This window comes from Pinus tabuliformis, chromosome X (assembly GCF_031772625.1).
Source record: "Pinus tabuliformis cultivar Carrire ecotype Pingquan chromosome X, CPIR1, whole genome shotgun sequence".
NCBI lineage: Eukaryota > Viridiplantae > Streptophyta > Pinopsida > Pinales > Pinaceae > Pinus > Pinus tabuliformis.
Window position 1 is genome coordinate 342,762,727 of NC_142308.1, and position 288,358 is coordinate 343,051,084.

The following is a 288,358-nucleotide window of genomic DNA, read 5'->3' on the forward strand; positions in this document are numbered from 1 at the left end:
TTTTGGACCATTCTATCACAATTTTATGTTAATCCACATTAATATTTTAATTTCCCTAAGTTTAGACTTAGGGACTCCGTTAAAAATATCAATTATTTTAATATTTCTCAAATTTTTTAGAATCTGCCCAAACCATTTCTGGGTATTGGAGATCTCATGTGCCCCAACCTCTCCACCAAATTTCGTGGCTAGAGCACATCTGATTCTACCCCAAATAAACAAATTGGACAATGAATGATGCTTGAATTCAGTTGCTAAGAAAAGACTGTCACTCTTAACTATTGTAGCTTCACTCAATGAAAAAGTAAAAACAAGAACAAGATTGATAAGCTATGAAATAACCAAACTGTGAAATGAAATGACTGAACTATACTAGGTAGAAAGAAAATGAAATGATCAAGTTATGCTAGGTATAAAGAAAATGAAATTACTGATGTAGATGTCAATTTAATTGTGAACTCCATTGGACTGCATCCTAAAACATAAAACAAAGCATCCATAATTTAATTCTAAGAAACCAAAGAAAATCTATTTGTAGTGAGTCAAAGACCTGATCTGCACGCAGGGGCCCTCCACGAGGCAGTCAACAACTTTAATCAACGCAACATGAAATGTATGAACCAAGATTTATTAATCAGAAAATAGTTTTAACAGGATGCTTTCAAAATTACATACTGCGACGTGCACCAAAACGGAGAGCAGCTTGTTCTTATAATGTCTTCTTAATTAACAACACAAGAAATTCAAGCCTAAGTATCTTCATTACAATCCTTATCAAACCAAATCATATCGCTTAATCATCGATTTGCATTTTGAAAAGCAAATCGATAATATTTCGTGAAACTTAGACTCTGTTCTGGCATATTATCTTGCAGTTGACTGTCATGGTTGACCGCGTTGCAGTGCGATTTTCTTGATGGATTGGTTCAAGTAAATAGGAAGAAATCCATGAGGGGATCATTCTTCATCTACCCATATACTCCTTTGCTGAGCTGGCACACTCGAACCCTGTCAACAATGGAAGTAGCTGCAGATCTGTGGATTAGCTGCAGAATCAGGTCAATTCCGTAGTTGAATGCAAACTTTAATAAAACAATAAGGTATATGGAAAAAATATGAAAAAGAGGACATGTAAGTGCTTACCTTAACAAAACCTTATATTTATTGCATTTATTTGGATGATAAGAATAGGAAAATGGAGGAAATATGGAAAAAAGGGGTGTCAAGGTAAAGCAACTTTTGGACTCTACACATCGGTTCTAAACACCCCTCCACCCAATTACTTTGGTGGATGGAAAAACAACCTTCCCCTATTTGGCCCTCCTCTCCCACAGAGCGAGGTATCTCCCCTGCCTTCAGATGTTGCGTTGTCTGATTGAATCCTTCCCGATCCGCTGAGGGGAATGAGAATAGTTCCCCTCCGAGCTTCTCACTACTAACCCCCTGCCCGGCCTTAGAAACCTTCTGAAAAATCCTCAAAGCCTTCGTCCGACTGGTTTCCCATAAAACCTCTAAATTTAGATTTCCTTCTAGTCTGTTGGTCTTCCCACTCTGCAAATGCAATGGAATCTTGCATGTAGTTATATTATCGAGTCATTTCCCCCTTATTACTTCTGACCACCCCAAATCCTCTACCAGAAAAGATTTCAAACCACCTTGCCCTTGATCCCACAACTAATGACAATATATTCTATCCCACCTAAAAATAAAACTTGGTCCTTATAAAAACTGGATGAATGATCACTTACTTGTTTTCCACCTGCTTCCTCTGATGTGCAAATTGTTAATGGAAGTAACTATTTCTGCCTCCCCTATGGTTCCCTGTCTGTTCCCCAACGTTCTTGTTTTTTCATGCATAAAATTTCCTCCAGAAGCCCTAAATCTCTACCATGCCTCCAACCCTCCCCTGAACCTCACCTCTTCCCACCTGGTAGCCCAATTGGACGAATACATTTCTCAACATTCACTAGTAGAAAATGGTGAAATTAGTGACTAGATGACTAAAAAAGTTAGTCACCACAACTTTTCCAAGTGAAATACTACCAAAAATTAGCAATATTAAGAGACCCAACTAAAAACAACTAACATAAATGACTATTTTAATCACCAGTTACAATATACGACTAGATAATCAGTAATACTACTAAAAGTGACTAACATAAATGACTAATTTAATCTAGGAAAAAAATATGACTACCTAACAAAAACTACAATAATATGAATTAGTTGTTTATGTTAGTCATTTCAATTACGTCACTTCAACAATGTAAACTTACATGTCATAGGGGATTCAAAGGTTGTTTTAGATTGGGTGAAAGGTTATATGTCCTTGTACACTTCTTTATTGGATCAAAGGATAATTAAAATTATGGAGCTTATTAGAATCTTTAGGGTCATATCATTTGATCACATCCACAGGGAATCAAATTGAAAGGTTGATAAATTATCGAAAAGGGGAGTGGGGCAACACGTCCTTTTGAAACAAGACATGACCAGCTATATATGTTGCAACAACATTTCCAACTTATTTAATTGGTTTCACATATATTTCACATTTCTTCTTCATCTTGCAAAGTGGTAGTGTTAAGGAGAGGGTATGAACTTTGATCAAAGAACGTTCACTTAGTACCACTACCAAATTTCCTTCATGCAACTTGCATGATGATCAATGGATGACATTTGAATGTTACAAACGTGTAAGTAGTCCACATTCAACTTTGTTGTCTTCATTGTCCTTAGTAACAACGACAAGTTTGAACATTTCCTTTATTGATCATCGCAAACACATAACTCTTTGTTGTCCCAAACATAGTTAATATTGTTGGTGTATGATCTCTTAATTGTGGAATGGTCTCTTGATGATGATAACGGACTCTCAATCTCCAATTCTCATGAATACGATGAATTAACGATCTAATGCCTTACTTGTATAGACAATTTATGATTCATTTTCTATTTTTATTGTGCCATTGTATATATGCTTCACTAGCATCTCATGATATATGGTTAATTGAGCAAGCTTTATATTTAATTTTTCAAGTATAATTTGGTTGCATGAGTAAGCATAGTTGTGTAATTAAAATCATTCAAAATTTGTTAATAATTCATAGTTTGTTTGACTATTCGCACACTTATCCCTGACCTTTTACTTTGAGAGTGAGTAGTGTCAAATCACTAGTCTTCGTTAAGGAAATTCTTTTCATTACTCAATGACCTAGCTTAGCTCGATATTTAAGGATTACCCCCTAGATAAGGACATCCTTCTTGTAGTCTAAAGATTGAGAGAAGGCCACCAAGGTGACATTGGGTGGCTTGCTTGATTGGTGGGGTCAAGACTTTTTTTTTTTCTATGAGAGGTTTGAGTGGAAATACACTTTAGAAAATGCTTACAAGAAAATTAGTTTCCTTTATTTCCATCACTTAAACTACTTCTAATAAAATCATGTGCTTTTAATAAAATCTAATTTTGATAAATAATTAATTCAATAAAATTAAAAAAAAAATATGATTATTATTATTATTATTGTTATTTTTTTGTATATGAGAGAATAGACAACTATAGCATGTTTGTATTTAAGGATCGATTTTATCCACTACCACAATCACCTCCAAGTGTACCCACATTGCCTGACACATGGCACACTGAGTTAATCGAAGTTTAAACCAATAACATCATAAGAAATGCCTTAAAAACCCATTCTATCATCAACTAATCTACACCATGGGGCAAATTAAAAATAACTTTTAATATTAAAAAATACAGCCAATTTATTTTATTTGAAAATCAAGTTTAACATCTAATTTGAGGAAACTTCGTAAAATAAAATTTAATGTGAAAAATGTTAAGCAAAATAAATTTGGGGTAAATTATAAAAATAAAAATAGTAAAGTGAAATATAAAATTAATAATTATAATTATAATTAATAATTCAATCATATTACTCGTAATTTACCAAGTGTCAGAGGCACAAAATCTCTTCATATACAAACCTTTTTTAAAGTGAAAGGAGATTTGACCCCTTTTGCCCCTGGTAAATGAAAAATTATGGTCTAAAATTAAGATAGATCCAAGCTAGTTTTATATGAATTTATGTAATTGAAAGTAAAGAATTATTTTGGATTTTAAGCTTCTGTGGTTGTTTTTTGGAGTAGCATGATCCGGATTATCCACAGTATCATGTTCATTCTGTCGACGTTTCAAACCCAAAGGGGGTCCATCATCAGGACTAATTTTTAGAATATGATTGATAGTTCCTTAAGAGAAGAATCTTGCGACCATAGTATAAAATTTCTACATTGTTTTAGGAATTGCAAGTTGGCAGTTCTCCTCTCAATTTTTATCCTTAAAATTTCAAGAAGACAAATCTCATTCCATGTATCCCCTCCGTATAGGGAAGTTATGTTGGATTTTAAGCTTCTGTGGTTGTTTCTTGGAGTAGCATGATCCGGATTATCCACAGTATCATGTTCATTCTGTCGACATTTCAAACCCCAAAGGGGGTCCATCATCAGGACTAATTTTTAGAATATGATTGATAGTTCCTTGAGAGAAGAATCTTGCGACCATAGTATAAAGTTTCTACATTGTTTTGGGAATTGCAGGTTGGCAGTTCCCCTCTCAATTTTTATCCTTAAGATTTTGAGAAGACAAATCTCATTCCATATATCCCCTCCGTATAGGGAAGTTATGCTAGATTTTAAGCTTCTGTGATTATTTTTTGGAGTAACATGATCCGGATTATCCACAGTATCATGTTCATTCTGTCAACGTTTCAAACCCCAAAGGGGGTCCATCATTAGGACTAATTTTTAGAATATGATTGATAGTTCCTTGAGAGAAGAATCTTGCGACCATAGTATAAAGTTTCTACATTGTTTCAGGAATTGCAGGTCGGCAGTTCTCCTCTCAATTTTTATCCTTAAGATTTCGAGAAGACAGATCTCATTCCATGCATCCCCTCCGTATATGCAAGTTATGTTGGATTTTAAGCTTCTATTTACACAGACATAATACCAAGTACTTTCTATCTAAATAGCAACCAAAGCTTTAAGATGAAGTTAATATTACACAATATTGAATGAAATCCTTTTAACTATATTATATTGAAAGATTTTCATGATTATTAGAAAAGTTTACTTTCATGTTCTTATTTGAGAACATGTTGTTTATATACTTGACCAAGTTCATGCATTATACAACAAATTGTTGTTGCGAATAAAATGACAAGGATTAGACATCACACCTCAGATTATTTGTTTTAACAAGTTATTTACAACTTGAGCTTTTTAGCATGTAACTTAGTTAGCATGATTGTGCCTAAGCTTTCCCTGAAGGTTGAATACTAAGTTACTAAGGTGTTCTTTTCTATGGTGATTTTAATTTGTTTATACAGGTCATCTGGCCACATAGTGGCCACTATCGCTCAACTGAAGAAAACTTGTTCAAGTTTCTTGCTCTTATGGGGAAAAATGGCCTTAACATTGTTGATGTTGAGGTATATGTATTATAAATCCTTTATAGTCTACTTTAATTTATATTCTAGTGTTCATCATCTTTCATATCTTACAATCTGCATTCTAGGTTCTGTTGTTTTTAGAATAGGAACTTAGTATTGATGGTAAGCAGTAGGATTTGAAGAAAGAGGAGAACACTGACACTCGAGCGACAAATGCAAAAAGAGAGAGAAGAGAACTGGTCTAATGGTACCCTTAAAGCCAATATCCCGCATAAGACACACACATAGAGACTGTTGTTCAAGTCTTCATAGTTGGTGAAGTCACCTGCAATGACTTGACAACACAATGATAATTTTTTATAGTGATGAAACAACATTTCATGTGTAGATTGTAGTCCAACCAATGTTAAGTTGGAAATTCATATTGTAATACTCGACATTTCATATAATATAATTTTTGTGGTTGAAATTATTTATAGTTGCACTTGATATTGTTTAGTATTTTAACTAACACATGTAATTTTGAATTTTCATATTATATGAACCAATTCACATTGTATGATGTTTTTTAATTTAGTCGCAAAATCATACTAATTAATCTATGTTTATTAATAATGAACACATAAAATCAATATAAAACTACTAAATTAGTAGTTTATATTGATTAATGATGAACACAAATAAAATGAATATATGACTAAATTAGTCATTTATAATGATTATTAATGAAAATAAATGAAATGAATATAAACTACTAAATTAGTCATTTATATAATGAATATGAAACTACCAAAAAAATATAAATGACTACTGCAAATGATTAATTTTTCATTACAAATGACAACTAAATTTTGCATATATACGACTATTAGTAGCTAATCTACAATATCTTATAACACAACAAAAATTTAGTCATATTTCTTTGGTCATTAATTGGTTTCAAACGACGACTAAAATTTGCATATATATGACTATTAGTAGCTAATTTACAGTATCTTATAACACGACCAACATTTTGGTCATTAATTGGTTTTCTCAGATGATCATATAGTAATATATTTTGTTGTATATTTGGTCATTAATTGTGGAAATTAATGACTAAATCAATAACTAAATTAATGACCAAATTTATGACTAAATATACTACTAGATGATAAAATTGAGACAATCAATTAATGACTAAGCTAAAAATGACTAAAAGTTGGTCGCATTATAAGATACTGTAAATTAGCTACAACTGGTTACCAATTGAAAAATAGTCATTTATATGCAAATTTTAGTCGTTGTTTTAGTAACTAATTAGCCATTTTGTACTAGTGATTCTTCTTCATGACGTCCAAGCCCAAGACTGATAGAACATCTCCAAGTTCGGGATCTAGATCAATAGAGTCTCGTTGGTTGATCACATTTTTTCCCCTATCTTTTGTTTGGAACCTCCCCAGAAAATGGTAGCTGTAGACTCCTTCTATGGGCGTGTTCAATCGCTTACTATTGGCAGCAATACGAAAACAAATAGTAGAAAACCTGGTGATAGGTACTGACCAGCTGTCTGCCACCTCCTGACACCTACCTCCAAGTGTCACAATCACCATAGTGCATGGCCTCCCCATCACTGCCATTCTGCTGTAGATTTTTGAACCATATCACCATCGTTAGGGTTTCAAGCTCCACTCCTTCCAACACTCAATTCAATTTTTTTATTTGTTACTTCAATTTTTCCTTGATATATACTTGTCATTTTCAAATATTACTTAGATAATAGATATTTTGAATTTTCAATCCCATTAAAATAATTGATGTTTGATTCTTTCCTTTTAGCTTCCACTCATCATTAAGTCAACATCTATGAAAAATTTAGAAATCTCTATTCCAAAAAAGTAATCCCTTAGGTTCCAAAATCAATACAACCCAAATTCCATCATTTATTTTGTTACTTACCCTTTATATTCAATGTAAAATGTATGTAAATTACGTTTCTACAAAGAAACGATAAAGTAGTTGTTACTATTTGAATACCAACGTGCTGGCAGTTTGAAAAACTCTACCAGAAGACCTTTACTAAAATTGTTTAAATTCAATCGATTACGTTTCTACTAGGAATTGATAAAGTAGTTGTTATTCTTGGAATAGTAAGGTGATGGGCATTTGAAAAATTCAGCTGGAACACAATTGAATGGATGTCTCAAGGCATTTTATTAAAAAAAATAGCCAAATATATTTAAAATATATGTATTATTAAAACAAGAATTGTCATCCAAACTTTCAAGATTGAAATGAAAAAAGTTATATTAAAATGAATAATAAATTTGAAACTATTTACTTCAAATAAATTTCATTAGTAAGATGAAGATGGAGGAGATATTTTGAGAGATTTTATATGCAGAGATGTAGCACAATTTTTATTTACGGGGTGCCCATATACATCAACAATCATTGACATAATATTCATATATATATATGTATATATATTAGTTACAAATATATTAGGTTTCTAGAGGGATTAAATCTATTTTATTCAAATGTTTTAGCCATTTTTTTCACTATAAATTTTGGAGACATTGAATCCATTTATTCCTTCAAAAATATGATTTAAACAATGAAAAACTATATATATATATATATATATATATATATATATATATATATATATATATATATATATATATATATATATATATATATATATATATATATATAGATATATATATATGCGTTTTCCAGAGGGATTAAATATGTTGTGTGCAAATTGTTTAGTCAAAATCTTCACTGTAAATAAAAAAAGTAGGCTATAAAAAATGAATATACATGTTATACTTTTACTGTTAACCATAAATATTTCAATGTCCATATGAACTATCATAATCTTATACAAATTTTATAGAGAAATAAAGTAACTAAGAAAAAAAAAATGTTATACTTTTGAGAACAACAAATTGTATAATTCTTATACTTTCTAAAAATATTTCAGTACCTGACTTAAAAAAAAATTAAAATATTTTAGTACATGACTCAATAATGTTTTTATATATGCATGTCAAATAATTTATTTCAATCTCAACTTCATGCATATGTATATGGAGAGAGCGCAAATGACTAATTATTTTAATGTTGATCATAAAAAAATATTTCAATGTTGTAAGAGGAGTAGTTAAAAGTAAAAATGTTCATGGAGATATGCATTTTATTTAATTATTATTATAGAGTTAAATTGGAACATTTAAAAATATATAATTAATAATAAAATATTCAATGTGACTAATAAATAAAATATTTTAATATGGAGGGTTAATTAATATTGAAATGTAATAACCCGGATGCGGGTGACAACTCGATATCTGCTTAAGTTAAGAGGGCCATTAAGGCACTTGGCCTCCCACTCGTCCGGCATTCATGCAGACAGATTTCATGGCAGGTGAAATATATCAGTCAGGGGTTGGAATGAGGTTCGCCTGGTATGCCACTAATGAGCACTGGGTACGAGCATCCAGACGCAGGCCTTTAAACCTGGACAGGATGAGGACAACTAGCTCTACTGCTGATAAGCTTCACCCCCTCCCTCTACACCCTCCGCCTCCTCGCCTCGCCGAGTTTGATTGGGAGAGCGCCCGCACTCCTCTCTCTGTTGGTTGCCTTTGCTCGCCACCCCTCTCCCTGCAAGTCCGCCTTTTCCACTGTCCGAGTCGCTGGTTAACTCTGAAGATGCCTCGTCGTAGAGGAATTTCTCACAGAGGAGGCTCCTCTGCTTCCAGAGGCAGAGCTTCTCATTCCACGCCCCAGAACGTCATTCCTATTACCTCTGCCTCTCCATCCTCACCTCCTTCCAGCCAAGCTCGCCATCTCCCGAATAATTCATTTCAATCGTCCAGGTTCACTTTTCACAGCAGGCTTAATAGGCCGGTCTTGACCGCTAGCATCACCATCATTCTCGCAGAAGAGGAGGATCACCCCAACGACCCGGCCATTTCCTCCTCCTCGCAGACTCAGGAAGATAGTACCCCCCAGGGAGGGATGGAGGGGGCGATGTTCACTGCGGATAACATGCAGGAAGACTCCCCGGTCCCTGAGGCCTCCATGCAGCAAAAAGATTCAAATCAGCTTGACATTCTGGAATGTGAACCTGTTCATCATGACTACGACGTTCTACATTTAGTTACCCCCACAGAAGGCGGAACTGATGGAATTGAAAATGACGGGCTCGTAACCTGGATAGCCTCGTCCAGAAGACCGGCAAAGAATGATACCGACTCTCCGACACAGGATGTGTAAGGCGGCCTCCTCCTCGAAGAATGGTTCCTCTGTCTCCAAGTTTTAAGTTTCCTGTTTCTCTTGTCCTTTGTCTAAGTCTTTTTGTAACTCTGTTTTCGAGTCTAATCTCAAGCTTTTGCTCAGTACTAAGACTAGTCGTCTTTTGTCAATTCTGCAGTGCTTTCTATGTATTGGGCTAGTTCTGGTTTGTTTTGTAGTCAAGTTGCAAGGTCAATCTGTTCACTAGCAGCGACTCTCAAGCTTTAAGTAGCAGAGGTTACAGTCCAAGCATAATTATTCTCCAGTGGGTTACTGTCTAACCTTCAAGTTTGGTAGCATTTTCCAGTTTCTGTGGCAGAGGGCCGGTCTATGCCCCCTTTGAGGTCTCGACCTCATTGTAAATAATCTTTTTTCTTCTTAATAGATTTAGCATTTACTCAGAAAAAAAAAAATATTGAAATGTAATAAAAAATACATTGATAATAGTAAACTCATTTTAATGTGGAAAATATATTCTATAGATAAAATATTTCAATAAAAATATTTAAATGTGTATATACTATATATGATTAAAAAAACTATATATTGATTATATAAAGCAATTGAAAAAAATATTTTTTTATGGCTAAAACATTTTAAGTAATCTCATTGTGGCCCTTTTTAAAGAATATTTTTTGGTCAATTTTGTTTGAAATCAAGCAAATATGTGTTAGAATTTCAAGTTTAAGCTATGTACTTTACACAATCCAAGTTCTCAAGTAATTTTTGAGGCATTGAACTCATTTTTTACATTCAAAGATATAATTTAAACAATGAAAAATTACAATAGTCTGTGTCTGTGTGTGTGTGTGTCTATATATATATATATATTACAAATCTGTTAGGTTTCCAAATCTGTTGTGTGAAAATTTTCACTGTAAAAGAGGTTTTCCTCGGACCTACAAGATTGTCTTTCTCCCCCGAAAAAATCCTATATACTGTCTCTCCAAGATTGAAATCCAATCTAAACCAACACAAACATGCATGTGTACACTGATTTGATCATGTATGTACAAATTTGTTGTTAGTTCCAAGTAATGTAGTTAAGTTTCTAATTAAAGAGTTGATCCTCATATCCCATAGATGAAAACATACATGTAAACAAAAAAATCACCGTGATCACTCTCAATAAGAATTTGAGGCATCGTACATACAAATTTTTATCTATAATTCTCAAGAAGCACTTGGAGAAAGCAAAATCTTCATGGATAGCCTGGTTTTCAAAACCCCAGGGTATAGAGGAACTATGTCTTTTGGAAATTTCCCTTACACAATTATATTTTATATCTAAATTTTTGTTACATTAATTTTAATCAAAAACATTATTGAAAATGGTTTATATTTGTTTTACCTCTAGTTTGGTGCATAACAAGTGAGTTCTTATTTTAATAAAAAAATATTACAAGGTAAATGAGTATGATTAAGTAGACATACATAATATATACCTCTATTTTCATGCATAACATTAGCAAAGAAAGAATATGCTCCATCCACAATTCATTATTCCCTAATGATATCTTATAACCATAATATCAATTCACATAGCGTGTTCATCACAAGTTATAACCTTATGGATGTTTACTGGCACACTCACATCCAAAAATAAAAAGAGATAATGATACTTAGTAAATATGTTGTACCATCATATAAAATTCCATTTACAAGAATTACATTCGCACATATAACATTGATTTCCCATTATGAAGAAATAGCAAAACTATAACAATATTCAACATTCAAATACTAATATGCTCTAGCAAAGTGCACTGTATTAATCAATTGAATAAACATGCTAAAGGAAAAACTTATCTATTTGAAAGTTGAAGGCCAACATTAACTTAGGTAGATAAATGTTCCACTCAACTATACACTCTATTGTGCTTATGATTTTTATACTAGGCCACCCCAATTGAGGATATGATATCACTAAGGAAAATTAGGACTTTTTTACAGAAATCATTCTATCTTAGGACAAAAAATTACCTATCTCATTGTCTCACCACTAATTTTGTTTCTTGGAACAACACAACTATTTGGTGACACATTGCTTTCCTTGCATACAAAAAGGAGAATACCTTCCTAATCTACTCAATATTCCCTCAAAATTCTCTGAGGCTCTCCCTCTATGTGTGCATAGAGGGTCTAGATACTATCCATCAACTCCAACAATAATTTACTTAGTTCTTTACCTTTTTCAAGTTTTTAAGGCTTCCTTGCTTGGTCGTTAGACCCACACTATGTTTTCCTCAGATTCTATCCATGGCTTCTCCATCACATAGCTTGATATCTTTCCTTGATCCCTTTTCAACTTATTTTTGAATCTCTCTATGTTCTCCCTCTCTAAAATTCACTTCTTTTCCAAGGAATTAACTTCTAGCCATTTGAATCTCTTCCTTATCTATTTTCATAATCTATACATATTTCTGTAGTTCTCATCACATGAATTCAAAATGGTCTCTATCATTCCTTGATCAACCTCCTAGTATGAATCAATACCTCTAAAACTACTTTCATGGATGCTAGCATCAACCAAGAGAGAATGAATTTACCTCTCCCTCTATTTATTTATCTCTTATAACCTACTTCTCTTCCATATGATTTTCCTTCTCTATTGTGTCTAGCACCGTGCATCTCTCTTCAATGATTATTTGCATGAGTTCATAATGGTCACACACCATTCATGTGAATGTGAAATGGCCTCCACCATTCACCTTAGAACCAAAATTAATTATGTCATTTAGGTGATAATTGTATTGTTCTATGTTGCTTGTATTAGTCCAATAATGACCAATAATGAATCATTCCTTCTTCCCTACAACTATTCACATACATGCCCCTAAGACTACATGAATCATTGCCTCTCTACAGTCAAATTTCCTACATCCAATCGTGATTTTGTTCCCTCCCCATCAATCACATGTGTGGGGGGTATTATGATGAATGAATCAATAAAAAAATCACCTCGTCCTCAACACCCCATGAGACCTCATTTACCCCCTTATTTCAGGGACATGTTTTTTTTCAAAGAAAATGTGAGAAAATATAGGTTTTACCATTCCTCTCACAATTCCCATGATGAAGGTACTTATCGCCTTGATTTCGTAGTTGTGGAAGTTGTAAATCTCCACAACCACCACATGTGTTCCATGATTGGTACTTAAGGTTTTTACATTTTTAGTAAGGAACATGGTGATGAAGGAAACAAAGTAAAGTTTGGAAAAATGGGAAACTAAGGATTATTCAACATGTAGAACCCACTAGTACCCTCTCACCTTTCCCATATCCTGCTATCATAACCCCTTTTTTATGTGTTCCTATCTCAAGTAGCTCTATTATTTTATTAAATTCAAGAAAGATAGCACTTACATTATTCAATGTACCATAAAATTTCTTCCTCATGGTCTAAATAAAGCATGGTACTTAAAATATACATGCTAAACAAAATTGAAAATTTAATCATAATTAAGTATAGTTAGTCAATGGGATTAAATACTAGGATATTCTATCATATCCCACTTCGAATAACAAAATCATAAATATCCTCTTCTCATTAACAACACTTATTTTCCTCGTTCTTCAGTTGTATTTGTTGTGCCATCCTATTCACTATCTTGGTATACCACCAAACTTCAACATTCCAACATATGCCTACATTAGTAATCAAGTAAGCATACATATTATAGGAATTATCAAGAAACACTTATCTTATACACATGATTTCTCAATTACATGATGTAAGCATATATTCAAATATATGTATGTATTTTTTATTTAATACTTATCTCATGGATATGCATCTATCCCATATAATGGCTTCCATAAGAAATAATTAATTTCATTATCCTTTCTAACTCACCCACAAGATTCTAGCCACCATCCCACATGAAATTTTAAGTTTCCTCCTCCTTGATACACTCACCCTATAGGCTTAGATGCCCCCTTCTCTACTAAACAATCCCTTAGGTGATCCATCTTGTCATGGATTTCTCGTGTAAGGATAGCACTAACTTACTACTAGACATCCACTAGTAGTATATAACGTGTGGAAATCATAGGGTTCCTTTGGCCTAACAATGGCATTTCTTAGAGGGTTTCCATCTTCAATAGCCATCATCTACCATGTACCATAAAAATACAATTACCATAGATATATTCATAATAATACAACTTATAAAATGTAAGTCTAATTCATAAAGAATATCATATTTCATAAGTATGAGATTCCTTCTCATAGTGTTTGGCTCTTGTGTGTTGTAGCACCTAATATTTCTTACAAAATTACACTCATTTTCATATTTGAGACCATTCTACCTACGACCTAAACTTTTCAATCAGCCAAATAAAAATGAGTATCTATGCATATAATCCTTTCTTTGAATATTTACTACCATCCATGAGGTGTTCTCAAAATAATATTAACAAACTAATAATTTAATCATTTTTCATTCTTAATCATACTCAATGAAATGAAACTATGATTCAATGTACATGGGTTACTTAACATACCTACCATTACAATATGAAACTAAATATTTATTCCAATAGACCGATGTGTCAATACTCATGATCGTATCTACTCAATCTATCTTTGTCACTTGATATCAAAATACTACATTTCTATACCATGTATTCCACCACCATCAGTTGGAAGGTCTAGCCAACACCTCAATGCATCGCATAGTCACCTCCCGTCTATAACTTAGGAATACTACAAGGAACTTCCCTTATCAACTCTATACTACCTTAGGAACCCTCTCCTCTATAGGTGATCCTCACTATTTGCAAGAAGATTAAAGTCTACAACACCAATATAAGCAGTGAGATAATTGGACACTTGTGCAGTATTATATCCTTCTATATCCACAAAAAATATGGTCTCACACATTAGCTCTATTGGAATTCACTTTCATGTGTTATAAAAATTCATAAAATGATTATGTTACCCATTCAATCATTGTCATGTGTCTCAATCATGAGATACTAATTCATGGTTGAATCAAAAGGATTATAACAATCTTTCCATGTGAAAAGATTCTTCCTTCATTATATCCCACCTAGGTATCATTATCATACATGAATTCCATCATAAACAAATAAATGATTATATAAAGTATTCCTAAAGGAATCCTTACTCCAATCATTTCAAGTCATATATGTTTGCATGATTAATTTTCACACTCGGATAGTTTCCTTCAACATTGTTGATGTTACTTGATCAGTTGATGTCTCAAGGCAACTCACATGATCCCTTAATCAACCTATTGACAAGAATCCTATCATATTTATCCTTTTCACAAGATTTTATATCATACGCCACTTCATCATCAACATTTTCAACCATTGTTGATATTTTTTTTGGAATAAATTGTGTGTCAATATTTGAAATGCCCAATATTCGAGTGGACACTCCACCCATCATCAAGGAAAAAGAAAGAAATAAAATATGAAGTGAGTTTAGTAATGAAAATATAATATAAAGGTAACAGAAATGAGTTAACCATGAAAGAAGAAAATGGATTCCAAGGAATGGAAAAGATTTTTAAATCATATAAGAATAATGTAGACACTATAAGAAATTTGAGCCATAAAAGATAAACTATTTTCTTTATTATTTTTATTTTATATTTTCTTTGAAAATACTTATTGTTTGTTAAGAACAGAAAATGAGATCTACTTAGTTAACTGAAGAGAAAAATTATCTATGTATTAGGATCCTATGTGTTCATCATAGGAGTTCTATTATCATTAGACCGACATTCATCTAATGCAATTATACTTTGATTCCAATACAAACAAAGCATCACATGTTATTAGATGAGAACAATAGACTGTTTAGTGCATTTCCATTCTTGAAGTGAAAAATACCTTGATGGTGATCGTTTTGTGACATGTTTTTTGAAGTAATGAACATGCAAAGACTATTTGTTATATTTGTTTTATATTTTTTAACTCACCAAATGTATTCTTTTAGCGAGTTTGTGTTATTACCTTCTTTCTTTTTCTCATCTTGTAGGAAATAAAGTTTCAATACATATTTATCTTCCATTTTTCAATTTGTGCGATTTCAAATAATTTTTTACCAATTCAACATTGTTAGAGTTGTCAACTATAGAATAAAGTGCAACAACTACTACAATAGTTATGATCCAAAAATTGGGTGAAAAGCCTACATATGCCGAGGAAGCACCATATTTTAAAGTTGGTTTATTTCAACTCGAGGAATTAGGGAAGTATCTACCTTTTAGAAAAGTGATGTATGAGAAAAAAAAGAATTTGATGTAAATATTCATGATTTTGATATAGCTATTCATAGACCTTATTTTCATGTGAAGCCTACAGAGTATGAATCACATTAAATATGATTGTTTTATCTAAATGCATCAAGAACAAGTTTGAGCAAAATAATTTCTTTAGTTCAACATCACACACCTTTGGGGGTTCCTTTCCAACTAGTTTCCCCTTGGGATGTGATAATATCTTTGTGGTAAAACATGATAAAAACATGCAAAAATATTTGCAATAGTGTATAATAAGAACCTAGAGAACCATTACTCATGATTTTTCTGTTCCAAAACATGGAAAATTAGTATATTATAGTTTAACTAAATAATTTTCTCATTATTATATATATATTTATACATTATAAATGAATCACCAATATTTTACAATGTTTTCTATTTTCTTAGAAGATTAGGCAAAATTTGCAATACCATATAACCTAGTGAAAAATCGGCCAATATTTAACAATATTTTATAATTTAGTGAAATATTTGCCAAAAAATTATATATGTATATTATATCAATGAAAAAATAGCCTATACATTTTTCTATATACCATGGGGTTTCACCCATTTATTATACATATAAATTTGGGGGGTTTCTTAAAATTTTCCCTATCATAGAGACATGAACTAGACTCATTCCCAAAGTTCTATGCACTGTTTTGTTGGTGTCATCACTTGTGTCACACTTGGAGGCAAGTGTTATTTTCAATCATATCAATGTGTTCATGTTGAATTTCGGTGTTACGTGTTCATTTTTGCGTCATTGATTGTTATGTTTGTGTGATAATGTTTAAGTCCCATCCTAGTTTCATCTTTGCCTCCCTGATCCCACGCTTAGTCAAATACTAGAGAGTTCCTTTCCCGATCAACCCTGCTTCATTTTTCCTCCTTGAACTGCACATTGCACAATTGCAAGCCTTTGTTAGCATCCGCTGCCTCTTGGAACTGTGCAATGCATAATTAATGCCTCCAAGTACTACACATTACGCAGTCAAAGTGCCCAATTGCTACCTCATGTCCCTTAGAATTGCGCAATCTTTCCTCCCAATCAACCTCCCACTACATACTGTGCAATTTCTTTAAAAAATCAACCTCCTTGTCTCTCTGAACTGTGCAACTGTGAAATCTAGTGGCCCAGTCTCTCTCTTAAACTGCACACTACATAGTCAAAGTGGTAAAACCTACCACGCTGCGTCACTCTCTCCATCAACCGCATAGTATTTTCCCTCATTTATCTAACTACTATGCATTGCGCAGTCATCATCATCAATCCCTCATTCATGCCTCCTAGAACTATGCACTATGCAATCCTTGAGCCTTCTCCTCTATCTAAGACTTAGTCTCGGGTCCGAATAGTGAACTTCTTGAAGAAAGTTATACTAGGATATTTTTGGATAGATGTTGTATTGGCATGAGTGAATTCCATCTACAGGTATGATATCTTGACATGTAAGGATGGTGTTCAAGAAGGATGACAAGGATACCATGCAATAAGACACTTTTGAAGTTGCAAAGAAAAGATAATCATCAAACAAGAAGATAAAGTGGCACTAGATCACGATAGAAGATGGAAGATCATGATCACATAGAAGAATCCATATCTTCAAGCCTTTGGAGGAGGAATATTAAGAACATGCAAAAATTATCATGAAGATATAAAGATGGTAGCAAGAGGAGAATCTTGGCATAAACACTCTACCATCAAGTCTAAGTCATCAGTGCCAAGTCATGTCTTGTCCAAGTGTCATTGGAGTCATCATGTTGCCACATAATTTGTGGATGTAATTATGAATTTTAAAGAAAATGAGAAATGTAATGTGGAAGTCCAAAGGTCACTCATAGAATGTGAAAAATCATGTAGAAGTCAAAGGGTCTCATGAGAATTCAAAAAGTCATATGGAAGCTCAAGAGTCATGAGGGGAGATCAAGAGTTACAAGGGAGGTGAAGAGTCACCTCATTTGTTATATACACACCCTCATAGCTCAATAAAAGAACTTTTCACCTTGGATTCTCAAGCTAGGCATAGGAGAGAAGTATAGGCTTTTGATAATCAAGTAATTGCTTAAAATTCCACTATTGGAACACATGTTGTATCATTGTAATGGTGTATCTCAGAAATTTCACTTCATAATTCTAAGCTCTTGGAGTTGACACAGTTTTCATGCATATGTTGTAAATGATTGTGAGACTATTCTTTCATTTTTTATGGTATATGCTTATGTTAATTCATACTATTGAAAATTAACTATTTCGTTGGCTTTAGTATGCCTCTTTGAAATTGTGTCTTATGATTTCAAGGTCATGGTTTCTTTGTGAACTATTTCACAAGATTACGTACGATTCTTTCATATATATGTGTGTGGATTTATTAGGATAGTACTATTAATTTTCTCTTAAAGAGTCACTTTCATTTCTATTTCATGAAAGAAACAATATAGACTTTAAAATTGAATACATCACAAGGCTAACATACTTCTTTATCCTGAAATTGCATGAGTTTCTCTTGTGTAATTTATTGCAGCCAAGGTAAATATTTAAGATAATGGAAACCAGATTGTTAGTGTAAAGATTTCGGAAAAGTGTACCAAAAAAGCTTCACTTAAGTCAGTGTTGATAAGTGACCCTAACAACAAAATGTGGCTACTTCTATGTTTCAAATCTACAATAAAACCTAATAAAACCCGATAAAACCCTGCAAGAAAATATTTGATGTAAACCCAAAACATATAACAATGAAAAAGAGAAGTGTAATAACCCAATGAAAGCTTTTAAACGAATAATAATTTTATTGAAACACATGGTGAAGAATATTTACAACATGGGTCTATAAATCCCCCTTCATGGGATGGGTCCTTCTCTCTCAAAATGTAGAAAAACCCAGAGGCAAGATGGAACCCAAGTGGGAGCTCAAATCTGATTAGGATATAACGGTGATGATGATAATGATCATGGTGAAGAATTAATGGAAAACCCTCCTATTTATAACAAAGTATTGGGCTTAATTAGGAATTGGAAAATAATAAAATATTATTGAGCAAATCAAAATCAAGTAGTTAAGAATACTTTATTATATTTTTTGGAGAGGGAAAAGATATTCAAAATGGTCAAATATATTTATTTATAGAATGGTTGAAGTAATTAACAAATAAAATGATTTATTAATCACTTTGCAAGGATTAAGAAAAGAGTGAATTTAAACTAATTATTAAATAATGGCTTAACAATTATTCGAAAAAGCAGAAGATTATTCTTCTGATTTTGATAGACCAATAGGGTGCTCCTGAAGAGAACCCATGTGTGTCTGTTTCAATGATGACTGGTAAATTTATACCTTTTCATACTAGCCGACTCATGTGGATCTAATCTGTTCTTGTGGGCTTCAACAAAAGAATCCACTGTGTCATATTTAAAGGTGCCACGGCATTCCTAAAAATCTCCACTGTGTAAGATTTTCTTTGTCAGTTGTAGCTATTGTGTCCTATTTAAAGGTTCCATGGGATTCCTAAAAATATCCATTGTGTAATATCTTACTAGATGAATCTTTGAGATTTGAAGGACTTCTCTGAATTTTGGTGCGGATTGACGCACATCTCAAAGAATCTATAAAAAAGCACGACTTGTAATATCTACTTTCAGGATGATTCTCATGTACTTTGTAATACTATTAAAGCCCGAGGAGATGCCTTATGCTCCTTTAAGGAATTGTAAATAAGGGAAGAGAAGCCTCTTCTCCACATTCAGAGTGAGAGATAGTCTTGGGTTTACTCTTGCCTTGCAACTTTGCTCAGTGTGATCATGTATGCATATTGAGTAAATTCAAAGAGAAGTCTTAGTTTACAGTTCAAAAATCCTATGCATATGCATGAGAGTGCATGTGTGAACCTAAAGTGGCGGATCTCTTAGGATATTGAGTAGTGAGTCATGTATCAATATCTTGTCGAGTTTGTAATTCCTGTCTTCAGCTATGATGGTTGCAGTGTTTGTAAGCCAATTGAGTGTTTGACTCGTATGAGCATAAGCAAATGATCTGGGAGTCATAATGGTATTAGAGCCTGGTTCAATTGGCACAAATGTTATGTTAATGAAATCCTGTAAGCATCTATTCTAATTCCAAGCTATATGCATTTTCATTTCATCAAATAATTCTATTGTATGATGATGTTCTAAGAATTTTAGTTGGAATGTGAGGTAGTAAAGCCCCGAAATTAAATATTTCAGTTAAAAATTGTATCAGGTAGTAGTTTCCTAAGAGCTCACTCCTAGTTCTCACTGAGTTTTCTCCGTCATCTATAGATAATGGATTCTTTGATGGATGAAGTAAATTTAGTAGAAATATCCACTAATAATGCTTTAGGAAAAATTACTATGGTTAAAGATCGCATATCTTCTTCTTTGTTTGAGTCTACTACTTCTAGAGGACTTATTTCTATTTGAGAACCCCATTCGTCCACTGACTGGAAACTTCCACTTATATATCCCAAATATGTCTATAAGGTCCATGGATGGGAATATTTTTCACACTCTTTTATCAAGGTTCATTCTGTAAATCAACCTTTCACTTCTAATGATGAACCACTACATATAAATCTTCTAGATAGATATCTGACAGATTGGGGAAAGAAACACAAATACAAGTATTGTCATCTTGGGGCGATAAAGTTTGGATTGCAACCTCTAGTTAGACCTTTTTTAAATGTTCATTCTCCTTGTTTCATAGTTGATACAAGACATAATTACTTTGCAGATGCATTGATTGGGGGATTTTCTTCCCCATTGTATGATGGACCAACTTTCTGTACTATTTACCCAAGGTATGTAGTTTCTTTGGATGACCCCTATATCTATGATCTTCTTAAAGCCTACATTCTTCCTAGAGAATTCAATATGTCTATTCCATCCCTTATTTTCCAATTAAAATATATGGTGATAGTGAGATTCTCTAATGATACTCTTCCATCACTAAGGGCCCTCTATAGAGTGCATTTCACATCTGCATAGTACATTAGAAACAAATCATTCTTCCAATACTCAACCTGTCACATTCGATTGGACATGCATGAACTATCTTGTTAGAGCCTAGATTGACCTCAAGCTGAAGGAATGCAATCCTAGGATAACCACAAACCAAGCTTAACCTGGTAGCTAGCCCTACCAGGTTGGGAGAGGGCTCTCTCCTTATGAATCTTAGTCAAAGTTATTGGATCATGAACAATATTTTATGCTAGGAATAGTATCTCTAGGGTTTTGATTGATTTTGTTGGTTTTTTGCTGGATTAGATGGAACTAAGCAATTTGGGTTTGGGAAATTAGATCAGAATGCAAGGTGTTCTATGGGGCAAGGTAGGTATAGGCTTTAGCACTAGAAATTAAGTGAGATGAGGTGTCTAAGACTGGTGAGGAGCTGAGGAGGGCATGGAGAAATCATGTATCCTTCTCAAACAACAGAAAACATAAAATACTAAAAGATTTCCCAAGGTAAAGGACTATAAACAATGAATTCTACCTATCTATCTTGATATTGTTCAGTCATAAGAAGTGAAGTAGATGATGGCATACATAAAACATGTAAACAACTGATAACAAAAGAAGAAACTATGAAAAAACACCATACCACAGGTATCCCATAAAAATAGCTGCAACTCCTATTAATTTCCTTGCCAAACTGCTTACAATGATGTACAATATAGTTCAGAGCATCCAAGAGTATCCAACCCTTGAAAATGAGAAATAAAATACATAAAATAGACATCAAAACCACTCTTCCTAACCATCAAGGGTTGAATCCATGAGAAGAGGGGTTGTTTCAACCATTTCCAAACTAAGAACTGGAATATAGGCGGTCAAACAACCTGCCTCTAAAAGAGTGGAAACATATTCATTTGCCTCAAAACCACCTCTAACTAATGAATCTACCCTCTAACACTATTTTACCATTAAATTTACATACCATGTCATTAATTACAACAGCGAAAACATCCATGAGGAGATAGAAATTAGATTCCAGTCAAAACAGGCGAATTTTGGCTTACTAAGCAAAATGGTCAAAAGCGTAGCGCCACTTTCAGCACACGTTTGGAGGACTTTCCCTTGACCAAATTGAACCCATGATAGCTCATTGGAAAGGTCTTCAAGTCTAGTTTCTAAAACACCTATAATTTTTGAATTTTTAGGTCATTTTACCCCTCAAAACTTGAATCTCCCAAGACTGCTTCTTTGTGTCCAAAAAGGCAGAGATGTCATTTTTTGGTAGTTTTTGCACCTTTTGGTGACCCAGATTTGCTCCAAAACTTCTAAAAATTTCCAGGGTGCATGTCCTCATCATCCTGAATCCAAATATGCAAACATTTTATCCATCTGATGCTCTAGGAAAAATCACAGCACCAGTGCACTTCTGGGCAAAATTTATGTGTTAAAAATTACAAAATTCCAAAAATGCAAAAAATTTCCAAAATTTGCCCAAATTTGGCATGGAACACCACCATCAGCTACTTTGATGGACTAGGGAGGATTCAGCTAACATTCTCAATTTATATTGCTTCTTTTTGCCTTCCAAAGCTCTCCTTAGCCTTGCCTTCAATTTTCTAATCCTCATGTTACAGATTTTGTTGCGGGTCATGTAATGGTAGGCCATGTGGCAGAGAATTTTCTTATCCCTATTGGCCTTCTCAATTAGTCCTTCAATATGTATGTTGACCCTCTCAAGCCAAGTTTCCCTATCATTTTCAATCTCTTGCTCAATAGGAGTAAATGTGACATGAGCCTCTTTAGCCATTTGCCTATTTGCTTTGATCATTTGTAGCTCCATGAGGACTTGTTTGTCACTCAATTGTTCATTTTCCTGTTCTAGATATTTGATGATGAACTTGGCTCTCTCTAAATTTTCCACCAAATCTTGTATTTGAGCTTCCCTCTCTTGAATGATGATGTCCTTGACAGTTTCTTCATCCTGAGCTTCCGAGTCAATGATGTCAACTCCATGATGAGTAAAGCACTGCTGTGACTCCTCATGCTCAATCAGATCAAAATATCTTTCCTCTCATCACAAAGATCTTCCTCTTGCACTTTTTCCTTGCCTTTTCTCAACTGCTCAACCTGTACCTATTTTGTTGATGTAAAAGGCAAAGCCCCTTCCACACCTTGTGGAGAAAACATTTGCCTATGGACTGATGATGAAGGCAAGGCCCCTTCCACACCTTGTGGAGCAAACACTTGCCTAACAGCTGCAAAAAGTCTCCTTGTGCCTCTCTAATATGTTAAGTACACTGGAACCTTAGCAGTTTTGGTTTCCTCGACCTCTTCCCTTGTTTCTCCATGGCTAGAAGGCCCACCTTCTTCTTGATGCACTGGTGAAGGGATTTGTGGACCTTTGAACATCTCATGAGCAATGAAAGTCTCCCAAGGAATGTTAAGAAGACTCAGATGGTGAAGAACAATGATTTTGATCAAAGAGTAATGATAGATGTTGTTCAACTACTGAGGGTATGGTTTCCTCCGCACAATGTGAACTATATTATCAATATTTCTAAACAATAAATATGGGAGATTTATCATTCTTACCCTGGTGAAGTGCATAAGGAGTCTGATATGGTAAGCATACAACCGGGAGAGTCTTCCTTCACAAGTGAAATACTTGATGATAATCCTCATCAAAGGAACATACTTGTTCTCCAAAAATTTAAAGGGGAAAAGCCTCTTCACTTGGTTTCTATATTGAGGCTTGATATAAGGCTCATAGTAATCCTCATCAAGATCATGACCCTTGTACCATGTTTCTCCAACATTAGGGATTCTAGTGGCCTCTAAAATGATAGCTAGTGATATTGTGAAGGTTACTCTGGCAAGTGTCACCTCATTGTTATGTAAATGAGTCACAAAAAGTCTGGCCAACTCATGGTGAAACTGAACTCTTTCCACCATTTCACAAAATTCAAAACATGCTTGATGTTTGAAACAAGAAATTGCAAGTGGGCAAGCCTGTAATTCCCTCAAACTAGTGGGCTCCTCTCTGATGATTTTTCCTCCTTTATGGGGCTTCCTCTGTTGCCTGTGCCTCTCCATAGAACTGTCACTTAATGTTTCCTCCTCATATTCTTGATCACTATCTCTGTCCATGTTTCCCTTAGTCTGCACAGTGGTAATGTATGGATGGTGGTATAGGCAATGACTTGGAGGAATGGGTGGAAATGAAGGTGTGGGCAAAATGTATGAGAGAGGGGGTTTGGGGAGTGATAATTAAGTTATATAGTGTGATAGCAGCGATGGAATAAGGGTTCTATTTTATGAAATGAATGGTAGGCAAACTAGGCTTTTGCAATAGAGATTAGGGTTTTAACTTTGAGGATGAAAAACCAAGCAAATCTTCACATTTGCACACTAATAAATAGAAGGAGTGATAGTACTTACTTGCTAAGAGAAAATATGGAAGCAACTTGGTGAAATTTGGATGCTTGGAGTGCTTTTGGGCTTTGTTGGTCAAAGAGCAATGCCAACTATAGGAGTGTAGCACCAGTGTTAATTTGAACTGTGTGAAAATGCCAGGAGCGCAGCACCATCTATAGGAGTGCAACGCCGATCCAAAACCTCCAGAAGCGCAGCACTTTCCTCTGTTTCACTCAATGACACTTAGAAATTGTGTTTCCTCTCTCCTTGGCTCTTTGGATTTGCTAAATAACACAATGGCATGAAAATAGGAAAGAGTGAGTTTATATATGATCCCTTTTAATTTTTGCTTTTGAAAACCCATTTTTGTAATGTTTCTTTGTTTCTTTCAATACTCTGCTTTTTTCAAGTGTATTCTCTTTTGCTTGCAAGTGGACTAATGCTCTGTTTCACTTTGATTTTTTGCAGTGGCAGATGCTTGGCAACCTCACAAGCTTAGGAGGAGCTTGGGAACAAATATTACATATAGAAAAAATAAAATTACATCATAAAGAAAGATAAAAAACATAATACTCTATTTTCACCTCAAAACTTGTTTTGAGGTGAGAACTACATTCGGCTCTCAAACTGATAAATTATGATTTTAACAATCATTATTAGTCTCCTCATATCCTTGCTGACCATTATTGGCATGAAATAACTGGTTTTGACCATGATAAAACCCTAAAACCTAAGACACCAAACCCTAAGACCTAATAAGATAAGCTGCAGAATAAATCATGAACCATGACTGAAATATGAAAGAGGATCAGCAAGTACAAATTATGAGGAGAAAAACTGGATGTAAACCCTACCATCAGTGAATCCATGACCTAATGGAATGACTCATCAGTATGGGACTCCTACTATGAAATTAAAAAGAGCGAATTTTGATCACTGATGGCAGTGTGAAGACACTGACACTAACATATCCAACCTCTTTGGAAAATAAATATCATACTTATAAACAAGCTCTGTTGGAAACTGAAAGAAGAAATTATTTTAGAAATTCAGTACCTCTCCAAATCACCAAGGACCAACTCTCCTTTGGTCATATTCCTTCTACCCCAAGCCACACTTCCTTACAAACTACAAATCATTGACATAATCTCAAATCCATCAGAAATAACTAGAATTTCCATTCTAGAAAATATGCAGATTTCCTAGCTTGCATTAATAAAATAAAATTTGTATATGGAGCCCCTAAGTCTACAAATCTGTGTAGCTTTTTTGTTACACTACCAAGAGAAAATACAGAAATGACAGTAAAATACTGATAGGAGAAATTTTATTTGTTCCTAGAAGAAACCTTCCAGCCACTCCTTTTTGTCAGTACCAATCTAATAGAAAAATTAAACAAGAATATATGCTAGTCAAATCATCCTTAGCTGACAGAAGTGTTTCTGATGAATGAAAGTTGTTGATCTATTGAAATATTCAAGCAAGTTTAACAACCAATCATTTAAATGATGTTCACAAGGATATTTTAAGAATAATTGCTTCTAATAAGTCTAAAAGAGAAGAGCTACAAAAACTTTTAGAAAAGTTGGACATAGTATCCCATGTCCTAAGTGATGCTAAAGAAATAAAAAAGGCCATTAAAAAGATTAATATTAAGCTTTCAATTCTTGAAAATATCTATTTTAGAGTTATATAAATCTCTAAGCCATTTCAGAAGCTAGTTAGAAATCATGCTACTTTTGACCCATTCTGACACGATATCCCTAAATATGATACTAAGCCTAGTAACAAAAGGAAAAAATCACTTGATTTGTTTGCTTATGAAGTTGAACCAGAACTACAACCTGAATGGGATTTTAGGATATTAGAAAATTAATTTTCTATTATTTTGAAAGACATGAATAAATTTAGTAATTAGGATCCTTTGTTGCCAAATAAGCAAAAATATCTAGATATTTTGGCTTTAGGGATTGAAGGCCCTGAAGGATTTGATGAAACTATGGGGGAAGACTCTACAAACACTTCAAGGATAACTAATATAGGGAGCCTCATAGACATAATTCTAGAGCATCCAATACTTAATTTAGGATGTCAAAGCAGAGAAGAAATTAAGGAAGCATTACAACTTCTAGGAAATTGGAGTATTGCTAAGAAAGATAAAGATAGTACAACTACACCGAGGCATATGGCTAATATCCTTATTGCAGGCTTTACTAGTCTTGCATGGGAATAGTTTCACTGGTTGCATCAAACAACCAAAGAAGAATTCTTAAACTCCCCCACTGCTAACAATTATTTACTTGAAGCATTAGGACTGCAATTATATGGTGCTAAGAAAGTTGGATCAGATGTAGAGCACCTTCAATCTCTCTTCATGTCTCAGAGATTAGGATATTTGTCTCTTAAGCTTAAATATTTCTTTTACATGCAGAAATTACTCATAGGAGCAGGTAAAGCCACTGATCCTACTTATATTAAATATTATATTCGCAGTTTCGCAGGTTCCCTTCTAGATGTAGTAGAGAAATACTTTAAGGATAAAGATATATGGTTGCAAGGCATGACCCTTGCCATGGAATACTATCATATAGATGTAGTGATTCAAGAACACGACCTTGACAAAAGAGTATCAAAAGATTTTAAAAGGTTTAATAATATGTTTTCTCCTTCTTTGTGCAAAAAATTGGGAAAAATTCTAGAATGGGGATGTGGTGCTTTCAATAGAGGACATAAATGCATAACTTCTGCATCTTGCTCTTACAAACGATGAAAACATAAGAAGAAAAAAGATAAGAAGTACTATTTTAAGTCTAGTTGGGATCCTAATCTTCCTTCTAAGTACTATAAGAGCTCTACATCCCACTACCATAAACACACTTTTCCGAAGAAACCTCATCTTAAAAGACGATCTACCCCAAGAAAATATGCTCTATGCTATAATTTCCATAAACCGGGACATTGGGAAAATACGTGTCCCAAGAAAATTAAAAACCCTCACATTTCTACTCTTTTCATTGAAGTCCTTAATCCATAATGGTGGGATATCTATTTTTTTAATTAAACTACTCCACCTCCACAATTAGATGATATTATCCTTCTTCCCACTAATGAGGATAGTCATTCTTCTTCCACTACTTCTTCTTATTCAAATATTGAACACCTTGTTGATCAATTTTGTCTTCTAGATCCACAAAATTGGGAGGGAGATAAGACACTGGAAATTCCTTCTGAAAATCCCAATATCCAAGCTTTGAAGAATACTGCCAAAATCTGCAAACTCCAAGGCCACAATATGTTGTATTCATGTTGACTAATTTCAAACAAAAAATCCAGGAAGAAATATTAGAATAAATTTGTTGAAGCTAGGCACTCTTCCTGTTTGGAAAGTATAAGAAAGGATTGCATTAAGAGCTGAGAGATATCTGCTCTTACAACAAGTGGCTAGGCCTACCTCTCAACATCTTGAAAGTTCCACTAGCTCTCCCTAGAAGGAAAATCCAGCTGTTTACAATCCTGTTGATCTCTATTCTGCCCCCTACAAACATCATGATAGGAAACAATTAAGAAGAGATAAAGAAGCTCTTTTACTAGTCCAGATTGAAGAACAAAAGAAAATATCTGAAGAGGCTATAGAAAGGGTTAAAGATCTTAAAATCATATTAGAAGCCACCAAGCTATAAGAAACTATCTCCTCAGACGAAGAAATGTCTAGGGCCTATTATGAAATCGAGATAGATCCAACCTATAAAATAGAAGAAAGGAAAAGGAATTGAACTTAAAGAAAAAGGACCTAGAACCGTTGAAGATAACATAATGGGCCTAGAACAAGCACATCCTACATTATTTTCTATAGGAGTGAAGTTATTCATAAAATTTTGGATTCATCCAGGCAATAGAAAGCCACACCAGATATATTTTTTGGTAGACACTGAGGCACAATGAAATCTAATGACAAAACATGTCATCCCTACATATTTGTGGAAAAAACAAGGTTCATAAGAACTGTTGTAAATAAGACTAAAGTAATTGTTTTTGGTGAAACTGATCCATTGTCAATAGAAATTAGAGGGAAAAAATTAGAAGATGTACAGGAAATTACACATGATTGTTTATTAGGATTTGATTTTATTAATATGGTTAACCCAATTACTTTTGATGTAAAAAGGCATGATTTTCTATTCCATATATATAACCAACAAGTCTAGACAACAATGTATATAGATGATGTCTGTAAGAGAAAAATTGCCGAAGAAAAGGTTGAACAAAACAAGTCTGTGTACTCTATAACACCTGTGGTAGAACAAGATAAAATGGAGTGCAGTATCTGCTATGCAAAACTGCACTCATAAAATGTTCTTAGATATATCTCGAGAAAGATAAGATAAGATTTCACTTCTGAATCCCCTAATGTTTTCTAGCATAGGGAGCAATATTTTGTAAATATTCCATATGATCCTTTGGCAAAAATTATTCCTTGGAAGGCTTCTGCAGCCTTAATGAGTCCTACAGAAATTTAAATATGCCAAGGGGAAATAAAATATATTCTAACAAAAGGTCTTATTGATCCATCCAAGAGTGCTTGGGTTTGCAGAGTATTTTATGTTAATAAGCACTAAAAAAAAGAGAGGAAAGCCAAGGTTAGTGGTGAATTATAAGCCACTAGCCAAATTTGTCCAACCAAGTATATATCCACTACCTAATAAGGCTTCCTTGCTACAAATAATCAAAGGGAAGGTAATATTCAACAAATTTTATTTAAAGTCTGGATTTTATCAATTTGACATTACACAAGATGATCGACATAAAACAACTTTTGTTGTACCCCATGGACAATACCAATGGACAATAATGACATTTGGATTGAAGAATGCACCAAGGAATTTGAAAAAATAATGGAAGATATTTTCAGAGATTATCCCTGGATAATAGTTTATAATAATGACAATTAAATTTGTTCCAAAAATCTCCAAGAACATTTCAAACATTTGAATTTTTTTTTATCATGTCTATCAGCATGGGTTGGTATTTTCTGCAACTAAAATAGAAATAGGAAAAAAAAATATTGAATTCTTGGGATATAGAATAGCTAAAGGGAAGATTCTTCTTCAAGACCATGTCCTGAAAATCTTTAAGAACTATCAAGACAAGATCCTATATAAAACACAATTATAGAGGTTTTTAGGAAGCATGAATTATATCATATTATTTTATAAAGGGCAAGCCTTTGACATACATATTTTACAGCAAAGACTTAAGAAAAATCCTCTAGCATGTTAAAAATAAATGACAACGATAGTAAAAAATATGAAGCAAAAATTCCAATCCTTACCCCACCTTTCTCTACGAAATGAAAAGGGTAAATATATAATAGAGACTGATGCATCACAAAAAGCATGGGGATGAGTATTACTAGAAGAGCTTGAGGGAAAAGAAGAAATCTGTGGATATGCCTCTAGAACTTTTAGAGGAGAAATATTTAATTTCTCATCTAGCCACAAAGAATTGCTAGCTGTTAAGATGACCCTTTTACATTTCAAACTGTATTTGAAGCTTGTTAAATTCACAATCAGAACATATTTAAATATTTTGGCAGGCATGTTGAAGAACAATAGCTTGCTGATAGACAACCATACCCGTGGACAAAAATGGGTTGTTTGGTTAGAAAATTATGATTTTAATATTGTACATAAAGCAGGGTATTTGAATTTTATAGCAGATATGTTGTCTAGGGAGGCCCATAATAAAATTGACATAACTTTGTTCATGTTATCCAATGTATAGATGAAAAAGGTAAAAGAAGAAGATTTTAAACAGAGGAAATAGTTTGCTTTCTCTTCTCTTGAATCTGCAACAAAAGAATACATGGAATATAAGCTGGTCCAAGAAATTATTTCTAGTCCCTTAAAGATAAATATCTTAGAAAAATGGGAAAGAAAGGAATTTTGGCAAATCGACAATGCTTATAGTCAAATGGTCAGAGAAAAACATGGAGTTTTGATTGATGAAGAAGATAACCAATGTTATTGTGATCTAGGTTTTGGCACAATGAATTAGACCACTTATTCTCTAATCCTTCAAATGGTCAAGGAGAAAGAAAAATTCATAATTTGCACAGACCCTGATAATATGGTAAGGCATCCATGGACTAGTTGGACTGAATATTTTCTTGATAAATTATGTCTGAGAAAAGATTGGGTGCATAGGTGAAGCAATTTAATCCTACACTTGTAGGAAGACATGAAAGAAGTTGCGCAAAAAGAATTATGGTTTAAAATCAAACTTAAGCAACTTGGCGGGAAAATCACACCGCTAGAGCCTTTAAAATATATCCAATATAAAAATCATGTCACAAATCCTAAAGGAAAAGTGGTCAGGATTGTAAAATAAGTATAAGAGCTAAACCTCCAAGTGGAATCCCTTTTCCAATGGGAATTTGTTTGTGACCCTTTTCCCATCGTGAAGGGATATGATGTTGAACAATGCTTTTCAGAGAATCTTTACCCAAGTCGAGATAGTGACACAAAACCAACAAGTGCAGATCCTCCAGTACTAAATACTCATTTTTCAATCCAAATGGAATTACTATCTATTGGTATTGTCCATGGGGTACAACACAAGTTTTTTTGTGTCAATCTCAATTTGATAAAATCCATACTTGAAATCAAATTTACTGAATATTACCTTCCTTTTGGTTTTTTGCAGCAAGGAATCCTTATTAGGTAGTGGATAACTAATTAGCTGGAGAACTTATTTAGTGGCTTATAATTCACCACTAATCTTGGCTTTCTTCTCTTTTGTTCTGAGTTCTTATTAACATAAAATCCTTTGCAAGTCCAATCACTCTTGAATGGCTGAATAAGACCTTTTGTTAGAAGATATTTTATTTCCTCTTAGCATATTTTAATTTATGAAGGACTAATTAATGTTGCAGAAGCCTTACGAGGAATAATTTTTGCCAAAGGATCATATGGAATATTTACAAAATATTTCTCCCTATGCCAGATAGCATTAGGGGATTCAAAAGTGAAATATTCTCTTATCTTTCTTGAGATATCTTTAAGAAGATATTGTGTTCCATTTTATCTTGTTCTACCATAGGTGTTAGAGAGTACACAAACTTGTTTTGTTTTTCCTTTTCTTCAACAATTTCACTCTTACAGACACCATATCTATAGTACATTCGTTTTTTACTTGCTGATTATCTATACGGAATATAAACTCACACCTTTTTACATCAAAAGTAATTGGGCTAACCATATTAACAAAATTAGATCCTAAGATACAATCATTTGCAATTTCCTGTACAACTTCTAGCTTTTTCCCTTAAATTTCTATTGACAATGGACTAGTTTCACCAAAAATAACTACTTCAGTCTTATTTACAGTAGTTCCTTTGAATCTCATTTCTTTCCACAAATATGCAGGGATAACCTATTTCCTCATTAGATTTAATTGTGCCCCCATGTATACCAGACAATATATCTTGTGTGGCTTTATATTATCTGGATGAATCCAAACTTTTATGAAGCACTTAACCCCTACAGAAAATAGTGTAGGATGTGCTTGTTCTAGGACCATTATGCTATCTTCATTAGTTCTAGGTCCTTCTTCTTTAAGTTCAATTCCTTTGTTCTTTCTTTTATATCCTTCTTTACAGGCTGGATCTGTCTCGATTTCATCATAGGCCCTAGACATTTCTTTGTCTTAGGAGACAATTTCTTCTAGCTTGATGGCTTCTAATAGGATTTTAAGCTCTTTGACCTTTTCTATAGCCTCTTTAGCTATTTTTTTTCTCTTCAATCTGGACTAGTAAAATAGCTTCTTTATCTCTTCTAAATTGTTTTCTATCATAATGTTTGTATTGGCCAAAATAGAGATCAACAAGATTGCAAACAACTAGATTTTCCTTGTAGGGAGAGATACTAGAACTTTCAAGCTATTGAGAGGTATTCCTAGACACTTGTTGTAAGAGAAGTTCTCTCTCATCTCTTAATTAAATCCTTTCTTCTACTTTCTGAACAGGAAGAGTGCCTAGATTTTGATGGAGTTTTTCTAATCTTTCTTCAAAAAAATTCTATTTGGTAGTAGTAAACATGAATATATCATACTATGGCCTTGGAGTTTGCATATTTTGGTAGTATTCTTCAAAAGTTATATATTCAGAATTTTCAGAAGGAATTGACGGGGTATTATCTCCCTCCCAATTTTGTGGATCTAGAAGAAAAAATTGATCGGAAAGGTGTTCAATATCCGAATCATAAGAAGTAGTGGAAGATGAATCACTATCCTCATTAGTGGGAAGAAGGATAATATCATCTGATTGTGGAGGTGGATCCATATAATTTAAAAAACATAGATCCCATCATTCTAGATTGAGGTATTCAATGAAAAGAGAAAAAAAGTGAGGGTTTTTAGCCTTCTTGGGACACTTATTTGCCCAATGTCTCAGTGCCCTTCTAGAAGTAGAGGAATACTTTAAGGATAAAGATATACGGTTGCAATGCATGACCCTTGCCATGGAAAATTGTCATATAGATGTAGTGATTCAAGAACGGTGCCTTAAGAAAAGAGTATCAAAATATTTTAAAAGGTTTAATAATATGTTTAATACTTCTTTGTGCAAAAATGTGGGAAAATGCCAGAATGGGGATATGGTGCTTTCAACAGAGGACAATGCATAAATTCTGCATCCTGCTACTGCAAATCATGCAAACATAAGAAGAAAAAATATAAGAAGTACTCTTTTAAGTCTCGTTGTGCTCTTGGTCTTCCTGCAAAGTACTATAAGAGCTCTAAAGCCCACTACCATAAACAATCTTTTCCATAGAAACCTTATCTAAAAAGACAATTTTCCCCAAGAAAATCTGTTCTCTGCTATAATTTCCATAAACCGAGACATTGGGAAAATAGGTGTCCCAAGAAAACTAAAAACCCACACCTTTCTGTTGTTGTGTTCCTATCATTGGCACCATATTTTAGGATCCTGAATGGATCCAGTTTCAATCTTGTTGAAACCCTTGTTGTGTAGCTTCCACAAAAACCCTAACTCTCTTCTTCTAGGTTAACATTCTTGTTTTCTCTAGTGATTTGCAAGAAAACAAATTACAATATCCACATACATATTGGCAGTCAAAGAATAACATCAGAAAAATTTAAAGAATGAATGAGAGTGAAACACCAATTTGGACCCCTGTATAGTCCTTTTATACACCATGGTGTTGTTGTGATGTGCAATCAATGAATGCAATCTTTATTGTGTATCCCTAGTGATCTAGGTGGATCTTCAAAAAGTACTAGTGGCATGGTAAAAGGATAAAAAATTTAAGTGGAAGAATTTGGATAAACCTAGCATCAAATCAAAGTGCTCACCATATTGATTCCAACGATGTGAACGACACTCAAATTTGAGTTCATATGAAGAAGTTAGAGCAAGTCAAAGTTTATGTTTGACTTGGACAGGTGGCAGGAGGAGATGACGTGGTAGACACTATCAGTGAATGGGGAGGCGGCAAGTGACAAAGCTGCCATTGGTCCCACATATCATAGATCGCATAAGGAAGAGGTTGCGGCTTAAAGAAAATCTTCCCCAAGAAAGCCATGGTTGTGATGAGATCAAATTGCAATCGCCCATCACAAAAGGAGAAGGTGAAAGAATTGGCCCCCGAAGCAAGTCCTAGTTCCGATGTGATATATTGCATTCGCAAAATTATGTTGCGATTTGTGATATGGAAATTTCATTTTGCAAAGGGGAAGCAGTTGCATGTTGTACTAATTTTGGTTTCTACTGATTACGATTTGCGATATGGATTCCCAGACACGATATATTATATATTGTGGTTAATAGTTCATCAGGTCCACGTTTATCACAGGGCGCTTGATGTATGGGCTTTTAGTCTGTCCGCCAATTGGAAACGTTGATGGGAAAACTGCTGATAGTAAAATGCCACTGGGTTAAATACAAGGTTAAGAGTTTTGCCATATTTATGAGGTTTGTTGCCACATATTATGTGGAACCCGAGATCCTCTATATTAAAGAAAACAAACCCGCCTGCTAAACTTGTCGTTGGTTTAGAACTGCTCGGGAATTGAGATATTTACTGCCAACATATATAAAGGACTATCTGCGTCGAAGAAAGGAGGAGAGAAGCTGCAGGACTTCTCAGAATACCATTGTAGAGTAGTGGCACCTACTCCTGGTAGGTGGTTGGAACCTTGTCTCAAGTATATAAAGGTTCCGAGAGGTGCAGGAAGCCCGACTATTAGAATTGGGCATTCCGATAGGTGTTTCTACACGATTTTTCGCCAAGATTTCAGTTGATGTCTATTTGTAGAGATGGGCTCTCCATTTGTCATCTATCTTCCAGATTGGAGGTATAAGGGTGTTTATGTAAAATCTAATTGTACTTCTCTTTTCATGACACTTAATAAATGAAGGCCTCCCCACTGTTGAGCCGGGCCCGGAGACGTAGTCCAAATTGGACAATATTCGTAATCAAATCTTTGTTTCTTGATCTCATGAATGATTATGATTTTACTCTTCATTTATAAGGTTATGTTTCATGATTTTTAATAAGCTTAGTTACATGTAATTCCGATGCATCTATAAGAAAAAAAATCCTGGATCACCTAGGCTCCAAAATGTTTGCGACAATTCCTGAAAGAACTATCGATATCTCCCCTTGCTTGAATCAATCATCAAGAAGTGTTTTATGGTGGAGGAACAAGAAAATTTATTATCTTCCATGGAGGAAATGTGATTCCAAGAGGCATAAATCTTCTCGATCATCAAGACCCAACACTATAATGCATGTGGCCAACTCCCTTGAATTCTTCTTTTGGATGACTATGAAGATTTATCCTCAATGCCATATATGTTCATCCATAATCCAAACATTATGATAATCAAAGGAAATGGAATCTCATTAAAAAATCTGGCAATGTAACTTCCACTACCCCAAATAAAAGACATCTCCATTAAGAAGGTTGTTGCGCGACCCTTCTCTAACTTCCTTGTCATATGGACATTAAGACTATCTCCCTTTGCCATTGGTAATTTTATCTAGAAGATGATTTGTAACCAGTGCACCCCAAGTAAACTAGAAGCAGCGGTAAATTATTTTTCCTTTATTTACTTCATGATTTCTTTAGTCTCATGGTTGCTGATGAGTTTCGGTATTGCAACAAGAATACTGCAATTCCCAAGGCTACCAACTTTAATTATCAACCCGAGGTTCATACAAACTTAAGAGGTATCAACACTATATGTGAATCATATAATGTGTCCTTCATTTTCGGTCATGAAGTAATGGAGTGCATGTAATGAAATTAAATCCTAAACTAATTGCAGAAAATGAAATGTTCAAAATGAAAACCTTAACCTATTTCAAGAAAGAAAATACAAGGAAAGAAACCTAGTCTAATTGAATATTTTGCGTGGGTAAAGAGGCAATTCCTAAGTGGTATTTAGTATTCCCTAATAATTTATTTAGAGCCTAGAGGTCTTGATTCAACCCTAAGGGATAATAAAAAATCTTCTTGAGTGAATATGGGGAAGTATATACATATTGGAAGGCTGCTACAAGGTTTCCTGTAGTTTACTACAGGAAACAACAAATTTTCTATAGGGAGTTATAATTCACCGAATGACCAACCAAATCAAATAAAAATTGGATGGGACAATTTTTTTTATTGAATAGGATGTCTTAGGTCTCCATTCCAAGTGGAATCACTCAAAAAGACCCTTGTTAACCCATGCTAAAAATGGTAGATAATTACTAGTCGAAAATCTAGAAATTCGAGAGCTAATGAGCTAGTAAATCTATCAAATGCATAACCTAATCAAGTGAAAATGAAATGGGTTGATTGTTGTTATTAACTAGAATGTTTTTTTGATCTAATGAAAGTGTAATCAACTTGATTGAAGCTCATTAGCATGCTCTAAAAAATAGCAGAAATTTACTATTATTTGCCACAAAGTACTTCCAGAAATCTAGGTTTGGGAATACGCAAACTAATCCAAGTAACTCAATGATTACTATGACCTTCCAAATCCGTTCCAATTATGAAATGATGCTTGTGATCTTGCAAAATAACTTACTTAAACCATTTAACCCAATCCTACAACAAGAAATCATTAATACTAAATGCAGAAATAGAAAAAAAAAAAAAGAACAAGAGATGCATGTGAATAAGAAGTGAAAAGAAGAAAAATAAATGATGCAAAAGGGCTATGAGGGTCCTGGGATGGCCAAGCCAAAGGAAACTCAAAGTCCTATGGAGGAGATGAAGATTTAGAAGCTGAACATGTCACCAATCTTCATTATTTCCATCAATACAATTACATCCCCACAAGAAATGATAGTGAAGCTGCAGAAATATGAGTTCTCTCGACAAGAAGACTAAAAAAAAAAACCCTAGAGGCAAATTCGACTTGTTACTTATACAAAATGATTAGGAATCATTCACCATGAAAGGAGCAATCTTTCCCCACCAAAATCCCTTGATTAGTGGATCTGGTTCCCAATACTAGGAATCTGCATTAAATGGAGGGGAACACATTCCTAGATTTTCTCAATCATTGGAGCTCCACTATACCATAATTCTAGAATATCTAGTTGATTTATTAGTTAATATTGATCCTACTGTAGTAGGGATCAAGTCCTTAAATTATCTCCTCCTCCAAATCTTCATAATATGCCCAATATTCTCACAATATTCCACCAAAATAAGTAATATTAGGCACAAATATGCAATTATCCATAAACCTTCATAATGAACATATTAAAGTTAAAAATACATTATTTAATGTAAAAGGAGAGGTTTAATGTGTTGAAGGATGGTCAGATGGGCCTTAATTTATGTCTAATTTAGAGGCCCATCATACCTCCCTGCTGAAAGTGTTTCTCATCCTATGAGCAACTTAGTGACCTTAGTGTGCCTCATTCATGGCCCTGTTGGCTTCTTTCTTGTGTATTCCTTGGTCCTTTCTCTTAAGAATCTTGGCTATAAGTTTTTCAAGGACAAGCACAAAAATGTTGTTGTTATTTTCATGATTTTTTAATAGTCTTTCAAGAAAAAAAACATAACTTTCCTCTTTGCAAGTGAACTTTGTTGGCTTGTAGATCCATTTCATTCATATCCTCTCCCTTGAAGCCTTCATTCAATTTTCACTCATTTTTCAAAACTATTTGTGTATAAAAAAATCACAGTGTTTCTTGAGACCATTGGCCCGCCTTCTTCCCCCTATTCAAGATGGTTTCTTGAATATTTTTCAGTTTGGTAAGGTCTTCCACATCCTTTTCCAACCTTATGCTACCTTTTTCCACCATGTGGACACCTATGAAACCTTCAAAACACCTTTAGATGAGAACTAGGATATCTTGTAGTAATTCATGTACTAACTACATGAAACTCTGTAACGGTCCCTGTAGTACTACAGGAAACCATGTAGCAGTTCCTGTGGTACTATAGGAAACCCTGTTTAAACCTATTTTGAGCAAAATTATAGTCTGAGCCTAGGGTAGGCCCTCAACTTGAATTCCATGCCTTTCTCGCCTTTCTATAACATCTTTTAGGCCTTGGAAAAAAGCTAGAAAGACATTAGAGACCTATTGGAAAACCTCTTTTCATCACTGCAATTTGAGTTCTATTTTGATGGTGAATGCCTTCTTGTCTTTTGTTGCCTTATTCTTCTCATTTTTGGCCTAGATGATTTCCTAATGGCCTTGGAGTTCTTTGTTTTGATTAGGTCTCTCTTAGGCACTGCCATTTTGGGTTTTAGCATAATTTGTTCCTTTCTTCCTTCTTGTAGCAACAATTTGCCTTCCTATAGCAGTCATTCCTTCTCTTTCAGGGTCTTCTAACTGTATGGGAGTGATGAGAAATGATGTAGAGGATTTGGAGGATGATGCTAGGGCTCAAAGGGAGTAGTGTAGGTTTGTGAAAATGGAGAGGATGTGCTCTGTGTGTTTTTTCAATAAACTTTTAGGGTGAGACAAAGTGTAGGGTTCTTTATTTTTGTTTTTTTCCTTATGAAATGGGATCAATGAATGATGGATATATAGTGGATATGAAGTGGATGGAGGGCTTCAAGTGCTGTGGTGACTTGATTTCTTCTTTTAACTCTTGTCCCCATTCCTCGAAATCATCACCCTTCCTAATTTAGCTTTTCCACATTGCATGAGTGAAGGAGTGAGCTGAAATTAACTAGTTGAAGGTGGCCAAGACTACTAAGCCATTCTTAGCTTATAAAACCTCATCTCTCATGCATTGACAACAAATTTCTAACTATAATATGCTCAAGAGAAGAGGTCAAGAATATTGCATACTTGTACCTACCTGATGGTTGTTCAAGAGGCATGTATGCTGCTAGTGAGTTGAAGATCAATCCATGGTCCTTTAGAGGTGATAATTTCCTTTGTTTTCTTCTGCATAGGTCTTCATAGCTCGGTGATTCTAAACCCCTGCCTTCCAGTTACCATAAGCAAGCTATCTTAGTCAAATCTGGCCTTATTGGAGTGCTGGGCTTGGCCATGCGTTATGTTCACCTTCCCTATAAATTATTCCACCATTAGGCACCTTTCCCACACTTTATTTCACCTTCCATACCTTCCTATAGCTTTTACCCTATTTCTTGTAGTAAACTAGGACTCCTATAGTACTACAAGAAACCTTGTAGCAACCTTGTTTTGTCCATATCTCCCAAACGACATAATGGATTGACCTTAAATTTTTTGAGCATGTTGCCATCATCCTTATGTACATCCCCATAAAACAATTTGGCCAATGGATGCACGAATCTCGATAAAAATTAAAAATGGCTGAAGTTGATGGAGGCTAATTTATTGGAAACCGTGCACTAGAATTTGCTGAAATTGCTTGAACATGTTACCATAATCCATATGCATCTCCCCATGAAACAAATTTGTAAATGGATGTAGGAATATCGAGAAAATTCAAAAATGGTGATGGAGGTCGATTTCTTGAAAACTGTGCACTGGTATTTGCTGAAATATCTTGATCATGTTACCATCATCCATATGCATCTCCACCTGAAACAACTTGGAAAATGGATGCATGGTTTTCAAGATAGGATAAAAATAATTTTCTGCTCTATGTATTTTTGTTTCCTGTAGTAAAACAGAGCCTTCTTGTAGTATTTTAGGAAAACAAGGAAACTGAATGGGAAAAACTTGGGAATGATGGGTGGATGATGGAAATATATGAGGGTGATGGATTGGCATGACCTTGGTCCTTCTAGAAAATCTGAGAAAAAGAGGAGAAAGTCCAAGTTTTAATTCCTTTGACTAGAATTTTGACCAATTTTCTTTTTTTTTTGGTGCCAACTGTTTTTGTTGCTTTCAGATGTTGGAGAGCACCTGCATTCATCAGAGAGATACATGGAGCAAAGATTTTTTATTTTTTCCTCTTGTTTTTTAGGCCTACTAGCAGTCTCAATGAGGTTTTCAACTAGTAGGTCTGCCTAGGCACCTCAAAGGAAGTTTTCACCTAGGATATATTCTTTTTTCTCTTTTTTCCAACCCATTGACCACCTCATGGAGGGTTTCAATCAATGAGCCAATCTTAGGTGCCTCAATGGAGGTTTTCACCTGAGATTTTATTTTATTTTTTCTCTTATTTTAATTTTTTATTTTTTCTAACCTACTCTACTTTAAAAACAAAATCTCTTTCAAGTATAAGAATACTTCCAATGGATCAATATGCACATCAAGATGACAGACAAACTGATGTGTAGGCTTGAAATGTATGCTTTGACATGTACCCAAATTTGAGAGATCAAATGCTTTGACTTTGATGATATCAAGCACAATTGAAGAAGAGAGTGTTGCTGCAACTTAATGACTGTTTGGAACCATATTTTGATATAGTTGTGATGCCCCTGGACCACTTGCTTATTTGGATCATCTTGGATGCCTTCTTCTTCCATGACCTTCAAATATTCCTCTTTTTGTTGATTTTTCTCTTGAACACATAGAGGATGTGATGGTAAACACGAGGGAACTTTCGCAATCTCTGGTTTTGATGTCTGCTCTTTATTAAGTGCAGCGCATGATTCTTTGGTCTTCTCATTTGAATCTTCTTTTTCTACATGTTGTCATTCAATGATATCAAGATAATATATTTTTGTGATACTCTTCCTGAGCTAACATGAATACCATTTAGATCAAGAGGAGATGTTTGGAAGTGTTGTACCTCAGCATTGTAAGTGGGCTTTGTAAGTGGGCTGAGCTACTTCATTATGTGGGTTCAGAAATGGTGGTACAAGTAGTTGAGTGGGAGTGGATATTTGAAATGGATGTGGTTGGGGTTGTGGTTGGGTTGGAGGTGAATGGTATGGATAACACAAAGTTGGGTATGGAGTATATTGAGGAAAATATTGAGGATATTGTGGATGGATCCCATAACCTTGTTTCCAAGATTGGTTTTGGGGTTGAGATGGCCAATGTTTCCAAGTAAAGGGTGTGTTCCAATTACTTTGAGATGGATGTGCATAAGCTTAAAATTGTGAATTAGGCTCTTGCATCATATCCAATTGAATAGGCTGCCATGTTCCTCTTGGAGCTACATAACATAGTTGCATTGGAAATTGACTTGCTCCATTGTCCTCTTGGTAAACTTCCTTCAACCTTGGTAATGAGGGGAAATATTTAATAGCATGTGATTCTGCATGGACAACACAAATATCAACATATTATTTTTCTTCATCTTGCATTCCTAACATTTCTACTTGTTTGGTTATAATGCTAAGAAATTTTTTTTTAAAGTCATCAAACAAATTTCCATGTTTAGCTTGACTTACCGATCTTGATGCTAATTTACTTACTCTTCCCCTTCCTCTTGATATGTGTTTGCAAGTTTGACAAATTTCTTCAAATGATAATTGGTATGCATCACCTCTACTCATGAGATCAAGGAGATCAATCCACTCATCCCTAATTGTTCTAAGTAAAAGGGTTTTTAGTGTGTCAGATCCTAAATGATGTAATTTTTCCCTCTTACCATTATACATGAACCTCTCTATTAGATCCTCTAGACTCCCATCTTCTTTTTTATTCATTTTAAATATTTCTTCTTTAAGATCATGATCTTTATACTTTTCTAGAAATATATTTTGCGTATCATTCCACGATCTTATTGAATTAGTCCCTAAATTCATGAACCATTTAAGAGCTCTATGCTTCAATGTTGCCAGAAACAATTTCAATTTTCGAGTGTTTAATAAGTAACCATAAGATCTATAAATGATTTCAAATTCAAAGAGAAAGGTTTCTGGATCCTCTGACCTTAGACCATGAAAGTTTCGAAGAAAAGAAGGAGGGATGTTCTTCATATGCACACTGACATTAGTATCTTGAATGAGAAATCATCTCCATCCATTTCTTCTAACTTCTCTGTCACCTCCTCTTCTTCTACCTGAAAAAATGAATGGTGATGTGGCTTGTGATCAAATGGGGGGGTTGGTGTTGGAGAATTTTTTGAATAAGCATGCTAATGCAATGCAATTTTCTGTTCTTGAAATGAAATATTCCTAATGCAATATTTTGCTTTTGCAAAAAGTAAAAGAAATGAATCAACTAGGGAAGAAAACAATGCATACTTTGTCACCTCCTCGGCAACGATGCCAAAAAGTGATGAGCTTCGGTATTGCAACAAGAATGTTGCAAATCCTAAGGCTACCAACTTTAATTATCAACCCGGGATTCGTACAAACTTAAGAGGTATCGACATTATATGTGAAACATAAAATGTGTCCTTTTCTATCATGTTGCAATGGAGTGCATGTAATGAAATCAAATCGTAAACTAATTGCAGAAAATGAAATGTTCGAAATGGAAACCTTAACCTAATTCAAGAAAGAAAATACAGGGAAATAAACCTACTCTAACTTCATAAATTAAAGATCATGAAACATATGTAAAACGTTACATTTCAAAGAGTTTAGATCCATTAACAAATTTCATTGGATGTGGAATCAAGAAAATCATCATTGTATTATCCAATCCATAAATTTGTCCATTAACCCAAATCACTGAAATCTTTTGCATGTAAGGCCTAAGTGGTATTTAGTCTTCCCTAATAATTTATTTAGAGCCTAGGGGTCTTGATTCAACCCTAAGGGATCATAAACAAGTTTCTTGAGTGAATCTGGGGAATTATATACACGCTGGAATGCTACTATAGGGTTTCCTGTAGTTTACTACAGGAAACAACATATTTTCTATAGGGAGTTATAATTCACCGAATGACCAAGAAAATCAAATCAAAATTGGATGGGATAAATTTTGTCATTGACTAGGATCTCTTAGGTATCCATTACAAGTGGAATCACTCAAAAATACCTTTGTTAACCCATGCTAAAAAATGGCAGAAAATTACTAGTCTAAAATCTAGAAATTCGAGAACTAATGAGCTAGTAAATCTATTAAATGTGTAACCTAATCAAGTGAAAATGCAATGGGGTGGTTTTTTTTATTAACTAGTATGTTTTTTTGCTCTCATTCAAGTGGATTCAACTTGATTGAAGCTCGTTACCATGCTCTAAAAAATAGCAGAAATTTACTGTTATTTTCAACAAAGGACTTCCAGAAATCTAGGTTTGAGAATAAACAAACTAATCCAAGTAACTCAATGATTACTATGACCTTCCAAAGTTGTTCCAATGATGACATGATGCTTGTGATCCTACAAAATAAGTTTCTTCAACCATTTAACCCAATCCTGCAACAAGAAATCATTAATACTAAATGTAGAAATAGAAAAAAACAAAAACAAGAGATGCATGTGAATAAGAAGTGAAAAGAAGAAAAGTAAATGATACAAAAGGGCTCTAAGGCTCCTGGGGATATGATTGAGAAAATTAGTTTTGTTGTGATAAAATTTCTTTTCAGATTATATTAAACCTGCTTGAGGATTTATGAAATTATTTGCAAGTTTAAACATGGGTTTTTGAGTGTTTTTATGTAAAGTTAATGTGCAAATTAACATAAACAAATGATTGAACAACAACATATAAAATACATAAACATCACCATTAAAAATATCACAAAAACACATGATGAAGGAGTTCACCCCTCTTGGTTTACATCTCCTTGGTCTAGCTTCCAATGGCTTGACCCTCTCTATTATGCTCAAAAGTGTGAATACATCAGTTTACAATGCTCAGAAAGCTCTGAAACCTATTCCAATGGCTCCAGAATGCCCAAAAATGCATGTGTAGCCTCTTTCTGCTCCTGATTTGGTAAAAAACTAAAGAAGTTATGGCCTTTCCCAATATTCTACTAATCGCACTGCAAATTCCCCAAAATTCGGCACCATCCTACAAATTTTCCCCAAAACACGCTAACGGAGCGACAATTTCTCCAAAATTTGCGCAAAATTGTCGGACAATTTAAATGCCTACTAACACCTAAATTCTGAAAAATGTGGCCATATGGGGGCTATGTGCCTGAGGCTAAGGCCAACGGCCCACTCCGCTGGCTAGGCCCCCACACTGCTCTCCGTTGGTGGTCGCAGTTTCTATTTAAGCATTTTTATTTTTTTTTGCATACATTTTTTGAGGAAGTAACATAAAATAAAATGAGAAAGAAAATTTCTTTCATGCCTCATAGGAGTAGAGATATTAAGGGAAAATTCTTAACAAAACCCCCACACCCTCAAGTAGTCAACCTTCACTCTCCTTCAATGATTGTCAAATTCGCTTTATGACTACAAGGAAGTTAGAAAACCCTCTAGGTCAGCAACCTAAAATTTTTGAAGAACCTATTAGGGAAGAAGAAGAATCCACTTCACCTACCCAAACAATGGCTGAAAAAAGGGAAAATGAGTTTTTTCCTATTAGAGAGACCAATGGAGAGGCTAGAATGAAGAATATAAACTCTACTTCCCTTCCACACTTCCATGGCTTAACCTCTAAGGATCATGATACCTTCATGTTCGAATTTTCTATTGTCTGTAGGACCTATGACTATTCCTCTGATGAGAAGAAGATAATAATATTCCCATTTACCCTTAAGGATGCAACCTTGCGTTGGTTTATGGGTTTGCCTAGGGGTAGCATCACTACCTAGGCCCAAATGAAACAAGCCTTCAATAACAAGTATAGGGACTATTCTAGGTCCAAAGAAACCAAGGAAGAAATCTTTAGGATGACTCCTGGACTTGATGAATCCCTAGAAGACTATGAGGAGAGATTTCGTCTCAGTTATAGGAGGGCCAACTTCACCCTTAATCCTGAATCACTCAAACTATTTCTTCTCTAAGGGATCAGGGAAGACATGTTGGAGACCCTAAACATTCTTTTCGGGGATATATCTATCAATTATCCTATGATGACATTAAAAATATGTTCAAGAATCACTCTAGGGTTTCTAGAAAGAACGGTAGGGCTAGTCAACGCTTGGTCAATTCCTCTCCCTACACAACTTCAATTAAGAATTAGATAGGAAACATGTTGGAGGATTCCAAGAGAAAAATTATACACACCTTTTCACTGCAAATGCATACCATTCAAATCAAAATAAAATAGGAGAAAGCAGAAAGGGCACTAGCTGTTTTCTGCCCAAGATGCACCAAAAGATATCCTAGGAACGAGTGCCCCTTAAATGTCATAGAGGTCTGCCTAGTCTGTGAAGAAAATCATGCAACAAACAAGTTCCCTTCTTTTCCAGGAGTAAAATCTATATATCAAGAAAAAAAAGGGGGGCCAAAGAAACTTTGTTTCATCAATCAAATAATACCTCAAGGACCTAGGCCATATCAGCAAGGCATGCAAGCTACACACTGCTCTTATTATAATCCAAATTAGAATACACCCTTGCAACATTGGTACTCTTCCACTCATCCGTCATGGTCCACACCCTCTTCTTGGCCTTATGCTACTCCATATCCTCCTCAATCTGTCAACCATCCTTTTCAGCCATATCCACCTGTTCTAGCAGCTACAACCACCCTCCAAAATTTTGCCCTGCACCAATTTTGGAGCCTCCCTTGAAGAGTTTCTCTTGACAATTGCACACACTCAAGCTCACTCCTTGAGCTTGTGTGAGTCTTTACATTTTCCTTGCTTGTTCATTGCATCCAAGTCATGCTTGCGACCGTGTTCTGGTTATGCTCAAAGTCTTTGCTTCGTATGTGTCTGTTGTGTTCGCCATGAAAGTATTTGTCGCACTCACACACAGAGTCACATTCACTGTCGCGAAAGACCATGAATGATCAACCACGAGTGTCGCACTTGTCGCTTGCACCACCAGGCAGTAATGTTGAATATGTGTATCTGGATGGTTTGGTCATTTCGTCGTCAAGTCATGCGAGTGTGTGTTCGTATCATCACCTATGCATCTTTCGACTGTCCACACACTTAGTCATTTTTCTGAAGTTCTAATGACCAGACTCCTCACTGACAGCCGGACCATCACCCTAATTTTGTCTAGATCAATTGTCAACTAGAACAACGCAAAAGCACAAAGCTAGTCCTTTCAGGTTGCACTGCCCACAATAAACTCAAGCAGCACTCATGTTGGATACCCAGATAGTCGACCGATTGTTCATCTCAGAAATTATGCAATGCTCATGAGCAGACCTCCCTCTGCCCATCAATCAGCTCATCTCAGAAATTGTGCAGACATGATCGACAGACCGGCCTCTTGGCCTTAGTGCAGTTTTCCTAGCCAGTAGCTCCCAGCAGCAAACTTCTTGTTCCCTCCAGGAATTTGGCAGCTTCTACTTCTAGTGACCTCAGTAGCCAACTGGGAGTTCCCTCTGGGAATTGCGTAGTTCTGGCTGCCAATGACCCCAACAGGCAACTGGCAGTTCCCTCTAGGAATTGCATAGTTCTAGCTGCTAGTGACTCCAGCAGCCAATTGGAAGTTCCCTCTGGGAATTGCGCAGTTCTGGCTACCAGTCTCCAGAGGAGTTCCCCAGAAAAACTGCACAATCCTTGCCTGCTCACCCTTCATGCAACTCGACCCGTTCCTCTGGAAAATTGCACAAATCTGGCTGTCCAACCCCTGCTGATTGTTTGTTATCGAAAATGCACAAAGCTCTCCTACCTTTCCCTCCTACAACCCGGATTGTCCCTTCGAATATTTTTGCAATTTTTCCTCCCAGCCAATCCAGACCTTGCAGACAGTCACTATTGACTCAGATCATTTGTTTTCATCTCTCAATGACTCTTGCACATTTTTCATCAACAATTTCTGAGAGCCATCCTCCCGCATCACAGCCTTGTTGCCTCTCCTGGTCACCCGCACCCGAATGATCATGTGTCATGGTAGACTAGAAGGTTTTGGATTTGATGTCGTCTCGTCATGAGTGACTGCAGGTACAGGTACACTAAGGAACATGACAAGATGATGAACAAGATGAACGGAGGGAGCACATGCAGATGGGAAGGTTCACCAACGAATGAACGAATGAAGCATGCAGAGTGGACGAACATGGAGAACATGCACCTTCACAAACAAGTGAGCCTGCCAAGCCTTCCTACATGAAAGCAAGGAACAACATGCTAAAGCTTCATCAAGCGAACCAAGGACCATTGAAGACTCCGGGCACTTCGCAATGCAGAGGTGAAGCTATGATACACCATGAATACATCCATCACTCAACAGCACTGTAGCTCAACATGCACTCCAGCAGCAACACGAATGTACCAACATTGTCTTTTCAAGTCATGAATCATGTTTCCCACATCTCCACTATGGGCTTGTTGTCTATCAATGTGATGTAACGTGGAAGTCCAAGAGACCCACTTGCTGAACATAGAGTCGTGTAAGTCAAAAATTCATCGAGAGCCTGTAATCTTTTCTTTGAGGAGTAAGTAGTGGCTCCAATGCATCTCTAACAGGGTTAGTGATGTATCATGTAACGATGTGTCTTGGAAATTTCTCTTAAATCAAAATCTTGTCCATAGGCCAGCACATTTTCACATGTATTGTATTTGTTGTAAGACTAATCTTTAACACTTGTAATGAATGTTGCTTTAACCTGTGTTCTACATCTGAATTGATTCATTTGTTGTAATGCATAATCTATTAATGGAAATGTGTTGTATATGCTGCTAATGTTGTCCTGTCCATGTCGACTACTCTACCGGACATCAAACAGACCTTTCGCATGAACCTTGTTGTAACAACCGTTGCACTCGTTTAGACTGATCTGTGAGTGTTGCACGTGTTATCTTACCTTGTATGTTGTGACTACTGCATCTAAGTGGACTACTCCGCCAGAAGCTGTGTATGTCCTTTTTGTTGTGTGTTCCTAGCCGAGTTGGGAGTGATCGCTTTTAGCCTTGAACTCACCTTCACCTTTTCCCCTCACAGTGAAAGAACCATTGACACAAGTACACATACACTCACCGGGTACACAAACCTCACCTCTCGAAGATAAAGTGAACCACTCTCCTGTGCTAACAAGCAAGAGTTGAGACAAATCCTTAAGATAATGGAAATCGAGCCATCATATCGTATGGGACTCCCACACCAAACAGTGTGAGGTCTATTTGGGACTTCATACAGGGGTGATCCCATGAATGTTGCTGGGTCCAACATCATCAGCATTTCTGGCACTAGAAGGAGGGAAACCAGTTGTACATGGCTGAAATTCCCCTCACACTCACTCATCAACCATCTGGTCAAGGCAGTAACTTGCACTCCCTCTCTCACGACTCAGCAATTGGTTACTCCTCACCTCCTATAATTGAACATGAGATTTCATATCAACACCTTCACTCCATCCGTCCCATCACTCGCCAGTTCGCTAAAGCAGTCGGACTAATCCCAGGCATACAGTATCTTCCACATGCATCTAAGAAGCCAAAAGCCACTCCCATAGGGGTTGTTGTATCATCGGTGGAAGAAGCAATCCTTTCTACTCTTGAAGGTTTGGGAGAAGCTATTGAAGATGGAGAGGAACCTCCAATATTATTTGGAGACGAATAAGGCACTCTTGTTGTCTTAGGATCAAACTCCGATATAGGAAGCGGATGGGAAGGAAGTGGACGAAGCGGAGGCAGAGATGAACTGACAGACTCGGATCTAAAACCATTAGATTCCGACAGAGAGGAAGAAGACAAAGAGGACGAAGAGATGGCTGACCAAAATCTTGAATGGATGACTCAGGGACCATTGGCTCTCCTGACTATTCTGCACAAGATGTTGAAGCGAGCATAGAGAATGAACATGAAGTTCAACCTTGACAACGGTGAAGGTAGAAGACCATTTAGACAACTTCTACCTATAGCTGTAGAAACTTGAGGTACGTTATGACGACATAGAATGTAGATTGTTCCCATGTACCTTAGATAGACGCACAACTACTTGGTATCACAGCCTTCCACCCAACTCCATACAGAACTAGGGTTCTTTCATACATATGTTACTTGAAAAGTTTGCTGATGATAAGACTCCAGCCATGCTACTCAAAGAATTGGGAAGCCTCAGGATGGAGGGAAAAGAGAAAGTGAAAGATTTCAATTAGAGGTTTATGCGTATTTTAGACAAGTTTGTAGTAGACCCCAAACCTCATGACTCCATCACTGTCGACTATTACACGTCTGCACTGCCAACCACCATTGCGCAGATCATCAAGCATGTTGTGAAGCCAACACTTTTAGAAAGCTAAGAGGAGGTTATTGTTGTTTAGAAAGACTTGCACGTCATTAAATTCATCAAGGATGAAAAATCAACGAAAGACTCCAAGAATGCAAGAATAAAGCCCCAATCAACGATGAGAAAAGGCAGAGACAAGGAAGCAATTGACATTGAGACCCTCACTCGCCTTGTCAAGAACTTGACCACCGAAATGTCCGAACTCAAGCAATGGAAGGTGGACACATTTGTGAACAGTCATCCACCCAAACAGAGACAGGCAAGTAGTTCATCAACCGGCTCATCAAGCAACAGCTGGTTCGGCTTCAAATTTACATAGAATCCTATGTTCCAACTCTATCAATGCACTGATCCTAAGTACCATTCCTTCCACGAAGAATTTCACCCCGAGAACTATTGTTCATATTGGAAGCGAGTTGTTACCTCTGTCTGTACTCATACACTCAATGCAGATGGCGACATATAGGAGTAGTCGGAAGACATTGATGATAACGAAGAGGCTACAGCTGATGAAGCACCAAGTTCTGGGCATGTGGTGAACACATACCAGTGCTCGCAAGTAGTCTAAAAGACTAACACCAAGAAGCAACCCCAAAAGCAAAATGATCGTCACCATCTTAGGAGTAAAGGGGCTCCCCCTACACTTGATGATATGTAAGAGAAGGTGAGACAACTAATAAAGAAGGTTGACCCACTAGCTACCTCAAAGCAACAAACACAAATCAAGTACGAGAAGACAACGACGAATAAGAGCACGTCCATAGGCAGCAAATTGTAGAACATTCTGTCAGACAACACGAGTATCTGTTCCACCCTGGAAACCTCGGTGAGTCTACCACCTCTGTATTAAAACATAGTCGATGAAATGAAGAAAACTTGAGCGAACATCAGTTTGTTTGAGCTAGCCAAAGTCTAGAGTCAGCGAGCTATCCTGTTGCACGCCTTGGGACAAACAACAACACACAACACGACCTCCGCCAGCAAGGGAGCAAGAACACCTCCCAGAACACCATCCACTATGCTCAATACACTCCGGGTGGAAGAAGAAAACTCAAGTTGCCCCCCATTCCTGCTTTCATTCAAAGTTTTCAACTACAATGTCCACAACTTCTTGGTTGATTCTGGCGCGACAGCCAATGTCATTCCACTCTCCAGTGCTAAGAAGTTCAATGCACGATGGAGCAAAACATCTGCAAGAATCATCCAACTTGATAGAATGTCAGTACCAGCCATTGGTGAACTATGAGACATGATCATCCAACTATCCCATGAAATTTGAGTCCACCAATGCACTAACGTAGTTGTTGTGGACATATCGAAAGCATACAGTTTGCTACTCAGCAGAGACTCATCCAGCAAGCTAGATGGATACTTTGCCACATACTGGTCTCACATGTGGCTTCCGTACAAGGGTATATGCAACCAAATCTGGGTGTTATCGGAGAGGTATATGAAACACAATGTCACTTCTCTTAACAGTGAGAACGATCAATTGGCCTTCGCAGAACTCATGTTTGGAAACTGCTCCTGGAAAAGACATTGGAGTGTTATCTTGCACAGCTAACCCCTACCTCATCAGACAAGCAGTTGGGACTCCTTCCTCGCCCAACTGATGATAATGAAACTTGTACAGTTTGTTTTTCTGGTAGTAACAGTAGTAGAAACAATAGTAGTAGCAGCAATACCAACATGTTGAATGGTCCATATACAGATAAGTTGTGGGCCTTGAGTCTTGGAAAATCAGGAACACATAATGGCTCAAGGAACAAGTGTATCTCAGCCATCCAAAATAATAAACCATGTGTGATTTCAAGTTTTTTGAAGTCTGAAGTCACAAACTATGATGTTGAAGCACTCGTGTTGAACACATGAATGACCAATACCATGAACGAAAAGAGAAATTTGGGAACACACCATGATCCGAAGATGGCCAATCTTGGTATAAGTTACACGCTGCAGCAGCAACCAACTATTGAACACTTTATTGAACAATAACGCGATCGATCTGCACAAGTAGATGATGACTTGAGTACCCATTGCACCCAAGCAATCCAACATGAGATTTCAGGTAAAGGAGGAGACAATCCATTGCAGCAGAGAATAGGTAACACATACATGTTATTTGTCCTCCTTTTGCCAAAAATATTGACTAACATTTTAAGTTTTTGGATTACTTGCAAATTTCGTCATCATACTAGGTTTTCTAATTCAAATCTTGTACATAAGAAATCTGGGAGATCAGCTTAAGCATTGACTTCAGAAACATGAACCCTTCCCGAATTAAAAAAAACTACCCTGTGCCATCATCCGAGTCCATGTTGCACACAGTACCTAAAACAATGGTGTTGTCTTCACTTGAAGGTCTTCTAGAATGCCCCCATGTTCCGGTAGCGGAGCCCAGTGGACCGACACTGGTCCACGAAAAACTTGGCTCACACAGGTATCATTTGCAATCACTTAATGGGAGGATTGATAATCTTCCTATCAAAGGCCAAGTCCTCAAACACTAGTTTCAGTAGGTCGGGCCATGCCCGTGCCATGTACATAGTATACTTGCTACTTTTTGTTTTCATTTGGTTTGTTTTGCTTATTATATTTGCTTTCGATTTGTTTGATTCTTCTTACTATTTCTATTCACGTTCATTTTGTTTGTTTGATATATTACTATTTTTGTTTCTAGAAATAAGTGTTGCTAACTGCTACGTTCTGGATTTTGAATAGAGTATGTGGCTAAAATTTGAAGAGACTTGTGACATTGTAGCACTTGGCCTGTCTTGTGTCCATTTTCTCTTTGCTTGGTTACAACCTTCAGACAATGAAGTCCTAATGGAAAATATGAACCGTCTGTAAGGGAAGATTTGGTCCAACCATGAACCTGTGTCCACACTAGGAAGCCCCATACCTGTACTTAGTGTTCTGCTCTATTTGTTTAAGCTAATCCAACTAGTAGAAATGGAGAAGGGGAAAAATATAAATGAGCAAACCTATGTCAAAGGTCTTACATGCTTCTCTGAAGGAACAACCTCTTATGCTCTCAATAAGTTGGGATCCCTTTTCCACCCCAAAAATAAATAAGTGCCTATGCACATTTCTCTTAAAAAAATACAAAGGCAAAAGAAGAGAAAGGCTTGCTACGTAGAGAGGTGAAGCATGCAACTCCACTGGGATACTAACTAGGCTCACTACCAGTGGATCAATGTGTGTGTTCCTGCGTGACTCTGTCGGGGTACTGTCCAGGCCTGCTGGAAGCGGAGAAAACTAAACTACCCTTCCCAGATATGAAACATTGAGATATAAGCTGAACTTATGATTGTATTTGACTGAGTTAGCAAAGGGTGAACCATGTATGTCTATGGGGTAACTGGGGAAACTGAAGTAACCTACACAGCAATTCAATACTTCCCAAAAGACCAAGGGCCTATGCTAGCAATGAACCAAAACAGAGAAGCTGGAGTTCTACTAGTGTGTCACCAAGTCTTGTAGCGACTACAACCACCCTCCAAAATTTTGGCCTGCACCAATTTTGGAGCCTCCCCTGAAGATTTTTTCTTGATGATTACACACACTCAGGCTAACTCCCTGAACTCGTGTGAGTCTTTACATTCACCTTTCTTGTTCATTGCATCCAAGTCTCTCCATGTTGATGTACAAGTCATGCTTGCGACCATGTTCTGGTTATGCTCAAAGCCTTTGCTTCAAATGTCTGTTGTGTTTGCCATGATAGTATCTGTCGCACTCACACACGGAGTCACATTCACTATTGTGCAAGGGTTGTCTCAATCACGAACAATCAACCACGAGTATCGCGCTTGTCGCTTGCACCGTTGGTCAGTCATGTTGAACATGTGTATCTAGATGGTTTGGTCATTTCATCGTCAAGGCATGTGAGTGTGTGTTCGTATGATCAGCTATGCATCTTTCAACTATCCACACACTTAGTCATTTTTGCTGAAGTTATGACAACTAGACTCCTCATTGAAATTCAGACCATCACCCTAATTTTGAATCGATCAACTGTCAACCAAAACAGCGCAGAAGCAATAAGCTAGTCCTTTCAAGCTGCGTTGCCCGCAAGCAACTCAAGTAGCACTCATGCTGGCTACCCGAACAGTCGACCGTCTGTTCATCTCAAAAATTACGCAGTGCTCATGAGCAGGCATCCCTCTTCCCATTAGTCAGCTCATCTCAGAAATTGCGCAGATATGATCAATAGGCCAGCCTCCCGACCTTAGTGTATTTTTCCTAGCGAGAAACTTCTAGCAGCAGACTGCCTGTTCCCTCCAGGAATTGCATAGTTTCTGCTGCCAGTGACCCCAGCAGCCAATTGGAAATTCCCTCTAGGAATTGCGTAGTTCTGTCTACTAGTGACCCTAATAGCCAACTAGCAGTTCCCTCTAGGAATTGTGCAGTTCTAGCTGCCAGTGACCCCAACAGCCAACTAGAAATTCCCTCTAGGAATTGCGCAGTTTTGGCTGCCAGTCTCCCAGGCAGTTCCCCAGAAAAACTGCGCAATCCCTGCTTGTTGACCCTTCATGCAGCCCGACCCGTTCCTCTGGAAATTTGTGCAAATCTGGCTGTCCAACCCCTGCTAATTGTTCATTCTGGGAAATGCGTAGAGCTTACTTACCTTGCCCTCCTGTGGCCCGGATTGTCCCTCCGAAAATTTGTGCAATTTTTCCTCCCAACCAAGCCAAACCTTGCAAACAGTTAATATCGACTCAAATCACCTTTCTTCATCTATCAGTGACTCTTGCATAGATTTCATCAGCAATTTCCCAAATCCATCTTCCTGCATCATAGCCTTGCTGCCTCTCCCGGTCAGTCGCACCCGAATGATCATGTGTAATGGTAGACTAGGAGGTTTTGGATTTGATGTCATCTCATCATGAGTGACTTCAGGTACAGGTACACCAATGAACATGACAAGACGACGAATGGGATGAACGAAGGGAGGACATGCAGATGGACAGGTTCACCAATGGACGAATGAATGAAGCATGCGAAGCAAACGAACGCGACGAACATGCACCTTCACGAACAAGTGAACCTATCGAGCCTTCCAGCATGAAAGCAAGGAACAACATGCTAAAGCTTCATCAAGTGAACCAAGGTCCATCGAAGACTTCGTGTACTTCACCATGCCGAGGTGAAGTTGTGATACACCATGAAGACATCCATCACTCAGTGGCATTGTAGCTCGACATGCACTCCAGTAGCAACACGAATGTACCAGGAGTTTCTTGTCAAGTCATGTCGAGTCAAGTCATGAGTCATGTTGCCCACATATCCACTATGGGCCTGTTGTCTATTAATGTAATGTAACGTGGAAGTCCAAGAGAACCACTTGTTAAGCATAGAGTCATGTAAGTCGAATGGTCATGAGGGTAGTTGAATAGCCACAAGGGTCAGTTTCACCCTTGGCTATAAATAACCCCCCTCATTTGTACATAAAAGGACTTTCCGCCTCAGCTCCTCCCACATAGCCAAGAGAGTTTGTAATCTTTTCTTTGAGGAGTAAGTAGTGGCTTCAACACCCCGTTGACAGGGTTAGTGATGTATGGTGTAATGATGTGTCTTGGAACTTTCGCTTAATTCAGAAGCCTGTCCACGGGCTAGCACGTTTTCACACATGTATTGTATTTGTTGTAAGATTAATCTTTAACACTTGTAATGCATGTTGATTTAACCTGTGTTCTACATCTAAACTGATTCATTTTTTGTAATTCATAATCTATTAATGGAAATGTATTGTATACACTGCTAATGTTGTCCCATCTATGTCGATTGCTCTGTCGAACATCAAACATACCTTTCACATGAACCTTGTTGTAACAATCGTTGCACTCGTTTGGAATGATCCGTGAGTGTTGTACGTGTTATCTTACCTTGTATGTTGTGACTGCCGCATCCGAGTGGACTACTCCACCAGAAGTTGTGTATGTCCATTGTGTTGTGTGTTCCTAACCGAGTTGGGACTGATCCCTTTCAAACTGGAACTCACCTTCACCTTTTCCCCTCACAGTGAAAGAACCATTGGCACAAGTAAACTTACACTCACCAGGCATGTGAACCTCACTTCTCGAAGATAAAGTGAACCACTCTCATGTGCCGACAAACAAGAGTTGAGGAAAATCCTTAAGATAATGGAAACACAGGCCATCATACCAGATGGGACTCATACACCAAACAGTGTGAGGTCTAGTTGTGACTTCATACAGGGGTGATCCCCTGAATGTTTGCGGGTCCAGCACTATCAACACCACCCCAATATTCTCAATGGGGCAACCCATCACAAGGGTGGAGGCCTCAAGTTAACAAACCTTCTACTTTACTACCTCCACCCCAACCTTAGACACAACTCACTCATCCTATTCTGCCTAAGCAACCTCCAATTCCGTCTCAACTAAATCTGAACCTAAAAAACAAGCTATCCCAACAGGTCAACAATGGAGAGACATCTTACCCTACTTATGTTGTGTAAATCTAGGAGTTTTGCCTTCAATCTGGGAGAGTGCTTCCATAACCACCCGCCTTATCCACCTGAATAGCTTGAAGGAGAGAAGGAAGAGAGTGTTCCTCAAGTCAATCCACCCTAGCCAACACACCCCAGAAGAGGTTGAAGTTTCAAGGGAATTGAAGAATTTGTGTGTTAAAATACCCCTTCTCTAGGTTATTAAAGATGTTCCAATCTATAATAATCTCATCAAGGAGAAATGTTTCAAAAATAATGGGAGAAGAAAAAGAGACACCCCAGCCATAAATCTTGTTGGGAAATTATATGATTTGATGCTTGGGAGGGTGATCTTCCCGAAATATCTAGATCCTGGAAGCCCTATAGTAGATGTGCACATTGATGGCCTTATATTCCCTAACACCCCAATCGATCTTGGGGCTTCCATTAATGATATGACTAAGGAAACTATGCTAAAGTAAAACCTACAAGCAGCTTTGAGAAAGACCACCACAATGTGGCAACTTGCAAACAAATTCACAATAGCTCATGAGGGAGCTATTGAAGATGTTATGGCCTCCATTGACTCTTGGGAGTATCCTACTGATTTCCTAGTTCTCCAGCCCAAAACCAAGTATAATGGCTATCCTTTCATCTTGGGAAGGCCATGGTTATCCATTGTTGATGCTTACATTTTTTGTAGAGCTAGGAACATGAACATTAAGAATGGAAATTTGTCTAAACAATTCATATAGTATCCTCCTACTCATCCTTCCATTGAGAATGACTTGTTAATTTTTTTGAGGGACACATTGTTCTTTGCTTATATAATTTCATTTCTTCATTAACACATTAAGTTTACCCCATATCATCATTAAATTATTCACCATCATATGCAAATATGCAGAAAGAACAACATCATTATCATCAATGCAACAAAACATAAAGGAACAATAGAAGAAAAACATGCACACATAGAGACACTAGGGTTGGTCTAAGACCAAGGAAAAAACCACCATGGGGAAAACCCTTGAAAATTCTTCTTCTTCTTAGATCACCATCAAATGATTCAGCAAAGGAGAGTACAATGATCCATATCTTAGTTTATGCAACCAACCAGTAAAAAAACTATGACATCCATGAAATGAATCTAATCATGCTTACACGCAAAACCCTGATTCTGAGGACTGAAATGTACTATCACTGGTTGTAGTCAACTTCTGAACATAGATGTCATTGACCAGAGTCTTAAGAATACAAAAAATTCATCTTTTAGTGTAGGACACATGGAGGAGGAGCTGTGCGATAAACTGTGGCAGTTCTGGATGCTCCCTGGTGAACTGTATGCATGCGACTAGGGACAAATAAACTAAGATCTACCTCAAACCCCCAAAACCATCCTTCAAGCTATTGTGTTAGCAATTAAGGCTCCCCATATGCACCCTTGAGCACTCTATGCATGTGTCCTGGGATCAAAATACCCAGTCTACTTTAGAAACCCTAGATGCTCCCTTAGGGCTTATGTGCGAGCGTCTAAGACTTCCCAGATGCACCCTCGACCACTCTATGGATGCATCCAGGGACCAAACTACCTAATCTACTTCAGAAACCCTAGAAACACCCTTCAGGTTAATTTTCAAGTGTCTAATACTTCCTAGACGCAATATTGACCACTCCACTCGTGCATTCGGGGTCTAAAATACTCAATTACATGCGTGCGTCTGAGAAACAGAAACCCTAGATCCGTGTGAGCTTCAACCATGTAGTTTTAGACCCTTCTACGGAAATTCTCCATCAAACCTGTGTGAAACAAGACAATAGAAGAGAAGAGAAGATGGCTTGATTAACGTATCCAAATGAGCTTGAGGTCTCTTCTATTTATAGGCTTCCATGAGGGTCCACTTGCTGTTGAGGCTTACCTGTCCAATTGTAAATATGCATAGGGACGACCTGATCCAATATACATGAGTAGGAACATAAATTCAAAAATCAACTTATGCTTGTCCAAATGAGATGACATTGGGTCGATTTTGGTACTCTCAAAAAGAGGAATCTATTGTAATTATTATCTTCATCATATGAGTTGTCCAAAGTGGAATTTGACCGCAGTTGCATAATTTTAACACTCCCTCTCAACTAGGGAGAATTCCACCTGTCAATATATTTGCAACGATCAATATGCCATTCAAGTGTCATCACGTATCATCACTGAACATCTTTGTCATGTAGTCGTCATGCCATGACCATCTCAAGTATCTCATCATCTAAAAATCATCAGTGTACATATTGATCTATCCCTTTTCTTATTCCTGCCTATCTCTTGATTGTTCCTGCTCATATGGTGAATATTATTTAACCTAAAAGAAGAATAAATTTGACATCATAAGGGAGCTCAATCTACCACCCTCTATCCATTAGGATATTACCTAGAAGAGTTACCAACGGGATACTACCCGCTGATATCGGCAGGGAGCTGAATTTGTGATTGGTATTATCATCGAAGATCATACCATCAAGGGAGAATATCACAACCTAGAACCACATAGGGGAGCTAAATACCAACCCATGATCTCATGGGTGAGCTATAAATATACAACCCCATATCAATCAATAGGATATCCAAACACGCAGGGGAGCACATCTGGACCCTGGGATCACATCGGGGAGCTCAATGTCAACCCGAAACCATATAGGGTTATCTCAACCCATCCTATTGCCTACTGATATTCCCATCGATGACCCTTAATAATCTTGTGGTAGAACACGTGCATCATAATCGACTTGGCTTATACACCCAAAGTACACTGTCAACCCGTTGGCTAAACAAGGAGCCATACTCCCTATTAGCGTTGTTGGTATTTGGCCCAAAAATGAATCCAAATATGCTCATTAAGTCTTCAAAAGACAGCAAAATCCTGCCAAAGATCAAAACCAGCTCAAGAGAAGAACCCTTGGAATGGAGGAAAAGCACTATCGGGAGTCTAGAAACACATAAAAACAGTGAAAAACCAAGTATCAGAGACATAAACAAAGAATGCACAGCAGCCGTTAGATATGGCCGATCAATGGCCCAGATCTAATTGGCAAATCACAATCAGCCAACATGGAGGAGGACTTAAGGTTGGGTGGAAGACACCCCCGATCAGCAATCTCCGATGATCAGATCGGCGGGTCACAATCGGTAGGGGCAACTGACGGATTAAGGGCGGACAGAGTGGAACTTGTGATGGCGATCAGTGATGAAATATGGATCTTCGATCAAGTGCACAGATCAATGGTCCACATCGCGTCGTAGGATCATTATCATAGATTAACAAAGCACTCCAGCATGGCCCGAGGCATGAGCGATATGTGATTGCGATCAGATCGCATCGCTATATTGCATCAGAGCAACACCATGGGCGAGGCCTTTACACATATATGTGTGTGACCTGATGAATCGGACCCGATGGTATTTTAAATATTATTTCATAATATTTGAGGTTCGCAGGGAAGCCATTTTCAATGCATTATTCGCAGTTTTGACGTATTTATAAAATAGAAAGGGAACCTTGGAGCAATGCCGATGCGATAAGACCCGGACCCGAAAGGGTTCGGGAATGAAAATATATAATATTTTCAGCTCGGTCAAAGCCATTTTTTATTGTTTTCAATGTCTTAATGTATTTTTGAAACACAAAAGAAATCACAAACACATGTAGGATTTTGGGCGGCCCGTAGGCAGTAAATGGTTTTGGCCAGGCTCCGCTCGATCCCATACAACAACTTCCACGTGTCCAGGCTGAGGATAGAGAAAACCACCCTCATCGGGATGTTAACTCCCGTACAAAAGAGCTGCATAAAATGGATCACAACCGTTGGATATAGAGCTCCCCAATCAATGGTGGAGATGTGATATCGCTGCAAAGGCAGACCCAATAAAGGAATAGGCCATATTTGAGGACTTTTGAAATCTGAAATAAACAAAGATGGGCTGGATTTTACAAAGTTGCAGCATTTTTCTGTATTAAATAGAAAACAGTCATTGTTCACATTAAAAAGGATTACAGAGGCCCGAAGACCAATTCCATCACAAAAGAGAGGCTGAGAAACAGTTGTCGGGAGACAGAGGCCGAGAATTGATCATGGCGCATCGACAGTGTAGCTCATCCAAACCAACAAACGATCATGGAGCATCGCTTGCACGAGCGAGCTCCTAGACAGCGTAGCAAACTACCAGAATGCAGTTACTCTGCTATCAGAAGAAGAAACCTCCGATCCAATGTGTGCCTGGTCAGGGCATCAAGTTGTTAAAGACAGAGAGGATAGATTAAGACACTCTGAGCCTTTGAGAGCTCAGGAGCATTGTAAAAGGCCTATAAATGGTTGAAAGTTAAATGTATGAAGGGTTCAACTTCTGGAGACTGTGGATACTTTGCTACTCAAGCTTCTCATCTTCATTCTAGCAATATAAGCTTCTTTTGTTGTTATATGTTCAATTTCCATTTTCTCTTTTGTTCTAAGCTTGCACTTGAACAGGTTGTTCATGTTTCTTCTGTGTCTAATGCCAGATAACTGTCATCTTATCTCTGCATTGATAAATTAGATTTGCAAGCTTCATTTACTTCCTGTAGCTGGCCATTCATATGTGTTTATATATGCATCTGCTGGTACAGTCAGTATTCTCCATCTATCCATTGAATCTACAAACTATTGAGCATTAGTGGTCTAAAGCCTTGTAAAGCTGAGGGTGTTCATGCATGTCTTGAGTAAAAACAGAGTTGAAATGGTTATCTGGCTTGATCCAAACCTTCATCCATTCCAATAGTTCTGAGAACAATATTGAAGATTATATGTTACCAGGCATCTTCGAGCTGCAACCTAGGAGAGTTTCCTAGAGTGATAACATAATTGGCACCGTTGCCGGGGAGAGGAGACTGAAGCTCAGCTTCCTTGGGAGATGACACAGATCCAGATTTGATGATAGAAAAATTCTGGGCACTTTTTCGATTGTAGTCATCTATCTGGCGACTCTACTGAAGGACAAACTCTTGGCGACTCCACTTCATAGTTCTGGCTCAGTTGGTGAGGCATACTCGGAGAAATTCTCAGAAGCCACAAGCTAACCCAGTACCTCACCCTGAAAAAATCATCAAAGAAAGAAAGGTATTGTAGAAAGGAGCATCATGTTCAGGTAAATCTAAACAATATTCCATATCTCTTCAAGAAAATCCTACAATAGAACAAATACATGTTGAAAGTATAGCATCTAATACTAGCAGTGAAGAAAAACTCCCAGAGATTCATAAAGCTCCTTATTCTTTAGGTTCTCCTTTTGTTGTAAGCCCAAAGGAAACCTCACCTCCTATCCATCATACTCCTTTAGTCTTGTGAGTCACTCCTCGCCCTCTATCATTCAGACTGCCAGTACCCTTATAGCCACCACAGCTATGGCAGGTCCACAAGCACCTACCAAAGTGGAAAGAATCATAGTTGCTAGGTATGGACCTCTAGTAGTGCCCACTCCTTTGAATGCCATGCCAACTGGAGAATATCATAAATATATTCCCATATTCACTAGGACTGAAGGTGTTACAGTTGAGGAACATCTTGAGTCATTCTATAGCTATGTTGATAACCTAGACATTAGTGAAGATGAGGTGTGGGTGAGAGTCTTTGTCCAAAGCCTAGATGGCGAGGCTAAAAAATGGTTCAAAGAATTGACCCCAAGATCCATAGAAGATATTGAGGCTTTAGATGATGCATTCCTAAAGCATTGGGGGGATAAGAAGGATCTCCTCTACTACCACACTGAGTTTGGGAACTTAAAGAGGGAAAATGGTGAGTTGCTGTCTGATTTTAATAAGAGGTTTAACCGCATGTACAACAAGATACCAACTAAAGTAAAACCCACCACTACCTATGCTAAACTCACCTATGCCAGTGCTTTTGATTCTGACTTCTGCCTACTATTGAGGGAGAGGCGATGTGCTACTTTGGCTGATATGCAGGATGTAGCCTTGGAAGTAGAATCAAACATCATGGCTGCAGAGAAGCTCAAGGGAAATGTTGATAGAAGGAGACAGAGGGGCAAGCCTTCATCATCTTCAGATCCCAAGATAGATAAAATGACTAAGATGATAGAGTCATTAGCCTCTAAAATATCCAAGTTAAAAGTTGAGCAGCACTCTGGGAAAGGAATAGTTCCTAATTCCTTTGCTCCCAAAAATCCAAATCCATATAGAAGAGCAAATGAACAGTTGCAGATTCTGCAAAGAAGCAAATATGCCAATGAAGACCAAAGGGTAAAGACCCCTTTTCAGAATGCAGTCATGGAGGAAGAGTAGTTTGAAGAAGATGATGAGATCCCTTGTCTTGAAGACAAAGTCAATGCCTCCTTTTTTACCTCAGCTGCCTATGAAAAGTCATTATTCAATGACAAGATTAACCAAGAATGGGATGGTGAAGCTGTTCTGCAAACTGAAGATCAACATAGATATAATCTGAGGTCGAAGATGAATAATGCCAAGGAAACTCCTGTTCAAAGAGTTTTTTTCCCTGCAGTACAGCAAGCTAATAAGCAGAGGTGACCGGCAGTTGATCCCATCATCCTCAAAGCTCCAGCTCACGAGGTAAGAGTCCTCGACAAGTCTCCTTCTCATTTCAGTTTTCAATTAGAAATTCAGAAGCTAAGAATAACTATACCTCTAATTGAACTAGTGAAGAATGAGTCCTTCAAGAAATCTATCCTCAAGGCCCTTGAGCCTAATGCCATCCAAGCCTCCACTGACTATGTAAATCTGCAAGATGACAAACCAGCGATTGTTCTTAGCGCAATGATTGAAAATTATGAGGACAGCTCCCCATCATTCTATGTCTCTCTGACTATTCATGATAAAGTCCTTCACAACTGCCTTCTGGACACTGGAGCCAACCATAATATAATGCCCAAGGCTGTCATGGATGATTTGGGTCTTGACATCACCAAGCCTTATCATGACCTATTTTCTTTTGACTCTAGAAAAGTGAAATGTCTGGGATTAATCAACAACCTAGCCATCACTTTGTCTTAGCTGCCCATGAAAAGCATGATGATGGATATTGTGGTAGCAGATGTACCCCCCAAGTTTGGCATGTTTCTTTCTAGAGGTTGGATCAAGAGATTAGGTGGAACATTTCAAAATGATCTGTCCTATGTTGTTGTCCCTTTTTTTGGAGGTGAAAATAGGATATTGTACAGAGAGGCTCAGTTGGCTTATATCATCAGTGATGAGAAGAATCCCACTAATCATCCCATCTACATTGTCGACACTGAGTTTGGAGCTTGTATTCTTCAAATTGAAGAATCTCAGTTGACCTCCACGTAGCTTAAGAAACTAGTTTTCCAAATCACAGAGGAAGAAGGCCCACAGATTTGGGACATGTTCTTTGATGGAGCTTGCTCTAAGGAAGATGCAGGGGCAGGTGTAGTCCTTGTGTCCCCCACACAGGAATGCATTAATTTACCTTTCAAATTAACTTTTCAAGTCACAAATAACATAGCAGAGTACAAAGTCTTGATATTGGGCTTAAACGTTGCTAAAGAAATGGGCATCAAAGGCCTGAAAGTGTTTGGAGACGTAGACCTTATCATTTAGCAGGTCAATAAAACTTTCCAGGCAAAGCATCCAAGGCTGAAAGCATATAGAGATGAGGTATGTAAGCTCAAGGATTCTTTTAATAATTTCAGCATTTCTTGCATCCCAAGAATGAAGAACCGGCTTGCCGATTCCCTTGTTGTGTCTACTAGCACGTTTATTCCTCCTTTGCCTCCTAAATTGACGTATGAAGTTCAGGTGAAATATAGACCGTCTCTACTTGACAATGTCAAATACTGGAAAGTTTTTGAAGACGATGATGAAATTAATAGGTTTTTAAACGTCATTGAGGAATTTTCTGAAATGCACATCGACCAAGAAAATGAAACCATGGAAGAATGCGGTTAGTCCAAACTAAAGGACGAGATTGGCTGAGGAAGTATTGTCCAGCTGCCTAGTAACCATATACCCAAAGGATTGGTGCCTCTAGAGAAGTTGTTCGATCATAATGATGTGCATTATAAGCTTGCTAAAAAAGAAAATGAGTATGTTGTTTGTAAACATAATATAGGGAGCCTAGCCCATCCGAAATACATAAATTTGTCCACTCATTTGTCTTCTGCCAAGAATTCTGAGTATTGCACCCTCGTGAAGCAATTCGTTGATATTTTTTGCCTGGGAATACAGTGATCTTAAAACCTATGACACAAACATCATTCAACATAAGATTCCACTGGAAGAGAACACCATCCCTTTTAAGTAGAAATTAAGACTTATCAACCCTCTCTTATTGCCTTTGATTGAGAAAGAAATCAAGAAGTTGTTGGATGCCAAAATCATAGTTCCCCTAAGGTATTCAAAGTGGATAGCTAACCTTGTGGTATTAAGAAAGAAGAATGGAGAAATTAGGTTTTGTGTTGACTTCAGGAATCTGAACAAATGCTCTAAAAAAGATAACTACCCCCTGCCTAAGATGGAACACTTGCTGCAAAAAGTTTCAGCGGCTAGAGTCATGTCTTTCCTAGATGGATTTTCATGTTACAATCAGATTGTTGTACATCCAAAAGATCAGGAAAATACTACCTTCACTACTCCTTGGGGCACTTTCATGTACTCCAAGATGCCTTTTGGACTGATGAATGTTGGAGCTACTTTTCAGAGGGCCATGGGCATAGCCTTTGTGGGAGAGAAGGACGAGTTTGTCCTTATTTACCTTGATGACATAACAATCTTCTCCAACAGTCACAAGGGCCATTTGTAGCATCTGAAGAAGGTCTTTCTAAAGTGCAAACAATTTGGAATTTCAGTGAACCCAAAAAAGTACAGTTTGCTCTAGAAGAAGGCAAACTTCTGGGACATATTGTTTCTGCTGAAGGTGTGAAGATTGATCCAGCAAGAGTTCAAGCAATTCAGACATTGTCCATCCCAAGGTCAAAAAGTGACATTCAACCCTTCCTGGGTAAGATTAACTTTGTAAGGAGGTTCATTCCAAACTTTGCAGAGCTAGTAAAGCACATCACTTCCATGTTGAAGAAAGGATCAGAAATAAAATGGACAGATGCTGCAAGAATCTCTTTTGAAGCCATCAAACAAGCTATCATGGAAGCTCCCACTCTAATCAGCCCAGATTACACTAAGGAGTTTTGTATTTTCTCTTTTGCCTCTTATGATACACTTACAACAGTTCTGTTGCAGAAAAATGATGAAGGCATAGAGCACCCCGTGGCCTTTTTCAGCAAAAGTCTAAGGGATGTTGAACTAAGGTATGACCTTATTGAAAAACAAGCTTATGCTCTCATAAAATCTTTAAACGCATTCAAAATTTATATTCTACATTCCAAAGTGGTTGCATATGTACCTTCACCCTTAGTAAAATATGTCTTAACTCAGCCAAAATATTGATGGAAAGAGAGCTAAATGGATTGCAAAATTCATAGAGTTTAACATAGAGGTGAAGCCCACTAAGATTGTCAAAGGTCAAGGCTTGGCTAAACTTATGGCTGAGGAAAATTGCAGTTTGTTAGACATAAATTTCATGGGTCCAAGTTCAGATGATGAGCAGACAGAGGATGCAGCAGAAGAGCAAAAGCAGAATCAGTCTTTGGCCGAAAATCTAGCCACCTGTGAATGGTATTCCATCATAGTTCATTTTTTGCAGAAGCTAGAAGTCCCTCCAAGGCTTAGCTCAAGTCAAGCCCAAGCCATTAAACTCAGATCAGCCAAATTCTTCATTAGTAAAATATGCTTTATTGGAAAGACCCATCAGGAATCCTCTTGAGATGTCTAGGTAAAGGATAATCTATGGAAGTCGTGCACCAGTTCCATTCTAGCATTTGTGGAGGGCATCATTATTGGAAAACCACAGCCCACAAAATCCTGAGGGTTGGGTATTATTGGCCTACTCTGTTCTCTGATGTGTTTTCTTTTGTTAAATCTTGTGACAAATGTCAGAGGTTTGTAGGAAGACAGCAGCTAAAATCTCTGCCCTTGAAGCCAATACATGTCAATGGTCCCTTCCAGCAGTGGGGCTTGGACTTTATAGGTGAGATCAACCCACATTCCAGTGGCCAACACAAATGGATCTTAGTAGCCACTGATTATTTCACCAAGTGGATTGAGGCTATACCCACGAAGAATGCCAATCATCAAGTTGTCATAAAGTTCTTAAATGAGAACATTTTCACTAGATTTGGTTGCCCAACCAAACTAGTCACCGATAATGCAGCATCTTTCAAGGCAAAAGAATTTCTAGACATGACTGAATCCATGGGCATTTGATTGGTGCATTCTACCTCATATTAGCCTTAAGGCAATGGCCAGGCAAAATCATCTAACAAGAGTCTAGTAAGGGTACTCAAAAAACTGTTAGAGCACAACAAAAAGAGTTGGGATTCCAAGTTGAAGTTTGCACTGTGGGCTGACAGAGTTACCATCAAAAAGTACATAGGGAATTCTCCATTTAAGCTGGTTTATCGCATTGACATTGTTTTCCCTATCCAGCTAATTCTCCTTGTGGCCAAATTCTTGCAAGAAGAACAAGATGAAGAGAATGATATGGTAAGGAGAATGAATACCCTGGTTGAACTACAGTAGATCAGAGAGAAACTGGTTGAGAATTCAAAAGCTCATCAGAAGAAAATCAAAGAAACCTTTGACAGGAAGGCAAAAGTGGACAATTTCCAAGTTGGTGACTGGGTTCTCAAATGGGATGCATTTAAGGAAAAGAAAAGTAATCATGATAATTTTGACTCCTTATGGACAGGTCCATTTGTCATCACTCAAATTCAATAGAACAATACCTTAATTCAACACAGTCTGGAAGGAGAAGATGTTTTTAGTAGCCCAGTCAATGGGCGGTTCTTGAAACTTTATTCATTTAAGGCTTTAAAGCATTCATATTGTAAATATGTTTTTTCAGTTTTTATTTTTTACAAAATAGACTACATGCCCAATCGAACACTAGGAGGAAGATTTCATTTTGGTTTTATAGGAAAGGCATTATTCTGTAGTTCCTGAAACCTCACAGGGAGGTTTTCATCCCCAGAAGGAGCCAGTGTTAGCCTTTTTTCCATTTGGCCCAAAAATGAACCCAAATATTCTCTTTAAGTCTTCAAAAGACAACAAAATCCTGCCAAAGATCAAAACTAGTGCAAGAGAAGAACCCTTGGAATGGCGAAAAAGCACTATCGAGAGGCCAGCAACACATAAAAACAGTGAAAAACCAAGTATCGTAGATATAAACAGAGAATTGCACAACAGTTGTCAGATCTAGCCAATCAATGGCCTAGATCTAATTGAAAAATCGCAATCGGCCAACATAGAGGAGGACTTAAGGTTGGGTGGAAGACACCCTCGATCAGTGATCTCCGATGATCGGATCGACGGGTCGCAATTGGCGGGGGCAACTAGTGGATTAAGGGTGGACCGAGTGGAACTTGCGATGGCAATCAGCGATGCAATATGGACCATTGATCAATCATGTAGATCAACGGTCTGTTATCACTCAGGTTGTCCTTAAGCTCTGGAAAAGGATACGGCCGAGGTAACCACAGACCAACTTTGGACTGCAGGTTCTAGCCAACCTGCAATCAGAGAGGGCTCTCTCTTTTAGATTTAGCTTTGTTGAAAATGATTTTAGGCTAGGTCTCGAGTTCAGAGGGTTTTTGTTTTGTTTTTGGTGGGAAAATTGATGTTTTCAGACAGAGAGGCAAGGCATAGTCTGGAAGTTTCAAACCATTGGGCGTGGAGTCGAGGAGGAGAACTGCTGGTGCATTTCTTCGATCACAAGAGAGGGAAACTGGAGCAAGATAGCTGAGCATGAAACAACATTCCAGGTTAAAATGATGGGAAAAATGCTAAGTGATGAGAGGTAGTTAAGAATCTCTCAATCAGCTTAACAGAGGAGGTAACAGAGCGCTACCTAGGGGCAGTAAAGAATCCCTAGATAATTGGCAAACACAGGTGAATTGGGGTAAACATGAGCCAGGAGGAATTCATATTCATAACCAATTCAATCAGAGGAAAACATAAAGAAATAGCAGAAATTGAGCATAGAGAGTATTTAAACTAATTCTAGGCTATTCTTTATTTTGCTATTTAGATATTGGTAAACAATAAACAGAGGTGAGATGCACTTATTGCTTCAGGCTGCAGCACAAGAATTCCATCTTCATATCTCCAAAAACATTCATTTACATCAGACAATTTGCTCTCCAAGCTTTTAGCTATCTTTGATTATAGAAAAAACTCAGGTATACAATGCGAGTCTCTGGTGAAAATTCTCAATCAACCAACCCTTGAAACAATGTAGAGGGCGGTATATATAGGGAAAAACTATCTACAGAGTTCCTTTATTACATCTTGACCTAATCAGGTCATAAAGAAAAATGACTACTTAACCTAATCCTATCCAGAAATAAATGCAAAAAATATCTCGGGCTGCGCTCAGGGTCGCCGTATCAAAACTGAATAAATGATGTTGTCCTTGGCGGCTTGCTAAGTGTTTTCTGAAATAAATGTGTATGGGTTTCTGCATCTCTGCTGTCTGTCTGCATTTAAAGCTTTAACTGTGATTTGAGGGCAAGGATGGGCTTATGCCTCTTGATTTGACTTTCTAGGGGGGGCTCATCAATGTTCAGGTGCTTCGAGCCCCTAAAAATCTTCGGCTGATACTCTTTGGCTTCTCTTCTTCCTCTGATACTCTTTGGCAATAAACAGATGTTGTACTGACGTGCTGTGTGTTAAATCATCATTTAATGGCCGTTGTTCGGCCTCTGTTTTCTTCAAAACTGTTTTCTGGTCCTCCCGGCAAGCTTCGCGAAGAAAAATGGGTCATTCGGCGCCTTTCGGGCCTGCTGGGGGCCGCAGAATGAAAAGATTCCCTAAAGATTCCCCATTCAGGCCCAAAAAATCTAGCGATGAGCGATTTGCGCTCATCAAAACTACCTCAGAATCTAATTCCGGGTCTCTGAAGTGCGATTTTTTCCCTTCGCGCCAAAAAAGTGCTGATGACGTCAGAATGACGTGACGTTGTACGGTGGGTGACGTCAGCGATGACGTCAGCATGATGACGTGGTGGGATGACATCAGCATGATATCATCATGTACGGATGGTGACGTGGCATGACACGTGGCAAGGGGCCACGCAGGCAGATGACTCGACATGTGACTGGGCAGAGGGGGTGACGTAAGCGGTGACTGTGCAGGGGGTGACGTAAGCGGTGACGTCACCGGGCAGGAGGCGGTAAGTGGTTTTGTGGCGCACCACCTTTGGGGGGGGAGTGGTTTTGTCAGAGGGGGCTCCGCCACAGCCCAGGAGTTGATGCGTGGCGGGAGGTATGACATTAATACTGCCCATCTCCCGGACGCTAAAGCTCGGGCGTTTTGGAGACGGGATGGCCCGCCCACCGTCGATCTGCAGGGCGGACGATCCGACGACTGGCGGCCAAGATAATACGGTGGGGGGATATGGGCGAAGAATATACAAAGAATATTCCCTTTTTAATATGCACGCAGGTGGGTCTAAACAATGGTTTATGTGAGTTACAGGGGTTATATGGGTTTAATACGCGTGGGTCAATGTATTTGTGCACAAAACTTTGGTTTAGGGGCGGAAAAGGGGGTTTTTGAGGATTTAGGGCTAGGGGAGAGGTTATTAATCTAGACAGGTGTCGGATTAATCCCTTTTAAGACACGGATGGGCTAAAAACAGCCCTGGATGGACCTTTTTTTCCCGGACTTATAAAAATATGGCTATATTGCCAGGGAGGGGATATTCACATAGGGGAATTTTATATACAAATTTTTAGTAGGGGAAGGGGGAAGACTGATAGGGAATTATATAATACTATTAGTAGTTAATATGACGGTGATCAACAAGCGCTAAGGTCAGGGACCTTAGGCTATTTTGGGGAAAAGACCTTGAAAAGAAATAAAAATCCTTGAGTGAAGCAGATCTTCACCAAGGCAACTGATATGGATGATGATGAATCTAAGAGGAATCAAGCAGATCATAACCTCTCTGGGAAGTTAGTAAGGGACTTGGGGAATTAGAAGAAGGGGGGAGTTAGTTATGTCCACCTTTGAGCTCCTTTGCATGAACATTGCCTGCACTGTGATCTGTAAAAATATAACACTTTGTACCACAAAATTGATCATAAATTATCATTCTGCAACCACACAGCTACCTACCCAGCCTACTCTCCTAACATTTTTTCTTCTTTTTGGTTTGGGTGCACTTAGACTTGCAAACCCAGATTTACAATTTTTTCTTTTGAATTTTTCCTATCTAAATCTACACTTATTTCTGCTAGGGCCCAGATTAAGCAGTTGGGTCCCTTTGATTCTCTACCTATCTACAGATCTGCCAAGATTAAACTGTTTAGACAGATATCATTCTCTATATTCTAAAACACGAAATTGAAACCTAGGGAGACCAAGATTAAACTGTTTGGACCTCCCTTAAATGAAAACTCTTCAAAACTGGAACAACTCATCAAAAATTGGAATCAGCAGTGGCATTTGGACTAGTACACTTCATGGCTTTCTTCTTTGGTCTCTTCTGGAAATATGGAACACTGCAGCTTGCAAAGTATGACATATTTGGCATGTGAAAATGTCAATCATGAAAAATGATACCCTGTTGCAACAGGAGGCTAACAGTGGCTCCACTTGGGGATGGATTTTCGTTGTGAAAAGCCAAGAACAGCAGGTTAGACTGCCTTGATTTTCTATTTGTTGCTGTAGACTGGGAATACTTCTTTGTTCTGGCTTTTAAAAATATAAACTTGGAACTATAAACAACCTCTTCCTCAACTGAATTACTGTGAACTGTACAACATCGCCTGCTTTCTTCTGCGTGCTTGATAATTATGTACAACATTGTTTGAGCATTATGTCTCTGAAAATCATGGGTCAAAACTGATGTATCTCCTCTGACTCTGGTCCTGAACAGTTACTGACCAATTTCTTCTTCCTTGTCAACACTCTTTTGGCTGAAGATTACAATCTGCAACAGCTTGCCTTTACCATGATATATTGTGATGTGTTTGTGCTATTATTCGTTGTTGTGCTGAAATTAGTGCAGAGACGGGGCTTTTAAAACTGGAATACTTGCATCGGCTGGATCTTCATAGATTTACTGCTGCTTCTTAAACAATCGGCTTGCTTATAAAAAAAATGAAAACAAAGTGCTGATATATACAAATAAGACTGTACAAAGATATATACAAAGCTGCATTGTGTCCCTTAAAAGGGATCATGGTAATGCTTCAGCATACGACCATTGACAGGGCCTTCTTCAGCAGAACAATCCTCTACAGATCTGAGAAAATAAGTGTTATTTCCCTGAACAGCAGAAATAACCAATGGACCTATCCATAGAAAATCAAACTTGGCATGTTTGCCCTTGTCTTCCCTTCTTGAGTCCCATCTTAGAACTTTGTCACCAACATTGAAATCTTCAGCCTTAGCTCTCTTATCAAACATCTTCTTGAGCTTTTCTTGCACAATCTGAGCTCTATCATAAACTTGTTCTCTGGTTTGCTGCAGATGGATGGTCTGATTGATTCTTCTTTGAATGTCATTCGGTTTAGCCTGAATCTCTTGTAACAGCTTGATAGTGGGAATGCCCAGGGATGAAGGAAATCTGGCCTCCATGCTATATACTAGCTCATAAGGGCTCATCCCAATGGATCTTTTGCTTGACAGTCTGTCTGCCCATAGGGCATTTACCAGCTTTTTGTGCCAGTTCTTCTTGTTTTCTTCCAGCACTTTTTTTATGATGTTGATGAGGCTTTTGTTAAATGACTCGGCCAAGCCATTGCCTTGAGGGTAATAGGCTGTGGAGTGGCCCAAGGTAATATGAAATCTGTGGCAAAAATTGATCATATTTTTGGACTTAAAGGCAGCGGCATTGTCAGTGATGATTTTCTCAGGGCAGCCAAATCTGGAAAGGATATTGCACTCAAGGAATTGGATAATGATGGTGTCATTGGCTTGTCTACAGGGAATGGCTTCAACCCACTTAGTGAAATAGTCGGTGGCTGTTAGGATCCATTTGTGCTGGCCTGAGGAAGAGGGATGGATTTCTCCAATGAAGTCAAGACCCCATTGTTCAAAATGTTTTTCTGTGGAGATGGGTTTAAGGGGCAGTGGCAATAACTTTCTCTTGCCCTCAAAAATTTGGCATTTGTGACATGATATGGCAAACTTCTTTACATCTGCAAAAAGAGAGGGCCAATAAAAACCAGCCCTTAGAATTTTATCAGTAGTGGACTTCCAGTATAGATTTCCTCCACAGTCACCTACATGGAATTCTTTCACGACATTGTTAGTTTCATTCATGGTTAAACAATTAAGCAATATACCTTCATGATTTCTCCAAAATAATGCACCATCTATAACACAAAACTTTAAAGCCTTCATTTTCAAAAATCTTTTCTTGGTTCTGGACAATCCTGGGGGAGCACACAGGTTTAACAATACAAAGCATATATCAACGTGCCATGGGGATTGTAAAAAGATTTCACTGATCTGTGGAGTCGCCAGCTCCAGTTCATTGTCCAGCTGGTTAATCTCTAAGGCTTGAAAGTTTGTTTCGGACATCAGTTTAGCTAAACCTTGTCCCTTTATCAGCTTGGTTGGTTTTATCTCTATGTCATATTCAAGGATGTTTTCAATCCATTTTCTTCTTTTTCCTTCTAATCCCTCTTGGGTTAATATGTCTTTTACAGCAGCATGTGGGACATAGGCAATCACGTGTGAATATAATATGTACACTCTGAAATCCTTGATGGCCTTAACCAGTGCGTAGGCCTGCTTTTCCATTATTGGGTACTTCAAAGGGGCGTCTCTTAATTCTCGGCTGAAAAAAGCAATTGGTTTTTCAGCTCCCTATTCATCCTTTTGCAAAAGGACAGCGGCTATGGTGTGATCATATGCAAACGAAAATATGATAAAATCTTTATCAAACTGTGGGCTAGTTAGGACCGGGGTTTGTGTTAAGGCTGATTTGATACTCTCAAATGCTTGCTTGGTTTCAAGAGACCATTTTACCTTGGCATCCTTCTTTAACATGTTGCTAAATAGTCTTATCAGCTCAGCTAGATTTGGAATAAATCTTCTCAAGAAGTTGATTTTCCCAAGGAATGCTTGTAGTTCTTTAATGTTTCTTGGAAATGGGATTTGGAGGATGGCTTGTATTCTTTCAGGATCAATTCTGATCCCATCCTTTGATATGATGTGGCCAAGTAATTTGCCTTCTTCAAGGCCAAACAGAGACTTCTTGGGGTTCAAGGAAATGTCATATTTCCTACATGTCATGAATATTTGCCTGAGATGCTTGAGGTGTTCTTCATCAGATTTGGAAAATGGGGTTAAGTCATCAAGGTAGACAACTAGGAAGTCATGTATTTCTTTGGCAAAAGCAATATCCATTGCTCGTTGAAAGGTAGCACTAGCGTTTTTAAGACCAAATGGCATCTTTACATACTTGAATGTTCCCCAGGGTGTAGTAAAGGCAGTTTTGTCTTGGTCGTCTGGGTGAACAAGTATTTGGTTGAAACCTGAAAAACCATCTAGAAAAGAGATTCTAGATGATCCCACTACTCTTTGCAAGATGTGGTCCATTTTGGGCAAAGGGTAATGGTCTTTTAGGGAGACTTGATTTAAATTTCTGAGGTCTACACAAAGCCTGATTTCACCTGTCTTTTTCCTCGTAGGAACAAGATTGGACACCCATTCGGAAAATCTAATGGGTGCTATGATGCCTGCTTCAAACATCCTCTTTACTTCCTTCTCAATCGGGGGAAGAAGCATAGGGTTAATTCTCCTAAGTTTCTGCTTGAAGGGTTTCTGGTTTGGTTTTAAAGGAATGGTGTGTTGGATCACCGAGGTGTCATAGGGTTTCAGATCCTCATAGCTCCAAGCAAATACATCTTGGAACTCTTTGAATAAGTCAATGTACTTGGGCTTTTGATCAGGTGGTAAGTTTTTGGACAGTTTGATCATTTTTTGCTTTTCTATTGTCCCAATGTTATGTTCCTCTATCTCAGTGTTTATGGGCTGTAGTTTTGGCTTTCTGGGCATGTCATTAGCATCAAACATATCTTCTAATGGGGTTAGGCCAGTAGGCAGAAAGTTATCCTTTAAGTCAATGATGTCTGCCTCTGTTTTGGCTATATCTTCCAAGTGTATTTGTTTCAGCTGTTCTATGTTTTCTTTGTCAAAAATAGTTGGTTTCAGGGTTTGCTTGACTATTGTAGCCGTTACATCTTCCTGAGTTTCATTTGTTTGGTGTTTTGTATCTGTCATAGCATCCATGTCGATGTTGATACTTGAAAAATCATGCTCAAGGGTGAGGAAATTATTAATCTGGGCATCATTTTCGAATACTTGCCAGTCTTTAACGTTATTTGGGACTGCGGGCCTATGTTTTATTTCAGCTGTAAAGTGATGATTTGGGTCAAAAGGAAGCTTGCATGTACTAGCAAAAGTAGCTAGGTTGTGTGCATGAATGTTGTGATTTCTCGAAATCTTGTCAAGCTTGAATTCAGTGAATTCCTGGAGTATATTAGTAGCAGCGGTCCTATAGGCTCTCATTCTGTTGTCGTTGGTTACAAAATTGCCTTTCATCTGTTGTATGATTAAATCAGAGTCTCCCAAAATAGACACTTTTGCAGCTCCTAGAGTTTTGAGGAGTTTAAGGCCTAAAAGCAGAGCCTCATACTCTGCCATGTTATTTGTGCATTTGAAATTTAGTCTATAAGCATGACCCTCTGCATGGTTGTTATATGTGTTGTGAATCCAGACACCTGCCCCTGCTCCTAACTTGTTGATAGAGCCATCAAACTCTAAATACCATGTGATTTCTCGCTTATGGTCAGTATCAAGAGATTGAGTTGTTTTAGGATTGGGCAGATTTAAGATTTCTGTTTGGGAAAGTTCTTTTGGTATGCTGGTTGCATCAATTGCTGTGACAATTTCGTGGGTATTTGCAACCGACTCTTCATTGATGTGTGCTTGTTGCTCTAGAGCGAAGGGCTCATTATCAATTGAAACATTTGTATCATCATTAAACAAAATAAAAGAATCCATATCAGAGTGGATTGAATAAATGGGAAAATTTTGAGGCTTGCTCTCACTACTTACCACATATTTCATGAGCATTTCTCTATACAGTCTCTTTGGTTGCCCAAAGACTAAAATAGTGGCATAGGAGAGGTCTAATTGAAGGGATCCTTGGAGTTTTGCTCCCCATGATCTTGACAGGAGCATACCCTACTTTGGTGGAATGTCAGCGACCACTACATCCATGAGGATGGTCTTGTTTGGGTATTGAACTAAGGAGACACACAAGTCTTTGATGAGGCTTAAACATTTCACTTGACTTGAGTCAAATGAGTATAAATCTTTGTAAGGTCTTGTAACATCAAGATTCAGTTTTTCCATAACTGCTTTGGGCATAAGATTGTGCGATGCCCCTGAGTCAAACATAGCATTGTGCAAAACTTTGTCATGTATATGCAAACTGACATAAAAGGGTGGGACAGGTCCATGTGTTGATTTTCCGTTAAATTCTGGGCCAAATAGCAGCTCTGGGGTATCATCTAAAACATTTACATCATCTTTGACCTCTGGCATTTGAAGTGATCTTTGAATGTGCTGCCTATATACATCGTGTTTAACAAGTTCTGAGAGGGGAATGGATATTTTTAACTTAGATATTTCTGTCTCTAAGTTAAATGGCTTTTCCAGTGGATTCTTGGTGTTGATAATAGCAGTTTTTTCTATTTCATTTGAATTGTCTACGTTTTGCTCTTGTTTATCACTGCTATGGGAAGTTTTTTCTTGCGGTTTTTTAACTTCAGGAAAGTTTTTTGGAACCCTATTCGAGCTTTCTTTCGAGGAAGAAGGTGGCAAAGGCTGATCTTTGGAAGGTTGTATATCTGTTATGTCTTCTACAGTGACTTGATGCGGGTTTAGAATAGGTATATCAGCTGGTTCTGTTATGACAGCCTTGCCTTTAGTCTTGCTGGGTTGTTTGCCTTTCTTTGCTTTACTAGGTTCGGAAATGTCAATGGTCCTAGTTCTCAGCTTATATTGTTTGTGTACTTCATACACAGCGGTATCATAACCTTGTTTAAAATCAAAAGACTCGCCATACCTAGTCTGAAACTGATTGTAATCAGGTTCATTTTGGTCTTCTTAGGACAGGACAGTTTGGTGCCCACCCTTTAGATCCGTTAAGTTCATGTGAGTGTCCTCTATGGGTTCACTAGATGTAGATCCTTCAACATAATTATCTTGGAAAGGGGGTCTTATATCATGGTCTTGGTTAGGCCTACCAGCATTTGTGTTCTGTGTTTTCCTAAAATTTGGGTTCCTTATGGTATTAGACTGTTGTCCTTCCCATGATGCTTTTCTCTCAACATTTTCTACTCTTTCGCCCAGCCTTTGCAGGCCACTGATGATAGCATCAAGCTTTTGATCAAAAGCTGAGGGTTCTTCCTTAAAGGTGGTTATTCTTTCCATTCTAGCTCTGTTTCTTTTGGCAATTAAATTGGCTTCTACGCTGGCAGCAACATTTTGCATGTCGGCAAGGGTTTGAGGAGCTCTTTCTTTTAACTGGTATGCCATATCCGGGTCGAATCCATCGGGAAATTTGTACAAGGCCAAATCAGGTGGAGGCCTTAAGTTCTGTGGTATTGCGTTATATACATTATTGAATCTTGCACAGTATTCCAAAACAGTCTCTTGAGGACCTCTTTTGATCGTATCATATTCAGCTAGTATGTGCAAGGGGTCTTTCTTTTTCTCCCATCTGTTGGTAAAGGATTGGTAAAGCTCATCTGGGGTGGTTATGGAATTTGCAGCAAGTGATCTGAACCAAGTTCTTACATCACCTGTCAAACTCTGAACAAAAATTCTCATTCTTACACTATCATCGTCTATCTCATAGTTTTCAAAATAGTCTTGCATCTTTTTGGTGTGTTGAAGGGCTGTGAAAGGACTGGTGGAATCAAAATATGTGATTTTAGATTGGTACTCTTTAGGTAAAGCCCCAGCATTAGCAGGTAATTGCAGGGGTGCATATCTATTAGCCATATTGGAAGGTATAAGTGGAACAACGGGGATAAGTGGAACAACTGGAGTAACGGGGATCACAGGAGTAACTAGAACGCTGGAAACCACAGTAGTGCTAGTATGTGCAGTGAATGAAGGTGTGGAAGGAGTACTACGGGATGTAGATGATGAACTAAGGGAAATAGGGGTTGAACAGAACAAAACCTTGAGAGGAGTCGGAATACTGCTAGGGTAAGTTGTTTCAGGGCGCAAATCAGCAAAATCTTCCTGTCTTTCTTGCTTCCTAATGATTTTCGAGATTATGTTAGGGTTTTCAAAAACAGCTGGAGGGTTGGGGTCTGGATTAGACCTTGTCTATCGTGGATTTTTCTTGGGAGCCAGCTTTCGAATTGTTTTTTGGGTAATTTTCTGGGGAATGTTTTTGTAATCAACGAGGGACTAGTTAAAATTTGAGACAGCTTGTTTGTAACTTAAAACTAGCATGAAGATTGACTGAAGCAGCTTTTATTTACTCTTGTTAATGCAAAGCAAAAAACAGTCTCAAAGGCTTCCTGGCTGACATTCAGGCTTCATCTGTAGTTTTAAGAGATAAACAGCAGTTAGAAAGTTTGATTTATGGTCTCAGCGGAGCTTTCTTACCTACTTCGTGAAACTATCTGAGAAATTCCCTAGCGGAGTCGCCATTATGTTATCACTCAGGTTGTCCTTAAGCTCTGGAAAAGGATATGGCCGAGGTAACCACAGACTAACTTTGGACTGCAGGTTCTAGCCAACCTGCAATCAGAGAGGGCTCTCTCTTTTAGATTTAGCTTTGTTGAAAAGGATTTTAGGCTAGGTCTCGAGTTCAGAGGGTTTTTGTTTTGTTTTTGGTGGGAAAATTGATGTTTTCAGACAGAGAGGCAAGGCATAGACTGGAAGTTTTAAACCATTGGGTGTGGATTCGAGGAGGAGAACTGCTGGTGCATTTATTTGATCACAAGAGAGGGAAACTGGAGCAATATAGCTGAGCATGAAACAACATTCCAGGTTAAAATGATGGGAAAAATGCTAAGTGATGAGAGGCAGTTAAGAATCTCTCAATCAGCTTAACAGAGGAGGTAACAGAGCGCTACCTAGGGGCAGTAAAGAATCCCTAGATAATTGGCAAACACAGGTGAATTGGGGTAAACATGAGCCAGGAGGAATTCATATTCATAACCAATTCAATCAGAGGAAAACATAAAGAAATAGCAGAAATTGAGCATAGAGAGTATTTAAACTAATTCTAGGCTATTCTTTCTTTCTGCTATTTAGATATTGGTAAACAATAAACAGAGGTGAGATGCACTTATTGCTTCAGGCTGCAGCACAAGAATTCCATCTTCATATCTCCAAAAACATTCATTTACATCAAACAGTTTGCTCTCCAAGCTTTCAGCAATATTTGATTATAGAAAAAACTCAGGTATACAATGCGAGTCTCTGGTGAAAATTCTCAATCAACCAACCCTTGAAACAATGTAGAGGGCAGTATATATAGGGCAAAACTATCTACAGAGTTCCTTTATTACATCTTGACCTAATCAGGTCATAAAGAAAAATGACTACTTAACCTAATCCTATCCACAAATAAATGAAAAAAATATCTCGGGCTGCGCTCAGGGTCGCCGTATCAAAACTGAATAAATGATGTTGTCCTTGGCCGCTTGCTGCAGTGTTTTCTGAAATAAATGTGTATGGGTTTCTGCATCTCTGTTGTCTGTCTGCATTTAAAGCTTTAACTGTGATTTGAGGGCAAGGATGGGCTTATGCCTCTTGATTTTACTTTCTGGGGGGGCTCATCAATGTTCAGGTGCTTCGAGCCCCTAAAAATCTTCGGCTAATACTCTTTGGCTTCTCTTCTTCCTCTGATACTCTTTGGCAATAAACAGATGTTGTACTGACGTGTTGTGTGTTAAATCATCATTTAATGGTCGTTGTTCAGCCTCTGTTTTCTTCAAAACTGTTTTCTGGTCCTCCCGGCAAGCTTCGCGAAGAAAAATGGGTCATTCGGCGCCTTTCGGGCCTGCTGGGGGCAGCAAAATGAAAAGATTCCCTAAAGATTCTCCATTCAGGCCCAAAAATTCTAACAATGAGCGATTTACGCATTTGCGCTAGGAGGCGCAAATCGCTCATCAAAAACTGCCTCAGAATCTGATTCCGGGGCTCCGAAGTGCGATTTTTGCCCTTCGCGCCAAAAAAGTGTTGATGACGTCAGCATGACTTCAGCATGATGTGACATTGTACGGCGGGTGATGTCAGCGATGATGTCAGCATGATGACGTGGCGGGATGACATCAGCATGACATCATCATGTACGGACGGTGATGTGGCATGACACGTGGCAAGGGGCCACATAGGCAGATGACTCGACATGTGACTGGGCAGAGGGGGTGACGTAAGCGGTGACTGTGCAAGGGGGTGACGTAAGCAGTGACGTCACCGGGCAAGAGGCGGTAAGTGGTTTTGTGGCGCACCACCTTTTGGGGGGGAGTGGTTTTGTCAGAGGGGGCTCTGCCATAGCCCAGGAGCTGACGCATGGCGGGAGGTACGGCGGTAATACCGCCCATCTCCCGGACGCTAAAGCTCGGGCGTGTTTGAGACGGGATGGCTCGCCCACCGTTGATCTGCGGGGCAGACGATCCGACGGCTGGCGGCCAAGATAATACGGCGGGGGGATATGGCGGAGAATATACAGAGAATATTCCCTTTTTAATATGCGCGTAGGTGGGTCTAAACAATGGTTTATGCAGATTACGGGGGTTATATGGGTTTAATACGCACGGGTCAATGTATTTGTGCACAAAACTTTGGTTTAGGGGCGGAAAAGGGGGTTTTTGAGGGTTTAGGGCTAGGGGAGAGGTTATTAATCTGGCCAGGTGTCGGATTAATCCCTTTTAAGACACGGATGGGCTAAAAACAGCCCCAGATGGACCGTTTTTTCCCGGACTTATAAAAATATGGCTATATTGCCACGGAGGGGATATTCACATAGGGGAATTTTATATACAAAGTTTTAGTAGGGGAAGGGGGAAGACTGATAGGGAATTATATAATACTGTTAGTAGTTAATATGATGGTGATCAGCAAGCGCTAAGGTCAGGGACCTTAGGCTATTTTGGGGAAAAGACCTTGAAAAGAAATAAAAATCCTTGAGTGAAGCAGATCTTCACCAAGGCAACTGATATGGATGATGATGAATCTAAGAGGAATCAAGCAGATCTTGACCTCTTTGGGAAGTTAGTAAGGGACTTGGGGAATTAGAAGAAAGGGGGAGTTAGTTATGTACACCTTTGAGCTCCTTTGCATGAACACTGCCTGCACTGTGATATGTAAAAATATAACACTTTGTACCACAAGATTGATCATAAATTATCATTCTGCAACCACACAGCTACCTACCCAGCCTATTCTCCTAACATTTTTTCTTCTTTTTGGTTTGGGTGCACTTAGACTTGCAAACCCAGATTTACAATTTTTTCTTTTGAATTTTTCCTATCTAAATCTACACTTATTTCTGCCAGGGCCCAGATTAAGCAGTTGGGTCCCTTTGATTCTCTACCTATCTACAGATCTGCCAATATTAAACTGTTTGGATAGATATCATTCTCTATATTCTAAAACAGCAAATTGAAACCTAGGGAGACCAAGATTAAACTGTTTGGACCTCCCTTAAATGAAAACTCTTCAAAACTGGAACAACTCATCAAAAATTGGAATCAGCAGTGGCATTTGGACTAGTACACTTCATGGATTTCTTCTTTGGTCTCTTCTGGAAATATGGAACACTGCAGCTTGCAAAGTATGACATATTTGGCATGTGAAAATGTCAATCATGAAAAATGATACACTGTTGCAACAGGAGGCTAACACAACCCACATCGTGTTGCAGGATCGTTATCGAAGATTAACAAAGCGTGCAGATCAACGACACACATCGTGTCACAGGATCGTTATCGAAGATTAACAAAGCATGCTAGCGTGGCCTGGGGCATGAGCGATATGCGATCAGATCAAATCACATTGCTATATTGCATCGGAGCAACACCATGGGCAGGGCCTTTACACATATATGTCTGAGACCCGATGAACCAAACCCGATGGTATTTTAAATATTATTTCATAATATTTGAGATCCGCAAGAAAGCCATTTTCAATGCATTATTCACAGTTTTGACGTATTTATAAAATACAGAGGGAACCTTGGAGCAGCATTGATGCGATAAGACCCGGACCCGAAAGGGTTCGGGAATGAAAATATATAATATTTTCAGGTCTGCCAAAGCCATTTTTAATGATTCTCAATGTTTTAATGTACTTTTGAAACACAAAATAAATCATGAAACAAGCAGGATTTTGGGTGGGCTGTGTGCAGTAAATGGTTTTGGCCAGGCTCCGCCCGATCCCATACAACGGTTGCCACGTGTCCAGGCCGAGGAGAGAGAGAACCACCCTCATTGGGCGGTTAACTCCTGTACGAAAGAGCCGCCCGAAATGGATCACAACCGTTGGATTTAGAGCTCCCCGATCAACGGTGGAGATGTGATATCATTGCAAAGGCGGACCCAATAGAGGAATAGGCCATATTTGAGGACCTTTGAAGTCCGAAATAAACAGAGATGGGTGGGATTTTACAGCGTTGCAGCATTTTTCTGTATTAAATAGAAAACAGTCATTGTTCACATTAAAAAGGATTACAGAGGCACGAAGACCAATTCCATCACAAAACAGAGGCCGAGAAATAGTTTCCGGGAGATAGAGGATGAGAAGCGATCATGGGGCATCGATAGTGCAGCTCATCAAAACCAACAAACGATCATGGAGAATCGCTTGCACGAGCAAGCTCCCAGACAGCGCAATGAACTACCAGAATGCAGTTACTCTGCTATCAGAAGAAGAAACCTCTGAGCCCATGTGTTCCTGGTCAGGGCATCAAGTTGTTAAAGACAGAGAGGATAGATTAAGACACTCTGAGCCTTTGAGAGCTGAGGAGCATTGTAAAAGGCCTATAAATGGTTGAAAGTTAAATGGATGAAGGGTTCAACTTCTGGATACTGTGGATACTTTGCTACTCAAGCTTCTCATCTTCATTCTAGAAATATAAGCTTCTTTTGCTATTATATGTTCAATTTCCACATTCTCTTCTATTCTAAGCTTGCACTTGAATAAGTTGTTCATGTATCTTCTGTGTCTAATGCCAAATTACTGTCATCTTATCTCTGCATTGATAAATTATATTTGCAAGCTTCATTTACTTTTTGTAGCTGGTCATTCATATGTGTTTATATATGCATCTACTGGTACAGACGGTATTCTCCATCTATCCATTAAATCTACAAACTATTGAGCATTAGTGGTCTAAAGCCTTGTAAAGCTAAGGGTGTTCATGCATGTCTTGAGTAAAAACAGAGTTGAAACGATTCTTTGGCTTGACCCAAACCTTCATCCATTCCAATAGTTCTGAGAATAATATTGAACATTATATGTTACCAGGCATCTCCAAGCTACAACCTAGGAGAGTTTCTTGGAGTGATAACACTCTTGATAATCCCTAATTTTGGGTATGATTCCAATTGGGGTATACTCTACAAAGACCAAATAGGGGAGAAAAATTCTCCAATCCTATGAAGAAAGGGGGGAAACATCTCCAACCATATGCGTAATTGATATGGATCATACCCCATTTTTCAGAGTTCCCTCAACGCTAGGAGCCCGCTATCTCAATTCCTCACCCTAGGAGCTCAAACAGGCAGTAAGAGTTGGCTCAGTGTTGTCGATTAACATTACTCTCATCAAACTCAAATCTGGTATCTACTTGTCTCAATAGAAATTATTTCCTATTCATAAAGAACATCAAATCAAATATCATGTTAGATCTTAAATAATCATCTACATCACAAAGGATACCATATTGATCCTTCCTCTCAAGGAGGTGCCAACCACAAGCCTAAGATTGTCTCGTATAGCTGCATTGTCTCAATATATGAGAGTATCTCAGTCCCATACATACACACACACACACACATATATATATGGGATTTTCTGCCAATTGGATCCCACTCTTTTTCATCACAATGTATCCATGTCATATGCATACCATGCTCAGAAAACTCTCTAAGGAGTTGTTGTAGTGGCTGCAACACTCTCCAAAATTTTGGCCTACACTTAAATTTCAGAGCCTACTATGGATCCTATTATTGATCTTTCCTTAGTCACTTAATAGTAATTTGATGATCTCAAGCTCCCCTCTTCAATCTTAAGAGTCGTCCACGCTTTTACCTTTATATAGTATGTGTCATCTTTGGGCATGGGTATTATCGTTTGTCATGAAAATGGAAGTTAGTTTTTCTTCAAGGGGAAATATTTGTGAGAATGGGTTGTCCTAACCACATAGACATTTTTCACACTCATTTCACGCACTCTTTCACAAGTGTCACCTTTATCCTCTCAAAGTCTATCATCGAATCCACACCTGTCATAAGATGCCGCAAAGATTGTTACATTAAGCGAAGTATGTTTTTATATGTTTTGGATGGTCTATGTTGTGTCACTAAGTATTCAATTGTGTGATCATAATCAAGTTCTATCATTGTTCACATCGGTTCCATCAATCCCACACTTAACAAAACTATGGAGTTTCCCTAGCAACCTAGCCTCATCCAACTTTCCTGAACTGTGCACTTCACTTCTGCAACCCTCAAGATTTTTTCCTTGCCTGCTCGATATGTACAATGCATAGAAAGCCCAGCCTCCCTTAGCATCCAAAACTATGCAGTGTTTTCCTCTAGTGTCCTTCCCTCATCCATAACCCACTGTCTCCAAAACTGTGCAGTTTTGTCCCTCAAGCATCTCAGCTGCTGAGTCTGCCTTGCATCTTGAAACTGCATAGATGTGTCCTCCCAAGGCCATATCCCATAGTAGTCACTACCTACTTAAATGGTGCAATTTTGTCGCTCAGTGGCCACCAAGAAGGATGACATTCTAGATTATTCTCAAGGAGCTGAGGAGAAATATACGGAGACCAAGGAACCCAAGGTAGGATAGAAGATCAAGACCACATGAAGACTCCATCTAATGCATAACCCTTTGGAGGGTAGGTATGGAAACAAAGCACATATTTTTGAAATACACCTCTTATTGTAGCATGAAGGATCATTTATCATTATCATATCATTATGTCTTCAATGAAATGCATGGTTGCAAGCACTGAAAGTCATTCCATGTCTTTCCTCTAAGTGTCTTGCTCCCTTTCACTAGTTGGATCAACTGTCGGCTTTTGGCATTATTGGTTGTTATGTCATGTTTGCAAACCTTTCTGGTGACCTTGAAGGTTGGTCTTTATGTATACAAGTTTTCCTATCTATGTAAACACTTGTCGCACTCATACACAAAGTTTTAAGCATTGTCACATAAGTGTCATCACAGTCATCCTAAAGTCTATATCAAGTGTCACACTTATCACTTTAAGTTCTAGACAGCCTCACAGAGGGTAATGCTTTGTCTTGTTTTTCTGGTGGTCTATGTTTTCATGTCGAAGTATGCTAAGAGTGTGATCACAATGTCAAGATCCTCATAAGTTCACCTGCCTCCCACACTTAGCCATTTTCCTGAAAATCCTTCCAACTGGACAAATCTCTTTCATCAGACCCCGAATGAGCTACACACTACATAGTATCAGCCCTCAGTGATGTTGCTCTGCTACCTGGAAATGTACATTACATAATCACTATCCCCCAGGGAAGTTGCATTGTGCACTTCCAGAGCTCAACAGACTGCCTTCCTCCCAAAAATTGTGCAGTAGCTTCCTCAAACCTGACCTGAACTACACATTTTGCAAGATCAGTCATCAAGCCTCCTACTTCATTGCTGGAACCCCGCAATGTGCAGAGACCCAAGCCTTTCTTGCCTCCAAAAACTACGTATAAGTGTCCCCTAGTGTCCCACTTTGCAGCTGCCACTGATGATCTCAACTGCGCAATCCTGTCTCCAAGTGGCCTCTATGCAATTTTCCCCAGTAGTGAAGATTGTGCTCAGGAATTCCTCAGCCAAGCCTAAGTTTTGCTCTGTACAATCTAAGTGACCAGTCTCCCTCCCTGTCAACTGAAACTGTGCAATGTGTAGTTATTAGGCCCTCTTTCCCAACCTGTCACATGTCTTGGGCTCATTCCATGGATAACAGTGCATCATCGTAGACTAGGGAGTTATTGGATTTGATGTCATCCTATCATGAGTGAATTGCAGGAGCAGGTATACTTTTAGATCACGGCAATATGATGAAGAAGGAGAAGGAGTGGACATGTTAGATGACTCATTTATAGTTGGCTGGACTACCTCCCAAGACCAAAGATCATTGAAGACCCCGCATCATCAAGCTATGTGGAGGAGAAGAGAAAGTGCATCCAAGAACACATCGATCGCTCAGTAGTAACAACAACTTGACATTGCCTCCTCAGCAAGCTAGTCCATGTCAGCAATGTCATGTCAAGTTGTGTCATGAGTTGTCAAAGGCCACATCACTACTATCAGCCATGTCCATTGTAAATTGAATGTAATGTAAAGTCGAAGTCTAATGGACACACATGAATATGAAGAGTCATGTCAGTTTAAAAGTCATAGAAAGTTGAACATTCATGAGGGTAGTCAAAGAGTCACAAGGGTCAAGCATCACCCTTGGTTATATATACCCCCTCATTGTATGATCAAAGGACTTTTCGCCTTGGCTCCTCCCAAAAAGCATAGAGAGTTTCAGTTATTTCTTTGAGGAGAAAGGAGTGGCTCCAGTGTCCCACTACCAGGGCTAATAGTGTATGATGCAAATATGTGTCTTAGAAATTTTTCTTAATACAGAAGCTTGTTCAAGCCAGCACATTTCCATGCATGACTTGTAGATGTTTGTAAGACTATTATTTGATCATTTGTAATTCATGTTTGTTTCACATGTACTAAGATAGTTGAACTAATTTGGTTGTTTTAGTGCTTACCCTGTTGGGAATGTGTTGTATTGGTTATCATTGTTGTTTCATCCTTGTGGACTACTCCGTTGGATACTAGACATATCTTCTCGCTCATTGGTTATAATGACCATCACAACTATTGTGGACTATTTCGTTGGATGGTGGATAGATCTTTTCCTATACTTTAGTTTTAATGATTGCTGTATATATTGTGGGCTATTCCGCTGGATGTTGGACAAGCCTTCCTGGTTCGCATGTGTATCTTCCTGGGCGGTACTATTACCTCTCACTTAGAGGCTCACTTTTCTCTCCCCTTTTGCAGTAAGATAACCTCGACATAGGTGTGTTACACACTCACTAGGAACACTTACCTTGTTGTTCAACGATACCATTGCATCACTCTCCCATGTTAACAGCTAGAGCTAAGGAAGATCTCTAAGTATATGGCAACCTGGCCTTTATACCGAATGGGACTCCGACACCAAACAGTGTGAGGTCTAGTTGGGATTTCATATCGGTGATATCTCATTGGTTGATGGATTTCCAACACCGTCAACAAAATGGCACTAGAAGAAGGGAAAGACAACAGGCTGTGCCTGTAGAGTCTCGTTTGAATCTATTATTTTCAAATGAATCTTCCTAAAATCACAATCCTAGGATGTTTTTCTAAAGAGCTTAATTGTACCATCCTTGCAGAAGTTATTCATGACCTGTATGAACTTAAGTTCAATGGTCAAGGTGAATCAACTTTTCATGAACATCTGTTTCAATTTATCCATCTTTGTATTTCTCACAAAGTAGCTTCTGAAGATGTCATGGCTAGATTACTCACCCTCACATTCGAAGTTCATGTTAAACAATGGTGTCATACATTACCCATTTCTTCTATGTGTTCATTCAACCAGCTTGGCAGGATGCTATATAAATATTTCGATAAGTATAACCACCAAGAGGTCTGTGAAAGAATATTTCATTTAATAATGGATCCTGACGAATCAGTTGAGGACTTTGTTGATCGGTTCCTTCACCCCTGTTGTGAAATTAGTGACAAAAAAATGAAATCAGATTTCTTGATACAAGAGTTTAAATGCCTAGTTCATGTCTCTCAATACTGCAAACCTCTTGATTTCCCTTCCTCCCCAACTCTTGCATATCAAGAGGCACCTCATATTACAAAGGAGGAGCCCACTACCCTATTTTTTCTTTGTCCTCCTCCTTTCCTGGCCTCGTTGTGGCTACCTCCTTAAGGTGATCATGAAACTGGGAAATATGTGAATCAAATATCCAGTCTGTCTTCTCATTCGTCTCCTACTTCAATGGAGGAAACACCAGAATGGCTCATGAAGCCTATGATGAACACTTACTCCTCCATTTTGCAAGAGGACGTCACAGTTTATAACTCTAATCTCAAGGCTAATCCATATTTCTGTTATCCTCTATATTCTTCACATCCTAACCCTTTGTACCATGACCTGCTTGGTCAATCTACTTCACCAGCCATTTTTTCACATTCTCTTGATTCTCAAGTTGGTGGCTAAAATTGCGATCAAGTACAAAGCAATCACATTACGCAGGTAAAGGAGAACAAAGGTGAGGACACTATCAATTTCTCCACTCTATTTCAAAATTGTTCACATCAAAACAATGATTTTTCATTCTTCAATGACTCTCAATCTGCTAATCTCGGTGGAAAATCCAGTACAATTAATTCTTTCAATCAACCCCCATGTTGTAGTGTTTTATTCTCAAAGATGTACGAAAAGAACCCACTTAAGATTGTGGATGACAAACAATCTCAACAATATAAATGGCTCCTGAACATTGTAGATCGACAACAACTGATAGAAACAAAACCTGCCAAAGTCCTGATCTATGCCACAATCATAGTTAAAAAACAAAAAGAAATAGTAATAACTCCAATCATCCAATGGAAACAAGATATACAAAGAAAATATTTTATTATAACACTTGTGAAGGGAACAAATAAATGTTACCAGTCCCCCTCTATGGCATGGGTTCTTGGCTATCCTCAAACGTCTTTAGCTTGTGTAGAGTCTCTCTCCTCTATAATGTGTAAACCAAACAAATAAAATGTTTGAGTTCAATGGGAACTCAAATGGAAGAAAAATGATGGTGGAAAATGAAAATAATCGGAGTTACAGCGGCGAGTGCAACAATGAAAATAATCAAAAGTGACTAATGAATGGAAAACCCTTCTATTTATAACAAAATATTGAGCTATCATCGAATAATGAGCAATAATAAAATATTATTAACCCCATTCTTGGAATAACCACTTGGAATATTTTATTATATTTGGTTAGGAGGGAAAACGTATTTAAACTTTTATTTAAAAATAATAAATAAATGATCTATTTATCATCTCAAGGAATTGGTTAAGGAATAATAAATAAATGATGATTTATTTAATTATTCCTAAGAGATTTAGTCAAACTTGACAAAGAATAATAATTAATTAGTGATTAGTTAATTATTCTTAGATAATTAATGATTTATCTGTTTATTTTTCATAATGGGGTCAAATATAACAAGGAAAAATAATTGAACAATGGTTTAATTAATTATTCCTAGAATAAAATTAAATAAATAGTTATTTATTTAATTATTCTTCATGGGTTTAATTATTAATTACTTGACAAAGGTGGTTTATTAAGTAATTTCTCACAGTGAAAGCAATTTTACTATGGTAAAATTGGCTTTACATGGTGTACTTTGATCCATCTTGTAAATTAGGCTAGATGATCATTTTTTTGTGATAACAGATTGCCCCTCAACATACGAGTGTTAGGAGAAAAACATATGACCGAAGTACGTTGTAAAGACACAATCACTAGACAACCCAGTGGCGTCAGAGAGAGAGAGAGAGAGAGAGAGAGAGACCAATAAAGCTGAAGCAAAAGAGGATATGGACAGAGGGGGTGAGACTAATGCAAGTCTCCTTTGATTTTGTGGTACCAGACCTCAATGAGGCAGGGGAGGCATACTAATACCCACTGAGATAACTTAGTACAAAAATAATGGTGCGCTCAGAAACATAAAACTGAGCAATGCAGTACATGTTGAATGGTACATGATGTGCTGACATAATAGAGTCAGAAAATAATACAATGTATCCCATATACATAATGAACCTAGAAAAACGTGAGTCAAGACTGAATACAATAATATTTGAGTACGTGAGATATAATGGCCCTTCCCTCAAAAAATGGGTGGGAGGGATGGTAGCAAAACTAGAGAAGCCCTGTTGAACAAGGAAGGGATTTGCAAAACTGTTACAGGGAAAAGTGTCTATATAGAACTGCTCTATCCCACTAAGGTGTGACAACTGCCTTAGAAACAAACAGAGAAAAGCTACTTTTGTTTTTCCTTTATGAATTATAGATAGAGAGGAACAGAAAGACCAACCTCTGTCTTGCGCTAATCTCCTGATTTGGTCCCTCTCTTCTTTGATAGTCTTCAGCTACCTGCTCCCTTGCACGCCCAGCTTCACAAAGTACCTGTAAGATCACAGAAGCATAGCACTATACAAAGACATGGATCTATAATCATAAACAATCTAGGATCAGACGTAAATTGACCATACAAATGTAGCAAGCATCAATGACACAAAGCATGGAGGAAAACTTGAATAGCTTTTATTGATAAACAAGAAAAGAGCCAAGAGGAGTTACAACCAGTTGTTCTGACCTAGCATCAACCTCCCAACAAAGAAGCCCCTCTTCACCTCAAAAAAAGCTTATATCACCCAATAATCTGATGTTTGTCTCAAGAAACCAACAGAAATTCCTTACAATATGCAAAATTCCAGCCTCCGGATCTCTGGGATGAGGGATCCATATATAGATGTTTGTAATGGAGATGAGTCAGCTCAAGATTTGATTAGTGTCTTCCCTCTGATAGTTCTTGCTTCCACTTGGAGATTGATGGTCTCTTACTCATCCTTGGTCGAATTCAGTGAGGCAAGTGTCACAGGAGAAGATTCTGGAAGCTTCCATTACCTCTCCACCTCGCGGAATGACACTGCCATTTGTCATTTCTCGCCCATCGCACCCCACAGAAGGGATTTTTGAAATGCAATGCACCCACACAGTGTATTTAGGTGAGATGCAATGCACTTAGCGAGTGGAGCAGCTGAAATGATCATGTTTTAACCAATTCTGAGCAGTTTTTCATGGAGAACTTCTGGGAGAAGCTGTAATCTGTTGACCTTGTTCCTTTAGGGGTTAGAACAACACTTTTAGGGACTTAGGAGCCCTTGGTTTATGGAAATTTCATGCTTGGGGTTGTAGGGCCCAAAAATGTCTATAACAAAAACTAAATGGATCATATGAGGGAGACGTGAATGCTATGAACACTATGATCGGTAGGAACTGAACCCATCAACTCTACGGAACTTCATTTGAGGTTGTATCCTAATAGGAATGCATCTGGGCATGTGGGGGGCTACCTGAAGTGCCAGCCCCTCATGAGGTCTAAAACATCTCACACACACCCAGGAATCACTAGTACAATCTGCTGCATCACTAAACCATCAAGTGTATGAATCATGAACATGAAACGACCAAGTCAAAGGTTAATAATGAGTCCCTCTGCTCGATCAGAGGCACCGAACAAGAATGGAAGTTGGAACTAAGATACACCACCCTCTAGGTCGTCATTCTGGAATAAATGAGTTAATGTTTACAGAATAGGGCCCGCGATAGATGAGGCAATGAGGATCCTCAACTAAGGCACGAGGGAAAATAGTAATGTGACTAATGGAGTGACACTAGGGATAATGGAAAAAGTGGGACTGAGGGATAAACAAATGACTTTCCTTGTCAGAGCATAAAGTGCATGGTTGAGCTGGCAGCAACTGACTCAACTCCAGAGGGGATGGGGACAGTATGACAGGAGGCCAAAATGGGCAACACAGGATGAACGGTATGAAAATATGGATGGAATACTATGACGTGATATAACGAGATGTGAAACAGACTCCATGAATTCAAGGCTGACTCATCGTGGATGCTCTGAACAAGGATGACTGGATGATGCTGCCACACAAAATAGGCCCGGTGGGGACCATCAAAACATGAGTAAATGATGGTTACTCATGACGAAGATCAACACATGGTACAAAAAGTATTAAGAGGAGGTGGACCTCAAATTACAAGTGTCGCTTTATGAATAAATTCGATTTTGAGAGGCGACGAAGTGACCCTTCTTGGAAAAATGTCTTCCTGGTGAAGTATCAAATCATCAAAAACTGAGGAAGACCCATTATAAAGATCGATGAGATATTTATAATGGTGTTGACGGTTCGTCAAAATGAGCTATGGTTTGGTCGCAATGGGCGACAGCTAAATTGTGGATTTTCTATGAAAGGACATTTTCCCTCCAATTTGGATTCATTTACTAAGTGAGTTGTGGTGAATTTGGAGAGGAGGAAAAGGCCCTAAATCTTGTGGAGATTGTAACAGACAAACCGACCGTCAGAATCAAGATCTACGACTTTCAGGTAGGTGGCCTTACTCATCTCTTCAATTTCAATGGTTTATTTCCTTATTTTTGGCACCTGGAAGCTCCCTGGGAGACCCATGCTCTTCTTCATGGCCACATCACACTTTTTGGACCCAGAAGTGTGATTTGGCTCACAGGAAACATGTGAAAACCTACGACCTCTCACTTTCTAGGCAGAAAACTATGATTTGGGGCTTCAAATAGGGTGGTCTGTTGCCCTGGTGGGGGTTGTAGGTTTATCAGTGCATACCAGTGTTTTCTTCTCTGAGCTGACCAGACGTGTTGTTTTGTAGGCATGGTAGAGCTGAAAATAAACTGGCATGAGTGAGACTTGGATACCCTTCGATCCGAGATTAAGAGGGATAAGGGGGTTTGAGGGGCACTGGCTCACTATGGGGTTCTCAAGTTGGTATAGAACCCATTGATGAGGGCAGGTGAGCCCTTGATATTGAAAATTGTGAGCTATTAGGATCCAGACCAGGAGGTCTTTATCGTGCAGGGGCACAAGATTGAGCTCACATTACAAGATATATATTTCTTGACCGGACTACCTCCCCTCAGAGTGGTGGGGGGTATTCATCTGGTGTTGCCTCATGGGAGTAACATCACTGATTTTATGGGGTGTTATTGTCTACGGGATGTTCATGTCAAGGGCACGACTATCTCGATTAGTGATCTAGAGCGGCAAGAGACATGGGCTATTGTCGCAGTTGTGCTATGGGTCTTGGGCAGCCAGGCGTTCCACCACATCACTGGTGGGAAGGTGATTCTGGTTGAGAGTGTTTTAGCTGGGACCTACTATGGGTGGGCCCAAATGATGTTGTCATCATTAAAATGACAGTTACGTCCTTGCAGGACGCAGGTGAACCGTGATTGTGCTTTTGGTACAATATTGTGTGTTTTCTTCTTTGAGAAGATACCCACCATTTGTCCTCATGTACAAATCCTAGATGGTGGCCCTCAGGAGCCTAGGATGCGCCGATGGGGGCAGCTACTGCATAGAGGAGGAGTATGGGGAGTCGGATGGGTGTTCCAACTTGAGTTTTTCACACATTGGGATCAAAAGCCCCTCTACATTGACAATTACCATTATAGTAGGATGAATTATCGAGGAGATCCTGACTTGCCACTTCCGCCCAAGCGAGCATAGGGACCAAATGATAAGTATTAAGTTGTTATTTTTATGGTGCATTTCATATTTTTATCAAATGTATATGGTATTGAGTGTAAAATATGTGATATGCAGACATAGCACCAGTAAAACTAGCAGGTTATGCAGGATGAGCCGCAACATCTGGGGCTGAAGATCGAGGAACATCATCGTCACGTCAGAGTCCAGAGGAGAGTGAGCTACTCGCTGATCTACATCGTAGATTTGAGGTAATCTTGACCAGAGTTTTAGAATGCTCATGGCATGATTTAGACAATCGATACACAGATGAGTGTACCGACCTACCTTCAGAGTGGCGAGGTATCATGCGGCACACGGTGATGGTTGGTCAGTAGTACGTGATCTACGTGTAGGTGGACCAGAGCCTTTGGCATGAGATCCGTTGGACAGTGACTATATGTGGGGATATGTGGGTCCCTTTGGTTTTGTTTTTTGTAAAATTTTATGGGCATGTGTGATGTATTTAGAGCTATGGGGCTCCAAACACTTATATGATACATAATATGATTATGAATTTTGTATGACAATGACGGTTCACCATGTGTTTTGTTTATGGTTGTCTTCTGTGGTATACATGTGATAAATTCCAATCTAGAATGTTATTTGCATTGGTATCTACATAGGTATTTTGGGCTCTAGGAACATGACTGAAAGAAACGGTTTCAAATTCACATATTAACCGCTTAACTCGTAGATATTTTCTATATAGGATTTGGTTATGCACATTATACACACCATTCAATTGTATGACAAGTAGCAAGGAATCTAAATGAATATGAAGATGAAGGATGTGATGATCAAGGGCAATGATTAACAAATCTATTGCCGCATCATATTCGGCCTAATTATTGGTGGCAGATCTAATGCACACATTGTTTGAAAGGACTAACGTATGCAAGGGGGTAAAAATGGCCCAGGCTACTGAGTCTAGATTCTATGAAAAGAGACTCGCAATATCGGCATGACCGATATATGGTGTGGATGATGGATCCATCTGAAAGGTGCAAAAGACAATGGATGAGATGATGCAATCTACCTAACTTCATGGCAGAAATAAAGACACACAAATCAAAGGGATGTGCTATGCGTGACATTTCTTGAGGTAGAGTGCATTGGGAGAATTAGGAAGAAAATGGCCTTCATAATCCTCCAAAAATATGCCTCCTTTCCTAAGTGCAAGGCTAATCAGGCATAGACATAGCTTCCATGATGTCCTCATCAGACTGGAAGATGGGTGGATAGGAGGAACACTAACTACATGATGCCCATCAACATGAGAAATAAGGTTCAATATGCATCATCTGCGATAGTAGATGACGAGCTGGTAGATGGGGGATCTACATATGTTGAGACCTGGGATTATATTGAAAGAGTTTCGATAGAATCGTGTGCAGAAACCTCAAAAAAAAATTCCTACAAGGAACTCAAGGATGACAACAGGTAAAGGATATAGCCTGTGGTGTCCGTCATATCGACATTAGGGGGAGGGATCACAATGGTGGGACCAGATTCCCCCTATTCTAGTTGACTAGGGATACCAGAATCCATGGGTAGAGGAGTAGGGGTTCCACTATGAGTGGCCTCGTATTCGCGAAGCACTTCAAGGCAATCACAAAATTCATCGAGACGAGGGAAACAATGGGAATAGTGACCATGATGATCACATAGGGCACAAGGGTGATTTATGCACAACGTTCTGAGTTTCTTGGGTGGACCCGGTAAGTTAACATGGACTTCAGGGATATTTGACTCAGGGAACGTTTCATGAACCAAAGGTTTGAGATGAGGAAGCTCGGTACAATTATTGGTGGCGTGCCCAACAAATTTACACAAAGCGCATGGAGGTGACGGCTTTGGGGCCTTAGGGGCTGGAGGAGAATAGGGAGCCTTGTCCTTAGGTTCATTCCTCTTATCTTTTCCCCCTTGTCCAGATGCTTTCGCAATAGGATTGGGTTCTTGTTGAGGTTGTGATGGAACTAAAGCAGTGAAAGGGGTTGTAGGGACTAGTTGAACCAGGATCAAAGCATGATAAGTTCTTAGCTAACCAGGCAGAATTCTTACAGGAGGATCGATGTACCATACTAGGATCCCCCATGTAATGTTAGGAAGGACCAGAAAATCCATGACAGGAACAAAAAATACTCTTGGAGGGGGAAATAAGAAAGGTATTTGGACTGCACGGTAATGTCCAGGTGGAATAGCTTCTGGATCGCTGAGACCTGGAGGAACAATACCTGGAGGAAACATAGGAGGGGCACCCACTAATGAAGGAGGTCCTACGGGGTGGATCCAAAGGGCTCAACTGGGATAGAAACAATAAGGTGTTTAGGGGATGGTTGTTGATCAGATGTACTAGACTTCTTGAGAGCAGCCTGTGACACTTGTAACATGAAAACACTCATAGAGGTAGGCTCTAATATGAGAAGGGGAGGACCAGGGAAATCACCAAACAATGAGGAATCTTTGTAGACTCCGGGTTAAACACCGGTGAGTGGAGTTGAATACTGCTTATCTGACATTGACGAGATAATGGAATCGGGGTAGGTCACAGATGGCGGCTCGTAGTAAGTCAACTGATCGATGGTAACAATATTTCCTTCATGGGGGAATCACATATTGGGGAACACCACAAATGTGACGGCTGAAATGGAATATGTGTAACTACGACCTAAGAGAATGTTATAATCCAAAGGGGCATCAATAACCTCAATGTTGACATGAACAGTGTTGCCCAGAAGGCTCACTGGACAGTTGCGGTACATGCCAAGGGGCTGGAGGAGTGTTTGTCCCAAGCACGCAAAGTGATGGTGGAGGGAGACAACTCAAGTGACTTAAGTTGTTTCCAAATGAAAGCGAACATCACACAGGTGGATGCACCTTCGTCAATAATGCATCGAGAGATGATGGCATTACAGACTCGGACTGGTATCTGCAAAGCAACATATGAAGGTAATGGGAGATGTTCTAATGTATCAACTGGGAAGAAAATCAAATTATCATCAAAAGGGTCTACTACGCCCAAATCGGTTGTTAAAGCTTTCTTTTGAGATGGGCATGACTGGAGGACTTCCAGCGTTGACATGGCAGCAGGTGATTGTGTCAAGTCATCTACTATACATATGTATGGGCAACTCGGTTAGAAGTTGTGTTACGATGTAATGGTCCCTTAGGGATCTTGGTAACGACCTCAAATTTAGGTTGAGGGATCTATAACGAACCATTTGGTGTCATAAGAGGCTCAAAAGATGCTTTGGTTTTGGACTCAGTGGCGGACGAAGTCGATGGCTTGTCATATTGATGTGACCAAGTTTACAGGTTGATTTCGAAGGGATTAACCTCATCAGAATTCATTATAAGGATCTGGTAGTCACCAGGACCGAAGGTTGGGGGGGATGGCCTACTTGACCTGGCTGAGGTTAAGTAGCAACAAATCCTTGCTGAGGGAAAGGATTTGTAAGCACTTCCAGTTAATATGGTGCAGGATTCTGAGGGAATTGTTGACCTCTAGAAACTACTTGAGCTTCCCACATTTGGCGCATCTAGGGTAAGAGGGGACACTCATGTGTATAATGGCCATGTACACCACAACATGCAAAAGGATTTTTCATGTGAATAGCCTTGTTCTCCTTGGGATGGATTCTTTATTTTTGGTTGTTGGTGTTACGCTAGTTCCCCTGGGGTTCATTAGGTTGATTACCTTGATTACCCTGGTTACCCTTGTTACCCTTCCCCTTATTGTTTTTCTTTCGAATTCTGGGGATTGGTCACACTCTGGTGCACAAACACTTGACCTTGAGGGGGCAGTGGCTGCTGGGGCTGAGGATGCATTGGGGGCTGCAGTGCTAATGCTTGAGGGGTTGGAGCACGCAACTGTGCATAAAGAGGAGCAACGGTTTGTTAAACAGGTTGGGTCCCTGAAAACATGTTGCTAGTAGGAGGGGCATGAGTGTTAGAGGAACTAGTGCACCCCTGTAGATAGCCATAAATTTTCTAAGTATATGGTGAATGGTGTGAAAGGGTTCTGACGATACTGTCAGCGGCGTGAGATGCCCCCAATGCATTGGCACCTCCAAGACAGGGGAGGATTGGAATGACGGTATAGACATAACTGGATTGCGCATAAATTAGGTCATATCTTAGAGTGGTTTGGAGAGCTTCTTCCTTTGTCTGAGGAAAATGGGACGCAACATCTTTTCCAATGGGTGCTAAAAGGGTCTTAAGAAACCAATCTAGATAGACACGGTCTTTGAAGGGCAGGGCACGACATGTGTTCCTCCTTCTACGCCACTCTTGAACATGGTCAGAAAGGTGAGTGGTGAAGGACTAACAGAATGATATCAATAGCTCCATACCAATGTCGTACCGGAGAGGTAACTAGAAAAATGAGAGGAACGCTTTTTAGTGTCTACATACCATTTTTTAGTGTCTCTGGTGAGCATGCATTGGAACACCTGAAGACGAATAGAGTCATTGGAAATGGAGTTGGACGAACACCACATGTTGAAGGAGTGGACATGGTTGGTAATATCCTCTCAAGCATTACCCTCAAACTTTGGGATGTCTGAGGGAAGCTTAGTCGGCATAGCATGTCAACCAGCATCGTGGTGTATGGGGTCATTTATCAACTGGCTAAAATCCGGTAGACTAAACCCAGCCATAAAAGGGAGCATGGGGGCTTCCAGAACGGTCCTTGAGACTGTTCCGCTTGATGTGACCACCAGGATAGAACTGGAGCTAACACCAAGTTGGGTTCCTGCACCAGTTGTGGGTCTAGACATGGTGATGATATGCGATGAAGGAAGTTCAAAATCAGATGAGCAATTGGATGAACCAAGAGAAGAGTCGGTATGGAGACTCAGAGGGCTGTGAACTCAAACCTCATAGGGAGGGGTAATATGCCCAAGTGAAAACTGGGGGTGAAGACCTAATAGTCTCCATGAAAAATGCCTTGGTGGCGCAATGGTTGTAAGACACACGTGACACAGAAATGGTGAAGGGATATCAACAATATGCCTTTGTCTTGATGAGGGGAGATAAATTTATTATGTTAAGTCTTGGCTTGGTAGTGTAAACCAAGTGCCCTTTGCTTAAGGTGTGCTTGTGTGTGAAAGTGTATTTATTGATTAAGCCCAAATCGTGTTTGTAAAAAAGGAAAAATGCTTGCTGAAAATAAATTGAAATTAACAACAGAAAATGGACAAAAAAACAATTAACTAAACCCCACCCAAATTGGGTTTGCAAACATTGTGTTGGTTGGTGGTGAAATCAACTAAAGACACACTAAAAAGGTCAATGGATCTAAGTTTCAGTGTGACTGGGATCAAATGATACTAGGCTGCTGGAAAGTGGTGCAGCTACAACAAAAAACCATAGAGGAAGATCGCTTCAAAAAGATAGGGAGATGGGTGAAAAACCTAGGGAAACCGATGGGACCCTAAGGCCAATGACCAAACAAGGTTTAATATGAAACTATGGATGGTGACAACCTATCTTTATAGATCTGAAACAAAAGGGTAGATATCTGGAAAATATGGTTGAAAGTGTTGCAAAAACTCAGACTACTTACTCAGCTAAACTCCTCCTATAAAGGTGGAAGTGTACTAGAATCCCTAAGGGGATAAATTCCACTTCGATGAGTAAATCAGAGTATATCAAGGCCTAAGCGTGATGAGACAGAGGTCAAACAACCCAACAGATATCTCTCGGAAAAACCCAGAAACTGATCTGATAAAAACCCTAAAATTGCAGGTACTGGCCTGTTTTTAGGTGAGATCACACTTTTTGGGATAAAAAGTGAGAACTCTGGTCCTTGATTCCTGATCGGAAAATATTGGAAAAAAATTGTCGTCTCTATCGCGGGTGGTTCCTATGACCTGTGAAAAAGACCAAAAAACCTGCGGAAATCAAAAATTTAATAGATCTAGGGTTAAAAAGCTAGGAAACATTAAGAGACTGGAAAAAAAAAAGAAACCCTATGTTGAAAACCGAAGGTCACCCAGGTTTCTGGATATGAAGTATAAAACTAGTGGAGTCACCAATTTTGTTGTAGTGTTTTATCCTCAAAAATGTATGAAAAGAACCCACTTAAGATTGTGGATGACAAACAATCTCAAAAATAAAAAATGGTTGCTAAACATTGTAGATCTGCAGTAACTGATAGAAACAAAACCTGCCAAAGTCCTGATCTATGACACAATCATAGTTAGACAGCAAAAAGAAATAGTAATAACTACAATCATCCAATGGAAACAAGATATACAAAGAATAGATTTTATGATAACACCTATGAAGGCAAAAAATAAATGTTACCAGTCCCCCTCTATGGGATGGGTTCTTGGCTATCCTCAAACATCTTCAGCTTGTGTAGAGTCTCTCTCTTCTATAATGTGTAAACCTAGCAAATAAAATGTTTGAGCTCAATGGGAACTCAAATGGAAGAAAAATGATGGTGGACAATGAAAATAACCAGAGTTACAATAGTGAGTGCAACAACGAAAATAATCAAAAGTGAATAATGACTAGAAAACCCTTCTATTTATAACAAAATATTGAGCTATCCTCGAATAATGAGCAATAATAAAATATTATTAACCCCATTCTTGGAATAACCACTTGGAATATTTTATTATATTTGGTTAGGAGGGAAAACATATTTAAACTTTTATTTAGAAATAATAAATAAATAAATGATTTACTTATCATCTCAAGGAATTGGTTAAGGAATAATAAATAAATAATGGTTTATTTAATTATCCCTAAGGGATTTAGTCAAAATTCACAAAGAATAATAATTAATTAGTGATTAATTAATTAATTATACTTAGATAATTAATGATTTATCTGTTTATTTTTCATAATTGGGTCAAATATGACAAGGAATAATAATTGAACAATGGTTTAATTAATACTTCCTAGAAGAAAATCAAATAAATAGTGATTTATTAAATTATTCTTCATGGGTTTAATTATAAATTACTTAACAAAGGTGGTTTATTAAGTAATTTCTCACAGTGAAAGCAATTTTACTATGGTAAAATTGGCTTTGAATGGTGTACTTCGATCCGTCTAGTAAATTAGGCTATATGATCAAATTGTTGGTGATAACACCCTAGCCTTGGGTAGTAATCATTCCAATGCTTTTGTATGTCATAACAGACACCCAAGTACATCAAATTATCTTTCAGTTCCTCGTGAAGATTTCAATTTGAATCTACAATCTGCTTTGGTCAAAGAAGATGTTCCTATTGAAACTTCCCCTTCACCTCACTATCCCTTGTGTCCCACCATTCGCAACACATCGACTTGCGACAGAGATACTCCATGTTCTCTTGCTTCTTCATCTGATGAGTTATCTCCTCAATTGACACAAGGCGGTGAGGTTGTCCATGATGAAAGTGAAAACAGTCAAATCACAAAGAACTCTTCCCACCCCTCATCATCTCTTCTTTTACGTGAAGACAACTCTTCAAATCATCTTGCTCATGATATCTCACCAATGCATTTATCTTTGAATCTGCTATTAGAAGAGCCTTTTCAATTGAGTAATCCGATTTTTGTTGAAGCTGAAAATTCTAGTGAAACTTGTGACAGAGATGGTTTCTATCCTGAGATCAATTTTAAAATTAGCAAAAACAACCACCCTCAAACTATGCATGATATGGTTTAGGCTTGAAATTGTGATTCTACAATTATGGAAAATTTCAGGACTTGCCAGGGAGTTGAGGAACTTCAACTTTTGTTGATGGTTATGTCAAGATCTTGTGACTCTGGTAAGCCCCCCGAACTAAATCAGATATGGTTTCTCTCGCATAATTCGTCTATCTACATAATTTCACTCGATGTGAATTACCATGTAAAATATGTTTGGTATTACAGGTGTGACCTCTCAAATTTTCAAGATTTTACTTATGATTGAATTCACGAATCTGTTAGAGTTCACACGTCTTCATGCAAATCTCTCTCATCAAACTCAAGTTGGGAATGTGCATCTCTCCTAGAGTCATGGAATTGTGAATTTGATCATCTCAAGTACTATATTTTCCTACAAGAATCATAGTTATCGAATTTCTCTCTTAATGGTCAGCTCCTTGGTCTTCTTGTGAATCTTGTATTGCAAATTTTTCCTCTCATCACATGAGAAATATCATTGTGTGATAATCAATGCACAAGTTGTCACATGAATCAAGTTCTTCTCCATTCACCATGCCTCAACTAGTTTTGTGCATTCATGATGCTAACATCCTTTTTGAACTCTTTTGATGACTACGATGCTTGCACAATTGGTCACCAGTTGCAGGAAGGTGGTTTGTCATATCTGTCTTGTAAGGAAGCTGGTTCGATTGTTCAGAGAATTCGCAAGATTGTTCAACTTTATTTTTCTTTGTTCATTGCAAACTGAGAATCTGATGTTTCAATTATCTCATCTGGTCATTTCTCTATCTTGGGTGACTATCATTTAGCTTATCATTTTCCCATTAGCATATCCAATGACAATTGTTTCACACCCTTTGGTCTTCACTATTCATCATCTATCTATTTAGGTTTCTGTTAAGCAGGTGAGGCTCTTTAACCTTCATTTATGGTTATAGCAAGTCCTCATTGTCTAGACATGACTACCGAGGATGATTAGATCTATTTTTCCTTACAAGATTCCCATTGTGATCCTGCTTATCGAATATAAAAATAATATTTTCAAATATCACAAGGTTTTAAAGAGTGGCATCATGAACTTTATGATCCAATCATTGAATGTTTGGAACAATCTTACCTGGTAAGCTTTGTTGCAGACATCAAGTTTCAATCTGTCCTCGTGCTTTCCAGGGAGCTCAGTGTAGATGAAGACATATTCGCAAGAGGCTTGCAAGGTTTTTTGAAAAATGGTTTTCATCAAAAAGGTAAGCATGTGGATTGGGTGAAAGTAGTGGTTGTGACACCTCTTTCTGCCCATAGGCAAGACCGTCCTTTTCTTGTGCAAGTTTTTCAAGTTTTTATATCTTATGTTGCACATTACTTTATATATGTTTTAATCGTTCATATATTTGTGGGTGCACGTTAGGAACAACCAAAGTGGCTTCACTAGAAATTTCATTTTACATGAACCTGGCCTTCTAGCAAGGAAAATTTTAAGGATGGAAAATAATCTTGAAGTTTAAAAACATTGGCGAATCTCACTAGTACCTAATATGCAAACTATAAAATGTTTAGTGATGTATTTGTAAAATTATTAAAATTTATAATGATTTTATATATACTCTCTATATAATATTGGCAATTTTTAAGGTAAAATAATTTTATATTTTAAAATATGGGCAAATCAATTCCATAAAAAATGGAAATTGGTGAATCTAGTTTTTGGAAAAATCATGGAAAATTAGCCCACCTGTGAATATTAGCCCCTAAAATTTTCCATGCTTTCTAGCTATTAGGTTAGGAGTAGGAGTAGTTGCATCATTAACTTTCCCTTTCCTGCACTCATTCTACACTTGTTCTCTGGAGTTTATCCTCCTTTCCTTGTTTTGATTCTACATCATGTTTGCTTTAGTCATTTTGTTCTCTTGTCTTTTGATTTTGGTTTCCTGGTTCTGTGTCTTCTTTCTTTTTGCTTTGTTTCCTTCCTTGTTCAGTTTTCTTTTTGTTTTCATTACGTGAATAAGTGTTGTGCCTGGACTTTTTTGGCTTCCAAGTGTGTATGTGGTTGAAGTTCAAAGAGTCTTGTGACACTTCAACATTTGGCCAGTCCTATGTCCAACTTCCTTGTAATTGGTTGTATCTTTTGGCAATGAAGTTTTGATGGAAAATACTATCTGTCCATAAGGAGAGATTTGGTCCAACCATGAACCTGTGTCCAGTCTAGGAACCTCATGCCTATACTTAGTTTTTTGCTTTGGTGTTTTCAAGCTTATCCAACTAGTAGAAATGGAGAAGGGGAAAATATAAATGATAAAATTTAAATAATAGGTCTTTATATGCTTCTATGAAGGAACAACCTCTCCTTCTCTCAATAAGTCGAGATCCCTCTTTCGCCCCAAAAATAAATAAGTGTCTATGCACATTTCTCTTTCAAAAATAAACAAAGGGGAAAGAAGAGAAACGCCTCCTGCACAGAGAGGTGAAGCAAGCAACTCCACGAGGTACTCTCCAGGCTCACTAGCAGTGGATAAATGCTTATGTTCCTCTGTGACTCTGCTGGGGTACTGTCCAAGCCTGTTGGCAATAGAGAAACACCAGAGATGAAGAACTATACTTTGAAAATCTTAAGCTCGCGAGCTAAACTTCCTAATTTGAAACATTGTGATCTATCTGAATCTTATGTTGTGTTCAACTGAGAAGGTACAAAGGGGACCATGTCTACCCATGGGGTAAGTGGAGAAGAAAAGGTAATTTTCATGATGAATCAATACTCCCTAAAGGACCAAGGCTCTACAATAAAATGAACCAAGACAAAGAAGTTGGTATTCAACTAGTGTGTTGCCAAGTGTTGTAGTGGCTACAACACCCTCCAAAATTTTGGCCTACACTTAACTTTCGGAGCCTACTGTGGATCCTATGATCAATTGTTGCTTAGTCATTTATTGGTAAGTTTATGATCTCAAGCTCCCCTCTTCGATCTTAAGAGTCGTTCATACTTTTACCTTTATATAGTATGTGTCATCTTTGGGCATGGGGATTATCACTTGTCATGCAAATGGAAGTTTGTTTTGCTTCAAGGGGAAATATTTGTGAGGATTGTTTATCCTCATCACATATACATGTTTCAAACTCATTTCACACACTCTTTCACAAGTGTCACCTTTTTCCTCTCAAATTCTATCATCGGAGCCACACTTGTCGTAAGTTGTTACATTAAGCGAATTATATTTTTATATGTTCTAGATGGTCTATGTTGTGTCACTAAGTGTTCAAGTGTGTGATCATAGTCAAGTTCTATCATTTTTTAAATCGATTCCATCGATCCCACACTTAACCAAATTCCAGAGTTTCCCTAGCAACCTAGCCTCATCTAGCTTTCTAGAACTACGCACTTCACATCTGTAACCCTCGAGATTTTTCCCTTGCTTTCTTAAAATGAAAAATGCATAGAAAGCCCAACCTCCCTTGGCATCCAAAACTATGCATTGGTTTCCTCCAGTGTCCTTCACTCAAGCGGAACCCACTGTCTCCAAAAACTGCATAGTTTTGTCCCTCAGGAATCTCAGCTGCCCAGTCCATCTTACATCCTAAAACTGCGCAGATGTGTCCTCCCAGGGCCATATACCGTAGAAGTCATTGCCTTCTTAAACTACATAATTGTGTCGTTTAGTGGCCATGAATAAGGATGACATTTTATATGACTCTCAAGGAGCTAAGGAGAGAGATAAGGAGACCAAGGAACTCAAGGTAGGATAGAAGATAAAGACCACATGAGGACTCCATCTAATGCATAACCCTTTGGAGGGTAGGTATGGAAAACAAAGCACATATTTTTGAAATACACCTCATAGTGTAGCATGAAGGATCTCTTAACATTTTGATATCATTATGTCTTCAATAAAATGCATGGTTGCAAGCACTGAAAGTCATTCCTATGTTTCCTCCAAGTGTCTTGCTCTCTTTCGCTTGTGGGATCAACTATCGCCTTTTAGAATGTTTGGTTGTTATGTCATGTTTGTGAGCCTTTATGGTGACCTCGAAGGTTGGTCTTTGTGTATACAAGTTTTCCTATCCATGTAAACACATGTCGCACTCATACAAAAAATTTTTAAGCATTGTTGCACAAGTTTCGTCACGATCATCCTAAAGTTTATCTCAAGTGTCGCACTTGTCGCTTTTAGTTCTAGAAATTCTCACAGAGGGTAATGCTTTGTCTTGGTTTTCTGGTGGTCTATGTTGTCATGTCTAATTATGCTAAGTGTGTGATCACAATGTCAATTTCCTCACAAGTTCACCTGCCTCCCACCATTAGCCATTTTCTTGAAAACCCTTCTGACCAGACAACTATATTTCATGGATCCCCGACTTAGCTGCACACTACGTAGTCTTAGCCCTCAGTGATGTTGGTCTATTTCCTAGAACTGTGTAGTGTGTAGTCACTGTCCCCCAGAGTAGTTGTACTGTGAAATTCCAAAGCTCAACAAACTGCCCTCCTCCCTAGAATTGCGCAGTAGCTTCCTCAATCCTGACCTAAACTACGCAATTTGCAAGATCTATCATCAAGCCTCCTCCCTGCCTGCTAGAACCCCATAATGTGTAGAGACCTAAGCCTACCTTACCTCCCAGAACTACGAAGAAGTGTCCCACTTTGCAACTGCCACGGATGATCTCAACTGCGCAATCTTGTCTCCCAATGGCCTCTACGCAATTTTCCCCAGCAGTGAATATTGTGCTCAAGAGTTACTTATCCAAGCTTGAGCTGCACTCTTCACAATCTCAGTGACCAGTATCACTCCCTGTTAACTGGAATTGTGAAATGCATAGTTATTGGGCCCTCTTTCCGAGCATGTCACCTGTCCCGGGCTCATTCCACGGATAACAATGCATCATCTTAAACTAGGGAGTTTTTGGATTTGATTTCATCCCATCATGAGTGAATTGCAGGAATAGGTACATTGTTATATCATGGCGAGATGATGAATAAGGAGAAGATGGAGTGGACATGATAGAAGACTCACTTATATCTAGACGAAATAAGAAGCTTACCAAGTACAAGAAAATGGAACACATGAATGCAACCACATCCCAAGACCAAAGATCATTCAAGACCCCACACCATCAAGCTATGCAGAGGAGAAGAGAAAGTTCATCCAAGAACACATCTATCACTCAACAACAACAACGACTTGACATTGCCACCTCAGCAAGCTAGTCCATTTCAAGTTGTGTCATGAGTTGTCAAAGGCCACATCACTACTATGATTTGTGTCCATTGTAAATCGAATGTAATGTAAAGTGGAAGTCCAATGGACACACATGAATATGAAGAGTCAAGTCAGTTGAAAAGTCATAGGAAGTGGAATATTCATGAGGGTAGTTGAAGAGTCACAAGCATCAAGCATCACCCTTGGTTATATATACCCCCTCATTGTATGAGCAAAGGAATTTTAACCTTGGCTCCTGCCACAAAGCATAAAGAGTTTTAGTTATTTCTTTGAGGAGCAAGGAGTGGCTCCGATGTCCCACTACTAGGGCTAGTGGTGTATGATGTAAATATGTGTCTTGGAACTTTTTCTTAATACAGAAGCTTGTTCAAGGCAACACGTTTCCATACATGACTTGTAGATGTTTGTAAGACTATTCTTTGAGCATTTTTAATTCATGTTTGTTTCACATGTACTAGGATAGTTGAACTAGTTCGGTTGTTTAAGTGCTTACCTTGATGGGAATGTGTTGTATTGGTTATCACTGCTATCTCATCATTGTGGACTACTCGATAGGATACTAGACAGACCTTTCTCGTTCATTGGTTATAACAACCACCATGTCCGTTGTGGACTATTCCACTAGATAGTGGATGGATCATTCCTTGTACTTTGGTTTTAACGACTGCCGCATCCGATATGGACTATTCTGCTAGATGTTGGACAAACCTTCCTAGTTCATGTGTGTCTCTTCTTAGGTGGTACTATTACCTCTCACTTAGAGGATCACTTGTCTCCCCCCTTTTGCAGTAAGAGGACCTTGACACAGTTGTACTACACACACACCGAGGACACTTACCTTGTCATTCGAAGATACCATTGCAACACTCTCTTGTGTTGATAGCTAGATCCAAGGCAAATCTCTAAGTATATGGAAACCAGGCCTTTATATCATATGGGACTCCTACACCAAATGGTGTAAGGTCTAGTTAGGACTTCATATCGAGGAGATCCTCTTGGTTGACGGATTTCCAGCACCGTTAACAAGAGCCTCTTGATCTTGCCTCACAGCTAGCCATGCTAGAAACATCATACTCAATCTTGAGCATGCTATGGACCACTCATCCAAGATATCATGGCAAATCTCATACTAAAGAAGCATCCAAATTTTCTCATCAAAAATAATATCAAATATCAAAAATACATACATGCAATCCCATATCATATAAATAATATCTTAGATCAAGAATTGATCATGTTATGCAAATATATCAAAAGTTGTTCAGTGGAAACTCAATGCGAATGAAGCAACTTAATCTTGAACACACTTAGGTTCTATGCACATAAAGTATATATATATGGATGGATGTTCAAAGTGGAACATCAATGCTTCAATCAACTATCGGATGCCATGTCAAGTTCAAAAACATCTTGAACTTCAAATAAGACTGTCAAAGGATTTTCATTTCCACTTTCTAATACTTCTTCAATGTAGGTTTTAACCCTGTATAGAAATTACCTGCATACAAATTCTAAAAATAGAAAATAAACAATGTTGAGAGCATAAAACATAAAACGTATATACACAGAGATTTTCCCCTGGATCCCAAAACTGGGACTACCAGATTTATTTTTCATTATATTCCTTTCAATGTTACAATACATATATATACATGTCAAACCATCCATAAACCCCAATCCATTAACCCTATGTTAGAAAATAACCATAGTTCCCTTGACTGAATCTACAAAATACCATGGACAGGAAACCATCATGCCCAAAACCATGTGCAAAATCCATGCACAAAACCTTAGGTAGGTCTGCCCACTAAATATAGGGTCCAAAAAAAATTTCCCGGGGTGCTGCCCAGACCCCCATGCCCATGACAGGGGGTTCAACCACCCCCCTATGACCCCCCGACAACGCCCAATGCACGTGGGGTAACCGTGGAAAGGATATAACACAACCTAACATTCTCCCACTTGTTGTTTTCTTTCCACGGGGGGCCAAAAGAGATCTTATTCATTGATCCAGCCCTGTAACGCCCATTGTTTCTCTACACCAAGAGAACTTCTCAGTGCTCATAGACTTTGCCAATGCATCTGCAGTATTCTTCAAAGTTTCCACCTTTACCAACAACACCTTTGTGTCCTCAACCATATCCCTCACGAAGTGATATTGAACGTCAATGTGCTTTGTCTTTGAATGATAAGCATGGTTCTTTGCTAATAAAATTTCACTTCGACTGTCATAGTCTATCCTTATAGCTCGCTGTACTAACCCCATACTTAAACACAATCTCTGCAACCAAACTACTTCCTTGCTTTAATGAGTGGCTGCCATGTATTCTTCCTATGTAGTTGAAAGTGCCACTACAGACTGTCTCTTACTCATCCAACTAACTGCACCTTTAAATAGGTTAAACACATACCCACTTGTAGATCTTCTCTGATCCAAATCTCCATCTCAGTCTACATCATCAAAGCCATGGATGTCCAAAAATCTGTCCAATCCTGGTCTTCCTTGGTAGCACAAACCATAATCACTAGTGCCACGCAAATACTTGAAAACCCACTTCATTGTTGTCTAATGCTCCTTCCCTAGTTTTGACATAAACCTGCTCAATACTCCCACTACATGTGTAATTTCTGATCTAGTACAGACCATTTCATACATCAAGCTACCGACTGCACTTGCATATGGCACACGGGACATGTCCTCTTCCTCTTCTTGTGTCTTGGGACACTATTCAAGAGATAACCTTACACCTATAGAAATAGGAACCTTCACCGATTCACTATCCTGCATATTAAACCTCTGTAGTATTGTCTCGACATACTTCCTCCTATTTTTCTGATCTCGTTTAATTTCCATCCCCAAAATAAATTTTGCAGAACCAAGATCTTTCATGTCGAATTTGGAGGACAATTGGGTCTTAAAATCGTGGATAATTTCTTTGTCATTTCCAACCAAAAACATATCATCCACATATAAGACCATATAAATAACACAGTCACAAATTAATTTAAAATACACAAAGTGATCCTCTTTGATTTTAGTGAAGCCAAGTCCCTGTATAAATGTATCAAATTTCTGATACCACATCCTTGGTGACTGTTTTAACCCATACAAAGAAATTGTTAACTTGCATACCAGTTCTTTCTTACTCTTCAAGGAAAAGCCTTCATGTTTCTTCATGTAGATATCTTCTTCCAGATCCCTGTGAAGAAATGTTGTCTTCACATCCATCTGTTCTACCTCAAAATCAAAAGCAACATCAACAAATAAAAGTAATCTAGTAGAAGCTACCTTGGAAACAAGAGAAAAAATATCACTGAAATCAATTCCTGACACCTACGGATAACCTTTTTCTACCAACCGAGCTTTGTATTTCTCCACCTTTCCTTCTGCATTCATCTTCTTCTTAAACACCCATTTGTTTCCAATGAGTTTCCTTCCAGCCGGCAACTCCACCTATCCTAAGCCTCATTTTTGTGCAAAAATGTCATTTCATCAACCATGGCCTCTTTCCAAATTTTTCCATCCTCTAAATATACTACTTCCCTCACAGTTCTAGGATCATCATCAGTAATAGATAAAGTAAAATTTGAAAAAAAATCATATGAACTATACCTTTCTGGATGCCTTCTTTCTTGAAGTAATATTCTCACAACTGGAGTTTTTGGCTCTTCATCTTCTGATTCCTCTTCTGATGTAGAGTCTGGTTCTTCCTCCTTTAGCTCAAAATCTATCTTCTCAGGTTCCTTTGGTAGGACTTCATGCTTAATAACATCTTTCACCTCTCTAAACACCACATCTCGGTTGTACACAACCTTCCTTATTTCTGGGTTCCAAAGCTTATAATCTTTTAAACCATCATTATACCCACTAAAGATGCACTTTTCAGATTTACTATCCAACTTTGTTCTTTTCTCCTTTGGAACATGTACATATGCATCACATCTAAATACCCTTAGATATGAAAGAGAAAGTTTCTTACTAGTCCATACCTCTTGTGGAGTCTTATCCTCGAATGCTGATGAAGGTGATCTATTAACCAAGTAACATGTAGTCTCCACCGCCTCTACCCATAATTCCTATCTTAACCCAGCACCACTGAGCATACTTCTTGCCCTTTCCATTAATGTCTTGTTCATTCTTTTTGCAACTCCATTTTTCTCAAGTGTGTATGGAGTATTCTTCTACCGTCCTATACCACACTTCTTACAAAACTCTTCAAATTCCTTCTTGCAAAACTCTCCACCATTATCTATCCTCAGCACCTTTATCTTCTTCTCTGTATGGTTTTCCACTAGAGCCTTAAATTCTTTAAAGTTGTTTAATACTTCATATTTCTTCCTGAGGAAATATATCCATGTATTCCTTGAGAAGTCATCTATAAATGATACATAGTACACAGACGTTTCCAGTGATGGAACTGACATAGGTCCAAACACATCACTGTGCACAAGCTCTAATATTTGTTTTGCCCTCTTACCACCAGAGGGGAAACTCACCTGATTTTGCTTCCCATATGCACAATTTTCACATAAATAAAAGTTCATAGAACTATTATACATACCTTCTATCATACCTTTACGATGAAGTATTTGAAGTCCCTTCTCTCCAGTATGTCGAAGCCTTTGATTCCATAGCATGGTCTTTTCTCCAGAGACCACTATATTTTCTATTCCACTTTCAAGAACCACAAAACTGCACCAATCAATAACAGTGCTACCTTGAAGCTTGTATAAAGTTCCAATTTGAACTCCCCGCATCAATACCAATGCTCCCTAAACCATCTTGCAAGTATCTTTCTCGAACACTATTTTTACACCTGCATCATCCATCTTTCTTACAGAAATCAGATTTTTGGCCAATGCAGGAATATGCAGAACACCCGGAAGTGTTCTAATCCTTCCACCTTGCAACTTCAACTTGACTTTTTCGTGACTGACAATTCTAACCTTCCTATCATATCCTAAGAATAAGTCACCACCATCATATTTCTCGTACTCATAAAACCACTCTCTATGGGGAGTGAAGTGAAAGGATGCACCTGAGTCAATGAACCATGCCTCATGATCTACATGTGTACTTGAAGAAGAATCCAAGTATACATCCCCACCTTCATCTAAGGTGGTTTTCGCCTCTGCAGAAGGAGCATCATTAGATCCATTTCCTTTCTCATGAGCTTTAGGTTTACAGTCCCTTTTGAAGTGCCTTTCCTTTTTACAACTCTATCACACCTTTACAGGTTTTCCTAAAGATTTAGATCTCCCTCTAGACTTAGATCTCCCACTTGAGGACTTATTTTTGTTTCTGTTCTAGGACCTTCCTCATACATATAAGGCATCGCCATTTTGGCCCTCCATATTTTTCTGTCTCATCTCCTCCGACCGCAAGGATGACACTAATTCATCAAACTACAAGGAAGTTGCATTTCTACCTATTTTCACAACAACCAGACTATCCCAGAATCTGGTAGAGGACATAACAAATTGATGCACTTATCTTCATCTGAAATATTAATATCAATAGATAATAATTGGCTTACCATAGTATTAAATGCGTTCAGATGTTCTGTCACCGAGTCTCCATCTTTCATCCTCAAGTTATACAACTTTTTTTGTAGGAAGAGTTTATTCACCAGAGACTTAGATTGGTGCAAAGTCCCTAACTTGTCCCACAAAGCCTTCGCCGAAGCTTCCCCAGATACATTCACCAATACTGAATCTGAGACACACAATCGTATTGTGCTCTTTACCTTCTGATCCAACTTTTCCTAGTCTTCAGCTAACATTGTTGTTTGTTTAGTACCCGGATCTACTGCGATCCACTGATCTTTATCCACCAGCAAATTCTCCATCTTGAGTTTCCACAACTCAAAACTTTGACCATTAAATTAATCGATCTCTATCTTTCCACTGCTCGCCATCTTCTTTCACCACAAGAATCAATCTCGTTCCCACTAAACAGGTTCTACCACAGGTTCGAGTAAAACCCCTCAACAACAAAGGCATCCCCTTGAAGCCAAACCTGGCTCCGATACTAAATATAGGTTTTAACCTTGTACAGAAATTACCTGCATACAGATTCTAAAAATATCAAATAAATAATGGTGAGAGCATAAAACATAAAACAGATATACACAGAGATTTTCCCCTGGATCCCAAAACGAGGGCTACCAAATTGATTTTTCATTATATTCCTTTCAATGTTACAATACATATACATACATGTCGAATCATCCATAAACCCCAATCCATTAACCCTGGATTAGAACATAATCATATTTCCCTTGACCGGATCTACAAAATACCATGGACAGAAAACCATCATGCCCAAAACCATGTGTGAAATCTATGCACAAAACCATAGGTAGGTCTTCCCACCTAATATAGTGTCCAAAAAAAATTTCACGGGTCGCTGCCCTAGACCCCGTGTAGGGGAGCTACCACCCCCAATTCTTAGCCCCCAACAGGGGGGGCAGTCGCCCCCACCCCCTGTGACCCCCCCAGCAATGCCCCACATGTGTGGGGTAGTCATGGAAAGAATATAAGAAAATTCAACATTCAATAGCTTCGTAATATGGATTTTCTTTTCCCAATTTCAAAAATCAATTCATCATGCTTTGATCCATTATTCAAGCTTCATAAGCCATTTCCTTGTTACTTTGATCATCATAGGGTCATCTCCTTTCAATAGTAGATCATCAATATATAGAACCAAAGCCAAAATAAACATCATACCTTGGAACACTTCTGAAGTATAGGTTTGGATCAACAAATAATCTTGTCTTCACCAGATAAATGTCAATGCCTATTCTTCCAGAGTTCAAGCTATTCATCTGAATCTGAGGCGCAGGAGCTATCCTTGTCCCACACAATTCATCCATCAATTGTAGGATTAACCCAATCCTCATTTCATGTTGTTATCTTGTATATTTGATCAAAGTTGTCGTCACTTTCTACATAGTCGCAGACTGTTTCAGTATAACACTCTCCTTCTACAGGGTCTAAGGGAACTATAACCCTGAGCGGCTTCTTCTCAAAGGACATCTTCTATTTCTTCAAGTTGATTACCCCATTCGTATCAATAGCCCAGTCAATTCCTAACATCGTGGGGTATGGGTTACTATCATCCACTATCTCGATGACCTCAAGGTCAGCCAACACACTCGCACCCTCAATGTCCAACGTTACACCATATAAGCGGCCCATTGGAATAATATTCTATTGATTTTCCATGCATAACTGAATAGGAGACCATTGTAGCGCAGGTATCCCCATCCTTTCCCATGTCTGCTTCGACAAGACATTCAAATCAGACTCCAGACCCAAGATTACCTGGTCCATTTCATTATCACCTATCTGTGCAGTTAGCCTCATCTCGTGCCCCGTTCGTGCCTTATGTTTACCAATATTTCTGACTGTGCGCTGCTCCGTGGGATTCTTTTCCTTATTGGCGCATTTGTATATTAAGTCTTGCAATCCTTCGACTACTTTCTGATCACGCAAAAGCTTCATACAAGTCTTCAGAAAGGTAGCGAGAATTGAAGGATCTACTTCTTGTGTTGCATTAGTCTCTGGCAGTTTTTCCTGACTTCCTGAGGTGGAGGCCTCAATGAAGTTCTTCTTGGCTTCCATGAAAGTCTCTTTAGCTCGACTGAGATCAAAAGCAACTTCCTTCTCAGCAGCCTTGTGCACCCATCCATCTTCCTCAGGCTGCTTACCTTTATCTGCACTAGTTGTCATACCACTTCTCAACACAATATTTATGTTTTGATCCTCTTCGCGGGGCTCAGCCCTCATCATCTGAATGTTCTACGTAGGCTGTTGGGGTTATGCCTTCTTCTCTTGCATATTTTCCATAAGGACTGGACATTCCTCTATGACATGGTCAAATTGTCGACAATACTGACATGAGGGATGTGTGGGGTTTGTAAAATCTCGCGTGAAGTGCCCTGCTTCGCCACAGTTATAGCAAATTACCTGCCCATGCCCTTGACCTGGTCTAGCACCTCTTCCTCATCCTCAGCCTTCGAATCCTCCGCGCACTTCTCCTGTACCTTGATCCTGAGGTCGATTCTTTGTCTACATTCTGTAGGTAGGGGTTATATCCATCATCAGCTCATAACTCCTACAATGGTGTTCATCATGTCCTACAGACTTACAGAAATTGCAAAATAATTGTTGAGGGGTCTGTACAAACTTCTACAGTAGATGGCAGTATCAGTAGCATGATGTCTTGTAACTTGACAAATAGCGCACCATAGCGTAGCTACCACACTTGTCCCCACATCATTCTCTAGTTACAGGGGTACAGGTCCTCCCTCTATAATATAATTCTTAAAGACTGGGCAATGATCCTTATCATGTCCATGACTCTTACATTTCAGGCACCAGATCTCAGCGCGCACCTCTGGCTAAGCTTCGCTTCCTTTCTTCATGCTCTGTAACTCCAAAGTGCAATTTCTCTAGCTGTGAATGAATTTGTTACACTCCCAAGTTTTTATCATGAATAGGAGATGCATCCAGCCTCATTGTAATTTCCAAGGCTTCTGCTTGCATTGTTATTTTCTGTTGTGACAAAGGTATTCTTAAATGCGGCAAGAGCGATGCTATAAACTCGTCACGATGCTGGGAATATGAGATTTTCATATTAGCCTACCTGATCAAGTATTTCAACCTCTAATCAAAGTCCCAAGGTGTCTCATCAACCTTCTGTTATATTTCCTTAAATTCGATTACTGACTGCACCTCTGATTTAGGCTTACTCAACTCCTTGTTCAAAGCTATTTGGGTATCTGCTAATGACATGTTGGGGTTATCAATGAAATACTTGATATACTATGTTAATGTGCAGTCCTGTAAGGCTATAACCAATTGCTTTTTCTTAATATTATCGTCGATGATCTTATGTGTTGTCCAAACAACAACTATGACAAACCAAAATTGTTCTAGGTCTTCGGTCCCTGTTCCTTTAAAAATCTACATCTTCGTCGTGTTTTCCATGTTGAATGGTGGGGGTGGGGGTGGAGGTGGTGAAGGCATAGGTGTATGAGGCAGAGGTCGAGGTGGAGGTGGAGTGGATGAATGAGATATCCTCGGAATACCTTATGTAATTAACCGAACCGCACTTTGCAACATAATCAACATTGTCCCTTTATCATCGCTCGAAGGGGGTTCAATGAGAAGACTATATTTTGGGCTAGATCCTCTGTTTATTTTAAAGAATCCCCCACTTCGCGTAGCCCCAAACATCAAGGTAACTACATAACCCTCTTTTCACATAACAACATTTTAATTCAAGTCTTTAGTGAGTTCAAATACTTACCTCGCGGTCCTTTAAAAATTCTTTGTTCTACTTCATTATAGATGATGTTCCTGTCAATCGCGAAATAAGTTACAAAGCATCCCAATGTGCAATCAATCCAATGGTTCAAAACCAGCGTGATATTGTTTTCTGATGCTTCCAGACATCGCACCAATTCAGGAGTCCACACTATAGGGCCTTTGAGCCTCCACGTCCCTTGAAAATCAGCTAATTTAGATAACCACTCATATAGTTCTTCACGGAAGAAGCAGAAGAAGGTGTCGGTCTCGTCTGTGTACAAAAATCTCTACAACCACTACTCGAATAATTAAGGGCTCCTTTTCTCCTGAGCCATGAATGTGTGCAATTTTCAATCAATCCACTTATCAAGCTCTTTCTTTGTAGGAAACCATTTGTCACACATCTCTCAGATAGATCCTGGTCCCAACAACGGAATCATTTGTTGGCTTAAGGGGGCCTGGCCCAGGTTCAGAGTTGTTCGTGCCAACCAAAAAAACCCTAACTGTTGGCCCTTTCGGAAACAACCTGTGTAGCGCAAGCTACAGTCTCACCCGAAGCAGTATTGGGGGATGATAGAACCAGGTTTCTGCATCCAAGAAAATGTGATAAGTGGTTCTTAAGCTCCTATAGCTCAGATATTCCTTCGCTCAGACAGCTATCCTTCTAGGGGTTGTTACTATAACTTGGTTAAACCAACTTCAAGACCTTTGTGAAGGTCTTCGATCAGTCTTTGCGAACCTTAAACGGGCAAATTACCTACTTTCGTGCATCAATAAATAACCTTAGATCTGATTTCACACGTATCTATCCAATTCATTAGAAAACATAACAGAATCAACCCTTAACTTCATGAACACAGATAATTACTTAAAGCATGCACAAATAAGATAGATTATGTAGTTTCGCGCAGCATTCATAAATTATTTCATGAAAACATGTCATTGAGCGACATAATATAACATAAATAGAAATGCTCAGATTGCACAATAATTCTTCAAAATCAATCTTTATTGATCTTCAATGTTCATATTACAGACTCTTCTACCCTACGCAATCAGTTGTAGGGGTCTACGGACTTAGCTGTGGACTTACCAAGGCCTCATGTGCACTTAGCTACAGGAGCCTTCCCCTTCTTTCCTAAGTACAGGAAGCAGAGCCTTCCTACCTTAGCACTCACCCAAAACAGTCTCTATATTTCCTTAGCTTGCTTACTTAGTTACCTCTTCTAGACTCGCTATGACTCAAATATATAGCATTCTCAATACAATACCATGGTCCACGAACCATGGGTGAGTCTCAAAAACGACCTATTTACTTATCCAAACAAGGGGCTAAGACCCCTTTGACTCATATCTACTTGTGCACTCCACATCCACATTTCGCGGAGACTTTACATATTTTACAAAAAATTATACAAAACTTGGGTTAACTAACCCCAAAACTGATCCTAGGGACCCTATCCCAACATCGGGAATACCATACACCAATTTCTTCAATTTCAGGGGATCATAATGTAGATGGGCCAATATTCAATGTCATAGCTCGCTTAGATGATTAGTATCATGGACCAATGATAGAAGAGGTCCTCCAATGACTCTATAGAGTCCTTCAAATCTTGATCCCAATATAATGCATCTCTCATAGGTGATCCAACAAGCCAAGTAAGAACCTTTCCCTTTGATGAAGGAACCCCTCATCCCTTTGTCTTCCAAAGCAAATATTGATACCAAATTCTTCTTAAATCCCGGCACATACATCACATCATGGAGAAAAACAAATTCCCTATAATCCAAATGAAATTTAATGGACCGAAAACCTTTAATGGGATGAGTGGATTCGTCTCCAAGAATAATTTTTAAATTAGAATCCCTATCTACCAAATTAGAGATAACTTCCTTATACCCAGAAAAGTGATGACTGGCCCCACTATCACCCAACCAACTATCCCACGAATCCACAGGAGAAGAACTAGTGAGAGTAGAAATAAGAATATATTTAGATTTATTGCAACCATTACTTTCATACCTAGAGTATCTTGACTTCTTTGAGGGCGTTCATCTTATTCATGATCACTTGGATCATCTCTTCTTCTTCTTTCATCTCTTCCATTATGATTATTCCTTCAATCATCTCTTCTTCTTCGATCATCAAACCTGCTATTGTTGCCTCTAGTGTTGTAGCGTGGATCATTGTTCTTCTTGGGGAAATCTCGAGTAGAATGACCTTTCTTGTGACAATTGTAGCATTCAATGTGATATGATGCTCTCTCATTTCTTCTTTTTGTATTGCGAGGATGAGGCTTTCTTGAATTTGATGGACCTCATTTTCCTTCTTTTTTTTTCATGCTTTTGTATCCTTCCTCTTGATATCATCCTTGATTCTTCTTGAGTGATTTTTCCAACAATTTCATCAAATGATGGGAATATATTGTTGTTTCTTATAGTAGTAATGAATGTTTCCCAAATGGGAGGGAGACCTCTAAGAGCTGCAGTCACCAATTCCTTGTTAAGCACAGTTTCTCCAACTCTAAGATGAGATATCTTCATAATGTAGGATTGCATAGACTCTCCTTTGTTCATCTTCATGTCTTTGAGTTGACCTTTCAAGTGGATGAATTCATTCAAATTGTTAACTTCATACATGCCAGTGATCTTATCATACATTTTTTAGACTTTCTCAAATTTCCAACATATGCAAGTAAGTTATCTTGTAAACAATCAACTATAATTTGCTTTGCTTTTAATTCACCTTTCTTGTACTTTTTCTTGGAAGCAGCAGAAGCATCCTCCAGAGGCCAAGCATATGGAAGAAGAGCCTGAAAGTATAGACATAGGAGATCTGGACATATTGGGACTAGAACAGGCTTGCAGGAAAAAAGAATTTGACAAGATCCCAAAAAAGACAGCTAGAAAGCTTGGAAGTCATCCTTTCCAGAGCACATCAGCAAAGATCTCTAGGTATTCAACCCGGAAGTCAATGGGATGGAAAAAACATTCCTAAAGACAATAAAAAATGAGGGAGAAAGACAGACCTCCAAAGAACCATCCGTATTGGGGAAATGTTGGTGGAATCAAGAAGATATTCCAAGCTTACAAAGTATTACAGTCCCCTCCCCAATAATGAAACATGAAGCTCACATCTTGGAATATAAGAGGGCTAAACAGCCCTGGGAAATACAGAATGATAAAAAACATGATTCAGCAGGAGAAACCTCAAATCTTCTTCATGCAAGAAACAAAATGTAATTCTATCACACTAGGCCAAACGCTTGCCAAAGTATGGCCAGGCAGTCAAGCAGTAGCAGTGGATGCCTTAGGAGCTTCAGGAGGACTAGCAATAGCATGGGATGAATGAGCCATCACGCTCACTAATATCCATGCAAGTCATCATTTCATTCAAGCCACTTTTCATATAATAGGGACCAATGTGCATGGTCACCTCACCAATGTCTACTTCCCCCAGGAAGCAGTGAATAAGATAGCCATTCTGAATACATTAACTCTGATCAACTCCACTAGAATTCATCCACTCTGGATTACAGGAGGAGACTTCAATATGATAACTAAACTGGAAGAAAAAAGCGGAGGCAGGAATAAACTGGATAGTGAAAGTATCCATTTAAAGAATTACATACAAAACAACTGGCTTATAGATATGCCATTCAATAATGGTATCTACACATGGAATAATAGAAGAACCGGCACCCAGCAAATCACCTCCCGACTGGACAGATTTCTACTTTCAGACAATGCCATCCATCTTGGAGGAGATTTTTCAGCCTCGATCTTACCTCTTTCTGGCTTAGATCATTGGCCTATTTCACTCCAATGGCAAAGACCAGGGAACAACACTCGGAGACCTTTTCACTTTGAAGCCTTCTGGCTGATGCATCCAGACTTCAACAACCTGATACATACAGCTTGGAAAAGCTTCAGCCCTCCAAAAGGTTCAAAAATGTACCAATTCCAACAAAAACTCAAACATCTCAAAAAGAACATCAAGCAATGGAATCGCCTAACCTTTGGCAATATCTTCCAAGCTCAGAATGCTCTAGCTCAGGAAATGAAAAAAATCCAGCAGACAATCATTATTGAAGGAAGAATTGAAGCCCTCTCAGAGCAATAAAAGCTCCTTCATATTCAAATCGTAGAAAGAGAAAAGCAAGAGGAGATACTCTGGAAACAAAAATCTAGAGTCAGATGGCTTAAGGAGGGAGAAAGAAATACAAATTTTTCATCGCACAACCATACAAAGAAGAATGCACAACAATATCACTAATATTTAGAATCAGCAAGGAGTACGCTTGGAAAACCATGAGGACATAGAACAAGAGCTTCTTACACATTTCAAACGAGTACATCAAGAACCACAAGTCGACCGACAGCCAGCTATAGCGAAGATTATACAAAACATTCTGAAAATTATAACAGAAGAACACAATCAGCTCCTCCTTCATCCGATAACTCTTTAGGAGGTCGAGTCGGCTATGCGACAGCTCAAGGAAGGAAAGGCACCTGGTCCTGATGGTTTTACCTCAAATTTCTTTAATAATTTCTGGGATCTCATTAAAGAGGAGGTCTGGTAGGTAGTAGAGGAATCCCGGACTTCACGCTAGATGCTTCCCTCTCTGAACGCTACTTTCATTGCTCTTATCCCCAAAGAAGAGCAATCTCTAACTCTGAACAAATTCAGGCCTATTGCTCTCTGTAATGTCATTTACAAAATCATATCTAAAGGTATTGCCTCTCGCCTGAAGCCGTTGCTACCCAAGCTCATCTCACCAGAAGAATCAGGTTATGTGGAAGGGCGGCAAATCACAGATGGCATTATTATCACCCACGAGATCATACACTCCCTGAAGCAGCTCAAAAAAGCAGGTATGCACCTCAAAATTGATATTTCAAAGGCTTTCGATACGTTAAGTTGGACTTACATTCAAAACATGTTGATAGCCTTTGGCTTCGCCCCTCCTTAGGTTAGATGGGTGATGAGCCTTCTATCCTCCTCTCTTTTCTCCATTCTATTCAATGGCATACCTTCCACCCCCTTCCATCCCTCTAGAGGCATCCGATAAGGAGATCCTCTTTCCCCCTTTTTGTTTGTTTTAATGGCGGAAGGGCTTGGCCGAAGTATTAAAAACACTCTTCAATCACAGCAGCTCAGAGGTATTTCATTCCCCAATACCCCTGTTTTTACCCACCAAAAATTTGTGGACGATAACATGATGTTTGGCTATCCTTCGGTTCAAGAAGCCCATAAATTAAAATCCCTTCTGAATGAGTTCTATGAAGCCTTTGGGGCCAGTATTAATAATGTTAAATCCCAAATCTTTTTCTTCCATACCCCCTACATCACTCAATATTCTATAGCACGCATTTTTGGATTCTTGGTTGCCTCTCTCCCCTCTAAATATCTAAGTGCACCCATAACTGACTCTGCTTTAAAGCATTCCACCTGGTAGAGTCTTCTAGAGAAATTGGAAGCTCGCCTTTACTCCTGGACTTATCGAGCCCTCAATATGGCAAGTTGTCTAGTATTAGTCAAAGTTGTCTTGCAGTCCATGCCACTTTATCTTTTCTATGTCTTGGCAGCACCAAAATGGGTGCTCAAGCAAATCAAAAATCTTCAACAAAATTTTTTATGGGGATCCACAGACAAAATAAAAAATGGGCACTGGTCAAGTGGGCAACGGTCTGCCTTCCAAAACTTTCAGGGGGTACTGGACTTCGAGATCCTTAACGAAGCAATGCAGTCATGGGAGCACGTTTATGGTGGAAATGGATTTCTGTTCCACATACACCGTGTGCTATCCTTTGGACGGCCAAATATGCAAACAATCGACCAACAGATGAGTTAATTCAACTCACAGAAGTGGGAAAAGGTTCCTTAATTTGGAATGCGGCTAGTTAGCACAAAGCTATAATCCAACAACACAGTTTCTGGGAAATAAGGGATGGCAACAATGCACATTTTTGGGATGACTCTTGGCAGCAGAGACCAAAGCTGAGTGACATGATTAGGCCTCACCAAACACAGGAATGGGAAGAGCATCAGATGGAAACAATTAGCTAGCACTGGACACCTACTCTCCATCAGGGGTACAGACAATGGAAAAGCACGACTCACATCATCAGGCAAGGAATATAGTCTATTCATAAGAATTTGGAGACAGAGCTCATCAATCGGAAAATTCCTTTTTCTGACAAGAAGGACATAATACGATAGGGTTATAGTGCACATGGAACTTTTACCACTTAAGAGGCATACAATCTAACAATTGGGAATCAAACAGTCAAGGATCCTCTCTGGGACAAAGTTTGGTCCCCCAACATTTGGCCCAAAGTTTCTACTTTCCTTTGGTTGTTATGTCAAAACAAAATACTCACTTGGGACAATCTAAGGAAAAGAAGTTTCCATGGGCCCTCCATATGCCCCAACTATAAACAACAGGAGGAAACCATATTGCATCTCATGAACTCTTGCAAATTGGCAAACAAACTTTGGGAAAAAACAAGTTTCAGATGCCAAAAAGAAGAAAGAATTAAATAGTATATTACCAACACCATACGTAGTTGGGCAATCAATCTGTACAAGAGAAAACTGTTAAACTCTTTGTAGAAATCATCCCAGGTCTTCTTATGTGGTCTATATGGAAAGAAATGAACCGTCGCATCTTCAAAGATCAATGTACACCATTAGAAGTCCTATGGAGCAGCTTCTGCAACAACCTTCAGGAAACTATAATGCTCCAAACTTGGAATGAAGAGGACTTTCCTTCCCTTCCACAGGAGCAGAATATATGGACAAATTGGAACCTTCGGATGAATCAGGTACAGGCAAAACATAGCAAACCATCTTTACTTCACAGTATTCCAAACAAATGGATTCCTCCACCTCATAATATCATTCAATTAAACTTCGATGGAGCCTCAAAAGGTAATCCAGGCAAAGCAGGATATGGAGGAGCTTTCAGGGATCACAAAGGCAAACCTCTTTTAATTTTCCTCGGCTCAATTGGTTGGGATACGAACAATTCTGCAGAGCTTGAAGGACTATGGCAAGGGCTTCTTTTAGCTCAACAACACAGCTTCTTCCCCTTAGTAATCGAAGGCGACTCTCAGATTCTCATTAATATGGTTAATCAGATACTGCAGGGGACCCCGGCATACAAAGTGGTCAGCAGCTGGAGATTGGCAGAAAGATTGGAGCTCATAGAGCAATGGCTCACCACTAATAGAGCAGTCACTTTCAAACATATCAGAAGAGAAGGCAACAAAGTGGCTGATATCCTGGCAAATGTGGGGGTGGATAGTGATTGGACTCTTCATACTGGTTCGCTCAACATAATCACAACTGCTTCCCAGATATAGGAATATAATGAACTGGTACAAAGTGAAGAGGTACACCCGGATGTGGGTGATTATAATGAATTTAATGCAGATTATACAAAAGGACGGTAGGCGGCCAAGCCACATGGTCACCCGCGTCCCCTTCCATGCCAATTTATGGCAAGCTACAAACGGTCTGTAGGCACCATTACTCTGGTGCTCTAGTAGAGGTATTCGTAGTAGGCATAAGGCCATGGCTCCCACAAGACATAATTCATTCACCCCTTCACCGCTAAACTGCTATTTCCCCCCTCATGTTGCGGAGCTAAGCTCTCGCATAATTACTTGGAGGCGATGTTGGATTCTCAGTTGTGTTGATTTGGAGAATGGTTTCCATTACTCTCAAACAACTCATTGTGTGCTAAATTCCACTCAGAATTCCTTTGTTTCTCTTCTGAATAGCTCCACCATCTCCAGAGTTACCTCTGCCTCCCCAATTGCACTCACTATTCACAACACATCCATTTTGGCCCAGCTCAACAGAAGACATTCAACCATGGCACATACTCGCCATCAAATGCGTAGCCGAAGAGGTGGTAGTCGTGGCGGAAGAACGCGCCTCCCTTCGACGCCCAGCCACGATTCCGCTACTCCTTCCTCTTCCCCATCTACTACTCTTTCTAGAGATAATTTCTCTGGTAGTTACCCTGAAACTCGCAGTGGTAGAGGCCGAGAACAGGCCCATAGAGTCAGAAGAATGAACACTGCTACCCAAACTACCAATCTCCCTACCCCCCTTCATCCCTCTCACCACACGACCCAAATTTGATTCCACAGTACGTTGAATCGTCCTGACATCTTAGCCACCATCACTGTTACATTCAGCGAGGAAATCAGTCCACAGAATGAGCAGAATTCTCATCTCCATGTTCTTGGACCAGAGGAAAAGAATAGCAGGGAGTAGTAGAAGGCAGATAAGAAGAACAAGGATGATTGTGAACTAGAGAAACGAAACAATAGCAAGCAGCAGATAGTAGAGAAAATAAGTAAGGCTAGTAGTGACAGCATTCTGCATGGCGAGGAGCTGGTTGGAGGTAAGCATGCAATTGAAGGCAGTGCGGGTGGCACGTCAAGCAAGCATGCAGGCGCAGGCAGCTCAGCAGGCACGCAAGCAATCGGTGGCCTCCCGCGCGGCACGTCAGCAGAGGATGATGACTGGTATGAGTACGCGTGTCGCATTGTAGAAGAGCCTCCACCAGATGAGACCCAGGGGGTTCATTCTGACAGCTGATCCATTCGCCAGATGTCGCTCCGCCGCTCTTTGGTTGTTTCACGGGTTTGTTTTCATGGGGTTTTTCTCTACTGTCTTTTTTTTTCTAAACCATTTGGCTAGTTTTGATTGGTTTTGGTTCAGGACCCCTGTGTGGGCCTTTTTAAGTTTTGTTCTAAGACCCCTGCGTGGGCCTTTTACATTGGGTTCTCTCGGACTGGTTTCCCCTTGGTGGGCAGTCAAGTATAGTCTTTTGATTAATTTTGACATAACTCTGTTTAGCACTGCAGAGGCTGGTGCCTCACTGTAATTTTAATTTTTCCCTTTTTAATAGATTAGTATTACTTAGAAAAAAAAACTATGATCTCCAACCTTATCTTCCATGTAACAAAGTGAGATGAGTCACCCAACTTGTCATGGTCTTTGAAGAAAGAGGAAGACATATTGACTTGATTAGATAGGCTCCTTCAACTTTCCAAATATGGTTGCTTCAATGCGTCTCCTTTTGGGCTTATTCTTCACCTTAGCTCTGATACCATGTTAAATTTCACACTGCTCTATGTTGTTTCAATTACTTTAGCCCAATTCAATTATTCAATTAGCAATATTTTCAATAAAAATTAATGTTTCCAATCATCAAGCATAATTGAAGATAGAACAGTAAATGTAATGACAAAGGAGACAATCAACACATCAAAAAGAGACCTTGGTCAAAGACTAGGGGAAAACCCCACAAGGGGGAAAACCCTTTGAAAAACATTCTTCTATTAGATTGTCATAAATTTTTCAGTAAAGAGTACAATGAGCCCAATACAAATTCATCTAGAAAAATTAACCCAACAATATTCAGAAATATGTTTCCAGCTTCAATCCATATGAAAGACAACTTTTCCTCTATGCAGTCAACTGCAGTCAAATGTCAAATTTTAGCCCCAATCCCAACCACACCAAGGAAGAAGGACGTGTGCGGCTAAGAGCTTCCAACCACACCCTTGAACCTGAAATCCTATGGTTACAACCGAAATTTTCTTTTGACGAGCCTGTGGTTGTGACCCAAAAACCCTAGAACAAGTGTGAGCTTCAAACCCTATATTTTTGGACCTGTACGAACCGCTTTCCTTGACCCAACCTCAGACCTATGTGAACCAATCAATGGAAAAGAGAAGAAGAAGATGCTTGGTGATGTCCAAATGAACTTGAGGTCACTTGTATTTATAGGCTTCCAAGGGTGACCAATTTCCTGTTAGGGTCGACCTGTCCAAATGTGCACATGTGGGCTTTTCTTTATAAGTACACTTTCCCTTGTCTAAATTGAGCACTTCAATAGTTAAAATTGGTCCTCTTAAAAAGAGGAATCTAGTCCCATGGTTGGAATTTTCCACTAAGCTGCCAAATTAACAATTTGAAATTGCTTGTATGCTAAATTTTTTGTTCATGTGTTATGCCATTGGTTAACTAATTGTTTAGTAGATTGAGTAATGATTTGCCAAAAAATGTTAATGATGATCCAATCAACATTATACTGATTCAACCCCACTTAGTATAACTAAGTTTCCAATAATTCTAGGGGACTCTAAGTTTGTGGTAGATTGGGTAACAAGAAAGAGTCATATTTTGTATTTGTCAATAGATCCCATAAAAAAAGGACTTTAGTACTAAAAACACAATTTGATATTTCTTTTACTCATATTTATAGAGATCTCAATCGGAAATTCAACCAATTATCCTAGAAACATTGTTTTAGGACAAAAGCATGCTAATCGTTTGAGAATCAATGAATACCATACTTTCAAAAATTCTAACTACACTCTTCTAACATCTTATAGGTCCAGTTATTCCTTTTTGGTTTTATGTAGGGAGGGTATATAATTCGTTGATTTGTTTAAGTCTTTTGTTAAAGAAGGGACGATAGAAATGATAGCTTTAAAAGGATGATATATAATTTTGTTGAGGTGGTGTAGGTTTTGAAATTTTAGAGTCTAAAGAGAAAATGTGTTTTGATTTCTACTTAAAGATATGTATTGGTAAAGAAGTGATTATAAACATAAATGGTATATAAAATCATTAATATTTCATTATTTAAATAAATACATTAACATTAAACTTGTTAGCATAAATAGGGTATAACTTTATATAAATCATATATATTTATCTATAAATATAGATATGTGATAAAAATAATTATAAATATATTTATATTTATATAAATATGGGATATATATGGGATAAATATATGAGTATAAGTTTAAAATAGTTATGTGAATATATTATCTTTATGGGTATATATATATATATATGAGATTAAATTATTATATAGATATATTTATAATTTGTATATATAAACAAATAAAGTGAATATATTACCATTATCATCTTTGTTTGACTTGTCTACCATTTTCATTTTTGTTTACATATGTCCAAATTATACATCAATGGCATTTATACACATATACAATAAGAAATTAAAGGTTAAACTTTTCAATATAGTAATTCCTCTTTCTCCTCCAACTATGGAAGTACCATTACGAAAGACCGTAGTCTAACCAGACTGTTTTTTTTCCCTGAAAATCATGAAAATTCTGGCCATGTTTTTGATAAAATCAAGAAATTTTCAAAAAAATCCAATTATAGCTAACTTCAATATTTTGAATGCGTAGAAGTTGTTTGATAATGCTAGATCGGTTTCCACCATAAAAACACAATAATATAAATAAATATAATTATTAGTATAAAAACTTTACACAACCCTAAATTTACTCCAAAACTAAAGGGCGTCCAGCTGATTCTAGACATGCCCCAACAGTCAAATATCTATTAAATTGATTGGATTTGACTAATCCCAAAATTGTCCCTAATCTAAAGAAACCGGACGCCCAGATTCATGCGAGCAACATGATTTTAGGAATAATAATAGTAGTCAGTAAATAGAAAACTTAGTATTTCGTCAACTTTAGGAATATAAATTATATTCCATATATATTGAAAATGATTTTTTAAGTTGGTGTATGGATTGTTTTCGCAGAGATGAAGTTTTGTGAATATGTGTGCACCACGTACTTTATAAATAGTAAAGCTTTATTGAGAAAATTAGTATCAACCGCATTTGTATCAACTCTGATTAGAGTTTGGTACGACTGTATTTAATGTATTTGTTTTTATTAACTTTTTATTTAAAAACTTTAGTGATTCATAAACAATAAAAGTATTTATTCTGTCAATAAGATTTAGTAACAAAATTGCGATATATTAATTTCTCTAAGTTTTTATGAGGTGCACGGTGTAATGGGAGGGGCGGATGGCTGTAGCACCCCCACCCAGGTTCGAGTCCTGCTGCGGCAGGTGTATGATGTTGTATGTTGGAAAATGTAAAGGTCCCGCACTAGCTTACAAAAAAAAAAAAACTTCTCTAAGTTTTTGACTTTGAGAAAGCTGTCAATTTTCAAACTTAATTATCTTACAGGAATTTATACTCTGATATTTTCAATTTGAAATGCTTATTTCATTTTGTTCGAAGTCAAAATAATGGACAAACTTGATAATGTATTATACAAGAATAGAGCATGTGCCAACGGTGGTCACTAACTCAAAAAAATCTTTAAATTTATATTGTTTGCTAAATCAAGTGTCATTTGTTAAGGTGGACAAGATTAAGGAAGAAACTAGGGGTTAGCAGATTTGAAAGATGTACAGATAGAAGTTCTCTTTCATACTTGGACTCAAAACACTTGAGTTGAAGAGGATACCAATAAATAAAATATCATTTTCTAATTATGTTAGGTCCAACTTTAAAAATTTCAACATTAATGAGAACTAATGGATGTTGAAGCATTGTCAACAACATTAATGTCACTAAATTTTTAATAGTTAGAAAATATGTTTTCCTAATTATGTTAGGTCCAACTTTAAACATTTCAACATTAACGAGAATTGATGGATGTTGAAGCATTGTTAATAACAATCATGTCACTAACTTTTTAATAGTTGTCAAGATAACGACAAATCTTTATGGTCTCAAAAAACTCATTCATTTTGTCTTCACAATTTCCCCTATTCTACATGGCAACATAAAAACCAACAATTTCCTCAACACTTAAAGAATTAAATAAGGAATTGTATAAATTTTGTAGTCATTTAGTTATTTACCTACGTGCTTTTACATCAATCATCTTACTTTGGGGATAACCAAATGCTGCAATGGAAAAATCCTTTCAACAAGTAAGCAACCACTGAAGTAGAAAGTTACTCTTCGAAATCCAACAGATTTTTATTTTTTTTGTAGCAAGAACATTAGCCTCATTCCTGAAGTAGTGTCGACTAGATTAATGGAATCTCACAAGAGGACCCATTTTGTGGCTTGGGGATTGAGTCGTTGGGCTTCAGGACCTTGATGAAGATCGATATTTATATAATATTTACTCTATTAAAATATATATATATATATATATATATATATATATATATATATTTAGTGATTTATTTTTTCTGAATGATCTTCCCAAATCTTCATTTCCTTCAGTGCACCTTTGCACCTTTAGGGGCAATTGCTAGTTTAATAAAAGATAGAAATATATAAAAATGAGTAGATATAAATATATGAAATTGAGTGTAAATATAATTAGTTCATCCATATAAGTTAAATGGCTAATGAACTTCTATAGGCTTAAGATGTTGTGAGCAAGAAAGAACTATGACAATAAGGTAAGCAAGAATTCAAATTTTATGGTTGGAAGTCAACTACATATATACAAAACCTTTTAATAACACAAATAATCACACGTCCTCATTCAAAAAATGCAAGTACTTAATAAAAGGTAAGCAAGAATTCAAATTTTATGGTTGGAAGTCAACTACATATATACAAAACCTTTTAATAACACAAATAATCACACGTCCTCATTCAAAAAATGCAAGTACTTAATAAATATAATTCAAAATTTCATGAACGATATTCTTTTTTATTTTATCTTGAAAATATAAGTAATGTTTATAATAAAACCAATATAGATCTTTTTAACATTGATCTAGCAAGTGCTAAGAGGAATCAAATATCTTGACATCCAAAAGTGTTTTACAGAGAAAATCTTGGAAAAAATGTTTTCACCTTGAGATATTTTGATCCCTCTATGGCTTGATAGATTCATGGTTAATATGGATCTATTCTCCTATATATGTATAATTTTTCATTGTTTAAATTGCATTTTCCAATACATAAATGGATTCAACTCTTTGAAAATCTCCTTTTAAACTTGCAATTCTATCAAATTTTTGCCAAATTCCAACAAAACTAACTAAATAATATACTTAGAAAAAAGTTAAAATGTAAAATATTGAGACTACTTGAAATGTTTTAACTATACAAATTTATTTTTTTTCACTTTCATTATGATGATGATGATGATGATAGTGGTTACCGTCCACTGAGACCAAATTGGTCTATCGGACCTATAATTTTCTTAGTTTTTAATTGTCTAGCTTCTCGTCTTTCTTGGCGAGATTGATGCTATAGCTTTCTTTTTTTTCTCTACGGTCTACCAACTTCCTTTATCTTGCATCTCCTTCATCTCTTCTGGTTCTTGAGACATTGGTGTCTTAGCTTCGGGATCTATTGTGCTCGTCCTTTTGAAGATAGTCAGAGAAGAAGTTTGGTCTAGGAAATCCGCTTTGCTGTTAAATGAAGATTTATTTTGTGCAGTATTCGAATCCTCATCACTGTTGATGCTTGAGGGGTTGTCAAGTTCACTTTTTTGTTGTTGGGCGAGGCTTTCTCCCTACTTGTCTTGAGAGTTGTTTCTTTCTTGCCCAATTTCTTGTGATTCAGAGTTTTCTCTAGAGTATTCTTCTTTGATGATAGTGTAGTTTTCTTTTTGTGCTCCTTCCCACCATGTAGATCTGTGGTGGTTTTTTCTAGCAGAATTTTTCTGGGAGGCTTTTGGGCAATTTTTGGCTAGATGGCCTGTCTCAAAGCAGGATCGACATCGGAAGATGACACTTTCATAATCGAGTTTCTGGTTCCACACATAGTCTTTACTTGTTAAGTTTATTTCCGCTGGGAATCTGGCGCTGAAGTCCATTTCCACACAAATGCGTGCATAGGTGGTTCTGGCATATTCCTCTGTTTCTGGGCACCTGCAGTAAAATTTCCCAATTGCATTTCCAATGGCTTTTAGCAAGGAGAGATTCTAGAGATGCAAGGGTAGGCTTGGCAATCTCACTCAAACTGGTGCTGAGGTTATGACTGTTGTTGAGGGATTGAATGATGGGTTCCATGGCTTCATGAATAGGCCTGAGTTTTCCCAAAACCAAGGGCCGGAATCTAGAATACATTGTCTGCTTTCAGGATTTTCAAAATCTACTATAAAGAAACCCCTAGCACAGGGGTAGATATTAATTTCATCAGAAATGACAAGCTTCCATACCTCTAAGATCCAATTGTGGAGAGTTGTCAACCGCGGCCAAAAACCATTGAACCGGCAGATTAAGGCACTTTCAGAAAACTTCAAAGCCTCATCGAGTGAGGCCTGGACCACTTGGACAGTGGGAGCTGGGGCTTCAATGACGATATGAGCAGGAGCTTGCCCTCCAGAAGAGGATGAAACTGAGCCAACAACTATTTTCGCGAAGCTAGAAGCCATATTTTACTTCCATAGAACCCTAGCCGCAGATAAAGCAATGGAGCTGCCACACCCCAGCCCCCTCAACTCCCTTCACAACAGAGAAGAGATCTGGACTGTGAAACCTGAAGAGATCTGCGGAAGATATTTGGAATGTTGAAAAACCGAAAGAGATCTGGAATGAATCAATAGTGTGACTGTCTCATGTAATTCTTTTAAACACCAGTCCCGGCGAGGACAAATCAAAGCAGCGGGCTGCGGCCCTAGAACCTAGCGGCAAAGAAAAGAGATTCGTGACCCTAGAACAAATTATTAACTCTTATTAGATCGCCTCAACTCGCTAGAGATCTGCGGAAAAACAAATACACCAGTCCGATTAAGATTGAAATATTTATTTATGGACGACATTCCACATTCATGTATTTTTTTATTAATATATTTTAAATTATACATCAATATTACTAGTTATATACCCCGGATGCGGGTGATGACGTGCCAAGGAGGGACGTGCCACATGCCCAGCATGTGCCGCCCCGTGGTGACCTTAATGAGCCTGGTTCGACCGCCGTCACAGTATAATGGTTCAGCAGATATGCGATGGGAATTCAATGCAGCGCAGAGGTTCTCGATGGTGGCGCAGAATGCAGTTAATGCTCTGTTGCAGAGCAGGATTAGAACTCGATATCAGCAAAGGATGTGGGTGCATTGGCGAGTTAAGATCAGACGGATGCGAGAGCAGAGGAATTGTGAGCCGGTGGATGCTAGGCCTCCTGCTGCAGTACAAGCTCTGGTCTGCCACTGCAATTCAGGTTGTGGCCGGAAGCAGGGGAGGCAATTCGAAGGATTTCTGGTTCAATTGGAAGCAAGACGGGTCAATTCGCATGCAGGAGGAGGGTGCTCAGAAATTTCATTGGTGTGGGCATACGCGGGTGGCAACGAAGAAGACATGGCCAAATTACGGGAACGACAGCCTAGCAGACGAGGACCAGGGAGAGGGTCCTCCTCTCGAACCCCTGCAGCAGACGAACACCACCATTGTTGTTGCTGCTACTGTCATAGGAGGGCAAGAGCCACACAACTCCCATGCGGACAATTCTTGGAGGTCGGTAGCTCGAGCGAGGGAGGGCCATTGCTGCCAGCGTTTGGCTCGGTGGTGTTCACTCTGGGCGGCTCAATGGACAATACAGGAGTCAATGCCCACATTTCTGTTCTTTTCACAAAAATCCCTGAAGAATTCGGTGCTGGAACTCCTGAGGGCACGGCGGAGAAACCTCCAGAAGGTTCGGGCAAGGAAGCGATGGAGAAGCCACCAGGAAGTTCGGGCAAGGACAGCGCTGGCAAGGAAAGCCTTGAGGAGTTGCCACCGAATGAGCCAGACAATTTGGGGAAGGAGACGGTGCAAGGCACCTCACCCCAATTGGGGCCAGCACCTCCGGGCATGGATGAGGACAAGTGGAAAGCGATGTGGGAAGGAGTCCCGGAGGGAAGGGGATGGTGCTATGTGGTGGAAGACCCAAGCCTCTGCGAGGACCAGGACACTGAGCCCCGGCTCCACACAGTTCCTCCTCTCTCCACCAGAAACCAGGACTAAAGCTCCTGCGGGTATGTCGGTTCCGGATTCTACTGTGCTTGATGGTTGGCAATTTCTGCGTCTGTCTGGTTGGCAATTTCTGCGTCTGTCTGTTTGGTTTATGTATGTCGAGTCTAGTTTCAATTTTCTTTACTGTTGGGTTCAGTTAGTCAATGTCGATAGCCCCTGCGTGGGCAGTCTTGAATCTGTTCAGAGTAATGAGGCCCCTTAGCTTGCTGACTCTCACTTCTTCTGGGCCTCCAGAAGCAATTAGATTTTGGAGGAACTCTGTTAGTTTGGCTGGTAATTTTGGAAGTTCTGTCGGTGCTGCCCCTGCGAGGGAGCTTCTTGTCTCAAAGTTAAATTATCCAGGGTGCAACTGCTGGCCCTGGAATGCCTGTCTCACTGTCTGTAATGTCTATTTGTAAATATAATAGAAAAATTTAGATAGTCTTTTAACGACAAAAAAAAAAAAAAAAAATTAAAAATTACTAGTTATATATCTTGAAATAATTTTTTTATGATTCAATTTTTTTATTATTATTAATTTTCTAAATGTTACACATTAATTTTATATAAAAAACGAAAAAATTACACCTCTTTTATTATTTTTATTAAAAAAAAATATTTTTTTAATTTAAATATTTTTTCTTATTCCCTATTAAAATTTTATTTTATTATATTTAACTATTTCTTTAAAAACTTTTCAACTTTAAGAAGGTCGTTGCTGTACAATAGAACTCCAATTTGACCCATCAATTATATAAGAACTAAATAAATATAAATATTTAAAAAATAATAAAATAAATGTGAATAATAAATTGAATGTTATATACTGCCAATGACAAATATAATAAATATAAATATAGGTAGAACTATGTGAAAATAAATTGGCTTGGTGTTGATTATTTTTTAATTCCGAAGTCAAAGATATAAATATGCGAAAATTAATGTGTTTGAATTCAAAGTATTTTTGTAAAATCCATTCCAAAGTTCTTTTAATATCCAGTTTCAAGTTTTTTGTTTTTTTTGGGGAATAATAAGGTTTAATTTAAAGTTTTAGGTATGTATATAAGGATGAAACGATAATGGTGGTTTTAGGGTGTATAAGGTAAAGTTAATAAGATCAATTCATAATTTAATTTAGATTTATTTTAATTTATAATTTATTAAGTGTTAAAAAATATTTTTTTTCACTGTAAAATATTTGTATTTCAAAATATTTCATATGTGGTTTGAGTGAGTACTTTTTTTTTTATTAATGGAGAGTGTTTCTGGTGTAATAACTATGGGTTTAGAAATCCAAATTACAAGGTTAAGAAGATGAGTATAGTTTTACTAAAATCCAATTCAAAATATTTATGAATAAAAAGATCTAATCTATGGGTTTAGAAATCCACATTGCAAGGTTAAGAAGATGACTATGGTTTTACTAAAATCCAATCCAAATTACAAGGTTAAGAAGATGACTATGGTTTTACTAAAATCCAATCCAAACTATTTATGAATAAGAAAATCCAATCCAAATTGCAAGGTTAAGAAGATGACTATGGTTTTACTAAAATCCAATCCAAATTACAAGGTTAAGAAGATGACTATGGTTTACTAAAATCCAATCCAAACTATTTATGAATAAGAAAATCCAATCCAAAGTCTCCAAGGACTATGGGTTTAGAAATCCAAATTACAAGGTTAAGAAGATGACTATGGTTTTACCAAAATCCAATCCAAATTACAAGGTTAAGGAGATGACTATGGTTTTACTAAAATCCAATCCAAACTATTTATGGATAAGAAGATCCAATCCAAAGTCTCCAGGGATCCACACTACAAGGTTGGGAAGATCAATATGGTTTCAATAATGGAAGTGCAGAGTGAAGGCAGTATCAAACCATGTCGACCCAATTAATCCAAAATCAAATCATTACCCATTACAAGTCACTCAGATACAATGAACATTTTGAGTCATTCAAGAAGGTTTTAATAATGGAGATACATCAAATAATGTTGACGGCTAGCCATATTTCCCACGCTATCGGGTTTTAAATGAACGGTAGCGGTATATGCCCACCATTCGATTTCGGCCTTAGCAAAATCGAATAGTGAGCATATACAACCGCCATTCATTTAAAACCCAATAGCATGGGATTTATTGGTTGCCAATGTTAACATGGTTGATCAAATATCAATCATTAAGTTGCTGCATCTGCATGAACTAACGTTGACATGACTGATCCAATATCAAAACATTTTGAGTCATTCAAGAAGGTTTTAATAATGGTGGTACATCAAATAATGTTGACATGGTTGATCAATCATTAAGTTGCTGCATCTGCATGAAATAGCGTTGACATGACTGATCCATTATCAAATCATTAAGTTGCTGCATCAAACACAAATCACTACATATTTATAATGAACATTTTGAGTCACTCAAGACGATTTTAATAATAGAGGTGGATCAAACAATGTTAACACAATTATCCAAAACCAAATCTTTTAATGTTTGACTTTATAAAACTTATTGCAGAATCAAGGTTACCCGGGGATCTAAATCCGTACATGAATCATCATTACGAGGAAGAAACAATTAATTGTTACATTCATAACTATCACCCAGAAACACGGTGAAGTTAACATGGCACTTAGGTATTTCATTTCGAGATAATCAGCCTGAATTTATTAGTCTTGCAGCCTGAATTTATTAGTCTTGCACTGTTGAATATTTAATGAAAATCGGTGTTCAATAATGTTCCTTGCAGGCAGATACAGTGGAATATGCAATGCATTTTCAGATGAATTGCAGAGTTGGGATTCGGAAATCTCATCGAGAGAGCCATTCAGATCCAAGGAATCTTGACTCAATAACCCGGAAGGCCCATACACCATTGTATCTGTTTGGCCAAATCAGAGCTCAAAAGTACACCTAATGGAAAGTGAATTTGTTGGAAACCGCAAAATATATATATATATATACCCAACAACAAATCTCAGTTGATCAGTAAGCTCTCATCATTGGTTAACAAAATTTCAATAATTTTTTATGAATTTTTCTGTTTTATATTATTTTAAAAATTGTATTGAAAAGTCAAAATATAAGATAGGATAATTATATTGATGTTTAACTAATGATCTTAAAAATAGATCAATAAGATGGATAATTATATTGATGTTTAACTAATGATCTTAAAAATAATTATATTGATGTTTAACTAATGATCTTAAAAATAAATCAATGCGGTTAGTGAGTACAATGATATTAATATCAAAATGGAAAACTAAAGTGTTTTATTTATTTAAAAAACGATATGTAACATAAAAACATGGAATATATTTAAAAAAAAAAAAAAAAAACAAATCTTTAAAGTGTTGATGGCCAGAATGGAACGAAATGTATGGAGCAAACTGATCTAGAGACTGGGTCTTGGTCTACTTCATCAATCTCTCCTAATATCCAAGGCCAAAAGAAGAAAACTTAGGATATAATGGTGCATCCATAGCCCAAAGAAGAAAACTTAGAATATACTCCTAATATCCAAGGCCAAACGAAGAAAAGTTAGGATATAATGGTGCATCCATGGCCCAAAGAAGAAAACTTAGAATATAATGGCGCCTCAAAAAAGTACTGGGGAAGATTTGAACCCTCTAATAGAGTGTTGCCAGGAAGATATAACATGTCGCCAAAATCAATGTGATCTCATTTGTGTAATAGGAAGGAACCTGGTCTTGTGATGTCTTTGAGGTTTCTCGAAAGAGGGAATGGTTCCTCTGGTTTGCTCTAATAAGGAGTCTGAAACAATGTTGTCATCGGCCAACCTCTTGGTGCTCTTAGGTAATGGTAGCACATTAAAGAAGGAGGTAATTTGTTGGATGGGATCTGGTTGAGGAGGAGGTTGGAGAGTGTGAGCCTGAAGTCTAAAGTCCATGCACAAGGAAACCTTTCGAGAAGCAAAGATTATGTAATATTAAAATTCAAAGTCTTCTCAAGGAAAAGTAAAAATTTGTTTGTTAAGAGGGGAAAATTCCATGAGAAGATATTCAAATGTGAGAGAGTGATAGTAGGTCATGAAAACTAACTTCTTTCATAAACAAAACTTGTGTATTATAATGAGAGGATTATGTTTGATATTGTGCACTTTTTTCTTGTTAATGGAGAAGCCAATATTATCCAAATTATGCTAAACATTTATAACACTACCATGAAGTTAGTGTAAACTATTCTTGTTGCTCATGGTTGTGTAGAAACCTATTCGAAATCAAAATCTATTTGTTGTAGACTTTTCCCATGCAACTGGCATCCATTCTCACCATCATGTTTTATTTTAAAGCAAATTAATATGGAATTGTAGCTTTCAATACACTACAGGACAACCTTGATTTATTGATTATGATCTCGATTTTGTAGAAAATGCCAAAGCAAAAAACCCAACCAATCTTTATTAAAAATACTAAGGAAGATTTACATTAATTTATTTTGGCAAAACCTGGTAAATTAGCCATTGGAATATAATTTGTCCCACTCTTGGAAAATTTTATGGCTTGAAACCTCGGCTCCAATTATACTAACAAACTCAGCTAGCTCCAACTTGGCTTTCTCACATCAATGCTTGAATTCCTAGGTGCAATTTTTGGTCTCCATAATTTATGCACTCCTCTAGTTGATTATAACCTAATAAAAGCAATTCAGCCTTCTTATTTCAGCTAACTCAAACCCACGACAATTTATCCCTCTTCCAATGATGAAAATCGACACTCTAAATGCCACCACAATTCGAGCTCTATTCAGGGTAATTTGACCCTCTAGATACTGTTGTGATTCAACCTTCCTTTAATGGTAATACGATCCTTCAAATGACACTAGAATTCAGCCTCCCTTCAGAAGTGATTTTGGGCCACCTCAAGGATGTGCTTTGGTTATAGAATTTGGCTCCTTCCCGTTGATGCGAGATGCTGCAAATTTGTCCCTCCAGACTCTTGTAAATCGTTTCTCTTTGATCCTCCTTTCTCCAATAAGTGTCAATGGAGTACCTGAAATGATTCTCTCTCCAGACTAGTTATGGTGGATAGTTCCACTGCCGAAAGTGGTTTTTACACAAGGTTTTCCCCTCACAAAGTAAGCTACTCGAGCTCCAAGTTCAATTCTCAAATCATCAACTGTTGTTTTCCTTGAGTTTCCTTCTTTCTTTTAACAATTATTTCCTCTTCTTGGAATACCATGGGTGGCTGGAAATACCATGAGTCACTTATTTTTACCATCCTCCTATTTAATTTTTTAGTATTAAGGAAATGTTTCCTTTTAATTATAATTTCATCCAGTACTTAAACTATTTGATCTTGTTTTTCTTTGACTATAACATACGGGAATCAGGATAGGCTACTAAGTCAATCCCTTCTGATATTACGGTTTGAAAAGGGACATTACAGACAAGGAGACAATTTCTCATGTCAACATTTTGGCGCTAGAAAGAAGGTGGACAATAAGCCAACTCATGTGAAGCCACTCTTTTGAAGAATGTGTTAATTTCTCACAACTGCTCTCCATTTTCCTACATATGATCGTGCGTTGATTCTTTCCAAATCATTACATGACATCTCAAAAAAGGCAATCAGTCACTAGTCAAAATTAGAATTCAATGGTGATGGGAAAATCATTGCATTTTTTTATGCTATTTAGTGTAAGTTTTATTGTCAATTAATATTTTTGCAAAATATGTAACGTGCAGGTTGGTCCCTCTCACATTCAAAGATTGAATTCAAGCTTAGTATAGGGTGTGACTAGTCAAATCTAATAACAACTAAAAGTAATTCGGGGAATTTTTCTTAGGCTACTCATGATAATTATCAAGGGAAGATTTTGTTTCATGAATTAGATTTATTTTGTAGAAATAAACATTAGTCCATCAAAAATTGTAGTATGATATTCAAGTAGTTATATCACCAGTTTCATGAAAATGAAAAATCTTTTAAACTAGTGACAATTTTGTGGTTCTTAGATACTCTTGTCTTTTATGAAGAAGAAGACTTAACGTCAACATGTGAGAAAGATCCACAACTTCAAGAATTTTGGTCTCAATTACTTTCCCTTCACATTCATATAGTACTAACAAAAATGGTCTAACCATAAATGAAGTGGATGACCCAAAAAAAAGGTATCACCATTTGACGAAACTATTGATCTAAATGAAAATGATATATACAATGGTTCTATACAATGCCTTGATTTTCATAATCATGCCGCATTAATGGAATATGCACTATAAAATGGATTCATTATTAAAAGAAGAAGTAAAGAATATGGCATGATATTTCAACAAGTCTCTTGTGAAAAAACAAAGGAATGTAAAATGTATTTCACAAACCTTCAAGTCTCGGATGATTGAAAATTTAAAACTAATGAGATAAAGCCCAATAAAAACCTTCCCAAATAAGAGAAAGATGATTGTATGATAAAATCTATTAATCCTTTCATCATGAACATTAAAGGTTATTAGCTCCCCAACACTTCCATACTTTGTTGTTAGACTCTTTGGACATACTCACCTAAAGGAGGATTTGCAGAATCAATTGCTATACCCATTTGAAAAATCAATCATTATACCCATTTATTTCTCTTGATTTCAAAATGTGACATATTATGATGGTGATTGACTAAAATTATACATCAAAGAGATTGATGGTTTACTTCAAGGTATTTATCCTAAATATAGACCTTCACAAGAGGGGATTCATAAGCACCAATTGTAAATATGTTTAAGAGAATAAAATGGAAGTGTTCAATATCTAATCAAAGAAGTTTGTTGTTGGGCCCAAGAATTGGCACCTTTTTACCACCTTTTTTCTTATCTTTTGACCATTTTTCCTTCCTTAGTTTCATCATTTTATCTAATTGCTTCATATTTTAAATAAGGTATGCCATATTCTTATTTCAATCTAATTTATCTAGTTTTGCTTGTATTTGATGAGAGAGAAGCTATTTTGGGCATTTTTACTAATAAAATACTGAAAGGATTAATTACAGAATGACCTAATTGGTTCGTGATGTTGTTATTCCCATGTTTCAGATGTTGTGACATTGTTCTTCTAGGTTTTCATGATGTTGTTACACCAGCCTCTATGATTCTAACACTCTACTCTGTTGATACACCAATGTTATTATGTTTTGTCATTGTTATCCAATATTAGTGCCGTTTTTAGGTTGTTGACACATATGTTTTTACTCAGGGGTGTCAACATGGAATGTTGTGCCAGTGAGGAATCAACTCCTCTTGATAATGTGGCCAATTTGGCTACAACAATTATGATTCCCAACATTTAACTATTCACTAAATGAGGCAGCCTATTGTGGAAGGGCCCTTCCCTTTAGCAGGGATATTTGTGTCTATAGAGGTAGCACAATTACTTTAATTGATTTGCTTGTAAGTTTTGATTTCAATTCCTGTGATTTTATTTTATCGTTGTTATAGATTCCTTGCTAGATTGATACATTACTATTAATAATTGGTTATGTTAGATTACAAAAGGTTTTTAGTACAAGATATTAATATTCAACCATAGCCATTGTAGAATCAATCGTGTTATTGTTGTTTATCATTGTTGCAAACTATTGTGATTTACTCCTATTATAGGATACTTATTAGTTGTTATTGCAGATTGTTATGATTCATAGTGCATCTCAAGATAGATTTCTGTTACAGATTAGTGATATTTCTAGTACAACTTATTGATAATAATCATTACTACACAATACTGTCAAAAGTTGTTATCCTTTATTATTTTCAAGCCCATATCATTGATGTCATCTCAGTGGTAGCATTTATTGAATATTGAGTGTGTTGTTACATGATTTCATTTCTATTTTGATTGATGATCATTTCGATGTGGTTTGGTTATTTCATGCAAGTGAGAACTTGATTTTAATGGGTGTTATTTCCTTTTTGCACGAGTGATTTTACAGTAACTAAATGTTGTTTCATTTCTATAAGTGTGACTTTCATTTTCAAATTGAGTGCAAAGAGTTATTTTTCATGCAAGTGTGTGTTTCACAATGAGATCTTTATTTCCACTATTAAGTCGATTTCCATTCCAACAAGTGTGGTCATTTCATAGTGACATTGGGATTTAATTGAGGGTTGAGTTCTTGTTGAGGAAGAATAAGGTGTCTTATGAAGCAGTCAATGCGAAATAATGAATTTTGTATGCATATACTATGCATGATAACCTTGAAATAAATAAACTTACCCTGGTTGATTATCTATGCTAGTGAGGATGTATTGTTAAGACAATAAAAATCCCAAATATTTTAGGGCCATTGCAAGGGAGGTTATTATGGGTGCAAACATTTAGTCGGCATTGCTTCTTTTGATTTGTGAAAGAAATGATATATAGGACGCATAAATATAAAATGTGTTGCCCCCCAAAATATTAACCCCATAGGGAGAATAGGTCATAGAGGAAAGAATCAAGACTCGGGATGAGTAATATTCATTTAGGCACTGATTTCAAAAGTGGAATCAGAACAATTTTCCCCTAGAGAAAATTCTTGGAGAATAAGATCTTGCATGTCATCCACTTTGGGCATAACTTTTCATAGGACAGAGTCCTAAGGATCAACTACTTTAGCAGTAGAAGAATTTCGTGAGTCATTTGAGGAAAGTATATAAAACTCTCCTCCGTTGAAACGTCTATATTAGTAGCATACATTGAAGATTAAGACGCATCAGAAGAGTAAGGAGAAACATATGGGTATAATTTAGAACAAGAATATCCAAGTTTAGAGGATGAGAAACCCCTTGAAAACTATGTTCCGGAGTTGGGAAGTGTTTTAAGGCACCGCAAGCAATCATTAGGAGAATATTTGTAGCAAGGGATACTTGTTGGTGGAAAACAATTACTTGAAGAAGTATTGGAACATCTCTAAACTTTTCTACAGAACTAGATAGTAGACAAAAACAAAATTGACACAATGACTATTTTGAATTTGATATTAGGGATATTCCTAGATAGGCTCCTATGAAAAACATTCCTCTTTTAGCTCAAATGATTTTTCATAGCTTAACTAGTGAACACCAAAACACCTTCCTCTTTGAGTTTGGCATTCTATGTTGAAGTTATGATTATACTTCAGATGCCCAGAACTTGAAACTATTCCCTTCCCCCTTAAAGGGAGCAACATTAAGATGGTTTATGGGCCTCGATGGTGAGTCCAATTTTTCTTGGGACAAAATGAAAAAGACCTTCCTAGGAAAGTATCAAGACTGTTGTCGAATCAAGGATTAGGGGGAATAACTCTTCATGATGTCTCAAAAAGACAATGAGATCTTGGAAGCTAAATTGAGTGCCTCCAATATAATTTACAAAGGTCTAGGAATAATGATTTGGATAAAGATATTCTGAAGACTATTTTATTTCGAGGAATGAGAGAAGATTGTGTGGAAATGTTAAACCGTGTGGGGAAAGGAGACATTTCAAAGGAATATTTTGATGATATAGTAACACTATGTTTGAGGATATCGAGAGGGTCATTGAGGAACAAAACATTGACATGACATGCCTCTGCCAAGATACAAAAAATGGCCAAATGTGGAGTAACAAGAGTAGAAATTGGTAATTTATTTATAAATTTTTAAAGTGATATTATTAGCTCTTTATCTCCACAATTGAATATTTTGCAGGAAATAAAAATAAAGTTGAAATCAAAATTATCATTGTTCTACTCAAATTGTAGGAAGAAGCATCCTCTTAGAGAGTGTCCGCTTAACAATGTAGAAGTCCGTGGAATTTGTGAGCATAGTCATCCAACAAAGCTTTTCCCATCTCTCATAGCATTAAAATAAATATTTAAAGATTCTGGTGAGGACACTGAGCCAACATACTTTATTGGCTCTAAGTATCCATGGCAAGCTTGACTAGTAGGTATAACCCAAGATCCATCATCTCCTTTAATATTTGAATTAGCATGTATAAATCTCAGCAGCTCTACTGCAACAAATACAATACCCCAAAACTCCATGGTAGTTTCCTAGACCTCCTCTAACGCAGTACCCTGCACTATGGCCACAATGGTCCTCTCCCCAAGGCCAAACATTCAAGTGGACTCAAGGATGGGGTGGAGCCTTTTTTCTAGGACAATTTGTTATGCCAACTCAACTGCTTGTGCAATAGGAATAGTTGTAATTCCCTTCCAATGCACCACTAAGAAACTTTCTCTTGTGACCCCAACGACCTGTGCAACCTAATCCAAACCCAAATAATATTTCATTGCAATAAGTTAAAGCTCTTGCATTTCCTACTTATTGCATATCCTATGTTGAATGTAATGATATACACTTGAGGTCACAATAAGTAATAAATTTAGGAGCTTCCTCTATCATTTAAGAACATGGTGAAGATGACTTACCTCTGGAAGATGCTCCAATTTTTGAAATATCATAACAAAAACATACTAAAAACTCATGTAATGGGCCATGTTGTTATTACTAATAAAATTCATTCCAAAACCCTCTAGTATCCAACTCTACTCAAAAAACACATGATTAATATTTTGTAGCAACCAATGTTTTTGTTACTCCTGAAATAGCTCCAAATCCACCCTGCCTAGAGCAATTGGATGTTTTTAATACCACTCTATAGCCCAAGTATAATTTCCTAAACGAGTTTAAAAACCTATATGTCAAGATTCCATTGTTACAAGCAATCACTCATGTTCTAATCTATGCAAAAATAATAAGGGAGCTTTATGTTAAAAGATCTAATAGGAAACCTCAAGATCCTCCCACTAGTCATGTGGTGGGAGAATTATCAGAATTATTGTTGGGTAAAACCCCACCTACCAAATATGATGACACTAGGAATCCGATAGTTTTTCGTATTGGAAAAATGGCTATTCCAAACACGTTGGTTGATTTAGGTGCCCAAATAAATGTAATGACTAGAGAAACCCTTGAGTTTCCCATATTCACTAATTTAATACCAACCCTTGCTATGTTAGAACTAGTCGATTGATCCAAAACTCAATCGAGAAAATCCTAGAAGATGTTGTCATTTTTGTAGATTCTTTAGAATATCTAGTTGACTCCTTAGTACTATATCCCAAGACTTGCATGAGGAACATCCCCTGATTCTTGGAAGACCCTGGTTAGCCACCACTAATGCAATCATTAGTTGCATGATAGGATTTATGATAATATCTAATAGGAATACCAGAAATAAAATATTCCTCTATCACCCAACCAAACCAAGCATTTATTATGAAGCCCATTGTGGGCTGAAATCAAGCCAAAAGAGGAAGGTGCATAACCACTCATCACAATTGGTAGGGCCCTTTGCTTTAATATTTAAATAGAGGATGATACTATTTTTAGTTTCATCAGTTGTCCTTTTTCCATTACTCAACCAACATTTCAAATCATGAATAACATAATGGATTAACCCAATCAAGACATTTCTAGTGAAAATCTTACTATAGAAGAGATACCAATTACGCTAAACTCCAAGAGAATTCTGGTTGAGAATAAGCTCAAAAAGACCCAAAATATTAATCTGAATCTTTCTCATATAGAATCAAAGAAACTAATTTAGTTGTTGCGGGAAAAAAAGAAGGATTTTAGTTGGGATTACACAGGTGTGAAGGGAATTCACCCTGATCTATGTGCCCATCATATTTGTATCAAATATAATTTCCAATTTTTTGACTAGTTGTAGTGACAAATGAACCCATCTTTGAAGGACATCATCAAAGAAGACCTCCAAAAAATTTTAAATTCCAACTTCATCTATCCAATATATGACAGATGATGGGTTTCCCCTCTTGTCATTGTTCTCAAAAAGAATGGCAAGTGGATGGAGTGTGTCGACTATAGAGAGCTAAAAGAAGCCACCCCAAAAGACCACCTCCCATTACCTTTTATCGATTATGCCCTCAACGATCTGTTAGGAAAGAATTTTTTTTCGTTCCTTAGTAGATTTAGTGGATACAATCAAATCCAACTCACTCCTAAGGATCAAGACAAGATCACTTTTAATTTCCCATGGGGTATATTTGCTTATTGTTTCCTTCCTTTTGGACTTTGTAATGCACCCACTAATTTTTAGCGAGTTGTACTGGGAATCTTCTCAGATATGGTTAATCACTACGTGGATATTTATATGGATTAACTTACACCATATCGATATATTTTTGTTAAAGCACTGGATAATCTTAGGAAGGTATTAAAACCTTGCAAACAAGCTTGCCTCACTTTCATCACAAAAAAGGGCATATGCTAATGAACGAAGGAGTTTCACTTGGACATTATCTTTCTTTTGAAGGGGTACTAGTTGATCCAATCAAAATTAAGGTAATCTTGAAAATTCTGCCTCCAAAGACACAAAAAGAGGTATGCAACTTCCTAGGCCATGTAGGTTATTATAGACATTTTATTGAATTTTTTGTTTAATGCATATTCTTTTTTAGCATTACTTATGAAGGATGCATACTTTATATGGATTGAAAAATGTCAAAATGCTCTTACAAGTATAAAAATGTGTTTATATGAAGCTCCTATCTTATTAGGACATTATTGAACCTTGCCATTCCATATTTCTACAGATTCCTCTAATATCTCTATTGGATCCATATTGGGATAGTAGGAAGAATGACAAACTTATGTTATCTACTACATAAGGAAAAACTTAACCTTCACCAAATTAAACTACATGTAACTAAAAAATAGTTTCTTTTTGTTGTACACGTTATCAATAAGTTTTGACACTACATTACAAGTATCAAGTTTTTGTACATACTGACCACTCTGACATTCAATTCTTAATGAATAAATCTATTACTAATGGTAGAGTTACTAGGTGGTTACTTTTTCTACAAGAATATTACGTTACTATTATAAATAAACAAGGGCAGGATAACATCATTGTAGACTTCCTTTCTAGGCTTATCAACAACAATGATATTTCAACTATTGAGGACTCCTTTCTAGATGAACATTTTTTTTGCACTATCTACTCACTCTCCTTGGTATGTAGATGTCACTAATTATATTGCTACAAGAAAGCTTCCACACCACCTTTCTCCCAAAGAAAAGAGAAATATTATTCAACAAAGTGCCCGATATTTGTTGGTGGAAGGATATCCTTTCCACCTTGGGTCAAATCTTGAGATCAAATAGCATGTGAGGGAATATAAAGTCCAAGATATTTTAAAATCTTTCCTTGATGATCCTTGTTATCACAATTTTAGTTAAACGTTTTGAGGCACTGACAGTTTCAATGTTAGTGCCGATTTAAAAAAAAAAAAAAAATTAAAGCGTTGAAGATAGAATATCAACGTTATTGTAAGTTTTGAAAATAAAAATGTGTTGATAACTAGAGTAGCAGTGCATATTTGTAAAAACGATCAATTAAACGCTAACAGGTGTTGGAGTATCAATGCTAAAAGTAAAATTGAAATTTTTTTTGTCCAAAGAAAAGCGCTTATAGAGCACACATCAGTGAAGGAGTGATAATCTATCAAATGAGCACTGACCAAGTAGATGTTAGCAAAAAACTTTGTCTTACTTTGTTTTTTTCCTGTAAAAGGCAATAAATTTGGGAGCGGTTTCTGTAAAGATGAAATTCATTTTCCAAATTTGAAAGATGCTTTTGTAAAAAATGGACCCACTAACAAAACCTCTCTCGTTTTTTACAAAGGTGTAATGGCTTGAGAGATTCGAAAGGATATTTGAAGCCTATTTTTCAGGATTTTGCAATTCAATTTTTCCCTGGTATATCCATCGTTTTAAAAATCAGTTTTCGAACAATTAGGGATGAATTTTTGAAATCCCAGAGAAAATTTTGGAGGGAACGGACCAATTAGCAAAAAAATATTTTATTTTTTACACAACTATTATGGTTTGAGAGTTTCGAATGGATATTTGAAGTCTATATTTCAGGAATTCGCAGGAATTAATTTTTTCTGTATTTAGAAAAAATGCCCAATCAATTGGAGAGCCACCTCATCAATTTGACTTGGGGTCAAATCTTATCTCCTTAATTTTTTTATTTAGTAAGCTATAGATATATGAAGAGTTTTGAGATCCATTATTTTTGGATCTTGAACAGTTTGCAAGTAGTTTATAAAGACTGTCATTTATGTAAGGTACAAGGTTGGACTTTGAAGAGAAAACCTATTGTAACCATGTGCATTTGATTAATAAAAGAACTTTTGAACATAAGTACAAGGGTTTTATGCCAAAGATTCATTTTTCAACATTTGTGGTATGTTTCTTAGTGTTGTGTTCTTTCTTTGTTATTCATTGAGTGTTTACATTTCTCATCTAAATCAGTAAGTATATGTAGAATTCATGTCACAGTTCCTATATCTTATATTCAGCTATTCAACTTTCAAACGATGAGTTAAATACACAATTCCACATTATGATGCTCTATTTTTAAAGCTCTGAGTGTATTCATCTTCTTCCTTTCATGCTATAAATGATTAATGTCTAGCATATTGTTGAAATATATCCCTTTTCAAAATAGAATCCTTACAAACCAAGCTCCGAATATTCTTAACTCAGATTATTTCACTCCATTTCCCAATGGTTTCTTCCCATACTCAAACCAAGTTTAGTAATTTCCACATTAATCTGACCATAGAACATTTAGCAGACCTACTATCGTTGTGACCTGCGGCAGTTGAGTTTGAGGAGAGACCCCCCTCTGGATTGAAGGGTCAGCTTCAATCCCAAAGAAGTTAGAGGTTACCTTAGAGTTTTTCCCCCATGATCATGGTTTTCTATAAGTGATAACATTTTGGTGTCATTTTCGAGGAGTGAAGGTGAAAGTTTCCCTGGGAGAACGACAAGATCTAGATCTGATTGTTGATGGTGAACGATAGTTAGACACCATTGAGATGTAGATCATTCACCTGTAAACTCCATTTTTAGATTCCAAAATTCAGAACTTTCGTGGCAGCTCCATTGTTTGAAGAATTCAAATCTTGAACTGTAGACCTAGTTGTCTAGTCAATCAAGATGACAGGGTATGTTAAAATTTCTATTTCTATTGAAGGTTTCAAGGAGTATTGGGACAATTTTGATGATGATAAGATTGATGCAACTTTTTCAAGGTTTTTACCTATGTATTTACATTCATGCAAATGTTCTTTCTATTGAGCACGGGATCCCCCAAGGCAAGTTTTGGGGCTTAAATCCCAAGTTTTGACTACATCCTATGTAAAGACTCTGCAAAGTATGGGCGCGGAGCGCGAAGTTGTAATTGAGTCACAGGGTTGTCTGCCCTTACTTTTGTAATGTAATGTTGACTTGAGAGTTCCGCCCATGGTCTGTGGACCATGAGATTGTATAAATAGAGTGAGGCTCTAAGTTGTAGAAAGGAGCTAATTAGATCTAAGAATCTAAGAGAAGATGAAGCATTGAGTCTTGATTGAGGTGTAAAGTCGTGTCTTTGGGTCCTAGGATAGGAGAAGGCTCTGCAGCTGAGTGCGCAGAGGCCTAGTAGTCCACAGCTGAGTGCGCGGACCCCTGCAACTAAGTGCACAGGGTGAGTCGAGTTGGTAACCGTTGGAGAAAATAATAAATAGAAGTTTCTTATCATTCTATGTGTCTTTTTCCTATTTTATGCATTGAAGTCTATTGGGTATGAATTGCAAGTTTATTGTTTATTTGTTGCGCGGACTTATATGAATGTGTTGAATAAGCGAATATAAGATAAGCATCTATTTACACAAAGTTAACTAACAGTTCTAAGAAGATAAGTAAGATCCGCAATGTAACTTAGGAAAAGAGCGCAGATCGCTGCCTTAGCAACACAAAATCACCTCAGCCCCTGATTAGGGTTGCGCGAAGGTGAGTATAACAAAGCGTGAAGACCTCACAAGTCAGGAAAGTGCGCAAAGTGACCTACGCGAAGGTATTCACAATTGGACTAACCAACCCCTCAAACATCTCAACGGTGTAGAAACTCGGTTCCAACATCCCCCCATACTGATTCGGTGAGACCTCAGTCTACGCTCCGCGGGCTATTGCCGAAAGTGCCAGTGGTATAGGGATTTGTTTGGCTACTTAACTCTGAACCTGGGTCAGACCCCGTCAAGCCAACAAATGGTTCCATTACCGGGACGGGAATCTGCATAGAGATGTCTGATGTCACATCACTGGAATCCAACTAAGAAGGAGATTGAAGGGTGGTTGGATAGGAAAATTCACGAATTCGTGGCGCAGGAGAACAGGAAATGCGACTATCGAAGGGGGAGTGGTTAGACTTCTACCTGTACACAGAGATCCACGAAATTTTCTTCACATCTTTCCTTGCTGAGATGTACGAGTGGATCGCGAAGCTAGCAGATAGCTAAGGAAGGTGGAAGCTTGACGGACCTCTTGTGTGGACCCCAGATTTGGTGCGCAGATTGGAAGCATCAAAGGATAATATTGTGCGCGTTGTTGATCATTGGCTCAATCGGATTATAGGAGGATTAATTATTGAATTCGCGATAGATTCGTTGATCAGCTATAGCGAGGCATACTGACGCTTTCTCAAGGGACCGTGAGGTAAGTATGTAGAGTCTCTAAACACTTTAATTAAAATGTTATTGTGCGAAAAGAGGATTATGCAGCTACATTGATGTCTGGGGCTACGCGAAGTGGGAGAATTTACATAAACAAAGGAAGTGCGAGACTAGAGACTTTCACCTCCGCGTAGGGACAAGGAAGAGCTCACGAAGGTGTCTCCGCGAAGTGTGATCCATTTGATCAAGCAGAGGATTCCGTGCATACCACCTCCACCCACACCACCGCCAGTTTCACCATCATCACCTCCATCTTCATCCGTACCACCTCTACCACCACTCCGTTTTAATATGGCAAGCTCGATAAAGTTGTTTGTGTTCAAGGGAGTAGGAAATGAAGATCCGGACCAGTTTTGGTTCGTTGTGAAAGTTGTATGGGAAGCATAGGGAGCTACAGATGATAATATCAAGAAAGCAACATTGGTTAGTGCTCTGCAGGATCCCACAATGACCTGGTACATCAAGCACTCAAGTGATAATCCGAATGCGAGAATCATGGTTATCTAAGCTGCGCTAACTAGGTAATTTAGTAGGCCAAAGTCAGAAGCGCAGTCAATCATTGGGTTCAAAGAAATCACGATGCTACCAGACAAGACTCTTTGGGAGTTGGATCAATGTTGAAGTGCACGATTCGACAAGCTAACATGATTCTGACGAATGGACAGCACCACGAATGGTTTGTAGCATCACCATCGCCGCATTTGAGGAATGATTTGTCGCAACAAAGGTTAAAAACTCAAGTAGAGGCTTTAGAGATCACGATGAGGCTCCATGAGACCCCAATACAGGATCCTAACTTGGGAGTTCAGTGAATCCACGCGCAGTTGAAAAACTTATGCCTCGAGATGCAGAGTCTAAAACAATATAGAAAAATCCAACGAGAAGCACGCGAAGAGGTGTGGTGTGTGAAATGCAAAGGTCAGGGTCATGATAAATACCACTACCCGGTATTCGTGAATTACCTCATGAGAGGGGGACCGATGTCATTAGGGCTGGAAGCACAAGCAGGACCAAGCACGCTGCCTGCTCTATGGTACGCTATTTTTCAAATAGGAGGAAAGCATGCTATAGACAACTGCCATTTGTTGCAAAAGTACACGCAGAAATCGCAACAGTTGTTCTGTAATTTCTGTAGATCAGTGGGACATGATGAGCGCACATGTAGAAGTTATGAGCTAATGATGGATAAAACTCTCACCTACAGGGTTCAGGCCGAAATGCAGCCCCTGGACCAAGGTGCGGGGATGGCACGAACTAGATTTCAGGGGTACGAATTAGGCTGAGGTGGAGGAGGACCTGGGAGAGGTCGCGGACAACTGATATGCTACAATTGCAGAGGGCTAGGACATTATGCCCGTGATTGTACGAATCTGATGCATCCATCATGTCTATATTGTACCTTGTTTGACCATGAGATGGAGGATTGTCCTACGCTGATAGCTAGGCTACGCGACAAGGAAGCGCTACCACCTCCCTTGACTCAAAACCTGCAAATGATGAGGTATGAGCTGTGCGAGGATGATCCAAATGTGAATATTGTGCTCCGAAGTGGAATTACGACAGGATATGATAAAGTCAAACAACCCGAAGAAAGTACTTGGGCTCGCAAAGCTCCAGCGAAAGAAGCGGAGTTTGATTTGGAGCACCCTCGAGAAACCTTTATGGAAGCTAAGAAGAGCTTTGTTGATGCCTCCACTTTAGGAAGCAAAGATAAACTGGAGCCAGAAATGGACCCATAGATGCTCACAATGTTCCGAAAACATGCATGAAGCTACTGCGTGATAGTAAGGCAGTAAAGGGATTACAGGAACCCATTAATAGATGCGCGGGGACCGCACAAGGAGAATCACGCGTAGTCTGAAAGATTGGAAAACACAAGACAAAAACAAGAAGAGAAATGAGGTTAACCGTGCAGATTGGAGAATATGAGATGGACCAAGTAATTTTGGATTTAAGGTCGGACGCGAACGTTCTGCAGAAGCAGACATGGGAGCGCATGGGGAGGCCTATGCTATAGTGGTCTCCTATTCAGCTACCACCTTTACATACAAAACAACTGGCTTATAGATATGCCATTCAATAATGGTATCTACACATGGAATAATAGAAGAACTAGCACCCAGCAAATCGCCTCCCAACTGGACAGATTTCTACTTTCAGACAATGCCATCCATCTTGGAGGAGATTTTTTAGCCTCAATCTTACCTCTTTCTGGCTTAGATCATTGGCCTATTTCGCTACAATGGCAAAGACCAGGGAACAACAATCGGATACCTTTTCGCTTTGAAGCATTCTAGCTTATGCATCCAGACTTCAACAACCTGATACATATAGCTTGGAAAAGCTTCAGCCCTCCGAAAGGTTCAAAAATTGCCAATTCCAACAAAAACTCAAACATCTCAAAAAGAACATCAAGCAATGGAATCACCTGACCTTTGGCAATATCTTCCAAGCTCAGAATGCTCTAGCTCAGGAAATGAAAAAAATCCAGCAGACAATCATTACTAAAGGAAGAATTGAAGCCCTCTCAGAGCAAGAAAATCTCCTTCATATTCAAATAGCGGAAAGAGAAAAGCAAGAGGAGATGCTCTGGAAACAAAAATCTAGAGTTAGATGGCTTAAGGAGGGAGAGAGAAATACAAATTTTTCATCGCACAACCATACAAAGAAGAATGCACAACAATATCACTCATATTCAGAATCAACAAGGAGTACGCTTGGAAAACCATGAGGACATAGAACAAGAGCTTCTTACACATTTCAAACGAGTACATCAAGAACCACAAGTCGACTGACGGCCAGCTATAGCAAAGATTATACAAAACATTCTGAAAATTATAACAGAACAACACAATCAATTCCTCCTTCGTCCAATAACTCTTCAGGAGGTCGAGGCAGCTATGCGACAGCTCAAGGAAGGAAAGGCACCTGGTCCTGACGGTTTTACCTCAAATTTCTTTAATAATTTTTGGGATCTCATTAAAGAGGAGGTCTGGCCGATAGTAGAGGAATCCCGGACTTCACACTAGATGCTTCCCTCTCTGAACTCTACTTTCATTGCTCTTATCCCCAAAGAAGATCAATCTCTAACTCTGAACAAATTCAGGCCTATCGCTCTCTGTAATGTCATTTACAAAATCATATCTAAAGTTATTGCCTCTCGCCTGAAGCCGTTGCTACCCAAGCTCATCTCTCCAGAACAATCGGGTTATGTGGAAGGGCGGCAAATCACAGATGGAATTATTCTCACCCACGAGATCATACACTCCATGAAGTAGCTCAAAAAAGTAGGTATGCTCCTCAAAATTGATCTTTCAAAAGCTTTCGATATGTTAAGTTGGACTTACATTCAAAAGATGTTGATAGCCTTTGGCTTCGCCCCTCCTTGGGTTAGATGGGTGAGGAGCCTTGTATCCTCCTCTCTTTTCTCCATTCTGGTCAATGGCATACCTTCCACCCCCTTCCATCCCTCTAGAGGCATCCGATAAGGAGATCCTCTTTCCCACTTTTTGTTTGTTTTAATGGCGGAAGGGCTTGGCCAAAGTATTAAAAATGCTCTTCAATCACAACAGCTTAGAGGTATTTCATTCCCCAATACCCCTATTTTTACCCACCAACAATTTGTGGACGATAACATGATGTTTGGCTATCCTTCGGTTCAAGAAGCCCATAAATTAAAATCCCTTCTGAATGAGTTCTACGAAGCCTCTGGGGCCAGCATTAATAATGTTAAATCCCAAATCTTTTTCTTCCAGACCCCCTACATCACTCAATATTCTATAGCACGCATTTTTGGATTCTTGGTTGCCTCTCTCCCCTCTAAATATCTAGGTGCACCCATGACTGACTCTGCTTTAAAGCATTCCGCCTGGCAGAGGCTTCTAGAGAAATTGGAAGCTCGCCTTTACTCCTGGACTTATCGAGCCCTAAATATGGCAAGTTGTCTAGTATTAGTCAAATTTGTCTTGCAGTCCATGCCACTTTATATTTTCTCTGTCTTGGTAGCACCAAAATGGGTGCTCAAGCAAATCAAAAGTCTTCAACAAAATTTTTTATGGGGATCCACGAGACAAAATAGAAAATGGGCACTGGTCAAGTGGGCAATGGTCTGCCTTCCAAAACTTTCAGGGGGTACTGGACTTCGAGATCCTCAACGAAGCAATGCATTCATGGGAGCACGTTTATGGTGGAAATGGATTTCTGCTCCGCATACACCCTGTGTTATCCTTTGGATGGCCAAATATGCAAACAATCGACCGACAGATGAGTTAATTCAACTCACGGAAGTGGGAAAAGGTTCCTTAATTTGGAATGCGGCTAGTTAGCACAAAGCTATAATCCAACAACACAGTTTCTGGGAAATAAGGGATGGAAAAAATGCACGTTTTTGGGATGACTCTTGGCAGCAGAGACCAAAGCTGAGTGACCTGATTAGACCTCACCAAACACAGGAATGGGAAGAGCATCAGATGGATACAGTTAGCCAGCACTGGACGCCTACTCTCCATCAGGGGTACAAACAATGGAAAAGCATGGCTCACATCATCAAGCAAGGAACAGAGTCTATTCATAAGAATTTGGAGACAGAGCTCATCAATCGGAAAATTCGTTTTTCTGACAAGAAGGACATAATACGATGGGGTTATAGTTCACGTGGAAATTTTACCACTCAAGAGGCATACAATCTAACAATTGGGAATCAAACAGTCAAGGATCCTCTCAGGGACAAAGTTTGGTCCCCCAACATTTGGCCCAAAGTTTCTACTTTCCTTTGGTTGTTATGTCAAAACAAAATACTCACTTGGGACAATCTAAGGAAAAGAAGTTTCCATGGGCCCTCCATATGCCCCAACTGTAAACAACAGGAGGAAACCATATTGCATCTCATGAACTCTTGCAATTTGGCAAACAAACTTTGGGAAAAAACAAGTTTCAGATGCCAAAAAGAAGGAAGAATTAAAGAGGATATTACCAACACCATACGTAGTTGGGCAATCAATCTGTACAAGAGCAAACTGTTAAACTCTTTGTGGAAAATCATCCCAGGTCTTCTTATGTGGTCTATATGGAAAGAAAGGAACCGCCGCATATTTAAAGATCAATGTACACCATTAGAAGTCCTATGGAGCAGCTTCTGCAACAACCTTCAGGAAACTCTAATGCTCTAAACTTGGAATGAGGAGGACTTTCCTTCCTTTCCACAGAAGCAGAATATATGGACAAACTGGAACCTTCAGATGAATCAGCTACAGGCAAAACATAGCAAACCATCTTTACTTCACAGTATTCCAAACAAATGGATTCCTCCACCTCATAATGTCATTCATTTAAACTTCGATGGAGCCTCAAAAGGTAATCCAAGCAAAGCAGGATATGGAGGAGCTTTTAGGGATCACAAAGGCAAACCTCTTTTAATTTCCCTCAACTCAATTGGTTGGGATACGAATAATTCTGCAGAGCTTGAAGGACTATGGCAAGGGCTTCTTTTAGCTCAACGACACAGCTTCTTCCCCTTAGTAATCGAAGGCAACTCTCAGATTCTCATTAATATGGTTAATCAGATACTGCAGGGGACCCCGGCATACAAAGTGGTCAGCATCTGGAGATTGGCAGAAAGATTGGAGCTCATAGAGAAATGGCTCACCACTAATAGAGCAGTCACTTTCAAACATATCAGAAGAGAAGGCAACAAAGTGGCTGATCTCCTGGCAAATGTGGGGGTGGATAGTGATCGGACTCTTCATACTGGTTCGCTCAACATAATCACCACTGCTTCCCAGATATAGGAATATAATGAACTAGTACAAAGTGAAGAGGCACACCCGGATGCGAGTGATTATAATGAATTTAATGCAGATTAGACAGAAGGACGGTAGGCGGCCAAGCCACATGGCCACCCGCGTCCCCTTCCATGCCAATTTATGGCAAGCTACAGACGGTCTGCAGGCACCATTACTCTGGTGCTCTAGTCGAGGTATTCACAGCAGGCATAAGGCCATGGCTCCCACAAGACATAATTCATTCACCCCTTCACCGCTAAACTGCTATTTCCTCCCTCATGTTGCGGAGCTGAGCTCTCGCATAATTCCTTGGAGGCGATGTTGGATTCTCAGTTGTGTTGATTTGGGGAATGGTTTCCATTACTCTCAAACAACTCACTGTGTGCTAAATTCCACCCAGAATTCCTCTATTTCTCTTCTGAATAGCTCCACCATCTCCAGAGTTACCTCTGCCTCCCCAATTGCACTCACTGTTCACAACACAGCCATTTTGGCCCAGCTCAACAGAAGACATTCAACCATGGCACGTACTCGCCATCGAATGCGTAGCCGAAGAGGTGGTAGTCATGGCGAAAGCACTCGCCTCCCTTCGACGCCCAGCCATGATTCCGCTACTCCTTCCTCTTCCCCATCTACTACTCTTTCCAGAGATCATTTCTCTGGTAGTTACCCTGACACTCGCAGTGGTAGAGGCCGGGAACAGGCCCATGGAGTCAGAAGAATGAACGTTGCTACCCAAACTACCAATCTCCCTACCCCCCTTCATCCCTCTCACCACATGACCCAATTTCGATTCCACAGTACGCTGAATCGCCCCGACATCTTAGCCACCGTCACTGTTACATTCAGCGAGGAAATCAGTCCACAGAATGAGCAAGATGCTCAGCTCCGCGTTCTTGGACCAGAGGAAAAGAATAGCAGGGAGTAGTAGAAGGCAGATAAGAAGAACAAGGATGACTGTGAACCAGAGAAACGAAACAATAGCAAGCAGCATACGGTAGAGAAAATAAGTAAGGCTAGTAATGACAGCATTCTACATGGCGAGGAGCTGGTTGGAGGTAAGCATGCAATTGAAGGCAATGCGGGTGACACGTCAAGCAAGCATGCAGGCGCAGGCAGCTCAGCAGGCATGCAAGCAATCGGTGGCCTCCCATGCAGCACGTCAGTAGAGGATGATGACTTGTATGAGTACGCGTGTCGCACTGCAGAAGAGCCTCCACCAGATGAGACCCAGGGGGTTCATTCTGACAACTGATTCATTCGCCAGATGTCGCTCCGCCGCTCTTTAGCTGTTTCACGGGTTTGTTTTCATGGGGTTTTTCTCTACTGTCTTTTTTTTTTCTAAACCATTTGGCCAGTTTTGATTAGTTTTGGTTCAGGACCTCTGTGTGGGCCTTTTTAAGTTTTGTTCTAAGACCCCTACGTGGGCCTTTTACATTGGGTTCTCTTGGACTGGTTTCCCCTTGGTGGGCAGTCGAGTATATTCTTTTGATTAATTTTGACATAACTCTGTTTAGCACTACAGAGGCTGGCACCTCGCTGTATTTTTAATTTTCCCCTTTTTAATAGATTAGTATTACTTAGAAAAAAAAACTATGATCTCCAACCTGATCTTCCATGTAACAAAGTGAGATGAGTCACCCAACTTGTCATGGTCTTTGAAGAAAGAGGAAGACATATTGACTTGATTAGATAGGCTCCTTCAACTTTCCAAACATGGTTGCTTCAATGCGTCTCCTTTTGGGCTTATTCTTCACCTTAGCTCTGATACCATGTTAAATTTCACACTGCTCTATGTTGTTTCAATTACTTTAGTCCAATTCAATTATTCAATTAGCAATCTTTTCAATAACAATTAATATTTCCAATCATCAAGCATAATTGAAGATAGAATTGTAAATGTAATGACAAAGGAGACAATCAACACATCAACAAGAGACCTTGGCCAAAGACTAGGGGAAAACCCCACAAGGGGGAAAACCCTTTGAAAAATATTCTTTTATTAGATTGTCATAAATTTTTCAGTAAAGAGTACAATGAGCCCAATACAAATTCATCTAGAAAAATTAACCCAACAATATTCAGAAATATGTTTCCAGCTTCAATCCATATGAAAGACAACTTTTCCTCTATGCAGTCAACTGTGGTCAAATGTCAAATTTTAGCCCCAATCCCAACCACACCAAGGAAGAAAAATGTGTGCGGTTGAGAGCTTCCAACCACACCCTTGAACCTGAAAGCCTATAGCTACAACCGAAATTTTCTTTTGACGAGCCTACGGTTGTGACCCAAAAACCCTAGAACAAGTGTGAGCTTCAAACCCTATATTTTTGGACCTGTACGAACCGCTTTCCTTGACCCAACCTCAGACCTATGTGAACCAATCAATGGAAAAGAGAAGAAGATGATGCTTGGTGATGTCCAAATGAACTTGAGGTCACTTGTATTTATAGGCTTCCAAGGGTGACCAATTTCCTGTTAGGGTCGACCTGTCCAAATGTGCACATGTGGGCTTTTCTTTATAAGTACACTTTCCCTTGTCTAAATTGAGCACTTCAATAGTTAAAAATTGGTCCTCTTAAAAAGAGGAATCTAGTCCCATGGTTGGAATTTTCCACTGAGCTGCCAAATTAACAATTTGAAATTGCTTGTATGCTAAATTTTTTGTTCATGTGTTATGCCATTGGTTAACTAATTGTTTAGTAGATTGAGTAATGATTTGCCAAAAAATGTTAATGATGATCCAATCAACATTATACTGATTCAACCCCACTTAGTATAACTAAGTTTCCAATAATTCTAGGGGACTCTAAGTTTGTGGTAGATTGGGTAACAAGAAAGAGTCATATTTTGTATTTGTCAGTAGATCCCATAAAAAAAAGGACTTTAGTACTAAAAACACAATTTGATATTTCTTTTACTCATATTTATAGAGATCTCAATCGGAAATTCAACCAATTATCCTAGAAACATTGTTCTAGGACAAAGGCATGCTAATGGTTTGAGAATCAATGAATACCATACTTTCAAAAATTCTAACTACACTCTTCTAACATCTTATAGGTCCAGTTATTCCTTTTTGGTTTTATGTAGGGAGGGTATATAATTCGTTGATTTGTTTAAGTCTTTTGTTAAAGAAGGGACGATAGAAATGATAGCTTTAAAAGGATGATATATAATTTTGTTGAGGTGGTGTAGGTTTTGAAGTTTTAGAGTCTAAAGAGAAAATGTGTTTTGATTTCTACTTAAAGATATGTATTGGTAAAGAAGTGATTATAAACATAAATGGTATATAAAATCATTAATATTTCATTATTTAAATAAATACATTAACATTAAACTTGTTAGCATAAATAGGGTATAACTTTATATAAATCATATATATTTATCTATAAATATAGATATGTGATAAAAATAATTATAAATATATTTAATATTTATATAAATATGGGATAAATATATGAGTATAAGTTTAAAATAGTTATGTGAATATATTATCTATATATATATATATATATATATATATATATATATATAGATTAAATTGTTATATAGATATATTTATAATTTGTATATATAAACAAATAAAGTAAATATATTAATAAATTTTATCAAAATTATAAGTAAATTTAAATATATTATTTTTACACTGATTTTTGAAATTGGTCGGGTTAGTCATTTGTTTACCATTTTCATCTACGTTTGACTTGTCTACCATTTTCATCTTTGTTTAAATGATACGTCAATGGCATCTATACACATATAGAATAAGAAATTAAAGATTAAACTTTTCAATATAGTAATTCCTCTTTCTCCGCCAACCGAAGTACCATTATCATCTTTGTTTGACTTGTCTACCATTTTCATTTTTGTTTACATATGTCCAAATTATACATCAATGGCATTTATACACCTATACAATAAGAAATTAAAGGTTAAACTTTTCAATATAGTAATTCCTTTTTCTCCGCCAACTATGGAAGTACCATTAGTCTAACCAGACTGTTTTTTTTCCCTGAAAATCATGAAAATTCCGGCCATGTTTTTGATAAAATCAAGAAATTTTCAAAAAAATCCAATTATAGCTAACTTCAATATTTTGAATGCGTAAAAGTTGTTTGATAATGCTAGATCCATTTCCACCATAAAAACACAATAATATAAATAAATATAATTATTAGTATAAAAACTTTACACAACCCTAAATTTACTCCAAAACCAAAGGGCGTCCAGCTGATTCTAGACATGCCCCAACCGTCAAATATCTATTAAATTGATTGGATTTGACTAATCCCAAAATTGTCCCTAATCTAAAGAAACCGGACGCCCAGATTCATGCGAGCAACATGATTTTAGGAATAATAATAGTAGTCAGTAAATAGAAAACTTAGTATTTCGTCAACTTAGTATTGAAAATGATTTTTTAAGTTGGTGTATGGGTTGTTTTCGCAGAGATAAATAGTAAAGCTTTATTGAGAAAATTAGTATCAACCGCATTAGTATCAACTCTGATTAGAGTTTGGTACGACTGTATTTAATGTATTTGTTTTTATTAATCTTTTATTTAAAAACTTTAGTGATTCATAAACAATAAAAGTATTTAATCTGTCAATAAGATTTAGTAACAAAATTGCGATATATTAACTTCTCTAAGTTTTTGACTTTGAGAAAGCTGTCAATTTTCAAACTTAATTATCTTACAGGAATTTATACTCTGATATTTTCAATTTGAAATGTTTATTTCATTTTGTTCGAAGTCAAAATAATGGACAAACTTGATAATGTATTATACAAGAATAGAGCATATGCCAACGGTGGTCACTAACTCAAAAAAATCTTTAAATTTATATTTTTGGCTAAATCAAGTGTCATTTGTTAAGGTGGACAAGATTAAGGAAGAAACTAGGGGTTAGCAGATTTGAAAGGTGTACAGATAGAAGTTCTCTTTTATACTTGGACTCAAAACACTTGAGTTGAAGAGGATACCAATAAATAAAATATCATTTTCTAATTATGTTAGGTCCAACTTTAAAAATTTCAATATTAATGAGAACTAATGGATGTTGAAGCATTGTCAACAACATTAATGTCACTAAATTTTTAATAGTTAGAAAATATGTTTTCTTAATTATGTTAGGTCCAATTTTAAACATTTCAACATTAACGAGAATTGATGGATGTTGAAGCATTGTCAACAACAATCATGTCACTAACTTTTTAATAGTTGTCAAGATAACGACAAATCTTTATGGTCTCACAAAACTCATTCATTTTGTCTTCACAATTTCCCCTACTCTCCATGGCAACATAAAAACCAACAATTTCCTCAACACTCAAAGAATTAAATAAGGAATTGTATAAATTTTGTAGTCATTTAGTTATTTACCTACGTGCTTTTCCATCAATCATCTTACTTTGGGGATAACCAAATGCTGCGATGGAAAAATCCTTTCAACAATTAAGCAACCACTGAAGTAGAAAGTTACTCTTCGAAATCCAACAGATTTTTTTTTTTTTTTTTTTTTTTTTTTGTAGCAAGAACATTAGCCTCATTCCTGAAGTAGTGTCGACTAGATTAATGGAATCTCGCAAGAGGACCCATTTTGTGGCTTGGGGAATGAGTCGTTGGGCTTCAGGACCTTGACGAAGATCGATATTTATATAATATTTACTCTATTAAAAAAACATATATATATATATATATTTAGTGATTTATTTTTTCGGAATGATCTTCCCAAATCTTCATTTCCTTCAGTGCACCTTTGTACCTTTAGGGGCAATTGCTAGTTTAATAAAAGATAGAAATATATAAAAATGAGTATAGATATAAATATATGAAATTGAGTGTAAATATATTTAGCTCATCCATATAAGTTAAATGGCTAATGAACTTCTATAGGCTTAAGATGTTGTGAGCAAGAAAGAACTATAACAATAAGGTAAGCAAGAATTCAAATTTTATGGTTGGAAGTCAACTACATATCTACAAAACCTTTTAATAACACAAATAATCACACATCCTCATTCAAAAAATGCAAGTACTTAATAAATATAATTTCAAAATTTCATGAACGATATTCTTTTTTATTTTATCTTGAAAATATAAGTAATGTTTATAATAAAACCAATATAGATCTTTTTAACATTGATCTAGCAAGTGCTAAGAGGAATCAAATATCTTGACATCCAAAAGTGTTTTACAGAGAAAATCTTGGAAAATATGTTTTCACCTTGAGATATTTTGATCCCTCTATGGCTTGATAGATTCATGGTTAATATGGATCTATTCTCCTATATATGTATAATTTTTCATTGTTTAAATTGCATTTTCCAATACATAAATGGATTCAACTCTTTGAAAATCTCCTTTTAAACTTGCAATTCTATCAAATTTTTGCCAAATTCCAACAAAACTAACTAAATAATATACTTAGAAAAAAGTTAAAATGTAAAATATTGAGACTACTTGAAATGTTTTAACTATACAAATTTATTTTTTTCACTTTCATTATGATGATGATGATGATGATAGTGGTTACCGTCCACTGAGACCAAATTGGTCTATCGAACCTATAATTTTCTTAGTTTTTAATTGTCTGGCTTCTCGTCTTTCTTGGCGAGATTGATGTTATAGCTTTCTTTTTTTTCTCTACGGTCTGCCAACTTCCTTTATCTTGCATTTCCTTCATCTCTTCTGGTTCTTGGGACATTGGTGTCTTAGCTTCAGGATCTATTGTGCTCGTCCTTTTGAAGATAGTCAGAGAAGAAGTTTGGTCTAGGAAATCTGCTTTGCTGTTAAATGAAGATTTATTTTGTGCAGTATTCGAATCCTCATAACTGTTGATGCTTGAGGGGTTGTCGAGTTCACTTTTTTGTTGTTGGGCGGGGCTTTCTCCCTACTTGTCTTGAGAGTTGTTTCTTTCTTGCCCAATTTCTTGTGATTCATAGTTTTCTCTAGAGTATTCTTCTTTGATGATAGTGTAGTGTTCTTTTTGTGCTCCTTCCCACCATGTAGATCTGTGGTGGTTTTTTCTAGCAGAATTTTTCTGGGAGGCTTTTGGGCAATTTTTGGCTAGATGGCCTGTCTCAAAGCAGGGTCGACATCGGAAGATGACACTTTCATAATCGAGTTTCTGGTTCCACACATAGTCTTTACTTGTTAGGTTTATTTCCGCTGGGAATCTGGCGTTGAAGTCCATTTCCACACAAATGCATGCATAGTTGGTTCTGGCATATTCCTCTGTTTCTGGGCACCTGCAGTAAAATTTCCCAATTGCATTTCCAATGGCTTTTAGCAAGGAGAGATTCCAGAGATGCAAGGGTAGGCTTGGCAATCTCACCCAAACTGGTGCTGAGGTTATGACTGTTGTTGAGGGATCGAATGATGGGTTCCATGGCTTCATGAATAGGCCTGAGTTTTCCCAAAACCAAGGGCCGGAATCTAGAATACATTGTCTGCTTTCAGGATTTTCAAAATCTACTATAAAGAAACCCCTAGCACAAGGGTAGATATTAATTTCATCAGAAATGACAAGCTTCCATACCTCTGAGATCCAATTGTGGAGAGCTGTCAACCGCGGCCAAAAACCATTGAACCGGCAGATTAGGGCACTTTCAGAAAACTTCAAAGCCTCATCGAGTGAGGCCTGGACCATTTGGACAGTGGGAGTTGGGGCTTCAATGACGATATGGGCAGGAGCTTGCCCTCCAGAAGCGGACGAAACTGAGCCGGCAACTATTTTCGCGAAGCTGGAAGCCATATTTTACTTTTGTAGAACCCTAGCCGCAGATAAGGCAATGGAGCTGCCGCACCCCAGCCCCCTCAACTCCCTTCACAACAGAGAAGAGATCTGGACTGTGAAATCGGAAGAGATCTGCGGAAGAGATCTCGAATGTTGAAAAACCGAAAGAGATCTGGAATGAATCAATAGTGTGACTGTCTCATGTAATTCTTTAAACACCAGTCCCAGAGAGGACAAATCAAAGCAGCGGGCTGCGGCCCTAGAACCCAGCCACAAAGAAAAGAGAGTTGTGACCCTAGAACAAATTATTAACTCTTATAAGATCGCCTCAACTCGCTAGAGATCTGCAGAAAAACAAATACACCAGTCCAATTAATATTGAAATATTTATTTATGGACTACATTCCACATTCATGTATTTTTTTATTAATATATTTTAAATTATACATCAATATTACTAGCTATATATCTTGAAATAATTTATTTATGATTCAATTTTTTTATTATTATTAATTTTCTAAATGTTACACATTAATTTTATATACAAATCTAAAAAATTACACCTATTTTATTATTTTTATTAAAAAATAATAATTTTTTTTAATTTAAATATTTTTTCATATTTCCTATTAAAATTTTATTTTATTATATTTAACTATTTCTTTAAAAACTTTCAACTTTAAGAAGGTCGTTGCTGTACAATAGAACTCCAATTTGACCCATCAATTATATAAGAACTAAATAATATAAATATTTAAAAAATAATAAAATAAATGTGAATAATAAATTGAATATTGTATACTGCCAATGACAAATATAATAAATATAAATGTCGGTAGAACTATGTGAAAATAAATTGGCTTGGTGTCGATTATTTTTTAATTCCGAAGTCAAAGATATAAATATGCGAAAATTAATGTGTTTGAACTCAAAGTATTTTTGTAAAATCCATTCCAAAGTTCTTTTAATATCCAGTTTCAAGTTTTTTGTTTTTTGTTTTGTTGGGGAATAATAAGGTTTAATTTAAAGTTTTAGGTATGTATATAAGGATGAAACGATAATGGTGGTTTTAGGATGTATAAGGTAAAGTTAATAAGATAAATTCATAAATTAATTTAGATTTATTTTAATTTATAATTTAATTTAGATTTATTTTAATTTATAATTTATTAAGTTATTAAGTGTTGGAAAAATATATTTTTTCACTGTAAAATATTTGTATTTCAAAAGATTTTATATGTGGTTTGAGTGAGTAATTTTTTTTTAATTAATGGAGAGTGTCTCTGGTGCAATAACTATGGGTTTAGAAATCTAAATTACAAGGTTAAGAAGATGAGTATAGTTTTACTAAAATCCAATTTAAAATATTTATGAATAAAAAAATCTAATTTATGGGTTTAGAAATCCACATTACAAGGTTAAGAAGATGACTATGGTTTTACTAAAATCCAATCCAAATTACAAGGTTAAGAAGATGACTATGGTTTTACTAAAATCCAATCCAAACTATTTATGGATAAGAAGATCCAATCCAAAGTCTCCAAAGACTATGGGTTTAGAAATCCAAATTACAAGGTTAAAAAGATGACTATGGTTTTACCAAAATCCAATCCAAATTACAAGGTTAAAAAGATGACTATGGTTTTACTAAAATCCAATCCAAACTATTTATGGATAAGAAGATCCAATCCAAAGTCTCCAAGGATCCACACTACAAGGTTGGGAAGATCAATATGGTTTCAATAATGGAAGTGATCAAACCATGTTGACCCAATGAATCCAAAATCAAATCATTACCCATTACAAGTCACTCAGATCCAGTGAACATTTTGAGTCATTCAAGAAGGTTTTAGTAATGGAAGTACATCAAATAATGTTGAGAGCGAGCCGTATTTCCCATGCTATCGAGCTTTAAATGAACGGCAGCGGTATATGCCGACGTTCGATTTCGGCCATACAACCAATGTTATTTAAAACCCAATAGCATGGGATTTATTGGTTGCCAATATTGACATGGTTGATCAAATATCAATCATTAAGCTGCTGCATTTACATGAACTAACGTTGACATGACTGATCCAATATCAAAACATTTTGAGTCATTCAAGAAGGTTTTAATAATGGTGGTACATCAAATAATGTTGACATGGTTGATCCATCATTAAGTTGCTGCATCTGCATGAAATAACGTTGACATGACTGATCCATTATCAAATCATTAAGTTGCTGCATCAAACACAAATCACTACATATTTATAATGAACATTTTGAGTCACTCAAGACGATTTTAATAATAGAGGTGGATCAAACAATGTTAACACAATTATCCAAAACCAAATCTTTTAATGTTTGACTTTATAAAACTTATTGCAGAATCAAGGTTACCCGGGGATCTAAATCCGTACATGAATCATCATTACGAGGAAGAAACAATTAATTGTTACATTCATAACTATCACCCAGAAACACGGTGAAGTTAACATGGCACTGAGGTGTTTCATTTCGAGATAATCAGCCTGCATTTATTAGTCTTGCACTGTTGAATATTTAAGGAAAATCGGTGTTCAATAATGTTCCTTGCAGGCAGATACAGTGGAATATGCAATGCATTTTCAGATGAATTGCAGAGTTGGGATTCGGAAATCTCATCGAGAGAGCCATTCAGATCCAAGGAATCTTGACTCAATAACCCGGAAGGCCCATACACCATTGTATCTGTTTGGTCAAATCAGAGCTCAAAAGTACACAGAATGGAAAGTGAATTTGTTGGAAACCGCAATATATATATATATACCCAACAACAAATCCCAGTTGATCAGTAAGCTCTCATCATTGGTTAACAAAATTGCAATAATTTTTTATGATTTTTTTCTGTTTTATATTATTTTTAAAAATTGTATTGAAAAGTCACAATATAAGATAGGATAATTATATTGATGTTTAACTAATGATCTTAAAAATAGATCAATGCGGCTGGTGAGTACAATGATATTAATATCAAAATGGAAAACTAAAGTGTTTTTTTTATTAAAAAACAATATGTAACATAAAAATATGGAATATATTTAAAATATAGAAAAAAAAAAAAAAAAAAAATCAAATCTAAGTGTTGATGGCCAGAATGGAACGAAATGTACGGGGAAAACTGATCTAGAGATTGGGTCTTGGTTTACTTCATCAATCTCTCCTAATATCCAAGGCCAAAAGAAGAAAACTTAGCACATAATGGTGCATCCATGGCCCAAAGAAGAAAACTTAGAATATACTCCTAATATCCAAGGCCAAACGAAGAAAAGTTAGGATATAATGGTGCATCCATGGCCCAAAGAAGAAAACTTAGAATATAATGGCGCAAGTACTGGGGAAGATTTGAACCCTTTAATAGAGTGTTGCTAGGAAGATATAACATGTCGCCAAAATCAATGTGATCTCATTTGCGTAATAGGAAGGAACCTGGTCTTGTGATGTCTTTGAGGTTTCTCGAAAGGGGGAATGGTTCCTCTGGTTTGCTCCGATAAGGAGTCTGAAACAATGTTGTCATCGGCCAACCTCTTAGTGCTCTTAGCTAATGGTAGCACATTAAAGGAGGAGGTAATTTGTTGGATGGGATCTGGTTGAGGAAGAGGTTGGAGAGTGTGAGCCTGAAGTCTAAAGTCCATGCACGAGGAAACCTTTCGAGAAGCAAAGATTATGTAATATCAAAATTCAAAGTCTTCTCAAGGAAAAGTTAAAATTTGTTTGTTAAGAGGGGAAAATTCCATGAGAAGATATTCAAATGTGAGAGAGTGCTAGTAGGTCATGAAAACTAACTTCTTTCATAAACAAAACTTGTGTATTATAATGAGAGGATTGTGTTTGATATTGTGCACTTTTTTCTTGTTAATGGAGAAGCCAATATTATCCAAATTATGCTAAACATTTATAGCACTACCATGAAGTTAGTGCAAACTATTCTTGTTGTTCATGGTTGTGTAGAAACATATTCAGAATCAAAATCTATTTGTTGTAGACTTTTCCCATGCAAGTGGCATCCATTCTCACCATCATGTTTTATTTTAAAGCAAATTAATATGGAATTGTAGCTTTCAATATACTACGGGACAACCTTGATTTATTGATTATGATCTCGATTTTGTAGAAAATGCCAAAGCAAAAAACCCAACCAATCTTTATTAAAAATACTAAGGAAGATTTACATTAATTTATTTTGGCAAAACCTGGTAAATTAGCCATTGGAATATAATTTGTCCCACTCTTGGAAAATTTTATGGCTTGAAACCTCGGCTCCAATTATACTAACAAACTCAGCGAGCTCCAACTTGGATTTCTCACATCAATGCTTGAATTTCTAGGTGCAATTTTTGGTCTCCATAATTTATGCACTCCTCTAGTTGATTATAACCTAATAAAAGCAATTCGACCTTCTTATTTCAGCTAACTCAAACCCATGACAATTTATCCCTCTTCCAATGATGAAAACCGACCCTCTAAATGCCACCACAATTCAAGCTCTATTCAGGGTAATTTGACCTTCTAGATGCTGTTGTGATTCAACCTTCCTTTAATGGTAATTCGGCCCTTCAAATGACACTAGAATTAAACCTCCCTTCAAAAGTGATTTTGGGCCACCTCAAGGATGTTCTTTGGTTATAGAATTTGGCTCCTTCCCGTTGATGCGAGATGCTACAAATTTGTCCCTCCAGACTCTTGTAAATTGTTTCTCTTTGATCCTCCTTTCTCCAATAAGTGTCAATGGAGTACCTGAAATGATTCTCTCTCCAGACTAGTTATGGTGGATAGTTCCACTGCCGAAAGTGGTTTTACACAAGGTTTTCCCCTCACAAAGTAAGCTACTCAAGCTCCAAGTTCAATTCTCAAATCATCAACTGTTGTTTTCCTTGAGTTTCCTTCTTTCTTTTAATAATTATTTCCTCTTCTTGGAATACCATGGGTGGTTGGAAATACCATGAGTCACTTATTTTTACCATCCTCCTATTTAATTTTTTAGTATTATTGAAATGTTTCCTTTTAATTATAATTTCATCCAGTACTTAAACTATTTGATCTTGTTTTTCTTTGACTATAACATACGGGAATCAGGATAGGCTACTAAGTCAATCCCTTCTGATATTACGGCTTGAAAAGGGACATTACAGACAAGGAGACAATTTCTCATGTCAACATTTTGGCACTAGAAAGAAGGTGGACAATAAGCCAACTCATGTGAAGCCACTCTTTTGAAGAATGTGTTAATTTCTCACAACTCCTCTCCATATTCCTACATATGATCATGCGTTGATTCTTTCCAAATCATTACATGACATCTCAAAAAAGGCAATCAGTCACTAGTCAAAATTAGAATTCAATGGTGATGGGAAAATCATTGCATTTTTTGATGTTATTTAGTGTAAGCTTTATTATCAATTAATATTTTTGCAAAAGATGTAATGTGCAGGTTGGTCCCTCTCACATTCAAAGATTGGATTCTAGCTTAGTATAGGGTGTTACTAGTCAAATCTAATAATAACCAAAAGTAATTCAAGGAATTTTTCTTAGGCTACTCATGATAATTATCAAGGAAAGATTTTGTTTCATGAATTAGATTTATTTGGTAGAAATAAACATTAGTCCATCAAAAATTGTAATATGATATTCAAGTAGTTATATCACCAGTTTCATGAAAATGAAAAATCTTTTAAACTAGAGACAATTTTGTGGTTCTTAGATACTCTTGTCTTTTATGAAGAAGAAGACTTAACCTCAACATGTGAGAAAGATCCACAACTTCAAGAATTTTGGTCTCAATTACTTTCCCTTCACATTCATATAGTACTAACAAAAATGGTCTAACCATAAATGAAGTGGATGACCCAAAAAAAGGTATCACCATTTGACGAAACTATTGATCTAAATGACAATGATATATACAATGCCTTGATTTTCATAATCATGCCACATTAATGGAATACGCACTATAAAATGGATTCATTATTAAAAGAAGAAGTAAAGAATATGGCATGATATTTCAGCAAGTCTCTTGTGAAAAAACATAGGAATGTAAAATGTATTTCACAAACCTTCAAGTCTCGGATGATTGAAAATTTAAAACTAATGAGATAAAGCCAAATAAAAACCTTCCAAAATAAGAGAAAGATGATTGTATGATAGAATCTATTAATCCTTTCATCATGAACGTTAAAGGTTATTAGCTCCCCAACACTTCCATACTTTGTTGTTAGACTCTTTGGACATACTCACCTAAAGGAGGATTTGCAGAATCAATTGCTATACCCATTTGAAAAATCAATCATTATACCCATTTATTTCTCTTGATTTCAAAATGTGACATATTATGATGGTAATTGACTAAAATTATACATCAAAGAGATTGATGGTTTACTTCAGGGTATTTGTCCTAAATATATACCTTCACAAGAGGGGATTCATAAGCACCAATTGTAAATATGTTTAAGAGAAGAAAATGGAAGTGTTTAATATCTAATCAAAGAATTTTGTTGTTGGGCCCAAGAATTGGCACCTTTTTACCACCTTTTTTCTTATCTTTTGACCATTTTTCCTTCCTTAGTTTCATCGTTTTATCTAATTGCTTCATATTTTAAATAAGGTATGCCATATTCTTATGTCAATCTAATTTATCTAGTTTTGCTTGTATTTGATGAGAGAGAAGCTATTTTGGGCATTTTTACTAATAAAATATTGAAAGGACTAATTACAGAATGACCTGATTGGTTCGTGATGTTGTTATTCCCCTGTTTCAGATGTTGTGACATTGTTCTTCTAGGTTTTCATGATGTTGTTACACCAGCCTCTATGATTCTAACACTCTACTCTATTGATACACCAATGTTATTATGTTTTGTCATTGTTATCCAATACTAGTGCCATTTTTAGGTTGTTGACAAATATGTTTTTACTCAAGGATGTCAACATGGAATGTTGTGTCAGTGAGGAATCAACTCCTCTTGATAATGTGGCCAATTTGGCTACAACAATTATGATTCCCAACATTTAACTATTCACTAAATGAGGCAGCCTATTGTGGAAGGGATTTTATTTGTACTCAATTCGTTGTAGTTTGTTCAAAAAATACCTTTAGTTACTTTTATTTCAACATATTGAGATTTGAAATATTCTCATGGTTGTTTATAATGATTTGATATTGGGATTATACTAAAAAGACAAACCTCTAAGAAGAAACCACCCTTCCTCGAGAAGGGGGTTGACATTACTATTGTAAATTGTGCATCTGTACATTTTATATTTTAGAGCTAATGAAATCCTCACCAAATTCATGGTTAATCTTATGATTTCTTGTGTTGGCTTGAGCGTTGTAAGCTTCTCCAACTCCTTGCTAAGGAGGAAGGGCACTTCTCTTTAGCAGGGATATTTGTGTCTATAGAGGTAGCACAATTACTTTAACTGATTTGCTTGTAAGTTTTGATTTCAATTCCTGTGATTTTATTTTATCGTTGTTATAGATTCCTTGCTAGATTGATACATTACTATTACTAATTGGTTATGTTAGATTACAAAAGGCTTTTAATACAAGATATTAATATTCAACCATAGCCATTGTAGAATCGATCATGTTATTGTTGTTTATCATTGTTGCAAACTGTTGTGATTTACTCCTATTACAAGATACTTATTGGTTGTTATTGCAGATTGTTATGATTCATAGTGCATCTCAAGATAGATTTCTATTACAAATTAGTGATATTTCTAGTACAACTTATTGATAGTAATCATTACTACACAATACTGTCAAAAGTTGTTATCCTTTATTATTTTCAGGCCCATATCATTGATTTCATCTCAGTGGTAGCATTTATTGAAGATTGAGTATGTTGTTACATGATTTCATTTCTAATTTGATTGACGATAATTTCAATGTGGTTGGGTTATTTCATTCAAGTGAGAACTTGATTTAATGGGTGTTATTTCCTTTTTTCACGAGTGATTTTACAGTAACTAAATGTTGTTTCATTTCTATAAGTGTGACTTTCATTTTCAAATTGAGTGCAAAGAGTTATTTTTCATGCAGGTGTGTGTTTCACAATGAGATCTTTATTTCCACTATTAAGTCGATTTCCATTCCAGCAAGTGTGGTCATTTCATAGTAACATTGGGATTTAATTGAGGGTTGAGTTCTTGCTGAGGAAGCATAAGGTGTCTTATGAAGTAGTCAATGCGAAATAATGAATTTTGTATGCATATACTATGCATGATAACCTTGAAATAAATAGACTTACCCTGGTTGATTATCTATGCTAGTGAGGATGTATTGTTAAGACAATAAAAATCCCAAATATTTTAGGGCCATTGCAAGGGAGGTTGTTATAGGTGCAAACATTTAGTCGACATTGCTTCTTTTAATTTGTGAAAGAAATGATATATAGGACGCATAATATATAAAATGTGTTTCCCCCCAAAATACTAACCCCATACGGAGAATAGGTCGTAGAGGAAAGAATTAGGCACTGATTTCAAAAGTGGAATCAGAACAATTTTCCCCTAGAGAAAATTCTTGGAGAATAAGATCTTGCATGTCATCCACCTTGGGCATAACTTTTCATAGGACAAAGTCCTAAGGATCAGCTATTTTAGCAGTAGAAGAATTTCGTGAGTCATTTGAGGAAAGTATATAAAACTCTCCTCCGTTGAAACGTCTGTATTAGTAGCATACATTGAAGATTAGGATGTATCATAAGAGTAAGGAGAAACATATGGGTATAATTTAGAACAAGAATATCCAAGTTTAGAGGATGAGAAACCCCTTTAAAACCATGTTCCGGAGTTGGGAAGTGTTTTAAGGCACTACAAGCAATCATTAGGAGAATATTTGTAGCAAAGGATACTTGTTGGTGGAAATCAAGTACTTGAAGAAGTATTGGAACATCTCTAAACTTATCTACAGAACCAGATAGTAGACAAAAACAAAATTGACACAATGAATACTTTTGAATTTCATATTAGGGATATTCCTAGATAGGCTCCTATGAAAAACATTCCTCTTTTAGCTCAAATGATTTTTCATAGCTTAACTAGTGAACACCAAAACACCTTCCTCTTTGAGTTTGACATTCTATGTTGAAGTTATGATTATACTTCAGATGCCCAGAACTTGAAACTATTCCTTGCCCCCTTAAAGGGAGCAACATTAAGATGGTTTATGGGCCTCAATGGTGAGTCCAATTTTTCTTGGGACAAAATGAAAAAGACCTTTCAGGAAAGTATCAAGACTGTTGTCGAATCAAGGATTAGGGGGAATAACTCTTCATGATGTCTCAAAAAGACAATGAGATCTTGGAAGGCTAAATTGAGTGCCTCCAATATAATTTACAAAGGTCTTGGAATAATGATTTGGATAAAGATATTCTGAAGACTGTTTTATTTCGAGGAATGAGAGAAGATCTTGTGGAAATGTTGAACCGTGTGGGGAAAGGAGACATTTCAAAGGAATATTTTGATGATATAGTAACACTATGTTTGAGGATTTCGAGAGGGTCATTGAGGAACAAAACATTAACACTACATGCCTCTGCCAAGGTACAAAAAATGGCCAATTGTGGAGTAACAAGAGTAGAAATTGGTAATTTATTTGAAAATTTTAAAAGTGATATTATTAGCTCTTTATCTCCACAATTGAATATTTTGCAGGAAATAAAAATAAAGTTGAAATCAAAATTATCATTGTTCTACTCAAATTGTAGGAAGAAGCATCCTCTTAGAGAGTGTCTGCTTAACAATGTAGAAGTTTGTGGAATTTGTGAGCATAGTCATCCAACAAAGCTTTTCCCATCTCTCATAGGATTAAATAAATATTTAAAGATTCTGGTGAGGACACTGAGCCAACATACTTTATTGGCTCTAGGTATCCATGGCAAGCTTGACCAGTAGGTATAACCCAAGATCCATCATCTCCTTTAATATTTGGATTGGCATGTATAACTCTCAGCAGGTACCGCAACAAATACAATACCCCAAAACTCCATGGTAGTTTCCTAGACCTCCTCTAACACAGTACCCTACACTAAGGCCACAATGGTCCTCTCCCCAAAGCCAAACATTCAAGTGGACTCAAGGATGGGGTGGAGCCTTTTTTCTAGGACAATTTTTTATGCCAACTCAACTGCTTATGCAATAGGAATAGTTGTAATTCCCTTCCAATGCACCACTAAGAAACTTTCTCCTGTGACCTCAACGACCTGTGCAACCTAATCCAAACCCAAATAATATGGCATTATAATAAGTTAAAGCTCTTGCATTTCCTACTTATTGCATATCCTATGTTGAATGCAATGATATACACTTGAGGTCACAATAAGTAATAAATTTAGGAGCTTCCTCTATCATTTAAGAACATGGTGAAGATGACTTACCTCGGGAAGATGCTCCAATTTTGGAAATATCATAACAACATACTAAAAACTCATGTAATGGGCCATGTTGCTATTACTAATAAAATTCATTCCAAAACCCTCTAGTATCCAACTCTACTCGAAAAACACATGATTAATATTTTGTAGCAGCCAATGTTGTTGTTACCCCTGAATAGCTCCAAATCCACCCTACCTAGAGTGATTGGATGTTTTTAATACCACTCTATAGCCCAAGTATAATTTCCTAAACAAGTTTAAAAACCTATATGTCAAGATTCCATTGTTACAAGCAATCAATGACGTTCTAATCTATGAAAAAATAATAAGGGAACTTTATGTTAAAATATCTAATAGGAAACCTCAAGATCCTCCCACTAGTCATGTGGTGGGAGAATTATCAGAATTATTGTTGGGTAAAACCCCACCTACCAAATATGATGACACTAGGAATCCGATAGTTTTTCGTATTGGAAAAATGGATATTCCAAACACGTTGGTTGATTTAGGTGCCCAAATAAATGTAATGACTAGAGAAACCCTTGAGTTTCTCATATTCACTAATTTAATACCAACCCTTGCTATGTTAGAACTAGCCGATTGATCCAAAACTCAATCGAGAAAATCCTAGAAGATGTTGTCATTTTTGTAGATTCTTTAGAATATCTAATTGACTCCTTAGTACTATATCCCAAGACTCGCATGAGGAACATCCCCTGATTCTTGGAAGACCTTGGTTAGCCACCACTAATGCATTCATTAGTTGTAGGATAGGATTTATGATAATATTTAATAGGAATACCACAAAGAAAATATTCCTCTATCACCCAACCAAACCAAGCATTTATTATGAAGCCCATTGTGGGCTGAAATCAAGCCAAAAGAGGAAGGTGCATAACCACTCATCACAATTGGTAGGGTTGTTTGCTTTAATAATTAAATAGAGGATGATACTATTTGTAGTTTCATCAGTTGTCCTTTTTCCATTACTCAACCAACATTTCAAATCATGAATAACATAATGGATTAACCCAATCAAGACATTTCTAGTGAAAATCTTACTATAGAAGAGATACCAATTACGCCAAACTCCAAGAGAATTATGGTTGAGAATGAGCTCAAAAAGACCCTAAATATTAATCCAAATCTTTCTCATATAGAATCAAAGAAACTAATATAGTTGTTGCGGGAAAAAAAGAAGGATTTTAGTTGGGATTGCACAGGTGTGAAGGGAATTCACCCTGATCTATGTGCCCATCATATTTGTATCTAATATAATTTCCAATTTTTTGACTAGTTGCAGTGACAAATGAACCCATCTTTGAAGGGCATCATCAAAGAAGACCTCCAAAAAATTTTAGATTCCAACTTCATCTATCCAATATATGACAGATGATGGGTTTCCCCTCTTGTCATTGTTCCCAAAAAGAATGGCAAGTGGATGGAGTGTGTCGACTATAGAGAGCTAAGAAAAGCCACCCCAAAAGACCACCTCCCATTACCTTTTATCGATTATGCCCTCGAAAATTTGTTAGGAAATAATTTCTTTTCGTTCCTTAGTAGATTTAGTGGATACAATCAAATCCAACTCACTCCTAAGGATCAAGACAAGATCACTTTTAATTTCCCATGGGGTATATTTGCTTATTGATTCCTTCCTTTTGGACTTTGTAATGCACCCACTAATTTTTAGCGAGTTGTACTGGGAATCTTCTTAGATATGGTTAATCACTACATGGATATTTATATGGATTAACTTACACCATATGGATATATTTTTGTTAAAGCACTGGATAATCTTAGGAAGGTATTAAAACCTTGCAAACAAGCTTGCCTCACTTTCATCACAAAAAAAGGGCATATGCTAATGAACGAAGGAGTTTCACTTGGACATTTTCTTTCTTTTGAAGGCGTACTAGTTGATCCAATCAAAATTAAGGTAATCTTGAAAATTCTACCTCCAAAGACACAAAAAGAGGTATGCAACTTCCTATCCCATGTAGGTTATTATAGACATTTTATTGAATTTTTTGTTTAATGCATATTCTCTTTTAGCATTACTTATGAAGGATGCATACTTTATATGGATTGAAAAATGTCAAAATGCTCTTACAAGTATAACAATGTGTTTATTTGAAGCTCCTATCTTATTAGGACATTATTGAACCTTGCCATTCCATATTTCTACAAATTCCTCTGATATCTCTATTGGATCCATATTGGGATAGTAGAAAGAATGACAACCTTATGTTATCTACTACATAAGGAAAAACTTAACCTTCACCAAATTAAACTTCATGGTAACTAAAAAATAGTTTCTTTTTGTTGTACACGTTATCAATAAGTTTTGACGCTACATTACAAGTATCAAGTTTTTGTACATACTGACCACTCTAATATTCAATTCTTAATGAATAAACATATTACTAATGGTAGAGTTACTAGGTGGTTACTTTTTCTACAAGAATATTACATTACTATTATAAATAAACAAGGGCAGGATAACATCATCGTAGACTTCCTTTCTAGGCTTATCAACAACAATGATATTTCAACTATTGAGGACTCTTTTCTAGATGAACATTTTTTTTGCACTATCTACTCACTCTCCTTGGTATGTAGATATCACTAATTATATTGCTACAAGAAAACTTCCACACCACCTTTCTCCCAAAGAAAAGAGAAATATTATTCAACAAAGTGCCTGATATTTGTTGGTGGAAGGATATCCTTTCCACCTTGGGTCAAATCTTGAGATCAAATAGCATGTGAGGGAATATAAAGTCCAAGATATTTTAAAATCTTTCCTTGATGATCCTTGTTATCACAATTTTAGTTAAACGTTTTGAGGCACTGACAGTTTCAATGTTAGCGCCAATTTATAATAATAATAAATAAATAAAAAAAACAATTTTAAAGCATTGACAGATAGAATATCAACGTTATTGTAAGTTTTGAAAATAAAAATGCGTTGATAACCAGAGTAGCAGTGCATATTTGTAAAAATGATCAATTAAACGCTAACAGGTGTTGGAGTATCAATGCTAAAAGTAAAATTGAAATTTTTTATGTCCAAAGAAAAGCACTTATAAAGCACACATCAGCGAAGGAATGATAATCTATCAAATGAGCACTAACTAAGTATATGTCAGCAAAAAACTTTGTCTTACTTTGTTTTACTTTGTTTTTTTCCTGTAAAAGGAAATAAATTTGGGAGCTGTTTCCGAAAAGATGGAAATGCATTTTCCAAATCTGAAAGATGCTTTTGTAAAAAATGGGCCCACTAACAAAACCTTTCTCATTTTTTACAAAAGTATAATGGCTTGAGAGATTCGAAAGGATATTTGAATCCTATTTTTCGGGATTTTGCAAATCAATTTTTCCCTGGTATATCCATCATTTTAAAAATCAGTTTTCGAACAACTAGGGATGAATTTTTGAAGGCCCAGAGAATATTTTGGAGAGAACGGACCAATTAACAAAAAAATATTTTATTTTTTACACAACTATCATGGTTTGAGAGTTTCGAATGGATCTTTGAAGTCTATTTTTCATGAATTCGCGAGAATTAATTTTTTCTGTATTTAGAAAAAATGCCCAATCAGTTGGAGTGCCACCTCATCAATTTGACTTGGGGTCAGATCTTATGTCCTTAATTTTTTTATTTAGTAAGCTATATATATATGAAGAGGTTTGAGATCCATTATTTTTGGATCTTGAACAGTTTGTAAGTAGTTTATAAAGACTATCATTTATGTAAGGTACAAGGTTGGACTTTGAAGAGAAAGCCTATTGTAACCATGTGCATTTGATTAATAAAAGAACTTTTGAACATAAGTACAAGGGTTTTATGCCAAAGATTCATTTTTCAACATTTGTGGTATGTTTCTTAGTGTTGTGTTCTTTCTTTGTTATTCATTGAGTTTTTACGCTTCTCATTTAAATCAGTAAGTAGATGTAGAATTCATGTCACAGTTCCTATATCTTATATTCAGATATTCAACTTTCAACCGATGAGTTAACTACAAAATTCCACATTATGATGCTTTGTTTTTAAAGCTCTGAGTGTATTTGTCTTCTTCCATCATGCTATAAATGATTAATGTCTAGCATATTGTTGAAATACATCCCTTTTCAAAATAGAATCCTTACAAACCAAGCTCCAAATATTCTTAACTCAGATTATTTCACTCCATTTCGCAATGGTTTCTTCCCATACTCTAACTAAGTTTAGTAATTTCCACATTATTCTGACCATAGAACATTTAGGAGACCTGCTACCATTGTGACCTACGGCAATTGAGTTTGAGGAGAGACCCCCCTCTGGAATGAAGGGTCAGCTTCAATCCCAAATAAGTTAGAGGTTACCTTAGAGTTTTTCCCCCACAATCATGGTTTTCTCTAAGTGATAGCATTTTGGCGTCATTTTCGGGGAGTGAAGGTGAAAGTTTCTCTGGGAGAACGACAAGATCTAGATCTGATTATTGATGGTGAACAATAGTTAGACACCATTGAGATGTACATCATTCACCTAGAAACTCCATTTTCAGATTCCAAAAGTCATAACTTTCATGGCAACTCCATTGTTCGAAGAATTCAGATCTTGAACTCTAGATCCAGTTGCCCAGTCAATCGAGATGACAGGGTATGTTAAAATATCTATTTCTATTAAAGGTTTCAAGGAGTATTGGGACAATTTTGATGATGATAAGATTGATGCAACTTTTTCAAGGTTTTTACCTATTTATTTACATCCATAAAAATGTTCTTTTTGTTGGGTACAGGATCCCCCAAGGCAAGTTTTGGGGCTTAAATCCCAAGTTTTGACTACATCCAACGTAAAGACTCTGTGAAGTATGGGCGCGGAGCGCGAAGTTGTAATTGAGTCACAGGGTTGTCTGCCCTTACGTTTGTAATGTAATTTCGGCTTGAGAGTTCTACCCATGGTCCGTGGACCATGGGATTGTATAAATAGAGTGAGGCTCTAAGTTGTAGAAAGGAGCTAATTAGATCTAAGAATCTAAGAGAAGATGAAGCATTGAGTCTTGATTGAGGTGTAAAGTCATGTCTTTGGGTCGTAGGATAGGAGAAGGCTCTGCAACTGAGTGCGCATAGGCCTAGTAGTCCATAGCTGAGTGCGCGGACCCCTGCAGTTGAGTGCATAGGGTGAGTCGAGTTTGTAACCGTTGGAGAAAATAATAAAGAGAAGTTTCTTATCATTCTATGTGTATTTTTCCTATTTTATGCATTGAAGTCTATTAGGTATGAATTGCAAGTTTACTGTTTATTTGTTGTGCGAACTTATATGAATGTGTTGAATAAGCAGATATAAGATAAGCATCTGTTTACGCGAATTTAACTAACAGTTCTAAGAAGATAAGTAAGATCCGCAATGTAACTTAGGAAAAGAGTGCAGATCGCTGCCTTAGCAGCGCAAAATCACCTCAGCCCCTTATTAGGTTTGCGCAAAGATGAGTATAATAAAGCATGAAGACCTCGCAAGTCAGGAAAGTGCGCGAAGTGACCTACATGAAGGTATTTACAGTTGGACTAAACCAACCTCTCAAACATCTCAAGGGTGCGGAAACTCAGTTCCCGCATCCCCCCATACTGCTTTGGGTGAGACCTCAATCTACGCTCCGCGGGCTGTTGCCGAAAGCACCAGTGGTGTACGGATTTGTTTGGCTACTTAACTTTGAACCTAGGTTAGGCCCCATCAAGCCAACAAATGGTTCCATTGTTGGGACCAGAATCTGCTTAGAGATGTCTGATGTCGCATCACTAGAATCCAACTAAGAAGGAGATTGAAGGGTGGTTGGATAGGAAAATTCATGAATTTGTGGCACAGGAGAACAGGAAACCGCAACTATTGAAGGGGGAGTGGTTAGACTTCTACCTGTACACAGAGATCCACGAAATTTTCTTCGCATCTTTCCCTACTGAGATGTATGAGTGGATCGTGAAGCTAGCAGATAGCCAAGGAAGGTGGAAGCGCGATGGACCTCTTGTGTGGACCCCAGATTTGGCGTGCAGATTGGAAGCATCGGAGGATAATATTGTGCACGTTTTTTATCACTGGCTCGATCGGATTATAGGAGGATTCATTACTAGTTCGCAATAGATACTTCGGTCAGCTATAGCGAGGCAGAGCGACGCTTTCTCAAGGGACTGCAAGGTAAGTATGTAAAGTCTCTAAACACTTTGATTAAAATTCTATTGTGCGAAAAGAGGATTATGCAGCTACATTGATGTCCGAGGCTATGCGAAGTGGGAGAATTTACAGAAACGAAGGAAGTGCGGGACTAGAGACTTTCACCTCGGCGAAGGGACAAGGAAGAGCTCGCGAAGGTATCTCCGCAAAGTGCGATCCATTTGATCAGGCAGAGGATTCCGCACATACCACCTCCACCCACACCACTGCCAGTTTCACCATCATCACCTCCATCTTTGCCCGTACCACCTCTACCACCACCGCGTTTTAATATGGCAAGCTCGATAAAGTTTCTTGTGTTCAAGGGAGTAGCAAATGAAGATCGGACTAGTTTTGGTTCGTTGTAAAAGCCGTATGGGAAGCGTAGGGAGCTACAGATGATAATATCAAGAAAGTGACATTGGTTAGTGCTCTGCAGGATCCCACACTGATTTGGTACATCAAGCACTCAAGTGATAATCCGAATGCGGGAATCGCGGTTATCTAAGCTGCGCTAATTAGGGAATTTAGCAGGCCAAAGTCAGAAGCGCAGTCAATCATTGGGTTCAAAGAAATCACAATGCTACCAAGTGAGACTCCTTGGGAGCTGGATCAGATGTTGAAGTGCACAATTCGTGAAGCTAAAATGACTCTGATGGATGGACAGCACCACGAATGGTTTGTAGCATCACCATTGCCGCATTTGAGGAACAAGTTGTCGCAGCAAAGGTTAACAACTCAGGCAGAAGCTTTAGAGATCGCGATGAGGCTCCATGACACCCTAATACAAGATCCTAACTTGGATAGAATAGGACAGAGTCTAGAACAAGACAGAATAGTCCAACGAGAAGCACGCGAAGAGGTGTGGTGTGTGAAATACAAAGGTCAAGGTCATGATAAATACCACTGCCCGGTATTCGTGAATTACCTCACGAGAGAGGGACCAATGTTGTTAGGACTGGAAGCACAAGCAGGACTGAGCACGCTGCCTGCTCTATGGTACGCGATTTGTTAAATAGGAGGAAAGCATGCTACAGACAACTGCCATTTGTTGCAAAAGTACACGCAGAACTTGCAACAATTGTTCTGTAATTTATGTAGATCGGTGGGATATGATGAGCACACATGTAGAAGTTATGAGCTAATGATGGATAGAACTCCCACCTACAGGGTTTAGGCCGAAACGCGGCCCCTAGACCAAGGCGCTGGGATAGCACGAATCGGATTTCAGGAGTGCAAACGAGGCTGAGGTGGAGGAGGACCTGGGAGAGGTCACGGACAACTGATATTCTACAATTGCAGAGGGCCAGGACATTATGCCCGTGATTATACGAATCTGACACGTCCATCATGTCTATATTGTACCTTGTTTGATCATGAGATTGAGGATTGTCCTACGCTAATAGCTAGGCTACGCGACAAGGGAGCACTACCACCTCCCCTGACTTAGAACCTGCAAATGATGAGGCATGAGCCACGCAAGGATGATCCAAATGTGAATATTGTGCTCCAAAGTGGAATTACGATAGGAGATGATAAAGGCAAATAACCTGAAGAAAGTACTTGGGTTCGCAAAGCTTCGGCGAAAGAAGCGGAGTTTGATTTGGAGCACGCTCGAGAAACCTTTATGGAAGCTAAGAAGAGCTTCGTTAATGCCTCCGCTTTAGGAAGAAAAGATAAACTGGAGCCAGAAATGGACCCATAGATGATCACAATGTTCCAAAAACGTGCATGAAGCTACTGCGTGACAGTAAGGCAGTAAAGGGATTACAAGAACCCATTAACAGATGCGTGGGGACCTGTTGAGGGCCCCGAGATCGGGTCGACAACAAGGGGGATACCCACCCGGTCGGGAACCTGGTTGGCAGCTCCTTGCCCGTTTGGAGTAGCGGGTCCGACTGGGGATAATGGGACCAGCTTCCCGATGCATGGGATGTGTGTGTGTGTGTAGAGTTTGATTATGTTGATTCTGGAAGCATTCTGAAACTACTGTAAATCTAACTTGCAAACTAACTCTAAGCTACTGTAAGCTAATGGAAACAACATATAGAATCTACACTAACCCGGGATATATCTTTTCCATTATGCAATCTAGAAAGATTTCATACAATAACTGGTAATAAAGATTATTCAGCTATCATAAGAATATAAACCATTTAAGATGAACTGTTCTGCATAAGAAGTTAAACAAAATAGTTGTGAACAACATATCGCATAATTAAATCATTCATATGTCAAGCATAAATAAATGAGTCCACCGTACAGAACTGCCAAATGATATCCAATATGCTCATACATTAACATACAAACAATATCAGTTGTATATCACTCTAAGAATATAAGCAGAAATTCGTCAAGAGATAAAAGTACCATTTATGAATAATTTTTACTCACAGACTTCAAGCAATAACGATCTATCTCTACTTGCTCTAATATCTACCAAGAGTACAGAAGTGCAACATCAGTAGCAGACATTAAGATACAAACATAAATAAATCTCGATCCTTCCATTCATCAAAACCTCCTCTGAGGGTGCAGAAGTGCATGTTCCGAGGACAAGTTTTTTGACAAATTTCTGGACCCTTCTCCAATGCAATGAGAAGGGTTGAAATACTACTACCTAATCCTAATAATAGTATTATTACAAAATTGAGGATACGGTTCTCAAATGACCGCCCTTTTTCTAATTTAGTAAAAAGGAAAAAACAACATTCTAAATGAAATTACTTCTTAATTTGGTCTCTGAAGTTGCAGCTGTCAAGCATAGGCTTGAGAAGAGTAGGCTGGCTGATTTCTGTGCTTAGCTGGGCTGCGAAAACAGCATCCATAAGAGCTGGCACTACTTTCTCGGCTGCGTTCATGATGCATCTTATTGTCATGCATTGGCTGTGAGGCTTAATTAAGTAAGTCCAGTAACTTTCCCAGTTTAGTCTAGCCAGTGCCTGGATTGTCTTTCTGTTTGCCTGTGCTTTCTACTTCCATTCTGCCTCCAGTTGCGACGCGATTGGTAGGTATCCCGGAGTGGACTCTGAAATCAAATTGGCCCTGTGTAAATTTTCATTTACACAGTCGATAAGTATGCTCGCCTGTGTCGCCGCTGACTTTGCTGCTTGCTCCGCCTGTGTGATTTGTTTGTCCCAATTATTAAAGAGAAGTTCCTTATGATTTTCATTAATCTGGGGTGCCCCTGCTCTTTTCCCTTCCTCGTCATTTTGCCAAGCCAGATATTTTGTTACTCTTTTGTTGGTCTGGTCATAGTCGTTCCGCAATTCCACCACCTGGTTGGTGATCTTGTCACTTAGTTCACAAAAATGCCTCCACTGTGATATTCTGCGCACCATATCTTCCTGTTGCTGTGATAGTTGGTCGTTCAAGCCGATGGACTCTGAAATAAACTCTGTCAGCTTAGGTTCATCTTTATGCATTTCTTGCACCGTCTGCAGCTGCCTTTCCTTTTCTTCAATACTTCTTTGATGGTTCACCTGCATCTGGCGAAAGTCTTCCTGTAGCTTTTTGAGCTACTTGGAAGCTTCAGCGTTCTCATTGGCTTGTCGCAACTGTTGTTGTAGCAGTTGTATTTGACTTTCACGTTCTTTTAGAAGTTGCTGAACTTCAGAGGCCTTGTCGATAGTTGCAGAAGCATATGCTCCTGCAATCTGAGACAATTTCGTGAGATTCTCGGTTGGATTGTTATTCGGGTCTTTCCACAAGACATCTAGGTGTTCAGCATCTTGAGACAGTGCATCTTCAAGTTTCCTCTTCTTTCTTTGTCTCTTTACAACTGCCCTGTGTTGTGGACTTTAGAATACGTCCAGTGGAGGAATTTCTTCTACGCTGAGTAGAAGTTCTGAGGATGGAGTGATAGGAAGATGCTCCGTTTCTACGGCACTACTGACTATGGTCGAGACGACTTCATGCACCACCTGTGTATTGCTTACAGGTGTCTTCGGGACTTGACCTTCAAGATTTATTAGTTCATTGAAGGTCTCCCATTCTTTATCCAATTCTGCGGTGACAAGAGGTGTTTCGGCGACGGGAGGGGGAACTTCACTTGGTGGCGAGGCGATAACTTGCTGCTGAGCCATCGTACTTGACTGAGCCGTGTCTTTGATTGTTTCTTCGTTCTTCTCTTCTTTGTGCACAGACTCTTCAGGATCTTCGGGTATTTCTTTTACGGTGCTGGAATTAGATCTGGAAGCGCTGGAGTGTTCACTGAGGCTGATGCTCAGAGTCGGTTCTCTGGTAGCTACTCGCAGTCTTTCCAGTGGGATGTTAGCCAGCCTTCTTTCTCTATACAACGTGAATTTCCGGAGGTCGTCTGGGGACAACCTCGATTGAGCTTCTTACAAAACTTCTTTAAGCGAGTTCTTGCTCTGAAAGAGATCATCAAATGGATCTTTCTTCCCAGAGAACACACTTATCTTGACGTTGGTTGTAAATTCCTGGGCCACTTTATTTGGGTCGAATGGTCTTGGTGAGAACTTAAATAGTTAGAGACACGTCACATTCTCCACCTCACCAAAAGCGTGTCCCACATCGAACAAAGAGAAGGCCCCACATGTGACGGGGAATTGAGGCCAAATGGCCTTCTTTTTGTTCTTTAGGTCCTTAGTTAAACCGCCTTCAGAACAAGTCTGATAAGCAATCTCTTGGGCCAACAGTTTATCAGGGATATACAAGGGTAGGACATGCGGAGGTGCAGTGCTTCCAAAAACTCGAATGTAGGTAAACCATTCTTCTCCAAACCATCTTGCTATGGGGATGATATCGTTTTGTGCCTCGGGAGAGCACCTTGGGGGTTCCTTATCATATATCATTCTATGTATGGGCAGTATGAGCCCATGGCAAATCTGGTAAAAATGAGGGGCAAACTGGGAATCCCACAAGACTTTATGATAGACATGAATGGGAAATGGGTCCTGGGTAGTCCATTGCCAGCCCATAGTAGGGAATTTCGATACAAGACAGACAAAGTCCATTATATAGGCAGACAAATAAAAAGGAGGATAGACCCTTTGGGAGAAGGATCTTTTAGAACAGTAGTGGAGAACCGCCGTGTATAGAGTGTCAGAAAGGATTTTGGCCCAATCCACTATCTCTGAGTTAGTCGCGGCATCAATTAATGGTAGCCATTCAGATGAAAATTTATTGATATCGGGCTTACCAAATAGCCTACAGAGCATGGCTGCAGCAAAACAATACGGAGAGGTAAGAGAACCAGTGCTATACATACCGTTCTTATCTTTTTTCAATGGTTCATCTCTTCTTGACCATTCCTTAGTGGTGTCTGATAGGTCCGGATTCTCTGCTACGAACTTCCTAACAAACTCTGCATTGTAGGTCGCTTGTGGTTCAGGAAGATGATACATGAGCTTCAGGTCTTGAGCCGCAAACGATCCCACGAGCCCATACCCCTGGACTTTGAACTGCCTATGATGTAACTCTACATCATCTAAAATCCACTTGATCATGTCTGTATATGGTAGGATCTTCGGCCTTGCCGCTATTCTGTGGAGGAAAGAGCACGCTAGGTCTTCCAGGGATGCCTCTGAAGGACGTGATGCACCTGCGACGACAGCAGTTACCTTGATTATTCTAGGGTTCTCTTCTTCTAACAGCCTATACATGCCTTCCCATGTTGAGATGCCTACATCTTTATTGCATGCAGTATATGTGTAGAGGGGTTCCATCTCCTTGATCTTTTCTCTTGTCTCTGAGCTCTGAGCTTTGTTCTTCTTCCCCATGCAGGTTATGAGTGAAATGGAAAGATTGATCAGAAAGGTGATGGGAGAGTTTTAAATGCAAGAGATAAATCAGATACGCCACCTTACGTGAAGCAAATCCGCATTAAGGCATGCGTCTTTATTCCACTTAATAACTGACAACCAAATTTATTACTATCATTAAAAGCGCATAATTTCCAAGTCAGGTTATAGTAAGTGGATTTCCTTTGGGTGGCGCGCCCGAAGGAGTCGTACTAAGGTGCTTTTATGACTCGCCAACGTACCCTTGCATGTCGCGCGATCGCAAGTGTTAGTGATCGCAACATCGCAGATCGCCATATCGCAGATCGCAATAATTCAGTGTTTGCCAACGTACCCTGCCTCATTTCTGCATTATGCGATCGCGCGATCGCAACATCGCAGATCAGCGGACTTGTAAGCCTTTTTTTTTTATGGATGCTAGTGTATTGCGATGCGATGTTGTCCTTTAGAGGGGAAACAAAGGCGTTTCTTATCTTTTTGTGATGCAACCTTAAAGATTTGCTTTTATGAACACAGGTTTAGGCTTAAGTCGTCCAAGAAACCTTTCCTAAACTTATGCTTGTAATTTCAAAAGAAATCTTTGTTTTTTCAAAAATTAACTAAGGGTCCCCATTCATTCTAGCATCGTGGCTGATACTAGATTGCACGAGGGGGGTTTTTGCTGGCCACAACAATTGGCGATTCACTTGGGAGAACCAGTTATCTCTGCTCTTTTTCTATTGACGTTTTCAGACTTTTTACAAAAATTTCTCAGGGAATTCGAACTTTATTAAAAAAAGATAAAAACAAACAATACTTCAAAGCGTCAATGATGTTTTGTTTTAGCCCCATTCTATTCCAATTACTTGCATTCCCAGGTTGTTTTCGAGTTTAGATCAGTTATTACTTGGTCTTGTAAAACATAAAAATAAAGTGTTCTCTATGTATCAACCCTTTTTAAGAATGCTCCTTTGTCGCAGGTAGATCCACTGCTGCCAGCAGGCGTCCATAGCCTCGACAGGGTTACCTATTATCCAGGAATGATCCTTTATCCTGCTTAAGGTTATTTACAACTCTTTCAGAAAAAATCCCTTTCTTGATGCTTTTTTTTTTTTTTTTATTCTCTAAAGAACAATGTCTTGGTTTGGTGGCCAAATTATGACACAGTCATTCACTTGATTTACACTTTTGCTGAACAAGCTAGCTCGTGATGAGACCCCTTGTCTTTTGATTACAACAATCTTGAGTCATTGCCCTGTTTTGGTAGACAGTTTTGGCAAAGTCAGCAAGTTATAATATCTGTGATCATGATAAGTCGACTCGTGATGAGACCTCTTATTCCTTGAGATATAGCATCTTTATAGGTCGTTCTTCTGAATGTTGCGTTTTCCTTCAGCAGGGAGGAAATCAAATTCTCTTTCCTTAAGAAAGTTCTGGACGACAATGATAGGGCTGCTTTTGGTAGTGGCTGTTTTCACAGAGAATCTTTATTTTAATATTGATACCTTTTATTGTGCTGATCTAAAACGAATTCCTCATTGAGATAGCATCCTTTAAAGTTTTCTGGGGTTGAACTTATCATCATTTCTGGGTTAAAGATCTATCGATAATAAAGATTAAATTCCCAAAAGATTTGTCGTTCAAGAGAGTCGAAGTTCAAAATCTTTAACAGAGACACGGTTTCTTTAGCAAACGTCAAATATTGTTTAGCCAGAACGAACTTTATTTGGGAGAGGCAACTATTCTTTAGGGTCATGTAGAGAATATAACTAACTTTGCCTATCAATTATTGGAAGCAAAACTAATAACCTAGCTAAGTTACTCCTACTCCTATTCTAATTATATACAGGAAATAACTAAGTAAAATGATATTTCCAATGGAACCAACGATTCATTATTATTCCTAGCCGTATGAATCTTCTAAGCGTTAAAAAGAATTGAATTTCCCTTGGATCGAAATTGTTGGCCAGGGAATAAGAACCTATAAACTCAGTTGGAATTCTGTCTGATTTTATTTTCTCATGGTAGGTTCCTTCCAACTGGGTACCTATTGGATCATAGAAATTGAGATGGATTTCTTTTGTAGATCGGTGATCTTTCAATAGGAGGGATAACAAGCCAAATTGTGAAATGGGTTTCTTAATCTCGATGGCTTGTAACCCGTAGTTTGTTGACGTTAAGTTTTTAGCGATTTCGTTTGAAATGAAAGTGTTTATATATAAATCGCTAAAATCTAATCTATCAAAAATTTGAAAATTTAAACAGAAATTCGATTTTGTACAAGATGAACGCGAGTGAGAAAGAAATGATTGGGTATGTATACACATAGTGGTGTCGCACGTCTGGGAGTTACTTGTAACTTTTTCCTTTTCACAAGAACTGGCCGGGTTTTGTGAATCAGGAACTAAATCATGATTGCGAACAGGGATGGAGCTTTCTTCTTGATATGAATCATAGATAGGAGCATCGTCTTGGATAGTAAAATTATTCAAATGAGATTTCGCTTTGAGATGAGGGTTAGATGGAATAGTTTCTGATCTAAGACGTTTCTTATTATCTGACCCTAGTTGAGTTACTTGTGACAACTCAACATTATCATAATTGTCAAAGCAACTATCACGAAAGACTTTACAGTTTTCCCTAGGTTCCTCTTTTTCATTATGTGTTTTCAGACAAGGGAGATGAGGCAGCTCTCGTTTGATATGAATCGTAGGCTGTGTTAAAGTGGTCTCTTTATTTTGGAAACCCAGTGATGTTTCGTTTGAATAACCCTCTGTTGAAATATGCTTGATATCATGAGGGGAAGAATTGTCATTACTAAAAACATCGGGGTAAAGAGAAAAATGTGAATCTGGAACAATGCATTTAAGAACATCAAACAAATCTCGTTCATCAGATTTACTATAAGTATCGGGCTTTAGATCATACCTTTTTGTGCCGATACTTTTTGAAAGAGAAACAGTAGGTGGATCTAACCTTGGCATCAGCATTTGTTGATTTGAAATGATATTGTCTGACTTTATGTCAAAGTCATCTTCTGGTGCCAGGGTATTTTCCCTTTCAGTACTTTCGCCTTTGTTTTCTGGTGTTAGAGCATGCAAAACTCCTAGGCTGAATTCTGTCCGATCAGGTACAGGAGGTAGGAAATACTCATCATAATCTGAAGATTCTTCATCTGTGAGCTCATTCTCGAGATCATATTGTAGACATTTAAGGTGAAATCGCATATTGAAATCCTTTACGGGTTCGTCTTGTTTCCGCAGATAGTCGATTTCATCGTATACCTGGTCGTATTCATAGCAATCAAATTCCAAGATGAAAGCTCTAACGAATTGGTCCCAGCTGTGGACTGATGCAACTGGGAGGTTTCTACACCATCTTCTAGCTTCCGCTGTGAATGTAAGAGTAAAAATCCTGCACAAAACGCCTTCGTCAATTTTTTGAATATCAGCACTCGAAACTCTTTGAATGAACTGTAGGGCGTGATGAAATGCAGAAGAATTATTCTCACCATTGAATTTTACCTGAGATAATAGCCTTACCACATCTGGTGGAGTGTTGGAAGAGGCAGGAACGTGGATGCAACTCCAGATGGGAATTCTGTGAGCAGACATCCTTTTCCATGATTTCTAGTTTAAAAACCTTCCAATAGACAATATGCTCAGGCCCTCCTTCTAGCGCCAGAAATTTTGAGGGCCCCGAGATTGGGTCGACAACAAGGGGGATACCCACCCGGTCGGGAACCTGGTTGGCGGATCCTTGCCCGTTTGGAGTAGCGGGTCCGACTGGGGATAACGGGACCAGCTTCCCGATGCATGGGATGTGTGTGTGTGTGTGTAGAGTTTGATTATGTTGATTCTGGAAGCATTCTGAAACTACTGTAAATCTAACTTGCAAACTAACTCTAAGCTACTGTAAGCTAATGGAAACAACATATAGAATCTACACTAACCCGGGATATATCTTTTCCATTATGCAATCTAGAAAGATTTCATACAATAACTGGTAATAAATATTATTCAGCTATCATAAGAATATAAACCATTTAAGATGAACTGTTCTGCATAAGAAGTTAAACAAAATAGTTGTGAACAACATATCGCATAATTAAATCATTCATATGTCAAGCATAAACAAATGAGTCCACCGTACAGAAGTGCCAAATGATATCCCATATGCTCATACATTAACATACAAACAATATCAGCTGTATATCACTCTAAGAATATAAGCAGAAATTCGTCAAGAGATAAAAGTACCATTTATGACTAATTTTTACTCACAGACTTCAAGAAATAACGATCTATCTCTACTTGCTCTAATATCTACCAAGAGTACATAAGTGCAACATCAGTAGCAGACATTAAGATACAAACATAAATAAATCTCGATCCTTCCATTCATCAAAACCTCCTGTGAGGGTGCAGAAGTGCATGTTCCGAGGACAAGTTTTTTGACAAATTTCTGGACCCTTCTCCAATGCAATGAGAAGGGTTGAAATACTACTACCTAATCTTAATAATAGTATTATTACAAAATTGAGGATATGTTTCTCAAATGACCGCCCTTTTTCTAATTTAGTAAAAAGGAAAAAACAACATTCTAAATGAAATTACTTCTTAATTTGGTCTCTGAAGTTGCAGCTGTCAAGCATAGGCTTGAGAAGAGTAGGCTGGCTGATTTTTGTGCTTAGCTGGGCTGCGAAAACAGCATCCATAAGAGCTGGCGCTACTTTCTCGGCTGCGTTCATGATGCATCTTACTGTCATGCATTGGTTGTGAGGCTTAACTAAGTAAGTCCAGTAACTTTCCTAGTTTAGTCTAGCCAGTGCCTGGATTGTCTTTCCGTTTGCCTGTGCTTTCTGCTTCCATTCTGCCTCCAGTTGCGACGCGATTGGTAGGTATCCCGGAGTGGACTCTGAAATCAAATTGGCCCTGTGTAAATTTTCATTTACACAGTCGATAAGTATGCTCGCCTGTGTCGCCGCTGACTCTGTTGCTTGCTCCGCCTGTGTGATTTGTTCGTCCCACTTATTAAAGAGCAGTTCCTTATGATTTTCATTAATCTGGGGTGCCCCTGCTCTTTTCCCTTCCTCGTCATTTTGCCAAGCCAGATATTCTGTTACTCTTTTGTTGGTCTGGTCATAGTCGTTCCACAATTCCACCACCTGGTTGGTGATCTTGTCGCTTAGTTCACAAAAATGCCTCCACTGTGATATTCTGCGCACCATATCTTCCTGTTGTTGTGATAGTTGGTCGTTCAAGCCGATGGACTCTGAAATAATCTCTGTCAGCTTAGGTTCATCTTTATGCATTTCTTGCACCATCTGCAGCTGCTTTTCCTTTTCTTCAATACTTCTTTGATGGTTCACCTGCATCTGGCGAAAGTGTTCCTGTAGCTTTTCGAGCTGCTTGGAAGCTTCAGCGTTCTCATTGGCTTGTCGCAACTGTTGTTGTAGCAGTTGTATTTGACTTTCACGTTCTTTTAGAAGTTGCTGAACTTCAGAGGCCTTGTCGATAGTTGCAAAAGCATATGCTCCTGCAATCTGAGACAATTTCGTGAGATTCTCGGTTGGATTGTTATTCGGGTCTTTCCACAAGACATCTAGGTGTTCAGCGTCTTGAGACAGTGCATCTTCAAGTTTCCTCTTCTTTCTCTGTCTCCTTACAACTGCCCTGTGCTTTGGACTGTAGAATACGTCCAGTGGAGGAATTTCTTCTACGCTGAGTAGAAGTTCTGAGGATGGAGCGATAGGAAGATGCTCCGTTTCTGCGGCACTACTGACTATGGTCGAGACGACTTCATGCACCACCTGTGTATTGCTTACAGGTGTCTTCGGGACTTGACCTTCAAGATTTATTAGTTCATTGAAGGTCTCCCATTCTTTATCCAATTCTGCTGTGACAAGAGGTGTTTCGGCGACGGGAGGGGGAACTTCTCTTGGTGGCGAGGCGATAACTTGCTGCTGAGCCATCGTACTTGACTGAGCCGTGTCTTTGATTGTTTCTTCGTTCTTCTCTTCTTTGTGCACAGACTCTTCAGGATCTTCGGATATTTCTTTTACGGCGCTGGAATTAGATCTGGAAGCGCTGGAGTGTTCACTGAGGCTGATGCTCGGAGTCGGTTCTCTGGTAGCTACTCGCAGTCTTTCCAGTGGAATGTTAGCCAGCCTTCTTTCTCTATACAACGTGAATTTCCGGAGGTCGTCTGGGGACAACCTCGACTGAGCTTCTTGCAAAACTTCTTTAAGCGAGTTCTTGCTCTGAAAGAGATCATCAAACAGATCTTTCTTCCCAGAGAACACACTTATCTTGACATTGGTTGTAAATTCATGGGCCACTTTATTTGGGTCGAATGGTCTTGGTGAGAACTTAAATAGTTAGAGACACGTCACATTCTCCACCTCACCAAAAGCGTGTCCCACATCGAACAAAGAGAAGGCCCCACATGTGACGGGGAATTGAGGCCAAATGGCCTTCTTTTTGTTCTTTAGGACCTTAGTTAAACCGCCTTCAGAACAAGTCTGATAAGCGATCTCTCGGGCCAACAGTTTATCCGGGATATACAAGGGTGGGACATGCGGAGGTGCAGTGCTTCCAAAAACTCGAATGTAGGTAAACCATTCTTCTCCAAACCATCTTGCTATGGGGATGATATCGTTTTGTGCCTCGGGAGAGCACCTTGGGGGGTCCTTATCATATATCATTCTATGTATGGGCAGTATGAGCCCATGGCAAATCTGGTAAAAATGGGGAGCAAACTGGGAATCCCACAAGACTTTATGATAGACATGAATGGGCAATGGGTCCTGGGTAGTCCATTGCCAGCCCATAGTAGGGAATTTTGATACAAGACACACAGAATCCATTATATAGGCAGACAAATAAAAAGGAGGATAGACCCTTTGGGAGAAGGATCTTTTAGAACGGTAGTGGAGAACTGCCGTGTATAGAGTGTCAGAAAGGATTTTGGCCCAATCCACTATCTCTAAGTTAGTCACGGAATCAATTAACGTTAGCCATTCAGATGAAAATTTATTGATATTGGGCTTACCAAATAGCCTACAGAGCATGGCTGCAGCAAAACAATACGGAGAGGTAAGAGAACCAGTGCTATACATACCGTTCTTATCTTTTTTCAATGGTTCATCTCTTCTTGACCATTCCTTAGTGGTGTCTGATAGGTCCGGATTCTCTGCTACGAACTTCCTAACAAACTCTGCATTGTAGGTCGCTTGTGGTTCAGGAAGATGATACATGAGCTTCAGGTCTTGAGCCGCAAACGATCCCACGAGCCCATGCCCCTGGACTTTGAACTGCCTATGATGTAACTCTGCATCATCTAAAATCCACTTGATCATGTCTGTATATGGTAGGATCTTCAGCCTTGCCGCTATTCTGTGGAGGAAAGAGCACACTAGGTCTTCCAGGGATGCCTCTGAAGGACGTGATGCACCTGCGACGGCAGCAGTTACCTTGATTATTCTATGGTTCTCTTCTTCTAACAGCCTATACATGCCTTCCCATGTTGAGATGCCTGCATCTTTATTGCATGCAGTATCTGTGTAGAGGGGTGCCATCTCCTTGATCTTTTCTCTTGTCTCCGAGCTCTGAGATTTGTTCTTCTTCCCCATCTCGCTTAGCGTTTCTGTTTGATTTTGCCTTCGCACTTTGCTCCTGCAGGTTATGAGTGAAATGGAAAGATTGATCAGAAAGTTGATGGGAGAGTTTTAAATGCAAGAGATAAATCAGATACGCCACCTTACGTGAAGCAAATCCGCATTAAGGCACGCGTCTTTATTCCACTTAATAACTGAAAACCAAATTTATTACTATCATTAAAAGCGCATAATTTCCAAGTCAGGTTATAGTAAGTGGATTTCCTTTGGGTGGCGCGCCCGAAGGAGTTGTACTAAGGTGCTTTTATGACTTGCCAACGTACCCTTGCATGTCGCGCGATCGCAAGTGTTAGTGATCGCAACATCGCAGATCGCCATATCGCAGATCGCAATAATTCAGTGTTTGCCAACGTACCCTGCCTCATTTCTGCGATATGCGATCGCGCGATCGCAACATCGCATATCGGCGGACTTGTAAGCCTTTTTTTTATGGATGCTAGTGTATTGCGATGCGATGTTGTCCTTTAGAGGGGAAACGAAGACGTTTCTTATCTTTTTGTGATGCAACCTTAAAGATTTGCTTTTATGAACACAGGTTTAGGCTTAAGTCGTCCAAGAAACCTTTCCTAAGCTTATGCTTGTAATTTCAAAAGAAATCTTTGTTTTTTAAAAAATTAACTAAGGGTCCCCATTCATTCTAGCATCGTGGCTGATACTAGATTGAACGAGGGGGGTTGTTGCTGGCCACTACAAGACCGCACAAGGAGAATCGCGCGTAGTCCAAAAGATTGGAAAACACAAGACAAGAACAAGAAGAGAAATGAGGTTAACTGTGCGGATTGGAGAATATGAGATGGACCAAGTAATTTTGGATTTAAGGTCAGACGCGAATGTTCTGCAGAAGTAGACATGGGAGCACATGGGGAGGCCTATGCTATAGTGGTCTCCTATTCAATTGCGCATGGAAAACAAATAGAATATAATACCCCTGGGAAGATTGCAGGGAATCACTGTGGATATTGAGGGAGCGAGCGCGCTAGCAGACTTTGAAGTGATAGAGATTGTTGATGACAACAATCCCTAGCCCACGCTCTTAGTAATTGATTGGGCCACTGATATGAATGGGGTGATTAACCTGAAAAAGCGCAAGATGATTTTCGAAAAGAAGTCTCTACGCGTAGTAATACCATTGGACCCTGCTGAGGGATCGTGCTACACAGAGCCAATGCGCGACTATGAAAGTGACGACGATTTGGACTGCATCTATAAGATAACTGTGCGGGAGCAAGACTGGGTAAATCCTATCACATGGGAGTGTGAAAGCTCATGTACTTCAGATTCGGATGAGGAGATAGAGCGATGGTAGAACCGGTTACACGAGGTAACCACGTTGAACTGTAAGTTGATGACAAGATTGATGTGCTTCGTATCAATGGAAATGTGAGATTTACCTACTTACGATGGATTAGGAGAGGTAGATGCTTTCCTGGACCAATTTAAGAGGGAGGTGCCGGAAAAACAATGATTCGAAGCCTTGAATTGGGTACTACGTGCTACGCTTGCGAGGTGGTGGGGTATGTAAAAAGGAAACTATGATGACTAGCACGCCTATAGGATGATGAGGCACACACAGTTTGGGAAGCCTAGAGTGTGATTAACAGAAAAATACAATGGGCAGGATGATCCGCGTACGCATCTAGCTAAGTGGACGTAGGCCTATGGGGAAAATCTGCAACCTGAGTGGGTGCATCTGTTCTGTCACACCTTGGATGTTATACCAATGAACTGGTATATAGAAACAGAGCTCTTCCACGGAACAAATGAATGGTATGTCCTACACAAAGGGTTCGTGATGACTTTCAACTTCGAGGATGGATGGGATAGTATTGATGAAGCACTACAAGAAGTAAAAGCAGCCATCTTTAGGATGTCACAAGTGTCAATAGAGATGATTCAGCCTGACTGGGCTACTTAGCTAAGTTGCGCGTTGGAGTGTTATGATGTAACTGCTGAGGAAGAATATGAAGCTCCGAGGAACATTGATATTCCAGAGACAAAAGGCCAGTGTGAGGTTCAAGGACCACAGATCGAGAACCCCGACATAACCGTGCCAGTAAAGACTAAGCAGGTAAATATTGGTACAGAGGCGGAACCTAAATTCACAAAGATTGGGTACTACTAGGACGTCGCGACAGTGGATAAAGTCACTGAACTAGTCCGCAAGTATCAGGACTTGTTCCTAACGAAGTTCACAGACTTAAAGGGAATAATTGGAGACTTAGGGGTAATGTGGATCACGTTAAAACCCAACACGAAGCCAGTAAAGCAGAGACCGTATCATCTAAACCTGAAATAAAAGGAGAAGGTCGGCGTAGAATTAGAAAAGATGCTTGTGGTAGGCATTATCAAGCTTATCGAGGAATCCGATTAGGTAAGTCTAATGGTGGTACAAGAAAAGAAGTAGAAGGATGAAATAATAATATGTGTGGATATCAGGAAGTTGAACGATGCATGTGTACATGATCCATTCCCAACTCTGTTCACCGATGAGGTGTTGGACAATGTAGGCGGTCAGGAAGCATATTCTGTCACCGATGGGTTCTCAGGGTACCACCAAATCAAAATCGCTCCAGAGGATAGGAGTAAGACAACCTTTGCAATAGAGTGGGGTTACTTTCAATACATTGTTATGCCATTTGAATTAAAAAACGTGTCATTTATCTTTTCGCATGTAGTTGTTGCGACGTTCAGGGAATGTATTCATAAATTATTGGAGGTCTAGTTTGATGATTGGACTGTATTTGGGTTGGTTAGGAACCATGTAACAAACCTGCGCTTGATGCTGGATACATGCCGAAGATATCAAAGCACGCTCAACCTCAAGAAATTTACATTCCTCGTTCCTTTTGGGAACCTGTTGGGGCATGTGGTTTGTAAACAAGGGCTGATGGTAGACCTCGCAAAAATTGCAATAATTATGAATTTGGAAGCACCACGTAGTGTGAAGCAGTTGCGCGCTACCTTGGGACATACGGGGTACTACATAAAGTTTATCAAGAGTTACGCCCAAATCACCGCGCCGATGGAAAAGCTACTAAAGAAGGATGTCACGTTCTGCTGGGACGATGATTGTAAGAAGGGCCTAGATATATTGAATCAAAATATGGTTACTGCGCCAATTCCTGTCTTCCCTAACTGGAAGAAAGAATTTCATGTTCAAGTTGATGCATCGTGCATTGCATTGGGAACAGTTCACACACAGGACGGCAGAGAAGGCTTGGATCACCTTATCGCGTTCGCGAGTCGCAGGTTATCTAAAGCTGAAAAGAACTATTCTATCACTGAGCGCGAAGGACTAGCTATGGTGTATGCGCTCCAGAAATATCGACACTATTGGCTAGGGGGACACTTCAAGATGTATATAGATCACTCAGCGCTAAAATACTTGGTCAATAAGCCTATGTTGAGGGGGTTCATATTGTTCCAAGAATATGATTTCGAAGTTGTTGTGAAGCCTGGACGATTGAACGCAAGACCAGATCACTTGTCGCGCATTGAGACAGGGGAGGAACCTACCAGTTTGGAGGAAGGACTACCTGACACGCAACTTTTTGTTGTGCGTGTAGCGGATGGACACTTTGAAGATATAATCCACTTTCTAACAACAGGGACTATGCCATAAGGTTACTCTGTCCAGCAGAAGAAGGAACTAGTGGTGCGCGCAGCAAACTTTTCTGTCATTGCAGGGCATTTATATAAGATGGGGACTGATGAGATACTGCGAAGGTATGTACCAGAATTTGAATGAAGTAGCATCCTCACGGACGCTCATGGGGGCCCCGCGGGAGGTCATTATGCAGGGAGAGCAACCGCGCAGAAGATTCTCCGCGCAGGGTTGTGGTGGCCGACCCTTCATCAAGATTCAAAAGCACATTGCAAGGCATGTGATGTATGTCAAAGAACGGGCAAGCCATCACGGAGGGACGAGATGCCTTTGAATCCACAAATGATGTTGTAGCCCTTCGAAAAGTGGGCAATCGACTTTGTAGGACCTATCAAACCTCAAGGAAAGACAAGTGCGAGATATATTATTATTGCGACAGAATACCTGACGCGATGGGCAGAAGTGTAGCCAGTAAAATACTGCACAGCCACGGCAGTCGCAAAGTTCTTGTTTGAACATGTACTGACACGATTCGACTGTCCGAAGATCTTGATGATTGATAACGGTACACATTTCCTTAATGAAACGATCAGCGCACTAATGGAATAGTTTTAGGTGTATCATCAGAAAAGCACGCCATATCACCCATAGGCTAATGGGACCGTAGAAGCATTTAACAAGGTGTTGGAGACTGCACTGATAAAAGTATGCAACGCACAGTGAAACGATTGGGACCTGCGCATCCCCGTAGTATTATGGGATTATAAGACCACATGCAAGAAACTGACGGGACAAATGCTTTTTAGGTTTGTCTATGGGGTGGAAGTCGTAATGCCGATGGATTATATCGTGCCTAGCCTGTGCATAGTAATGCTCACAGGTATGACGGACTGCGAATCTCTAGACGAGAGGCTCACGCAACTGGAGGAACTTGAAGAAAAATGGTTTTTTGGCAAGATTCCATCAGCAGGTACAAAAGCAACATGAAAAGGCATGGCATGGTCGACATATCAAGCTGTGCACTTTTAGGGTGAATGATGGTGCTATTATATGACAGCAAGTTTGATAAATTCCCAGGGAAACTCCAAATGCATTAGATGGGACCATATGTTATTAAGGAAGTCACAAATGGTGGTGCAGTGCAGTTGGTGAAACTGAATGGAGAACTTTTCCTAGGCAAAGTAAATGGTAGTCAATTGAAGCCTTACAAAGGTGGCTCGGCCATCTAACTAGCCATAGGAAGTCCAGCAGGCAGTGGCTCTACACATTGCCGACCTCACAACAGTCCGAGTAGAGTTGGGAGGTCTCCGCGCGAAGATCTTCGCATCGGCAGAGTGACTCGAGGGTGAGTCATGATGTTTGCGTTGGGGGCCTGTTGGGCGCGGGATCCCCTAAGGCAAGTTTTGGGGCTTAAAGCCCAAGTTTTGACTACGTCTGATCTAAATACCCCACGAAGTATGGGCACAGAGCGCGAAGTTGTAATTGAGTCACAGGGTTGTCTGCCCTTACTTTTATAATGTAATGTCAGCTTGAGAGTTCTACCCATGGTCCGCGGACCATGGGATTGTATAAATAGAGTGAGGCTCTAAGTTGTAGAAAGGAGCTAATTAGATCTAAGAATCGAGGAGAAGATGAATCATTGAGTCTTGATTGAGGTGTAAAGTCGTGTCTTTGGGTCATAGGATAGGAGAAGGCTCTGCAGCTGAGTGCGCAGAGGCCTCGTAGTCTGCAACTGAGTGCACAGACCCATGCAATTGAGTGTGCAGGGTGAGTCAAGTCTGTAACTGTTGGAGAAAATAATAAAGAGAAGTTTCTTATCATTCTATGTGTCTATTTCTTATTCTATGCATTGAAGTCTATTAGGTATGAATTGCAAGTTTACTATTTATTTGTTGCGCGAACTTATATGAATGTGTTGAATAAGCGAATTAAGATAAGCATCTTTTTACGCGAAGTTAACTAATAGTTCTAAGAAGATAAGTAATATCTACAGTGTAACTTAGTGAAAGAGCGCAAATCGCCTCCTTAGCAGCACGAAATCACCTTAGCCCCTGATTAGGGTTGCGCGAAGGCGAGTATAATAAAGCGCGAAGTGACCTACGCGAAGGTATTCACAGTTGGACTAAACCAACCCCTCAGACATCTCAAGGGTGCAGAAACTCAGTTCCAGCATCCCCCCATACTGCTTCAAGTGAGACCTTAGTCCGCACACTACGGGGTGTTGCCGAAAGGGCCAGTAGTACAGGGATTTGTTTGGATACTTAACTCCGAACCTGGGTCAGGCCCCATCAAGCCAACACTTTCGAGGATAAGATCTATTTTTTAGAAACATTTGTTGGAGAACTTGAGAATGTTATTGAGGTCTTAGAGGTTCAAATACAATCCCATAACTCCCAATATCATAATCAGTCCTTTGAAAGCCTTTTTATGCCGAAAAAAGAGGATATATTATTGTCATATGATTTTTTGATTAACGAATGTTATGTATTTTAGGATGAGTTTAACAATTCACAGATGGAGCAATGGTGTGAAAAAGAGAGCACATATGAACAGTCCAAGAAGGATATTCTAATCACAAAATACATTGAACATCATCAAACAAAATATGACTTTTATGATCCCATAGCTATTTATATGGAGAGTTGTTTTAGCTTGAATTTCTATCCATGTTTCCACTGTGAGAAGAAAATCCATAATTAGTCACCTTTGCCATTATATTCACCATTTTTTACTAGGTTCAAGCACAGTCAAAAAACCATACTATCTAAGAAACTCCTTGACTATTTGCATTGGAATTTTAGTGTCATTTGATTCAAAAAATTTCCCACAACTTAGCATAGGTTGGTGTGCCAATAAGCTCATCACTCTAAGCATGTTTTGTAGCATCTTTCAGTTTCAGTTTTCAACAGTTTCAAATTTTAGTTTGCAACATGTACAGTTCTAGTTTCAATTTAGTTTGGATTACAGTTTCGTTTTCAGTTGCAAAATAAGTGCAGGTTGCAAGTTGTAGTTTTTGAGTTGGGAGCATCCCAATGGATCAAGCCTCTAGTCTATAGGGGTTCTTGTTTTCATTTATGATCAACAACATCCCCGTGGAAGCAATTGTTATCACAATTTTAGTTAAAAAAATTGAGGTGCTGACAGTTTTAGTGTCAACATCGATTTGTAAAAAACAATGTTAAAGCATTGATAGATATAATATCAGTGTTATTGTAAGTTTTGCAAATGAAAATTCTTTGACAACCAGAGTAGCAATGCATATTTGTAAAAACGGTCAATTAAACGTTGACACTTGGAGTATCAACGCTAAATGTAAAATTCAAATTTTTTATGTCCAAAGCAAAACGTTGATGGAGCACATGTCAGTGAAGGAGCGAAAATTTATCAAACGAGCGCTGACTAAGCAGATGTCAACAAAAAACCATGTTTTACTCTGTTTTTCCTATAAAGACAGTAACTTCGAGCACGGTTTCCAAACAGATGGAAACGAATTTTCCAAATCTGAAAGAGGCTTTTGTCTAAAACAGAACCATTAACAAAAACATCTCTTAGTTTTTACTCAAGTGTAATGGTTTGAAATATTTGAAAGGACATTTGAAGCCTATTTTTCAGGATTTTGCAATTCATTTTTTCCCTGTTTAAGTCATTGTTTTAAAAATCAGTTTCTAAGCAATTAGGGATGAATTTTTGAAAACCCGGAGAGGATTTTAGAGGGAACAAATCAATTAGTTTCTAATGGATCTTTGAAGCCTATTTTTCAAGAATTCACCAAAATTGTTTTTTTCTATATTTAGAAAAAATGCCTAATTGGTTGGAGAGCCACCTCATCAATTTGACTTGGTAAGCTAAAGATAGATGAAGAGGTTTGAGATCCATTATTTTTGGATCTTGAACAATTTGTAAGTAGTCTATAAATATTATCATTTATATAAGGTACAAGGTTGGAATTTGAAGAGAAAACCTATTGTAACCATGTGTATTTGATTAATAGAATAACTTTTGGACATAAGTACAAGGGTTTTGTGCCAAAGATTCATTTTTCAGCATTTGTGTTATGGTTATTAGTGTTGTGTTCTTTATTTGTTATTAATTGAGTGTTTAATCTTATCATATGAATCAGTAAGTAGATGTAGAATTCATTTCACAGTGCTCTATATCTTATATTCATATATTCACCTTTCAACTAATGAGTTAAATACAAAATTTCTCATTATGATTCTCTGTTTTAAAGCTCTATGTATTCCTCTTCCTCCTTTCATGCTATATATGATTAATGTCTATCAGACTGCTAATATACATGCCTTTGGAATGTAGAATCCTTACAAACCAAACTCTAAATATTCCTAACTCAGATTATTTGACTCCATTTCCCAACGGTTTCTTCCCATACTCCAACTAAGTTTAGCAACTTCCACATTAATATGGCCATAAAACATTTAACATACCTGCTACTGTTGTGACCTAGGGTAGTTTATTTTGAGGAGACATTCCCCTCTAGATTGAAGGGCTAGCTTCAATCCCAAAGCGATTAGAGGTTACCTTAGAGTTTTTCCCCCACAGTCAAGGTTTTCTCTAAGTGATAACAAGCCTTGTGGTGGACACTTTGTTGATGGGAGGACATGTCATAAGTGCTTTGTATGGGCTACTTTTGGTCCACCATATTATAAGATTCCAAGAGGTATGTACAAGGGTGTGACAGTTGCCAGAGGATGGGCCAACTTATCTAATCAGATAATATAGTGTTGCAGACTCGGTTATTGAGCCTTTTGAGAAGTGGGCTCTTGATTTTGTGGGGCCTTTCAGTCCCCCATCCCATAAAATTTCATGCATTCTAGTTTCCATAGATTATGTTACCAAGTGGTTCGAGGCCAAGGAACTCACTAGAGCCACCGAGCAAGTTGTTTCAAACTTATTATTCAAAAAAAAAAAATTGTTCATTATGGGATTCCAAAAGAGATATTTATAGATGGAGGGACATAATTTACTTCCCATTCAATTGAAAATCTCATCAAGAAATACAATATTCGCCACTGGATCACTTCACCTTACCACCCAAAGGCTAACAAACAAGTGGAGAGTACTAATAAAGTCATCGAGGCTATCCCCACTAAGACCATGGCTAGTCATCGTTGATATTGGGCTGAGAGACTTCCATATTCATTTTGGGCTGAAGGGATTACATGGAAAAACACCACGGGCTTCCCTCCATATGAGCTTGTGTATGGTAAGAGGCATATTTTTCTTATTGATTTCGATATCAAGACACTCAAGATTGCTCTAGAGGTAAAATTGGATTTAACTACAAAAAAAAAGACACCATTTGGACCAAATCAAGCAGTTGGATGAAATGTGCTTTCTTTCCATACAACACACCACCATTATTCAAAAGCAACACACCAAGTTGCATGAAAAAATTATCAAGAAGAAGGTGTTTTAGAAGGGTGACTAGGCAATATTATAAGACTCCGGGTTTGAGTACTTCAAAGGGAAGCTTCACACTAGGTGGCTAGGACCTTATGAAGTAGATATACTCTTTGACAATGGGACTATTAAGCTTACAACCATTTATGGTTCACAAAATTCTTTGTTTTCCAATAGACACCATCTTTGGTTGTATGATAAATCACTTTATAAGGAATCATTATCTCACATTGTCTCAAATTCATACCTTGGGATTATTGGGGTAGGGAAACATCTTCCCATGGTGCCAACTACATAATTTATTTTCCGATTTTTTTGTAAAAAAATGTAATGGTGAAAACCCCTTTGGGGTGTGGTTAGATATGTTTCAACTAAAAAACAAATTCTTGGAAGTTGGCATCCATTGTTTTTCTTTGCAATATATATATATATATATATATATATATATATATATATATATATATATTTCTCATAGCTGCAGTATGTTTTTAACAGTAACATGTTGCACATAGTCTTGTCATTGATGACAACAAGATGTTATTGATTTCAAAGGATTGTCTAAGATAACAACAATATTATTCCTATTTTCTAAGGAAACAACAATACCCTCTATGAAGCAATATGACAACTACGTCTCTTATAGGATCTCATTAAGTGAAGTTAAAGTAGATTGAATTTATTTGAGTTTTTGATGTAGTTATTTTTTCCTAATGATCCTATAAATAGTATGGCTGTGTAGGTCTCATCGATATATTTCCAACATATATCTTGCTCTGAAAAAATTCTCATGGATGATAAGTTATGGTTGTTTGAAAATTTAGTATTGATTCTTGGTTCAATATAGGGCAAAAACCCACATTTTTAATGTGTTAAAGAGTGCACACCTTTTGGGCATATCCATGGTTCAATTATTAGATCAACGAAGAATCTCAACAGAACTTACATGATGTTTAATTGATTAAAGAGTGTGCATATTTCCACTAATCCGACAGCTCCAAGAATTGAATGGAAGGCTACATGATGGATGATGTTTAGATTTGCATGACATTTAACACACCACTCTAACCCAATAGAATGAGAAACATGGAAACCTACATAGTTATCCCCGCCACCATCGACCATTCATACATTGACATGTGGCACATCATGTTAAGATGAGATGATGTTGTCAATACATTCAACATAACGTCAGTTTGATGTCATCACAAGTGATGTGGAACCACTAGAGGTTGACATGTGGAGACAATTTTATGGAAATACTGAGAGGGCGGTGAAATAGTATTTCTTTTCAATTGTTAAATTTACTAGTTAAGATTCTTCATAATTACACATAGAGAAGTAAACAATATGGATTTTATTATAAATAATTGAGGACACCAATCCTCTTTTACAAAAAATTGTGTACAATCATAATTGTGGGCATCAATTATATCTTTCAGGCTCCAACCTATTGCATGGCACCATCTTGGACTTTCGTGAGGCTCTGACCTCTAGGGCTCCAAACCTATCTTTTTCTATTTTAGAGGCTCCAACCCTTTAGATTTTTCAAAAATAGATTATTCACAACTTTGTTTTGCTCTTCACATGTCTGTTTGTTTCAACGGAGTACAGCCAGATCCATCGCTTGATGTTGTCTTACCTTCCCTTACTAACGATCTGAGGTTTCCTTAACAACTTAATGCGCTAGTTCTTCCACTGAGTTCCTTCACAAAACTGCTCTTACAGTCTGCACTTCTGTTGAGCTACAAAATATTTACTCCTTCACACATTCATTGTAACTCTGAGTTACTCAATGATGCCCGCTTCACCTAGTCCAATCCTTTCGAACATGCTTGTCCACAGAACAAGAATTTACCCAAAATGGAAAAATGTTTCATAGGTCTAAACTTTTATGATTTCATATGTTTCAGATATCCAGTGATCGGCCTCTCTGTCTTTTGCCCTACTTTTTTTTGTAAGTTCACGAGTTGTGAACTCTCTCTTATTTTATATAATAATCACCAAGACTCATACTTTTAAATGAATCATTTTACTTGTATATATATATATTGAGTTTCACCAGTAAACAAAAAGACACATTCATTGGAGGAGAGGTCGACTTGTGCATGAGGTGGCACATTTGAAAATATATTGAAGGGGAATTTTTTTTATGATATTCAACCATAGACTTGTTATTTATGGAAGCTACATAGTAACATAGCTAAAGCCACATTACACTGAACGACGGGTGGTCCCACCTGCCCCATCATCACCTTAATCCCGCAATCACAACCTCATGGTTTTTTCAAGCTGTGCACATGTACTTTCTTTTGATTCAACATCACCATTTCCCCTACTTCTAATGAATGTGATATTCCAATAAGCTAATTTTTGATACTTCCAATCGGGTCTGCATCAAGCCCTAACCATTGATGGATGTGACATTATATCAAACCTATTTTGATAAAATGTCGGGTCCACAACCAAATCGTAATTAGAGGTTTTATGATGTCATTCCTTTGAAACTTGTGATGCATGCAGATGTGATATTACATTAGAGACGTTATAATAAAATAAATTGATCTGCATATCAGAGGTCACATTCAAATCAGAGATCGAAGATCGTGGTTTCTTAGTGGTAACACATAATAAATTGCCGATATGATTTGCTTGATGTTCCTCCGTTATCCTTGTTTTCTTCCTTGTATCGCTTCTTGGCTTGGCTTTCCTGTGGGTTCTCGTTCTTGTGGTTTAGCTTTTCGGTGACTTCTTCTCTTTACTCTTTGGGTCCGCTGCTTCTATTCTGTCTGTATATATATTCAATTCATATGTTGTATTCAATCCTTATGGCCATCAATGACAACACTGATATCTCAACAATCTCCCCCTTTTTCATTGATGGAAATATACTTCTTTTCATGGATCCTTTCCTTGTTGTAATCTCCTTTTCCTAGATCCTCTCCTTGTTGTAATCTCTCCCCTTTTGGCATCAATGGAAAATGGGGTGCTAAAATACTCCCCCTATCAAGTTTCTCCCCCTATCATGGTGCTTCTACTCTAGTCAATGTGTTCTCTTAATGTGATGCAAGAGAAATGACCCCCATCTTCTGGAGAAGATGTTAAAATGCTTCTTGTGGTAGCGGTTTTGTGAAGATATCTGCAATCTTCTCCTTTGTATTTACATATTCCAACTTAATATTCTGTTCAACAACTTTCTCATGAAGAAAGTGGTATTTGATTGGAATATGTTTGGTCTTTGAATGCATTACCAGATTCTTTGAAAGACTAATGGCACTGGTATTGTCACAGTAAATGGTGATTGGTTGATTAGTCTCTATGTTAACATCTTTCAATGCTTCCTTCATCCACAATATTTGTGTACAACAACCTATAATAGCTATATATCTGGCTTCAATTGCGGAGAGAGATATAGAAGATTGTTTTTTTATTGAGCCAAGATACTAGGCAATTTCCCATGAAGAATGCATTTCCACTGGTACTTTTTTTATCATCTATGGTTCCAACCCAATCAACATCAATGTAGGATGTGACAGTAAGATTAGTTCTTCTGGGATACCATAGACCAAAATCAGAAGTACCTTTCAAGTATCAAAGGATTCTTTTTACCACCAACAAATGATATTTCTTAGGAGCTTATTGAAATCTTCCCATCATTCCTACTACTTGCATAATGTCAAGTCTTGTAGTAGTTAAGTATAAGAGAGCTCCAATTATGGACTTTTAAAGAGTTCCATCTACCGAGGGAGATTCATCATCTTTTCTCAATTTACAGTCTGTAGTCATCAGTGTGCTCATAGGTGCACATTCTTCCATCCCATGCCTTTCAAGCAGGTATTTAAGGTATTTTTCTGGAGATATGAACATACATGTTGTATTTTTAGATACCTGTAATCCAAGGAAGTAAGATAGCTCACCAATCAATGACATTTCGAACTCTTTCGACATATTTTGAGCAAATTCATGGCTCATCTCATCATTATTGCTGGAAAAAAACAGACCATCAACATATACGAGAGTGACTAGTAGTTTATATTCATCCATCTTCATGTAGAGATTACTTCCTACCACTCCCTTTTTGAAGCCTTGTTGTTGTAGATAATGGTCTAGTCTTGCGTACCAAGCCTAAGGAGCTTGTTTTAATCCATACAGTTCAATTTTCAACTTACATACAAAGTTTTTTCCTTCTTCCAGGTCGAACCCTTCTAGTTGCTCCATGTAAACTTCTTCTTTTGAGATCACCATTTATGAATGCAAGTTTCACTTCCATTTGATCAACTTTGAATCCTCTTGAACAAGAAAATGGAAAAAACATTCTTATAGCCTCCATACGAGGTACAGGTGCAAAGGTTTCTTCAAAGTTGATTCCTTCTATTTTTTAATAACCTTTAAAAACAAGCCTTGCCTTATTTATGATGATTTTTCCATCTTCATTCATTTTGTTTTTGAACACCCACTTGGTTCCAATTATATTTTATCTTCTAGATGAGGTACAAGTTCCCATGTTTCATTCTTTTCAATTTGAGACATTTCTTCTTCCATTTCTTTTACCTAATGAGGATCCTTACTTGCTTGAGGAAAGTTTTCTAGTTCTATCATAGATAGTAAGGTGACATCTTCTTTCCTTGACATATTAGTCATCCTTCTTTGATTTTGTACTCCTTACGTATTCTCGATAATCTGTTCTTTCGGATGGTGCTTTTGAACAAGCTTTACTTTTGTTGGAGTCTGAGATGGTTCCTTTTGATTTTCTTGATCTTTTTCTTCTTTTGTTGTATCTTCTTTGAAGTCTTTAGGGAAATAATCTTCTTCATATATTTTAATTTATTTTTCTAGGTGTCCGTCAGGCCAGGTAGTAACTCCACCACTTCAATTCATTTTATTCCTTCAGGTTGGTCTTTATTATATACATGAGGGAGACTGTTCACTTCATCTCCCGATGACTGTTCATATTTCTTATTATTTATTTACATCAATTATATTTATTCACCCAATCCTGATGATTAGGTGTCAACATTCCCCCCTTAATCTAAAGGGATGTTGGTGAGTCCAAGCATCATTCTGAATCGTTCAAGCTTTTCTCTTCCAAGCGCTTTGGTGAAGATGTCTGCAATTTTCTCATTAGTTGAACAATGACGGAGATGGATTGTTTTGGCCTCAACATGATGTCGAATCAGATGATATTTAGTATTGATGTGCTTTGTTCGATCATGGAACTTTGGGTTCTTGGCCAACTTGATTGCAGAGGTATTGTCAATCATGAGTAGAGTTGATTGTACTTGTTTTACCTAAAAATCTTCAAGAATTTTCTTGAGCCACACAATTTCTTTTGTTGCCTCAGCTATTGCCACGTATTCTACTTCTGTTTTGGAATCTGCTGGAACTTATTGTTTGCGTGATCTCTAGGAGACAGCTCCAGATCCAAGAATCATAGCATATCCTGAATTAGATACCCTAGTTTCTTTGTCTCCATCGAAGTCAGAATCAGAGTATCCAATCAAACTGAAGTCGTCCACTTGTGTATACTTGATTCCAAAGTCTTGAGTTCCCTTCAAGTACCTTAGAACTCTTTTTGCAGTAGACCAATGTCCTTCACAAGGCTTTTGCATAAACCTGGAGAGGATTTCAACAGCAAACAAAATGTCTGGTCTGGTAGTAGTTAGGTAGTTGAGACTTCCTACAAGTTGTCTATACTTTGTTGCATCCTCAAATTCTTTTCCTTCAATAGATGTGAGCTTTAAGTTTTGTTCCATTGGAGTAGTAGAAGGATTGCATTCTGTCATGCCAAACATGTTCAATAGATCTCCAATGTACTTCTTTTGAGAAAGAAATATGGACTTCGGATGTTGAGTTACTTCAATACCAAGATAGTAATGAACATAGCCCAAATCAGTCATTTCAAAACTTTTCCCCAATTCCTTCTTTATGGATGCAATGTAGATTTCATTGATCCTTGTCATCAAAAGATCATCTACATATACCACAAGATATACAACTATTTTGCCAACTTTATTGACAAATAAAGTGGCATCATCAAGATCATAATGTTTGAAATTGAGTTTCAGAAGATGCTCAGTTAGTTTTTCATACCAGGCTCGTGGTGCTTGTTTGAGGCCATACAAGGATTTCACAAGTTTGCATACTTTATGTTCATGTTCTTTCACAGCAAATCCTTTAGGCTGGGACATAAAAACTGTTGACACCTAATCCGAAACGGATGAGGTGAAGCCGGACAGTCATCTAGAAGATGAACTGATCCGTTTCTGTACATGTATAAATAACAATAGTTGAATGAATAATATCATCAAGTTGATTTGCGCTCATCAATTTCTGAGCTAACCTGGCCTGACATGGTATCAGAGCACAGGTCCCAGGCTTCAGAAATAGCGTAACTCCTCCTGCCTCATAAAACCTCTGCTCCCTGGCGCACCAGCGCTGCATACGCTCTCTGCTCTTCTGACATCCCTTCTGACATAGCTGCATACGCCCTCCCTTTCGCTGCGTTGAGGTCCGTTGCTGTATGTGGAAGTCGTGGAAAGGTCTCCGCCAGGTTACCATACTATCAAGGAAACGGTAACGTGTTATTGTAAGAAGAACTGCGTTAAGGTATTGACTGTATTGAAGCTGTGTTAATATATTAAGAGCTGGTTTAAACGTATTGAAGACTGCTTTCAGATTTTTTAATGGTTGAGTGCGTATCTTCTGTTGAAACCTGTTATGTTATTGAAGCCTGAGTTTATGGTATAAAACTGTGACTGCGCCTTTACGCTGTGGTGACTGCGCCTTTCTAGTCTCAACCACTGGTATGAGCCCCTGCAAATAAAAATGTGGTGAAGGCTCGACGGTGTGCGTTGAAGAGAGCCCGTTGTGTAGAGCGTAAGCCCTAAGGTGAATGCTGCTGTGTGAAAGCAGCGTAGTTTCTTGTAGCTGTTCTGTTTGAGTCTGGCAGCGTTGGCCGGTCTATGGTATTACCAGCAGCCAACACCTGTTTGAAGTAACTGATTTGTATAGACATGAAACTTGTGGACGCCGAGGGTCTCTGGAGATTCATAGTGGAAAGCAAACGAAGTCCGTGGTGACGTTCTGAACGGTGGTAGTGACTGCGCCTTTTTTTTTTCTTTTAACTGGATGCCTACTTTAATGGCAAGCTAACACTGCGTGTTTTAAATGCTGAATGCCTATTTTTTAAATAAAGCTAACACTGAGTTGATATATGAGAACTGTGTTTGTGTGAAGACAAGGCCGACACTTGTGTTCTGGACAGCGGCTACCATGCCGTGAAGACAAGGCCGAGAAATGTGTTTGTGTAAATGACAAGGCCGAGAATGGTATTTCACATTGGACTCAGATGAAGATGATACCCTCGAAACTCTGCAACAGAAACATGGAAAGATGTCTGCGATGAATGGTATCAAAGCGTTTTCATGCAATCTATATATGTGAGCGCCCTTTTTTACTGCTAGAACAGTGATATACATTTGTGTGAAAAGTAATATGTATATGAGCGCACTCCTTTTAAAACAGTGATAAAACACTGATATACATTGATGTATGAGCGCCCTTCTCTTAAAACAGTGATATACATGTGAGAAGTGATATGTATATGAGCGCTAATTTTTTTCTCAGATATTGATATATGGAAAAGCAGTGAGGGTCCTTATTTTTTTTAAACAGTAATACAGTCATATATGTGAGCAGTCTTTGAGCAGTGAACAGTGTATTGAGCACCCTTGTTATATATATACTGTTGCATAAGGCAATCATATAAGGATTTTTTTCTCTCAAACAGAAGTATTTTTTGGCAGAGATTTTTTTTCTTCACAGAATGCATTCAATCATTTCAATGGTCGGAATAGTTCTCACTGGCAAGGAGAACTATTCTGAATGGTCTCGGATGGTAAAACACACCCTCATCTACAATGAGCTGTGGAAAGGTGTGTGTGTCGGAGAAGAAGACAGAGACCCTGTGCAGCCCACATCAGACAAAGAACTCGCCATTTGGGAAAACAAGAATAGCAAAGCCTTTGCATTGATTGCAGCATCTGTCAATGAGGAAGTAAGTCGTCATATTTCCTGCTATTCCACTGCTTTTGAAGCTATACAAAAGCTGAAAGAACTCTATGATACACATTATGCACTTGAAGTTGTTCAGCTCATGATTAAACTCTTCACTCTTGAACTGAAAAATAATGATCCTCTTGCTCTTGCATCTGAAATAAAGTCTATAATGCATGATATAAAATCCACTAAGGTTGAGCTGGATATCTCTCTTATTGCCTTTCTCAAAGCACTCTATCCTACCTACTCCAATTATCTTGAGTCTTTACAAGCAAATGGAAACCTTAAAAATATAACCTTTGACTCTCTTGTGAAAAAGTTTGCTGAAAGAGAGAAAGCCTTTGGAAAGAAAACAGTCCCTGAATCTTCTGAAGAGACTGTTTGCCTTGCTCACAAAGAAAAGCATCCTGCTCAAGATTCTGCAAGAGGAAGAGGTGGACGAAGAGGAAGAGGGGGGGCAGACATTCTCAAGCAGAAAAGGCAGATTTGCATTGCATTCGCTGCAAACGAAATGGATCACATGATGCTTCTACATGCAAGCTACCATGGGACAAAGTTGAGCAGAGAAGAAATCAGCAGAAAGGTAAAACTGATGACTCAGACAAAGGTAAAGCACCCGAATCTGCACACTATATTGAGGCACAATGTAATATTGGAGTAAATGAAGATTTGTTTAATGCTTCACTTGCTTCTTCGAAAAATGACTGGTTGCTTGATTCAGGAGCAACCTGTCATATGACTCATAGGAGAGATTTCTTTGAAGATTTCACTAACAATGTTGATGGAGCAGTATACTTTGCAGATCAGTCAAAAATCAAGCCATCAGGGCTTGGCACAATCAGGCTTAAACTGCCTGGTCTTCCAGACTTTCTTCTGGATCATGTTCTATATCTCCCACAGCTGAAGAGAAACTTGCTGTCCCTGGTCCACATCCGCCAGCAAGGTCACTCCATTCACATGTTTGATGGCAAGCTTGAGGTAAGAAAGGCATCTGACCACTCACTTGTCATGAGGGGTATAGAAGAAGAAAGACTCCTTAAACTGCAAGGAACCTCTGCTCATGCACAGCATTTCTCATATATTTCTCATCATGAAGAATGTACACTTCCATCAAGTTTATTATGGCATGCTAGATTTGGGCATTTAAACTATGATAGTCTCCGCTTGTTGAAGAAAAATGGTGTTGCTGGTTTGCCTACAATTCCTAGAAAACATAAACAATGTGATGCTTGCATTCTAGGAAAGCATAGCAAACAGTCTTTTCATGATTCACATTCAAGAGCACATAGGAAGCTTGAACTTATTCATTCAGATTTATGTGGTCCAATGCCTGTTCCTTCTGCAAATGGAAATAAATATGTCATGACATTTATTGATGATTACACCAGAATGTGTTGGGTTTACTTATTGAAGAACAAATCTGATGCTTTTCAAACATTTAAGAATTTTCATAAGTGGATTGAAAATGATGCACAATCTCATATTGGGTCTATTCGCACTGATAATGGAAAAGAATATACATCAAATGAATTTGAACACTATCTTCGCCAACATGGGATTAAACATCAAACAACTGTGCCTTATAATCCTCAACAGAATGGTGTAGCTGAAAGAATGAACAGAACAATTTTGAATATGGTACGATCTATGCTTTTCTTCAAGAATGTAAAGACAATGTTTTGGGCTGATGCTGTTTTATGTGCTGCATATATAAAGAATAGATGTCCATCTAGTGCTATAAGAAACAAGACTCCTTATGAATTGTGGTATGGACATGTTCCTTCGGTAAAACATCTCAGGATATTTGGTTCCACCTGTTATGCTTTAATACCAAAGGTACATAGAAACAAACTTGGTGCAAGAAGTCGTAAGTGTATCTTCCTGGGGTATTCAAACACATCTAAAGCATACCGCCTTTATGATGAAGTAAATAAAAAGTTTGTTTTATCTAGAGATGTCATTTTTCTTGAATCATCCAAATCTGACAATGTTGTTGAGCGGCAACTTGATCGCTTGGATAGATTCACAAAACCAAAATCATTCCAAGAGTTTGATAATCAGATTCCACATCTTGAAGGGGGGATTCCTATACTAGATCAACATGTGGAATCTTCTTCTGAAGAACAATCTCCCCTGCATGACACTCCAACAACGGATGATGCTTTAAGTGATGTAATTGATAGAATTGGGAGACTCAATCTTGATTCAGACCCAACTCAATCAACAGAACAGCCTGGACCATCTCAGAAAGGTCCCCCAAAGTGGCTGACAAAGACACTTGAAAGTGTTCATCCTGATGAAATTGGAAAAACAGGAACCCGAAATTCAAATCGACAAGATGGAGGTGATGTAGATAACTCTAATTCACATGTTGATATGGATGTTACTTATGATTGTGAATTGAACTTGTCTACAGATTTTGAACCAACTTCCTTCAAAGAAGCAGCTTCTTATGATGAATGGAAAGAAGCGATGCAGAAGGAGTATGATGCCCTCATAAAGAATGGCACTTGGAAGCTGGTTGATCCTCCATTTGGAACCAAACCAATTGGCTGCAAGTGGGTCTACAAGAACAAGTACAAAGCTGATGGCTCACTTGACAAGCACAAAGCTAGGCTTGTGGCAAAAGGTTTTGCACAGAAAGAAGGGGTCGATTACGAGGAAACTTTTGCTCCCACAGCAAAATGGGCCACCATCCGGACACTCTTTGCACTAGCTGCTCAGAACGGTTGGAAAGTCCATCAAATGGATGTAAAAACTGCATTCTTGAATGGAGATCTAAAAGAGAATGTTTTTATGTCCCAGCCTGAAGGATTTGCTGTGAAAGGACATGAAAACAAAGTATGCAAACTTGTGAAGTCCTTGTATGGCCTCAAACAAGCACCACGAGCCTGGTATGAAAAACTAACTGAGCATCTTCTGAAACTCAACTTCAAACATTTTGATCTTGATGATGCAACTTTATTTGTCAAGAAAGTTGGCAAAACAGTTGTATATCTTGTGGTATATGTAGATGATCTTTTAATGACAGGGAACAATGAAAGCTATATTGCATCCATAAAGAAAGAATTAGGAAAAAATTTTGAAATGACTGATTTGGGCTATGTTCATTACTATCTTGGCATTGAAGTAACCCAACATCCAAAGTCCATATTTCTTTCTCAAAAGAAATACATTGGAGATTTGTTATACAGATTTGGCATGACAGAGTGCAATCCCCTTTCTACTCCAATGGAACAAAACTTGAAGCTCACATCTACTGAAGGAAAGGAATTTGAGGATGCAACAAGGTATAGACAGCTTGTAGGAAGTCTCATCTACCTCACTACTACCAGACCAGACATTTCATTTGCTGTTGGAATCCTCTCCAGGTTTATGCAAAAGCCTTGTGAGGGACATTGGTCTGCTGCAAAAAGAGTTCTAAGGTACTTGAAGGGAACTCAAGACCTTGGAATCAAGTATACACAGGTGGACGACTTCAACTTGATTGGATACTCTGATTCAAACTTCGATGGAGACAAAGAAACTGGGGTATCTACTTCAGGATATGCTATGAGTCTTGGATCAGGAGCTGTCTCCTGGAGATCACGCAAACAATCAGTACCAGCAGATTCCACAACAGAAGCAGAATACGTGGCAGCAGCTGAAGCAACGAAAGAAATTGTGTGGCTCAGGAAAATTCTTGAAGATTTGCAAGTAAAACAAATACAATCTACTCCACTCATGATTGATAACACATCTGCAATAAAGTTGGCCAAGAATCCAAAGTTCCATGATCGTACTAAGCACATCAATACTAAATATCATCTGATCCGACATCATGTTGAGGCCAAAACAATCCATCTCCGTCATTGTTCCACGAACGAGCAAATTGCAGACATCTTCACCAAAGCGCTTGGAAGAGAAAAGCTTGAAAGATTCAGAACGATGCTTGGACTCACCAACATCCCTTCAGATTAAGGGGGGGAATGTTGACACCTAATCCGAAACGGATGAGGTGAAGCCGGACAGTCATCTAGAAGATGAACTGATCCGTTTCTGTACATGTATAAATAACAATAGTTGAATGAATAATATCATCAAGTTGATTTGCGCTCATCAATTTCTGAGCTAACCTGGACTTGCGCTAATCTTCTTTTAGATCTCCATTCAAGAAAGCAGTTTTTACATCCATTTGATGGACTTTCCAACCATTCTGAGCTTATAGGGCAAAGAGTGTCCAGATGGTAGCCATTTTGTTGTGGGGGCAAAATTCTCCTCATAATCAACCCCTTTCTTCTGTGAAAAACCTTTTGCCACAAGCCTGGCTTTGTGCTTGTCAAGTGAGCCATCAGCTTTATACTTGTTCTTGTAGACCCACTTGCAGCCAATTGGTTTGGTTCCTAATGGAGAATCAACCAGCTTCCAAGTGCCATTCTTTCTAAGAGCATCATACTCCTTTTGCATCACTTATTTCCATTCATCATGAGAAGCAGCTTCTTTTAAGGAAGTTGGTTCAAAATCTGTAGACAAGTTCAATTCACAATCATAAGAAACATCCATATCAACAAGTGAATTAGAGTCATCTACATCACCTCCATTTTGCCGATTTGAATTTCTAGTTCCTGTCTTTCCAACTTCATCAAGATGAACACTTTCAAGTGTCTTTGTCAGCCACTTTGGGGGACCTTTCTCGGATGGTCCAGGCTGCTCCGTTGATTGAGTTGGGACTAAATCAAGATTGAGTCTCCCAATTCTATCAATCACATCACTTAAAGCATCATCCATTGTTGGAGTTTCATGTGGGGGAGAGAGTTCTTCATAAGAAGATTCCACATGTTGATCTAGTATAGGAATCCCCCCTTCAAGATGTGGAATCTGATTATCAAAATCTTGAAATGATTTTACATTTGTGAATCTATCCAAGCGATCAAGTTGTCGCTCAACAACATTGTCAATTTTGGATGATTCAAGAAAAAATACATCTCTAGATAGAACAAACTTTTTATGGACTTCATCATAGAGACAGTATGCTTTGGATGTGTTTGAATACTCGAGGAAGATACACTTACGAATTCTTGCACCAAGTTTGTTTCTATGTACCTTTGCTATCAAGGCATAACAGGTGGAACCAAAGACCCTGAGATGCTTTACCGAAGGAATGTGCCCATACCACATTTCATATGGAGTCTTGTTTCTAATAACATTAGATGGACATTTATTCTTTATATATGTAGCACATAGAGCAGCATCAGCCCAAAACATTATTTTTACATTTTTGAAAAAGAGCATGGAGTGTACCATATTTAAGATTGTCCTATTCATTCTTTCAGCTACACCATTCTGTTGGGGATTATAAGGTATAGTCGTTTGATGTTTGATCCCATGTTGGCGAAGATAGTTTTCAAATTCATTTGATGTGTATTCTTTTCCATTTTCAATGCAAATAGACCCAATATGAGATTGTGCATAATTTTGAATCCATTTATGAAAGTTCTTGAATGTTTGAAAAGCATCAGATTTGTTCTTCAATAAATAAACCCAACACATTCTGGTCTAGTCATCAATAAATGTCATCATATATTTATTTCCATTTGCAGAAGGAACAGGCATTGGACCACATAAATCTGAATGAATGAGTTCAAGTTTTCTATGTTCTCTTGAATGTGAATCATGAAAAGATTGTTTGTTATGCTTTCCTAGAATGCAAGCATCACAGTTCTTAAATTTCCTAGGAATTGTAGACAAACCAGCAACACCATTTTTCTTCAACAAGCGGAGGCTGTCATAGTTCAAATTTCCAAATCTAGCATGCCATAATAAACTTGATGGAAGTGTACCTTCTTCATAATGAGAATTGTATGAGAAATGTTGTGCACAAGTAGAGGTACCTTGCAGCTTGAGAAGCCTTTCTTCTTCTATTCCTCTCATGACAAGTGAGTGGTCAGATGATTTTCTCACCTCAAGCTTGCCATCAAACATATGAACGAAGTGACCTTGCTGGCGGATGTGGACCAAGGACAACAAGTTTCTCTTCAGTTGTGGGAGATATAGAACATGATGCAGAAGAAAGTTTGGAAGACCGGGCAATTTAAGCCTGATTGTGCCAAGCCCTGATGGCTTGATTTTTTATTGGTCTGCAAAGTATACTGCTCCATCAACATTGTCAGTAAATTCTTCAAAAAAATCTTTTCTGTGAGTCATGTGGCAAGTTTCTCTTGAATCAAGCAACCAATAATTTTTCCAAGAAGCAAGTGAAGCATTAAATAAATCTTCATTTACTCCAATATTACATTGTGCCATCACATAATGAGCAGATTCAGGTGCTTTACCTTTTTCTGTGTCATTAGTTTTACATTTGGGTTGATTTCTTTGCTACTCAATTTTGTCCCAAGGTATTTTTCATGTAGAGGCATCATGTGATCCATTTCTTGCAATGAATGCAGTGCAAACTTGCCTTTTCTCCTTGAGAGTGTCTGCCACCCTTGCCTTTGAAATATCTTCCTCTTCCTCTTCAACCACCTCTTCCTCTGGAAGAATCTTGAGAAGGATTCTTTTCTTTATGAGCAAGGCATACAGCCTCTTCAGAAGATTCAGGGGTTGTCTTCTTTCCAAAAGCTTTCTCTCTTTTAGCAAATTTTTTCACAAGAGAGTCAAAGGTAATATCTTTGAGATTTCCATTTTTTTGCAATGACTCAAGGTAATTGGAGTAAAGAGGATAAAGTGCCTTGAGAAAAGCGATAAGAGGAATATCCAATTCGACGTTAGTGACTTTGATACCATGCATTATAGACTTTACTTCGGATGCAAGAGCAAGAGGATCATTATTTTTCAATTCAAGAGTGAAGAGTTTAATCATGAGTTGAACAAATTCAAGTGCAGAATGCGAGTCATAGAGTTCTTTCAGCTTTTGTAAGGCTTCGAAAGCAGTTGAAAATGGTTAAATATGGCGACTCACCTCTTCATTTACAGATGCTAAGATTAATGCATAAGCTTTGTTGTTCTTATTTTCCCAAATGGCGAGCTCTTTGTCTAAGGTAGGTTGTTCTGGTTCTTTGTCTCCTTCTCCAATACACACTCCTTTCCACAACTCATTGAAAATGAGGGTGTGTTTTATCATGCGGGACCACTCAAGATAGTTCTCCTTGCCAATGAGAACTATTCCCACAATGGATATGATTGAATGCATACTGTAACAAAAAACTTCTGCTGCAAAATTTTACTCTTAATGGGAAAAAATATAATTCTGATATGACGGGACAGCAAATTCAAATATCAGTACACATTAAACTAGATAGAGTTAAAGTATAGTATATGGGTGGTGTTAACACCCAGGTTGTTCCCTATGACTCCAGGGTAACCACTAACCAATATTTGGACGACAGTTTCTAGCCAAACTTTAGTCAGAGAGGGCTCTCTCTTTATAATTTATCTCTGTTTGTAATGATTTTAGGCTAGCTATAAGTTCAGGTCTGTTTTGAGTTTTTTGGCTTGGATGCTAATTTCAATCAAGGTGCTTGTGTATTTTCCAAGGAGTTCTAGTCCATTGGGCTATGGAGTCAGTGGTCCTCTAGATGCCTGATGTGCTGATGTGATACTGTAGTGATGCTGCAGAGCCAGATTAGTGTATGAGAAATAACGTTTGTAATAGTGATGGAATGGAGTGTATCCAGTTAGTGTAAGGCAGTTAAGAATCTTACAGTTTAACTGTTGGAGTAAGACAGTGGGAATATTTCCCTAGGAGCATTTAAGAGTTTCTAGGTGATATTCATACATACAGAATTAACAGACACATGAGCAATTAAGAATTCATGTACATATTTAACCCAGAAGACAAACATTTACAGCAGCAAAAATTGAGCACAAGGTGTAATAAAACAGATCTTGTACTATTCTTTCTTTTTACTGCTAGCTTAGTGTGAGGTAAGTTTGATTTGATAAACACAAGAAAAACAAGAACAGAGTTTTGAAGAAAACTTGTTATTTCGCCAGACAGCACAGGAATTCTGCATCAACACATGGAGCATCCTCCAGACACCAAATAATTTCAGGAAATCACTGAGCTAATCCAGCCCTTTGTATTAGAAATCTGAAGGTGTACAATACAAGTGTTCTCATAGAGAAAATTACCAACCCCTTATGAGTTACTCAGGGGAGTTTATATACAAAATTTACATCAAAAATATCAACGAATGAGTTAATATCTCATTTATGATATGCTAATCTCCGGAATGCAGTAGCTGAAGGAGTGAATGCAGCCGAAATTCCTTTATGCTTCAACTGTTCAAATAGTCAGAAGATATTTGGACTTTATGACTGATAGAGTCGGTTGGAGATGCGCTGTTCAAAACTCGGCTAGCTGTCATCGTCTTATGTGATGAGTCACTTTTTAGATGCTTCTAAATGCTAACCCTTTTCTACTGTTTGTCTTCTAGGGAGCTGGAGGTGGCAGTGGCCGAATGACTGAAGCTACCGTGGCAAAATCTGGAGCATTGCCTGCCACCAATCCTCCTTAGGCATTTGATGTCTCTGTATCTTTATTAAGGTCTCATTGGCCTCTGTATACCGCCAAAAGTTAGGAGGAGTTTCAAACAAATGGTTTTCCTCATTTTCAATGAAGAATAGGCCTTCCAGTTTAGTGTACAAGCTCTGTCCTGTTGGTGGCCCTGTTTGCTCAGGAGTACTGCCAGATGCAGTGATTTGATTTTCAATATAAGTGACCATCCTGTTGGTAAATTGATCTCTAGTGATCAACCTCCATGTGCTGCTTAATAGGCTGGGCAATCCCCTTGCTTGCAGCATTCCCATTTTAAGTTTATACTCCTCCACCTCAGCCTGTATTTCATAGCATTTTCTCTCCACAGTTTGCACATAACTTCTGAGAGTTAGCACCTTTTTAGCTGTGAGGATGGCCTCTGTTCTGTTGTTGATGCCAATGGCTGCCAGCTCCTCTTTGTCCTGCCCATTCAAAAAATCTATCAGTCTATTTGCTTGCTCAGGTCTGTTTCCCAGCACTGTTTTGGCCCTCTGGATTTCTGTCTGTGCTTGGCCAATCAAATCCATTTGCTCATGGATTGTCTTGATGGATCTCCATTGTTTGGTGATATTTTGGCTAATCTTACCCCATAAAATTCTTTTTAAGTCGGCCAGGGCACTTTCCAGATTTAGCTCCTTCTCCAGGGCCTTGATTTTGTCTTTTAGGGCCTTTATTTCTCTGGCCTGTTCTGCTACAGTTACTTTTGATTTGTCATACTTGGCCTCCAGTTCTGCCAATTTTTCCTTGGCCTTTTTTATCTCATTTGCCTGGAGCTCCATTTCCTTGATGGCATTAGTTAACTCTTCTATGCTTGCACTGGCATCTGGGGCCGTTGTTGTTCCTGCTGCTTCTGATGAGGGGGCCACTGCTACCCCTGTAGTTGTTGCTGTTGTTGAAGTTGTTGGAGGAGCTTGGGATGTGGATTCTCCCTGTTTGTCTTGTAGTGCTCCTTCTAGCTCTTTCTCCAATTCCCTGATCCTCTGGTCTTGCTGCATTAGGAGGTCTAGTTGGTCCTCAGCCCGTTTTTCCTTTTGAAGTTCAGTTGTTTGAGGGTGCTCTGTGGGCTGCAGCTTCAACCTCTTCTTCAGTGCATTCAGGTCATCATCTTTCTTCTTCATGAGGGCCTTCACACCCTTTGGATCACTAGGATCGTGTCCAAGATCAATGATGATGTCCTCCAAAGATTTTATTCTGTTATCTTTGGCCAGTGAGGACATTCTCTCAAAATCCAACTGTGTGTTGGTATTCTTTAGGGACTCTTTCAGCTCATGGGCCATGGTGGCCTTTTCTACCAAGGTGGCATAGACCATTTCTCCAGCTTGCTTGTGGAGTTCTATTTGGTCCATGGGATGAATGTCTTTGGCCAAGACCTCCACCCTTGTTTTCAAAAAATCTGCAGATGATGTAGGCTGAGATTTTGTAGGCTTGAAATGACTGAATATCATTTTTTCTTCCTTAATGTCATATACAGACATTAATCTCTCTTGCTGGGCTGGTGTAGCATCTATAAATTGCTTGTATACTTCACCCCTCAGCAGCTCATTCTGAGCCTTTATTTCTTTGAAAGAAGCCTTAGTGCTCTTGGGCTTCTTGGTCTGCTGGGAAGAAGATGACACCTCCAAACCAAGCTGCATGCCTTGCTCCTGTTGGAATGAGCTGGTACCAGTGTGCCGGCTTGCTTCCCTGTGTTTCCTTGAATTGTCAAGGAATTCCTCAGTGATGTCTTCAACTTCTGGAGAGTCAGCCCTTTGCCTTTTGGCCTCTGGCTGATGGGAGGATCCACTAATAGGAGTGGACTCTTCTCTGTCTCTTTTAGTACCCCTCTCCTCATGTGTTGGGGTCTGCAAAATTGGTGCTATTAGTGGCTCAGTTTGTGGAGGAGGAGTTTGCTCTTGCTGCCGTTCTGTGAGCTCCTCTCTCTGCAGCTCATTTTGCTGTTCAGTTTGCTGCTGAGTTGAAGGGACAACCTTCTCTTTTACTGCTTCCTCCTCAGCACCCATTATCCCTTTTCCTTTGTCTAAGCCTGGTGCTGCTGTAGAAGATGCTTGTGTGGCTGGTGCAGTCCTTGAGGTTGAGGTCCCTTCCCCTACTGAATGAGGCCGTTTGAAGGGTACCTGCTGCACAGAGTCTAGGTCAAGAGTCTTTTCTAATTCTTTGACATTCTTTACCATCATTTCCTCTTCAGTTAATTTGTCAACTATAGAATCCTGTAGCCATTCCTGCTGGTTGGCATATTTTTCAATATGGGGATAACTGCAATGTTTAATGCCTATTAGTCTGTATTTCATTCTCCTAGTAGAAATGAAGCCTTCAGGGTCATAAGGGACCCACCGAAAACTGTATGACAGCTGGTATTTGTCTTTGAGGATCTGGTCAGCCTCTTCCCAACCTTCCTTTTTATTCATGATGAAAGGGCCCAGCTGGTGTTTGAACTTGAGGTGCGCTTTCTTTTTGGAGCTGTGGAAGTGGGTAAGGTCAGACTGAATCAGCTGCCTATAATATTCAAGGGCAAATATCCTCATAGGCACATATTTTGGGAGCCTGAATGGACAAAGCTCACAACCATACACTCTGATGACTGTATGATCCTCATATAGGTACCAATCACCTATTTTGGACTTCTTGGAAAGCTGCAAAGCTTTCTGTATTTCAGTTGATATTCTGGGAGGAGGAGCCCTCATCAACAAGCAGGAGACAGGGTATACAAACTAGTCAATAAACTCACAATAGGAATAGGGTGACATTTGGACCAGGTGATAAACAGATGTCCAGAAGATGACAGATCTTCTTTCCCCTCTATAATCCAGCTTTTTGATGTAGCATGGAAACACCTGGGACTGATAATACATGAAAAGATGATAGATGTAAGAGGAGTATTTGAAGACACACTGTCTGTCCACTTTGCTCAACTGATCATGAATTTTGTTAGCTATGAACTTAGCAAAGTTAAACTTGCGGGCAGGGGGCTGGCCTGGACTATAAACAGACAGCAAAACCAGCATTGTTCCTTCCACATGCTCACTGGTTCTGTACCCCAGCACATAAGAGATCATATCTAGTAGTAGTCTGCCTGTTTCTGTAAAGGAGACATCCATATAGGGAGGTGGCCCTGCAGGCTGGCAGTCAGGTTTCATGAATGTCCTGGTGACATTCTGAATCTCCTCACTAGTCATTTTGGCAGCAGCATCCAGCAGATAATTCATGGAAAAGGGAAATAGCAGCTCAGTCTGGTCAAAGTGGAGCATTTTATTAATGGATTCAGGATTGATGTGAAAGAGGATGCTCCCAGATGGAGACTTAACGGCTCTCTGCTGTACATCATAGTTTTCAGCACATAGGCGCACAATCTGAGGGAAAACATTAACAGAGGGGAGGCAGTAGTATGGTAGGTTTGACTCCCATATCCCATAGGTGTCCTTGCCATTCAAATAGTCTTCTCTCAACTGCCTGAAGGTCTGCATGAAGTCCCTATTACCCACAAAGTCTTCAATAAGGGAGTCCCTGTCAACAAGAGGCAAGGCCTCCAGGTCTTTGTTTGGGGCATTTAAAGGAGTAACATTGAGAGTTGTGGGTGCAGGGGCAGCCATTGTATAATCTGATTGTGAATAATGAGATTGCAGTGGTTAGCAAGGCTCCTCAGAGTTCAGTAATAGCCTCAATGTTGTCAATGCTTGAACTTTTCTTCACAGTGAAAGAGGCCGGCTTGTTTCTGCAGGTTTTAGCAAATTCACAAGGGTTGTGAATTGTTAGGAATGCTTTGCAGAGGGTGTACAGGATCTATCTTGGTTAATTTGCAGCTGGCCTGTACTCGGCAAAAGGGAACAATGCCGAGCACCTTGAGAACAATTTTATGGTTTTAGGCGCGTGGGTTGACTGTTTCGATGCCGAATTATAGTGCAGAGGCAATGTAGGTGACTTTAGTTGACTCCCAGGTAGCAAACAGAGTTGGATTTTAGGATTTTGACAAGTGTTCAATGGTGAATTAGCAGAGAAATGGCATGCATGGGGCAAAACATGAGATTTACGGTGAATACCTGGATAAACGCTCGACAAGCCTGCGGGCCGAACCGTGAATGCTTTGTGGTGGTCGATTCGATGAGTTGGCACGGTACAAATTCGAATTTTGCAACTTGAGGGGCAGTCTGGCGCGGAAACAGCAGCAAGAGCTCAGTGTATTTTCGCTTGAAAATGACACAAAACGGCTAATTCGGGCCTTGATAACGGTAATTTTGGCAAAAATGGCTTATTGGCGCTTTTCCGCCAATGACGTCAGCATGACGTCACGGCGGGCCCGGGTACGGAGGTGACACGGATGGTGAGGTGGAGGCCATCGTGGCTGGACATGTCAGCGGGCAGATGCGGTGGCAAGGCTACGTGGAGGGCCACGCGGCGCGGGAGTGGGCGGCATGTGTGACGTCATAATGACGTGGGTGATGGCGTGTGGGAGGGGCGGTATCGGGTTGGTGGTAAGCGGGTTCCCCGCACCGCCTTTGCTGATGAGTGGTATTGGGAGGAGGGGCTCCGAACAACCCCGGCGTTTGACACGCGTCCAGGGTACGGAGCGGGAAACCACTTTCCCCGGACACTAAAGGTCGGCAGATCCAGGCCCAAGAATACCTGCCCACCGTTAGATCATGGGTGGCGGAAGATCGACGGCTAGCGGGCCCTCCGACGGATCGTGCAGGTTTGGGGGTCCCGCCGGCCTTAATTAAATATTCTGTTAAATATTTACAGCGGAGAACTATAGGAAAGGGGGTTTTTGTGCTTTTTTGGGATTTTCATGGGTTTTTTCATAATTTCAAAGGGTTTTATGGGTAGGAAGGGGTTTTTATAGGGTTTTTCTTTGCAAATGATGGTTTGATGAGTGGAATGACTTGAAGCAAGGGGGAGAGATGAGGTATAGGTTCATCAAAGTGACCAGATGTCATTTTGATTCCTTTTTAGAGAACATATGGCTATAATGCCAAGGGGAGGGATATTTATACAAAATTTGGGGTTTATACACCATGGTGTTAGTACTTAGTAGGGGACAGGTAATATAGGGGATTTACATAGTAGATTTAGAGTTAGTATGGGGAAAATGAGAATGAAGGGGAAAATCACTAAGTTTATTTAAAACTTACTTAGTTTAGGGAGTAGATCAAAATGAAAAAGAATTTTACACAGGAAATGTGGCTTTTTTAGATGAACAAGAACCATCATAAAACCTTAGAAATTTCTCATCAATCTCCATGGATGAAGGGATGTTAGTAATAAGAGTGGAAGGAGAATTTTGGGGAATTAGACATGCTCCTTTGCCTTGCTTTTCTTATTTAAACCAGCAAGATTCAATCTGGAATGAACACCACTTCTGCAACCTCATCTACTTACCCAGCTACTTTGCCTAGCATTTTTTATTTCTTCTTGGAGGGTGCACTTGGACTTGCAGACCCTTACTTGCCCTTTCTTTTCTTTGGCTTTTTCTTTTGTTTTTTCTATCTACTTCTACCCTTATTTCTTCCAAGGTCCCAGATTGAGCTGTTGGGAGCCTTTTCTTCTCTACCTGAACTACTTGTCTGCCAAGATTAAACAGTTTGGACAGACTTCTTTCTCTAATCTACAACTGCAAATTTAAACCATGGAATGATCTAGATTAGACTGTTGGACCATCCATCAAAATTTAAGTCCATACCAAGCTATAAGCACAGATTGGATTTTCTTGGAAATATGTGATCTTTGAATCATCAAAGCAGAGCATATTTGGAACTTCTATAGCCAATCATGAAATATGAAACCTATTGGTATAGGTAGCTAACAGTGGCTCCACATGGGGATGGTTTTTTATTTGAAAGACCAAGAACAGCAGGTCAGATTGCCTTGGCCCTTGACATGTTTTTGCCAATCTTGAAGTTTGCTGCTTTGAAATGCCAAAATTGTGTGTTTCTCTTCTTGGTAGACCTATGATTCTATTTACCTTTTACTGGCAGTCAATAAACTAGCAAAACTGCATTTTTACAATCTAAACAGAAAATAATATATACATCTGCATATATACAAGGGAACCTCAGGCTGTACTCATGGGTAATAGTCAAAATAATGCTTCAGCATCCTGCCATTCACAGGACCTTCATCCAAGTCAGTTTCATTGAGACTTTTTAGGAAGTAAGTGTTGTTACCTTGCACTGCTTGGATAGCAAATGGTCCTCTCCATAAGGAATCAAATTTTCCATGCTTTCCTTTGTCTTCTCTTCTTGCATCCCACTTGAGGACTTTGTCTCCCACACTGAAATCTTCTGCCTTAGTTTTTCGGTCAAAAGCCTTCTTTAGCTTTTCTTGTAACACTTGAGCTCTGCTGAAAACTTGATCTCTGGTTTGCTGCATACATATGATTTGATTGATTCTTCTTTGCATATCATTTGGTTCAGCTTGGCTTTCTTGAAGAAGCTTCATAACAGGCACTCCTAATGATGAGGGGAATTTGGCCTCTAATCCATAAACCAACTCATATGGGCTGGTCCCAATTGATCTTTTGGTTGTTATTCTATCTGCCCATAGGGCATTCACAAGCTTCTTATGCCAATTCTTTTTGTTCTCTTCTAGCACTTTCTTTATGATGTTTACCAGACTTTTATTTGATGACTCAGCAAGGCCATTTCCTTGAGGATAGTATGCAGTGGAATGGCCCAGAGTGATGTGAAATTTATGGCAGAAATTCACCATTTTCTTGGATCTGAAAGCAGCAGTATTGTCTGTTATTATTTTGTCAGGACAGCCAAATCTAGCCAATATGTTATTCTCCAAGAACTGAATGATAGTAGAATCATTTGCTTGTCTGCATGGGGCAGCCTCAATCCACTTAGTGAAGTAGTCTGTTGCTGTTAAAATCCATCTGTGTTGGCCTGAAGATGAGGGATGAATTTCCCCAATGAAGTCCAAGCCCCATTGCTGAAAAGGTCTTTCTGTTGCAATAGGTCTTAAGGGAAGTGGCAGCAACTGTCTTTTTCCCTCAAACACTTGACATTTATGACATGAGGTGGTGAATTTCTTGACATCAGAGAACATGGTGGGCCAGTAGTACCCAGCCCTTAGTATTTTATCCACCGTGGACTTCCAGTATAAGTGTCCACCACAGTCACCTGCATGAAATTCTTTTATGATATTGTCAGTTTCATTCTCAATTAGGCAGTTTAGCAATATTCCTTCATGGTTTTTCCACAGTAAATTCCCATCCATAACACAAAATTTAGAAGCTTTCATTTTTAAGAACCTACACTTAGTTCTGGACAGTCTTGGGGGAGCACACAGGTTTTGTAACACATAACAGATATCAGAATACCAGGGGGATTGTTCAAAGGCTACATTGATCTTTGGAGTCGCCAGCTCCGGTTCACTGTCCAGCTGGTTAATGTCTAAGGCTTGGAAATTTGCTTCTGTCATTAATTTGGCCAGGCCTTGCCCTTTTATTAGTTTTGTAGGTTTTATCTCAATGTCAAATTCTAGGATGTTGGCAATCCATTTTCCTCTTCTGCCCTCTAAATTTTCTTGGGTGAGAATGTCTTTGACAATAGGACTTGGCACATATGCTATTACATGGGAATAAAGGATATAAATCCTAAAGTCTTTAATGGCTTTGACTAAAGCATAAGCTTGCTTTTCCATGATTTGATACTTTAAAGGTGCATCTCTAAGAGCTTTGCTAAAGAAAGCAATTGGCTTCTCATTTCCTTGGTCATCTTTTTGCAATAAAACAGCAGCAATAGTATGCTGGGAGGCAAAAGAGAAAATGATAAATTCTCTGTCAAACTGAGGATTGGTCAACACTGGGGTTTGGGTAAGGGCCAATTTTATACCTTCAAAGGCTTGATTGGCTTCAACAGTCCATTTTACTTTTGAATCTTTCTTTAGCATGTTATTTAATAATCTGATTAGTTCTGCTAAGTTTGGGATAAACCTTCTCAAGAAATTGATTTTTCCCAAGAATCCTTGCAACTCTTTGACATTTCTTGGGTGGGGCATTTGTAGGATAGCCTGTATCCTATCTGGGTCAATTCTAATGCCATCTTTAGAAATGATGTGGCCCAATAGCTTACCTTCCTCTAAACCAAACAGGGATTTCTTGGGATTCAAGGAAATTCCATATTTTTTGCATTTTAGGAAGATCTGTCTCAGATGTTTTATATGTTCTTGGTCTGATTTTGAGAAAGGTGTAAGGTCATCTAGGTAAATGACTAAAAAGTCATGAATCTCCTTGGCAAAGGCAATATCCATGGCTCTTTGAAAAGTTGCTCCTGCATTTTTCAATCCAAAAGGCATCTTTACATATTTGAAAGTTCCCCATGGGGTTGTAAATGCTGTTTTGTCCTGATCATCAGGGTGAACTAAGATCTGGTTGAAACCTGAGAATCCATCAAGTAGAGAAATTCTGGAAGCCCCCACTACTCTCTGCAAAATGTGATCCATCTTGGGTAAGGGGTAATTGTCTTTGAGGGATACTTGGTTCAGATTCCTCAAATCCACACACAGCCTAATTTCACCAGTCTTCTTTCTTGTAGGGACTAAATTGGAGATCCATTCAGAGAATCTGATTGGTGCTATGATGCCTGCCTTGAACATTTTTTGTACCTCTTGTTCCATTGCTGGGAGAAGCATAGGATTGATTCTCCTCAGTTTTTGTTTAAAGGGCTTTTGATCAGGTTTAAGAGGGATTGTATGCTGGATGACAGAGGTGTCATAGGACTTTAAGTCCTCATAACTCCAGGCAAAGACATCCTGGAACTCTTTAAAGAGGTCAATGTACTTAGGCTTTTGGTCAGGAGGTAAGGAAGCAGATAATTTAATTATCTTGGGTTTGTCAATTGTACCTATGTTGCATTCTTCAATGGCTGCATTTAAGGGCTGCATTTTTGGTTTTCTGGGGATATCGTTTGAATCAAAGATGTCCTCTAGTGGAGTTAGGCCTGTTGGTAAAAAATTGTCTTTCAGCTCTATGATTTTAGTTTCAGCATTGGCCACCTCTTCAGAGTTAATTTGTTGAATTTGCTGAACGTTTTCCTTGTTGAAAATGGTTGGATTCAGCATTTGTTTTGCAGTTCTAGGTGATATTGGGTGAGTAATCTATTGAAACTGTATTTGTGATTGACTTGTTGTATCAAGTATTTGCGATTGACTTGTTGTATCAGTGTCAATATTTAATCCTGCAAATTCTTATTGCAGAGTTAAAAAATGGTTTATTTGCTTGTCATCCTCAAATACTTGCCAATCATTAACATTGTTTGGAATGGAGGGTCTGTGTTTTACTTCAGCTGTAAAACGGTGATAGGGCTCAAAAGGCAGCTTGCAGGTACTTGCAAAGGTGGCTAAACTATGAGCATGTAGATTATGGGTTCTAGGAATTTTAATGATTTGGAATTCAGAGAAAAAGTTTAGTACTTCAGCAATAGCAGACCTATAAGTCCTTAGTCTTTTGTCATTGGTGACAAAGTTTCCCTTCACTTGTTGAATAACTAAATCTGAATCACCCATGATTGAAACCCTGGCAGCTTGTAAGAATTTTACTAACTTGAGGCCTAGTAAAAGAGCTTCATATTCTGCCATGTTATTAGTACATCTGAAGTTTAATCTATAGGCTCTGCCTTCAGCATGACTATTTTCTTTGTTGTGTACCCAAACTCCAGCTCCTGCCCCTAACTTGTTGACTGAGCCATCAAATTCAAGGAACCATAGAATATCCTATTGGGAAGGAGATTTAATGATCTGTTCATGGGCTGGCAATGTGAGTAGTAGTTGTGGTTTTTCCTCTAGCTTGTCTTCTAGGACAGTCTCATCGTTTGATTGGGTATGCTTGAGATTTAGAACAGCAGCAGTATCTAGTGTTTGATTGACTGTTGTTTCATGGGTGATAATTCTTTCATTTGAGTCTTCCTCTTGTATGAGTATCTTGGTGTCAACCTCACCTTTTAAGGGAGTTGTGGTGTTATTGAAGAGGATGTATGAGTCTATGTCTGAATGGACAGCATATATGGGAAAGTTTTGGGGCTTTTCTTCACTGCTGACCATGTATTTCATAAGTGTTTCTCTGTACAGTATTTTTGGTTGCCCAAAAATAGAGATGGTGGCATATGACATGTCTAATTGTAGGGAACCTTGGAGTTTGGCTCCCCATGATCTTGATAACAGCATCCCATACTTAGGTGGGATATCAGCAACTACCACATCCATTAGGATTGTCTTGTTTGGGTATTGAACCAGAGACACACATAAGTCTTTTATGAGACCTAAACACTTGACTTGGCTGGAGTCAAAGGAAAACAGGTCTTTGTATGGTCTTGTTATGTCTAGATTCAATCTCTCCATGACTGCTTTTGGCATGAGATTGTGAGAGGCACCTGAGTCAAACATTGCATTATGTAATATTTTATCATGAATATGTAAACTGACATAGAAAGGTAATACCCCTGTGACTATCGTTTTTCCATCCACTTCTGGTCCAAACAGGAGTTCTGGGGTGTCATCCAGCACATTGACATCATCTTTGTTGCTAGTGAGTTGCAGGGACTTCTTAATTTGTAGTTTGTAGATGTCATGCTTGGCTAGTTCTGAAAGCGGGATTGATACTTTTAGTTTGCCAATTTCAGTTTGTAGATCAAAATATTTTTCAGATTGGGTCTTGGGGTTATAGGTGACAGTCCTTTCCTTGTTCATTACATCTTCTTCTTGATTTTTATCTTGACTTTGGGACTTATCCTTTTTACTCATCTCTTGAGGAGAAATAGTTGAATAAGGATGAGCAGGGGGAGTGACCATAGGCTGCTGTTTTAAGGACAGTGGTTCAGTGATATCCTCAACAATCACTTCTTCTGTATGTGGATTTATTTTGTCATTAGTTTCTGTGACCATGACTCTTTCAGGCTGTTGATTATCCTTTTTCTTTTTAGGCTGTTTAACATTCACAGTTCTGCTCCTCAACTTGTATTGTTTATGGACGTCATAAACAGCAGTGTCATAGCCTTGTTTGAAGTCAAAGGATTCACCTGATTTAGTTTGGAACAGTTTGATTTCATCATCCTCATGATCTTCTTGTGTTAAGAAAACTTGACTTTCACCATCTAGACCCATTAAATTAATCTCAGGATCTTCATTGGGCTCTATTGGTGTGGAAGTTTCTGCATAATTTTCTTGGAAAGGGGGTCTTATGTCTTGGTCAGCACTGGTCTTGCCGACATTTGGGTTTTGAGTTCTCCTAAAATTTGGATTCCTAGGAGGGTTATTTTGTGGTGCTTCCCATGATGATTTTCTCTCAACTGATTCCACTCTATCCCCCAATCTTTTCATTCCATTGAGTATTGCATCCAGCTTCTGATCAAAGGCAAAGGGTTCTTCTTTGAAAGCAGTCCTCTTTTCCAACCTTGCCCTGTTTCTTTTGGCAATTAGGTTGTCTTCCACTGTAACAGCAACCCTTTGGGCCTCTGCAAGGGATATAGGATCTCTTTCCTTCAACTGATAGGCCATGTCAGGGTCAAAACCATCAGGGAATTTGTACAAGGCTAAATCAGGAGGAGGTCTTAAATTTTGTGGAATTGCATTATATGCATTGTTAAATCTTGCACAATACTCCAAAACAGTCTCTTGGGGACCTCTTTTGATAGTGTCATATTCCCCAAGTATGTGCAGAGGATCTTTCTTCTTGTCCCATCTACTAGTGAAGGCTTGATACAGTTCATCAGGAGTTGCAATGGAGTTTGCATTCAGGGATCTAAACCAAGTTCTCACATCCCCAGTTAGGCTTTGAACGAACATCCTCATTCTGACACTGTCATCATCTATTTCATAGGTCTCAAAATCATCTTACATCTTCTTAGCATGCTGAACAGCTGTCAGAGGACCATTGGAGTCAAAATATGAGATTTTGGTTTGGTAATCTTGGGGTAGAGCTGCAGCATTAGCTGGTATCTGCAAAGGTGCATATCTGTTAGCCATATTTACAGGGTTTAGAGGATTAACAGGGGCAGCTGGGATAATAGGAACAGTGGGTACCACAGGGGTGACAAGTAGGGGTGAACCTAGAGTATTGGTCAAGGGGATTTGTGCAGTGGACGAAGATGTGAGAGGAGGACTCTGGGATGTGGATGGTGAACTAGGGGAATTAGGGGTAGACCGGAAAAGGACCTTGCATGGGGTAGAGATAAGGCTAGGATGATCTGAATCCGAGGTGAAATCAGCAGGTTGCTCCTGCTTTTGTTGCCTCCTAATGTTTCTTGGGATGGTATTTGGATTATCAACAATGATGGGTGGATTAGGGTCAGGATTTGCCCTAGTGTGCCGTGGATTTTTCTTAGGAGCCAGCTTCTAACTGTTTTTTAGGATTTTGTAGGAACTTTTTATATCTGTAAGGACTGGATAAAGATTTTGGAATGGCTATATATACTTCAAGGCTGAGATGAAGATTCTTTGAAAGAGCTCTTCCCTAAAAATGTCACTGTTACACAGAAACAGTTTTGAAGGCCTCCTGACTTGTTTCAGGCTTGATTTCAAGCTTTGAGGGATGCATAGAAATTGGAAAATCCTAAGAAGTTCCCCAGCGGAGTCGCCAATTATGTTAACACCCAGGTTGTTCCCTATGACTCCCAAGGGAATACGGTCGGGGTAACCACTAACCAATCTTTGGACGACAGTTTCTAGCCAAACTGTAGTCAGAGAGGGCTCTCTCTTTATAATTTATCTCTGTTTGTAATGATTTTAGGCTAGCTATAAGTTCAGGTCTGTTTTGAGTTTTTTGGCTTGGATGCTAATTTCAATCAAGGTGCTTGTGTATTTTCCAAGGAGTTCTAGTCCATTGGGCTATGGAGTCAGTGGTCCTCTAGATGCCTGATGTGCTGATGTAATACTGTAGTGATGCTGCAGAGCCAGATTAGTGTCTGAGAAATAACGTTTGTAATAGTGATGGAATGGAGTGTATCTAGTTAGTGTAAGGCAATTAAGAATCTTATAGTTTAACTGTTGGAGTAAGACAGTGGGAATATTGCCCTAGGATCATTTAAGAGTTTCTAGGTGATATTCATACATACAGAATTAACAGACACATGAGCAATTAAGAATTCATGTACATATTTAACCCAGAAGACAAACATTTACAGCAGCAAAAATTGAGCACAAGGTGTAATAAAACAGATCTTGTACTATTCTTTCTTTTTACTGTTAGCTTAGTGTGAGGTAAGTTTTATTTGATAAACACAAGAAAAACAAGAACAGAGTTTTGAAGAAAACTTGTTATTTCGTCAGACAACACAGGAATTCTGCATCAACACATGGAGCATCCTCCAGACACCAAATAATTTCAGGAAATCACTGAGCTCATCCAGCCCTTTGTATTAGAAAATTCTGAAGGTGTACAATACAAGTGTTCTCATAGAGAAAATTACCAACCCCTTATGAGTTACTCAGGGGAGTTTATATACAAAATTTACATCAAAAATATCAACAAATGAGTTAATATCTCATTTATGATATGCTAATCTCTGGAATGCAGTAGCTGAAGGAGTGAATGCAGCCGAAATTCCTTTATGCTTCAGCTGTCAAATAGTCAGAAGATATTTGGACTTTATGACTGTTAGAGTCGGTTGGAGATGCGCTGTTCAAAACTCGGCTAGCTGTCATCGTCTTATGTGATGAGTCACTTTTTAGATGCTTCTAAATGCTAACCCTTTTCTACTGTTTGTCTTCTAGGGAGCTGGAGGTGGCAGTGGCCGAATGACTGAAGCTACCGTGGCAAAATCTGGAGCATTGCCTGCCACCAATCCTCCTTAGGCATTTGATGTCTTCGTATCTTTATTAAGGTCTCATCGGCCTCTGTATACCGCCAAAAGTTAGGAGGAGTTTCAAACAAATGGTTTGCCTCATTTTCAATGAAGAATAGGCCTTCCAGTTTAGTGTACAAGCTCTGTCCTGTTGGTGGCCCTGTTTGCTCAGGAGTACTGCCAGATGCAGTGATTTGATTTTCAATATAAGTGACCATCCTATTGGTAAATTGATCTCTAGTGATCAACCTCCCTGTGCTGCTTAATAGGCTGGGCAATCCCCTTGCTTGCAGCATTCCCATTTTAAGTTTATACTCCTCCACCTCAGCCTGTATTTCATAGCATTTTCTCTCCACAGTGTGCACATAACTTCTGAGAGTTAGCACCTTTTTAGCTGTGAGGATGGCCTCTGTTCTGTTGTTGATGCCAATGGCTGCCAGCTCCTCTTTGTCCTGCCCGTTCAAAAAATCTATCAGTCTGTTTGCTTGCTCAGGTCTGTTTCCCAGCACTGTTTTGGCCCTCTGGATTTCTGTCTGTGCTTGGCCAATCAAATCCATTTGCTCATGGATTGTCTTGATGGATCTCCATTGTTTGGTGATATTTTGGCTAATCTTACCCCATAAAATTCTTTTTAAGTCGGCCAGGGCACTTTCCAGATTTAGCTCCTTCTCCAGGGCCTTGATTTTGTCTTTTAGGGCCTTTATTTCTCTGGCCTGTTCTACTACAGTTACTTTTGATTTGTCATACTTGGCCTCCAGTTCTGCCAATTTTTCCTTGGTCTTTTTTATCTCATTTGCCTGGAGCTCCATTTCCTTGATGGCATTAGTTAACTCTTCTATGCTTGCACTGGCATCTGGGGTCGTTGTTGTTCCTGCTGCTTCTGATGAGGGGGCCACTGCTGCCCCTGTAGTTGTTGCTGTTGTTGAAGTTGTTGGAGGAGCTTGGGATGTGGATTCTCCCTGTTTGTCTTGTAGTGATCCTTCCAGCTCTTTCTCCAATTCCCTGATCCTCTGGTCTTGCTGCATTAGGAGGTCTAGTTGGTCCTCAGCCCGTTTTTCCTTTTGAAGTTCAGCTGTTTGAGGGTGCTCTGTGGGCTGCAGCTTCAACCTCTTCTTCAGTGCATTCAGGTCATCATCTTTCTTCTTCATGAGGGCCTTCACACCATTTGGATCACTAGGATCGTGTCCAAGATCAATGATGATGTCCTCCAAAGATTTTATTCTGTTATCTTTGGCCAGTGAGGACATTCTCTCGAAATCCAACTGTGTGTTGGTATTCTTTAGGGACTCTTTCAGCTCATGGGCCATGGTGGCCTTTTCTACCAAGGTGGCATAGACCATTTCTCCAGCTTGCTTGTGGAGTTCTATTTGGTCCATGGGATGAATGTCTTTGGCCAAGACCTCCACCCTTGTTTTCACAAAATCTGCAGATGATGTAGGCTGAGATTTTGTAGGCTTGAAATGACTGAATATCATTTTTTCTTCCTTAATGTCATATACAGACATTAATCTCTCTTGTTGGGCTGGTGTAGCATCTATAAATTGCTTGTATACTTCACCCCTCAGCAGCTCATTCTGAGCCTTTATTTCTTTGAAAGAAGCCTTGGTGCTCTTGGGCTTCTTGGTCTGCTGGGAAGAAGATGACACCTCCAAACCAAGCTGCATGCGTTGCTCCTGTTGGAATGAGATGGTACCAGTGTGCTGGCTTGCTTCCCTATGTTTCCTTGAATTGTCAAGGAATTCCTCAGTGATGTCTTCAACTTCTGGAGAGTCAGCCCTTTGCCTTTTGGCCTCTGGCTGATGGGAGGATCCACTAATAGGAGTGGACTCTTCTCTGTCTCTTTTAGTACCCCTCTTTTAGTGGAGTGATGTGTCTTGAGCACACACTATCCACAAACCGTTGGTTTTCATCACTATGTGCACATAAATCTAGACCACATTTAGAAGTAGTTCCTTCACTTTTGGATGGAAAATTTTGTGTATCATGGCCATAGTCATTGCATTTTGAGCAAACAGGATCATACTTAACCAAAGGATCAAATGAATTGTAAGTCTTGATCTATCCCTGTGTTTTTAGGCTATGTGGTTTGCTTTGATAATCGATCTTATATCTTGAATCATTGTCCTTATTAGCTTTGCAATGCCTAGCTTGATGACCAAAGTTTTTACAATGAAAGCAATGACCAAGAAAGATTGTTTGATACCTGTTAAGATAGCCTTGACTTGATGTCGTATTCTTCCTTGGAGGTAGCCTTCCTTCATTTCTTGGATGGTTAAAGGTGGACCTTTTCTCCTGGTGGGATGGCTTCTCTTCTTTTGGATGACTATTCAGGATGTCAGCATAACTTTCTTGAGTTTTTCCACTTTCCTTTGTACTAGATGATTCCCCTTTGAAGCCAATTCCAGACTTGTCATGCTGAGGTCTTTGTGTATTAAGAATGTTATCAAGAGTTTTAGAGATTTCCCAACTCCTTTTAACTTGATCCAATTCATTTCTTAGGGAAACAACTTCATCTTCTCGTTTTCCACAAATTTCTTCTTTTTCTTTTAGTTTATTGTTCAAGAACTCATCCTTCCTTTTTGCTTCCTCACTTTCAATTTTGAGAATGACATTCTTTCGAAATTTCTCATTTTCTTCGATGGCTCTTATTATTAGCTCATCCATATTTCCTTATTATTCTTGATCGAAATCATCTTTGTTTTTGAATGACATAAATAGTACTTCAATGTCTTCAGCACAGTTATCTTCCTTATCGAACTCATAATTATCATCTCCAATGAATATAGAGATACATTTAGTTGATATCTTCTTGATAATCATGAATTTTCCTTCATCAGAGCCATCTTGTTTAGAGAAGAAGATATTCTTGTTAATCCCTTTCTTTTTTAATGTATTCCTTTTATACTCATCTTCATCATCACTATCATGCTTATGAGGGCATTTCACAGCATAATGTCCTATTCTTCCACATTTAAAACAAATGAGAGGATACTTACCTTTGAGCTTGGACCCTTTCCTTAGCTTCTTTACGAATTGGGCTAGCTTAGTTTCAGTGTCGGAATCATCATTGTTATTATTATATTTTCTTCCTTTCTTTGATAACCTTGAAGCTTTGAATGCAGCTTCCTTGGAGCTAGGGATTCCTTTTCTCATTTCATATGTAGTGAGGATCCCATGAAGTTCATCCATTTTTAGATTATCCAAATCCTTCAATTCCTCTATGGCACTGACTTTGGAATCAAAACGTTCTGGAAGTGATCTCAAAACCTTTTGACAAACCGTGCTTTCTTCAACAGTTTCACCTAGGCCTTTGAGTGAGTTGACAACTTCAGCTACCCGGAGGAAATAGGTTGCAATATCCTCTTTGTCATCCATCTTAAGGCTCTCAAAATGTCTTCTATGTGTTTGGAGTTTCACGTTTTTGACCTTGGAGTCTCCATCATAGATACCAATAAGTTTGTCCCATACTTCCTTGGCAAAATTACAGTTCATAACTTTTGTAAATTCTGAATCAGTAATTCCACTTGTTATGGAATTTAGTGCTTTGGCATTTTCTATATAGGCTTTCCGTATGTCCTGATATGCCAGTAGAATGGTTGGAACAATATACCCATCGGTAACTGATTACCATACTTCAAGTCCAAGAGACATTAAATACAATGTCATCCTACGCTTCCAAAAACCAAAGTTTCTTCCATCAAGCTGAGGCATTTTTCCTGCATCATAATTCTTCATTGTGACTTAAGAATCCTTCTTCCAGCTTTTAGGTTGGTTATGAAGAAGTTGGCTCTGATTCCAATTATTGGAAATACTGAGAAGGGGGTGAATCGGTATTTCTTTTCAATTGTTAAATTTACCAGCTAAGATTCTTCACAATTACACATAGAGAAGTAAATAATATGGATTTTATTATAAATAATTGAGGACACCAATCCTCTTTTATAAAAAATTGTGTACAATGATACTTTTGGGCATTGACCCTTTTATCTTTTAGGCTCCAACCTATTTCTAAGCACCAACGTGGAATTCCACGAGGTTCCGACCTCTAGGGCTCCAACCCTATATTTTTTTGTTATAGAGGCTCCAACCCCTAGAGCACTAACCCCTCATATTTCTCAAAATAGATTATTCACAAGTTTGTTATGCTCTTCACATATCTGTTTGTTTCAATGAAGTACAACCATATCCATCTCCTGATGATTTAGTACCTTCCCTTATTGATGATATGAGGCTTCCTTCACACCTTAATGTGCTATTTCTTCCACCGAGCTCCTTCACAGAATTTCTCTTACGATCTGCACTTCTGCCAAGCTACAAAAGATATTCTCCTTTGCACATTCGTTGTAACTCTAAGTTACTCATTGATGCCCACTTCACCTGGTCCGATCCTTTCAAACGTGCTTGTCCATAGAACAGGACTTTACCCAAACTAGACAAATCTCTCACAGGTCCGAGCTTTTACAATTTCATATGTTTTATATATCTAGTGATCGGCCTCTCCATCTTTTGTCGCCATTTTTTTTTAGGCTCACGAGTTATGAAATCTCTCTTCTTTTCTGCAATAATGACCAATACTCACACTTTTAAATGAATCGTTTTACTTGTGTGTGTGTGTGTGTGTGTGTGTGTGCGTTTTGCCAATAAACAAAAAGACACATTCATTGGAGGAGAGGCCGACTTGTGCATGAGGTGGCACATTAAAAATATATCGAAGGGGAATTTTTTGATGATATTCAACCATAGACTTGTTATTTACGGAAGCCACATAGTAACATAGCTAAAGCCACATTACACTAGATGATGGGTGGTCCCACCTGCCACATCATCACCTTAATCCCACAATCGTAACCTCATGAATATCAGAGGTTTTTTCAAGTTGTGCACATGTACTTTCTTCCAATTCAACATCGTCGATGCCCCTACTTCCGACAGATGTGATATTCCAATAAGCTCTTTTTTTATACTTCCAATTGAGTCCACATCAAGCCTTGACCATTGACGGATGCAACATTATATTAAACCTATTTTGATAAAATGTCGAGTCCACAACCAAATCGCAATCAGAGGTTTTATGATGACATTCATTTGAAACTTGTGATGTAGGTAGATGCAATATTACATTATAGTTGTTATAATAAAATCAATCAGGTCCTCATATTGGAGGTCCAATTCAAATCAGAGATCGAATATCGGGGTTTCTTAGTGGTAACACATAATAAAGCATCGATATGATTTCTCTGTTGGCATTATGACACAGGTTTGGTGCTATGACACAGGTGTTGTCCTTGATGGCAACTCACTCAAATGACAGATCATAGTTCAGGCTCTCAGAATGAAGGAAAATAGATATACGCAGGCTCCTCTTAACCAAGGCGCGTATACACGCGGGTTAAAAGATCAAAAGGCGCGTATACGTATGCACGTGCTTTCATGCAAAGAAAAGTGTATACGTGTGGGAAAAGTTATTTTTGGTCCATGGTATTTAGTCCTTGGTATTTTGACCTATGGTTTTGGACCATGGTATCTCATCTGAAGTGTTGAACCCGGGTATTTAGTCCAAGGTATTGATTCTTTATGGTTTTGGACCTTGGTATTGTGTAAGGCCTAAGACTATAAAAGGGGAAGCAGATCATTCGGCAAAAGCATTGACTCAAGCATTGAATATCTTATGAAGAACTAGATCTGGAATACTGGTCATTGGGTTATGGTGCATAGCTGGATCTGAATCAAGGAGGAACCTGAGCGCAAGAAGAAGGATAAGTACTATTGATGGGTCAAGATCAGAAGGCTTGAATAGTAGTATCTTTGTGTGATTTTTGACCTATTATTTTTGGTGCATGACTTGATCTATAAATCTGATAATCTGGGTATAACTGATGTCTGAATAAGTGAAAAGGATAAATTATCTTTTATAGATCTGTACGCAGGTTCAGCGAAGCAAAGGCGCATATACATGTTGGTTCTGTAATTCAAAATAGCGTATATGTAGGTTGGCCTTAATTCAGAAGCGTATGCACGCAGGTTGTACACATTGAAGTAGCGTATGTCTCTTGAAATATTTTTTAGCTACTTCTGTTTATTGCGCAATGTTCTGGGTTCAGAATTGGTGTCTAGTTACTGTTACTGTTTTCTGGGTACAACATTCAGAGAAGTGACTATTTGATTCAATTCTGCTTGGTGCAAAGGAGATTGGTTGATGCAGATATACTTGATGTTTGATTGATGTTATTCATGGATCCAGTCTGAAAATATATGAAACATGGTCCCTGGAAGAAAAGAGAAGATTGTAGCCTTCTGTAGGTCAGCACCTATGTACTAGTACAAGAGCTAAGGAGGTTGTAGCTCCCTTTCAAGAGAAGCTGGAGAACGAGAGAAGGTTGTAGCCTTCTGCAGGTAGCAGCCTGCGTACTAGTATAAGACTGCACTAGTACAGAATCATTATAAAAATAAGTTTCTAATTAAAAGAAGATAGAGACGAATTGCAGCAGGTGGTTTTCACCCACATTGGATTTCCACCTTATATCTTGTGTTCTTATATGTGACTTCCTGTTATGGTTTACTGTTCCTGGTTACTGTTTATATGGTTTGATGCACAGATTAATGAACAACATCTGAAGAATAATTTAAATTACAAGTCTGATGGTTATACGCTAGTTTCCTTAACTGCAGTTGCGTACATATGCGGTTTTTACTAACTGAAGTAGCGTATGAAAATCTGATTGTGATATGAAAAATAATTGACCTGATAATTGTTAGGCCCCTATACTACTAGTGTAACCCCTTATTGTTATTATTACAACCCATTTATTATATTGATGTACCCATGTAGTGCCCATATTGTTACTATTGTGCCACATAGAAGCCCACTATTGTTATTATTGTGCCCTTACATTATTATTGTCATGTCGGCTCTGATTATGTTATGACCCCCCAGACTCCTATATATAGAAAGGAGGTCTTTTCAATTGTATCATCCAAGAATTGTTCATTTGTGTAATGTAAAGGAGGTTGCCCCCTCGAAGAGGCTGAATTCTAAGGCATTGATCTCTCTTTTCTATCTTTTTGTGAGCTGGTTTCATAACATTTGGTATCAGAGCTTTGGATTCTAGGGTTTTGCTGCTCCAAACAGGTCATCATGGAATTTTCGCTATAACTTTTTTTCTGTGACGTTTCAGAAGCTAAAAGAAAAATCCATTTGAGAAGAAATCGCGTTGAACCTCGGGTCCGAATTTTAGAGCTTTTCGCACTATATTTGCGGAGATATGATCTGAGGAAGTTGGTCTTTTTGCAGACTCCTGAATTACATTCCAAACAGGTGACCTGGGGAAAATTGTCATAAATTTCTCTCTGAGCATCGGATTGAAATTTTGTAAGAAGGTATAGAAATACGACATACTGTAGTTTCTTATATATATTTTTCAGAGCCAAAGGTCGAAACAGTGACTCATGGCACGTCGTACAATTTCGCTCTACTGAACTAGTTTATAATCAAGTCACTATGGGAGATTTCGCTTAACTCTTCCTTGGAGAATCCAATTTGGATCAGATTGGTGGCATTGGAAAGAGGACACAGTGGGATACTACAAATCACAATTTCAGAACTTAAAGATCCGAAGGTATAGAGTTACAGTCGTTTCAAGATCGAGCTCCTAAAATCAAGAAAAAGCAAGATGAGGAAGTTTGATGGCAAGGATCCGGTAAATTGGATACTTCAGATGGAGCAATATTTTGATATACATGGTGTACCACTATTACAAAAGGTATGTATTGCATCTTCATATTTAGAACCAGATCAATTTTTATGGTATGAAGAGCTTTGTTCTCGTAAACAACTTGTTACGTGGTCAATTTTCACGGGGGAAATGATAGCACATTATGAGGATACAAAGAGCAACACCTTCTTTAGAGCAACACCACAACAATTGGAAAGAGTAAAAGGGCTTTGTGACATAGTGGAAAGCAAAATTATGGAAACCAGGAAGCATACCCCTCACAACTATAAATATGGAAGTGTTGTTTCTCCCAGCCTTCCGCAACCTACAAGGTTACACCACAACAATTGGAAGAAAAAAGAGAAAAATGGCTTTGTTACAATTGTGATAGAAAATGCATTAAAGGTCATAAGTGTGCTGAGAAGAAATTATTTTACATAGAATATGAAGAGGAGGAAGAAAAGGATCAAGAAACATTAAAAGAAGAGGATATACGCCAGTGCCCCACCCCAGAGAAAGAAGAAATGAATCAGACCATATCTTGTAAAGCATTGGCAAGAATTACCACTCCTCAAACTCTCAAGATAGAAGGACATATCAAGAAGAACAAGGTGAAAGAAGTGAAATATCACATCGAGAAAGAAGAAATGAATCCAACCATATCTTGTAATTCATTGGTCGAAATTACCACTCCTCAAACTATCAAGATAGAAAGACATATCAAGAAGAAAAATGTTCAAGAAATGAAAGATCACATCGAGCATCAAGAAATGAATCTGACCATATCTTGTAAAGGATTGGAAGAAATTACCACTCCTCAAACTCTAGAGATAGAAGGACATATCAAGAAGAAAAAGGTTCAGGCAGATAAAGATCACATCGAGCATCAACAACAAGTTCTCCAACTTTTAAAGGATAACGCCACTTCGGTGCAAAATCAAATGAAACAACAGGTAGATCAACATCGTAGTGAAAAATGTTTTGATTTAGGTGATTGGGTATTTTTACTGCTACATCTCAAGCAAGATATTTATGAGAAGGAAACGTTGGCAATACTACATGCACTTAAAAAATGGCGACCTTACTGAATGGGAAGACTCTTCAAGGATGAGGATGTGGAAGCATTGTTTTGTGCTATTTCTATTATCCAACCAGATTGGATAAATGAAGCAAGGGATGAATGGAAGAAGGACGAAGAAGTATGGCCACTTATTCAAAAGTTTCAACAGATCCCAATTCAAACAATATTGCTAGAAATTGAAGAGGAAGGAAAAATCACATTAGAACCTGGAGCAGTCACAGAAACAAGAACCCGACAGCTATGAAATCGATCAATTTCAGAGTATATCATCAAGTGGAAGAACTTACCCGCTAAAGATTCCACATGGGAGGATAAGAATTTTATACAGAAGCATCAAGAAATACTCAAGCATTGAGGACAACGCTTTTTGAAGGAGAGGGGCATGTTAGGCCCCTACACTGCTAATGTAACCCCTTATTGTTATTAGTACAACCCATTTATTATATTGATGTACCCATGTAGTGCCCATATTGTTACTATTGTGCCACATAGAAGCCCATTATTGTTATTATTGTGCCCTTACATTATTATTGTTATGTCGGCTCTGATTATGTTATGACCCCTTAGACTCCTATATATAGAAATGAGGTCTTTTCAATTGTATCATCCAAGAATTGTTCATTTGTGTAATGTAAAGGAGGTTGCCCCCTCGAAGAGGCTAAATTCTAAGGCGTTGATCTCTCTTTTCTATCTTTTTGTGAGCTGGTTCCATAACAATAATACTAATTCACCCCCCCTCTCAGTATTATTTCCAACAATTGGTATCAAAGCAGGTCTTTCAGAAGAAGCTTGATCACTTGAAGGAAGATCTATCATCGTGAGAAACTACGAAAAGGAGGCATCTATCAGGCCACCAATCTTTGATGGAAGCAACTTCATCTATTGGAAGGTAAGAATCACAACCTATCTTCAATCTCTTGGTACAGAAGTTTGGGATATCGTGGAAACAGGATACACATTTCCATCAGCAACTCCTATAGATATGGATGGTAAGAAGCAGTATGAAACAAATGCAAAGGTTGTCAATACTCTGTTAGGGAGTTTATCTCAATCAGAATTCATCAAGGTTATGCAACTCAAAACCGCAAAAGAAATATGGGACAAGATCGTTCTGAGCTATGAAGGAGATGATCAGGTAAAACGTGCAAAACTACAAACTCTCAGAATTCAATATGAAAATCTCAGAATGCACAATGATGAAAGTGTGACTAATTATTTCTTACGTATAGATGAGATTGTTAATCGTATGAAAAACTTGGGTGAAGAAATAAAGAAGTTACTTTGGTTGAAAAGGTTCTAAGATCTTTGTCTTCTAAGTTTGAATCAAAAGTTTCAGCCATAGAAGAAAAGCAGAATCTACAGAGCATTACCATGTCACAGCTGCATGGAATCCTAACTGCTTTTGAAATGAGAAAAGGGGGACCATCAGACATGAGAGAATTTGCATTCAAAGCCTCAGGAAAAGGAGAATACAATGAGTCAGGACATATGTCAGAAGGAAAGGAAGAATCAAACTTTGTCAAGAACCTTCAACGGGTTCTGGAAGATTCAGAGGTAAGCTACCTTTTAAATGCTTTTCTTGTGAAAGAGTCGGTCACTATGCAGCCAAGTGTCCTCATAAAGATAAGCTTGACAAAGGTAAGGAACTAGTTATATGGAACAGTAAACAGAATGTAAGTAAGAAGAGCTATTATACACATGAAGACAGTGATGGCTTTTCAAATAGTGATGAAGATGAACAAGGTAATGATTATAGACTTTTGATGGCTTTTGAAGATGATGATTTCTTGGATGCTATAGATGAAGAAGGTCTTTATGAAAAAATTTCTAAACTTAAAATTTGTTTAGAAGAAAAGAATATGATTATAGATACTCTGACATTCCAACTTGCTGAAAGGGAAAAACACAATGAAAAATTAGAATGTGAAATTGTGGGACTTAGAAAAGATATTGAGAAAACAAAAGCTCTTAATATTAGATTTTCTAAAGGATCTGAAACTTTAGATGAAATTATCAAAGTGCAATGTTCTCCTCTAATCAAGTCAGGTCTTGGGTATACTGAAGAAGTGTCTCAAGCACAGAAGCCATCTACCTCCAAAATTTATCTTGAAGCAGCAAGGAGAAGTGAACAGGTTGATAATCGACAACAAAGGCACAATGCAGATCACCAGGTAAATCAAGGACAATTTACTTCAAGAATGAACAGAGATCACCAAGTAAATCGAGGGAAATCTACTTCAAGGATGAATAGAAGCTACAACCAACCGCAGGAAAATCATTCTCAATTTGCCTCAAGAATGGATGTCAATGGAAACTACAATCATTTGGTCAGTAGGTTTGATAATCGCAGGAATTTTTTCAATGGCCAATGTTTCTCTTGTCATAACTTTGGACACAAAGCTGCTCAATGTGTTGCCTACAATACCATTATGACTAGAGAAGCTCAAAAACAAAGGAGTACGACTGGGATCATGAAAAGGACCTACAATAACTTTTCTGCTCTTGAAAATGAAATAGAATTTTCTATTTGTGACAACTTTGGTCATGAAGATTCTGAATGCAGGAGTAGGTTTCGACAAACAAATCAGAAGGAGCAAGCTTCATTGAGTCCCAAAACATGGAGAAAGAAAGAACCGCAACCAAAAAGATGTGGTATAGCCTTATATGCGACAGGGTAGGAAAATCAGTGGTACATCGACAGTGGATGCTCGAAACGTATGACAGGTGATAAAGAAAAACTTCAGTCATATAGTGCCTTAGAAAAATAAAATAAGGTCTCATTTGGAAATGACACCCCTGCATTCATAAAAGGTAAAGGTTTTGTTCTTTTGAAAGAAAATTTCAAAGCTAGAAATGTTATGTATGTTGATGGCTTAAAGCATAATCTATTGAGTGTCATTCAAATGTGTGATCAAGGAAATGAGGTAATATTTCGATCAAATGGATGTATTGTTCGTGAGCTTGATACAGGAGAAACAGTGATCAAAGGCATAAGAACTCCAAATAATTTATACATACTCAAGGAAGGACAACAACAATGCTATCCAAGCAAGAATGATGAACACTGGCTATGGCACAGAAGATTGGGGCATCTAAGGTTCTCTCAGATAAGGAAAGCATGAAAATATCAGGCGGTTCATGATCTCCCTGACATCAGAATTCCAGACAATATAATATGCAAATCATGTCAGTTTGGTAAGAAAACCAGAGCTAATTTCCCTCAGAAGGAAGGATCAGCTAGTAGGCCACTTGAACTTGTCCATACTGATGTATGTGGTCCATCTAGGAAAAGGTCACCTCGAGGAGAAGAATACTTCATATTGTTCATTGATGACTTTTCCAGGATGTGTTGGATAGGACTTCTGAAGCATAAAGACGAAGCTTTCGAAAATTTCAAAGCATTCAAAGCCTTGGTTGAAAACGAATCAGATCGCAGAATCAAATGCCTTAGGTCTGATCGAGGAGGGGAATTTACCTCGGATGAATTTTTCGATTTTTGTGAAGAACATGGAATAAGAAGGGAATTCTCTACTGCGAGGACTCCTCAGCAAAATGGATTAGTAGAAAGGATGAACAGAACGGTTCAAAAAATGGCTTGTGCTATGCTTGATGAGTCTGGAACTCCCGCAACCTTCCAGGGTGAAGCTTCATTTGCTGCCGTTACTATTCTCAACAAGGCAAATGTCTAGGTAAACAGCACTCAGAGGCCTCATGAACTTTCGTATGGTAAGACTCCTACAGTAAAATACTTCAAAATTTTTGGAAGCAAATGTTATATCAAAAGGACTGATGAAAACCTTGGCAAGTTTGAACCTAGAGCAGATGAAGGCATAATCCTTGGTTACTCTCCCCACAGCAAAGGATATAGGTGTTACAATAAAAGACTTGGAAAAATTGTTGAAAGTATTGATGTTGTGGTTGATGAAGAAGGAAATATTCCTAAGCAGGTAAAATCTGAAGATTTCGAAGATGATGAGGACTATCCTTCAACATCAAATCAGACTTATGATGAAGAAGAAACCTATGAGGCACCAGAAGAATAGATAAGTGTAGAAGAAAAGACTCCATCCAAGTACGTTGAGAAGAATCATCCAGAAACTCAAATTTTGGGGTAGAAAGAGGCAAGTGTACAAATAAGAAGAACTATTTCTGAAGCTTCAAGCTATCAAGCATTACTCTCCTCCACTGAACCACGAAATGTAAGTGAATCATGCAAAGATGAATGCTGGGTCAAGGCCATGAATGAAGAACTTGAGCAGATTGAAAAGAATAACACTTGGGAGTTGGTTCCTAGACCAAATGATAGGAATGTCATAGGGACAAAATGGATATTCAAAAATAAGTTGAATGAAAATGGAGATGTTATTAGAAACAAGGATAGACTTGTTTGTAAAGGGTATGCTCAACAAGAAGGTATAGACTTTGAAAAAACTTTTGCACCGATTGCTGGACTTGAAGCCATAAGAATGTTCCTTGCTCTTTCTAGCTTTCAAAAGTTCAAAGTATTTCAAATGGATGTGAAATCTGCCTTTTTAAATGGAGACTTAGAAGAAGAAGTGTATATTGAGAAACCAGATGGATTCATCCCTGGAAATTATCCAAAACTTGTATGCAGACTTAAGAAGGCCCTCTATGGTCTTAAATAGGCTCCAGGGGCTTGGTATTATCGTCTGGACAAATACCTCCATCAACAAGGTTTTTCAAAAGGATCAGCCGATAGCGATCTATATGTAAAAATTGATAATGATAAATTGCTAATACTTGTCGTGTATGTTGATGATATCATCTTTGGTAGAAATGAAGAAGTCATGAGTCAAAATTTTGCTTTGGTGATGCAGAAAGAATTGGAAATGTCCTTGCTTGGTGAGCTGACATATTTTCTTAGCTTACAAGTCCAACAAAATAAAGAGAGTATCTTTTTGTCACAAACCAAGTGCCTCAAAGAGATCTTGAAGAAATATGGCATGGAAGATTCGAAACCAGTATGTACCCCTATGGTAACAGGATGCAGCCTCAGCGCCAATGATTCAACAGCAATACATCAACCAACCTATAGATCCATGATTGGTAGTCTCCTTTATCTGACAGGTACCCGACCAGACATCATGCATGCAGTGGGAATAGTTGGAAGATTCCAGGTAAATCCGAAAGAAGCACACCTTTAGGCGGTTAAAATAATTTTCAAATATCTTCAAGGGACACAAAACTATGGCTTATGGTATCCTAGAGATACAGATCTCACACTTCATGCATATAAAGATGCAGATTGGGCAGGAAGCATGGATGACAGAAAAAGCACTAGTGGTGGTGCATTCTTTATGGGTTCCAGATTAGTATCTTGGTTCAGCAAGAAACAAAGTTCAATTTCTCTATCTACAGCTAAAGCGGAATATGTGGCTGTTGCATCTTGCTTCACACAACTCCTTTGGATGATGAAAATTTTGCAAGATTTTCAAATCACTTGTACTCCACCTATCTATATTTTATGTGATAATACAAGTGCAATCAGCATTTCATGCATTCAGAGACCAAGCACATACCTATCAAATATCATTTTCTCTGAGAACAAGTGCTTGAACAAAAGGTCAAATTGGAGTATGTTCCCTCCAAGGAACAGATTGCTAATATACTCACCAAACCACTGCCCAGGGAGACATTTGAATACCTCAGACAGAAGTTGGGAGTAGTTGATGCATCATCTTGCTGTTGAAACTTGTCTGTTTCAGAGAAAAGTGGTTGTACGCGAGTTTAATGAGGAGAATCCGCGTATATAAACTGGTTTATGTGGATATAGTCGCGTATATGTTGGTTTGAAGACAAACAGTGGGTCAGGCTCAGGATGAAAAGAGTCTGATATGGGTCTGACAGAGACCATCTGGAACAGGTTCAGGGGGAGCATATATATTCTTCTAATAATGCATTGTTGGCATTATCCTAGAAGATCTTGGTTCAATTTCACAGTGCTTTTGATTTCAGGTGGAACAGGTGCAGAAGGAGAACATGGTTTCTGGTCTGAATGATGATTGACAGATGTTGTTGATGATAGTTGTTGATAACTATCATAGTCTTGTTGTAGATATTTCATCTCTATGTCATGTATTTCTTTTCTTATCAAGGTCATGTAACAGCCTACTTTGATTTCCCCACTATGCCTGGGATGGATAATGTAATGTGCTTGTTTTATCTTGTGTAAACTTTTGGTGTATCCCCACTTGGTTGGGTAAATGAGTCAATCCCCACTTGGTTGGGAGATGGATGTATGTATGAGTCTTTGGTGGTAGGAAGGTCATTTATGATGTATAAAGTTATGTATCTTCTTGTAGAACATCTTCTTGCAGACCTTGCCTACAGTTAGGGGGAGCATGGACAGCACAACAGAGCAGAGATTTTAGCATGAACTCAGGGGGAGCATAACCCTTTGCACTTGATGAAAAATGGGGAGAATGACTTTGAGTGACTTGGGGTTGCCATCAAGTCCAAAGGGGGAGATTGTTGGCATTATGACATAGGTTTGGCACTATGACAGAGGTTCTGTCCATGATGGCAACTCACTCAAATGACAGATCACAGTTCAGGCTCTCAGAATGAAGGAAAAAGAGATATATGCAGGTTCCTCTTAACCAAGGCACGTATACACGTGAGTTAAATGATCAAAAGACACGTATACGTATGCACGCACTTTCATGCAAAGAAAAGCGTGTACGTGTGGGAAAACTTATTTTTGGTCCATGGTATTTAGTCCTTGGTATTTGGACCTATGGTTTTGGACCATGGTATCTCGTCTGAAGTGTTGAACCCAGGTATTTGGTCCAAGGTATTGATTCTTTATGGTTTTTGACCTTGGTAATGTGTAAGGCCTAAGACTATAAAAGGGGAAGGAGATCATTTGGCAAAAGCATTGACTCAAGCATTGAATATCTTATGAAGAACTAGATTTGGAATACTGGTCATTGGGTTATGGTGCATAGCTGGATCTGAATCAAGGAGGAACCTGAGCGCAAGAAGAAGGATAAGTACTATTGATGGGTCAAGATCTTAAGGCTTGAATAGTAGTATCTTTGTGTGATTTTGACCTGTTATTTTTTGCGCATGACTTGATCTATAAATCTGATAATCTGGGTATAATTGATGTCTAAATATGTGAAAAGGATAAATTACTTTTTATAGATCTGTACGTAGGTTCAGCGAAGCAAAGGCGTGTATACACGTTGGTTCTGCAATTAAAAATAGCGTATACGTAGGTTGGCCTTAATTCATAATCGTATGCACGTAGGTTGTACACATTGAAGTAGTGTACGTCTCTTGAAATATGTTGTAGCTACTTCTATTTATTGCTGCAGTGTTCTGGGTTCAGAATTGGTGTCTGGTTACTATTACTATTTTCTAGGTACAACATTCAGAGAAGTGACTATTTGATTCAGTTCTGCTTGGTGCAAAGGAGATTGGTTGATGCATATATACTTGATGTTTGATTGATGTTATTCATGGATCCAGTCTGAAAATTTATGAAACGTGGTCCCTGGAAGAAAAGAGAAGATTGTATCTTTCTGTAGGTCAGCACCTACGTACTAGTACCTCAGCTAGTACAAGAGCTAAGGGGGTTGTAGCTCCCTTTCAGGAGAATCTGGAGAACGAGAGAAGGTTGTAGCCTTTTGCAGGTAGCAGCCTGCATATTGGTATAAGACTGCACCAATATAGAATAATTGTAAAATGAAGTTTCTAATTAAAAGAAGATAAAGACGAATTGCAGCAAGTGGTTTTCACCCACATTGGGTTTCCACCTTATATCTTGTGTTCTTATGTGTGATTGCTTGTTTTGGTTTACTGTTCCTGGTTACTGTTTATATGGTTTGATGCACAGCTTAATGAACAACATCTGAAGAATAATTTAAATTACAAGTCTGCTGGTTATATGCTAGTTTCCTTAACTGCAATTGCGTACATACGCGATTTTTACTAACTGAAGTAGTGTATGCAAATCTAATTGTGATATGAAAAATAATTGACCTGATAATACTGATTCACCCCCCCCGTCAGTATTATTTCCAACATTCTCCGATGTTCCTTTGTCATCGTTGTTTTCTTCCTTGTATCGCTTCTTAGCTTGGCTTTCCTATGGATTCTCGCTCCTGTGATTTAGCTTTCCGATGACTTATTATCTTTACTCTTTGGGTCCACCACTTCTATTATATATGTATATATATTTGATTCATATGTTGCATTCAATCCTTATGGCCATCAATGACAACACTGATGTCTCAACACAATTTTGGCAAGTTTTAATTAGTGAAAATTCCAAATGTCGGTGACATGTGGAACCTCTCATGATCTTCCATGTGGCATGATGTTATCATGATGACATCATCATGTGGAAGATCAAGGACAATTGAGGGCCTGGTCAAGTGGAACAATCACATGGACCTTGGCACAAAGTTTAAAGCTTGAGGGTATAGTCATATACAATGATCATATGGTGAAAGGTCCAACCTTTATGACATGGACATTGACCCATGGTCAACTAATTTAGCCCCGAGACCACATGGATTATACGTGTGTATGTGTGTGTGTGGTTGAGTGCTCGATCAAAACATCAATTGTGACTCAAATCACAAGCTTTGTGGTTGTTAGAGTTCTCTGGTATTTGATTAGTCTTGGTTTCGAATTGGGAAAGTGAGGGATTTATTTATTTATTTATGATTATGGTTTCTTAGGTCTACAATGATGGAGTAATATGCAGTCTTTGTTTGGATTTTCATGGAAGTATCACATGGTGGACAAGGCATATACAAATAGTTAACAATGTAAGCCTCACATGGTGACTTAGCCCATGGTGAAAATGGTGTATACATGAGTCGTAACATTGCAATCCTCACAAGATGACTCAACCCATGGTTGATAGGTTTTATACATATATTGTAGCATTACAAGATTTGGACGGTGACTCTACCCCACGTGGATAGGGTGTAACATGAAAAACCCTACATGATAACTGAACCCCAAGTTTTTCTGAAAGTTAAAAAGATCAACTAGTAAGTTCAAAGGAAACATTCCTTTCAAATGATTTGAATATGGAAGGATAGGTAATTATGCATCTAAATTTTGTTATGCCAAGATGTGTGATAGTGATGATGAGTCAAGATTCAAATCCAAGCATCAAAATAAGAAGTAAGGCAATAAGAAAAAAAAAAATTATTCAAAAGAACAAAGAGAGAATGGAAGCAATAAAAGTTTGTCTGATGAAGAAAGGGGTGAAATATTATTCATTGTTTAGGCTGAAGAATCTAAAGTAGAAATAGACTATCAGGGAGAACTTAGAAGTTCACTAAAAAAATAAATATCCTCAAAAAGAAGGAAGGTCAACTGATGCAACAACTTCAAGACAAAAACCTAAGTGAAGACACCATTCTTTCTATCAAATTCAAATTATAAGAAGGAAAAAGGGTAAAGGTGATTATGTTTGAATAGTTAAATCAAAAGGAGAAAAATTTTGAAATACTAGAGGAGGATGTTTTCCTTTTGAGAGAAAAATTAGAGTAGATCAAATCAAAGTTTCATAAAGGGATTGAATCCCTAGATCACATTTTCAACATACAGAGGTCTCCTCTCATTAAGACGGGTCTTAGTTATCAAGGAAAGCATGAGGCACCAATGGTACCCCAAGCTCATCAAATGAAGATCATCTCAATAATATCGACTGGACATTCATAGCATCTAACAGTATCTCTTTTGAAGATACAAAGCAAGTGATGCACTAGGCCAAACATGTTCATTTCAATGAATCTCAAGGCAATTCCAAAAAGGAGTAGAATACAAGAAACTAAAATGAGGATAAAGGATCCACAAGCATAACTAAAGTAGGTGTTTAAAATCAAAGGAATATGGCTCCCCACAAAGCATCCACAAGCATAATTGAATTAGGTATTGAAAATCAACAAAGGAACATGTCTCCTCCAAGGAATAACATCATAAGGCCAAGATATCCTTCTACACCCAAGTATCAAAATAAGTTTTTTTGTTATTGTTTCTCATGCACAAAGTTTTTCCAAAAAGCACAGGACTATAGGACCTATGAAATTGTGAGATATAGAGGATATGATCAAGTACCTAGATGGAGGAATGTGGACCAAATCAAGATATTACCTCAACCATTTCCATAAGTATTGAAGTCAATAGTTGAATGTTATACACGTCAAAATCAAGGTCAAACAATGTAAACTTTGAAACGGGAACTATAAACTCAAAATGGGAACTCTGGCCAAAAAACCTTGAAAAAGCATCAAAAACAGTGCTAAAAACGAAAAGTGTGTATACTAGAATGATGATTTTTTTTTAGAGTCAATTTTGAACATGTTTTAAAAATGGCAGTGAAAACGAAATTTTAGTGCACAAAACAACTTGAAAACGAAAAAGTGATGAGACTGGAACGATGATTTTCTTTTAGGGTCAATCTTCAACATTTTTAAAAGATGCTAGTAAAACCGAATTTTTATGTGCCAAACAAAGTTGTTTATGAGGTAAAAAAGACACTAATGTTTTTGGTAGAATAACATTTTTCTTTCCTAAGTATAAATTCAACATGTTCTCAACCATAAAATGCTAGATACAAAAAAAATTGAAATTTTTTCAACTATAAAATTAAAAAACCATGACATTATGAACAAATTATGTCACTAAATGAATTCAAAAGTCATTATTTGTATATTGAATGAAACATACATTATATCTCTAATTTAATGTTGCATTGTAGATATTCTAAACAATAAAAATTATCATAATTAAGACATATAATCCAACAACATAAAAATGACTCATAACTTCTCATTTAACACCATATGGAAATCAAAAATTTTACTTCAAGATATGATGCATACATCAGTTATATAAATTGTCTTAAACAATTATTCAAAATCACTCATATTTTCTTGCACACCATCAGAATTCACATTTTCAAATGAGTGACTGGATGCTGACGAAGATGTTCCATATTCTTCTCTTTCATCAACTAGTGCCCCATCTAAGTCCACATGCATGCCTACCATTTCAGGTTTCAAAATTCTTCTAGATCTATGATTGGTTTCAACAGACTCCCATCTCAACACTATTCCTTCTGGTAACAACCTTTTCATAATCTCTATCGTCTTGAAGCGAAGAGTTCCTCTCTTTGTTAAATTGAAGCCATAAACAAGTATGTCAACATCCTCCAATTTTAATATGTATGTGCGGCGGCGATTTATATTTGTACCCTTTCTTTTTCTCTTTCCGCCATTTTTTCTGTCAGCTACCATCTCAGGCTTATACACACCATTGAATGGGTGTGTATTTGTGGCATACCGATGTACTTCAACACCTGTAACATCCTCATTTTCTATAAAGACCTCTATAACTTTAGCAACCTAGAATGGATAGCCATTGGGATCTCCATCTCCTAGCACGTGATCATGCAACCCTCCTTAATATCCTGTACTGAACCCTTGTAAAGGTCTTCCATGGCTTCACATTGTGCACGAGACCTCTGGAACCAATATACTTCTATCTTTCCTCTGCCTGTGAAGAATTAATAATACCTTGAGATTGTTGTTGTTCAACAATGTTTATTTCCTCATGTTCATTCAACACATTTTGTGGCCAAATAAATGGATTTTTAAAAGGTATATCTTCATTTGTTGTTGTTGAAATGATATCACTTTGATTATTGAAAAATGACTCCCACCAAACTGAATCAACAATGTCAAAGTACTCATATGTATATCTAATACATTTTCTAATTTCTTCTAGGCAATCAGAATAATTTATATCTCTATTTTGCCTGTGTGCATTATGAACTTAACCAACTGATTGTAATAACAATAGTTTTAATGCAAATATTGGATGATCTGGAATGAACTTCAAAAATTCCGGGAATTGCCCAACAGTGACCCCGGCCGGACGGGCGGGCCGCCAGGGTGGTGCGGGATGGGGCGCCACCACCCCACCCTGGGCCACCCCGGCTGCCTTCCTGCCCGCCCGGGGTGGCTATTGGGTGATTCCGGGGCGCCGCAGCTCCACCCCACGCCACCCCGACGGCCCGCCTGCCTGCCCGGGGTGGCTATTGGGCGATTCCGGGAATCGCCCAACAACCACCCCGGGCAGGCGGGCGGGCCGCCGGGGTGGCGCGGCGTGGGGGTGTCGCAGCAGGCACCGCAGCCCCACCCCGTGCCACCCTGGCAGCCCGCCCACCCCCCAGGGTGGCTGTTGGGCAATGATTCCGGGAATCGCCCAACAGCCACCCCAGGGGGCGGGCAAGCTACCGTGGTGACGCGAGGTGGGCGCCGCAGCCCCACCCTGGCGGCCCACCCGCCCGCCTAGGGTGGCTGTTCTGGGAATCGCCCAGCCACCCATGGGGGGTGGGCGGGCCGCCGGGATGGCGCAGGGTGGGGCTGCGAATCGCCCAGCCACCCCCGGTGGGCGAGCGGGCTGCCGGGGTGGCGCGGGGTGGGGCTGCGGCACCCACCCTTGCCACCCTATGGGGCGGGCGGGCCGTCGAGGTGGCGCAGCGTGGTGCTGCAGCGCCCACCCCACGCCACCACAGCAGCCCGCCCACCCCCCGGGAGCGGCTGGGTGATTTTCGGAATCGCCCAGCCACCCCTGGGGGGCGGGCGGGCCGCTAGAGTGGCTCGGGGTGGGGCTGCGGCGCCCACCCCGCACCACCCCTATGGCTTGCCTGCCCCCCGGGGGTGGCTAGCGATTCCCCGGGGGGCGGGCGGGCCGCCAGGGTGGCGCGGGGTGGGGCTGCGGCGTCCACCCCGTGCCACCCCGGCGGCCTGCCCGCCCCCCGGGGTGGTTGGGTGATTCTCAGAATCGCCCAACTACCCCTGGGGGGTGGGTGGGCCGCCGAGGTGGCGCGGGGTGGTGCTACGGCGCCCAGCCAGCGCCACCACGACGGCCTGCTCACCCCCGGGGGGCGGGCGGGTCGCTGGGGTGGCGCAGGGTGGTGCTGCAGCGCCGAGAATCACCCAGCCACCCCCGGGGGGTAGGCGAGCCGCCGGGTGGCATGGGGTGGGCGCCGCAGCCCCACCCCGCACCACCCCAGCGGCCCGCCCACCACCCCACGGGGGCGGGCGAGCCACCGTGGTGGCGTGGGGTGGCTTGATAATTAGGTACAACACTAGCATGTTGCCTTCAAAAAGGAAGAAATTGCATTGCAATTGAAAAAGATCCAATACAGTGAAATTTCATTCAGCAAAGAATTAATGCTCTTCAATTTCTTCCAGATGCAATACAAGAAATTGGGTTGAAGAAATGGGACTTTAGTGAATCACGGGTGGCAAAAAAGGCAAAGGAACCCCAACCATCATTACATGGAATGTTTGGAAAGACATACATTGGGAGATTCGCAGACATCAAAGATCCATTAGAAGATGAAAATGAGCAAAAGGAAGCAGAAAATATTGTAGAAGAAGACAATGATGAAACTCTAGAGGACGAAGAGTTTGGATTACGTGACATTGTTGATTAAATTTAAGTTATGCTTGGAAATCAAGCTCATTTTTTGTAACTATTAATTAGTTATTCTTGTAATGTTTTGACTTTGACATTTTAAGAGAAGAAAAAGCACTCAATTAAGGTTGTTATGCGTTCAATATTTGTATTATGTGTTTTTCGTATTAATTTTTATGTTAATCATTATTTTTTGGAAAAAACAGTGATTATTATGTTTTTTTTACATGAAATTCATAAAAAAAAACTATTATTTAACCATTTTTTTGTTAAAATTTTCCGATAAAAATTGTGATTTTGAGGTGTCATCTCTAGCAATAAATTACAAAAAATTATCAAAACATGTAGTTTTTTAGTTATATTTATGTTAAAAATGGTTATTTTTATGTCAATTGTTAAAAACTATTGTGTTTTAGAAACAATTATTTCATGTGGATTGAAAAATTAATTAACGCTATATAAATATGTAGAATATCGAAAATTCAAAATATCGACCTTTTTCTTTAAATATGCAAAACAATAAAAACCTCACTACAAAAAATTAAAATTAAAATAAAAACAAGAAAATATGAAGAAAAAGACCACCTCAAAAATTATTAAATTTACAAAATAATTATTTACATTTCATACATTAGGGAAAGAAAAAAGAAGAAGAAGAAGGGAGACTTTTAAAAAAAGGCCTTGGTGTAGAATTACCACTTTTTTAAATCAGCATCAAAAACACTACCATTCTAAAATGCAATGTACATAAAAAAAAATTATAGTGCCAAAAACTATGCTCTAAAAAAAACATGTGTGTTCTGCATCACCCCTTTTCCAAATCGGGTCACTTTTTTGCTATCTCTACAAAACGGGTAACAGTGTGAGTTCCCGTTTCAAAGTTTACATTGTTGTCATATAGCATAAGACTACAAACTCAACTCAAGATGGTACAACAGAGAGGGACTTCCTATCAATGCAAGAAGATGGAGAATAGGTAAAGAAGGACCTGAATTATACCTAATTCCTGAAATCTAATCTCTCGATGAAGGATTTGTCAAGACTTTCATCTAGTGAATCGAAATTGGAAGAATAAATTGTTTGTAGGTAGAATGAAAACTTTGAGGACAACATATGAAAAAACATTTGGGAAAAGATTTTTATAAAAAGATACTTCATCACATACACATGAAAGTTTAAATATAGCTAGAAAGAATTGGAAAACGCATATGTATGAAGGAAACTTCAAGTCCAAGAGATAATTCAAGGGCAACTAAAGAATGCAGATACGACAAGCACTTATCAATGAAGGAAGCATCATCTTAGGGGGAGACATTAAAAGTACAAGAAAAATATGAGAAACATTAGAAGCATGGTCTCGAGGGAAGACTATCAAAATGGAAACATGGTAACATGAAGGAAGCATGGTTCAGTCAGGTATACAGGATCATACAGGAACAAGTTATGGAGTTTTGTCAGATACATAGAAAAATGCAGGATCAAGTTCACCCATAAGAATGGGAGTATTTATAGACACCCATGACCCTTTTACATTGATGTCAAAGGGGGATACATTTAATACATTGACACAAACATTTATAGTGACCGAGTAAGGCATTTGACAATGGGGACTTGTTTATTTGTTGACAGCAATATCTCATGGTGTCACCATAAATGATAAATGGGGATATTGTTGCACATAGTGTTGTCATTGATTTGAAAGGGTTGTTTGAGATAGAAACAACAATATTACTAATGCCTAATGAAGAATCGGTACCCTCTATGAAGTAGTATGACAATTAGGTATCTTACATGATCTCATTAAGTGAAGTTAAAGGAGATTGAGGTTATTTGATATTTTGATGTAGTTATGTGTCCTAATGATCCTATAAATAGTATGGTTGCATAGTTCTCATCGATACCTTTCCAATAGTATACCCTTCTCTAAAAAACTCCTCTCGGATGAGAGGTTATCATTATTTGAAAAATTTGTATTAATATTGGGTTCAATACTATAGGGAAAAGACCCATGTTTTTAATACATTAAAGAGTTTGCACCTTCTAGGCACATCCACAATTCATTGATCAGATCCACAACAAATTTCAACAAAACTTGCATAACATTTAATTGTTTAAAGAGTGTCTATATTTCCACTAATTGGATGAATCGAGGAATCGAGTGAAAAGTTGGATGATGGATGATGTCAAGAGTTGCATGACATTTAATGCATCACTTTCACCCAATAGAATGATGGCATGTGGACACCTATGCAGTTAGCCCCACCACCATGGACTAGGCATACATTGACACATGGTTCATCATGGAAGGGTGAGATGATGTTGTTAGTACAATCAGCATAACACATCAGTTAATGATGTCATCAAAAGTGATGTGGCACCAACAGAGGCTGCCATGTGGCCAATAGTTTTGATCAGTGAAAATTATGAATGTTGGTGACACGTGGAACCTCTCTAGGCTTCCATATGGTGTGAAGAAATCATGTTGACATCATAACATGAAACATCAAGGAACCCCAAGGACCTGGTCACATGGAATGATCACATGGACCTTGGAACAAAGTTTAAAGTTTGAGGGTATGGTCATATGAAACCATCGTGTGGTGAAAGGTCCAACCTTTAAGGCATGGATGTCATCCCATGGTCGACTAAATTATCCCTTGGACCACATGGATTACATATATGTATGTGTGGCCGAATGCTCGATCAAAACATCAATTGTGTCTCAACTCACAAGCTCTACAATGGTTACAATTTGTTGGTATTTGATTGGCCTTGGTTTTGAATTGAGCGAGAAAGGATAATATTTTTATTGTTATGTTTTCTCAGGTATGCAATGACAGAGTACTATACAGTCTTTATTTGGCTTTGTGTGGAATTATTGTATGGTGGACAAGGCATATGAAAAGACTTAACACTGCAAGCCTCACACAATGACTTAGCCCACGCTGAATATGGTGTACACATGAGTTGTAATATTTCAAGCCTCACAAAGTGGCTCAGCCCATGGTGGAAAGGGATTATGCATAAGTCTTAACACTACAAGCCTTTCATGGTGACTCAACCCATGGTGGACAAGGCATATACATGAGTCAAAACATTAGAAACTTTGAATGGTGACTCCACCCCACGTGCATAGGGTGTAACCCTACAATCCCTGCATGATGATTCAACCCCATGAAGGATAATGCATATACAAGTATTAAAAAAACAACAAGCCACAAAGGATGAGCTATCTCTATTGGTGGTATGTTCATTAGATATATGTACATAGTATTTTCCAAAGTTCAAAATGAACATTGACATGTAGCTTATGTCACCCTTGTCGTTGAACCAAATCATAGATACATTATGACATGAAGAGATGGTTGAGTAAGGCCCATTGTGAAGTACATTTGACTTGGATTTTGTGTTGTTCCTGCCAAGAATTAATTTTGAGCCTTTGCAATTGTCAATTCAAATTTAGTCTTTTTAAACACCATATACTTTATTTTTTCGAATAGTTAGTAGGTCGATAATGTAAATTTTGTAACACCGGTGTTGTATTTTGAGCATTTTGCAGAAGAGCACCCATAAAGGAGAAATTGTAGAACAATTAATTTATTATATAGTTTGATATGGTTTTTATGAGTTTTTGGTGTCATTATTGGTCCAAATTGGATTTCAAAAGAATCTCCATGATCATGGTTTTTATATGGTTGCATCCAAAGATGTGAAATGCACTTTTGACATAGTTTTTATGACCAGAGAATCCATTACATGGTTTTGAGGGTTCATGAGTAAGATACATTGGCTTTAGATATATGGTAAAAATAGGTTCCGAGAAGGAGTTTGTGTGACTAGATTGATGAACTAGTTGGAGCAGAGTATGGGAAGCAGTATGAAATCCAGTAAAAATGATTGATATGACTGTTTGTATCAGTAATTGTAGTGATAGTGATTGCGGGTAATAATAGTGATTGTAGTGGTAGTAGTTGTAGGTTGTAGCAGTGATTGTGGTTGCATATTGTGACAAAGATTGAAATGGCAATGTTTGCAGGTTGAAAGTTGTACTTATGATTAAGTGATTAAAAATTATAAATGATGACAGTGGATCTAGTTTGAAAATGATGTGAAATAGAGGTCCACAATGAGTTTAATAAAAATATGGGTGCCTCCACTGAGGTTGGAGCCGCAATCAAGTTGGAGTCTAAAGCAGGTTGGAGCCCACCCATCATCAAGATCGGTGCCTCAATAACGTGGATCCTAGAGCAAGTTGGACCATGCTCATCATCAAGATTGGTTCCTCAATATGTTGAAGGCTAGAGAAAGTCAGATCCCACTCAACATAGAGGTCAGTGCCTCAATCAGGTTGTATCCTACAATGAGTAGTTGTTTGCATACTTTCAAGGTTGGTACCTCAATCAAGTTGTATCCTATGGAAAGTGGTAGATTTCATTTCTTTGGGTGGTTACCTCTAACAAGTCAGAGCCTACAAATATATGTAATGAATTGAAGCATATGAAGAAGAAGAATTTGCGGTTTCTCCCGTATGGGTTTCCACATAAAAGCTTGTGTCTCTTTGTGTTGTGATGTCTTCTTGATGCGTTATTGATGCAATAATAACTTTATGATGCATTATTTTATCTCACGAAGTTATGCTTATGGTTATGGTTCATTACTATATGATTTTTTGATTATTAAAAGTTATGAAATGGTAAAATTTCTCTCACACTGATTTACCCCCCTTCTCAGTGTGACCTTTGTTCCAACATAACAACACTCAGATCCAAAATCTAGTCGCTGCTACAATTGATGTTACACTAACTACTGCTACACTAGTTGTTGATACTATGGGTGTTGTTATTTCCACTTGTTTTTTCTATCATCATTATTGCTACTGTTGTAACCTTATATTGAAATTTGTCATTTTTTTCCAATGGGACCCACTGATTCCAAATGCCACGAACTTTGCCAGCGCTATAATTTTCTACCAATTTAGCATCAGTATGTCATGTCCATAATGTAGTACAAGATTCTAGGTCAAATCACATAGTAAGCTTCAATAGGCATGTCTTTCGTTCATTTTCTTGCATCACTATGATTTGAGTGACAGGACCCACCTGTCATGATGACAGAGGATGGCCTCCACTTCAATTTGGAGGGGGGGTTACATCATGGAATTATGTGTGCCATGACACACAAAATCACAACATACATTATGATTTGTAATGACACACTATCTTCTTGATACACACTTTACCACTCCTAATGCATAATCATGTCACCATTTATTACCTTTTCACCACCACTACTCTAACCCATTCTTTTGTATATGTCTGTATATCTCAAAATTATTTCCCATTTATGACATAACACCACCATAAACCTTTCAAATTTTTGAAACTTAACATCCTCTTCCCTAATTTGATTGCATTTTGCGCTTGTTATAACAATGACAACATTCACATCGACACAGAGTCATGGGAAGAATTATTGTTCATCACAAACCTGGTTTGATTGACCTAGTATGAAATCACCCCAAAACTTACAGGATTTTCCAAGAAGCAAGGTGGCTATCATATTTTGAAAATGTATGGGGTTTTGATAGGGCTATTCCCCTCAAATTTTCCTGGAATTTGACTGAACAAAGTTCAACTGTGAAAGGAGTGAAAATTGTAGTCACAGAAGAAGTGATTTCTAGAATAACAAGACTACCTCAGACAGTTGTAAGCTAGTTTAGCATAAAATGTCAATATCAATAGTAAAGGTTGATTTCCTAAGAGAGGATGAACAAATAAGGAATAAAGGTAAAGGAATGGAAATAACTTCATTTCCACCCCAACGAAAAGATTTTGCATCCTTCCTATAGAAATACATTACCTGTGAAGTCGTCTTTGAGGTAATTTTCAAATATCACTTCATGTTTTTGGCTCACCTCCACCATGGGTAGTTGGTCAACATTTCTCTTCCTACTAGAGCCATTGAAACACATGGCTAATGTTCAATAGTCAAAGCACCCAGATACCTACATAACAAACCACAACTTGATTAAGCTTGTGGTTATTGACATATTGGAGCAACAAGGGAGGACATGGATAGAATTGGTGACACTTGTCGTAGGATTAGCTCGGAGAGATGGCAGGGTTGATTCAAGAAGTGAAGTATAAGAGGAAGTGGAGGAGACAAGAAAAAAAAGTAAGGATGTTAGGATGGAAGAAGTAGGGCCAAGTAGGAACTTGGATGGTGTTGAAACTGAGAATTCCCTTATTGATACACTTTCTAGAGATTCTCATGTTGGTACACTTTTTAGGGTATTCACACTATTCACTAGTCGAAATATCCAGTGAATAGTCAAGGAACTTGGGATTCAAAGCCTAACCTATTGAAGAACAACCCCTACATATTTGGATCAATAAATGACTATTGAAAAATCCGTGGGTGGTCGATTTCCAAAGACAAGGGTTAGGTTTTTTTTGTGACAAAAATAATGGCCCGATCATCTAAGAAGCTAGTGGATACTAAGGGGCTAAGGAAGCAAACTACTTTGGAGAATGAGAAGGAGATTAAAAAAAATGACAACTATCTTCTTAGTAAGTCTAAAAATGACCCTTTGTCTGTGGAAACTTGCTTATTTAAAGAAAGAAAATGCCAAACTTAGAGAAAAATATGCAACATTAATGAAGAACCTTCAAGACTAGGGGCCCTCACTGAGGTTGTCTAAATGATGGATTGCTCATCCTCCTCCCTTAAACTAAAGGGTGAAAGCCTAGGAAGCCTAAAAAAATGCTGCGTGAGGCTCCTGGATATGCATGGGATGGCACACAAAAGCTAGAATTTGTCTTAGTTGAAGTGCAGATAGAAGAGTGGGATGTCTTTGCTCCATAAGAACCAATGAAACATGAGAATTTGGTTGATGGGGGAGATATGGAGATTATGGAAGAGAAAATACAAAAGGATGAGAAAGAAACACAGGTTGATCCACACGAACCTATTATTGATGTTGCTACTATACGAGTAACACAACCGAGGTAGTATAGCCTAAAGGGGAGGAAAAGGAAGAAATCAAAAAAAATCCATAAGAACCTGTTGATGACACCACTGCTACAAAATAAAAAATAGTTTAGTATGACCCACAATAGAGAAAGATGATAGTCCTGATATAGATATGTTGATTTCTAAATTACATAAAGGGAAACAATTAGCTCCATCACTGCAAGAAGATGTGATTCCCTGACTGAGCACCATAAAATTATCCATAATCTCATATAGGCTTGGGAAGAAGAATTGATGTTGCAAAGATATAAATGAGATGAAGTCAGAGAGGACAGGAAGAAGGAACATAAACAAGTACAAAAGCTCCAGGAGAATGTTTAGGATTTGTAGAAGGAAAATGAGCAAATGTATGACCTTATATGGGAATTATCGAGATATAGGAAGCCTTCCCCTTCATACTCCCTTTTTCTTCATGGGAAAATTATTGTTTTTCAATTAGCAAAAATAAAATGAAACAAGACAAATGAAGTGACCTACACCATGACTTTCTTGGAAACTTTTAATTGGAATAATTTTGCATAGCAACATTTGTTGTGTGAGTTTTACCTTCCTGAATTTACTTGGTATGGGAAGAGGAAATTTAACCTCTCACCCTATGTTGGTGACATTTGATTGAGCGAATTTTCTTCATTTTTCGAAAACTAGATCAAATGGAAACTAGTGTACAAGACTATAACAATAAATCAAGAAAACAAGATGTTATGGATTCGAGGGGAACCCAACCTTGTGGATGTAGGAGTTAGAACCTACAACAATTTCCTTGATATCCACAGACAATGGCCATTTTGAATGATGTTTGAATAAGAATCTTGGACCTTTTCTCAAAAAACATTGAACGACTAAAACAAAGTGCATTGGAGAGTAGTAAATTGAGATGGGAAGCATCTAATAAGGGACTAAAAGAAAAATATCCATACTACTACCTGAATTTATCTATGACATTTCAAGGGTGTCAATATATGTCAATTGTATCAAGTAGTGTGAACCTATGTGGCTTGGACTCTAATTTTGATTTCCTTTAATTTGGCTCCCATTACCTCAATATCAACATTATTATTGGTTGAAACTTGGACGAAGAGATATGGTGGTTAGAGATAATCTCTTTTGATTGGTTTAGGGCTACTACAGAGGATCCTACCAAGGTTTATAACTTCATTAAACTCCACTCACATCATGCACTGAAGGCTGACTTATGGAGAGTCTTCATGGGTACATTAAGCCACTTCATTTGGGGAGAGATGTTGGGCTTAAGAATTGGCACCTTTTTACCACCTTTTTCCTTAACTTTTGACCATTTTTCCTTCCTTAGTTTCATCCATTTATCTAATTCTTGCATCTTTTGGAAAACTTATGAAATATTCTTATGTCACTCTAATTTAGCTAGTTTTGATTGCATTTTATGATAGAATAACTATTTTGGGAATCTTCACTGATAAAATACTAAAGGGATTGATTACAAGATGACCTAGATAACCATTGATGTTGTTACTCCCATGTTTCAAATGTTGTGATGTTGTTCTTCTAGGTTTTCATGATGGTGTTAAACTAGGGATCTATGATGTTGACACTCTACTCTATTGATACATGTATGTTGTTATTCTGTTATGTCGCTCTTATCCATTCTCTATGCCATTGTTTGGTCGCTGACATGTATGTTGTTACTCAGTAGAGTTAACATAGACCATTGTGCCAATGAGAAATTAACTTCTCTTGATAGCACGACCAAATTGGATATAGCAGTTACGATTCCCAACATTTAACTATTCAGTAAATGAGGCAACTAGTTGTGGCAATGCTTTTGTTGGTACTCAATCTATTGTAGTTTGTTAAAAAAATGCCTTTAGTTACTTTTATTTGAATAGCCTGAGAACCAAAATATTCTCATGGTTGTTCATAATTATTTGATACCGAGATTAAATAGAAAATATAAACCTATAAGAAGGAACCTCCTTGCCTCGAGAAGGGGGGCAACATTACTATTTCAGACTATGCATATGTACATTTTTTTTTAGAACTAAAGAATGTAACGACCAAAAGTCGTATATGCAGCGGAAATATTAAAATACTTCGTAGACAAAGAAATCCATGGTACGACAATAATTGTAAATTGTATACTGTATAAAGAATTGTTGTAAGATGATTACAAATGAGAATGAGGGCCTGCTTATATACCCTGAGCAGGTGCCCTTCCATGAACGGTCATGTCTCTAAGGCGTGCCTTTTCGTTACTAACTAACTAACCATTAGTTAATTACTTATTACTTATTATTATTTTTATTTTTATTTCTATATGAATTATATTCATAACATACATCAACACCACAATTGATTACTTGGTGAGATGGGAAGAAGCAGTTGTTGTCAATGACTATACCATTAGTACCACAGTCAGATTTACATTTGATAATATTATCACTAGATTTGGTTGTCCACACATTTTGAAAAGTGAATAAGGATCTCATTTCATCAATGAGACCATTGCAACTTTGACACAGGAGTCCTTGATTTAGCATCACAAGAGCAATCCATATCACCCACAAGCAAATGGGACTATTGAAGCATTTAACAAAATTTTGGAGAAGGGGTTGACTAAATTTTTCTCTACTAACCAAGATAAGTGGGACAAAAGGGTTCATGCTCCTTTATGGGCTTATCTGACTACTACAAAGAGGTTGCATAAATATACTCCTTTCCATCTAGTGTATGGTATAGAATTTATGGTTCCTATTGAGTTTGTTGTGCCAAACTTATATATTATACAAGCCACTAATATGTTTGATGATGAGTTCATTGCGGAGTGCCTACATAAGTTATGGGAACTTGATGAGCATCGCTTGTTAGCAGATTTCCACCAAAATGTAGAGAAGCAGAGAAAAAATCCTTAGTATGATCATTACATTAAATCCAAGTCTTTTTGACTTGATGATCAGGTGTTGCTATATGACAGTGAGTATCTCAAGCACCCTAGAAAGCTACAAATGCATTGGTTGGGTCCTTTTATTATTGCAGAGATAAGAGAGTCTAGAGCCATGCAGCTCGCACAACTTGATGGAATTATCTTGCCTGGTGTCGATTCCCAAATTTTTTCGGTAACTAAGGACAACCTAAGAACACATTCATTGAGGATTCTAAGAATCTTCCTGCTTTAAGTACCCAAGGTTTGCCTCCCTCCACCTCAAGGGTATTCCTTATTCTAATTTTAATTAAATAATTTTTTTAAAAGCAAATAAAATAAGAACAGATTAATGATAAAGTAATCAAAAGTTTATTGGTTTAGCTTTGGTGAAAGAAACTTATATGCATGGTTAAAATAAATAGTTAAAGTACACAATTAAAATAAATAACTCAAAACTATATTAAAGAAAAAAGAAACACATATGAAATATATAGATATATATATATGCCTAAAGTGTAATTGTATTCATTTAAATGTAATTATAAAGTAATTTAATATCACACAAACAAATAATATATATTGGCAATATACACGAACAAATAACCAATGCTTTTACTCCACCAATAATATATATTGGTAAATAAATGAGTTGAATTAAAGATTACAAGAAATTAATAAAGTTCATGCTAATTATCAACCTATTAGTAATTATCAAGGTATAGATATACAACACAGTAAATTATATAAACAAAAAAAATAAAAATAAAATAAAGAGAAACTAGTATATATGATATTTAAATTAAAAGTGCAAATGAGGAATGGATAACATATATTATCATGACATCAACTTGCAACATATAATTTAAATATGATTTAAAACATTTTTAAATAATGTGTATTTAGAAAGATATAAATCAATTTATGAGTGCAATATTTATTGTTTAATCAAGTTAAATAAATAAAAAATTTCACATTTAACGAGTAAACCTTAAATAAATTTAAAAAACACATACACATAAATAGAAAAATAAAATTAGTATTCTGATTTATATATTTCCTTGTGAATTATTATAAACAAATAATCAATTACATGCATTGTAATATTTAATTAACAATAAACTCAAGAAAACTCTCAATTTGTGCACTCTAAATAGTATGCATATTATGAAGAACAAACAAATCAAGTAAAGATTAAGTGAATTACAAATGATCAAGTCAGATTCATAACTCATCAGGTTAGATGAGAATATCCAAAATTAAATAAAAAAATAAAATACACGTAAATAAAAAAAGGAAAAAAATTATTTATTAAAAATTATATAACTTTACATTATAAATTCCTCCTGAATTTTGTACAAAATTTATACTCGGACTTTCCAAAAAGCCTCTCCATTAATGACCTTCTTAAATGGGTAATGAAGGTTTATATATATAAATATTCAATAATAGAAGTATAATTGCCCACATAACTAAAAGAAAAATAAAAAATATTTTTGGAGACATTTTTCGTAACTTCTTTCTCCTTCGTATTAACTTTATTCATGCACTTTTTGTTTAGTTGATTGAGCATGCACCTTTTGTTTAGTTGATTTCGTTCAAATCTTTCCTGTAACAAGTTTTAAAATATTTTTCCAACATGAAAAAAAAGACATAAATTAAGTCTAATATAAAATAAATAAATATTTGCCTTATGTAAACCTTCCCTTTATAAAATAATTTCACACACTTTTATAAAATGAATTTCGTTTTTACTTTAAGTAAGCTTAGTGAGATTTTTCTAGCTATATGGAAACATTAGGTTATAAAATATATTTAATAGGTGAATTTACTTTACAGAACTTTTAAAGTTGCATAAAATCCAAAATATTGAATGTGCTTTAATTTTTTTTTTAAGCGACTTGCATTTTTATCAAATCTACAATAAAACTAATGATCAATTAGATTTTTTGTTGTCCCTGTACTACTAGTGTATTCCCTTATTATTATTGTCATTGTAGCCCCTTATTGTTATTGTTGTGCCCATGTTGTCCCCATATTGTTATTATTATGCCCCATAGAAGCCCACTATTTACTATTGTTATTATTGTGCCCTTACATTATTATTGTTAAGTCAACTCTGATTATATTGTGACCCCTTAGACTCCTATATATAGAAAAGAGGTCTTGTCATTTGTATCATCCAAGAATTGTTCATTTGTGTAATGTAAAGGAGGTTGTCCCCTCGAAGAGGCTGATTTTGAAGTCGTTTATCTATCTTTTCTTCTATTTTGTGAGCTGGTTGCATAACATTTGGTATCAGAGCCGTATAACACTTCCTTCCATACTCAACAAAAATGACCCCATTTATGGCACATTATGGATATCATCCACTGTCAATCACATCCTATTTAAGAGAAAATTCTAAGGTTCAAGCAGTGGAAGATCACATCGAGCATCAACAAAAAATTCTCCAACACTTAAAGGATAACCTGACTTTGGCGCAGAATAAAATGAAACAACAGGCAAATCAACATCGCAGCGAAAGAAGTTTTGATGTAGGTGACTGGGTGTTTCTATGACTACAACCATACAAACAAATGTCCCTCAAGCAAGCTAAGAAGGATAATAAATTATCACCGAAGTATTATGGTCCGTACAAGGTGTTACAAAAGATTGATACTATGGCATACAAGAACTTCTTGCATCTTCCCTAGTGCACCCAGTTTTCCATGTTTCATGATTAAAGAAGGTTATAGGTGACAAGCTCCCAGTTCAAACAATATTGCCAGAACTTGACAAGGAAGGAAAAATCATATTGGAACCTGAAGCAATCACTCAAACAAGAACTCGACATCTACAAAATTAATCAATTTCAGAGTATCTAATCAAGTGGAATAACTTACCCGCTGAAGATTCCACATGGGAGGATGAGAATTTTATATAGAAGCATCCATAACCACTCAAGTGTTGATGACAACAGTTTTTTGAAGGAGACATGTTAGGTCCCTGTAGTACTAGTGTATTCCCTTATTATTATTGTCATTGTAGCCCCTTATTGTTATTGTTGTACTCATGTTGTCCCCATATTGTTATTATTGTGCCCCATAAAAGCCCACTATTGTTATTGTTGTGCCCTTACATTATTATTGTTATGTCGGCTCTAATTATATTGTGACCCTTTAGACTCCTATATATAGAAAGGAGGTCTTGTCATTTGTATCATTCAAGAATTGTTCATTTGTGTAATGTAAAGGAGGTCGCCCCCTCCAAGACGCTGGTTTTGAAGTCGTTTATCTATCTTTTCTTCTATTTTGTGAGATGATTGCATAACATTTTTAAATATGTAAAACTATTTTAGATTTGATAGAACAAACAAATTAGATTTTCTAATGTCTTGGAAACAATCTCAAATTTATTTTAGATTTTTAAAATCATATGCTAGTAATCCCTTCAATGCTTCAACCTTTCACAAATAAATTGAACCTTTCACAAATAAATTTTATGTTTACACTAACATGTCCATTTAACCATTAGTTCTACAAATAAAACATAAAAAAATATACTTTTAAATTTAAAATATCAGTTTTAAATTTAATTTTAAATTTTAATTATATTTTAATAAAATTTGACTTTAAATCTTGAAATTTAATTTTAATATAAACTTATAATTTTAATCCAAACATAACTAAAATAATATATATATAAATTTATTGGAAATCCAAAACCCAGGTTTATATTCTTTCGAGTCAATACCAAGGCAGATGAGATGCTATGCAAATCTAGTGATCGGAATATTTTAATCGAACGACTCCTATTGATATCTAGTTGGAACTTGTACGTGGTTTAGTCATTTCGACGGACCCGATGGAATTTTAATACCTAACCCATATAAAAGGCCTTTACCTTTTGTTTTCTTTAATTTTTAATACGTTAGGGTATAGGGTTATTTGTTGTACACTCCAATACGTTTTTATCAATGTGCATGACACATTTTTAATCACCTGGGAGGTCAACCTACGTTAGCCTGGGTGACTACATTTCGTTGTGGAATAGGTGTGATGAGGGGTCAGGGAGTGGGTTTTATTTATTGGAGTTGTTTTTAGTGTGATTTGAGATTTTGGTGTTGGAATTTGGTGGAAAATTTTGTAGTGAAATTTTGATTTGTGTTATTTAAACTAGTTTTTTTTATTATATATATAGATTCAACACTCTAAAAAACCTTTATGGCACTTCTATTGTGTAGGGTTACCCATCAAACTTGTGATTTCAATGAATTCATGTTGGATTTTAGAGAAATTAGACCGAAAAAAGTCCACCGGAAAAGCTTCCAAAAAATTGCATTAAAGACGATTCGTTATTTATTATCCATGTTGTAGATCAGGAATATTGCATTGAATTTTTGGTCAAATTCATATTAGTTTAGATTTGACTAAAAAAAATTGTAAAATTTCTATAGTTGAACATTACAAATTGAAATTTATTATTTTAAGAATTGATTTTTCCTTATTTTGATTGACTATTAAATTGAACATGTTATTGTTGCTTTCTTTGTTAAATAAACATTTGCAATAATAATAATGTACTTATAATCAGTTCATAAAATCTTATTCTATTACAATTTTTAATAATTATTAATCTTTAAAAAAAATTTAAATAAAAATTTAGTGGTTCACCACCCTCTCACAACTTACGGTATTTAACGCCTTTGTACCTTATTCAAGATACTAGTTTGTCTAGCTGAATAAAATTAAATCAAGCCAAATACATATATTGGTTTGCAAATCATCAAACTACTCTTTTACAACTAATGGGTCAACTCCACTGGTTTTACTTGAACAATACGTATATAAGCATTCCATTCTCATGGATCACAACATCGGGCATTGATACTTCTATAAATGTAGTGCTCGTATTTCAAGTCTGGCTAAATAAAATTAAATCAAGCGAAGTACACATATTCACCGAATCAGTGGTTCTACATAGTGTGTCAATGCAACTTTTTTTCTTTTGAACGGTGTGTTACGCATTTATGTTTGAAATTTGGGAGAGATTTGTTGGTATCATAAATTCAAATTATATATATACAATAATGACATTATATTTTAAATAATAAAAAATTAGAATTTTATGGAATAAAAATATCGACTAATTTTAAGAAAACAAAATCAAAATATAAAAAATGATACAGCGTCACTATATAATATATAACAATTTAGTATAATTAATTATTAGAGTGTTTAATAATTCATTTAATTTAATGTTTTGATTTTTTTAGTTAAAATTGGTGATACTATTTTGGTAGAGATTATGATTTTTTTTGTTTAAAATACATTTATAAATACATACATATACTCAATACCTAAGACACTTTTGAAGCACTCTACTAGTGCAGATGATGCAACTCAAACTTACAATTCCAACAATTATTTATCAAATTTGAACAAATTTAAAAAAAAAAAAAAACCTTTAATAACTATATTATACTAATTTCAAATTTCAAACCTATTTTCTCATATATATAGTATAAATTTAGACATACATTAGATTAAGATATCTAATATAATTATTTTTATTATAGTCAATATAACCTCAATAATTAATGTATAAGAAATAATAAAGTCTTCAATAATTAGGTATGAATTGGATTTGGACATCCAATATAATATAATACTTCACTCCTTTTATATAATATTAATAATTAATTTGCATGAAAGAATATAATCTCTACTAGTTAGGCATGCATTAGATTTGGATGACGCATATATTAATGTCTAACCTTAAAAACATGATATATTGATTGAAAAAAAAAAAAAATTATCCATGTTGCCCAAGCAAGTATTACACATAGGGTATCAAGTTGATTACCTATTAATTCAGCCAAACTTATATATATATATATATATATATATATATATATAGATATAGATATATATATATTTTCTATTGAGCTTAGTCTCGGACTATCCACAGTGGAAACCATATTTGTCAATGTTTCAAATCCCAATAGGGATCCATCATCAAGACCAATATTTTCTAATTTTTGTGAATTATTTTATTCTCATTTATCTATCATCATATTGGTGGTTCATTTTAACATGTTATTCCCAAATGTCTTGGAAAACCGTAAGAGCAGAGTAAGATGAGTGGACCATAACATAAATAAATGTATGTTATATTTCATTTAAGTTAGCTTCCTAAGCAAGCATGGCTCCATTTATCCATACCATAAATAAATGTGTGTTGTATTTCATTTAAGCTAGCTTCCTAAGCAACCATGGCTCCATTTATTGTTTGACTTGCCCAAGGCTCAGCCTAGGAAAGTACACAACTTTGCATATTATAGTCCACAGATTTTCATGTGTCACATTTTTTAAGTTTCAATAAATCATATACAAAATTCATAAATATATTTGATAATCTAGTTTCAACAATTAAATAATTTAACTTTTACAAAATAATTTTTAATAATTTTAATTTTATATTTTTTTATTATAAAATATATTTTTAATAATCACAATGTTATAATAATTTAACAATGCTATAATAATTTAATAATGATCTTTTCTAGAAGAAAAAATTAATAATATTAATTAATATAATTAATTAATTTTATATATCTTTAATAACTTTATTTACTAATATATTTTTAATATAATATAAATTAGTTATTAACTTTTCAAAATAATTTTTAATATAATTCTCATATTATATTTTTTAACTATAAAATATATTTTTAATCATCATACTGTTATAATAATTTAATAATGATCTTTTTATTAAGGAAAAAACTAATAATAATAATTAATGTAATTATATAACTCTAATAACTTATTTAACTAATATATTTTTAATATAATATAATATTATTTATTTTAGTGTGTTAAAGTTATATTAATATAAACTTTGGTATTAGTAAATTTTAAATTTAATATAATTAAATTTAAAGTTTTATTAGGTCTTATTTTTCATAAAAATAAAGATTTTTTTTTTAAATCCCAAAACATTTAAAATTAATAATAATAATTAATGTAATTATATAACTTTAATAACTTATTTTACTAATATATTTTTAATATAATATAATATTATTTATTTTAGTGTGTTAAAGTTATATTAATATAAACTTTGGTATTAGTAAATTTTAAATTTAATATAATTAAATTTAAAGTTTTATTAGGTTTTATTTTTCATAAAAATAAAGATTGTTTTTTAAATCCCAACATAATTCATAATCCCTATTTTATTCTCCTTATAGAAGCAGGTATTTCCCCTATTGAGAACCTAGCTATGCTTAGGTTTCTGTTGTACAAGCACAAAATCAGTAACATAGACGATCATAGACTTCCTAAGCTAGCTTTAAATTCTAGCCAAAACCACCTAAGGCTCAATCGAGGGTGGCATAAAGACACAAGGGCCTGGTTAAACTATTGGGAGATCAATGAAAATGATGCATTGCAAAACATAAATAACATTAAAGATATTGTTACTTCTAAGTTCAAAGAAAAAATGTGGTGTGAGAAAGATTTAGCGACTAAAAGAAAATTAAGTTATTATAAGAAGGTCATCAACCCCACCCTAGAAGATCAAAAGTATCTCTCTATTTTAACTAGCTCAAAGAAGAAAATTAATATAGAAAAGATTAGAACGAATTCTCATGAGCTCTATAGTGAAACAGCTCGTTGGGCAGTTCCTAAAACGCCATGGACAGAAAGGATCTGTCATATATGTGAGAATAGGAACATCAAGGATGAAAACCACTTCCTCTTAGAGTGCCCCGCGTATAACCACATTAGATCTCAGTTTCACAATCTTTGTTACAATACTGACCTTCCTAGTGTTTTACAATATCAAAATTATAGTGAGTTTGGGAGGATTCTCTCCAAGCTTTTTGAGCATAGGAATAAAATCTTAAATCAAAATAGATAATTTGTTTCTTTAGGTCCGATAGACCATTATTTGGTCTCAGTGGACGTTAACCATCATCATCATCACCATCATCATATAGCCTATGTCGATGGGGCCATAACTATAGTATGATATGGTTAACAAGTTCAATCATATTCAACCATGGTTATTTATGGTTCACACCAGTGGTTCTAGATAGTGTGTCAGAGGCAACTTTTTTCTTTTGAATGGTGTGTTACAACGTCAATAAAAAGAGGGACAAACATGCATTGGTAATGCTGGTTATTTATAATAGTTGTAATTTATTTTGTATTTTTATTCATTTATGTTTGAAATTTGTGAGAGATTTGTTGGTATCATAAATTCAAATTATATATATATATATATATTGGAATTTATTTAAATGACATTTGAATTTATTTAAATAGTCAAAAATATATTTTAAATAATAAAAAGCCATGATTTTATAGAAAAAAAAATATTGGCTAATTTTAAGAAAACAAAATCAAAATGTAAAAAAATGACACAACGCCACTATAAAATAAATATAATATATAATAATTTAGTATAATTAATTATTAGAGTGTTTAATCATTCATTTAATTTAATGTCTTGATTTCTTTTAGTTAAAATTGGTGATACAATTTTGGTAGAGATTATGATTTTTTTTTGTTTAAAATACATTAATAATACATACATATACTCAATACCCTAAGACATTTTTGTGTAGATGATGCAATTCAAACTTACAATTCCAACAATTATTTATCAAATTTGAACAAATTTAATAATAATAAAATATACCAAAAAAATAAAAAATAAAAACCTTTAATAACTATATTATACTAATTTCAAATTTCAAACATATTTTCTCATATATATAGTATTAATACTAATAAGTAAGGTATCCAAATGTTAGACATACATTAGATTAAGATAATCACATATATTTAATTAATCTAATATAATTATTTTTATTATGTGTGGTTGTATCTTCCGGATCCATCGCATTTTATTGTTTTTATGCATCGACGTTTCGAACCATCCTTTGTGGTTCATCCTCAGGATTTAGATTTGTGAGGATGAACCACAGAGGATGGTTCGAAACGTCGATGCATAAAAACAATAAAATGCGATGGATCCGGAATATACAACCACACATAATGCAAATCGCAGAAGTCTCAAATCCATTATTTTTATTATAGTTAATATAACCTCAATAATTAATGTATAAGAAATTCAATAATTAAGTATGAATTTCCCGGATCCGGGTGGCATAACCGCTTCCACAGTTATCCATGCCAGCAATTAATGCCCAGTACTGCCAGCTGCAGAGCAGCGTGGCCTCCCGGGACGTTAACTCATGCGAGTAGGGGAAGTGTTTTAATGTACGATCGGGAGGCAGATTTGCATTAATGCTCTGCATGGATCGACGCAAAATTCCTCCGGTTATAATCATGACGCTCCATTGCTTTCTCACCAAGCTTGGTGCTCAGTTGCGCGATAATGGATTCTGGTCTGAGGATGTTGTGGGTGTGGGTTTAAATTTCGTTCACGACCACGAGCTCCTAGCCATTTATCTCCAGGGTAATTTCTCACCTGTTCTGAATTCCTGCTTTCTGTTGATGTCCGCAAGTTCTGTGGATGTTTATAAGCTCTATAATACTGTGGCTATTTACAAGCTCTGTTATTCTGTGGTGTCGGTCGCAAGCTCTATTGGGCATTCCTTTTGCCTCATTCGCCCCCGGCCTGTTGGTCATCCCGTCCACATCCCTTCTCTGTCCAATCCCCTGTCCATCACCATGGTTCGCTCGGGTAAGAGGCATTGTCCTGAGGGGCGTCGTAACACTAGCCTGCATCCTCCCGCTGGTCACGCCATGGAAACGGCGCCAGAACCTTTCAATCCCTCTCCCGTCCATGAAGCTGGACCCTCTGCTGGTTCTGGTCGTAAACCTCTGCCGAATAGCGCTTTCCAAACAACGCACTTTAAGTTCCAAAGTAATTTGCATCGCCCCCTGGTCACTGCCCACATCACTCTCATTCTCTCGGAAGAGGAAAATCTTGTCACCCCCCTGGCCTGCATTGCCCCTAATCCTTCTCCAAACAGTGAGAATTCTTCGGACGAAGACAGTATGGAGATCTGGGAAAAAGAGAAAGTTGAACAGGAAGCTGGTCTTAACAGTCTTCCTCCCCTGGAAGATACAGGACCGAACGCTGAGGACAGGATTCATGGCGAAGCTGATCACACCATCGCCATCCCTGACGATGATTTAAGCGGCAATGAAGGTTTGAAGACTGGTGACATTGGTCGGGATGAGAAGAAGGACAGCGGCCCAGCACAGGAGAAGTAGCGCCGCTTGGGACTGTCTCTTTTTGTCTCGGTTTCTGCTTCAGGCGCATGGTCAAGTTTCTTTGTTGTTTTTCCTACTGTTTTTGGCTCCCAGTTGGACTCCTGGTGACACTTATATGCTGGGTTGCATTGTTTTTGTTTTTCTATGCCGGCTTAATTCTCCTCCTCGGCAACAGTGGTCCTTCTCTATGTCTGATTTCTGGTTTCTTGCACTTTGTAACTGGTCTCCCCAGCTTAGGGATGTAATGGGGCAGTTTTGTTCTGTCGGGTGCTACCACGCCTCGACAATATGTAAAAATATTTTGCTTTCCAGTTAATAGAAGTTAGTATTTGCAGAGAAAAAAAAAATAATTAAGTATGAATTGGATTTGGACATCCAATAAAATATAATAATTCACTTCTTTTATATAATATTAATAATTAATTTGCATGAAAGAATATAGTCTCTACTAGTTAGGCAGGCATTAGATTTGGATGACACATATATTAATGTCTAACCTTAAAAACATGGTATATTGATTAAAAGAAAAAGAAAAAAATTATCCCTGTCGCCCAAGCAAGTATTACGCATAGGGTATCAAGTTGATTACCTATTAATCTAGTCAAACTTAAAAAAAAAAAAAATTCTATTAAGCTTAGTCTCGGACTATCCACAGTGGAAACCATATTTGTCAATGTTTCAAATCCCAACAGGGATCCATCATCAGGACCAATATTTTCTAATTTTTGTGAATTATTTTATTCTCATTTATCTATCATCAGATTGGTGGTTCATTTTAACATGTTATTCCCAAATGTCTTGGAAAACCGTAAGAGCAAAGTAAGATGAGTGGACCATAACATAAATAAATGTATGTTATATTTCATTTAAGTTAGCTTCCTAAGCAAGCATGGCTCCATTTATCCATACCATAAATAAATAAATGTTGTATTTCATTTAAGCTAGCTTCCTAAGCAACCATGGCTCCATTTATTGTTTGACTTGCCCAAGGCTCAGCCTAGGAAAGTACACAGCTTTGCATATTATAGTCCACAGATTTTCATGTGTCACATTTTTTAAGTTTCGATAAATCATATACAAAATTCATAAATATGTTTGATAATCTAGTTTCAACAATTAAATAATTTAACTTTTACAAAATAATTTTTAATAATTTTAATTTTATATTTTTTTATTATAAAATATATTTTTAATAATCAATGTTATAATAATTTATCAATGCTATAATAATTTAATAATGATCTTTTCTAGGAGAAAAAATTTAATAATATTAATTAATGTAATTAATTAGCTTTTATATATCTTTAATAACTTTATTTACTAATATATTTTTAATATAATATAATATTATTTATTAATTTTTCAAAATAATTTTTAATATAATTCTAATATTATATTTTTTATTATAAAATATATTTTTAATCATCATAATGTTATAATAATTTAATAATGATGTTTTTATTAAGGAAAAAATTAATAATAATAATTAATGTAATTATATAACTTTAATAACTTATCTTACTAATATATTTTTAATATAATATAATATTATTTATTTTAGTGTGTTAAAGTTATATTAATATAAACTTTGGTACTAGTAAATTTTAAATTTAATATAATTAAATTTAAAGTTTTATTAGGTTTTATTTTTCATAAAAATAAAGATTTTTTTAAAATCCCAACATAATTCATTTTATTTTTATTGATGACATTTATATAGCCTATATCGATGGGGCCATAACTATAGTATGATATGGTTAACAAGTTCAATCATATTCAACCATGGTTATTTATGGTTCACATGGGAAACACAATCAACTATGGTCAACATGGTCAACCATATACATCTAAAGTTACATATTGGAAACGATGGTCAAACAAGCCCAATAATGGTCAAACTATACAGTGGTCAACTATGGTCAATCCACCTCAATAATAGTCAATCAAACTCAACAACGTTCAACCATTATCAACTATAGTCAAAATTGTCAATCATATTTATCTATAGTTAAACATTAACAACTATACTCAACCACATTAGCCCATAGTCACCCATCGCCAACCATGTTCGTCCATAATCAACCATGGTTGACCATAATTAACCATGGTCAAATAAACTCAATCATGGTCAATCATGGGCAACAACACAACCATATTCATCCATCCTTAAACCACCTCAACAATGGTTAACCATAGACACAATGCTCCTCCATGGTTATCATGGACAACCATATTCATATATAGTTAAATATTGACAACCATGAATAACAGAGAGACTTTTTAATAATAAATGACTAATTTACATCTAATTTTATAAGTAGTTGAAAAAAATTTAGACAACTTCTCAAAACCATTATAAAGAATATACATATTATAAATTTATCAACATGTCACATACTTAAACTAAATCTTGCTTTTTACGATGTTTAATTTACATCTAATTTTATAAGTAGTTGAAAAAAATTTAGACAACTTCTCAAAACCATTATAACGAATATATGTATTCTAAATTTATCAATATGTCACATACTTAAACTAAATCTTGTTTTTTACTTTATTCAGCTATATTTAAACGAAGCAACAAGAAGTAACTACCATGTAGCACTTGTTATACTTGCTTTTAGGCAAAGTATATTGAACTCAGTTTATGGTCAAAAAGTTTTGACCTCTTAAATTTTTGAAACAATTTACAATTTATAAAATTTATTAATGTTCTTAAAAAATTATAATATTAAAATGATTTATAAAATATTTGAAATTTAGAAACTTTATTTTTTTTAATTGATCTACACTATTAAAAAACATATTTTTATGACGTTTAACTTTTATTTATCAAATATAAAAAATAATATATAAAACATTAATTTAAAAATATATATATATAAATGACATCTATCATCTAATTACAATAATTTGTACAAATCTTTTATTTTAAAACTACACGCTAACTCTTTTTACAATTAATCTCAGTTCTTAAAGCAGTTGTCTATAATGCGATTTTTTGGAAGCCTTTCCGGTGGGTTTTTCCGGTTAAAATCCGGCAGCAATTTATTGGAATAGCAAGTTTGATAGCTAGTTTCTGCAGAATCAAAGCGTCCTAGGGGTTTTCCAGGGTGCTGAATCCAAATATGCAATTAAAAAACCATTTTAACTGCAACAAATCAGGATTTAACCTCAATTTCTTCCACAGATTCCATCACCAAAATCTTCAAAAAATCGCATTATAAACAACTCCGTTCTTAAATCATATCATCCCTATTTTATATTAATTTTACATTTTAAATACACCAGGATCACATGATATAAACAATACATTACTTACGTCATGCTTATCTCAATTCAAAGAAAGTAAAATATACTACTTTTACTTGGTAAAGGAGTCTCGGCGTCCAATTCTCACGCTTCTTCACAAAATCATTAATAAAATTTAAAATGCTTTAAATAAATTTCATATACAAGGTTTCCACCATGAATTATTCGCACTATGGCTAAACAAATTTTATATACATATTTATTTATAAAATAAATGGAATAAATAAAGCAAAAAGTCTACAACATTTAAAGTTACCAAGTTCATATGGATATAATTTTGAAATTTTGATATATAATTATATTTTTATTTGTTACCAAGTTCATATGGATATAATTTTGAAATTTTGATATATAATTATATTATTATTTGTAAATAAAATTTTTCCATCTGTAATAAATTGTTAAATTGTTGGTGATTTATAGAAATAAAATTTTATTAATATTAAAAAAAATTATATTTAAAAAATAAATAAACTTTTTATTAAAATTATTTGCAGAAAGCAAACTTAAATATTAATGTTGTTTTAAATTTTATAATATTTAAAAATTAAAAATTAAAAAACAAACTCCTAACACCAATTTAACTTTAAAGATAGTGCACCCATCATGTATGTTAATGCAACGCTCATTTATGTTAATACAAAACAATGACATTGATAACAACAACGAAATTTCTCATACAATGACCTTTAAAATTGTGCACCTTCCATTCCTTTTCATTATGGATTATAACCAAATTTCGCAGCTACAACACCCCACTACATGCAACGACTTTGATATCGTGCTGCCACCTATGACATCAAATTAAGCAGAGTTGGTGCTCGGGTTTAATAATAAATGTGTCACAACTATCTTACTGGGCTATTATCAATTCCATAATACTTTTTTTAGAAATAGTCTATAACGCGACTTTTTGAAAGCTTTTCTGGCGGGTTTTTCGGTCGAAATCCGGCAGGAATTTATTGGAATCGCAAGTTTGATAGCTAGTTTCTGCACAATGAAAGCGTCCTAGGGGTTTTCAAGGGTGCTGAATCTAAATATGCAGTTAAAAAACCATTTTAACTGCAACAAATCAAGATTTAACCTCAATTTCTTCAGCCGGATTCCGTCACCGGAATCTCCAAAAAGTCGCATTATAGACAACTCCCTTTTTTTAGGGGAGTTGTTTTTAGTGCGGTTTTTTGGAGATTTCGGTGATGGAATCTGGAGGAAAAAATTGAGGTTAAATCTTGATTTGTATTATTAAAATGGTTTTTTAACAATATATTTGGTTTCAGCACCCTGAAAAACCCCTGGGACGCTTTGATTGTGCAAAAATTAGCTATCAAACTTGCGATTTCAATAAATCGCTGCCGGATTTTGACCAAAAAACCCACCAAAAAAGCTTCCAAAAAGTCTCTTTAAAGACAACTCCCTTCAATATTAATATATCTTAACATATTATATAATATTTTTTCATTAAAGTGTCAATAAAGATAAAATTCACTGTTACAAAAATATATAAAACACTAAATTTTTAAATTAAAATATTGGAATATATTTTAAATCAAATCATATTACAGTAGAGTAATATTTTTCCTAACTGAGATATTATAATATATTGTCACTAAGATTACAATAAAGTGAAATTTATCTTTAATGATATATCATGATTGCGAAAAAAGTTAATTTTGTTAATTTATGCACACCTTACAAAATCTTAATGAACAACTAATTGGTCATATTTCGATTTGATATTTATCTTTTAAACTTTTATAATTATTCATTATTAATTGAAATGGTCACAAGTTTTTGCACGAATAATAAGGGGGAAATGTGTGAGCCTTTTAGATGAGCCATAAGTGCCAATGCACCTACCACTTCCTAACCATATTTCTTCAAGGATGTGGTGAACACTGGGTCATTAACATTTCATTTGGATTTGGAAATTTGTTTTAGTACTTTGTGGGCAGTTGAATCAACTAAACTTTTTTTATTATGCATCATAATATATCTTTTAAATACTCTATCTTTTAGGGAAATTTCTGGAGAACATGAAGAACATTTCTAATGCCCCCAACTCCCCACCAATTGCTTATGGAAATGTTTATCAACACTTCTTAAGTCATAAGGAACAAGAAAACTTAGAAGTGATAAATTCAAAGAATAGACATAGATACATATTCCACACACATTTTTCTTTAAAATATGAAAACACAAGGGAGGAAGATGAATCTTTGTGTTTTTTTTCCCAGGGAAAAAAGCGTAATTTTCATTAAAAGATTACAAAAATTACATGTTTCAAACCAGCATATATGAAAATGCTTTCACTACTAACTAGAAGTAACAGTCCAAAAATTCATAAGAAAAAATATTTACATAACCAGCCTTGAAAGGCAGTAATAAATGATGGCTACATAAGCCATAAGTCTAAACCCAGCTCAAAAAACTAGAGTCTGCAAAAAGCAAAAATAATGATCCCATAGATCATTCCAAGTGGTTTCCTTCTCCTTCGATGAATGACCGATGGTAGATCTGGAAGAAAGCCCCATCCCAGAACTCATGAATCAACTAGTGTCTTCTAATCAACTGCACGACCTCTTTGGAAAGAATATCAGCGACTTCATTCATTTCCTTGTATATATGAGAGCAGACAAAAAACTCAAACTGAGATTTTAAAAATAAAGCATCCTCCAACATGTCCCTGTGTGTGTGCAAGTGATAGAGGTAGATCCCATTGATCCAATTAATGATAAGCTGAGAGTCCCCGAAAATCTGAATTCTGTGGCAATTTTGCTCCCTTGTGAAAAGGAGGAGGTGTCTAAGGACTGCCCCCCACCACAGCCATCAGGCTGCGCCGAACCATCGAAATAGGCCCAAGGAAGATTTTTGTCTATGATCTCAGGGCTGATGACTTTGATAGAATGTTGAACCATATCCTTTGGAATCATATTGAAAATGGCCAGCATATAATTGCATGAGACTTCCCAATGGATAGGCTTTTCCTGAAAAATTTGGTGGTTCTTGAGAAGCCAAATGCCCTAGCAAACAATGAGGGGCAGGTTCCTGATTTTCTGAGTGGCAGCGATCGTCCACCAATGATGCCAAGCATCGTTTACATTTTGGGCAGCCCAGTGAATATCAATAGTGAGTGTGGTAATGATGAGAGTCCATATTTCAGCCGAGGCCGGACAGTGTCGGAAAAGGTGGTCCGTATCCTCCAAATCCGCATTACACATGCAGCAGCGGGAGGGGCTATGAAACATGCGTTTTCTCAGATTTTCTTCGGTGGGAATTTTATTAGAGAGGATGCACCACATGAAAAGGCGAGATTTGTGGGGGGCCTTCAATTTCTAGAGATGCCGCCACCACCAGCAAACCTCACCCGAAGCCCGAGCCTCCATGATTGAAGCAAACCCAACTTTTGGGGAATATATGCCATTTGGGGCCTTTGCCCAAATAATGTCATCAACCCTATCTAAAAAACAAATGTCGGCTTCCTCCAAGGCCCCCAAAAACCAGAACCAAACCCTGCTCCATCTTTCCTCTATTCCCAAATTCTCGAAAGCCAGCCACTGCAAGCTTGGCCAAGCAGGTCACCCCACTACCGCAATGTGAGCAAGCCGAGTGAAACCAACCTCCATCAAGGCTTGACACATTTCTCTAGGAAGGATGTGTACATTCCCACTGCCAACAAAGCATCCGAACCAATTCTGATCTGCGAACCATCGCCAACTTTCCATGCCAGGCCTTCCTTGATAATTCTGAAGGAGTGGGTAATGGATTTCCAAATACTCGAGGCTCTTGGGGTGGTTTGACAGGGACTACGAATCCAATCAACAATAGATAAGGGGAAGATATATTTTATGTATACTACCTCCTTCCATAGGCTATTAGTGGTTATGTTTTCCCATCCCTGGATCTTTGTGTTATATACATATCCATGATGATTTATGTAAGTGAAGTGCTTCCAAAAACACACCATAAAGGTTGAATTCAATAAAATCTTAATTTTTGTAAGAAACAAGGCTATTGGGATTATTGTTTCATCCAAAATTATCTATGTAACTATCTTTATTTTTCTCTAAGGTTATCTAGCCCATTTATGAATTTGTTCAAGTATTCAATAATTACTATTTATTACTTTTTGCATAAAAGGCAGGTACTAAGCAACAATGCTCCCTATTACACTTGTTTTATATGTTTTTTATATTTATTTATTTTATTTGTATTATTTAATTTTTTATTTATTTTATACTTTATTTATTTCAATTTTATTTAATTTAAATTAATTATATTATGTTTTTTTTTAATTTAATTTATTTTCTCGTATTATGTTTAATTATATTTCATTTTTATTTATTTAATTTACATTTTATGTTTTTATTTATATTTTAGTTATTAATTAAATTTATATATATATGTCCGCATGGGGTAACTCAAGTGGCAATGGCCGTGGAAATGAAGTCTCATCGAACCAAAGATCTTGGGTTCGATTCTTGTGCTACCCTCCCCGGAAATGGGGTGAATAACGGACATGTAAAAACTTGAAAATGAGAAGGTCCTACCAAGCTTACCAAAAAAGAAAAATTATATATATATATATATATATATTTCAAATCATTATAATAATAATTATAACTTATAATCACAAAGTTTTTGCAACAACTAATTTAAGATTTAGACTTTCAATTTTTTATTTAATAATAATGATTTTTATATGTTATAATGATAATTATAATAATAAAGCAAATGTAAAGAAAACATAGATATTTTGTCGTGAAGGCTCGAGTATGTGATTTTGAACACATGAATACAAAATGAGTCATATGATAAAGGGAATAATTTGAAAAACCCATGAAGATAACCTAGTCCTAAAGAGGGCCAAATCAAGCACCAACAGCTGGTTGGGTGAATGGTGCATGCTTAAAGGCCTAGTATGGCCACTAAATTCATTTGGTTATGATTGCTCTCTACCGAGGAGCGTAAGTTAGGTTCTATGATAAAGTCAATTGTCTTTTTTTAGTTTACTTAGTTATTACAGTTGCGTCAATAGTGTCATGTTTTCTAGTTGTGATATACCGCAACCCATTGTGGTAAGGGTGGTGTAAGTCGTGTCTTTTGTCATTAGTTGAGTCATTTAATGCATGTCTTTCAATGTATTGAGTGTTTTCCCCATAATCGTCAAATATGCTAACTTGGCCTTTAGTTTTATTTCATTGGTTGTACTATTGATTTCATATAGATATCATGTAAAGTCCTTTTAGGTTATTTGTGTTATGAATTGGGGATTGGTGTCTTATTTATCATAAAGTCTCAAATCAAACCCTGATTTTTTCAACCTTTTTCATTTAATGTCCAATGGCCTGGTTCATTACCACGGTATGGGAAATTTATATAAGTGTGGGGAGTTGAAGTCAAATCATTCATTCATTTTTGCATAGTACCTTAAGTCTTTCACCCCGGTGTTTTCATGCAATTACTCTATGTCCCATTTTTTCCAGTGTCTTCCTGCCCATTTTGTCTACATTTGTAGGTCTTCCACTATGGTTTGAGCCACTGAATCCATTATCCCATATGATTTTTTTGATTCTCGCATCGATCCCCTTGATGAACTATTAGGGAAATATGAGAAGGCGACGTTGGTTAACAATTATTTTTCTGACCCTGCCTTATTTCAACTTCTTAAGCGAGAGGTTTATATGGATTTTTCCTCAACCTCGTCCACTGAAATTTCTTTGAAAATCAAACAAGACTTTTGGCTATTACATAAGTCTATTATCATGAAGCTACAATATTTACCCATATTTGGAACCACATGAGAAATTGCACGGTGTACAATGTTCCTCATCAGCAAAATCCATAATGGTTCTCATTGGTTAGAAAAGGAGCACCCAATACATGTCCATGATATTCATATGTTTACAAGGTTATCAGTGGAGGAAGAAGACGTCTCCACGACCTTCCAAGGAATGTCTAAGCATGGGAAGAAGACAAGGAATACAAACTTGTATGATAAGTATGATACCAAGCAAAAGCGTCATGGAGTTTTCAGTGAGTTTTGTTGAGCCTCATAATTGCTTCTTTTTTACACCATTTTTCACCTATCTTATTCTTCTTTGACCATCATAATCACTCAATGGGCATCAAATCACAAGATTTATGGCAAGGTGGGTATACAATTGTCTTATATGTCATAAGTTGATAATGTTCTTTATTATTAATCTAATATTTTCTTTAGCTACCGAATTGGGATGATTATGCAGCTAATGTCTAATTTGGCAACCAAGTCCATGGATTGATAGGTTCCAAGCTGCCAGCTGGAGAGCGAAATATATGGAAAGGTGGTGCTCAATGCACTCGATGATTCCCTCCTACCTTCGTGAACCAGATTGATAAACGAAGCTTCCAGTTACGTGGTCAAGGATAAAGTCAACTCTATCAGCTATAACAGGCGAGCGAGGAATGAGATATATGCCTCACGATTTTCTTTATTAATAGAAAATCGTGAGCAAATTTTGTTATGTTATCTTTTCATAGTTAATTTTAGCATTTTGTTAGCAAGGTTAGGCATAGAGCTCTGAACATTTAACGATACGAGCTTTATTAAAAGACCTCACAGCAGACATAAACACAGTGATTTATATATGCACAATGAAGACTTAAAAATCTGTTTTTAATATACTTTATGAAGAACCTTTGCAATTCCATGCATGGGTGATTGTTAGATCAATAGCTTGATTACCTGCTTCTCGTGGAGGGCCCCCTCGAGCAGTAAGGATTTTTATTCGTTTCCAATAGATAGTATTTCTGTATAATTTCATAAGCTTTCTGAGTAGATGCATTTTTTGTTTCTTTCAGATTCACATTATGATTGTTTTATTAATCATCTCTTTTGTTTATAGATGCACATGAATTAATCCTAACAACAGTGATAACAACGATATGATTCATAATTAGATAGTACTTTATTTGGCTTACAGAACGGGGGATTTATTTGCAGACATAATTAGATGTTATATTGCAAGCATGAGTGATTTATAAGTAATGAGCAAGTGTGAACATATTTAAGCAGAGATTCAGTTTATGCAAGAGTGTGCTATATTGATAAATGGGTTGATTCTTACAGAGCATATTTTTTATATATAGCATAGTGTGTGTGTGTTTTATGAATTGAATTTCATTTTACAAGTGTGAGATTGATTTATAAGTCTAAGAATTTTATTGGTTGTGTGGATTTCATAATTAGTTATAATTTTTATAAGAGTGCGATTCATTTTCATTTACAATAAGTGTGAGATTGATTTACTTATATGCAGAGTTGTGATATTTTATTTTGAAGCAGAGTGTGAGATTTTCCATAAGTAGTCTTGGACAAAAGAGTGTGCTTATTTTATTTTCTAGGAACAATTGCTTTGCTCATGTGCATTTCAATAGCTTAATTTAGAATTTATATTTTGATAAATCATTTTAATTTAGAATTGTTGTGAATAACCAAGGACTTCTAGCACAAACAATGCACTTACACTTTATCAGCTTACTAGCCCTGGACAATAATTTATGCAAGTAATTTAAGGTTAATTAAATTACAAAACATTTTGGTTCCGTTGTCAGGGAAGTGTAAATAAGACTCTTTTTTGTATTAAAAAAAATGATATGCATATGGAAATAGATTCTAGAGGTAGATTTGTAGGTAGAGGTAAAAGTTTAATTCCAACATCATCACTCACCCCACCAAGACCTTGTAGTGCCACACTACCCACTCAAACTCATATTCCATCATTTGCAGGTAAACATAAACTTCCTGAGGTTCTTAGATGTGAAATCCAACCAAGAGATTCACCAACCTCATCAACCAAAGTAGTAATAGAAGAAGAAGATCCTAAATCCCCAACTAAAAGAGTATTTTTCCTATCTTCAACTGGAGAAATATTTCTAGGACAAGAGCTACAGATCCCTATTGAAGAAGAAGAGGAAGAAACTTATTTTGACTTACCATTGATAGAAGAACCAAAACTATAAGAGCTAGAAGAAGAACTAGAAAACCCGATTTTGGAACCCTATATTAGTTCTGAAAAATCTACAATGGATAGAGAAGGGGAAGGAGATGTACGTAATTTTAATGGTGTACAACCTAGGCTTAAAGGAGGAATAGGAGGAAATATAGATGGAGGAAGAGGGAGAGGAAGAGGCAGAGGATATCTAGAACCCTTTGGATTTCCTATCCTCGCTGAAGATACAACAACTACAATGAATAACATCTCACCCTCTATCCTTCCAAATTTTCATGGATTAAGAAGTGAGGATCCTGAAACATTTCTATTTGAGTTTGAAGTCTTGTGTAGATCTTATGATTACTTGCTTGACCCTCAAAATTTGAAATTGTTTCCAGCAACTCTTAAGGATGAAACATTAAAATGGTTCATGGGCTTAGGAGCACATTCTATAAGAACATGGGAAGAAATGAAAACTACATTCTTAGAGAAATATAAGGATTATTGTATGCCCCATAATCTTAAGGATGAAGTCTTTAAAATGATGCAAAAAGAAGATGGAAATCTTGAAGATTTCATTGAAATATTTTCTTATAATGTTAAAAGGGCTAAAACGCATGAACTAGATGAAGAAACTTTGAAAGATATCTTATTAAAATCCATCATAAATGAGTGGATTGATCTTCTCAATTTGATGGGTAAGGGATATATTTCTCAGTTATCATTTGGAGAAATTTATGAGTTATGAATACACATTTCAAGAGGTAAGACAAGAACTAGGAAAAATCCAAGAGATCCTCCCATGTCTAGAATTAATAAATCTGTAGCTCGGATTGTAAGTAGGTTTGAATTAGGCAATTTGCTTGACAACTTTAAAACAAACATTTTGGGGAGTCTTCGTGAAAAAATAGATACCCTTAAAGTGAAAAATAAGCAAAATGCTAAAAATGTTGCATTGCCAATCTTTTGTCCAAATGTACAAAGAAACGCGCTCTCAGAGAACACCCTCTTGACTTAAAAAGCATAGAAACCAGTGTTATATGTGCAGAAAATCATGATACAAGAGAATGTCATTCAATACCATGTCTTAAAATTGTTTATCAAGAGGAAATGATACCAAATCAAGTAGATCCCCTATGTTTTATTGCTAAGAGACCATGGCAAAATTCACAACCAAATATAACTCATGGATTCAACACTCAAGCATTTGCACAACCATCACAAAACAATTGGACTGCACCCATGCCTTAGCAATATTGGCCTCAACCTTGGGCACAAGGATGGAAAAATCCTTATGGAAAATATCCTCAATATCAACAACCTTATCTTGCTTTTCCACCACACATGTTCAACCAACTCAACCTCAGAATCCAAATCCACAACTTTTATTACCATTTCCGCAAAGACCAAATCAATTGCCTTCTCAACCTCTTCTAAATCCAAACAATAATAAAAATTCACAACCTATTTACAATATGGAAGGACAAAAATTCCAAACCTACATGATAACTCCACTAGATCTAAACAATGTCTAGCTTACATCTGGTAGAGTATTGGAAAATAAGTCCCCATCAATTGTTATTTAGGAATCTAAAAAGGAGAATCTCTCTGAAAAAGAGAAGTCTCTTAGTCAAGAAGAAAAATATCAAAAACAAACCACCCCTGTACATTCTGATGATATTCCAATAAACTCAACTCCTATCATAGAACAACCTTCAGTATATGTCCAAACACCACCTTTTCCTGAGAGATTAAAAATTGACAAAGGGGGAGAAAATTAGATTTTGTTTCCAGATTATGATATGATAGATGAACTGAAGAATGTTTGTATAAAAATTCCTTTTCTACAAGCCATTAAAGAAATACCAATATTTGCAAAGACAATCAGGGAGTTGAGTATTAAAAGGTCAGGAAGAAAGAGAAAATAAATTAAAAGAATTTAGTTAGTTGGAAAAATTGTAGATGTGATGATGGGAAAAGAAACAATTTAGAAATACCTTGATCCAGGAAGTCCCATTGTGAAAACACACATCAATGGTATTAAAATTCCAAATACATTGATTGACTTAGGATGTTATGAAACCAGCTCACAAAAAGGTAGAAAAGATAGATGGATGCCTTATCAATCAGCCTCTTCAAGGGGGAAACCTCCTTTACATTACACAAATGAACAATTCTTGGATGATACAAATGACAAGACCTCCTTTCTATATATAGGAGTCTAAGGGTCATAATATAATCAGAGCTAACATAACAATAATAATGCAAGGGAATAATAATAACAATAGTGGGCTTCTATGGGGCACAATAATAACAATATGGGGACTACATGGGCACAACGATATAATAAGGGGGTTGTACTAATAACAATAAGGGGTTACACTAGTAGTATAGGGACCTAACATGCCCCTCTCCTTCAAAAAGTGTTGTCCTCAATGCTTGATTAGTTCTTGATGCTTCTGTATAAAATTCTTGTCCTCTCATGTGGAATCTTCAGCGGGTAAGTTGTTCCACTTGATGAGATACTATGAAATTGATCGATTTCATAGCTATCAGGTTCTTGTTTCTGTGACTGCTCCAGGCTCCAATATGATTTTTCCTTCCTCGTCAAGTTCTGGAAATGTTGTTTGAACTGGGATCTTCAGCAACTTTTGAATGAGTGGCCACACTTCTTCGTCCTTCTTCCATTCATCCCTTGCTTCGTCTATCCAATCTGGTTGGATAAAAGAAATAGCACAAAACAATGCTTCCACATCCTCATCCTTTCTTGAGAGTGCATCTACCACAACATTTTGCTTCCCTTTTTTGTAGATGATTTCAAAGTCATAACCCAACATCTTTGTGACCCATTTTTGTTTCTCTTCAGAGGATAATCTTTGTTCTAAAAAGTATTTAAGACTATCATGATCCGTTTTTACCTTGAAGTGTCTTCCCATTAGATAGGGTCCCCATTTCTTAAGTGCATGTATTATTGCCAACATTTCCTTCTCATAAATAGCTTTGTGTAAATACTTTCCTTTGATTGGATGAATTTTGAAAGCAATGGGTCTTTCATCTTGCATTAAAACAACACCAATTCCATTTCCTCAAGCATCACATTCCACAATAAAGGTTTTTGTGAAGTCCGACATAGCTAATACCAGTGCTTGGCACATTGCCTCTTTAAGATGTTCGAAGGTCTTTGTTGCTTCTGGAGTCCATGAAAATGCATCTTTCTTCAATAATGTTGTTAGAGGTGCTGCTATTCTCCCATAATTCTTAACAAACTTGCGATAATACCCTATCAACCCGAGAAATCCTCGCAAATGCTTTATGGATGTGGGGATTTTCCATTCCTTAATGGCTTTAATTTTGCTAGGGTCTACCTTAACACCTTCATGAGATACAATATGACCCAGATATTCCACCTCTTGTACTCCAAAGAAACATTTGGAGATTTTTGCATATAATTGTTTCTCCTCCAATAGTTTGAGCACCCTGTCAACATGTTGAACATGATCCTTACAAGACTTGTTGTAGATTAGTATATCATCAAAAAATACCAGCACAAATTTTCTAAGGAAGGGTTTGAAAATGGAATTCATCAAACCTTGAAATGTAGAAGGTGCATTGGTAAGGAAAAAAGGCATGACCAAATATTCATAATGACCCTCATGAGTTCTAAATGTTGTTTTCAGAATTTCTTGAGTCTTCATTTTGATTTGATGATATCTTGAACGAAGATCCAACTTGGTGAAGCAAATTGATCCATGAAATTCATCCAATAATTCATCAATAATTCTTGTTGAGCTCCCTATAATCTAGACACATGCGCCATGACCCATCCTTCTTGTGCATCATTACTACTGGAGCAGAGAAAGAACTTTGATTAGGTTGAATTATACCAGCCCGTAGTATTTTTGCAACCATACGTTCAATTTCACTCTTTTGGGCAGAGGGATAT